This window comes from Bubalus bubalis, chromosome 11 (assembly GCF_019923935.1).
Source record: "Bubalus bubalis isolate 160015118507 breed Murrah chromosome 11, NDDB_SH_1, whole genome shotgun sequence".
Taxonomy (NCBI): domain Eukaryota; kingdom Metazoa; phylum Chordata; class Mammalia; order Artiodactyla; family Bovidae; genus Bubalus; species Bubalus bubalis.
The window spans coordinates 81,255,187-81,533,483 of record NC_059167.1 but is presented as its reverse complement, the minus strand read 5'-3'; the positions used below and the strand labels follow the sequence as shown (position 1 = coordinate 81,533,483).

The 278,297-nt window shown below is 48.2% G+C and overlaps 14 protein-coding genes, 1 long non-coding RNA gene and 2 other non-coding genes across 36 annotated transcripts; 9 read left to right on the top strand and 8 right to left on the bottom strand.

Moving 5' to 3' along the window:
* Positions 1–8,427: 8,427 nt before the first annotated feature.
* On the top strand, positions 8,428–30,573 carry MYH7 (myosin heavy chain 7). The gene is made up of 40 exons (XM_025296104.3): positions 8,428–8,534; positions 9,980–10,032; positions 10,421–10,629; positions 10,883–11,026; positions 11,535–11,691; positions 11,843–11,870; positions 12,632–12,740; positions 12,830–12,922; positions 13,025–13,088; positions 13,512–13,610; positions 13,849–13,952; positions 14,592–14,730; positions 14,831–14,949; positions 15,064–15,213; positions 15,473–15,643; positions 16,236–16,545; positions 16,810–16,877; positions 17,208–17,295; positions 17,912–18,029; positions 18,174–18,297; positions 18,573–18,709; positions 18,958–19,213; positions 19,806–20,048; positions 20,195–20,371; positions 21,176–21,321; positions 22,415–22,505; positions 23,201–23,590; positions 23,810–23,936; positions 24,092–24,210; positions 25,196–25,392; positions 25,959–26,142; positions 26,319–26,484; positions 26,604–26,728; positions 27,295–27,603; positions 27,830–28,033; positions 28,155–28,280; positions 28,372–28,647; positions 29,555–29,650; positions 29,752–29,886; positions 30,439–30,573. Exons 3-40 carry the CDS (start codon positions 10,429–10,431, stop codon positions 30,454–30,456), a joined length of 5,808 nt encoding a protein of 1,935 aa, XP_025151889.1. The 5' UTR covers positions 8,428–8,534; positions 9,980–10,032; positions 10,421–10,428; the 3' UTR covers positions 30,457–30,573.
* Positions 30,574–35,198: 4,625 nt separating this feature from the next.
* MYH6 (myosin heavy chain 6) lies at positions 35,199–62,125 on the top strand. Its single transcript, XM_025296103.3, has 38 exons — positions 35,199–35,257; positions 35,563–35,775; positions 36,972–37,115; positions 37,348–37,504; positions 37,601–37,628; positions 37,902–38,013; positions 38,269–38,361; positions 39,003–39,066; positions 39,338–39,436; positions 39,893–39,996; positions 40,081–40,219; positions 41,867–42,135; positions 42,406–42,576; positions 43,718–44,027; positions 44,953–45,023; positions 45,313–45,400; positions 45,491–45,608; positions 45,974–46,097; positions 46,380–46,516; positions 48,072–48,327; positions 48,474–48,716; positions 48,863–49,039; positions 49,549–49,694; positions 49,941–50,031; positions 52,547–52,936; positions 53,284–53,410; positions 53,502–53,620; positions 54,230–54,426; positions 54,952–55,135; positions 55,312–55,477; positions 55,602–55,726; positions 57,288–57,596; positions 57,907–58,110; positions 59,079–59,204; positions 59,421–59,696; positions 60,824–60,919; positions 61,567–61,701; positions 62,050–62,125. Exons 2-38 carry the CDS (start codon positions 35,575–35,577, stop codon positions 62,071–62,073), a joined length of 5,820 nt encoding a protein of 1,939 aa, XP_025151888.2. The 5' UTR covers positions 35,199–35,257; positions 35,563–35,574; the 3' UTR covers positions 62,074–62,125.
* Positions 52,729–55,385, bottom strand: LOC123328169. 2 transcript variants are annotated; one of them, XR_006542949.1, is made up of 6 exons: positions 55,248–55,380; positions 54,665–54,764; positions 53,677–53,794; positions 53,496–53,602; positions 53,290–53,343; positions 52,729–52,858 (listed from the first exon to the last, which is right to left on the bottom strand). It is a non-coding gene; the product is annotated as an uncharacterized LOC123328169 (long non-coding RNA). The 2 variants fall into 2 exon arrangements; XR_006542950.1 differs by lacking the exon at positions 54,665–54,764 and having other exon boundaries at positions 55,248–55,385.
* A 2,300-nt stretch (positions 62,126–64,425) lies between the features above and the next one.
* On the bottom strand, positions 64,426–67,296 carry CMTM5 (CKLF like MARVEL transmembrane domain containing 5). Its single transcript, XM_006065738.4, has 5 exons — positions 66,735–67,296; positions 65,617–65,769; positions 65,093–65,185; positions 64,797–64,881; positions 64,426–64,703 (listed from the first exon to the last, which is right to left on the bottom strand). Exons 1-5 carry the CDS (start codon positions 66,858–66,860, stop codon positions 64,690–64,692), a joined length of 471 nt encoding a protein of 156 aa, XP_006065800.2. The 5' UTR covers positions 66,861–67,296; the 3' UTR covers positions 64,426–64,689.
* An 834-nt stretch (positions 67,297–68,130) lies between these two features.
* Positions 68,131–71,519, bottom strand: IL25 (interleukin 25). Its single transcript, XM_025296102.3, has 2 exons — positions 70,737–71,519; positions 68,131–68,744 (listed from the first exon to the last, which is right to left on the bottom strand). Exons 1-2 carry the CDS (start codon positions 70,976–70,978, stop codon positions 68,489–68,491), a joined length of 498 nt encoding a protein of 165 aa, XP_025151887.1. The 5' UTR covers positions 70,979–71,519; the 3' UTR covers positions 68,131–68,488.
* A 6,757-nt stretch (positions 71,520–78,276) lies between these two features.
* EFS (embryonal Fyn-associated substrate) lies at positions 78,277–89,534 on the top strand. Of its 3 annotated transcripts, XM_006065733.4 has the most exons (6): positions 78,277–80,016; positions 85,117–85,395; positions 85,655–85,795; positions 85,913–86,635; positions 86,999–87,088; positions 88,301–89,534. In XM_006065733.4, exons 1-6 carry the CDS (start codon positions 79,999–80,001, stop codon positions 88,733–88,735), a joined length of 1,686 nt encoding a protein of 561 aa, XP_006065795.1. In that variant the 5' UTR covers positions 78,277–79,998; the 3' UTR covers positions 88,736–89,534. The 3 variants fall into 3 exon arrangements, with proteins under 3 accessions (XP_006065795.1, XP_044781255.1, XP_044781254.1); XM_044925320.2 differs by lacking the exon at positions 85,117–85,395 and having other exon boundaries at positions 79,392–80,016; XM_044925319.2 differs by lacking the exon at positions 85,655–85,795 and having other exon boundaries at positions 79,392–80,016.
* A 3,035-nt stretch (positions 89,535–92,569) lies between these two features.
* SLC22A17 (solute carrier family 22 member 17) lies at positions 92,570–98,791 on the top strand. Of its 2 annotated transcripts, none has more exons than XM_025296101.2 (10): positions 92,570–92,840; positions 93,035–93,544; positions 93,636–93,739; positions 95,813–95,967; positions 96,543–96,708; positions 96,907–97,052; positions 97,135–97,240; positions 97,410–97,627; positions 97,918–98,029; positions 98,163–98,791. In XM_025296101.2, the coding sequence occupies exons 2-10, from the start codon at positions 93,137–93,139 to the stop codon at positions 98,449–98,451; spliced, it is 1,704 nt and encodes a 567-aa protein (XP_025151886.1). In that variant the 5' UTR covers positions 92,570–92,840; positions 93,035–93,136; the 3' UTR covers positions 98,452–98,791. The 2 variants fall into 2 exon arrangements, with proteins under 2 accessions (XP_025151886.1, XP_025151885.1); XM_025296100.2 differs by having other exon boundaries at positions 92,704–92,840; positions 93,038–93,544.
* Positions 98,792–111,544: 12,753 nt separating this feature from the next.
* PABPN1 (poly(A) binding protein nuclear 1) lies at positions 111,545–116,360 on the bottom strand. Of its 2 annotated transcripts, none has more exons than XM_025296091.3 (7): positions 115,995–116,360; positions 115,524–115,638; positions 114,748–114,815; positions 114,167–114,273; positions 113,612–113,699; positions 113,378–113,529; positions 111,545–112,456 (listed from the first exon to the last, which is right to left on the bottom strand). In XM_025296091.3, the coding sequence occupies exons 1-7, from the start codon at positions 116,343–116,345 to the stop codon at positions 112,417–112,419; spliced, it is 921 nt and encodes a 306-aa protein (XP_025151876.1). In that variant the 5' UTR covers positions 116,346–116,360; the 3' UTR covers positions 111,545–112,416. The 2 variants fall into 2 exon arrangements, with proteins under 2 accessions (XP_025151876.1, XP_025151877.1); XM_025296092.3 differs by lacking the exon at positions 115,995–116,360 and adding an exon at positions 115,788–115,907.
* Positions 116,361–116,401: 41 nt separating this feature from the next.
* Positions 116,402–128,086, bottom strand: LOC102400379 (bcl-2-like protein 2). 4 transcript variants are annotated; one of them, XM_025296098.2, is made up of 4 exons: positions 127,942–128,014; positions 127,577–127,664; positions 126,666–127,105; positions 116,402–118,161 (listed from the first exon to the last, which is right to left on the bottom strand). In XM_025296098.2, the coding sequence occupies exons 3-4, from the start codon at positions 127,095–127,097 to the stop codon at positions 117,988–117,990; spliced, it is 606 nt and encodes a 201-aa protein (XP_025151883.1). In that variant the 5' UTR covers positions 127,098–127,105; positions 127,577–127,664; positions 127,942–128,014; the 3' UTR covers positions 116,402–117,987. The 4 variants fall into 4 exon arrangements, with proteins under 4 accessions (XP_025151883.1, XP_025151882.1, XP_025151881.1 ...); XM_025296097.3 differs by lacking the exon at positions 127,942–128,014 and adding an exon at positions 127,780–127,914; XM_025296096.2 differs by having other exon boundaries at positions 116,434–118,161; positions 127,963–128,086.
* Positions 128,087–128,148: 62 nt separating this feature from the next.
* Positions 128,149–136,845, top strand: PPP1R3E (protein phosphatase 1 regulatory subunit 3E). Of its 3 annotated transcripts, none has more exons than XM_044925317.2 (4): positions 128,149–128,556; positions 128,840–128,971; positions 130,935–132,148; positions 132,449–136,845. In XM_044925317.2, exons 3-4 carry the CDS (start codon positions 131,732–131,734, stop codon positions 132,869–132,871), a joined length of 840 nt encoding a protein of 279 aa, XP_044781252.1. In that variant the 5' UTR covers positions 128,149–128,556; positions 128,840–128,971; positions 130,935–131,731; the 3' UTR covers positions 132,872–136,845. The 3 variants fall into 3 exon arrangements, with proteins under 3 accessions (XP_044781252.1, XP_044781251.1, XP_044781250.1); XM_044925316.2 differs by having other exon boundaries at positions 128,827–128,971; positions 132,431–136,845; XM_044925315.2 differs by having other exon boundaries at positions 128,823–128,971; positions 132,431–136,845.
* A 4,737-nt stretch (positions 136,846–141,582) lies between these two features.
* Positions 141,583–150,196, top strand: HOMEZ (homeobox and leucine zipper encoding). Of its 5 annotated transcripts, none has more exons than XM_025296084.2 (3): positions 141,583–141,805; positions 147,096–147,601; positions 147,914–150,196. In XM_025296084.2, the coding sequence occupies exons 1-3, from the start codon at positions 141,766–141,768 to the stop codon at positions 148,676–148,678; spliced, it is 1,311 nt and encodes a 436-aa protein (XP_025151869.1). In that variant the 5' UTR covers positions 141,583–141,765; the 3' UTR covers positions 148,679–150,196. The 5 variants fall into 5 exon arrangements, with proteins under 5 accessions (XP_025151869.1, XP_006066532.2, XP_025151871.2 ...); XM_025296086.3 differs by adding an exon at positions 142,097–142,404 and having other exon boundaries at positions 141,665–141,805; positions 147,096–150,196; XM_025296087.3 differs by adding an exon at positions 142,735–142,841 and having other exon boundaries at positions 141,673–141,805; positions 147,096–150,196.
* A 463-nt stretch (positions 150,197–150,659) lies between these two features.
* RNF212B (ring finger protein 212B) lies at positions 150,660–203,721 on the bottom strand. Of its 4 annotated transcripts, XM_044925313.1 has the most exons (17): positions 203,594–203,674; positions 191,770–191,828; positions 180,441–180,671; positions 178,798–178,898; positions 176,135–176,187; positions 175,586–175,660; positions 165,484–165,599; positions 164,802–164,862; positions 164,107–164,135; positions 163,094–163,140; positions 162,820–162,862; positions 162,605–162,665; positions 162,204–162,252; positions 153,904–153,943; positions 153,504–153,604; positions 152,740–152,801; positions 150,758–150,887 (listed from the first exon to the last, which is right to left on the bottom strand). In XM_044925313.1, exons 4-17 carry the CDS (start codon positions 178,895–178,897, stop codon positions 150,822–150,824), a joined length of 903 nt encoding a protein of 300 aa, XP_044781248.1. In that variant the 5' UTR covers position 178,898; positions 180,441–180,671; positions 191,770–191,828; positions 203,594–203,674; the 3' UTR covers positions 150,758–150,821. The 4 variants fall into 4 exon arrangements, with proteins under 4 accessions (XP_044781249.1, XP_044781248.1, XP_006066530.1 ...); XM_006066468.3 differs by lacking the exon at positions 180,441–180,671 and having other exon boundaries at positions 203,594–203,676; XM_044925312.1 differs by lacking the exons at positions 178,798–178,898; positions 180,441–180,671 and having other exon boundaries at positions 203,594–203,721.
* Positions 203,722–203,789: 68 nt separating this feature from the next.
* SLC7A8 (solute carrier family 7 member 8) lies at positions 203,790–256,336 on the top strand. Of its 3 annotated transcripts, none has more exons than XM_006066467.3 (12): positions 203,790–204,085; positions 204,494–204,677; positions 218,927–219,131; positions 220,120–220,271; positions 241,809–241,934; positions 243,524–243,677; positions 244,326–244,449; positions 246,335–246,438; positions 249,672–249,768; positions 251,559–251,708; positions 253,545–253,722; positions 254,201–256,336. In XM_006066467.3, exons 2-12 carry the CDS (start codon positions 204,536–204,538, stop codon positions 254,353–254,355), a joined length of 1,587 nt encoding a protein of 528 aa, XP_006066529.1. In that variant the 5' UTR covers positions 203,790–204,085; positions 204,494–204,535; the 3' UTR covers positions 254,356–256,336. The 3 variants fall into 3 exon arrangements, with proteins under 3 accessions (XP_006066529.1, XP_044781246.1, XP_025151875.1); XM_044925311.1 differs by having other exon boundaries at positions 203,798–203,928; XM_025296090.2 differs by lacking the exons at positions 203,790–204,085; positions 204,494–204,677; positions 218,927–219,131; positions 220,120–220,271; positions 243,524–243,677 and having other exon boundaries at positions 241,819–241,934.
* LOC112577916 lies at positions 225,801–225,903 on the bottom strand. The gene has a single exon (XR_003102113.1). It is a non-coding gene; the product is annotated as a U6 spliceosomal RNA (small nuclear RNA).
* LOC112577915 lies at positions 235,304–235,411 on the bottom strand. Its single transcript, XR_003102112.1, has one exon. It is a non-coding gene; the product is annotated as a U6 spliceosomal RNA (small nuclear RNA).
* Positions 256,337–262,358: 6,022 nt separating the features above from the next.
* On the top strand, positions 262,359–264,510 carry CEBPE (CCAAT enhancer binding protein epsilon). The gene is made up of 2 exons (XM_006066472.3): positions 262,359–263,414; positions 263,982–264,510. Exons 1-2 carry the CDS (start codon positions 262,905–262,907, stop codon positions 264,315–264,317), a joined length of 846 nt encoding a protein of 281 aa, XP_006066534.1. The 5' UTR covers positions 262,359–262,904; the 3' UTR covers positions 264,318–264,510.
* A 6,667-nt stretch (positions 264,511–271,177) lies between these two features.
* Positions 271,178–273,907, top strand: LMLN2 (leishmanolysin like peptidase 2). Its single transcript, XM_044925546.1, is given in 7 exon segments — positions 271,178–271,292; positions 272,576–272,618; positions 272,620–272,834; positions 272,938–273,033; positions 273,125–273,176; positions 273,641–273,738; positions 273,741–273,907. Coding segments are annotated over 7 exon segments (786 nt in total).
* Positions 273,908–278,297: the final 4,390 nt, after the last annotated feature.

Sequence of the window (278,297 nt, the reverse complement as noted above, 5' to 3'; positions counted from 1 at the left end):
CTAACAGCAGCTGTTCACCCTTTTTGGCACATTATTCATCATGCATTTATTTTATTTAGATTCATCAGAGTTGAAAGACCTCAAGATAAAAATATACATAATCACTTCTGGCCATTTAAAATATCAAAACAATGAACAATATTTAGAGGGACCAGAGGCAAGAGGGAAGACAAGGGGAAAACAGAAAAAGAATATATTGGGCAAGAAAGAAGCAGTAGTTTCAAGTAAATATTGAGAAATAGCAGTCAGCCTAAAAATCCTGGAGGCTGCTGCTCCCTGTCAAGCTATGACAACCTTGTTCCCTGGAGGCTGGGCCCAAAAGGTCAACATAGGAGCCTCTGTCTCCCTTATTTCCCCCAGATGCACACAGCTCTGCACAGTGGCTGCTGAAGGGGTTGCTCAAGACCCAGACCTTTCAGGACCCACTTCCAGCTCACTGGTGATACGCAGGAACCTTCCCTAATAGCCCTTCCCTCTCCCTGCCCTGCCTCTGCATTCCCACATTTGGAGACTCAAAACTTCAGCTATTTTACCCATGTTAAGTGTTGCCACTCTGGACCTGTGATCACGTGGGCCGTGTGTTCATTGATCTGAAAACTCTTTGAGAACGAAGGGGCCTCTGACTTGCCTCTTTCCCCCCTGGAGCCTAGGTGCTGCCTGGTCCAGAGGGTGTGCAGTGACCTTCCTGTCCTCTTCCCGCCTTCTCCAGTGACAGTGCCAGAAGGCAGGAGGACCCTGGTTAGCAGATGACCATGCAGGCATGCAGGCATGTCTGTCTAATTCTAGCCAAGGGCACGGGGGGAAGGACAGAGCCCAGGGACCTGTGGCCTCTCTGCTAAGAGGACAGAGGGCTAAGAATAGGACAGGAGATTAGGGAGGGATTGGAACTGCATTGTTATCTCACAGGAATGGCGTTTGTTCGGGAGCATTTTTTTTCCAAGCTCTTCTATGAGCCACCCCACCCTCTCCTCTGCCCAGTATCTGTAGGAGCACCCAGCACATGTCTCTCACCACTTCTCTTTCCATCTGCTCTGCTCTGTGAAAGTGAAATCACTCAGTTGTGTCCGAGTCTTTATGACCCCATGGACTATATAGCCTACCAGGTTCCTTCATCCATGGGATTTTCCAGGCAAGAATACTGGAAAGAGTTGCCATTTCCTTCTCCAGGAGATCTTCCCAACCCAGGGATTAAACCCGGGTCTCCCGCATTGTAGGCAGACGCTTTACCGTCTGAGCCACCAAAGCCCATCCATTCCCGGCCCCTCCTCCTGTCCCTGGTTCCTCTCCAGCCCCATCCTAATTCCTCATCATAAATTAAATTCCTGCCCCTTCACCTATTTTCCCTCCTTCTCTGCCTGGATCCACTTCTTTCCACCTCTTCCCATAAGTCCTTCCCATTCATCCTTTTCCCCACCTTTGTCTCCCGCCTGGCCCCTTTGCCCACCACCTCTCCGCCTAAGCTTCCCACACTCTTCAGCTTTGAGTACCAGGTTTTCCAGGCTGCTGACCTTTGCCTCCCCTCTCCTAACTTTTTTGGACCAGTATTTTGTCCACTTCTCCCTCTGTCCTATGTCCCCTTTCTCGAAGCTGAACTGGACAAGCAGAGGCTGAGGTGGGCTGACAGCCTCCACTCTCCTAACAGCTAGAAGCCATCAGCACCAGACACCAGGCAAAGGGGCACCTCTGAGAACAAGACCCAGGACATGCAGGCCATAGGAGACACCTCCTCGAACTCAGCCACAGCTATTCTTAGGAACACAGTACCACAAAAGGGCCTTACGCTCTGTGTCACCCTCCCAACCCCCCACCCCCCTACACACACAAGGAGCTGCTCTTGGCAGAGGCTGTAATCTCAGAGAAAAGGGGCCCAGGCACGGGAGGCTGGGCTGGACACTCTGCCCCCTGCTCTGACTTCTCAGAGCCACGAGGCTCTGCCCTTGAGACAAGGTCACCTCCCACCACAGCGCACAGACATACAGCTCTGCCGCTCTGCTCTCTCTGCAGTCTGAAACACCAACAGAGCTGAACCTCATCTCTGCCGCCTCACCCCTTACTCTTCCGTTGCCCACGCACCCTTTCCTGGCTCTTCCCCACTCCCAGCAAACCAACTCCCTCCCTGTCTTACTTCCTCCCCACTCTTCCTGCTCAGTATGGGTCAGGCTCTTTTTTTATCTAGTCAGTCCAAAGTCCCACAATAACTGTCTCTTCTTTCCTTGCTGCAGGTGGGAAGCTGAGACCCCAGCTCTGGTCCCTTGAGACATCAAGGAGCCTGACCAGCTCTCAATCCCTGGTCTGGTTCATGGATCTGGGGTGACCTGGCAGTCAGGTTGCCAGCTGCCCCTGAAAAGCTCCGTCAAGAGGAAACAGCAGCCCGCTCCATAGCTCCTTTGTTGCAAATCAGACCCAGTGAGGTTGCTCACCACCCTCCCAAAGGGCAGGAAGCACCTTCGTGATGTGTGTACCTCTCTGTGTTCTTAATGAGTTTCTAATATTTGGATAGAAGTTTCAGGTGTATGTAGCAGAGACAGGAATCAAAGCCCTGCACTAAAACCCAGGCTTGCAAACCCAGCAGCAGGAATGCTGCCCAGCATTGCACGGTGGGCAGAGAGAGAAGGACTGGCCTCCACCTTCCATACTCTCAGAACACCAGTGAGAGCCCTACTCCCGGAGACCAGCCATTATCCCACGGCAGGTTACGGGTTCAGACAGGTAGGGATACCTGTATTGTCAAGCCAGGAACATCATCTTTCCAGGTGAAATAAAAATTCTGAGGCATAAGCAAGCAGAAGCAGCTGAGTCACGGGTACTACTCATTTTTCAGATCACTTTGTAGAGCTACACTTCTGCCCTCCAGCCCTGGGCTGGTCCTCACACCATGGAACACAGGAGGCCCAGACGTTTCTCAGGCCAGTCGGGGAGGGCCACAGGATGAGAGTGTGGCTGCCCCCATGTTCCGCTGTGATCTCCCTGCATGCATCTCTGGGGATAAGGAGTGAGCAGGCTGAGAATCCTCCCATTTGCAAGCCCACTTCATGGAGGCGGGCACCTCAACCCTCCAAGTACTTCCAAACCACCCCTCTGGCTTCCAGAAAGAGAGAAGCAAAAAAAGAAAAACAGAACCAGAAAATGTAAAAGGGACTGGAGAACAAAACAAGGGTCTATTTTATCATCCCCCTTCGCAAGTACAGGATTGCCAGATTTTCAAAACAAAACAAATCATGTTATTTGGCCTTCTTCCCCTTCTGGTTGCTGTCTAATCTCTCAGCTCACTGCCAAGCTCCTCAAATGCAGGGCTCACACCCACTGCCTCCACTTCCTGTCCACTCATCCTTTTCTTAATACCTCTCTGCAGCCTGGATCTGTCCTGAGACTGCAGAAGGCGCTTGCTCCAGGATAACCCAAGTTCCTCCTCTCCGCCTCCCTGACATTCAGTCTGTCTTTGGCATCTGACACCATGGCCACCTGCTCCTCTTGAAGAACTTCTTCTGGCTTCGAGGAAACTGCCCTTTTCCCATGCTCCTTGCCTTCTCCATGCTCTCCAGTCTGACAGCCACCCCCCGAGGCAGTCGGTCTCACGTACCAGCCCTGCCCACCAGAATTCCAGCTTCCTACAAGGATGCAAACCATCTTCATCAGATTCCCCACTGTTACCTCCAACTCCCCTGAACCAAACACTCTGTCCTCTTCCTGCTTGTCTAAAGCCTGCTTCCCTTTGCTGCTACTCCCATCCTTCCCAGGAACACACACTCATGAATCTTCCTTCCTCATTTCCTGCATCCGATCTGTCAGCAAGGCATTTGATTTCTTCCTTAGACACTACCATGTGTAAAATGGCTATTGGAAACTGCTGTATAACACAGTGATCTCAACTTGGTGCTCTGTGATGACCTAGAGAGGTGAGATTGGCAGGGGGTGGGGGGAGCGGGGGAGGGAGGCTTAAGAGGGAGGGGAAATATATATACATATAGTTGCTTCACTTTGATATACAGCAGAAACTAACACATTATAAAGCAATTATACTCCAATAAAAAATCAATTAAAAAAAAAGGAAACTCTTCCAGCGTCGCCCTTTCTTTCCTTTTTGCATCTGCTCTCCCCACTCTTCTCCTGACTTTGATGGTTATCCTATCCTCCTCTCTGGTCTCCTTGCCTCCAGCCTCTTCTCCCACCAAGGAAGAATGAGATAGGCTAGCGGCTGGGAGAGAGGCATTTCTGGTGAGTTCATCAAACAGTCTTGGCACTGGCTACAGATATAGCTCTGACTCTGTACCACAGGTGTTTTGCAGAGATGTATACATACACACCCTGGAGGAGGGAATGACAACTCACTCCAGTGTTCTTGCCTGGAGAATTCCATGGACGGGGGGAGCCTGGCAAGCTACATCCATGGGGTTACAAAGAGTCAGTCACAACTGAGCAATTAGCACATATACACACACACGCCCATGTTTGTGTAAAGTGTGTAGGCACGTGTGCTTGTATTCACTCACTTGTGTTTATGTGAGAGTGGGGGTGGGGAGACGGGTGACCATCCCAGGGAGGCCTGCTGAAGGGGACTTCTGACCAAAAAACACAGAGAACACCTTTTCCTCTTGGGAAGGAGTGGCTGATTTCTCATCCTTTTGTTTCCTCACTGAGAATTACCATCCACTCCTATTAAATCCTACGGTCTGTCTATATCCTGGGCTGATTCAGGCCTGACAGCCACAGGATGCTGCCCCAGAGATGCCTGTGATCAGAACAGAGGGCCTCGAGTGGGGGAGTGGGGGTCTGTGCTGGGTCCCCAACTGGGGTCTGGAGCAGAGCAGGCAGCACGCAGGGCTCCAGGTCTAACCCCAAAGTGCTCAGCAGGTGCGGCTCTCTTTAGTCGTGGCGAGTGGGGGCTGTTCTTTGTTTCAGCGTCTGGGCTTCTTATTGCGGTGGCTTCTCTAGCTGCGGAGCTCGGGCTCTAGAGCGTGCAGGCTTCAGTAGTTGTGGCAAATGGGCTTAGTTGCTCCATGGCCTGTGGGATCTCCCGGGACCAGGGATCAAACCCATGTCCCCTGCATTGGCAGGTAGATTCCTAACCACTGGACAACCAGGGAAGTCCTGGTCTTTAGCCCCTGACTATCCCCATGTTACAGATGATGAAACTGATTCAGGGAGGTTCCATAACTGACATCAATCACACAGCTGGGAAAGGGGCTGCGTTTCAAAGTGGACCTTTGTGACCGACTCCAAAGCTTGCCAGGGTGGCCCTCGTAAGCTCTCTGACCTCCAGCCTGGATCCAAATTATTCACGCCCCACCAAGCCTCTCTTTTAGTGAGTTGTGCCCCTCTAAACACTTCTCGAGGGTAAGATCTACCTTTCCCAGCACCCCAAACTAAACAGGGCCAGTCTCAGCCCCTTCCAGCTGTCCACTGTCTGTCCGAAAGCAGAGACTCTGGACAAGGGGGTGGGGGCAGGGTGCAGAGGGGCACAAAGATTTGGAAGTCAGCAGGAAGACAAAAGAATGACAAGAAGGAGCAGCTGTTTGCAAAGGGAAACCTGAGACGGGCACAAAGCTCAGGTCCTAAGCCCAGGCTCGTGTGCAGCCAGGGTAGGGGTCTCCCCAAGGTCAGAGACTCTGGGGGCAGGCAGATTGGAGTGCTGGGCCCCACTCCAGGCTGCGTCCCCCCTCCCAAATGCGCAGACAACCGTGCCCCCTTCCTCTTCCTGGCCGAAGACCCCTGCCTCTTTCTGCCCCTCTCCTGCTCCCATCCCATGGGTTTGGGGGCTCCTTTCTTATTTCCCTCCTTTCACGCCGAGGTCTCCTTTAACTTGCCCTGGTGCACCCCTCCCCCTCCCATTCCTGGTAGTAATTTTAGCAACTTTTCCTCTGAACTCCCGCTGGCATGTTCACAGCAAATGGCCCCTGCTTGGGCCTGACACTTGATCAGGGTGGTGACAGAGCCCAGACAAAGCAGTCACAATGCTGGGGAGGGGAGGGCAGGGGAGACAGATTACCTTCCTTCCACTCCAGGCCTTATTTGGTCTACCTTGATGAAGCTGTCCGCCCTCCAGCCCCTCTTTATTTATAGCATTTTGCTCCGCTCGCCTTTGTCTTATCTGCTATCACTCTAACACACCCTGCACTCTCCCCACGCACCCCCACCCAGGGGGCCCCGGCCCCTCACTCCTCCCACCAGGAATGTGCTTGTGAGCAAAGGCACTGGCTCTAAGTTCAGGCCTGGATTTCACATCTTCAAGCAGCTGAATAGAGCTGTGCGGAGGAAGGATCTTTATATTGGTCACTGTCACATCCTGATCGACTGAAATAATGCCTGGCACGTAGGTGTTCAATAAACACTAGTTGAATGAAGGAGTCAGCAAAGCTGTGGTCTTCAAACTGTAGTGAATAGAAGGAAGAGAATCCAGATGGAGCTAAGTGTAGGTGCCAGAGGGCTGAAGAAAGAGTGGGGATATTTAAGGATGTCAGACCCTCCAATCTGGCTTCAAACTGGGGCACTGGGGCAGCAAGCCTAGAGACCCGCGAGTTCTCTTCCCCCCTTCATAAGCTCTCTTGAGAAGAGTAACACTGTAGCACCAGTAGACCAGATCCCCCCAACTCAACAGGAGAGGAACAAAGTACCATTGATTTACTAACTGTAGAAAAGGCTTCCCAGTTCCACGCCACAGACGCTGGCCCGTGATGAAGACACTGGCTTTGAAATGGCTCGGCTGGCTCCCAAGCATCCTTTGTGCATCTCAGTTGCCTGCATCTGTGTCTGAGCCCTGGGAACTCAGGGAGGGGCAGGTGCTTTCGCTTAGAAAGCTCGAGGGGGTGGATAAAAAGAAACTCTGCCCTTCGTGGCCAGTCCCTGAGGTCCCTACCAGTGGACCTAATCCCTCAGCACCTGGCAAGGCCTGGTCGGGACCCTCAGAGTTTGTTCTGCTGAGCAGTGCCTGTAGGGGCTGCCTCAGAGGCTGCACACCTTGGCACCTGGGAGCTGCGCTGCATGTCTGCACAGCCCCCGCGTTTCATGGTCGGCTTTCCATTGCCCAACTAATGCTGCCCAGACTGAGTCGTGGTTACCAGGCAGCCCCCACCAAGGCCCCCACCTGGATCGCCCTTCCCTGCTGCACCCACCGCACCTTCAAAGTGCACCTGCGCCCCATCCCCCTGCCTGCAGCTCTCCTTCCAAGCGGACAGTAATCAGATGGATCAGTCCGCATGCGCTGAAGAGTTGTGACTGGGAAGGAGGGGGAGCTTCAAACCAGACCACGCAGTGGTTGCCTGGACACGGAGCCAGTGAAGCTTAAACACTGGAGGAGCGTGGCATCGGCTGTGTTCTGTGCTCACAGGCTGAGCCCCAACTCCCTTTGCTCCCCTCCTCTGTGGGTGCTCCTCAGGCCCTCAGGAAAGTGGGAGATCTTTCCAGTCCCTCTACCCACCTTGCCTGAACACTAATCTCACCAGAGCTGGAGAGAGGTCACCCCTACAGAACACAAGCGGGGTGCAGGCAAGCACAGCCCCTCCTAGATCACAGCAGCTGTGTTGTCTAGGGCCTGAGGTGGGGCATTTAGTGCCTGTGGTCAGGGCTAGGAAAACAGGCAAAAGGCTCCAACCAAGGACATCCGGAGCCAGCCCTCCGCACACAGCCCTCCGCACACAGCAGCATCCTGGGCTGCTTGGACCCCCAGCCCTCTTTCTCAGGCTCCTTCCCCAGGCTGGGCTCCATCCTCATCTCCTGAGCTGCTCCCCATCCTCCTTGAATCTTGCTGCCCTGACTGGCTGCATGATCTCAGAGAAGGCTTTTCCTCTCCCCATGAAGTGAAGGACTTGGACCCATCACTAAGGCCTGTCTGGCTCTGAGGCTCGGTGACCTCACACGCTGCCTGGCCGTCCAAGGAAATCAGTGCCTGAGCCAGAGGCCCCATCTCTAAGCTCCCTGGTCGTACGTCTTGCCGTTTGGCTGGGAAGCCTCCTTCCAGTTGCCCCCACCTAGCCCCTACCCTGGATCCAACTCTGCTCTGGGGTTGCTCGTTCTCAGCCCCATCCCATCTCACAGTTGAGTGCAGGACCCAGGCCAGGGAGCAGGAAGGACACCATGCAAGGGACCAGGCTGGTCCTGGGGGCAGGGGCCCCGAGGGCAATAGTCCAAGAGGGCGTGGAGGTGGGGGGACGGCCTGCCTGAGGTCATGGTGGTCGTGGTCAGTTCCCCCTCCCTCCAGCTGTGGAATGTGAGGCCTGGCCTGGGAGATATTTTGGCTGTACTTGGAGCCCTCCCCGCCCCCTGGAATCAGACCCTGCTCACTCCATGCCATAACAATGACGACCACTTCCAATTGTTTCCTAGCTGGAGGGGGGGGGGAAGGGAGCACGGTTTGGGAAAGGAGGGGGGAGCCTGGGGGAAATGCTTCTAGTGACAACAGTCCTTTCTAAATCCGGCTGGGGACTGGGTGCAGGTGGGGGTGGGGGTGCCCTGCTTCCCCATATATACAGCCCCCGCCTGGCCAGGTCGGCTCCACAGCTCTCTCCTGCGCTCCAGTCTTCTCTCCTTGCTGCTCTCAGGTAGGGGCTGGGAGCTGGCGGCCCTCCTCCGGGATAAGGGGCCCAGGTTTAGGAAGGGGCTCCTCTAGGAAGAGCACACTACATTCAGGGCTTCATGCAAAGTGTCAGGTCTGGTCACGGAGCACATACGGGCAAGTCTAGACATGTGTGTACGTGCCAGGGGAAAGGGGGGTCATGTGTTACAGGGGGAGATGTCTGTGTCTGACTGCACATGTGAGACCAGAAGTGTGTGTGTGTGTGTGTCTGAATGTTTGGTGAGGGAGGCTGTGTGCCTCACTGCCTGAGACACAGAAATATCAACTGGGAGACGAGTTTATGATCAGAGCCGAGGACAAGTAGGAAGCGGCAAGAGGATGGCAGAGAACAATTATTTCCGAAGTTTGTGTGTAAAAGCTAGTTCTGTGAGGTTTGCACTGGGTAACTACCCACATTCACATACACAGAATGGCTCGTGTGCGCAGCCGGGAGTCAAGCCGGTGGGAGTATGTGTGCCCCCTGCAAAAGTTGCTCCCGGGCACAGGAACATGGTATCCTGTCTTCATACCCTTGACACAGTCTCTGTGCTGGGCACAGACTGAATGTACAGCTTGCCACATGTCTGTTGTGGAGGGCGTTCAGCTGTGCCATGGGTGTGTCCATGAGAAGATGCCCACGGGGGCTCCTCTCTAACAACATCCACCACAACTGACCATAGAATGGGGACAGGATGGATGAGAACTGGCTCCGGAGTCATGAGACTTGGGTTCAAGTCCTGGCTCCACCACTTACTGTGATGTGTTTCTGGACAAGCAAGCTCATGAACCTAGATTTCCTCCTCTGTAGAATGGGGTGACAGAGAAGGCAATGGCACCCCACTCCAGTACTCTTGCCTGGAAAATCCCATGGATGGAGGAGCCTGGTGGGCTGCGGTCCATGGGGTCTCAAAGAGTCGGACACGACTGAGCGACTTCACTTTCACTTTTCACTTTTATGCATTGAAGAAGGAAATGGCAACCCACTCCAGTGTTCTTGCCTGGAGAATCTCAGGGACAGGGGAGCCTGGTGGGCTGCCATCTCTGGGGTCACACAGAGTCGGACATGACTGATGCGACTTAGCAGCAGCAGCAGCAGCAGAATGGGGTGAAGACTGAGGAGGAGGATGGGCATAAAAATGCTCTGTAGGCTATAAAGCCCCAACCGTGTGACCACTGGTTGTATGTCAGGTGGCTCAAAAAGGCAAGCTTCACCAGATAGGGGAGGCCAGAGCAGGGCCATCGGCCAGGAGTGAGGAGTGAGGGGCTCACTGAGGTGACATCAAGAACCTGGGTGGGAAAAACGAGAGAAAGAGAGGGACCAGAGAACCCCACTACCACCTCCACCTGTTCAGGCCTTGGGTCTGAGGGGTGCTGAAAGGCGGGACTGGGTGAGGCAGGGACACAGCCCTGACCAACCTTCCTTCTCTCCAGGGCCCTGCCACCTTGAGCCCCTTTCCTCTCGAAGGCACGTTTGAGAAGCCAAGGTAAGGAGAGCCGATCTGGGAATACACACAACTCTAGTTTCTGCCTCGCCTTAGGGAGCACGGCCTGGTGGCCAGGAGTTCCTACCTGTGATTAGTGAAGGAGTCAGGTAGTGAAGAGGTTCAGAGAGGTGCGTAGTGTGTATAGTTAGCTTCCTGCTCCCAGAACCCCAGGGCACTCTGGCCTCCGCTAGGAGGGCCCCAGGCTGGACCAAGTTAGCCTGCGCCTCTGCCCCAATAGATTTGCTGGGGCTAGGAGATGAGCTGAAGGAATGAGGAACTCTCGGTGACCCCTGCTGACCCCTGAGCTCTGTGTTAGGCTTTGGAGCTCCTGCTGCAGGGGAGAAGAGTGGAGGGGAGGGCAGTCAGCTTCTTCTCCCTCCCTTTGCAGCCGCAGCCATGGTGGACGCGGAGATGGCCGCGTTTGGGGAGGCCGCCCCCTACCTGCGCAAGTCAGAGAAGGAGCGGCTGGAAGCCCAGACCAGGCCTTTCGACCTCAAGAAGGACGTCTTTGTGCCTGATGACAAAGAGGAGTTCGTCAAGGCCACGATTTTGTCTCGAGAGGGTGGCAAAGTCACTGCCGAGACAGAGTATGGCAAGGTGGGTGGCGGGGCCAGCGTGAGAGGCCACCCTGGATGCCCCCCCATGCCTGGGGTGCCTGGCGGGTGCCACCAGGATGTACCCCACAGAGTCCTGGTTCTCCCTTCCTCTGGGTAGGGATATACTCTCTCCAAATAGCCCTTCTCATCCCCAACATCCCGTCTATCTTCTCTGGGACCCTGGATTCTTTTCTCATGAACGTGGTTCTCCTATAACCTGCCTAACTCCCATCCCTGTTCGTGGGCTGTCGCAGACGGTGACCGTGAAGGAGGACCAGGTGTTGCAGCAAAACCCACCCAAGTTCGACAAGATCGAGGACATGGCCATGCTGACCTTCCTGCACGAGCCTGCAGTGCTCTACAACCTCAAGGAGCGCTACGCCTCCTGGATGATCTATGTGAGTGCACCCCCAGACATCCCTCTGAATCTAGTGGCTACCTGCTCCGTGCGTTTCCACCTCCTGGAGCCCAGCGTGTCTGTCCTTTGTGCCCAGGCAGTACTTCTCTCTGTCATAATCCCTGCACCCTTGTGCATGCTAAGCTGCTTCAGTCGTGTCTGATTCTTTGTGAGCCTATGGGCTGTTGCCCACCAGGGTTCTCTGTCCATGGGTTTTCCCAGGCAAGAATACTGGAGTGGGTTGCCATTTCCTTCTCCAGGGGATCTTTCCAACCCAGGGATCAAACTCACGTCTCCTGCTTGGCAGGTGGATTCTTTACCACTAGCACTACCTGGGAAGCCCACCTACATCCTTGGTGGGGCTCTAATGCCCTGAGGGCTGGGATTGCTCAGGTGGACTGCATTCATACAATTTCCTTTCTCTCCCTCTCCTAAGACCTTTCTCTAACTCCAAAAACTGCCACCCCTCCCACTTCATCACTGGCAACTCACTTCTTTTCCTCCCCTAGACCTACTCGGGCCTCTTCTGCGTCACCATCAACCCCTACAAGTGGCTGCCGGTGTACAATGCCGAGGTAGTAGCCGCCTACCGGGGCAAGAAGAGGAGCGAGGCGCCGCCCCACATCTTCTCCATCTCTGACAACGCCTACCAGTACATGCTGACAGGTGACAGGCCCCAAGTGAAGGGTTTCTTGAGGGCCCCTCCTCCCAAGGGGTTCAGGCCTCTGGGAGAGATGCAGGGAGCTGGGGCAGGGTGGGGAGATGACAAAGCATCCTGTGCAACTCCTGACTTGTCCTCCCCATCTTCTCCCCACAGACAGAGAAAACCAGTCCATCCTGATTACGTGAGTGTGGCTACTTCCTGTTCCCTTCCACAATCTCCTTGAGCCCACCCCCCCATCAGGACCCAAGCCCCCACACACAGACCCCCAGTTCTTTTTCCCTCCATCTTCTGGTGCCAGCTCTGATGTCTTCTCTGGCCTTGACCCTGGCCTTCTCCTTGCTCCTCCCCTTCCTTTCTCCTCCCCACCCCTCTTATTTTTCCTCTCCCGTCTTCTTTACTCATGCCCCTCTAACTCATCACGCATCTATCCATAAGCCTGGGAACACCATGTCTTCTTCCCCTCTTCATTTTCCTTCATTTTTCCCTTCAGAAACCCTCCCCATTCTTCCAGCCCCACCCATTCTTTTCCAAAATGGCCTGGGCCCATCTCCTTTAATTGACCTTGCCCAGCCAAGACCATATTGAGCTGTGCATAGTCGCTCAGTTGTGTATGACTGTAGCCCACCAGGCTCTTCTGTCCATGGGGATTCTCCAGGCAAGAATACTGGAGTGGGTTGTCATACCCTCCTCCAGGGGATCTTCCCAACTCAAAGATCAAATTCAAGTCTCCCACCTGCCCAAATCTACTTCTTCTAGCACATCTTTCCTAGTTGCTACCCTTGACCCTGTGTATGTCAGAGCACAGCTTTGTGGCTGGGATGCATATTATCTGGTGGCTTCCTGCTGCAGGGCTCCCCCTGCCAAATAAAGCTCTCCTGACTCGAGGCTTGTGGTCTCAAACAATGTTTGTTCACTGCCTAATAAGCCCGACTGTCCCAACAGCGGAGAATCCGGGGCAGGGAAGACGGTCAACACCAAGAGAGTCATCCAATACTTCGCGGTCATTGCCGCCATTGGCGACCGCAGCAAAAAGGAGCAGACCACAGGCAAGGTAGGCCTACTGTCCTCCAAGGGCCTGTACCACAGAAAGGGAGGAGGAGGGGGAGGCCTCTCACCTGCCATCCTTCTTGACCTCCGCAGGGCACCCTGGAGGACCAGATCATCCAGGCCAACCCTGCCCTGGAGGCCTTTGGCAACGCCAAGACTGTCAGGAACGACAACTCCTCCCGCTTCGTGAGTGGGCCCTGCCTTTGGACTTGGGATTTGGGTTGGTCAAGGGATGTGTCAAACAGGAGCTCTCCCTCAATTCATCACCACTTTTCTCCATGTCTCCAGGGGAAATTCATTCGAATCCATTTTGGGGCGACCGGAAAGTTGGCGTCTGCAGACATCGAGACCTGTGAGTGTCACAGATCTGCTAGGGCTCATCCTGACCCTGCCCTCACTCTAACTGTCTCCGTCTCAGTCTCTCTCTTGTGTCACTGGACAGCTCTGCCCCTCAGGCTCTCTTCCTCTCTCCCTGTCTCTGTGTCTCTAGGTCTACATATTCCTCTCCTTTTGAGACTTCCTCTGGTCTGTCTCCATCTCTGTCTCTGCTTGTCTGTGTGTCTTTCTCTGGGACCTTCCTCTGCTCCTGGGACTCTGTCTCCATCTCTATCTCTGTGTGTGATCTCTGTGCGTCTGTGGGTGCATTTCTCTCCCTCTCTTGTCTCTCCCTTTCCCTCTGTCTTGTTCTCTACATTTATCATTCCTTTTTCTCTATTTCCTTATACTTAAACCCTAACTTTTTCTTCTTCTCTTTCTTCTCCCCTCCTATTCACAGACCTTCTGGAAAAATCCAGAGTTATTTTCCAGCTGAAAGCAGAGAGAGATTATCACATTTTCTACCAAATCCTGTCCAACAAAAAGCCTGAGCTGCTGGGTGAGTCACAGCTACCAACTGAGACCAACTATTTCCATGGCAACCTGGTCCCCTCCACTTGCAGCTGCTTGTTGACAGGCCCTGGGTTTATCACACTGCTGGATTCAGTTCTGTGGGATGCAGGACCCCATTAAGCCTTGTCATGTGCTCTTTTGCAGGTCATGTGTCATGGCAGATAGCCCCAGGAAGGGCCAGGGGTTTGTGCCCCTATTCTAACATCTCTCCCCCCACCCTCCAGACATGCTGCTGATCACCAACAACCCCTATGACTATGCATTCATCTCCCAAGGAGAGACCACTGTGGCCTCAATTGATGACGCTGAAGAGCTCATGGCCACTGATGTAAGTATGTGAGGACCCAGCTGAGAGGCAAGGGGATTGGTGGTGAGGGGCAAATGGGTCCAGTTCCCTGGCCCAGAAATAGAGCTAAGACCCTGGCCGTCTGTTGTTCCTTTGTGAGGGCCAGAATGTGTCCTGTGACCTGGGTGTGCTGGGATACAGGTGAGATTAGACAGTGACTGGTATTTTCAATCAAACCAAAGAGGGTTGAAAGCCATGGACAGAGAAAAGAAACAGACAAGCCAAAAAACAAAGTATTACTAAGGGAAAGGGGTGGGTGGTGGTCATGCAGCTGCCATGGGGCCAGAGCAAGCTGTTAGGTGAAGGACAGGTATAGACACATATGAGAGATCCAGGCATGGATGTAAGGGAAGGGCCTAGAAGAGGGACAGTGGTAGGAAACGTGAGTGGGTCACCCAGAGCAGCTCCAGAGAACAGCCTAAACGCTGACACCCGGCCAAGGCAGTCCACACCCACCCGGCTCTTATACTTCCCAGCTTAGTTTTGGGGTTCCCCACTGCGGATGGGAGTCTCAGCACCCACAGAGATTCAGGAGATAAGATCTCACTCAACTGCAGAGGGGTCTCATTTACCTTCCATATTCCCTTTTCTGGGGTCAACCACCACTGGTCCTGCCTACAGAACGCCTTTGACGTGCTGGGCTTCACTACAGAGGAGAAGAACTCCATGTACAAGCTGACGGGCGCCATCATGCACTTCGGAAACATGAAGTTCAAACTGAAGCAGCGAGAGGAGCAGGCCGAGCCTGACGGCACCGAAGGTGGGAGTCAGGGGTGCAGGGAGCAGCTATGGAGCCATGAAGCCTTCGTCTGGGAGGAGGCATCCCTTTTCCAATTCTCCCATCCACCCTTTCCTTCCAGAGGCTGACAAGTCCGCCTACCTCATGGGGCTGAACTCGGCCGACCTGCTCAAGGGGCTGTGCCACCCTCGGGTGAAGGTGGGCAACGAGTATGTCACCAAGGGGCAGAATGTCCAGCAGGTGGGTCATCTTCAGATGTTAAATGGCAGAGGGGCTGGCCCGCTGCAGCCATGGGAGCTTTGCAATTTACTCTTCCCACCACTCCCTCATTCGGGTTTCTCCTCCACCTTCCAGGTGGCATATGCCAAAGGGGCGCTGGCCAAGGCTGTATATGAGAGGATGTTCAACTGGATGGTGACGCGGATCAACGCCACCCTGGAGACCAAGCAGCCTCGCCAGTACTTCATAGGTGTCCTGGACATTGCCGGCTTCGAGATCTTTGACGTGAGTGGGGAGCCCAGGGTCTGGGAGAATAGGAACTCACTGGTTCACACAGGCAGCCGCCGTTGGCCAAGCCCTGGGGAAGGCCGTGGGCTCCCCAGGGGTGGAGACAGCCACGTGTCTTCAGGGGGCACTCCCTCCCTGCCCTGACCAGAGAAAAGCCAGCCACACTCATTGCCAGGCTGGACGCAGCCCTGGGCTGACCCCTCAGGCCACAGACCCCTGCCTGCCTGACCCATTCCTCCCCGTCCCTACCCTGCAGTTCAACAGCTTCGAGCAGCTCTGCATCAACTTCACCAATGAGAAGCTGCAGCAGTTCTTCAACCACCACATGTTCGTGCTGGAGCAGGAGGAGTACAAGAAGGAGGGCATCGAGTGGGAGTTCATCGACTTTGGCATGGACCTGCAGGCCTGCATCGATCTCATCGAGAAGGTGCAGCCTCAGCCCCTCTGCCTGAACTCTCCATTCACGCCCCACACACATGAACGCCCCAGAAGAATGGCCACCCCACCCTTCTGGGCATCGTGATCTAGCTAACAGAAGAATCCCAAGCCCTAGTTTCCAGAGCCTTGTGCTATCCCAGCCACCCAGGACAGGGTGGTCCTGGAGAGCTGAGTTCCAAAGCTTGAGAGTGGGCGCACAGAGGATGGGCACTTCAGGGATGGCCTCCCACACCAGTGTGTTTAGCGACCCTGGTTTACCCATCAAGGAGCAGGAAGTCTGAGGGTGGCATGGGGAAGCATAAGAGAGCACTTCTTTTCAACCGCAACATCTCAGGGATCTGGGCAATGGAGTAGGGTGTAAAGCACCTATAGCATCCATGTTCCCAGACTTTCACAAAGGTCCCTTTGAAATCAAAGTGCCACCTTGGGAAGGTTTGAACAGGTGCCAGTCAATAGGTAACTGCTCAGAGCTGAAGTATCAGCTAATAGCCAAAGGGGCATCTCCAAGGACACTAGAGCAGGCAGGGTCCATCTCCATCTGCTTGAAGCAGGCTCAGTGACACTCTCCCCTCTACCCTCAGCCCATGGGCATCATGTCCATCCTGGAGGAGGAGTGCATGTTCCCCAAGGCCACCGACATGACCTTCAAGGCCAAACTGTTCGACAACCACCTGGGCAAGTCCCACAACTTCCAGAAGCCGCGCAACATCAAGGGGAAGCCGGAAGCCCACTTCTCCCTGATCCACTACGCCGGCACAGTGGACTACAACATCATAGGCTGGCTGCAGAAAAACAAAGACCCACTCAACGAGACGGTGGTGGACTTGTACAAGAAGTCTTCCCTCAAGATGCTCAGCAGCCTCTTTGCCAACTATGCTGGGTTTGACACACGTAAGTGGAGACTGGGACCCAGGGACCGGGAGCAGATTTCTACTGTGGTTCTGAGGCAGGTCAAGGGCTAGCCCCCCACCACTTCCATGTCAGGCTGGGCCCCACGGTTTACAGATGCAGTGAGAGAATTGGGTGGAGAAGTTGGAGCAGCCACAGTGAAGATCATGGCCTGCAACCAAATGTGGGGAGAGGGTGGGATTCCTCACCCGCTGCCCTGATTCCGCACATGCCTTCTCGTCCCCTTTACTTGACTCTCTTCCACAGCTATTGAGAAGGGCAAAGGCAAGGCCAAGAAAGGTTCATCCTTTCAGACCGTGTCAGCTCTACACAGGGTGAGTGTGTGATCAGCGCCACCCTAGCCCTGCTTGTCCCCTGCTTGGCTCAGCCCTGACTCCTCCCACTCAGTCTTCTCAGGCCCTTCCTGACCGTCTCCGCCCTGTTTTCTCTCCCCTGTATCTGCTGGCCTCGGCTCTTGCTCCTTTCTCATCTCCCCTGGCTTCTTTATCCCTTCCGCCTCCCACTGTCTCCTCCTCCGTGTCTTACCCTAGCCCTCCTTCACTCTCCAGCTCCTTGCCTTCTCTCTTTCCTTTCCTTCCCCCCTGCTCCCTTTCTTACTTCTCTTTCACTTTCTTAACTTCTCCCTCTTGGGTTCTGGGCCACAGGAGAATCTGAACAAGCTGATGACCAACTTGCGCTCCACACACCCCCACTTCGTGCGGTGCATCATCCCCAATGAGACAAAGTCTCCAGGTGAGCCCAAGAAGCCAGGCCCAGCCCACTGCTGAGATGCACTGCCCCAAGGTCAGGGGCTCTTAGATCACCTCTTGAGCTCCCACCTCGGAGATTTCCAGATCACATTCTTCCCCTCCCATTCCCCAGAGAGGCTCACAGACAGCCTCCCACCATGGCCCCAGCGCTGCCCTCCATTTAGAACATGTAGCTCAGGGTAATGTGTAACTACTTTGATGGACACTCCCTCCTAAGTGCCTTACAGCCCCTGATGAGACATGTAAGGATTGTTTTTCCCTTTCTGAATCATAAGGAGATGGAGGAGTTCAGGTGTCTGGGTTCGGGTGCCTGGCTCTGCTAAATTCAGTGACCTTGATCAAGTCCCTTAACCTAACCAGGGCTTAGAAAATGGTCTATATTGGCCCTGGCTACCACCTATGAGAACAGGCATAAACCATATAAAATAAGGACTGTGAAAGACTTTTGGTTACTCTCAAAATTTATAGCAAGAAAAAAAAATACTGACTTGCTAAGGTTACAGGCCAGTCTGTGACAGAGCCAAGATCAGAACCCAGAACCCTCGGCTCTTAGCCCCATGCTCTCCCCACACACTCCTCTCCCTTCCCTCCTGCCGCAGGGGTGATAGACAACCCCCTGGTCATGCACCAGCTGCGCTGCAACGGCGTGCTGGAGGGCATCCGCATCTGCAGGAAGGGCTTCCCCAACCGCATCCTCTACGGGGACTTCCGGCAGAGGTAGGTACCGGGCGCTGTAGGGCTCAGGGAACAGGGGGAGCCTGGACAGCCTTGGCAAGACGCAGAAACCGCGAGTGGCCTTGGATTCTGTGGGCAGAGCTGATCACTGCAGAACATAGGTGACATGGGGCACCTCCCTCCCAGGTATCGAATCCTGAACCCAGCAGCCATCCCGGAGGGCCAGTTCATTGACAGCAGGAAAGGGGCAGAGAAGTTGCTGGGCTCCCTGGACATTGACCACAACCAGTACAAGTTCGGCCACACCAAGGTAAAGAAAAGGAGGAAACAAACTGACTACAAGGAGACCTCTCTTGTCCTTTTACTTTATGGCTCCTTTCCTTTTACCAACCACCTCACAAGCATTACTGAACCACGTGCTAGCCCTCCCCATGGACCAGACAGCCCTGCTCCCCCATTCTAGCTCCAGCTGCCACTGACCTCCTTCCTCCAGTTCTTCCTGGCCTTGTTACCCTCCCTAAGATAAGCCCCTCTTCATCCCCCTCCTGCCTGTCCCAGTCATGTCCACACACAACTTCCCTGCAGGTGTTCTTCAAGGCGGGCCTGCTGGGGCTGCTGGAGGAGATGCGAGATGAAAGGCTGAGCCGCATCATCACCCGCATCCAGGCTCAGTCCCGAGGTGTGCTCTCCAGAATGGAGTTCAAGAAGCTGCTGGAACGCAGGTGAGAGATGTTAAAGGGAGGATCTCAGGCCTCCAAGGCCCAGGTTGGCTCAGAGCAGTGGAAGGAGAAAGAGCACCCCAGACCTTCAAGTGACAAAGGGCCACAACACAGCTACAAACACCAGCGTGGCATGTTGGCGGGGGGGGTTGCCTCGCCATCACAGTGCAGGATGGATGGAGGAGCCAGGGCCTCTGGGCAGGAAGGAGGGAAGAGGCTGTCTCACCGCCCTTCTCACTCGGCCCCTGCAGAGACTCCCTGCTGATTATCCAGTGGAATATTCGGGCCTTCATGGGGGTCAAGAACTGGCCTTGGATGAAGCTCTTCTTCAAGATCAAACCACTGCTGAAGAGCGCAGAGACAGAGAAGGAAATAGCCCTCATGAAGGAGGAGTTTGGGCGCCTCAAAGAGGCTCTGGAGAAGTCAGAGGCTCGGCGCAAGGAGCTGGAGGAGAAGATGGTGTCTCTACTGCAGGAGAAGAACGACCTGCAGCTCCAAGTGCAGGCGGTGAGACCCTCAGGCCTCTGCCCACATCTCCCACACACCCTGCACCTCCCTACCTGGGGTATCACCATTCTGTGCCCTCATAGGCAGAGGATTCTGGAATTAACACTTCCAAAGGCCTCCACAGAGGTCTCTAGAGAAAGAAAGGGAAGGGGAGAAAGCATTAACTTAAAAATACAGGTTTTCCATCAGGATTTAACCTGGATCCATAGCTTAATAATTCTGTGACTTTGGGCAAATGATGTGTTATCTCCATGTCCTCATCTGTAGGCAGGGAATAAAGTTGCCCATCTCACCAGGCTGTAAATATGTAAAGTGCTGGCATCAACAAATACAGTTCCCTCCCCTTTGATGGAGGAGACCAGAGGAAAAGGGCCAGATAAAGAGATTTCTGGTTCCCTTTCTCTCTGCTCTCGTTCCCCAGTGCTCCTATCACATTGCCCTAAAACTCCTCCCCTCCCCATCCTTCTGAGGTTCTTCTCAGCTGGGGAGATCCTGGGGTTGCCCTCTTACAGTGAAGGTGGAGCCTGTCCCTCCATGCATTTGCCATCCACCCCATCCACCGAATAGCTTCCCCTCTGCACCTTGCCCTCAGGAACAAGACAACCTGGCTGATGCAGAAGAACGCTGTGACCAGTTGATCAAGAACAAGATCCAGTTGGAGGCAAAGGTGAAGGAGATGACTGAGAGGTTGGAGGACGAGGAGGAGATGAACGCTGAGCTCACTGCCAAGAAGCGAAAGCTGGAAGATGAGTGCTCTGAGCTCAAGAGGGACATTGATGACCTGGAGCTGACACTGGCCAAGGTGGAGAAGGAGAAGCACGCAACAGAGAACAAGGTGAGGGCAGCTCCCTTTGAATCCAGACCAGGTCTCAGGATCCTCAGACCTGAGTGCGGTCCTGGCCCTTGGCCTTGGAGTTCTCCATAGATGTCTCCAGGTTGGTGATGTCTGACCCTAGAGGGGATGGGGTTCTTGGTCAACAGGTGAAGAACCTGACAGAGGAGATGGCTGGGCTGGATGAGATCATTGCCAAGCTGACCAAGGAGAAGAAAGCTCTGCAAGAGGCCCACCAGCAGGCCCTGGATGACCTTCAGGCTGAGGAGGACAAGGTCAACACCCTGACCAAGGCCAAGGTCAAGCTGGAACAGCATGTGGACGATGTAAGTAGACTATCACAAGGGCCTAGATGTACCAGGTCCGTCAGTGTCTCTGTGTGCATATGTGTGTTTGGGGGTGTGGGGTTAGAGAGTGCTCTCTCTTCTGCTACTTTTAGAAGGGAACTGGGGAATAGACAAGGAGAGGGGTGATCAATTCAGAGTTATGTATCTCACCTTGCTGATTTGATCAACAGTAGAGATGGGCTTCTTTATTTCACTTTAGGTTCAAGCCTATATGTCTCCATTCAACCATGGAATTTAGAGGGTTATCCCATAAGAACATGATAAATTTCCTTGGGAATTTTGTGAAGATCCTCAAGGAGGATCTTTGGACTTCTAATGTTTTAGCCAGGATCTGGTCCTCAGTGATCACTGCTCCCATAGGTAGCCCTTCGAGTATATCTCTACTGAATCATTCTTTATCACTCTGTGTTATCATTATTGAAGTATTGGTCCCAGACATAGACTGGAAGCTGTCTTTAGGTGGAACTTGGTTTTATTCAGTCTTGCATCTGCAGTGCCTAGGATGGGGCCTGGAACCCAGTAGGTACTTACAGGATGCAGATTAAATGAAAGTAGCTTTGGGATTTTACCCTATAGTCATTCATTCAGTAATTTATCATAGTTACTGAGCATCCCTCCACGCTAGGCACTCTCACGGTCCCCTGGCCACATTTGGCCAATTCTGGGGAAGTATTCCCAAGTCTTGACACCTCTAAGGATCCCTCAGCCCCAGAAAGAACGAGCTCCTAAATTATCAAGTCAGGATACTTGGCCTAAGGTCACACCGGTCCTTCTCCTCATCAGCTGGAGGGATCCCTGGAGCAGGAGAAGAAGGTTAGAATGGACCTGGAGCGAGCCAAGCGGAAGCTGGAGGGTGACCTGAAGCTGACCCAGGAGAGCATCATGGACTTGGAGAACGACAAGCAGCAGCTGGATGAGCGGCTCAAAAAGTAGCGTGTTCCCTGCCCCATCACCCATCCTCCTCCCCCACCCAGCAGCCTGGTCCACTCATGGAAGTACTAGCTGACCCAACAGATCCATCCTCAGAGGCCACAGCCTCATGCAGCCTCCATAAGGGGGTGCAAAACTGTGGTCAGAGCCTCCAGGAAGAGAGCTTTCCTCCCCCAGACACGCACATCAGGGCCCAGCAGGCCTCCCTGGCAAAAGTCTAACCTGGATCCCTCCAGCCCTCTCTTCCTGCTGGGCACTCGCCCCCTTTATACACAAGTCTCTTTGGAGACCAGTTGCATAACACAGAGGAAAGTTCCACACAAAAGCCTCTCAGGAAAGTCCTTTCAGGTCCTTTACAGAGAGCCCAGAGGACCACAGAGAAACGTGGTCAGCCACCACGTGTGAGCAGGGTCTGGCTACTTCTTTGTTTAATGACCTTGTGGTTCCAATTCTTATTGCAAGACCTTCCAAAATGTGTAGATCCACATTTCACACTTGGCAAAGAGTGAGTCTGCCACACATATTTAGATAATCAAAGATCTTCTGTTGCTTTAGGGTCAGGACTCTGAAAGGCTCTGAGACTCATCCTGATCAACAGCCTCCCCAGAAAGTCTTCACACTTCCCCAGGCACAGTACTTGTTGAATGAATGAATATATGATCCCACTGATCCTCAAACGACCTTTTAAGAATGGTACTTTAACCCCACTTACCAAAGAGGAAAGGAAGGCTTGGAAAGGTTACCAAATTGCCCAAAGTAACAGAGAATTAAAGACCATCAGAGCTAAAAGGTGCCTTTGAGTCAATCTAGTCCAATGCCCTCGTTTTACAGACCAAAGAAGGGAGCATCTCAGAGCCCAGGTCCTGTCCCTCCACCTGCAGTGCTCTTCCTGTTGTACTTCCCATTGAACTTCAATCCTCCAGCAGGTGTTACACTTTCAAGGACCCTACAGCAGCCCTGGAAGCTGGTTGTTGTTTTTTTTTTTCCATGAAATCCTGCTCCTCATTTGTTTCATTACCATCTCCAACCACTGACAGCCCCTCCTTGAGCCCGATCAGCCTTCCTTGCCTCATGGTCCCTTCTTCCTTGCAGGAAGGACTTTGAACTGAACGCCCTCAATGCAAGGATTGAAGATGAGCAGGCCCTGGGCAGTCAGCTGCAGAAGAAGCTCAAGGAGCTTCAGGTAAGGCCCCTGGGCTGGTCCTCAGCCTCCCGACCCTCTTCCACGCCGTTCTCGCCCAGCATCACAGGCACTGGCTCTGTGTCTGCGAAGGAAGATGCTGGCTATCACAAATCCCCCATGGAACGCTTCCAGGAGGGCTGGCTGATCCAAGGATGACATAGGAAGAGATCTGGAAACACTCACCGGTCTGGGGACAGAAATCCCAGCTTCCTAGGTCAGCTCTGGTGTAGCTGGTGACCGTGGGGAGCGCACTGCCAACCTCTGGATCTCTGTGTCCTCCGCTGTTCCCCATGGCTTTTCAGGCCCCTTCAGCCCACCTGGGCTGTGACTTCAGTTCTTACCTCTAGAGTGGACACTGTGTTGGGTCTTTAGCTGTCTGGTCAGACGAACCTGGCTCTCTCATTCCAACTTCAATTATTTTTGCCACAAAACTGCCTAAACTATTCCTGGAACACTGGTCCCTTTGTTCTTCTTCAAGAGCAATCACTTTCCTTCCCATAAAGAGAATGTAGCATGTTTTGGCCCAAAGGTAGGCTAACTCAACTATCCAAACCATCTCACTGAGGTGATCCTTTTATTTCTACTTGTCCCCTGGTGGGACTAATCTGACAAGCCAAGAGCCTTCTAGAGCCCTGGGAGGGGGCTCCAATGGAGGGGCCTAGGTGCTGGGTCTGAGCCCCCTGTGTTCCGCCCAGGCACGCATAGAGGAGCTGGAGGAGGAGCTGGAGGCTGAGCGCACCGCCCGGGCCAAGGTGGAGAAGCTGCGCTCAGACCTGTCCCGGGAGCTGGAGGAGATCAGCGAGCGGCTGGAGGAGGCCGGCGGGGCCACGTCCGTGCAGATCGAGATGAACAAGAAGCGCGAGGCTGAGTTCCAGAAGATGAGGCGGGACCTGGAGGAGGCCACGCTGCAGCACGAGGCCACGGCGGCTGCCCTGCGCAAGAAGCACGCCGACAGCGTGGCCGAACTGGGCGAGCAGATCGATAACCTGCAGCGCGTGAAGCAGAAGCTGGAGAAGGAGAAGAGCGAGTTCAAGCTGGAGCTGGACGACGTCACATCCAACATGGAGCAGATCATCAAGGCCAAGGTGGGCCCAGCTCTCCTCTCCTCTCCTCCAATTCCCTCCACATGCCTCTGCTTTCTGTCCACATCTCCTCTCTTTGTCTTGTTCAGTTTCATGCTTCCCTCTTCTACCCTATTCTTGGACCCTTCCTCTATGCCTTCCTCTTTCCCTGCTCCTTTAATTGCATCGCTCACACCCCATCAGCCCCCTGCATACACCGTATAACTCTCCTTCCCATCTCAGGCTAACCTGGAGAAGATGTGCCGGACCCTAGAGGACCAGATGAATGAGCACCGAAGCAAGGCTGAGGAGACCCAGCGTTCTGTCAATGACCTCACAAGCCAACGGGCCAAGCTGCAGACCGAGAACGGTGAGCCCTACCCTTGTCTTCTGAGTTCCTGAGCCAGTCCAGGCTTGGGTATGCACACATCTCTCCAGAGAATGGGGCCTGAGGGTTAGGGGAGGGGTGGGGGAGAGAGGAGTGACTGACCATCCAGAGTTGAGTGTGCTTTGGTGCCTCTTCAGGTGAGCTGTCCCGGCAACTGGATGAGAAGGAGGCGCTGATCTCCCAGCTGACCCGAGGCAAGCTCACCTACACCCAGCAACTGGAGGACCTCAAGAGGCAGCTGGAAGAGGAGGTTAAGGTAAGGCCCAGAGTCAGGCCACTCGTCCAGCGTACTGGCTGGCCTTGCATCCACCACTTCTTTCCCAAGAATCAGGCTTGCTGTCTACCCAGTATTTTCCCATTTTCCAAAAAGAAAATGCCCAGACCCTACCATGTGCGTGTGTATGTGTGCACACTCAGTCGAGTCCAGTCTTTGCAAAACCATGGACTGTAGCCCACCAGGCTCCTCTGTCCATTGGATTTTTCAGGCAAGAATACCAGAGTGGGTTGCCATTCCCTCCTCCAGGGGATCTTCCAGACCCAGTAATCGAACTTATGTCTCCAGCATTAGCAGGCAGATTCTTTACCACTGAGCCCCCTGGGAATCCCAGGCTTTACCATATGCCTCCTAATTCTACCTCCCATTCAGAGGCCTTCTGCCTTTCTGCAGCCATCTCTGGAGGGCATGGAGTAAGAGGTGGGGGTGGGGGGAATGAGGTGAAGAGAGGAAATAAACTAGAGAGGTGTGATGGCCTTGGCTGGGCATAGGTATGGGATGCAGGAACTGTACAAGTGGTCCTGGGATTTGCAGGGCAATCTGAAAACTGGAGAAAGAAACTCAACTGGATCCTATTTCAAGCACTTTGCTGGGCTCATTAAAAAGGGGAAAGAATATGAATTTTTAAAAAGGTCAGGGCTCAAATCCTAATCTGCCTCTTAAGAGCTTGGTGATCTTGGGGAAATTGCCTAATATCTCTGAGCCTCCATCTCCTCCGCTGTAAAATGGCGGTGAGGATGATAAAGCCTACTCCGTAAGAAGCATGAGCGAGATGGGCACAAAGCATTTTGTAAACAGTGAGGCACTGTATGGACTTTCTTTGTTAACAGTACTCAGTAAACTGTTCCAGGTCCACTAGGGATTTAGAAACAGGTGAGACTGTGGGAGAATGTTGAAATTAGAGTGAGGAGACAAGCAGTGCATCACAGGGTAAGCTGAGCCCACCCCTTGGTGCCACCCCTCCCAGGCGAAGAATGCCCTGGCCCACGCACTGCAGTCGGCCCGGCACGACTGTGACCTGCTGCGGGAACAGTACGAGGAGGAGACGGAAGCCAAAGCCGAGCTACAGCGCGTCCTGTCCAAGGCCAACTCAGAGGTGGCCCAGTGGAGGACCAAGTACGAGACAGACGCCATCCAGAGGACGGAGGAGCTGGAGGAGGCCAAGTGAGTCCCGGGTGGCCTGCCTCTGGCAGGGGCCCCTGTGTCAGCAGGCCGCAGCCCAGCCCACTTCTCACTGGGGCCGGCTGCAGGGATGGATGCTTAGCTAGCTTTTGACAATGCAGAGGACCCTGCCCCGGCCCCACCTCCTTCTCCTCTCAGGGAAGCTTTTTGCTCGCGTTATGTTTCTCATCCGAATATAAGACGAACAAAAGGTTTGTCTGAGGGCAGAGTGCACCCACCTGGGGCAGGGTGCCATGGCAGGTGAGAACGGGGGTGCTGGGGCTGCACGTGTCCACCAAGTCTGCAAGCCTAGAGGCTGGCCAAGGTGGGAGGGCTGCCTCACAGAAGGCCCCCTGGGCGCTGTGGGTCTTCACACCCTGTCCCCCAGACTCTCCAACTGCCTTGTTTTCTGCCCCTGGGCCTGTCCTCAGGCTTCCCCAACAACACTTCTGAGTTTTCGAAGACTGTTTTCCACAAGACTCACCATGTTTCCCCTTGTCCAAATCCACACCCTCCATCCTTCCCACCCTCTCCCACCACTACTCCCCGGCCCTCACCAACACGGTTAGGAAGAAGCTGGCCCAGCGGCTGCAGGACGCCGAGGAGGCCGTCGAGGCCGTCAACGCCAAGTGCTCCTCGCTGGAGAAGACCAAGCACCGCCTGCAGAACGAGATCGAGGACCTGATGGTGGACGTGGAGCGCTCCAACGCGGCCGCCGCCGCCCTGGACAAGAAGCAGAGAAACTTCGACAAGGTGGGCCCAGGCTGCGGGCCACAGCCAGGCGACAGAGCAGGCCGGCAGGCGGGAGTCAGGAACATCCCCCCAGGAGGCTGAGGCTAGGGGAGGCTGGGCCTAGGAGGGGCACCTGGGTCCCGGAGGTGGGGCCGGAGCTGCCCCTTGAGCCCCTTCCGTCCGTTGGGTCCCCGCAGATCCTGGCCGAGTGGAAGCAAAAGTACGAGGAGTCGCAGTCGGAGCTGGAGTCCTCGCAGAAGGAGGCGCGCTCCCTCAGCACCGAGCTCTTCAAGCTCAAGAACGCCTACGAGGAGTCCCTGGAGCATCTGGAGACCTTCAAGCGCGAGAACAAGAATCTGCAGGGTGCGGGCGCGGGCCGGGAGGGGCGGGGCAGGGAGGGTCCGCACGTGGCGCCGCGGCTCCTCGAGGCCTTCCGGCACTGGAGCAGGCAGCCCCCACTGAGCCGCCCGCCCCTCCCACAGAGGAGATCTCCGACCTGACTGAGCAGCTGGGCTCCAGTGGCAAGACCATCCACGAGCTGGAGAAGGTCCGCAAGCAGCTGGAGGCCGAGAAGATGGAGCTGCAGTCGGCCCTGGAGGAGGCCGAGGTGCGCACACAGGAGTGGAGGAGGTGCAAGGGGTGGAAGAAGAAGCTGAGGACTAGGCTATGGTCCCTGTTCTCATCTCCCCTTTCTTTTGTTCACGGGTCCACCCTCAGAGCCTAGAACAGTGCCTGACACTTAGTAGGCACTCAACAAATATTGTGGAACGAACGAACGAACCGGTCATTCACTTCCCTTCACACAGACATTTTACCTATTACATTTTAGACAACATTTCCTGTTTCACACCCCCTCTTTTCACCTCTGCCTCCCTCTTTGAGCTTTTACATTCTGTGCCTGATTGCCTCTGTTTCCTTGGCAACACCACTCTCTTCATTTTCTTCTTTGTCTTTATACCTCACTCTCCTCTGTGAGAGCCTGAATCACCTTCTCTTAGGCCTTTTTTTTTTTTTTTCCTTTCAAGTTCTCTTTTCTTTTTCCTCCTCCTGCTTCTTTGACTGAACCACTTACACCACTCTTGAGTTCACTTTGTATCCACGATTCATGGACAGCGCCCTGGCCCCATCCTCTGCCCTGACTGCCTCACACCTTCTCTTCTCAACCCCCTCCAGGCCTCCCTGGAACACGAGGAGGGCAAGATCCTCCGGGCCCAGCTGGAGTTCAACCAGATCAAGGCAGAGATGGAGCGGAAGCTGGCAGAGAAGGACGAGGAGATGGAGCAGGCCAAGCGCAACCACCTGCGGGTGGTGGACTCGCTGCAGACCTCCCTGGATGCGGAGACGCGCAGCCGCAACGAGGCCCTGAGGGTGAAGAAGAAGATGGAGGGCGACCTCAACGAGATGGAAATCCAGCTCAGCCATGCCAACCGCTTGGCCGCCGAGGCCCAGAAGCAAGTCAAGAGCCTCCAGAGCTTACTGAAGGTACACGGTGACTTTTGGAAGCAGTAAGTCACCTCATCCAGAGAGGGGCAGTGGCATCCCATCATCACAGCACCAGCTCCCTCCTGCCCCTGGGCCATCACTGACCCCTCCCACAGGCCCTGCCCGAGCCACCACCGCAGGCTCACTGCAGCATCCAGTTCAGCTTACAGCCTTCTGATGGGTTGAGCCCAACTCCCTCTCTCATGCCAACTCTCCTGATGCACAGGACACCCAGATCCAGCTGGACGACGCAGTCCGTGCCAACGACGACCTGAAGGAGAACATCGCCATCGTGGAGCGGCGTAACAACCTGCTGCAGGCCGAGCTGGAGGAGCTGCGGGCCGTGGTGGAGCAGACAGAGCGGTCCCGAAAGCTGGCGGAGCAGGAGCTGATCGAGACCAGCGAGCGGGTGCAGCTGCTGCACTCCCAGGTGAGCAGCGCCCTAGGGCGGTCCCAGAGTGGAGCACAGGCAGGTCTCTGCAGGTGAGTTTCAGGAGACATGCATGGATGCTCAATGCTGCTTTTCCTGCTCTGCCCACCCCAATCCTCAGAACACCAGCCTCATCAACCAGAAGAAGAAGATGGAGGCAGACCTGTCCCAGCTTCAAACTGAAGTGGAGGAGGCGGTGCAGGAGTGCAGGAATGCCGAGGAGAAGGCCAAGAAGGCCATCACGGATGTGAGTCCCCCTGCCTGGCCTGCCTACACCAAGCCAGGGTTTTCTTGGACTGGAAGACTTAGACCATGTATCACTTCTCTCCTGTGTGCAGGCCGCCATGATGGCGGAGGAGCTGAAGAAGGAGCAGGACACCAGTGCGCACCTGGAGCGCATGAAGAAGAACATGGAACAGACCATCAAGGACCTGCAGCACCGGCTGGACGAGGCAGAGCAGATCGCCCTCAAGGGCGGCAAGAAGCAGCTGCAGAAGCTGGAGGCCCGGGTGCGGGAGCTGGAGAACGAGCTGGAGGCTGAGCAGAAGCGCAATGCAGAGTCGGTCAAGGGCATGAGGAAGAGCGAGCGGCGCATCAAGGAGCTCACGTACCAGGTGCGGGCCCAGCAGCTGCTCCCGGACCGGGCCTTCTGCATCATGGCCCGAAGCCAGGGTGACAACCACCCCAGAGGGATGAAGTGTTCTCTCTTAGCCTCTTAGAGGGCAAAGAGCTGGAGTACAGCCTATGGCTACCCTGTTTCTACTCTGCCCAGCCCTGTTCTACCCTGAATACCCCCTGGCTCAGGGGGCAGTCTCTGAGCCTTCTGGCCTTCAAGCTCCCCATCAACATTCACCATCAACCTGTCCCTTCAGGACACACCCGGAGCACCAGCAGAGCTCACCCAGCACAGATGACCAGAAAGCAAATATGTAGCCAAATCTTAGCCTGGCATCATCACCACCAAAATACACCAAAGCCATTGGAGTGAATCTCAGAACTTTTCAGTTACTCTGGGAAGCATAGACTTTAGTGTTCACGGTGTTTTCCAGAATCAGACTATCAGTTAGATTTTGTTTCCATTCCAGTCCAGAAAGTCGCCATCCCTCTATGCATACTTGTCTTTAACCTAGATCAAGTCTATGTCATTTCCCAGCAGTCCAGGAAATCCCATCAGGCCTGCAGTCCCAGAGTTCCTGCCAGCACATGCTGGGTTTATCCTCCGTGGGGCCCCAGGACCCCCAGGGCCCACTTCCAGAACAAGGCCCATGCACAATTTTGTGTACAATTTCAGGAGGTCCATCAGCTCCCTAGACTCTTTCTTGGCACATACTATTAAAAGTATGTATATGTTTTTTGGTAAGAAATTGTAAGGAGAACACAAGTGTTTGGTGAGGATCAGAAAGTTGAATTGGGTCAGGATATTACCTTCAGGGTAAAGCCGATGAATGCAGGAGGGGCCATACTGCTTCTTATGACCATGCCATACTCACTGCTGCCCACCCCCTTCCCCATGACCCCCAGACTGAGGAAGACAGGAAGAACCTGCTGCGGCTGCAGGACCTGGTGGACAAGCTGCAGCTGAAGGTCAAGGCCTACAAGCGCCAGGCTGAGGAGGCGGTGAGTGATCCTGCTGGGGCCCAGGCCTGGAGGAGGGGACCAGGCAGTCTCATAACCCCTGGCTCCTCACCTCATCCTCCCATCACCCTGAACCCCCACAGGAGGAACAGGCCAACACCAACCTGTCCAAGTTCCGCAAGGTGCAGCACGAGCTGGACGAGGCAGAGGAACGGGCGGACATCGCTGAATCCCAGGTCAACAAGCTGCGGGCCAAGAGCCGTGACATCGGCGCCAAGGTGGGTTCCCCCCACGGCAGCAACCCCTCAGCCCCTCAGACATAGCCCCTCACACCAGGATTCCTCCCCTTCACATACTACTGCACCCGAACCCCACAGCCCCAGAGGTGAGGTAACTCCGTCCTCCATGATTTCTAAGGTTCTTCCCGCTCTCACTTTCAATGATTTTGTGATTCCCAGCCCTACGGTGGTCAGCAGAAACCCTAATTGACACACATTTCGTGTGTCCCATCTTCCCCCAACTGCTATTTCCACTTCTCTTCCACCTGCTTTAGGCCTTCAGTCTTGTAACTCCCACCTAAGATGTACGTCCCAGAGGACCTTGTCCTTGTTGAGGCAGCATCCCTCCATCTAACCCCAGGGCCCTTCCCTCCAGAGCTCTCCCCTCCACACTGACCCCTAGGATCCATCTCCCACCACCTCGGGGCCTCCCTCAGGCCACACTGTGGTACTCCCCACCTTAGTGCCCATCTCTGCTTTGCTGCCTGTGCCCATCCCTGCCCCAACACCCACCTCTCCGGTGCTAGTGTGGGCTGTGCTTCCTTCCCAAAGGGCTTGAATGAGGAGTAGCCGTGCCACATCTTGGTCTGCCCCATCCTGAGGCTGCAACTGAAGCTCCCAGTCCCGGAGCCTGGAGAGCTGCCCCTTTGGAAGAAGCAGAATAAAGCAATTTTCCTTGAAGTGAGATCCTGCCTCTAGACTCTTCTTCACAGCCTGCCAGCCACAGGAACACGAGGACATGACCACGGGACGGGGAGGGGGGCTCCAGGGGAGGAGGCCACACCCAGGAGGCCTCCCTGGGGAGCCTGGGAGGCTCCGAGCGTCCTTGGTGCAGCACTGCCATGGTCTCCCATCACCTCCTCAGCAGATGACACCTCTCCTGTCAGCCCTCTCCCTGGCCCAGAGACCCTGGGGTTACAGGAGATTTAGAGAAGCCCTTAAAGCTCTCCCAGAGCACATGAGCCCATCTATGTTGACCTACGCCCCTGATCTGATCAACACCGCCCCCCACTGCTGACAATACCCGGGCTGGGCCATGGGGAGGAGGTTTAGTGTGTGAGGGTGCCCTCCAAGGCATGACCCACTTAGAGTAATGAGCCCCCAGGCCCCATCCGAGGTGAGTGTCTGAGAGGGCACAGGACTGGCACCGGTAGCTCCTCCGCCTTCCAGACACAGCCTTCACTGTCTCCAACTACCTTCCCATCATGACCAGGAGAACTGCACTCCAGCCCACCTCCCATCTCCTCCTGGGGCCTGGCCTGTGGTCCAAGACACTCTATTTTTCTCCCTCATTACTTCCTACCATAGCTTTTGGCATTGCTGGAAGATGGAGGTTCTTTGGCCCATTTAGAGCAGGTCATCTGAGGGGGAGGCAGGCAAATGAGGGAAGAGTCATGGTGAGCAGGACCCTGGGGAAAGAAGGGGCTGGGGAGGATCACCAGAGGTCTGGAAAGTAGAGGAGTAAGCTCCCTCTCCTCCTGCCCTCCACCTGCCCCAGACTCACTGCCACACCTGGGCTGCTTAGGGAAGGCCTGGACCACAGAGCACGGAGACTGAGGAGGCCCTGGCCTGGATCCTCCCCAATGTGCTACACATGCCACTCCCAGCCCGTCTGGGCTCTGAGCTCCCAATGCAGCAGCTAGAGTAAGTGCCCGTTCCAGGGAGGAGAGGAAGAGGAAAGAGGGGAAACAGGGAAGGAAAAAGGAAAGACCTAAGCAGATGGGCAGTGGAGAGAGAGGGAGAAGGTTCAAGAACATGGAGGATGGTCAACAAGGAAACCAACAGAGAGAAAATATAGAGGAAGTGAGGTGGGTGCCCTTGAAAGACCCACAGGCTGTCCCATCTTTCTCTTCACATCCTCCTCCACTTTCCCTGCCTAGCACCAGTCTTCTTAGGAAAGACTTGGAGAACAATGAGGAAATAAGTGGAGGAAACAGGGACACGTGTGAAAAGGGAGATGCAGGGGATACTCAGAGAATCCAAGCTTCTAGAGCAGAAAACAGAGGCAGAGAGATCAGCCAGCGACCACGCAGCAGACAGGCCACCGAAGGAGGGTGCTGAGAGGGGATGGGAGAGGAGACAGAGAGAGCGAGCCTTGGATAGAGAAGCCGGAAGAGCCAAGGGTTTGGTACTGGTCACAGGAAAGAATCCTGGGTCACCCTCAGATGCCGGCAAAATCAGGAAAGCAGAGAACAGTTAGGTTCAAGAGGAGTGGATGAAAACCCAGGAGCAGGATGTGCAGGCTAAGATGGGACAAGCAGAGGGTGAGCAGAGGCTGGGCTCAGAGAAAGGCAGAGACGTGTGGAAATACAGGCATGTCAGACCGTGCGATGGGCAGAAATATGGAGCCAGGGAGAACGGGAGCCCAGGTCCGGCTTTGAGACAGGGAACCAGGCAGAGGGGAAGGGAGACAGACCCAGAGAAGGACAGACATACAGGGAGCCAGGCAAAAGCAGGGCTTCTCTCCTTGGCCCCTTACCTGCGGCAGGAGTGTCCAACCAGCACGCTCACCCTCTAGGACTCCTAGCAGAATGAGGAGCTGCTTCGGGAGGACAGAGAGTAGGGATGGATGTGAGAGGGGGCTAGGATAGGGAGAGGATGGCAAACCAGACCAGACGGGTGGGGCAGAACCCTAGAACCGTGTTAAGCCCTCCCCTCTTCCCCCTTCCATAGGAGACAGTGGGAACCGCCTGTCTACCCCTCACCACCCTCCGACTCCATCTATACCCAGTATGGCTCGCTCAGGACGTAGGGTTCCCTGAGGACAAAGCCTAGTCTTTGTCACCTAGTTCTGACCCAGCCTGACCTGATGTTCCCAGCCCCTTATCATGTCCTCAGGGCAATGGGAACTAGGCAGTGACGCACTGGACCACAGACTAAACCCCCAGCTTGCGTACTAGGTCCTCAAGTGACCTGGAGATGGGGACAAGTAGCTTTCATCCCAGGGGGAAATGAGTTGGCATATGCACCTGCAGGAGATGGGAATGTGGGGTTGACTAGGATCCCCCCAAGGACATGGATATAGGGTACAAGTCCCCTGGAGACAGATGTGTATTCCTGAGTCCAACAATGGGGCAGTGGAGGGCCCTAGGGAGTTGGAGACCATGGGGGAGAGACCACGTAATTGGTGGAAAGCAGAGAAGTCGTCCTACCCACCTCCACACTCTAGAGCTATATTGAGAGGCGACAGGAGATAGTTTGGGAGGGGGAGCTTGGGAGCATGTTCCTGGGTGTGAGGGTGTAGGGAAAGCCAGGGCAGCGGAGTCTGGCTTTGTTTCCTGAACACAATGTCCACTTAGTCATAACAGGCACGGCTACTGCCTCTGAGAGGTGGCATCACTGGAGGCGGGGAGGGGGACCATGAGGGCCTGGGGCGCTTGGGGACACCCACCAAGAAGGACATGTGAGTATGAGCCCCACGAGGGTTGAGAGGCAACACCAGGGTTCTACCTGGGGAGACGGGAGCCGACTGCAGAGCCCCCACCCTGTGGAATGCCGAGCTTGGGGCCCAGCTGGTGTAAATCCCGGGGATTGCCAGGGCCCCAGCCAGCCTCGGCAGCACCTGCACCCTCTGGCAGCCCAGGGAGGCGGAAGGGAGCACCGCCACCCTCACCCCTCCTGCCTCAGGCCCCAGGGATTAACGCCTCTCCCACCCCCTTCCCATCCCACAGGGGAGCAGAGGATGGCAGTGAAGGGTAAAAGCTTCTGTGTGCAAATGTGTGTTTGGGTGTGCAAAACAACGCAGAGGAAAATCTGCAAACTGAAGTATGTAAGTGTGGAAAACCCTCATGTGTGTGTTAAGACTGGGCATGGACCCGTGGTGGTCAAGTCTGGACAGTAGATCGCTGGACTGCGGGTCTGTGTGCACATCTGCCATGGTGGCATGGGGGAACTCCATCTTCTGCTTGACAGGTCAGACAGTGGCCACTGTATCAGGAGCGTCGGGGAGGGGCTGGGGGCTCCAGGTGTGTCCCTAATGTAATGCAACCTCACGTTCCCAGGAGGACACCTGCCTGCAGACAGGGGAATACAGAAAGAGAGGGCAGCATGAAATTCTTTTCCTGACAAAGGGAAACTGAGTCAAGGACCCGGGCAGTGGAGCCCCTCCCTGGGCATCCTGGCTCCAGCTGCCAGGCCCCAGCACCATGGGGCTCCAGGTCCAGAGAGGGTGGGGAGTTGCTCCCAGCCTGGGGCCATGTGAGGACAGGCCAGGGAGGAAAGGAGGAGGGGAGCCTGTAGCTGGGAGGCAGGGGACAAGCTTCTGGTCTGCAGGAGAAGGTGGCCCTCACCCCGTGTGCTCAACTCCCCCTTCAGATTAAAAATAACCAAGGTAAGGGCTTGATGAGGGGGCGGGGGGGAGGTGGTGTGAGAAGTCCTGTCTTGCCACTATCTGCCCATCAGTCCTTTGGAGGGGAGGAATGTGCCCAAGGACTAAAAAAAGGCCCTGGAGCCAGAGGGGCTGGGGCGACAGACCTTTCATGGGCAAATCTGGAGGCCCCGGGTATCCTCTTGTCACCTCCAGAGCCAAGGGATCAAGGGAGGAGGGGCTGGGAGGAGAGAGGTGGAAGGGAGGGTCCCTCCGGAAGGACTCCAAATTTAGGCAGGAGGTGGGGGCAGCAAAATATAAAGGAGTGCGCTCCAAGGACAGACTGACACTCCTCTGAACCAGGTAAGTACGGGGCTCAGGGTGGGAGCCCCCATCTCAAAGGGAATGGGCTAAGATCAGTCAGAGGCCCAAGGGTTCTTGCTCCAGCCCTGGGAAGTTGCCCCCGACGGAGGGGAGGTTCCCAGGGGAAAACCAGAACCCTCTTTTCTTCTACCGGCACGTCCTCCCCGGCTTTCGTCTCTTCCATGTGCTTTCTTCCCCTATGTCCCTCCTTGGATGGCTTCCCTCTTGCAGTCCAGTTTTTTTTTTTTTTCAAAGGGAGGATAGTTACAATGTTGTGGTGGTTCTTGCCATACATCAACATGAATCGGCCACGGGTGGCTCAGTTTTATTTTTCCTCTTGGTTTTTGTCAGCACATGTCACTATCACACTTCCTGGTCTGTCTCTCTTCCTGCCCCCTTGGCTGTGTGTTCTAATCTCCTTGCATCTCTCTGTTTCAAATGCAGATTCCACACCCCACTCCTTGCACTTTTACCAACTCTGCATCCTTTCTTTCCTGTCTCTCTGCCTCTCACCTGCCTCTGACTGCCCCTTTCAGTCTGTCCCGCTCGGTTGACTCTCTGGCTTGAGACTCGCAGGTTACTTCTCCCCATGGGCTGCCTCCCTTGTTCCTCATTCTCCTTGTCTCGTCTTCTCTCTGCCCAGCTGTACCTCTGTGGCTCATGGTCCAGGGTCTTCAGGATTCTCTGTGAAGAGGTCACCAGGTGAGAATCACCCCAATTTTCTCCTGGAAGCCAGGTTGTTGGACCAGGGGCCCCTGTCTCTCCTCTGAGTGGCTCAGCACCTTGCCTTAGCAATCTCCAGTCCATTCCATCCCACGCAAACCCCTCACAGATTTCTCTTCAGTCTCATATCAGAGGACGAGAGAGGGCTGGAGGCAGGCCAGGTGCTTCTCAGCTGGGGAGGTGGGAGTGACAGGACCCAGGTGGTGAGGAGATGGGGCAGGGAATGGGGACTGCAGAGGGCAAGGCCACCCACTGAGGCCCGGGCCCTCCTGTCTCGGCCACAGAGGAGCGACAAGATGACCGATGCCCAGATGGCCGATTTTGGGGCGGCAGCCCAGTACCTCCGCAAGTCAGAGAGGGAGCGACTGGAGGCCCAGACACGTCCTTTCGACATCCGCACTGAGTGCTTCGTGCCCGATGACAAAGAGGAGTTCGTCAAGGCCAAGATCCTGTCGCGGGAGGGAGGCAAGGTCACTGCCGAGACAGAAACTGGCAAGGTGCGTAGGACACAGCACAGGGTGGTGGGTGCAGGGGTGGAGCCACATGCAGTGGCAGCTGAGGGGCTCTGGAAAAGAGCCAAAGCCAGCGGGGGCTCAGGATGATCTCCCCTCAAGTGGCCCAGCATCTGAGTGAGAACTGACCATTCTTGTTGGATCTGAGCAAGTGTAACAAGGCCACCCCAGGGATGCCCACCCCTTGCCAGGGAGGATGCTGCAGGCAGGGAACCTCAGCTGGTTTCCTCCCCAGATGGGTTATGTAGCTAAAGAGGGCACAGACACTGCATCAAATGAAGCTCCCTTCTCAAACCTGCATCCCTCCACTCTGTGCCTTAGTTTTCTCCACGGACCAACTCTCCCCAGTGCTCCCCAACCATACCAAGAGCAAATTTTACAGATGAACACAAAGCAGGAACTCTTGAGCAGAATGCTCAGTCCAGGGCTGACGACTAGCACTCAGAAGCCCACAGCCCCTGGTCCCTCATGCCAGCCGTGAGAACTGCCACCAGTCAACAGCAGTGACTCTGAACCGTGTGCCCCGTAGACTGACTGTCTACGAGTCCGACTGTCTACACTGGCTGACTGTCGCATCCCCTTGAGGTGTGCAGTAACAGGCCACAACCACTGGGGACTTTAACTATGACCCCAACTCTGCCACTAGCAGCCACCATATACTGGCAAATCATTGATCATTTGCTCCATTGTAAAAAAAATGCTGGAATACCTACTCACAGGATCTCATGATGCAAGGGCATGACAAACTGGCCAGTGGCAGTCAAACCATTTGACAGTGACCAATGAAGAGTGTAGAGTAGATGGGTGAGATGTTTCTCCAGCAGCAGCAAGGTTTGCCCTTAGCAATTGATGCCCTCAAGCACGCCCCCAAGAGTCAGGGTAAGATCAGAGAGCTTCTGCCCTCAGACCCTCAGGCAGGGACTGAAAGGTGATGCTCATGGGCAGAGTCTGGGGAACCGACAAGACACAGGGACTCTAGGGCAATCCATAAGAAGGGACAGAGAGCGGGCAGGTAAATTATCTGGCGTCATAGGATGCTATGGGGTAGGGCCCAGGGACTATGAGAAAAGAGCCAGAGGAACAAGGCCAGGTCACAGCCTGTGTTCTGGGAGGAGGTAAGTGGGCAAGGCTAGAGAGGGTCCTGGAAGAAATGTCTGTCCTACTGCCCCTCGCCTCCACAGACGGTGACCGTGAAGGAGGACGAGGTGTTGCAGCAGAACCCGCCCAAGTTCGACAAGATTGAGGACATGGCCATGCTAACCTTCCTGCACGAGCCTGCTGTGCTTTTCAACCTCAAAGAGAGATACGCAGCCTGGATGATCTACGTGAGTGCGCCCTACACACGGCGGGGAGTCTTCTGCAAGGGGTCCAAAGTCGGCCAGGGCAACTTTCTCAAGGGGAGGGGACTGGAACTCTCCCTCTGCTCCCTCCCCATCCCTGGTTAGCTGCAGGAAGACAGGAGCCAGCTGGCATAACCGGGGACGCCTCTGCCTAGCACCATGCCCATCCCAGGCTCTCCCGTCCAACTTCTCGTGACTGCCCTGTCTCTTGTTTCAGACCTACTCAGGCCTCTTCTGCGTCACCGTCAACCCCTACAAGTGGCTGCCCGTGTACAATGCCGAGGTGGTGGCCGCCTACCGGGGCAAGAAGAGGAGCGAGGCGCCTCCCCACATCTTTTCCATCTCCGACAACGCCTACCAGTACATGCTGACAGGTGGGCTGGCGGCCCTGACATGTGGCCCCTCAGCCCGACACCATAGACTGAGGCCCTGAGCCCTGACCCCTCTGCCTCTCCTCTTTTCTCTTCCAGATCGGGAAAACCAGTCCATCCTCATCACGTGAGTGAGCAGCACCCATCCACAGAGGAGCCTGGTGTGGGGGAGGCCGAGGCTGATTCCTGGGGTGCTAGAGATGGTTGAAGGCTGTGGTTGCCAGGAGCTGGGCTCTCTGAGGAGAGCCAGAGTGACCTACGGTGATGGGCAGATTCTGCAAGGAGCTAGGCCCTGGGGGAGGAGATTCGATGGCTGGGACTCTGAGGGAAGAGGGTGCAGTGCTGAGCTTCGAATGGAAAACTGGGAATCTGGGTTCTGATGAGTCCCTGTTGCCTCCAGCGGAGAATCCGGGGCAGGGAAGACTGTGAACACGAAACGTGTCATCCAGTACTTTGCCAGCATCGCAGCCATAGGTGACCGTGGCAAGAAGGACAATGTCAATGCAAACAAGGTACAAGGTGGGCCGCAGGCTCAACAGAGAGGGTTAGGGGGCAGGCTGACCAGGTGACCCCTAGCCCTGCCCTGGGGAACAGCGCAGACAGCATCCCTGAGCCCAGTGCCCGAGACCTTCCCGGCAGGAGACACATGCTCTGAGGTCTGAATATGGCCCTCTCGAGTTGCAGACCACCAGCAGTCCATCCCACTCCACCCCCACCCTCCCCAGCACCGCCTGGAGGTGAAGCCCCACGCTCTGCCCCCTCTGCAGGGCACCCTGGAGGACCAGATCATCCAGGCCAACCCCGCCCTGGAGGCCTTCGGCAATGCCAAGACCGTCAGGAACGACAACTCCTCCCGCTTCGTGAGTGCACCTGACCACTGCCCACAGGCTTCATGTAGCATTGATGAAAAAAGGGGGTGGAGGTGCAGTTTTGCCAACAGTCTCCACACCTGGCTGACCGATCTGCATTTGGTTTTGGGATATCAAGTATCATACATGCACACTGCAAACCCTCCCCACTCAGCCTGGCCCCCGAGTTCTGAGAACTCAAGAAAAGAGACCCCGAGCCACCAGAGCTGTTCGTTGCAGAACCAAGTCATCGGACTGACTTGGGTCACGTTCTATATTTTTTTATGACTGTTCCCAAAGCTCTTCCACGCTGTAAGTGGAAGAGCTGGAAGGAGGACAGCAGGGCTTTTGAGCCAATTCCCCAGCCTTCCATCTGTCCAGCAAGCCCCCACCCCTCTCTGAGCCCCAGGTCCTTCATCTATGAGACCGAGGTAGTAGTCTCTACCTTGTTGGTTATTGGGAGGGTGATGTGAGAGCATATCAGAGGCACAAACAGGATGCATTCTATTTTGTTTATGATACTAAACTGGGGCTCCAGGGAAATCATTTACATTTCCAAAACCATCCAGGGCATTCTGGATTGCACTGAGGTCCAGGATCTCCATCTGTCTCTTCTAGTCCCCTCCCTCACTCTTTGTCCCATCTACCCCCAGGGAAAATTCATCAGGATCCACTTTGGAGCCACTGGAAAGCTGGCTTCTGCAGACATAGAGACCTGTGAGTATGCAGGGAGCCTGGCCCCCTCCTCGAGTCCTTCACCTCTGCCTTCACTCCTCGCTGGGTGCCATCTTCTCTCGACATTTCCCCTCCGTCTCCTGTCTCTGACTTTAGATAAAGTCTCCCGGCTTTATCATTCTTTTCTCTTTAAACCCAGTCTTCCCCTGTCTCTCTCCACTTGCCCTGAGAGCCTTTCTCCCCTGACCTCCGCCCTTTCGCTGATTGGTTCTCTTCCTTCCCACCTGCCCTCTCCCCACCTCTCCTACTCCAGATCTCCTGGAGAAGTCCCGGGTGATCTTCCAGCTGAAGGCTGAGAGGAACTACCACATCTTCTACCAGATCCTGTCCAACAAAAAGCCAGAGCTGTTGGGTGAGCCCTGTCAGAGGTCCCTGCTGCCCCTGGCACCCCCCACAAGCCCAGCAGTGCAGGGCGGACCCCTCCTCCTCCTCACCTGCCCCACCCCCCTGCTCACCTGTCCCCTCCCTCCATCTGCCCAGTACCTTTCTCTTCCTCCTTCACCTTGGACCCACCTGTGTCAACTCTTGCCTCCTTTTCACACCCTTCCTTGTCTTCTTTCTCCTCCCCTTTACTTCTTTTCTCCTTCTCCTCTGTGTTTGTCTCCCCCTCTTCCACCTGTCACCCCCCCACCATCCTCTCTCCCCATGTCCCCATCACCCACTTTCCCTTTTCTTCTGGATCCTCCCCTTGGCCTTTGCTGACTGTCCTCCTCTCTACCTGCTCCCGCTCCTCCCTTCTCCCCACCCCTTCCCCCACTGCACCCCACTACCGTTCCCTTGTCCCCGGCACTGCCCCTCGCCTGGACAGACATGCTGCTGGTCACCAACAACCCCTACGACTACGCCTTCGTGTCTCAGGGGGAGGTGTCCGTGGCCTCCATCGACGACTCTGAGGAGCTCGTGGCCACAGATGTGAGTGAGGAGGCAGTGGGAGGCTCCAGGGGCTCCTGGGCCACCTGCCCCATCACCCACTCTGCCTCTCTCACCCTGCCCCAGAACGCCTTCGATGTGCTGGGCTTCACTCCTGAGGAGAAAGCCGGCATCTACAAGCTGACAGGCGCCATCATGCACTACGGAAACATGAAGTTCAAGCAGAAGCAGCGGGAGGAACAGGCGGAGCCAGACGGCACAGAAGGTTCGAGGACAGGAGGGCAGGCTGAGAAGGCCTGGGGGGCAGCGTGTCTGCCTCTCGTGCAGGGACAGCGCTCTGGGGGCAGAGTCTCCTCCATGCCATGTCCAAACGGGGTGCCTTTCAGTGATTCTTAAGGAGCAAAATTCACAGCAGCAATGTTAGGACCACAGTACAGAAAGTGGGAGGAAACCCAAAGCAGGAGAAGCAGGTGGTAGGAAGGTGGTGCCTTTTCCCATGGTGGGCTCTCCCCACCTGATCTAGACTCAAGGCTTTCTGTTCTATTATAACCTAGCCAGACACCACCCTCCATCCCAAACAGGCTGGATCCCAGAGGACCTGAGGCTTATGGGTGGGCGAGGGCAGGGACATGGGAGAAGTGGGAAGACAGGAGGCACCTCACAGTCCCGCTAGTTTCTCAACCCCAGCTGCACCGAGCAGAAGTGAAATGGAGAGATTTCCTCCTGTGCCCAAGACTCTGCCAGGCCCAGGAAAGCACGGACCAGAGTTCTGAGTATCCCCGTCACTAAGGCAGTGTGTATGTGAGGGTGCCCAGCCCTCAGGAGAGCCCCTTACAGGCTCCCTGCCATATTCTGCTGGGAGACAGGAGGCCAGGGGTCAGGACACAGCTCTGGGTGTTGGCACATCACCCACATCATTGGGTCTCAGCTTCCACCTCAGTGGAATGGAGCAGTAGCCCTTCCCAGCTCCCTCTGAGGCTGATTCGAGAATCCCTTGAGAAGTAGATATGAAGGTGTAAACAGGGCTGGAGAAATGCCTGAGAATATTCCTCTTGACCTACCTTCAAGGATCCCTTCTCTGTATCTATCCAGATCAAGTGCCAAACCTGAGTTTCACAATAGCATGTCACTAGTTATCATAAAAACTCTCAAAATTAAACCAAGCAAGTCTCCTCTAAATAGAGATCATGGGGCTTTCCAGGTGGTTCAGTGGTAAAGAATCCACCTGCCAATGCAGGAGACACAGGAGCTGCAGCTTCGATCCCTTGGTTGGGAAGGTCCCCTGGAGGAGGAATGGCAACCCACTCCAGTATTCTTGCCTGAAAACTCCCATGGACAGAGGAGCCTGGTGGGCTACGGTCCATAGGGTTGCAAAGAGTCAGACACAACTGAGCATGCACACACACACACAAATAGAGTTCGTATGCTGGATAGCACATTTGAAGAGCTGAGGGTTGGTGGGCTGACTCACACACTGTTAGGAACCCTGATTTCCCAGCAAGTCAATTTGGTGGACACATAGATTCACTGTAGAGCATGCCCAGTCCTAGGCTAGATCCTGGGACTGGGGACAAAGACAGCAAGGAGCAGAGGACATCATCAGCCACAGTCCCTGCCCTGAGAGAGGAGAGGATGCATGAGGGCAGGGGACATGCCCACAGCTGTGCTGGCAATGGGCCGGGCCCAGAGACATGCAGGAGATGTAAAGATGGAGGTGAGCAGGCAGGGTGGTGGGAAGTCTGGGGTGACGGAGGGGCCTCAGGCACACAATGGCTGTGTCACCATGGCAAGCCCTGTGCTCTTCAGGCCTCAGTTTGCAGCTCTTTAATGAGAGGGTTAGGATCTAGTGGCCCTGGGCAGGGAAGTACAGTCTATGGAAAGTGCTTGTTTATCCCTTTCTTTCCCCCACCAGATGCTGACAAATCCGCCTACCTCATGGGGCTGAACTCAGCCGACCTGCTCAAGGGGCTGTGCCACCCTCGGGTGAAGGTGGGCAACGAGTACGTCACCAAGGGGCAGAATGTCCAGCAGGTGTACTACTCCATCGGGGCGCTGGCCAAGGCGGTGTATGAGAAGATGTTCAACTGGATGGTGACGCGGATCAACGCCACCCTGGAGACCAGGCAGCCTCGCCAGTACTTCATAGGCGTCCTGGACATCGCCGGTTTCGAGATCTTCGACGTGAGTGGGGAGCCCCAGGTCCAGGAGAACGGGAACTCACTGGTTCACACAGGCAGCCACCACTGGCCAAGCCAACTACAGGCCAGCCCCAGGGAAGGCCGTGGGCTCCCCAGGGGTGGAGACAGTCACGTGTCTTCAGGGGGCACTCTCTCCCTGCCCTGACCAGAGAGAGGCCAACCATGCCTGTTGCCAGGCTGGACGCAGCCCTGGGCCGACCCCTTGGGCCACAGACCCCTGCCTGCCTGACCCACTCCTCCCCGTCCCCTGCAGTTCAACAGCTTCGAGCAGCTCTGCATCAACTTCACCAATGAGAAGCTGCAGCAGTTCTTCAACCACCACATGTTCGTGCTGGAGCAGGAGGAGTACAAGAAGGAGGGCATCGAGTGGGAGTTCATCGACTTTGGCATGGACCTGCAGGCCTGCATCGACCTCATCGAGAAGGTGCGGCCTTGGCCCCTCCACCCGGGTCCCTGCACCTGCCATCCCAGACGAAGTGGCAGCCCTATCCCTCTACACCTGGGAAACTAGTCCCCAGATCCCCCAGCCTCCCTCCAGGTGCTGCTTCCCCTCACTGTAACACTGTGGGCATACACAGGTCCAGCCTTTCCTTCTCTCCCAGCCCCTAGGACCTTGTCCCATATGGTGGACCTGAAGAGAGAGATGCAGTGAAGGAGGGGACTCCTAGCCCCTCTGACGCCCCATGAGAAGCATCATTTGTGGAAAGGACCTAGGCTGAAACTAGACACATTGGCTTCCCATACTCTCCCAGTTGGCTGAGGATAAGCCTGTCTTCAGGCCCTCTTGTCTATGGAGCTTCCTCAGAGGACACTCCTTGTCCTGACTTGCTTTCAGTGAGCCTTTGCGGAGGGAGGCAGAGCCCACAGCAACTGATGGTCCCCCAGCCCAGCCACGACCAGTCAGAAATAGGGGCCTCCCCCCACAAGCTTTGCCTAGTGATCCAGGGCCCTGCTCTTCTGGAGGCCTCGGACTCCCCTGAGATTGTATGGAAAAATATGTGTGGACTGGTGGGGTGGGGGTGCATACGCAAGTGTGTGTATGTACACAAATTCTGGGGAGGAAGTCTTGGGGTCCACCAAATTCTCAGTAGGATCCCTGTCCCAGGAAAAGTCAAAAACTGCTACACTTTCTGAAGTGCAGGACATCATGCAGAACCTGAATCTCTCTAACCATTCCTTGGAACACTGTTCCCTGACATACAGGCACAGGTCTGGCCTGCCCTGCAGTCTGGCGCCTCCCATCCCTTCTGTCCTGTCCTCATCCCGCTCTGGGGCAGGGACATCCAGGAAGAAGGGGCTGTGCTGTGAGCCCTGTGGGTAGGGACTGTGAGTACAGGGCTCTTCTTTGGGGCCACTGGGGCAGGAAGAGGTTCCCTAGGCCAGATCTGAATGTACTCAGATTTAGGTTAACGTCAGGAATGTTGGCTTCCTGTACCAGGACGTGAGGTGGCAGCATGGGCCCTCTATGGCCTTCCAGCTACACAGCTGCAATTTCTCCTCAGTCAGGGTGTGGGATTCTGCAAGCCTGGGGATGCGTTCAGTAACGCTCTCCTCTCCCCCCTCAGCCCATGGGCATCATGTCCATCCTGGAGGAGGAGTGCATGTTCCCCAAGGCCACCGACATGACCTTCAAGGCCAAGCTGTATGACAACCACCTGGGCAAGTCCAACAACTTCCAGAAGCCACGCAACATCAAGGGGAAGCCGGAAGCCCACTTCTCCCTGATCCACTACGCCGGCACGGTGGACTACAACATCATAGGCTGGCTGGAGAAGAACAAAGACCCACTCAATGAGACAGTGGTGGGCTTGTACCAGAAGTCTTCCCTCAAGCTCATGGCCACGCTCTTCTCCTCGTATGCCTCCGCTGATGTCGGTAAGAGGGCAGCCCTCCACTGCCAGAGCAGTTCTGGAGGTGCAAGGGGCGAGGGGCCCACTGCTTCAAAGCATGTGACTCCAAAGGCAAGAGGGAGACTTCCCTGGTGGTCCAGTGACTTAAGACTTCATGCTCCCAATGGCGGGGGGTGGGAGTTCGATCCCTGATCAGGAAACTAGATACCGCATGCCTCAACTTAGAGTTCACGTGCTGCCACTAAAGAGCCCACATGCCGCAACTAAGGCTGGCACAACCAAATTTTAAACTATATATATACTTTTTTAAAATTAAAAAAATATAGGCAGGAGGGAGCCATAAGAGGGGGACATCAAGAGAGCCCACAGCAGCCCATCTGTGCCGTTTCTGTGGGAGTGTGATTCTCCCCTCTGGGTTATGGATGTTGGTATACGTGTTCTGCGCCTCTTCAAGACTCAGAGCAACTGAAGATCGGTGCCAGAGGCACCCGCATCACTGCAGCAGGCCTAGTATAGAGCCATCCTCTGCAGGAGGCCGCAGCGAATGCTGAGAGCTTCAGTGAATGTACGGTAGAACAAATGAGCCTCCCCTTCAGAGAAGGAAGAGAAAGGGTGTGGATTGAAATGAGGAGGGTAAAATACAAGAAGCAAAGTAGAAAGTGGAAAAATGTGAGCATGGTGCTGGAGGTTAGAAGAGAGAGGGAGGAGAAAGCACTAATGTTATTTCAAGACCTACTGTGTGCCAAACAGTGGAGAGGCAGCCTGAAGCTTTGATCTTTTCTAATCTTCTCTATACCATTTAAAGGGAATGACTCTCCTCCTCGTGGGAAAATGGAGACTTGGAGATAAATTGTCCAAAGTCACACAGCTAGTGAGCAGCAGAGCCCTGCCCCTGCTCAAAGGGTCTCCGATTTCAAGCCCTGGTTCATCATTCCTTCTCTTGTTATTAGGGGACAGCAGTAAAGGCAAAGGAGGCAAGAAAAAGGGTTCATCATTTCAGACAGTGTCAGCCCTCCACCGGGTAAGAAGGGCCCAGAGATACCAACAGACCTGTGGTGGGCAGACCCAGCCCAGAGCATTTTGTCTGCACCACCCTTAACCTGATGCTCTGAGTCTGGGGAGGAAAGAAGCTAGAGTTATGTGGTTGTTTTTGGCATGTAAATTCTACACAAGCCTGAATTCACATCATAAGTTATGTATCACCTCCCAATCCCTTAGAGGGCTCTGGTGACAGATTGTCTGGGGCCCGGGGTCAGGACTAAAGGGATGGTCACTGTGGCTCCTGACCTCCACCTCTCATCTGCCACCAGGAGAATCTGAACAAGCTGATGACCAACCTGAGGACCACTCATCCTCACTTTGTGCGCTGCATCATCCCCAATGAACGGAAGGCTCCCGGTGAGCGACGCGCAAGGCTCTAGTCTGGAGAGGGCATTTGGCATCCGCTTGTCCTGAGGCTGACCCCCTGCCTCTCCTTTCCTGCTGCAGGCGTGATGGACAACCCCCTGGTCATGCACCAGCTGCGCTGCAACGGCGTGCTGGAGGGCATCCGCATCTGCAGGAAGGGCTTCCCCAACCGCATCCTCTATGGGGACTTCCGGCAGAGGTGGGTACTGGGGTGCCGCAGGGCTCAGGGAACAGCGAAACCCTGGGCAGCCTTGTGGGGAGAGGAGTCTGCAGCTGGTCTCAGATTCTGTGACAAAGTGTTAGTCGTTCAGTTGTGTCTGATTCTTTGCAACCCCACAGACTGTAGCCTGCCAGTCTCCTCTGTCCGTGGAATTCTTCAGGCAAGAATACTGGAACGGGTAGCCATTCCCTTCTCTAGGGGATCTTCCTGACCCAGGGATTGAACCCAGGTCTCCAGCATTCCAGGCAGATTCTTTACTGTCTGAGCCACCAGGGAAGCCCCTTGATTCTGCGGGCAGAGCAAATCAGTGCAGAACATGGGTAACTCCAGGCACCTCCCTCCAGGTATCGCATCCTGAACCCAGCGGCCATCCCCGAGGGTCAGTTCATTGACAGCAGGAAAGGGACAGAGAAGCTGCTGGGCTCCCTGGACATTGACCACAACCAGTACAAGTTCGGCCACACCAAGGTGAGTCTGGAGGCCCTTAGGGTGGAGGTGTAGGATACCCAGCCACACTGAGTGAAACAGCCGAGAGTTCGGAAGGCAGACCCTGACTCCTGGCTTCCTGCGTCAACCAAGAGTTGGGGCCCAGCTTCTTTTCTGTCTTGTTTTTCACATTTCACTCCCAGGCCTAGGGTATGCAGGTGATGGGGCCCTGGGAAGCTCAGCCAGGGTCTCCTACACTCTCCCTCCACCTTGGCTACCCTTCTCTGAGGCTGTGGCCCCCTTGGCTCTACCCCTTGCCCCCAGGTATTCTTCAAGGCGGGGCTGCTGGGGCAGCTGGAGGAGATGCGGGACGAGAGGCTGAGCCGCATCATCACCCGTATCCAGGCCCAAGCCCGGGGTCTTCTCATGCGCATTGAGTTCAAGAAGATCCTAGAGCGCAGGTGAGGCTGGAGAGAAAGAGAGACACACTTTCAGAGATGTAAGAGGCAGACAAGCGGAGCCCAGAGGTGTGGGCTGAAAGACCTAAGTTCAATCCTGGCTCCATCACTTACTAGCTGGTCTGGACAAGTGACTTGACCAGTCTGGGTCTCATTTCGAGTTCTTTTTAAAAAAAGAAAATTCCCCATAGGGAAATGAAAATTAAAACTCCAACGAGATACCATTTTAAAACACTAGACTGTAGCCTGCCAGGCTCCTCCATCCATAGGATTTTCCAGGCAAGAATACTGGAGTGGGTTGCCATTTTCTTCTCCAGGTGATCTTCCGGATCCAGGGATCAAACTCGGGTCTCTCACATTGCAGGCAGAATCTTTACTGTCTGAGCCACCAGGGAAATGTGTGCAATCTCTTTGAAAAACAATTTATCATTTTCTTTGAAAGTTGAACAGTTACATAGCTTTCCACTCCTGAGTGCATTCCCACAGAGAAATACCTGCACGGGTTCACAACATGAGACAAAAATGAATCTTTATAGCAGCATTGGTCGAAATGGCAAAGATCTGGAAACAATTTGAATTTTCATCTGCAGGAGAACGGGTAAACAGTAGCATACTCATTTGGGGAATATTATCAAGTAATGAAAAGGAGGGGACTATAACTACATGGTACAAATTTGAGCCTTAAAATCATATTGCTGGGTTTACAGAAGCAAGTCACAGAAGGATACGTATAGTGTGATGCAATTTTTATAAAACTCAGTATAATTTTAAAATAGCGTCCTCCTGCAATGCAGGAGGTGCACAGGAGACCCACTAACCCAGGGAAGTTCCCTGGGTTGGGAAGATAACCTCATAGGAGGAAATGGAAACCCACTTCAGTATTCTTACCTGGAAAATTCCATGGACAGAGGAGCCTAGCAAGCTACAATCCATGGGGTCGCAAAGAGTTGGAAGTGACTGAGCACACACACACATTGTTTAAAAATACATACACATATGGTTTAAATATTTTTGAAAGAGTTAGGAAATGAAAAACACAAGATTCAAGGCAGTGACTACTTCTGGTGAAAGGACCGGAAAGGGGATGGAGTGAAGTCTACTAGTAGAATCAATGAAGGCAATGCTCTACTTCTTGTCTGGGTGATGAGTTCATAGATAAATCATTTTGCTTCATTCTTCATAACTTACACATACATTATAGACATTCTTAAATGGAAAATACCATATTCTTAACATATTTGAGGTTCTTAGGAGATTAGAAACACTAAATACAGTAGAGATGCTATAATTGGTCGCTTCCATAGCTACTACTACCCCAGAAAGGAAGATATAAACTGCCCTTTTGTTGAATTGATCAATTAATAAACATTTATAGACAACTCCATGTTCAGTGTGGTAATGTTGGGGTGGGGTTGCCTATCAAGGCTGCCAGAGCAGGTTCCTGCCCTCAGGTGCCCACAGACTTGTTCAGATGTGCTGGGATCCCAGTGCAGCTGGCCCCATGACTGGAAAGTGCTCCTTCACAGTGTGGCTCCCTGCCTCCATGCTCCTTTGCCAGGGATGCCCTGCTGGTAATCCAGTGGAATATTCGGGCCTTCATGGGGGTCAAGAACTGGCCCTGGATGAAGCTCTATTTCAAGATCAAACCACTGCTGAAGAGCGCAGAGACTGAGAAGGAGATGGCCAACATGAAGGAGGAGTTTGGGCGCATCAAAGAGACACTGGAGAAGTCGGAGGCTCGGCGCAAGGAGCTGGAGGAGAAGATGGTGTCCCTGCTGCAGGAGAAGAACGACCTGCAGCTCCAAGTGCAGGCGGTAAGACCATCTCTCTTTCCCCCTGCCCTGGATCCTAACCCATCTCATCATCAGGGACTATGAGTCTCCAAGCTTCAGCTCTCTTTAAGACTCTGGATCTCTCCTCTCTTTCATCACCAGCTCTCCTCTCTGTCTTCTTCTCTCAGGAACAAGACAACCTGAATGATGCGGAAGAGCGCTGTGACCAGCTGATCAAGAACAAGATCCAGCTGGAGGCAAAGGTGAAGGAGATGACTGAGAGGTTGGAGGACGAGGAGGAGATGAACGCTGAGCTCACTGCCAAGAAGCGAAAGCTGGAAGATGAGTGCTCTGAGCTCAAGAAGGACATTGATGACCTGGAGCTGACACTGGCCAAGGTGGAGAAGGAGAAGCACGCAACAGAGAACAAGGTGAGGGCAGCTCCCTTTGAATCCAGACCAGGTCTCAGGATCCTCAGACCTGAGTGTGGTCCTGGCCCTTGGCTTTGGAGGTCTCCATAGATGTCTCCAGGTTGGTGATGTCTGACCCTAGAGGGGATGGGGTTCTTGGTCAACAGGTGAAGAACCTGACAGAGGAGATGGCTGGGCTGGATGAGATCATTGCCAAGCTGACCAAGGAGAAGAAAGCTCTGCAAGAGGCCCACCAGCAGGCCCTGGATGACCTTCAGGCTGAGGAGGACAAGGTCAACACCCTGACCAAGTCTAAAGTCAAGTTGGAGCAGCAGGTGGATGATGTAAGTAGGAACAACCATGCTTCCTTTGTCTCTCTCAGGTCAGGATTTTGCAGGCAACACCAACGGCAAGGGGTTTGCAATCCCTAAAACTAATTTCCATTCCACCCGGGGCCCTTTTCTTCCTGTCCATGCTAAGTCGCTTCAGTTGTGTCTGACTTTGAGACCCTATGGACAGTAGCCCACTAGGCTCCTCTGTCCATGGGATTCTCCAGGCAAGAATACTGGAGTGGGTTGCTGTGCCTTCCTCCAGGGGATCTTCCTGACCCAGAGATTGAACTTGCAGCTCCTGCATTGCAGGCAAATTCTATACCACTGAGCCATCTGTGAAAGCCCCTTTCTTTCTACAGTTCTTCACTAGGCTGGGTCTCTGAATCCTTCATGTCTGCTGGGATGACTCTGCTGGCTTGACTTCCAGTCCCACTGGACTTTGGGTTTAGAAGGGAGCAGAGGGGGATGTATTGTGGACCTCAGGTTTTCTACACCCTGTTCATTTTTACTTTCTCCACCAGCTGGAGGGATCCCTGGAACAGGAGAAGAAGGTACGCATGGACCTGGAGCGAGCTAAAAGGAAGCTGGAGGGTGACCTGAAGCTGACCCAGGAGAGCATCATGGACCTAGACAATGACAAACTGCAGCTGGAAGAAAAGCTCAAGAAGTAGGAGCGTACGGAGGCTGGGAGGGGCCCTGGGGGTGTCTTGCCTGAGGGTTAGAGCTCAGGGTGCTGCACAACCTCTGGCCAAGGCTGCCCAGGGCACAGTGGGAGCAAGCAGGTCAATCACAGCCCTTCCCCTGCCTTCACTCTTGGGGGCCAGAGGGAGAGGAGTGGTCCTTGCATGCAGAGGCAGGAGGAGAGGATGAGGGCAGAGAAAAGAAAACCACCTGTCCCCTCCTTCTTCTCCAGGAAGGAGTTTGACATTAATCAGCTGAACAGTAAGATTGAGGATGAGCAGGCACTGGCCCTTCAGCTGCAGAAGAAACTGAAGGAAAACCAGGTGAGGTTCTTCTGGGTGCGGCCACCAGAGAGCTCAATGGCGGTGAGACAGCTGGGACTGCAGGAGCTGCTTAGGGTTCTAGACAGTATCTAGAACTCTGAGCTACCCAGAGGCCCTGCGAGCCCTGACTTCCAGGCACCTGGGAACATCAACCTTCCCACATTAGACCAATAATGTCTTATTTCATCTGGGCTATTTGGGGAGGTGGGTGGGGAATCACACTTAACTAAAACAGCTTCTCTTGCTGAGCTATACTCTGCCTAATGGGTTTTCTCGTGCTTATTCGCTCAGTCATGTCCAGCTCTTTGTGACCCCATGGACTGCAGCCCGCCAGGCTCCTCTGTCCATGGGGATTCTCCCGGCAAGAATACTGGAGTGGGTTGCCATGCCCTTTTCCAGGGGATCTTCCCAATCCAGGGATTGAAACCAGGTCTCCCGCATTGCAGGCAGATTCTTGACCATCTGAGCCACCAGGGAAGCCCAGTGGGCTTTCTGCCCTGGGACCATTGGTAGGGCTTGGTTCTCCTCTAGCCCTTCCTTTGGTGCTTCTTTCCCCTCATGGGGGTGAGAAAAGCCTTCATGGAGCCCCTTCTCATGGGGAGCTCTGTTTTTATTCTTCCCAGGTACTTGCCTTGCCACTAACCGGGGCTGAATCCCCACAGAGCACTTGAGTCAACTCCTGAGACCTTGAGCAAGTCACTTCCCCTCCTGCACCTCAGATTCTCCTCTCATCTGTAAAACGGGATTAATGACCCCTGCCTTGCAGAGGACCAGAAAAGATACTGTATAGGAACCCACTTTGTCAACCAGAAGGCTATATATACATGTGATTTTAGTATAGCTCAGGTTACATAAGTCAGCCAGCCCCTTGCAAGATGTTCTTCTTTCGTCTGCCCATGGCTTTCTCATCCCTCTGCAGGAGGAGACTGAATTAACAGCCAGAGTCTCCCTTGCCTTTCACGCACCCTGAATTTTAATGTGCTTTTAGTCCTGTGTTTGTCAGAAGAGCCCTGGAGGCAAGGGAGGCAGGTACTCTCTTCCTCATTTCAAAGCTGCATGACCACATCTGGACACAGTGACTCCTAGGCCAAGGGGACTCAGCTATTGACCCCCTCATTTCCTGAAGAGATCACAGCTGGTGGAGAGGGCCAATATCCCCTCCTCATTCAGGCTGAGGGTCCAGGCCACCAAGTGACACGTGAACACAGTTCCACTCCTCTCCTCTGGAGGCTGCTCAGGGGCTGGCCTGCCTTCAGTGATGCTCTTACTTCCCATCTTCTTGGATGCCCCTTCTGGGTTTTAGCCAGAACATCCCCAGGTTCTTCTACCCTGGGTCTGGGCAGCCTCTTGGACCCAGAACAACAGTGTAGTTATCCTCACCCGATCCTGGCAATGCACTGTGGCTCCTTCTTCTTCCTGTCCAAGCTCTTGCCCCATCCTGGGAGCAGAGGTATGGTGGTCCTGTCTCTCCTGCTCCCAGGAGCCCCCACTCCCCACACATACACATTCCATCAACACCATCCATAACCACAGATGAAAGGACCCCACCAATCCTCCCTTTTTTGGACTTCCCTGGTGGCTCAGACGGTAAAGTGTCTGCCAGCAATGCAGGAGACCTGGGTTTGATCCTTGGGTCGGGAAGATCCCGTGGAGAAGGAAATGGCAACCCACTCCAGTACTCTTGCCTGGAAAATTCCATGAACTGAAGAGCCTGATAGGCTACAGTCCATGGGGTCGCAAAGAGTCGAACACGACTGAGCAACTTCACTTTCACTTTCAAACCTCCTTTTTGCTCCTGGCTAGTCAGACAAGAGATCAAAAGGTAGATGGGCCAAGGCTAAGGCCAAAAAAAATGAGATGGGAACATGATACAGAAGAGGGCATCCTGCTAGCACTCTCCTGGCCTGGAAGGGAACAATCAAGCTGGAATCCAGCCATGGGCATAAATACAGTAAGCTCCAGAGCTCGAGGAATAGGTTGATTAGACTTGGTAGTTAACTCAGAAGATTATAAAAATTTTTGATTGAGGCATATTGTTGTAAATATTTGTAAAACACAATCACCAGCTTTCCTGTCTTATCATTAGCAGAGTCTAGTGAATCTGTGGAATTCCTGAGATTCAGGATCTCATGGGATCTCAAGATCCCTCTCTGAACACAGATTCTCAGGATTCAGGGCGAGAGATGCTCAGATTGGGTCTGAGATGCCCCTCCAGGAAATGCCTTAAAAGTATGGCTTCACCCAAATTCTTATTGGTAGTCTGTGCATTATCAGATGTTTAGCAGCCTCCCTGGCCTTGCCCACTAAATGCCAGTAGTAACACCTCTCCAAGTCATGACAATCAAAAACGTTTCCAGACCTTGTCAACTGTCCTCTGGGGCACAGAATGTCCCCTGGTGGGAACCACTGCTCAGCAGGACCTGGGCATCTTGGCCAAGAGCCTTCTAGAGCCCTGGGAGGGGGCTCCAATGGAGGGGCCTAGGTGCTGGGTCTGAGGCCCCTGTGTTCCGCCCAGGCACGCATAGAGGAGCTGGAGGAGGAGCTGGAGGCTGAGCGCACCGCCCGGGCCAAGGTGGAGAAGCTGCGCTCAGACCTGTCCCGGGAGCTGGAGGAGATCAGCGAGCGGCTGGAGGAGGCCGGCGGGGCCACGTCCGTGCAGATCGAGATGAACAAGAAGCGCGAGGCTGAGTTCCAGAAGATGAGGCGGGACCTGGAGGAGGCCACGCTGCAGCACGAGGCCACGGCGGCTGCCCTGCGCAAGAAGCACGCCGACAGCGTGGCCGAGCTGGGCGAGCAGATCGACAACCTGCAGCGCGTGAAGCAGAAGCTGGAGAAGGAGAAGAGTGAGTTCAAGCTGGAGCTGGACGACGTCACGTCCAACATGGAGCAGATCATCAAGGCCAAGGTGGGCCCGGCTCTCCTCTCCTCACCTTCTCCTCCCTCACTGCCTCGCAGGGTACCTTCCCTCCACTTCCTCTCTCTGCCATTGCTCGTATTCTCACTCCCTTCACCACCCTCTGGTCTCTCTCCCTCTCACCCTTGCACCCACCTTGCCCTCCCTCTGCGTTTCCATCTCCTCACCACCTCTCCCTTCTTTAATTCATGCACCCTCTTCAGATTGTGGCCCTCCAGCCCCGCCCGTCGCCTCCCCTATCCCCCCACCTCTGTGTCCTCCCCGACCTTGGCCACCTTTCCTCCAATCCAGCCAACCCCTCCCACATTCACCTCTCCCGTGTCCCATACTGTCTGAAGGCCAACCTGGAGAAGATGTCCCGGACACTGGAGGACCAGGCCAATGAGTACCGGGCGAAGCTAGAAGAGGCCCAGCGCTCTCTCAACGACTTTTCCACCCAGCGAGCCAAGCTGCAGACTGAGAACGGTGGGTGCCCCTCACCAGGCCTGTGCCTGCCCTGGGGCAGAGCATCAGTTGCCCCCCTCCCTAGCCCACAAACCCTCCTTCCCACCTGCAGGTGAGCTGTCCCGGCAGCTGGAGGAAAAGGAGGCACTGATCTCCCAGCTGACCCGAGGGAAGCTGTCCTACACCCAGCAGCTGGAGGACCTCAAGAGGCAGCTGGAAGAGGAGGGCAAGGTGAGGCCAGCTGTGTGGGCAGTGGACGGGACTGAGAGCCACCCTGGGCAACCAACCTCAGGAATGGAGGCTGGAGTGAGGCTGGAGACTACAGATGGGCCTCTGAAATAGAAAGACTTTCAGACCAGGTTCTTCTACTCTTCAGCTAAGCCACACCCAAACATCACTCCTTCCCTTAAAAAAAAAAAAAAAAAATTATTTATTTGGCTGCACCAGGTCTTAGTTGAGGCATCTTTACTTGCGGCATAGGGAATCTTTTTTTTTTTTTTTGCACATGGAATCTTTAGCTGTGGCATGTGAACTCTTAGCTACAGCATGTAGGATCTAGTTTCTAGACCAGGGGTCAAACCCAGGCCCCCTGCACGGAAAGCACTGAGTCTTAGCCACTGGACCACCTGGGAAGTCCCCCTCCTTTCTTACGTGGGACGAGGTGGGCAAACTGGGAAGGTACCTCAAGATGTTGATATTCCACAACACCAGCCCTCACCCTGAAGGAGGCTGGGATTTGATTCAAGGTCATAGATATGAAAAGATCCGAAAAATAAGGAGAGGGTCTTCCCTCCCACCTTCCCAGAAGCTGAGCCCACTTGCTGGTTCCGCCCCTCCCAGGCAAAGAATGCCCTGGCTCACGCACTGCAGTCGGCCCGGCATGACTGTGACCTGTTGCGGGAGCAGTACGAGGAGGAGACTGAGGCCAAGGCCGAGCTACAACGCGTCCTGTCCAAGGCCAACTCAGAGGTGGCCCAGTGGAGGACCAAGTACGAGACAGACGCCATCCAGAGGACCGAGGAGCTGGAGGAGGCCAAGTGAGTCCCCGGCAGCGCCCCCACCCCAATTCTAAGAGAGGAAGGAGCAAGAGGACCTTGGTGGAGACAGGCAGAGTGGGCGTGGGAGGCAGATTTAAAAAGGCAGACAGGAAGTGGGGAGAAATGTGGTGGGCAACAGAGGTGCTTCGGAGGGAGCCTGGATCCTGCACTCTTGAGTGACCCCTGGCTGGCCCCAACTCACTTCCTGTGACGGGCGAGCTTTTGGCCCGGGTTATACCTGATGCTCACGTATAAGACGAGCAAAAAGCTTGTTGGTCAGAGGAGCTACCGCCGATCAGCCTGGGTGGGGAGGGGTGGAGACTGCCACCCAGAGGCCGCTGCGGGTAGGGAGGAGAATCACTTAACCCGCAGCCTTGGCTCCCAGGAAGCTGGACTTCCAGAGCATCCCAAGGAGCTGTGGGGAGGGGCCTGGTTCTTCTCATCTGGCAGTTCTGGAAGGGGTGGTCCCAAGGCACCACCGTTCCCAGGTAGAGTCACACACACACACCCAACCACCCTGGGCAGGAAGAAGCTGGCCCAGCGGCTGCAGGACGCCGAGGAGGCCGTCGAGGCCGTCAACGCCAAGTGCTCCTCGCTGGAGAAGACCAAGCACCGCCTGCAGAACGAGATCGAGGACCTGATGGTGGACGTGGAGCGCTCCAACGCGGCCGCCGCCGCCCTGGACAAGAAGCAGAGAAACTTCGACAAGGTGGGCCCAGGCTGCGGGCCACAGCCAGGCGACAGAGCAGGCCGGCAGGCGGGAGTCAGGAACATCCCCCCAGGAGGCTGAGGCTAGGGGAGGCTGGGCCTAGGAGGGGCACCTGGGTCCCGGAGGTGGGGCCGGAGCTGCCCCTTGAGCCCCTTCCGTCCATTGGGTCCCCGCAGATCCTGGCCGAGTGGAAGCAAAAGTACGAGGAGTCGCAGTCGGAGCTGGAGTCCTCGCAGAAGGAGGCGCGCTCCCTCAGCACCGAGCTCTTCAAGCTCAAGAACGCCTACGAGGAGTCCCTGGAGCATCTGGAGACCTTCAAGCGCGAGAACAAGAATCTGCAGGGTGCGGGCGCGGGCCGGGAGGGGCGGGGCAGGGAGGGTCCGCACGTGGCGCCGCCCCGCGGCTCCTCGAGGCCTTCCGGCACTGGAGCAGGCAGCCCCCACTGAGCAGCCCGCCCCTCCCACAGAGGAGATCTCCGACCTGACTGAGCAGCTGGGAGAAGGAGGGAAGAATATGCATGAGCTGGAGAAGGTCCGCAAGCAGCTGGAGGTGGAAAAGCTAGAGCTGCAGTCGGCCCTGGAGGAGGCCGAGGTGAGGGCCTGGCTCTGCCTGGACCCCTGCCTCTGACCCTCTCCTACCCACCTACTATCACCCTCCTGTCTCTGACCCCCTACTCTCCCTCAACTGGGGGTGATGCTGACCGAAGACAAACTCTATGATATCATTTTCTTAGTCCGAAGTCATATACCCAGTACCCACTACTACCTCCAAAGCCAGAGTCTGCAGAGAGGAAAACGCCACAGCTTGATCATAGATTTTTCTTTCCCACTGGGTTTATAAAGTTGAAACCTGGCCATTATAACAACTCCTCAGACAGGGGATGGGAGTGTCAGCTCCAGAGTCAAACAGATCTGAGAGTGAAACTTGGCTTGAGGACCTCCACTGTGTCATTGGGCAAGTTCCTTAACCTCTCTGTACCTCAGTTTTCTCATCTGTAAAGTGGCATTAATTGTACATCGATCCCTGAGTTAGGAAGATCCCCCTGGAGAAGGGAATGGCTACCCACTCCAGTATTCTGGCCTGGAAAATTTCATGGACAGAGGAGACTGGTGGGCTACAGTTCATAGGGCCACAAAGAGTTGGACAAGACTGAGTGACTAACACTTTCATACTTTCATAAGATTTTCAGTTCAGTCACTCAGTCGTGTCCAACTCTTTGTGATCCCATGGACTGCAGCATGCCAGGCTTCCCTGTCCATCACCAATTCCCAGAGCTTACTCAAATTCACGTCCATTGAGTTGGTGATGCCATCCAACCATCTCATCCCCTGTCGTCCCCTTCTCCTCCTGCCCCCAATCCCTCCCAGCATCAGGGTCTTTTCAAATGAGTCAGTTCTTCGCATCAGGTGGCCAAAGTATTGGCATTTCAGCTTTAGCATCAGCCCTTCCAATGAATATTCAGGACTGATTTCCTTTAGGATTGACTGGTTGGATCTTTTACGCATGACTATTATTAAACAAGGTAACGCACTTAAAAATTCAATATATATTAGCTATTGTTTACTGTTCATTTTTAAGAACCTGGGACTTCCCTGGTGGCTCAGACGGTAAAGAATCTGCCTGCAATGCGGGAGACCTGGGTTCAATCCCTGGGTTGGAAAGATCCTCTGGAGGAGGGCATGGCAACCCACTCCAGTATTCTTGCCTGGAGAATCCCCATGGACAGAGGAGCCTGGTAGGCTAAGGTCCATGGGATCAGAGAGTCAGACACGACAGTGACAGTATAGCACAGCACAGGGATAGCCCTGAGATTTGGGGCTTCTGACTTTTTTCACTATAGGGTGAGGCACTTGGGAAACAAAGAGAAACATTTGAATTTGTAATTATAGAAATCCTTCCTTTTTCAATGATATTTTAGATGGGTCAGGATCATGCAATATTAATGTTGGAGCATCTTGGCAATTGTGAGGTCAAAACATTTCCTTGATGAAGGAACCCCAGGGTATCCAGCATGTCCTCCCCCACAGCACCCAGGTGGCCTGGGATGCAGGTCCTGCCTCGCTGTCTCCAGCTTACACCTTGCACCCTCTCGGCCTCCCTCCCTGACATGCCCTGTGCCCTGATTGTCTGCTTTGGTCCCTCTCCCCTCCAGGCCTCCCTGGAGCATGAAGAGGGCAAGATCCTCCGGGCCCAGCTGGAGTTCAACCAGATCAAGGCAGAGATTGAGCGGAAGCTGGTAGAGAAGGACGAGGAGATGGAGCAGGCCAAGCGCAACCACCTGCGGGTGGTGGACTCGCTGCAGACCTCCCTGGATGCAGAGACGCGCAGCCGCAACGAGGCCCTGAGGGTGAAGAAGAAGATGGAGGGCGACCTCAACGAGATGGAGATCCAGCTCAGCCAGGCTAACAGGATAGCCTCGGAGGCCCAGAAGCACCTGAAAGTTGCCCAAGCCCACCTGAAGGTAACAGAAGTGAGGGCTCTCAGAGAGGGATAATTTGGGTTGCTCACAGGAATGGTGAAGGCCGGAGGAAAGGGTCCTGGGCTAACAAATAGGAGAGCATGGGGAGCACCAACCTCCTGGATTTGGAGGCTTGAAGGAGGAGAACTGATCAGGCCCTGGAGCATGTTTTGGACCAATCCAGCCTGTGGGCCTGGAGACCTGAATGTGTCTTCTGAGGTTAACACGAGCTTTGTGACTATAGGGAAGGGTGTATCAGATCACAAACGGAGGCCCTGATAGGGGCCTTCCCACATCACCCCATCCCTGGCAGGACACCCAGATCCAGCTGGACGACGCGGTCCGTGCCAACGATGACCTGAAGGAAAACATCGCCATCGTGGAGCGGCGTAACAACCTGCTGCAGGCCGAGCTGGAGGAGCTGCGGGCCATGGTGGAGCAGACGGAGCGGTCCCGGAAGCTGGCGGAGCAGGAGCTGATCGAGACCAGCGAGCGGGTGCAGCTGCTGCACTCGCAGGTGAGGAAGCTAGGGGAAATCTGCTGAAGGCCAGAGACAGGATGTCTAGCAATGTTCTGAACTAGATGCCCAGAGAAAGCGTATGTCCAGCCAGGATCATACATTATTTCATCTCTTGGACCAACTTACATCTGTCAGTCATGGCTGCAGAACTACTACCTTGAGAAAGGGGTCTAAACGTAAAAGCCAGCCTCAATTTGCTCGTTTAATGGGACTTGTGGAGTTTAAAGACAGCTTCCCTGTGGCTCAGACGGTAAAGAATCTGACTGCAATGCGGGAGACCAAGGTTCTTCCCTGGGTCGCGAAGATCCCTTGGAGAAGGAAATAGCTATCCACTCCAGTATACTTGCCTGGAGAATTCAATGAATAGAGTAGCCTTTAAGGCTACAGTCCATGGGGTCACAAAGAGTTGGACGACTGAGCGACTAACACACACATCTATTTGCAAGTCAGATTCTCCGCAGAGCACCATTTTTCTGCAATCCCATATACACTGTTTTATTGCACTGTCCTGTGGAATTCTGTTCCATAATCTAATACATATGGGAATGACATCACCTACTGACGTCATCCTCTCTTCCTTACCTCATTACATTCTTTCTATAACTACAATCTCTTCCAGGATACAGTCCTTTTAAAACAGTTGTACCTGTTTTTCTTGGAACTCCCTGCAGGGAGGGATTCCTTGGAATTTCCTTTCATTCCCCTACGTAGACATGTTAATAAAGAGCTCAGGAGTAGAACTACAGACTCTTTCCTGCTTGAAGTCTTCAGAGCTGAGTCATTTTACATATAATGTCTACAGTACATATATTTTCAATGGAAAAAAAGAAACCAGGTACAAAACAAGGAAAATACTAAAAGCAAGACTTTTTTTAAAATGATTAGTTCTAATTTTCTCTGGATAAAGGTGTTGAATCATGTAACAAAAGTATATACATCCAACAGTTTTCTTTACCCTTATCTAGAACACCAGCCTTATCAACCAGAAGAAGAAGATGGAGTCAGATCTGACTCATCTCCAATCAGAAGTGGAAGAGGCAGTGCAGGAGTGCAGGAATGCCGAGGAGAAAGCCAAGAAGGCCATCACGGATGTGAGTCACTGCACCTTCCTGCCTCCCTGATAGACTCAAACAAGGGCACTGGGTCCAGGCCAGGCCACTGTGCTGTAACAGCAGTGACTCTGCCATTCTGTGGGCTTGAGGGCCTCCAGGACCAAATGTCAGGATGAGGAAGAGGTGACTCTTATGGGAAAGAAGAGGCTCCCCCCACCCCGGGCCCTGTTCTTTTACACTCTCTCCCGTGTGCAGGCCGCCATGATGGCGGAGGAGCTGAAGAAGGAGCAGGACACCAGTGCGCACCTGGAGCGCATGAAGAAGAACATGGAACAGACCATCAAGGACCTGCAGCACCGGCTGGACGAGGCGGAGCAGATCGCCCTCAAGGGCGGCAAGAAGCAGCTGCAGAAGCTGGAGGCCCGGGTGCGGGAGCTGGAGAACGAGCTGGAGGCCGAGCAGAAGCGCAACGTGGAGTCGGTCAAGGGCATGAGGAAGAGCGAGCGGCGCATCAAGGAGCTCACGTACCAGGTGCGGGTGCTGCGGCCACGCCCTCAGAAGTAGACCTGAAAACGTATCCCTTGCCCCACCTCCTGACCCACACGGGCCCCACGCAGAGCCCCCCTGCCACCTGCCTCTTGAGAAGCTGTCTTGGGATTAGTTTTCTTTCACATTCTCTGAAGACAAGTTGGCTTGAGTCTATGAATTTTTTTTAGCAAAGGGAGAATCTGCTTCTACTTCTTGAAAGCTCCTAAACCAGCATTTTCTCAGATGTTTAATAACCTGAAGTGCTACCATGAAGGCTTCAGAACCGTCCAAGGCATCTTTCCACCAGCCTCAGAGGCAGGGGCGTTGTGTGGCATTTAGTGATAAAATCAGGGATGGGAAAAGACTCAGATCTTCCATGGAACTCCTGGGACAACAGATAGAAGGCCTTAGAGAAAGAAGATTCCAGAATGTTCTAAGCCTTCCATCTGCATAGCTCAGAGCTTTTGTTCTTGACCTATTACTTTCCAATATGCCTGGGCAGGAAGGACAAAGAAAAAGAGGTGTTGGTTCATTTGACAGCTGGATATGAGAGGCATGGGAAAGAGGTACAAATGGAGAACTGCAGGTGTGTTGTGTGGGTGTAAATAGAAATAGCATCCTAGCAGAAGCAGCGATCAGGAGTGATCAAGCGACATAGGAACCATTGATCCTGGTGCTCAATACCTGACCCAGAACAATACATACTGGGTTGTGATAATTAGAATGATCTGGATTATGATAATCCCTTCTTTCTGCTTTCCTCCTGAGTCCTCTCTGGTCACTCTAGACCCACTGCCAAGAGCATCTGTGGTGCTCCAGATTAGATCTGGAACAGCCCTGACGTCTCCACATTATCAAACGAAGAAATCCCGTTTGGTTCCAAGCCTCTCCTGTTTCTTACCTCAGGGCCACAGCCCTGTTTGCTTTTTAGATCCTGGTGTGAGATCTTTGCCATGCCCTTTGGCCTATAAGTCTCGTCAGAGATGAAGTTGGTGCACAACCTCTTTGGCCTGGCCCATGGGAGGGAGGGGCGGCTGAGGCATGGGAAGAGAATGGGGTCATGAGGGAGGGAAAGATGATTGCTCTTGCTCCTTCCCCCAAACTGGCCTCCTCCACCCATCTGCCCCCAGACGGAGGAAGACAGGAAGAACCTGCTGAGGCTGCAGGACCTGGTGGACAAGCTGCAGCTGAAGGTCAAGGCCTATAAGCGCCAGGCCGAGGAGGCGGTGAGTTCATGGTTTTCTCTTCTTCCTATGTGTCAGAGCTGACAAGCGTCCACCCCAGTGTGGGACCCGGACGGAGGGATTGCTGTTCACTTTAACTCTCAAACTCAGAGCTGTGGCAGGCACTCCTGAGTTAACAAAAGCAAAGCTTATTCGACCCAGGACCTACCCACAAGCTACTTATAATCCATGTACCAGCGAGCCCAAGAGAAGGCAGTGCAGCTGCTAATGCAGCTTGCAGGGCCAGCCAGTGCTGAAAGCTGGATGGTGGCAGGGGAACTGGGCCTGGAAAGGGGCCTGAGCAGGTACAGCACGGTGGGGAAGACATCGGGTGAGCACAGAGGTGCGGACGTGAGTTGCTGATGGGCATACGTGTGCAGGAGCCCCCAGGAGTCGGGGAGCATCTGTCAGGGTCGCAGTTGGACAGGGGCGGTCAAGCTGGATTCTGAGGGCGGGGACCAGGCAGCATGGGATTCCTTTTGGGCAGTGGGTAGCCTGGATTCTGAGCACTGGGTAAGTCTGTGGAGGGTGCCAAGCCAGAAGCAGGACACTTTTGTTGCAGGAACATGGGTGACAGATGACAGCGAGCCCCTGGATTAGAAGCCTGGGCACCCCTCACCTCACCCTCCCATCCCCCTGAACCCCCACAGGAGGAACAGGCCAACACCAACCTGTCCAAGTTCCGCAAGGTGCAGCACGAGCTGGACGAGGCGGAGGAGCGGGCAGACATCGCCGAGTCCCAGGTCAACAAGCTGCGGGCCAAGAGCCGTGACATCGGCGCCAAGGTGGGTCCCTCCCCAGGCCCTGCTACTCACCCCCATGGCAGCACAGCCCCAACATCAGTGGCCCCCAGAGTGGGCACTGCATCCTGTATGTGGTTAGTCCTGAGGGTCCCACACCCCCCACATCTGGGCATCCCCCTCCTGCTCAGACAAGCCCCGTACAGGCTGGAACCTCCTTAGAAAGTCCAGTCCCACCCCACCTGTACCACAAAGACCTCTAAAGGGGACCCCAAGATTCCCAAGGCCTGAGCCTCTCTCCCTAAGGGCATCTCCCTTAGGCCCCTGAAAGCCCTGGAGATTTCTCCCCACACCCTTCCTTCCTGTTCCCTCACACCTTTTATTCTTTCTCAGCAAAAAATGCATGACGAGGAGTGACGCTGCCTCCGAACCTCACTCCAGCTGACCTCCAATAAACATGAGTGCCAGACTTTGCCTGAGCCCCTGTCCTTCCCGCCGGCTGGCCAGGAGCCGTCCTGGACTCCTTGGGGGGAGGGTGGCCTGGCCCTTGCGTCGGAGCTGGAGGAACCAAGACACCCCACATCTCCAGAGGAGGAACTGAGGACCAGAGGGGTGCGGCAGCCTGCCCCACCTGAGTCCCCATACTGCTCATCAACCAGCCACCGGGTCGAGAGGGAGGAATTTCACAAATGAAGAGCACAAAGACACCTGAGGGCGATCCGACCCCAGACGCCTAGACACGGAGTTGCACTGCTGAAACTGAAGCCCTCCTCCACCTACCCCGCCTCTGAAGCCATGGGGGTTAAAAGTGTCCTGTTCCCTCCAAAATGATCTCCCCACTGATGCTAGGAGGGGCTCAAAGCTGGCTGGGGATGGAGATGGGATGGCACAGGTGGCTGGAGCCTGGGTGTGTGGGCCCCACCTTCCCATAGGGCATCCTGAGACTGGAGCCAGCTGATGCCAAGCTGAACTGAAGTGCAGTATGGACCAAACCTGGGCTTTACGTGCCTCACGTTGACCCCTCACACACGTGAGCAGAGCACACACAGGCGCACACCACAGAGCACAACTCTGCTCCTTCCAAGCTCCCACCAGGGACAGGCTGGCTTGGGTCACACAACTGCTCAAGGGACAGGGCAGGTCCTGAGCCCCCTCTGCTAGCAAACCCCTGCCCCCTGCGGTGCTTTACAGCCAGGCTCTCCTGACCACCTTCTCATCCCTTCACTGCCCCCCATCTCCTGGACTCCCCAGCTAAGCCCTTCTGATCCCTCCCCTGAGGCCTTCACCACCCCCTGTCCATGATGTCCACCACCACCTGTCTTGAGAATGGCCTGTACAGAAAGTCCTGAGAACCATGAGCAAAGACCAAAGAAACACAAAATTCAGTCGGTTCTAGCCCTGGAAAGGCCACCAGCCATGGTGAGGAGCCAGGATGTGAGGACAGAACAGGACATAGGGGGCAGGAAAAGCCAGACCAAGAGAGGCAAGGTGGATAGCATCTAGGGGAGCAGAGTACCTCTACCAGAGCTCAGGTTCAGGCAGGTTTTGGGGACCAGGGCCTGCATCTGGACAGAGCACCTGAGAAAGAAGACATTTCAGGGCAGGAACACGCGAGTATTGGAGAGGGGCTATGAGCAAGTCAACTTGGAGGAGCGCAGCCATTTTGGGATCTGCAAGGCTGTGCAGGGTCATCCTGGCTACACTGGGCTCTCATGGGCCAGGAAGGGCTGACTCCAAACTCCCCCTGAGCTGTGACTACCCTTCACTAGCTGGTCTCCTTTCCCGTCTGTGAGGCTCAAGGAGGGAAGGTCTGCCAGCCACCTCTGAATCCCTGGGGCCCAGCACAGGGTCTGTACATGAGATGTTCAGGAAACATCCTGCTGGGGTGCTGGCAGCCTGGGAAGGTGGCCCTACTGATGGAGAGAGCTGGAAATGAAGCTGGGCCGTTTTCAATGAGCTTCAAGGGGCTCAGCATAATATCCAGAACACCTGTTTAGGCGTTAGGGGTGCTGGGCTCCAGCCCTGTGTGTGCGTGCTCAGCCACTCGGTCTGTCCGACTCTTTGCGACCCCATGGACTGTAGCCCGCCAAGCATCTCTGTCCATGGGATTCTCTCAGCAAGAATACTGGAGTGGGTTGCCATTCCCTTCTCCAGGGATCCTCCCAACCCAGGGATTGAACCTGGGTCTCCTGCACTGCAGGCAGATTCTTTACCACTGGGCCACCAGGGAAGCCCAGGATCCAGCCCTAACTCTGTCACAAATAAAGAGGTCACATCCCCTAACTGGGCATGTCCTCTCTTATGTGAAATGAGGGCATTGAACCAGCTGATATCTGAGGGCTTGTCCAGCTCCAGCAATAAGGGAATCTCCCTCTTACATTGGATGCTGACCTCTCCCTGGTGACCTGTGGGTCAAGTCCTCCCCACACCACCAGGGGGAGCTCTACACATGCCCCAGGCAAGCAACCCACTAGAAGGGCTGGACAGGTGGGCCTTCATTCACCTGGGGAAGGCTTGTGCTTTTTCATACACAGGACTCGGGGTTCCCAGCCACCAGGCTCACCACAAGGTAGCCTTGCACCCAAGAGTCATGGCATGGAAATTCTGTGTTGAAGGATATCCTCAGCATCTTCAGTCTAAAGCCCCACTTGCTCATTGTTCAGACCTAGTCCCAGAGAAAGGACCATGACCTGCTCCACGCAACATTCCCATGAATATTCCTAGCATTCCTGATCTGCCTAATTTCTGAGGAAGAAAGAGATTCACCAGTAGGATTTCAATCTTTTAATTTGGGAATGACCAGCCTCCTCCTGCACCCTCCCCTTAGTCCATAAAACCCCCTCCCTGGCCGAGCTTCATCAAATGCCAGACTAGCCCCCACAGACAAGTCCACGTGACTTCTCAGGCCTGGCTCCATCACTGTAGGCTGGGGCAGTAGACAGTAGGCTAGGGAGCTAGTGAATCCAAAGGAGATGAGTCTGGGCTCCCCTGTCCCACTTTCTGGCTGGGCTCAGAAGCCAGGTATCCCCAGGGTCACTGCTGGTCCCCTGTGAAGATGGAGCCAGGTGGGATAGGACATGGGGGGGTAGCTGGGTTGGGGGACAGGGGGCATTTCCTCTCCCCAGAGGATAGGCACTCACCCTGGGCAGCCCTGGGCACCATCTCGGTCCGGTAGATCTTGAAGGCATCATAGGCAAAAACAGAAACCAGGATGATGCCAAACACCTGTGAGAGCAGGAGGAGGATGCCACAACAAAGGCCAGCCAGCCACTGGACACCAGGGAGAGGGAGGTGGGTGATATAGGGCAAGGTGTGAGCCAGGCCCTGGGCACTGACTTGAGCTTGGGGTGGACAGAGGCACAGGAAGTGTGCAACCATCAGCCGGAGGTCCCTGGGGGGTGGGGGAAGCCGGAGAATTCTGCAGGGCTGGACTCACAAAAGCAGCAATGGCAGCTCCATCCCGGGAGGTCACAGCCGCGAAGGAGACCACCAGGAAGATGATGATGGCGCTGACACAGCGGAGGAAGTCCTGGGGGTTGGGGGTGCAGGGTCAAAGGGAAGCAGAGGGCAGGCGGCATCAGCCTGAAGTTTTCCAGGCTAGTCAGCGGCTTGACCCTCAGGTACTGGGAATCCCTACACGGAGATGCCCTTGGACACAACATAAGGCACTTGAGAGACAGAAAGCAAGAGAGAGCTCACACAGCTCCCCGGGGAGGGACGCAGATGGGCACAGAGGAACAGAGACCAAGATGAGAAGCCAAGGGGCTGGGTTGGGGCTGGACCTGCATCGGGGAGCAGTCTGAAGGATGGGGTCAAAGCCATGTTTGAGTATAGGACATGGGGGCTGGATTCCTTGCTTACCCAGGAAAGAGAGAGAGGCTGGAAGAGGAAAATTCAATGTTGAAAGAAGAAAGGGCCCAGAATGGGGGGGGGGAGGCAGCACGGGGTGGGGACCCTCACCAGACAGGGCCAGTTCAGCCGATCGAAGCGCTGGTAGTACTGGGTGGCATAGAGGAAGAGGAAGGCTAGTGTGATGAAGAACTCCAGCAGCGCGGCAGCCATGTAGGCAGAGATGGAGGCCGTGAAGCAGATGAAGATGATGAAGGTCAGGGCCTGCAGGGCCGAGGGTGGGCAGTTTACCAGGAAGGGGACACAGGCCAGGACAGGCCTTTGCCTCCCTCTTTCCAGGAAGCTCCCCCAGCCAGCACACCGCCTGCCTTCAGAGGTCTCGCCAACCCTGGTGGCAGGAGCCACACCCAGGGCCTTTGCCCATCAAGGGCCGACTCCAGCCTCCCACCTCTGCCAGCCCAGGCTCCCCCTGCTCCAGGGCCCCAGCAGCCCCAGCAGTTTAACCAAGCTTCACGGCTCTGGGGAACACCACTCTATGAAATCCGAAAAAGAGTGGGTCCCCCTTTAGCACTGGGAACACCAGCCCCTCGAGTGGTGAGACATCAGCCTGTGCCCCCAGGAGGTACCCCATGCCCCATAATAATTCCAGGATGCCTAAAACTCCTCTAACAAGGACGAGAGCCCCTGGTTCCATGCCAAGAGGCAAGGATTAGAAGGCAGATGCTCCAGAGTGGATGTGCGTCCCCTGAGCTCTCTCATCCCCTCAGTAGGACAAGGTATATGCCGAAAACTCAGGTTTACACTGAGGTCTTGCTAAGCGAATAAAGGAAGGTACTTTCCTGAGGACAGATGTTCACAGGGAGCAGGCAACAAGATAAAGTGGGGCTGCAGAAAGTCTGCCCTTTGGGGTAACTGAACTTCTTGGACATGCCAAGAAGTGGCCATCTAAGAGCCCGGGGAGAGGCCGGCTGGTGTTACCCCCGTCCCATCCCATCCCTGTGCCTCACGCTCCCTCAGTGTCGTCTAGCTTCAGTCCTTCCTAAAGGCGCTGAAAGCTGCTGTCGAAGCCTCCAGGTGGAGGAGCAACAAGAAGGCAGGGGAGGAGATGCGGGGAGGGTCGCTGGGGCAAGCAGGGTGTCTGAGAGCCAGGGGAGGGAGGCTGCTGAGGGGTGAGCCCTGAGGGGCCCGGGGCTGGAGGTGAAGCTCTAGGCTGGGGAGGCGGCTGTTACCAGCTCAGTTTCCAGCAGGATGCCTTTGAGGGAGGAGAGGAAGGTCTTGTCCACCGCGAAGCCCTCGAGCCCTGCAGCTGCCCCCTCCTCGGGGGGCCGGTCCCGACGACTCCAAGCATTGAACATCTCTACGAGGCCCACTGGGTACAGCCCCCGACTGCCACCAGCCCAGGAAGGAAAACAGGAGGATGGGAACCTGGCAGGACGGGGAAGCAGACAGGAGCAGGAAAGGCACTACGAGAAACCTCAAAGTGAAGCGGGCAGGCCTGCTGTGGGGCCCCGGAGAAGGCGGCCGCGGGGTGGGGGCGGGGGGTTGCTTGCCCAGATAGGCCTTCACCCAGCTGCCCAGAGTGCCCTGCTGGTGCCTGCACTGGTCCCCAGGAGGCACGTGGAAAAGGGGGGCGGGGAAGAGGGGAGGGGTCAGCTCTCCTCCTACTTGGAGCCTGACCCCTCCCACCCGCCGAGGGTGGGCGAAGGGAGGAGGGGAGAGGCGGCGGACTGCGGAAAAACCGGGAGGAGCTGGGAGGTGAGCCGAGAAATGTGCCAGGCTAGGAGCCCCCGAGAACCCAAGCCTGAGGCAGTTTGCGTCCTCCCTTCCCTAACCTTAACCCTCTTCCTCACCATCCTTTCTCTCTTTTCCTTTCAGGGAGGGTGGGAGCTGGATCCCGGCCCAGGCAGCACCCCTCAGGACCAAGCTGTAGCAGCCAAAACTGAGGACAAAGGCAGATTGTTGGGGGGACAAGGGGGCGCTGTGTGCCCGCTGTGGTGCCTCAATGGGCCTCTGTTTCTCCAGTATGCCAGGAGGGCAGCCTGACCCCCACCCCGGTGCTTAGGGCTGGGCCAGGGAGCCAGGGAAGGGGAGGGATTGGGGGACCACAGCAGAAACTCTGGAGGGCAGTAGGTGGGGGCTGACAGTGGGGAGGAAATGGGACCAGGCTGGGGACCACAAGATGCTCAGGCACCAGGGATGCCAAAGACAAATTAGGCCACTTTTAAGTACAGATTATTTATTTGAACAATTCTCTCCCTGCTCAATAACAGCCTCTTCCTTAGCAGCGTTCCTGTCAAAAGACTAGCAACTCCACCAGGAGGTTTAAGGTCGATGCTCCAAAGTCGATGCTCACTAAGTGTTTGATGAATGAAGGAAAGTGAAAGTCGAAAGTGAAGTCACTCAGTAGTGCCCAACTCTTTGTGACCCCGTGGACTGCAGCCTACCAGGCTCCTCTGTCCATGGGATTTTCCAGGCAATAGTACTCGAGTGGATTGCCATTTCCTTCTCCAGGGGATCTTCCCAACCCAGGGATTGAACCCGGGTCTCCTGCATTGTAGACAGACGCTTTACCATCTGAGCCACCAGGGAAGTCAGCAAACAAACTAATGAATTGAAGGGCTCTCCACTGGCGAAGGGAAAAATATCTGAAAGTGCCTGTGCTGCACCAGGGCAGCTGGGGGTGGGAGGAAAGAAGAGACAGACATAGCAGAGCTTTGAAGACCTTTCCCAGGAGGAAAGGACAGGATGCCAGTTTCCAGGGACCATAACCAGCCACTACTGCCTTGGATTTGCCCTGCATTTCTCACCCACTCCAAAAAGTGCAAAGTGCGGTCCCCCCAGGGTCCCCCATCCTGTCCCAAGATCCTGCTGCTCCGGGTGGTCCTTTGGAGGGGCTGTGCCTTCGGGTGTCCTGGTTCACCACAGCAGGTGGTTGTCCAACCAGCTCCAGTGTTTGCCCAGGGACCAGCCATGGTCAGCACAGCTAGGCCATCACACGGGGCCGCACGCACACGCAAGCCAAGGAGACACGGTAGAGCCTGCGTTCCAGGCAGTAGCCATGGTGGTCGCCCTGCTGTCCAGGGCACGGCCGCCGGTAGAAGACGGTCTGGTTGTGGTAGAGCAGCTCTGAGTTTCCCAGGGGGTCCATGTGGGAGCCCGTCTGGAGGCTGACACAGTGTGGACACAGGCAACGTGCGTGGTACAGATCCTGCGGGAGCCGGTTCAAGTCTCTGTCCAACCTGTGGGGTGGCAAGAGTCAGGCCCTGGAGGGAGGCTGGCCAGGAGCCCGGGGGACCAGCCAGGGGCAGTGAGCACCCAGGGTGGAAACACCAGGGCTGCTGTCAGTTCTGTGGCTTCGGTTCCAGCTCTGGTACCCACAAACCAGGTGGCTGTGAACAAGTCACCCCCTCTCCCCTGGGATTTATTCTCCTGAACTGTGAGGGTCGGGGATGGAAGAGTGACTTTCCAAATGGTCCCGGAACCCTGAGGGAGGGGTCAGGTGGGGAGCTCCCCTGGGGCCTCTACCAGACCAGCTGTGGTTCCATGTGATACATATGCTGGTTCTAGCATCAGGCTGCCTTGTGTGCTTGTTAGTATATATGTATATTTTAATTTTAAAATAAAAATTGCTCTTATATCCAAGTATAAGAAAGCACGAAGTGAAGGCTGACAGTCTGTCTCCCACCAGCCCCACTCCCCTGAGGGAGCCACTGTGTGCCATGTCCTGCCCGTCCTCCAGATTCCAACTGTGCATGTATAATAAGCACATGTTTGGGTGTATGGTAAGACTTATTGACTTATTCTGAAAATGTTTCATAGCCCCCAGAAGATGTGAAAAGTCAGTGCTCCAAAGGTCTGTGCTCCAGAAACTCAGTAGGAAACAGCCAATAGGTTGGAAAACCATCCTCCCAACAGACAGGCCTTCGCAAACTGGGGCTCAGCTAGTGTAGCATTTCCCATTTCAGAGTGGATTCCCTGATAAATGCACTGTAGTGGAAGGGGTCTGTGGTCAAATGATTCTAGGAAGCGTTGAGTTTAATGGGGTCTTCTCTGCAGACTTCTTGCTGTGAATGTGCTGAGCACGCTGAGAACCTCTAGGGGGGTGGGGACTGCAGCAGTTTTCCCCCCACCTACTCGACATCATCACTTTTTTTCCAAGGAACAGCTTGTGTGACACATGTTGCAGAGCACGTCGGGGAAGACAGCCCACGTGGTTATCAAGGGTTCATAGTCCAGGTGTCTAGACCCCAGCCAAGTCAGCCGTCTGGCACCCAGCCTCCCCAAAGGGGTTCCCAACTGCTTTAGATTTAGTCTAGAAGCTAGCCAGCCTACTGAGACCACTTCAAAGCGTAGTGGCCTGGAGTCTCCAGCCTGGATCTAGTCTCAATCAAAGCTGGCCCCCTCCCTAGCCAATGACCTTCTCGTTTCATCCCCAAAGCCAAGGCTAAGCCAGAAGTAGACTTACAGTGGGTGGAAACACAGATACCCCATGAGAATGCGAAACAGGAGGAGAAATATGTTTGGGACCCCTACAGTACTAATTTTTAGTATTTTAATTCATTGTTCCAATTTCAGCACTTTCTAATATTTGTTTACATCATGACATAAATAGAGAATTATAATATGTGTCAGCACATGGAGAAAGAATAAGACAGCTCATGATCAAAGACAACCAGCCTGGAGGTCCAGCCACCCAACTGTCCCCCCAGAGCAGAAAGAGGGTATAATTAGAACACATTCATGGCTCAGAGCACTAACATTTGGTATTGGGCTGCTTTGTTCCTATATTGTACATTATTCCCTGATATTTTTGTTAGAAAAACAAAGCCATTGTAGGGGAAGGAAAAGGAGAAGAAGGGAGAGGAGGAGGAAAGATAGAAAGGGAGGAGGAGGGGGAGAAGTAGAGGAAAAGAAGAAAGGAAGAAAACCTAAATTTTCTGTACTGTTTAGATTTTTCACTATTTCATATGATCTGCATCATTAGGCTATAGAATATTATTTCATTTTACAGATTGAAAAAAAACTAAGCTTTGAACCCCTGAGCGATTTGCCCAAGGTCACCAAAAATGTGTCAGGGCTAGACCTTGTCTAACACCCAAACTTGATAACCTCCCTGAGATAAAAGGGGGACAGATAGGCTGGAATTGGCTGGAACTCCCCTGGTCCCTCACACACATCCTGACCAGCACATGAGCAGGCGTTTAGGAGAGGGCAGGGGCTGGCAGACTCACTCATATCTCCAGGGGGCGATGGAGCGGCTGTTGAGGGGTCCATCCTTGCTGGAACTGCAGGGTTCTGGGTGGTGGGCGAGGCTGGTGGTCTCTGGGGGAGGCATGAGCACACTGTTCCACTTCAGCCACTCCTCAGTGGAATTCTGTCCTTTGCTGGGGCAGCAGCCGGGCCAGTGGGTGCAACGCCTCTGGGACCCCAAACAGAGGGTGTGGGTTCCCATGACCATTGCCAAGAATGCCATTGCCTGTAGGAAAAGGCTAGTGAGAAAACTGCTCCTGCCTAGTCTGGATGCCCCCTCCCCCAGCTGTTCTCTGAGATTCTAATTCATGCCTCATCTGGTCCGCAGCCCCAAAACTGAGAGCTCCCTCCATCCCCACCCACATCTCTGCTCCTGCCTCACTCAGCACAGTCCCGGCCAGGCCCCTGCACACTTACCTGGTACATGCTGGATGCTGCTTGCCAAGCCTCAGTGCCACACTGGCTGACAGCAAGCCCTTGTGGAAGCTGTTTGACTGGAGCAGTTTAGGAGTCCTGGTTTTATTTTCAGCAAATCTGTTTTGTTTATTCAAATTTATTTCCACTACCTTTTGGAGGGTGTGACTTGAGATTAAAAAACAAAACAAACCCCCAAAAAAACAACTTGTAAGTCTTTCCAAAAGCTGCTTTAAATGCTAGACTCATGGAAGTTGTGATTAACATCGTCGTAAGCCTATTGAGTAAACTTTGTTCTTTGCCCTTTTCTGGGGGTGGGGTCAAAGTAATAGTATCCTGTTATCCTGTGCCTTGGGGAACAGGCATTATGAGAATTCTGTTGGGTCACTTAATACCCAATATTAGGGAACATCACTCGGACTCTCTCTAAGAGGCCTTGCTGCTATAATCCCTGCTGCTCCCACCCAGGTCTTGTCTCTTCTCTTCCCTTTCTTCTCAGATGTCCTCAGGATCCTCCACCTTAATAAACATTTCCCTCTGTCTCCTTGTTCTCTGACCCCTTCCTCATTCTCCATGAGCCCAACTTCTATGACCACAATCATCTATGACTTCCCAATGTCTGTTATTTCTCCCCAACTTCCCCTTGCCCTCCCCAAGGGCCACCCACTCCCATTCCTGTACATCCCCTGACCTCCTCTGGACTCAGGATACAGGCTTAACCCCATAGGCTGCCAGGAAGGCCTCGACTCCAACAATTTGTTGGCTGGATGTGCAGGGTCTGACGGAAGAAGTGCTGAGTGACTGTTCCCATGGTACAAATGAGAAGGCAGAACCAAGAAGAGAGGCAAGGTGACAGCCTTAGCTAAGAGCCAACAGAAGCACCCAGCTCCCAGACCAGCCTGCCCCACCCCTACTCACTAGTTGAGGAGCATGGCAGGGGGAGCTACTACTCTCAGGCCATGGGGTAAGGCCGTGCAGTCACAGGTCCATGGACCACTGTCGGCCAGGAAAGGGTATGTGTGCTCTGGCAAGGTTCCAGCTGGGCCTGGCCGCAAAGACACAGGTCAGTCAGGGGCCACCCATCCGAAAAATAGGCTCTCTGCCTATTTTGCTCCAATCTTTTTCTCTGCATCCTTGTTTAACAACTCCCCTCATCCCCTCACCAACCGCCCCCCGCCCCCACCGCCAACTCCAACACACTCATATACAGACACCGTCTCTAGAGTGATGTTTCCTGATTTGCATGTGCTTTCCCTTAGAAAATACTCCTTTGGTAACCAACGACTCAGGAAATAAACAAAGGGAACCAGGAATAACTCAAATGGCAGAGTGATAAGGAATTTTCTGAATGCTTTAGGGCAAAGCAGCCCTAAAACAGAGGCATGATGAGGTCAGAGGGCATTCGGAAGTGGGAGAAGCTGATCTGGTGAGTTCTGAGGGGCCTGGAAGTTGAAGGGCGGTGAGAGCTTAGGGTCAACAGGTGATGGCTAGGAGAGCAGGGCCACTTAGGAAGAGCACTGGGGCCAGGAATACATTGCCCCGCTCCCACTGGCCCACTCTCTGGCCCTGTGCTCCCAGACACCCTCTCACTTCCATCCGCCCCCTCAGCTCCTGAGATCATGTGCCAGGAGGGTGCCAAGCCCTGCACATGCATCAGCTAGTTTTACCTTTATAATAAAACCGTGAGATGGAAATTACTGTCCCCATGTCAAGATGAAGAAACTGAGACCCAAAGAAATTGAGTAACCTCATCAAGGTTGCATAGTTAGGAGGAAGCCGAACTGGTTCCCTCCCAGCCCTGAAAAACTCCAAAGCTAAGCTCCTGGTATGGAAATGCCACACTGTGGTGACCTCTGAATGGAAGGGAAGCCCCTGCTATAAGGGATTTCCTACTCACCCAGGTGTGGGCTGGACAGGTCTCACCTAAACCTGCCCGAGGCCACAGGGCATTCCTGCCCACTCAGGCATTCAGCCGGCTGGCTGGGATCCACAGCTCTGGCTACCTCTCCCCCAGCCTCAGGTCTGCCCCATGGCCCCCAGAGTGGCTTCTGGTGTTCCCAAACAACCCCCAGCCCCAACAAAGGCTTTGCGGGGACCTTCCAGAAGTGCTGGATCCTTCGGGTTTCCCCCAAACCAAACAAAGTCTCAGAGGCTGACACAGGCCCAGACCTCTTGATCTTGGCCCCCATCCAGGACAGGATGCTTGAAAGCACTGGAAGGGATCCCAAACACTTGTTTCACTTGCTGACGCTGCAAACGACGCACACTGATTGCATGGGATGTTTCCTCCAGGAGAGGCTTTTGGGTTGTCCCCCTGCCTCCGTACCATGACTTCCTCTGAGAAAACTGCTGAGAGGCATTCTCCCCTGTGATGACCAGGCCTGACACAGAACCTGTCCTTTGAGACACACACCCCTGCCCCCCCACCCCCACCCCCGCCCACCTCCTTGCAGTTGCTCAGCCTCCACCCTTATCTCAGGAGCAGCTGTGGGTCTCCTCAGGGTGACTCCCTGTCATGAGAAACATTTTCCAGAGGGTTTTCCTCTTGGGGTGACTAAGAATCCCTGAGTCACTTCAGCTTCCAGGGAATCCCTGGGGGTGTAGAGAGATGGGGGTGGCCATGGGGAGAATGTGGAGGCAGAAGCAAAGTTCGTCCAGTACCTGATATCAAGGATGCCTCCCTGCCTGGGGCTGACCTGGCAGCCACAGGGGAGATCTGAACATGCTACCCCAAGCCACTGACACGAGGTCAGCCCCTAGCAGGGAAGAACAGGGAAGATGTGAAAAGGGGCATCCCACCTGGGCCAAGAAAGCCTGAAAGATGCTACGATGGCTGTCCTTCCCTTCCTCAGAAAGTCATTCGAGTTCTCATCCACTGTCTTGAAGTCCTGCCCCTGCCTCTGATCAGCTCTTCACCGAGGGCCCTCTCTTCTCCTTGTTCATAGAGATGGGCATGCTTGGTGAGGAGGCTGAAGGGGAAAAGGGCAACAAGGATGGCCGCAAAAGTATCTTCCTGGTGGCTCAGACAGTAAAGACTCTACATGCAATGTGGGAAACCTGGGTTCGATCCGTGGGTTGGGAAGATCCCCTGGAGAAGGGCATGGCAACTCACTCCAGCATGCTTGCCTAGAGAATCCCAAGGACAGAGGAGCCCGGTGGGCTACAGTCCATGGGGTCACAAAGAGCCAGACATGACTGAGCAACTAACACAAAAGTGCCAACCAGCTTAGCAGCCCCTGAAACAGTGCTGGAACCACAGGGCTCAGCAGGGTCGTGGATGCTCAGGTGCACTCACCTGAGGGGCCGGTAGGGCTGCAGGGGGTTAAAATGCAGAAATACTTCTGCCCCTTGCTGGTAAATAGATGCTGTCCTCAGCCCTGGAGCACCCCCACACCTCAACCTCCCTGTGACCCCACAACTGATGGGAGACTGCCTGGCCCAGATGGAGGCCTTCAGAACAGACTCCCATAACCTGATAGGGACACCATGATGGCACTGGTTGCTAATTATTTATCAGATCAGTCGCTCAGTCGTGTCCGACTCTTTGTGACCCCATGAATCGCGGCACGCCAGGCCTCCCTGTCCATCACCAACTCCCGGAGTTCACCCAGACTCACGTCCATCGAGTCAGTGATGCCATCCAGCCATCTCATCCTCTGTCGTCCCCTTCTCCTCTTGCCCCCAATCCCTCCCAGCATCAGAGTCTTTTCCAGTGAGTCAACTCTTCTTCGCATGAGGTGGCCAAAGTACTGGAGTTTCAGCTTTAGCATCATTCCTTCCAAAGAAATCCCAGGGCTGATCTCCTTTAGAATGGACTGGTTGGATCTCCTTGCAGTCCAAGGGACTCTCAAGAGTCTTCTCCAACACCACAGTTCAAAAGCATCAATTCTTCAGCGCTCAGCCTTCTTCACAGTCCAACTCTCACATCCATACATGACCACAGGAAAAACCATAACCTTGACTAGACGAACCTTTGTTGGCAAAGTAATGTCTCTGCTTTTGAATATGCTATCTAGGTTGGTCATAACTTTCCTTCCAAGGAGCAAGCGTCTTTTAATTTCATGGCTGCAGTCACCATCTGCAGTGATTTTGGAGCCCAGAAAAATAAATTTATAGGATCACCTTTAGTTACAAAGATTCCCCTGCCTTCAAAAGGAGCCTGCCTTCAAAGAGAACCCATTCTTGCCTGGGAGACGTGCAGAGAATCAGAGTGAACAGGACAAAAAACTCAGCAATTCCCTCCCCTAGCCAAGGGCTGGTTCCTCCCCAGGTGGGCCTTTGCCTTTCTCAATCCTACAGTCATGGCTGCCCTGCTCATTCATACATTTGCCAAACATTTATTGAGCACCTACTAGATGCCAGACACCATTCTAAATGCTAGGAAGGCAGAGGAGGACAAGTCAGATAAGGCTCCTGCCTCATGTCTTAGGAGGAGAGGGATGGTAAATAAGGAAACAAGATAATTTTTGACAATAGTAAGTGCTATGAAGAAAGTGAAACAATGTTAAGAGACAGGGAATTACTGGGGGTGGGGGATTGGTAGAGGAAGAGGGCAACTTTAACTTAAAAAGTCAGAGAAGGCCATTCTGAAGATGTGGAATTTGACATGATGATGGAAAGGTTCTGGGGAAAGAGTGGTCCAGGCAGAGGAAAACAGGACAACAGAGTCCTAGAGGTGGAAGGTCTTGGCACATTTAAGAAACAGAAAGGACAATGTGGTTGGAAAACAAAAGCTAAGGAAGAGTGTAGAATGAGATGAAGTGAAGAAGTGGGCAGGGGGATTTCAGTATCTAAGACTCCTTGCTCCCAGCGCAGGGGACCTGGCTTCAATCCCTGGTCAGGGAACTAGATCCCACGTGTCACAATTAAAAATCTCAAGGATGAGGATGAGATCAGCTGGAGGGCTCTGCTGGGAAGGGACATGAGTGGGAGAGAAGACTGGGACCCAGAAAACCCAATGGAGGAGTTCCTTTCTTTCTACTCCGTGAACAATGGCAAAGGCAAGGCCCGAAGTCAAGGGCCCCCATCTGAGTCAGCCGCCCACCCAGGGTCTTAGCTACCCATCCAGTCTGGGTTTTTTTCCAACCTAACTTGGGACCCAGAATCCTCCCTGAACAAGTTAGAATCACGTTAAAACTCTGTTTGCAAAGGAGAGGGCAGAGATGAGTCATAAGGACAAGGAGAAGACTCCACCTGCCATTGACACAGAAACACTTGGAGCTTTCCTGAAGGTACAAGCTGGGGGTGGGGGTCATGAGGAGCCAAGGTGAAGAGGGAAAGTCATTGTGATAAGCACTTCACATGTATTCACACCTCACCAAAGTCACTATTCCAGATGAATAACGGAGCTTCAGAGATGTTCCAGAACTTGACCAACTTCACACAGCTGACAACCCCCCCCACCCCCACCTCTCCCCGGGGCTTCCTGGGTAGCTCAGCTGGTAAAGAATCGTCCTGTGAAGCAGGAGATCCCAGTTCAATCCCCGGGTTGAGAAGTTTCCCTGGAGAAGGGATAGGCTACCCACGCCAGCATTCTTAGGCTTCCCTGATGGCTCTCAGACAGTAAAGAATCTGCCTGCAATGTGGGAGACCTGGTTCGATTCCTGGGTCAGGAAGATTCCCTGGAGAAGGGAATGTCTACCCACTCTAGTATTCTGGCCTGGAGAATTTCACGGACAGGGGAGCCTGTCAGCCCACAGTCCATGGCCTTGAAAACGGTCTGACACGACTGAGTGACCTTCCACTTCACTTCACCTCTCCCCAAGTCTGACTGACTCCATTCGCTGCCTGGGCACTCCAGAAGCACAGATTCATTTTCCTGCAGGTTTGCACTCTGCTCCCCTCACCAGGGACTTCCCTGGTGGCTCAGATGGTAAAGCATCTGCCTACAATGCGGGACACCCAGGTTCAATCCCTGGGTTGGGAAGATCTCCTGGGGAAGGAAATGGCAACCCACTCCAGTATTCTTGCTGGGAAAACCCCACGAACGGAGGAGCTTGGTAGGCTACAGTCCATGGGGTCCCAAAGAGTCAGACATGACTGAGCAACTTCACTTTCACTTTCCCTTTTCCCTCACCTAGCTACAGGCACTAGCTAGACCCTCAGCTACAACAAAGGCAGTGAGCCTTCTTGCCCACCTCCCAAACCACCATTCTGCCAGGTCCCAGCACTTCCTTTCTGCTTAGTCTTGTCCAGTCTCTATTTCCCGAGCACCAGTCAGAGCATTCATCTTTAGAACTGGGTTTCTTACCCACCTCCATCTTGAGCCCCAATTTGCCTTGGCAGTCCTCTGGGCAGAGATTATACCTGTCACTCCCCAGTAGCTGACTATCTGTATTCCAGGCAGCTAGGCCCCTAGGGCTGGGGTCTGAAAGAGGCTGGACCAGGCTGGAGCTGGAAAAGGTGCATCTGAGAATGCATCTGAAAATTTAAAAGTTCCTCTCCCATCCCAAAGGAGTCTGAGTTTGTTCATAGGTGCCCAAGCAATAGGGAGAGGAAGGCGCTGGGGCAGGTGTCTCTCCCTCCCCTCCTGGCAAATGCCTGGGCTTGTGGCTCTGTGGAATGTGGAGATGGGGTGGATGGGAGGGGAGGTAGGGAGCTCTATCCAAGGCCTCCCATTCACAAAGGGCCTTAAATTAGACTTCAGATGTTATCTCCAAATGAGGCTACGCATAGAGCCCCTGTCGACTGTGTTTGAAGTGTTAATGCGTTAAACGTAAATATTGAAAATATGCTACAGCTTTTCAATCCAGATTGGCATCTCATTTTTTTTTTAATTCTAGGAACCTCAAAAACAGAAGGCGGCTTCTCCAGCGCCCCTGAGGGGGCTTTGAAGTCTTCTTTCCAAGAGAAAGAACGCGGGGAGGGAATGGGGAGCTGAAGGGATGCAGGCACGCGAAGGAGCAATAATAGGGCCGACAGGTGTGAGGACCAGGGCCTCATCCTTTCAGCTCCTGGGGGTCCAAATCCCAGCTTCTCTGAACGAGTCCTGCCCTTTTGTGTCCGCAGTGCCCACTTCTACTCCACTTGGCAGCAGGAGTGAGCCAGAGTGAAGGCAGGGGACAGGCCTAGACTGGCAGAGGCGTCACAACCCGCCAGCTCGCCCGCCCCCAGCTCCGGAACCAGCAGCTCGGGCCTCACGTTCCTTCGCCCGGGCTAGAATCTGTGTCAGCTCCAGATCCCCGGCCGGCCACCCCTGCGGAGGCCACGCCGAGGGAGCAGAGAGGCTCCGTTGAGGACCCCAGAAGGGCGGAGGGAGCGCGCTCCCTCCCAAAGGAAAGACAGTTGTGGGGCTGATGAAAGGGAAGCAGGGGCTGGCGGGCGAGAGCGGGGGCGTGACGGGGAGACGAAAGCTCCGGGGAGGGAGAGAACCGGACCACCTGGAGGTCCGCCGCGACGTCGGGCTGGAGCTGGAGGGGGTGAGGAGCCGGGAGGGGGCGCGCAATTTAGCCCGAGGGTCCTGAGCTGAAACTCAACACCCGCCTTTGGAGGGCTCGTCCCCCTTTCTCCTCCGCCCCTTCCCTTCCCCTCCCTTTTCCCCTCCCTCCTTTCTCTTAATCCCCGGGACTGAGCCCCGCGCCGGAGCCGAGAGGGCCCGAGGGGAGGAGAAAGGAGCTGCACCCAGAGGGCGCCGGGAGCCTGGGAAGGGGAGGGAAGGGGAGCCGCGAGCGGGGGGTGAGCCTGAAAGCAGCGCGCGACCCCCGGACCCTTTCCAGCCCTCTCAGTGCCCCCCCCACCCCACTTCCAGGCGAGTCCGCAGGACCCTAGCCGCTGCGCCTCCTTAGTCTTCTGTTTGCTCTTTCTTTTGCTTTGTGGCCTTTCTCTCGGTTCCCAGAGACACCTGGGCTGCCACGAGCCCTGGGGTGCTCAGAGGGGCCCCGCCAAGGGTGCGTGTAAGCGGGGCGGCGGGGGCCAGCATCCTGGGCCAGGGGGCCGAAGGTGGGAGCGGGAGTGCTGGCGCCGAGGGTTGGAGGGGGCCGCGTGGGGAAGGCCGTCCCGCCCCCTCGAGCCCGGCCCTCGTGCACGTAGCGAGGCACGGTCCCGGCGCCCCCAGACCCCCAGGCGCGCTGCGAGCAAGTGTGCGTGCTCGGGAGCTCGCCTTGGGGGCTTCGAGCGTTGGGGCAGAAAGCCGCCACTGGGGTCGTCCAGCCCAGCCTCCCTGCTCTCCGAGGCCTTTGGCTCCAGCCTGGCCTCCGCTGCCAAGTCGGGCGACTTTGAAGAGAGACAAACTTCTCGATTTTCACTACCCCCGCCCCCTCCCTCGCAGCGGGGCTGCTGCAGAGCCCCCGACGCCCGGATCTCAGCCCCGGGAGCACCGCTCTCCGGCGCGGCTCCGGGTGGGGAAGGTTGGCCCCTAAACTCGTTCGTCCAGCCCGACCGCCCCGGCGGCTTCTCCCTGCCCTCGAGGCCGTCCTGAGTGGCCCGAAGAGGCGTCGAGCGCAGCCCCAGCTCCCACCTCCTCGCCCTTCCTGGCACTGGAAGGAAGCTTTGGGCCCATGCGGACCCAGGGTGCCCCCGAGGCCTAGGACAGGCAGCTCCGGGGCCTGGCCCACCCTGCAGCCGCCGGGAGGCCGCGGGGACGGGGCAGAGCGCGCGCCCTTGGATGAGGTCCCGCAGCGACGCCCCGGCCCGCCCTGCTCCTCCTCCTGCCCGGCCAAGCTGCCTCCCATTTGGGGAGTTTTGTGGGTTTTCTTTCTCCTCCTCCAACCTCTGGGGAGGCCACGATTCAGGCGCCGCAGCCGGGGGCCGCCTCCATGGTGCGGGTCAGCCGCTGCTGAAGTCAGCGAAACCGAGCCTGGCCTGGAGCTGGCCGCGAGGAAGGCCAAGGCCATGGCCATAGCCACGTCGGTGAGTCCAACCAGAGAGAGGAGGCTGACGGGCAGAGACCGCCACGGTCTGTCCTGCACTCCTGTCACTTTTATTTCTGCCTTCTCTTTGTCTCGCTCCTTCGTCCCTTGCTTCTTCAGGAGACTGTGTCCCCCTTCTGGCACGTTGGTTTCCCTTACCTCCTCTCGCCTCTCATCCCTAACGCCTACTGGGTCTGGCCTCCCCTTCTCTCCTCCCCTTCCCATTCTCCTCTCTTTCTTTCTGGAGGCTGCCCCTGGAAGGAGGGGAGGGGGCAAGCTTGAGTCTCCTCTTCTATGGGCGGGAACCGATGGCCACTGGAGGTTGGCAGGGGTTTGTGATTGGGAGGGCTGTAAAAGGTTGAAAGGGAGCTGAAAGAATGGAGGTGACTCCAGGAAAACCGGAGGGCAAAAGGCCCAAGGAAGCCCTGCTCTAGAGGAGGGATGGAGGAAAGGAGGGGAAATAGAGTAAAAGATGGAGATCAGGCAGGGAGCAAGGGAAAATAGAGAGAGGAGGGGAGGTTGATGTCAGCCAGCCTCTGGCCACTTTCCTGGGACTAGGGACAAAGGGAGGAGACAGCTGGCATGATGGGACGGTGGGAGGCGGCCTCCCAGGGAACGTGTGGCTCACTGCCACCCCTCTATAGGGCAGCCACTCCCTCACAAGTCAGCTGGGCCCCTGAGGAGGGAGTAGAGCTGGGGTGGCCACACCCATCATCAATCAGTCTATCAGCGACTCCAGCAGGATTCCCGCAATTGCAAGGGAGGTTTGATCCCATTGGACAGAATTGAAATTGAACACAAGGAGGAGCTCTTCACAGCCCCGCCCCTGCTTTCTGTCTTGTATTCCTGTAGCCTGAATCCCAGCAACTGTATCCCGTTTCTACCCTTCGCTAGGCCCTAGGATGCCCAGGGAAATCGGGGCTGCCACCTGTTTTCTGGACTCCTCTGAATGGGCATTCTAGGAAGGAGGATTGTGACGCTGGGAAGAGAAGCATGGCTGCTCACCTCCTCCCACACCTCTCAAGGATGAGTTAGATTTTCACTCCTTCTCAGACCAAACTCCTCAGCTTCTCAATCTATATGATGGGGAGAAGACTCTAGTTCAGAGCCAGAAAGGGGGAGGGGGATACTCCGACATAAAGATGCTGCCTCAGGAGCCAGCTAATCATCTTTATAGTCCCAGGAGGTAGATCTTTCTTTTTGCTTGAAAGGGGAAAGTGTTGGTGTTTATACTCGTGAAACACACAGGACCCTGAAAACAGCTAATCTTCTTCGAGTATTTACTGGCCCTAAACTTTGTCTTGGTATGTCCTGGTTCATGATGCATTGTCTCATCCAGTATTCACAACAACTCTGAAGCTAGTACTGTTATTATCTGAAAGTGGATATTCAGCTATGGATATGGAATTCTACAAAGGAGGAACCTGAGTCTTGGCGAGGTTAAACAGACTGCCCAAAGTCACCCAGCTCGAAAGCAGCAGAGCCAGGACTCAAAACTCAGGTCTGTCTGCCTTAAAAACAGTGCTCTTAACTGCCTGCCTAGATCCAAAACACCAATTTCTAATTTATAGTTAGAAAGAAAAGTGCCAAGCTAACCAGGAATTTGTGTCATCTGGCTAGCATGTTTGCTTTCTGTGGCACAATTGCCTTTAGAAGCCAAAATGTAATCAGAAAAGAGTTTGATGAATTTGGAATCAGGCAAGGAATCAGTTTGTTGTTAATCTCATCCAGCCATAAAGGGCTGGACAACCTCTCTACCTGAGGGAAATATCAGTCAAGAGGAGCATGCACTCTCCCTGGCTGAGCAGGCCATCCTTCCCCCAATGTCTGTTGACCAAATGCAGCCTACCCGATGGAGAAGTTTCACCATATTAGTCAATCCACATGGATTACCTACTCAGTACTAACTACTCAGTGCCTAACTACCTGTTTTCTACCATCTCTGTGTAAGCCACTAGCAAACATATCAGAAGTGAAATATATTTTGATAGTGTGAGTGGCTTAAGCCTGATTCTACCAAACGACTTGGTGGAACCGGAGTCCAGTGATGAGTGACTAGTAAAGGGAACTTGAACATCGTGAAAACTTCCTATGAACTTAAATCATGTTTGAGCTATGGATCGTCTTTTTTTTTTTTTTGAAGTATAGTTGATTTACAATTATGTGTTAGTTACTGCTCTACAGCAAAGTGATTCAGTTATACATATACACACATTCCTTTTTAGTATTCTTTTCCACTATGGTTTATCATACAATATTCAACATAGTTCTCTGTGCTCTACCCTAGGACCTTGTTGCTTATCCATTCTATATGTAAAAACTTACATCTGCTGACCCCAACCTCCTATTCCGTCCCTCTCCCAACGCCTCCCCCTTGGCACCAACAATATATTCTTTACATCTGTGATTCCATTTCTGCTGCACAGATAGGTTCACTTGTGTCATATGTTAGATTCCGTGTATAAGTGATGTCGTATGACATTTGTCTTTCTCTTTCTGACTTCACTTAGTATGATAATCTCTAGTTGCATCCACGTTGCTACAAATGGCATTTATTCGTTCTTTTTATGGCTGAGTAATATTCCACTGTGTGTGTGTGTGTGTGTGTGTGTGTGTGTGTGTGTAGTTTATGGCTAAGTAGTATTCCATTTCATGGCTGAGTAGTATTCCATTATAGTAGAATTCCATAGTATTCCATTCCATTCCAATACTGAGTAGTATTCCATGTGGATATATACACCACATCTTTATCCATTCATTTGTTAATGGACATTTAGGGTGTTTCCATGTCTTGACTATTGTAAATAGTGCTGCTATGAAATTAGGGGTGCATGTATCTTTTTGAATTATAATTTTGTCCAGATAGATGTCACAGGCCCTCTTGACTTTACTACTGTTACTATACAAGAAGAAAAAAGTAGATCCTTTCTTTTTGGCCATGCCACACAGCTCACAGGATCTTGGGTTCCCTAACCAGGAATTGAACGTGGGGCTCGGCAGTGAAAGTCCGGCATCCTAACCACTAGGCTACCAGGGAACTCCCCAAAAGTAGGTCTTTATGCTTGTGGTTGTGAAAAAGAGTGTGAATGCAGCCTCTGGAATCACACAGCCTGGAGTTCAAATCACGTTGCACCAGCTATATGTCATTGGGCAACATATCAACATACCAAGCTCTCTATTCCAATTTCCTTTCCAAACAGGGATAATGATGACACCTCCCTTATCAGGTTGAGGATTAAATGAGATGAGATGATTAGTGCAAACACTTGTTCAGTGTCTGGATATATAATTTGCACTTGGTGTCTGTGATTTACCTGAGCCCATAGTGTCCAGGTGGCGCTAGTGGTAAAGAACCTACCTGCTGATGCAGGGGACACAAGAGACGCGGTTTGATCCCTGGGTTGGGAAGATCCCCTGGAGGAGGAAATGGCAACCCACTCCAGTATTCTTGCCTGGAGAATCCCACAGACAGAGGAGCCTGGCAGGCTATGGTCCATAGGGTCGCAAAGAGTTGGACACGACTCAAGTGACTTCGCACACACGCACATAGCTCTCAAAGGAAAAAGCTTAGATATCCCCACCAGGAGAACTGGAAACAGTCTGATAAATCTTTGCTCTTGGTTGGTCCACCAGCCCCCCCTACACAAACACACACACACACACGAGTGTATATACTTTTCTCTTCATGGTAACTTCAGCCTCTGCTGGTAGAACCTTACTTGCTAAGACTGAGAACAAAACAATTGCTTTGGTTTCTGTTTTCTTCCCTATTATGCCGAGGCTCTGTATGCGCTGGACTTCTCCCAGTCTCTCTCAGAATGAGGTATCTCTGCAGCTGCTTAATCTAACCTGCTTGTAGGGGATACTGACTGGGAAACAGGGAAGGTGATGGAGATTCTATGGGAGACCTTTGCAAGATTTCCCTGTGTAATTCATTCAGCATACATTCATGGAAGACTGATTCCAGGTCAAGCCGATTGCAGGGGCTAGGAATATAATAGTCCCTTTTCTCACAGGGCTAACAGTACAAGGGAAGAAATCTATTTTTAAAAGTAAGTAGACAAATAGTATGGGCTTCCCTTGTGGTCTAGCTGGTAAAGAATCCACCTGCAATGCAGGAGACCTGGGTTCGATCCCTGGATTGGGAAGATCCCCTGGAGAAGGGAAAGGCTACCCTCTCCAGTATTCTGGCCTGGAGAATTCCATGGACTGTATTGTCCATGGGGTCGCAAAGAGTTGGACACAACTGAGCGACTTTCACTTCACTTCACTTCAGACAAACAGTATAAACTAAGGTGAAGGAAGTAATAGGTGGAGACAGACACAGAAGGAGGTGGGGAGAAGAGTGAGAAGGAGACATTATTTATTTTTTGGCCATGCCCTGCAGAATCTTAGTTCCCTGACCAGGGATTGAAGCTGCATTATCTGTATTGGGAGCATAGAATCTTAACCACCAAACCACCAGGGAAGTCCCAGGAGAAGGAGACATTGAAGAAGAACTGAAGGGGCTTCTCTGGTAGCTCAGTGGTAAAGAATCTGCCTGCCAATGCAGGAGACTTAAGCTCAATCCCTGGTCTGGGAAGATCCCAACACCTCAGAGCAACTTGAGCCTGTGCACTGGAGCCTGGGAACCTCAACTACTGAGACCATGTGCTGCAACTGCGGAAGCTCATTCACATAGAGCCTGTGCTCTGCAGTGAGAGGAGCCACTGCAGTGAGAGTCCCATGCACCACCCCTAGAGAGTAGCCCCCGCTCTCCGCAACAGAGAAAAAACCTGTGCAGCAATGACGACCCAGCACAGTAAAAAATAAAGAAATTGAAGAACTGAAGGATGAAAAGGTCTAATCAACTGAAGAGTCAGGGAAGGGTAAAGGAAGAGCAAAGGCCCTGAGGTGGGAAAGAGCTTGTCTAGATCAAAGAATAGAGAGAGAGAATGCAGGGAATGGCACTGAAGCCAGGCCGGGCCCATCAGGAAGAGCTGAGTCGGGAGGTCAGATGTTTAGTTTGAGGAAACCAGGGAGCTCTGTATTTTGAGCAGGGGTAATGTGACCTGATGATGTGTGTGAAGACCCCTCTCCCTGCTCCCACCTCACCCACCAGGCCCAGCTGGCCCGGGCACTGTACGACAACACAGCTGAGTCCCCGCAGGAGCTGTCCTTCCGCCGAGGGGACGTTCTACGGGTGCTGCAGAGGGAAGGTGCTGGTGGGCTGGATGGCTGGTGCCTCTGCTCCCTGCACGGCCAGCAGGGCATCGTGCCTGCCAACAGAGTGAAGCTCCTTCCCGCTGGCCCAGCACCCAAGCCTGGCCTCTCCCAGGTACCCCCAACCCAGCCAGGCTCACCACATCCAGCCCCAGAGCACGGCAGTGAGGACCAGGAGGTGAGCACAGGAGCCCCCCAGCCCTGATCCTGGACAACCCATTCCTCTCTGCTAGTGCAGTGGGGACAGGAAGAGCCCTGAGACCCCCCAGGCTCTGCACTGACTCTGCTGTTCAAATCCTGTCTGCCAAGTCTTTTCTGGGCTCTTTCTCCACTGGCACAGGGAGGGGGATGGAAGGTGTCTAAGCTCCTCCCAGGCGCACACTATGATTCCCTGCTCCCCACTCCACCTGACCCACCTGCCTGTCGATCCCCCCCAGTTGTACGTGGTGCCACCCCCAGCTCGACTCTGTCCTACCTCAAGACCTCCAACTGGACCCTGCCCACCCTCCCCTGACCCCATCTACAAGGTCCCCAGAGGTGGTGGGACCCAACTGGCTGCCCCTGGAGCTGCCTTGGAGGTGAGGGCTAGGGGTTCATGTGTCTGTTGGACAGGGGACAGATGGCTCTCGAAGATGGGTTAGGGGAGTGGGGGGCCCACTGCCGAGCCTGAGAGTAACTAACTTCTTCCTCTGCAGGTCTATGACGTACCCCCCACTGCCCTCCGAGTTCCCTCCAATGGCCCCTATGACTCCCCGGCCTCCTTTGCCCGCCCTCTGGCTCAGGTTGCCCCCCAGTCCCTTGGAGAGGATGAAGCTCCCTATGACGTGCCTCTGGCCCCAAAGTCACCATCAGACCTGGAGTTAGATCTGGAGTGGGAGGGGGGCCGGGAGCCAGGGCCCCCCCTCTATGCTGCCCCCTCCAACCTGAAACGAGCATCAGCCCTGCTCAATCTGTACGAAGCACCAGAGGAACTGCTGGCAGACGGGGAAGGCGGGGGCGCTGACGAGGGCATCTACGACGTCCCCCTGCTGGGGCCGGAGACACCCCCTTCTCCAGAGCCCCTGGGAGCTTCGGCCTCCAGTGACCTGGACACCCTGGCCCTCGTTCTGGCCAGAAGCCCCCTACCCCCACACAGGCCCCGGCTGCCCTCAGCCGAGAGTCTGTCCCGTCGCCCCCTGCCTGCCTTGCCTGTGCCGGAGGCCCCCAGCCCTTCCCCGGCTCCTTCTCCTGCTCCAGGCCGGAAGGGCAGCATCCAGGACAGGCCCCTGCCCCCACCCCCACCGCGCCTGCCTGGCTACGGGGGTCCCAAGGTGGAGGGGGATCCGGAGGGCAGGGAGGTGGAGGACCACCCAGCAGGACACCACAACGAGTACGAGGGCATCCCTGTGGCCGAGGAGTATGACTACGTCCACCTGAAGGTGAGCTTGCCTCAGTCAGCCCCCAGAATGCCTCCAGGAGAACAGGGGTCAAGACCTGAGGTCCCAGAGGCAGACCCTGGCTTCCTCCATTCCCTTTTTTCCCTCTGCTGAGCCTGTACCCTGTGGCCTGGGACCCCTGTACTGGACCACATCATTTGTGTCAGTGCCGCAAACCAACCTGGGGTCCCCAAGCTCTCTGACCTGCCACTAGGGCTCTCCCAGACCCAGAGTCAGGAGGCTGCGGATCCGATGGGAGGAGGGACCTTCAGGAGGAAGTGGGAGTGGGGAGGAGCAGGAAGACCCCGGGGGCTGCCTTGCCCTGCTCCCCTACCCCTGCATTGAGGCCCTTATCCCCTACTGCAGGGCGTGGATAAAGTTCAGGAAACCAGGCCTCCAGATAAGGCCTCCCCAGGGGATCCTGAGCAGCTGGAGAGGGAGCCGCCAGAGCAGCAGGTAACCGGTGCAGTTGGTGCTAGAGCAGCGGGCAAGGGAGGAGGAGCAGGAACTTGGAAGAAGGGGTGTTCTTAACTGAAGCATCAAGGGAAATCTATTTAGGAGGTGGGTAAGAGTTCAGCGAAACAGGACAGTTGGGGTGGAGAGGAGTTAGAATCCAGAAAGGAGCTGGAACTTAGAAAAGGATACCAGGAATTCAGAAAGAGAGGAAAGAATGTGTTGGAGAGGAGTCAGAAAACCGAGCACTCAGGGGAACAGAGTTGCTGGGCTGGGTGACTTCTGAGGCTCCTTCCAACTGTGAATTCCTGGGTTCCTAAGAGACCTAGCTCTTAATTCCAGCTCCACCACTAAGAAGCCAGGGCCTCTGAAGCCGCCAGTTAATCTCTCTGGGTCTCAGAGAATGAGACTGTCTCCTCGACTCATGGTCTAGAATGGTCCTAATCACCATAGCTACCATCTGTCACGTTTGTACCAAGCGCCAGACCCTGTGCTCCGTACATTGCACCTGTCAGCACTGATCATAGCCATAGTTAGCACGCATACGGTGCTTACAGTTTGCAATGCTGTGTTCTCAGCTCTTTCTGTGAAGATCAACTCATCTTCACTGCAGCCTTAGGAGGCAGAAACAAGAACTGCACTATCCAGTGTGGTAGCCACAAGCCACATGCAGCTACTGATCCCCAAGTGTGACCAGTCCGAACTGGAGTGCACTGTAAAGATAAAAGGCACGCCAGATTTTGCAGACCTAGTATGAAAAACAATTTCAATAATTTTTATATTGATTACAGTGTTGAAACTGCACCATTTTTAATATATGGAATTACAAAATATGTACCAATTTCTTTGTAACTTTTCTAATGTGGCTACTTGGAAATATGAAATAGCATGTGTGGTTGGCATTATGTTTACACTGGACAGTGTAGTACTAGGCTCCCCATAGATAAAGAAGATAAAGGAGATAAAGGAATGATGACATTCAGAGACTTGTTTTTGAGGTTGTTTGAATCCAGATTTATCAGATGTCAATTCTGGGCATCTTCCTGTCACTCACTAAGAGAATCTAAATTGTCTGATAGGCGAAGGTACAATTTAAAGGGGTTGAGCTCAGGGAGAAAGGAAGGCATGAGGAACAAAGGGAAGGAAGGAGAAAGGAAATAAGAATGGAAGTGGCACTGGCCAAGCAGTCCCGCTGAACACTCTTCTCGCCCTTAGGAGGCCCTGTCCCCCGGGGAGCCACTGGTTCTGCCCACTGGAGATCTACAGCTCCTGCACTTCTACGCCGGGCAGTGCCAGGGCCACTACTCAACACTGCAGGCGGCTGTGGCGGCCCTGATGTCCAGCACCCAGGCAAAGCAGCCCCCGCGCCTCTTTGTGCCCCATGGCAAGCGGGTGCTGGTGGCTGCTCACCGCCTGGTGTTCGTTGGGGATACCCTGGGCCGCCTGGCAGCCTCTGCCCCTCTGCGAGCACAGGTCGGGGCCGCGGGCACAGCACTGGGCCAGGCATTGCGGGCCACTGTGCTGGCCATCAAGGGGGCTGCCCTGGGCTACCCATCCAGCCCTGCAGCCGAAGAGATGGCGCAGTGCGTGGCGGACCTGGCAGGGCGGGCCCTGCAATTCACCACTCTGCTCACCAGCCTGGCCCCCTGAGCCCCTTGTCTCTGCTCTGCCCTCACCTGCCTCCCAGAGCCGCCTCCAGTCCTCAGGTGGCTGGAGGGCTCTGTTTTCAGGACTAGGAGACACTGAGGCATCTTTCCCCCTACTGCCCTTTTCAGGCATCTCAGCCTCTCACTGAAGCCCCTCCTCCCCTACCCCACAGCTTTTTGTACGAGCCATTTTGTATAAATTATTTATATTTAATATTATTCCCTGCTTTGTCAGGGGCAGGCACCAGGCCCTCCAGGGACCTTCCTCCTTCCTCAGCCTGGGGTGGAGGCTCTTGGGCACTGCAAGGCCAACCCCTCCGGAATCTTAACCCCACAGAGAGCCAAGTAGCTGAAACCTAGAGCCACCAGGAGCCCCTTTTTTGTCCTGTGTCTTGGCTTTGGAACATCGGCGCCTCCCTGTTAGCCAAGAGCAAGGGCAGAATGTTGGCAGCCCAGAGTGGGAAGGTCTGGGAGAGGCCAGAGGACTCCTCCACGCAGAAGCAGGAGAGCTGGGCCTCTGACATGGTGCACCTCAATAAACCGGGCTTTCTGGTTCCCCGACTCTGCTTCCTGGGAGCCTGGGGGGCAGACCCGGCACCCTCAGCCAAACTGTTGGGACACATACTGTGGGCAGTCTGCCCTTAGGGTTTGTGGGGAAGTTCTGCTGTTTCTCCAACTGTTCATCTAGCAGGTTCTCAGCTCCCATGATGTGCCAGGCACAGTTCTGACGGTCCATTGTGGGGGTGGGCTGGATAGAAACAAGTCAGCTGAAACAAGTAAATAAAAAAAAAAGGAACCTGCCACAGAGTTGATAGTTGCTGGTAATGGAAATGAACAGGGTGATATGTGACTGAGTAGATGGGGAGAGGCCATTGGAGACTTTAGACAGGCTTGCTGGGGAGGTGGTATCTGTGCTGAGACCCCGAGGATGAGAGAACCAAGAATAGTCTGCAATGTAGCATTCTGGGAAGGCAGGCCCTGATTCCTGACCAAGGCCTCTCCTCCAAGACCGATGTCAGATGATGTCATCAGAGAGGTGCACACAGGGGAGGGAGCCTTGATGGTGCCCTGCTGAAGAGGTCATCCCAGCTGTGCTCAGCTTTGTGCCACAGGACAGCTCTGACCCACTGGAGAGGACTGCTGGGTGCCCTCTCCCTTAGGTTAACCCAAGAGTTTAAGTCCCTTAAACTCCCCTTCCCAACTTCCTGCTGACTGTCCTTCTGGACACACCACCTTTTAGAGGAGCTGAGGGGCCAATGAATTCAATGTGTTAGAAGTGCATAGTCCACAGGGCCTTGGTGAAATTGATGGGCCATGGCCTAGACAGGGGATCACTTCAGCCGTTCACCACAAGGGAAGAAGTTCAAGCCACAGATCCATTGCTTAAGCTCTGCTTTCCCAAGATTCTACCCTGGCACAGTGACTGGACTGGAGGTACCCCAAAATTCAATCACAGTCAGTACCTTGGCCCTTCTCCCCATGCATTTGCCTCCTCCATTTGAGGTTCTTTGTTCTCATTTCACTCTCAAAAGAAACTCATTTCCAAAGGCTGGGGCCACCAAAATTCACCCGTAGGTGTTGGCATTAAAGACGTAACAGAGGCCATCCTCCACCACCTTCCAGAAAGAATTTCAAGAGATCAGCCTGGAATTAGAGTCAGAGGTCTCAATGCAAGCTTCCGTGTACCTGTGTCTGCAGGTAAGTCCTGTCAGATCCTCAGAGTCCTAGTTTCCTCTCTAATATGAAAAGGAACGTAGTGATCTCCCAGGGCTATTGTGAGGCCCTAACAAGATAATGCGTGTGAACAGCCCAGCAATGCAGAAAGTTACGTGGATTACAATTCCAGGACAGACATGAGGAGACTAGCAAGTAAATCCCCAAGGAATGTTGCCTGTGACAGCACCAAAGTAAAGACTGAAGAGATGCTGAAATGGGTTGGGCGAGGGGGGGAGGTTGCTTATTGCGTTAGAAGACTTTCCCATATCTGGAAAATTTCTGAACAGAGGGGACAAATTAGAAGTGTGGTTCAGTGGAGACAAGATAGAATGGATTTCCATCTTGAGATTGATGGGACATCCTTTTCAACACTTAGCTGGGATTAGAGAATAAAGAACCTATTAGAAATCAAATCTCAATAAAAAAAAAAGGCAAATCAAATCTTGAGAAGTGCATTTCTAACTTTAATGTACATATACCTGGGGATCTGGTTAAAAATGCAAAGTATCTGAAAACAGCCTTTGATTCTACATTTCCAGCAAGTTCCCAGGTGATGTGGATGTTCCTGGTCTGTAAATTATACTTTGAGTAGCAATTCAAGGAGTTAGGAGAGACTTCTCTGAGGCAAATATGCTTGAACTAACAGCTGAAGGAGAACTTGACTACAGTAGAGGAGACTTCTAGGCATAAGGACCAGCATATGCAAGGGCCCTGTAGCACTGGAAAAACTGAAAGAATGTCAGTGTGACTGGTGTGCAGAATTTGGAGAAAAAGAGAGAGAGCTGCAGAGAGTATGGGATCACTATGAGGTCTTGCATTTACCTTGACGGTAGAAGACGCTGATGGTTGTTAAATAGGAAAGGAGCACAAACATCTGCATTTTGAAGAGATCAGTCCATCTGCATTATGAACAGATAGGGGGAAAGGATTGGAAACAAAGCAGATCCAGAGCACTGGTTAAGAACTGGGAGGCTAAAGCAGTCTGCACAACAGGTAGCTTGACTAGTGGTGCCAGAGATAGATGGAAAGAAGCAGAATATCTGAGAACTACACAGGAAATAAAATGGATAGGATTTTGTAGAGGATTTGACATGGGGTGGAGAGCGGGGCTAAGGAAGAGGGCACTCTAAGGGCTGTCACCCGAGCATCTGGCCACAATTGGATGGTGAAAGTGCCATTCGGTGAGGAAAGAAGAGCTAGAAGACAAGCTAGTTGGGGGGATAGGGGAGACATGACCATGAGTTTGGTCTTGGACATATTGACTTTGAGATCCTTGTGAGTCATCCAGGGTAAGAAAGCAAATAAGAGGTGGCTTCAAGGATCTGGGGCTCAGAAGAGAGGTGGGAACTGGAGATGTAAATGTAGGAATCAGGTTTATATTGGCTCATATTATTTATACTGAGGGTGATGGAAGCTGTGGGCAGAAGTGAGATTCTGAGGCGGAGAGAACAGTATGAGATGAGAGGAGGACCTAGAATCAAGCCTCCAAAGTCACAGGCACTGACTGATGGTGAGGAGAATGAGTCTGTGGTAGAGAAAAGAGTAGCATGAGAAAGAAAATCTGGAGAGTATGGGACCTGGCAGCCAGGGAAGAAAGAGTTTAGAGGAAGGGGTAGCCAACGAAATCAAATGCTGTTGAGAAATGATGGAGACTCAGCCAGGGTGGGGGTAGTGAAACCAGAGAAGTGGTCTTGTAGAGGATTAAAGCCAAGGCTGAGTATAGTGCCTAGTGCAGTCCACCATATGCATGCATCCTTTCCAGTATACCTACCTGTCTCTCTCCTCAGTAAGCCACTCTGATATCGGTCTTGTCCATCCTGTTATCCCCAAAGCCCAGCACAAGGCCAGAATATAGCAGACACTTAATAAATTGTACTGATGAGTGAGTGGATGGATGGATGGATAGATGGATGAGGAGGAACTGGAAGCAAAAGAGGAATCGCTGGCACCTGCCTGGGATGTACTATCCTCTAGTTATTCCCTTTATACCGCAATGGCCCGCAGACCCAAGAAACAGAGACAGAGCCCCATCTTCTTCCCCTGGGTCCTGGCCCCCCTTCCTCTCTCTGACGAAGAGTCTGGACTGAAGGTTCTGCTGACGTTGGAAGGGGAGGAGAGTCTGGAGGAAGGGGAGGGGAAAGCGGCGCCGAGATCGCAGAGACGGAGGAGGCGCCCGCGGCTGCAGAGCTGCAGAGCGGGGTCTCTCGGCTTCTCTGTCCGGGCAACGGGCGCGCCACTGGGCCAGAAGACAGCGCATCCTTTCCGTGCGGGCCGCCTGGGCCCCTGGGGTCGGCAAACTGGCTCCCCGGGTGGCCACCGGGACCCCCGAGCCCAATGGCGGGGGCGGCAGCAAGATCGACAGCACTGTAGAGATCACCCCCAGCCCCAACGGAGTAAGTGCCCGCGCCCTGGGGGCTACGCCATCGTCTCCCCGCACCCCCGGACAAGCGTCTGGCATTTTCCTCCCGTGCATCCCCAGCGGCAGACCGCCTTCCTCCCGCTCGCGCCCGCCCTCTTCCCTTACCCTGCGGTTTTTTCCGCTTCACCCTTCTTCTGCCACCCATCCAACCCCCACTCCCACCCCCAGCAGGTCGGGACCCTTGGAGATGCGGTGCCCACGGAGCAGCTGCAGGGTGAGCGGGAGCGCGAACGCGAGCGGGAGGGGGAGGGCCACGCGGGCGGCGACGGGATGGGCAGCAGCCTGTCGCTGGCCGTGCCCCCCGGCCCCCTCAGCTTCGAGGCGCTGCTCGCCCAGGTGGGGGCGCTGGGCGGCGGCCAGCAGCTGCAGCTCGGCCTCTGCTGCCTGCCCGTGCTCTTCGTGGCGCTGGGCCTGGCCTCCGACCCCATCTTCACGCTGGCACCCCCGCTGCATTGCCACTACGGGGCCTTCCCCCCCAACGCCTCCGGCTGGGAGCAGCCCCCCAACGCCAGCGGCGTCAGCGTCGCCAGCGCGGCCCTAGCCGCCAGCGCCGCCAGCCGCCTCGCCACCAGTACGGACCCCTCGTGCAGCGGCTTCGCTCCGCCGGACTTCAACCACTGTCTCAAGGACTGGGACTATAACGGCCTCCCGGTGCTCACCACCAACGCCATCGGCCAGGTGAGGCGGCCCGCTGGGCCGCGGGTCTTGGGGCGGGCTGCGCTCCACCAGCGAGGGGTCTCACACCCGCTCCTCCCTCTCACGTCCCCAGTGGGATCTGGTGTGTGACCTGGGCTGGCAGGTGATCCTGGAGCAGATCCTCTTCATCTTGGGCTTCGCCTCCGGCTACCTGTTCCTGGGCTACCCAGCAGACAGGTGAGGGCTCAGCAAGTAGAGAGGAGGGCTTGCTAGGGAGGCTGGCCCAGGCAGCTAGCCTTTGCAAGAGGCTGAAGAGGCTTTGTTCAACTCTGCAGTGTCCTCTGGATTTCTCCTTTTCATTGACAGGTGGCCCCAGCACTGTCTCAACTTCACTCCCCACCAAGAAATACTCTTACCATACCTCTTCCACACAGAGAATAACTCTCCCCCCACTGCCAGTCCCACATCCATGAATCAGTGGCCCCATCCCTCCTGACCAAAACCCCTAGGTCTGCAGAAGTCCTAATTCCTCCTCTATTGTCCTATTACCACCAAGCTCCTCCATTGCCATCTTCATAGATTAATCCCTGTTAACAGTACTGTCTACCTGGACTGTTAGCTCTGTCTCAGTGGCCTCATTCTTAAAGATCATTATGTTAATTTCTAAATATCAACAGCCCCATTCACACTGACCAGTAGCTCAACTCTTCAAACAAATGACCACCCTCTTGGGGAGGGTCCATAGTTTAAGCCCCATGGATCAATGACCACAATAGCACCCCTCACCCCAGGCTAATAGTCCCATCCTCACGGATCATTAGTGCTCTCAGCTCCTCTCAGATCAAAAGCCTCATTTCCAGGAATCAGTGGTTTCATCTCAAAGATCTACAAACCCATCCCCACCAACCAGCAGCTCTTCCCAGGGGTCAAAACGCCATCTCTGATCCTTGACACCATCACCACTGACCAGGTGCCCCATCCCTGGGGATTATTAGACATTTCCACTGGTCTACAGTCGCATCCAAATGGCTTTATAGTTCAACTCTCATGGCTCAAAGGCAACCCACCATTCAATAATCCAGTTCCCTAAAAACAATACCGATCCTCACTGTCCAATAGTTATACACCCCTGTGGGCAAATGATCCTAAACCCATAGATCAATAGCCATCAGTGGCCTCATACCCACAGACCAGTAGCATCATTCCTCTGAAGTAATAGCCTCATACCCAAAGACCTAAATTCAGTCTCCTAAATTCTGTAGCCTTAGCCAATAAGCTCAACCCCATGGAAATGGTCTCACCCTATTGGGTCAGTAGTTTCACTCTCAGGCATCAGTGTCCCCTTCCCAATGACCAGTGACCCCAGTCTACATCCACATTACACCAGTGCTCTTACCCCTAAAAACCAGTAGCCTAGCCTCCAAGGATCAGGAACCCTGTCCCCACTGACTCACAGTCTGTGACCATCACCACTGACCAATAGTCTCTCATTTCCTCTGCTCTGTGACCCCATGCTTACTGATTATGCATATGGATTAATAGATTCATCCCTACTGGCCAATAGTCCCATCCATCTTGACTGAAATATCTACTCCAGGAATTAATAGCTACATCCCCAAAGATCAACTGTCCAATCTTCAGAGGTTAGTGATCAGCCCCACTGATTAATAGTCCTATCTCATGGATGAAGAGCTCCACTCTCATGGATCAATGGCTCCATCTTCTGGTCAGTGACCCTATCCCACTGACCACTCCTATGGATTAGTAGACCCATGTCCCAATCCCATGGAAAAACGGCTTCACCCCCCAAAATCAATTACTCAGTTCCCAAAGATCAAGAGCTCCATTTTCACTGACCAATACTATCCCCATGGACAAGTGGCCAATGGCCTACCTCCTTAGATCAGTAGTTCCAACCCTGTATGTCAATGAGCCCATCTCCTCTGATCAGTCTGAGCAAGACAAGCTCCATCCCCACTGACCAATATCTGTATTCCCAAGATCTCTTGGATCCAATTCCCCTAATATCCCATCCCCACTGATAGCTGGTCTCACTTCCATGAAGAAATGCCTTCATCTCTGACCAATAGCCCTGAGACTCTGTAGTCCCATCCCCCACAGAACAATAGCCACGCCCCAGTGCCCAGTAGCCAGGGTCCCCATCCTTCCCCATCTCCTGTAGCCTTAGTCCAACCCTTGTCCCCTGGGCCTCATCCTTTTATCTCCATCTCTAAAGTGGGCAGCTGGACCCCACACAGCCACTCCTCTCACAGGGAGTCTGGGTGACCAGAGGCTCTCCCTGCTTTCCAGGTTTGGCCGACGTGGGATTGTGCTGCTGACTCTGGGACTGGTGGGCCCCTGTGGAGTGGGAGGTGCTGCTGCAGGTTCCTCCACGGGTGTCATGGCCCTCCGATTCCTCCTCGGCTTCCTGCTTGCTGGCGTTGACCTTGGTGTCTACCTGATGCGTGAGTGGCACCCTTCCAGAGCTCCTTCCCTAGGGGCTCATGCCTGCCTGTCTGTATCCCCAGGTCATTGCCACGCTCCTTAGGACCCCCTCAGTCCCTTCTTCAGCTGTCTGGAATCTCAGCTCTTTCTGGCCAGGCCTTTAAAGGATCCAGGGGTCTTGCTTCTCACACACCCCTCTCCTTCCCTGATCTTTAAAGCTTTCCTTGCCCTGGACTTAACTGCTGTCAGGAAATGAGCCTTATTTTAAAAATGAAATCCTGAGTAGCTGTACGAGCTTGAACAAGGGTTAATGTGAAAGTCAAATAAGAGGTCTGATGTGAAAGGGCCCAAAAACTGGGAGTGCTGAGCCCCCACAGGGACTCTGAGCCTCAAGCCCTCCCAAGTTTGAGCAGGAGAGAGGAGAGGTCCGAACAGCCTCTCCACTCTGCCTTAGAGGTTAGTCTGTGGGAGGCAGTGGCTGCAGCCTCCACACAGGGTCTGACCTTGCTCTCTGTCCTCCTCTCTCCCTCTCCCCTCCTCTCTTCCACACCTCGTTCCTCCCTGCCTCTCCTCCCTGTCCCTGCTGTATCTCCAGGGCTGGAGCTGTGCGACCCAACCCAGAGGCTTCGGGTTGCCCTGGCGGGGGAGTTGGTGGGGGTAGGGGGGCACTTCCTGTTCCTGGGCCTGGCCCTTGTCTCTAAGGACTGGCGATTTCTTCAGCGAATGATCACCGCTCCCTGCATCCTCTTCCTGTTTTATGGGTCAGTATCACCCTCTACCTGTTGTCAGGCCATTCCCTTCTCTACCTCCTACCTGTAGCTCTAGCCTGCAGACCCCTCCTCTTCTCCACTGACCCTCATCCAGGCCTGCTCCAGCCCCAGCCCCTCAGAGGTGGGAGTTTTCCATCCTGGGTCAGGAGACAGGAAGCCTCACAGTGCACCCCCTTCCCCCTCCCTCAGCTGGCCTGGCCTGTTTCTGGAGTCCGCGCGGTGGCTGATAGTGAAGCGACAGATTGAGGAGGCCCAGTCTGTGCTGAGGATCCTGGCTGAGCGGAACCGGCCCCATGGGCAGATGCTGGGAGAGGAGGCCCAGGAGGCCCTGCAGGGTAAGAGACAGGGGTCCCACCCATGTAGGAGGACCCTGAGTGCTCAGCTGTTCCTTCTAACAGCTCCTCTCTCTCTCCCAAGACCTGGAGAACACCTGCCCTCTCCCTGCAACATCCTCCTTTTCCTTCGCTTCCCTCCTCAACTACCGCAACATCTGGAAAAATCTGCTTATCCTGGGCTTCACCAAGTGAGCCTGGGTGTCGGGGCCAAGGGCCACGCCGGTAGCTAGGATGGGGGCTGGCTGGGTGGGGAAGGCCTGAGGACCCCTGCAGAGGGCAACCAGGGTGGTGAAAGGCTGCAGATGGCAATGCAGACACCACAGACGCTGTCCTGTGCCTCCCCGCCCTGTCTCACAGCTTTATTGCCCACGCCATTCGCCACTGCTACCAGCCTGTGGGAGGAGGAGGGAGCCCATCGGACTTCTACCTGTGCTCCCTGCTGGCCAGTGGCACAGCGGCCCTGGCCTGCGTCTTCCTGGGTGTCACCGTGGACCGATTTGGCCGCCGGGGCATCCTGCTTCTCTCGATGACACTCACTGGCATTGCATCCCTGGCCCTGCTGGGCCTGTGGGATTGTAAGCACCCTCCCTTCCCTGCATTGTGGGCTCAGCCTAGGAACCCCAGCAGAGGTGCCCCACATGGACTCAGCCACTTCCCTCCCTTCCCTGGCTCAGGCTTCCCAGGACCAGACCAGATCCTGCCCAGATCTTTCACAACCCTCCCCCTGGCCACACACTCCAGTCTGTTCTCCCAACTGATCAGTGAATGCCCAGACACACCCGGGTAGGGATCAGAAGGGGTGACGGCAGAGACGAGGCCAAGCATGATCTGCCGCCTCCACTCACGCCCCGTCTTGGCCCTCCAGATCTGAATGAGGCTGCCATCACCACCTTCTCTGTCCTTGGGCTCTTCTCCTCCCAAGCTGCCGGCATCCTTAGTACCCTCCTTGCTGCCGAAGTCATCCCTACCACAGTCCGGTGAGAGCAGGCGTGCTGTCAGGGCAGCCTCTGTCTGAGGACAGGGCCTGAGGGATGCCAGAGGAGCGGCTGCTGGGGAAGGGTGGGGATGAGGCCCACAGCCGCAGGCTCAGGGCCTTGTCGTCTCTCCCAGGGGCCGAGGCCTGGGCCTCATCATGGCACTGGGGGCGCTCGGCGGGCTGAGTGGCCCAGCCCAGCGCCTCCACATGGGCCATGGGGCCTTCCTGCAGCACGTGGTCCTGGCGGCCTGTGCGCTCCTCTGCATCCTCAGCATCATGCTTCTGCCGGAGACCAAGCGCAAGCTCCTGCCGGAGGTGCTCCGGGATGGGGAGCTGTGCCGCCGGCCTTCCCTGCTGCGGCAGCCCCCACCCAACCGCTGTGACCACGTCCCGCTGCTTGCCACCCCCAACCCCGCCCTCTGAGCGACCTCTGAGCACCCTGGCAGGAGGCTGGCCCATACCGAAAAGTAGCACAAGGCCCTGGCAAGGAGAGCGGGAGGACTGAGTGAGCGAGGCAGGGCTGCCCGCGAGGCTCAGAGGCACCTCGGGCCAGACACGAAGGGGCGCTCAGGGGGCTGCCCTCACCCCATCTCCCCCCGCTGCTGCTTGGTGTTCACTCCCTTGTTAGAGTCAGGGGGCAGGGAGAGAGCTCCACACTGTACCACCAGGTCTGGACTCCATCCTGTGCCCAACCACATCCTCCCAGACCTCATTCTTTCTTGCTCTATCATTCTGTTTCAATAAAGACATTTTGAATAAATGAGCATACCATAGCCTGGACTTCCCTCCCTTCTGTTGTCCTGTCTCTCGGGGGAAGGTTTCTCTCAGTGAAATCCAAACCGTTAACCATCCCCCTCTCCTTCCCTGTGCCCTGTCCCCTCTTCCCATCCTGCCCCCACCTCCATGTTAACTTACAATTACCACCCCTTACTGATTGCTTGCTCTGCTGCTAGGACTGGGCTAGGCACTTCACAAACTTCATTTAATCATTTAATCCTCGCAACCTTGCAAGGTAGGTGTCTGGATCTATTAAAGTTTTTGTTATTGTTTTGCAAGCAGTAATAACTGACTCTAATAAACTTAGAGCAACAAAGCTAATTTATTAGAGGGATTTGGTGGGGCAGGCTGTGGTTCTACCCTATGGGGAAGCTCATGGAGTAGAAGGAAAAGCAGAACTAGTAAAGGCCAAGAACCAGAAAGGGCAAGACAGTCAGTGACTGGCTAGCTTGCCTATCACAACCACCCCCACCCCACCCCATCCCCATTACTGCCAACTGCAGAGGGGGAAGCAGTTCCTAAGTGCTGCTAGAAGACTGGATGTTGTCCAGGTAAGAACAGTGGATGCCCACCACAGTACTCTTCTTCTTTTACAGATGACAAAACTGACACTCAAGAGACTCAGTAACTTGCCCAACATTGCAAAGTTAAGAAGTGATCGCTGGGGTGTAATTGGATCCTGGAGCTGGTGCTCTCTAGTGATGCACCCTGTGGCCACCTTCCCCATCCTTCCAATCTCTGTACACTACCCTTGGAATCAAGCAGAGTCTCTAGCCCCCGCCCCCGCCCCCGCCCAGGGAGGGGGCAGTAGGAGGCGTCTTCTACCTCAGTGCTAGGGCCTGCCTCTGAGTAACCCTGGCCTGGCTTTGGGCCAATCTCTCAACCTCCAGCCTCCTTCAAGGGCTGCTATGAGGATTAAACAAGATAATATATTGTATGTGCCTCAAATTATCCCACTAGATGTTAAGTTCCTTGAGGACAGGAACTTTATCTTACTCAACTTTGAAACACCAGAGCCTGACCCATGATAGCTGTTCAAAAAGTTGTATTTGTTCATTCTTTTGGTAAATCTTTCCTGTGCCAGATTTACAGACCAGTACTATCCTGGATATTAGGATTTCAAGGAGCTTGAAATCCACCTAACACTGGGAATATTAATGAGGAAGAAGACAGCAGTGGTTGGAGCATCGAAAGGCTGCCTCTTGAAGGAAGTGGGACTCAGAGAGGCAGGAAGACCTCAGGCAAAGACCCAGGAGACAGGTACATTGTTTTCAATTCAAAGGCCATAAAGCAGGGGGCTTCCCTGGTGGCTCAGTGGAAAAGAACCCACCTGCCAATGCAGGAGATGCGGGTTCATTCCTAGGGTCAGGAAGATCCCCCGGAGAAGGCAATGGCAACCCATTCCAGTATTTTTGCCTGGGAAATCCCATGAACAGAGGAGCCTGGTGGGCTACGTCTATGGGGTCACAAAAGAGTCAGACACAACTGAGGGACTAAACAACGAGAGCAGAGGCCTGGAGGGAGGAAAGGGTGAGGCGGTCCTAGATGAGGAATTCTTAGGAAAAGCAAGTCTTGAGGCCAGCCTCTTCCATGTAAGGGAGGCCCATTACCCAGATTCCTGCAGTTCCTATCTCCTTCCCCTCTGCCAGTCCACAGCCCAGGCCCAGAGTGCTGGGACTGAGCCACGCTTCTGAGTTCTCAGCCACTGGAGAACTCATGGGAATCCTTCTCATTTAATCTTCACAGTGCCCTGAAATAGGTAATAGTAGTTTTATCCTATTTAGCTACCGAGGGAATGGAAAAGAAAGAAATGGAAGGAAGTGCTGTGAAAGGCAGAGCCAGGACTTAAACCCAAGCTTTCTGACTGTTCTACTACCATAGTTCCCGCACAGCTAGACGTTCTGCATCATACATTCTGCCCAACAGTGTCTGCGCCATCTGAACTGACTCCAATGTTGACTTTTTTTTTGACCATACCGTGTAGCATGCAGAGTCTTCATTCCCTGACTGGGTATATCAAACCTGCACCCCCCTGCAATGGAAGCGCAGTCTTAGCCACTGGACTGCCAGGGAAGTCCCAATGTTGACTTTTTAGCTCTGAGTGGTCAATAACACAAGAGAGCATACTCATCGCTGCCTCCAGAGATTCTGGGAGAACCAACAGAATGGTCGATAAATACACTTTGGAAGATCCCATGTAAAGCCAAGGAGTTACTTATATGATCTCCAAAGCACACTGTGAGGAACAGTGTCAAAGAGGCATTTCAAAGAACACATTCTTTGCATACCGCTAAAAAAAGGTCCAAGTAAGGAAAATAAAAATATTCAGGAAGTTAGCGCAGCTCCTGTAGCAGAGTAGGTAAGAGACAGCCAGCCTCTCTGACTTCAAGCAGAGAGATAAAGGCAAAAAAAATGGTAGCATTTGGGAAGCATCAAGGAACCACAGGGAAAGATACAGTCCCTCCTCCCCAAGCAATTCATGGTCTATGTGGAAAGGAACAACGTGTAGCTGCAACTGGCACCTTGTCAGTTGCTCTAAAACTCACCAACCACGTGATCTCCTTGGATCCTTATCAATACCCCATGAAACATTATTTTCATGCTTCTTCAGATGGGGAGACTTAGGTTTGGACCTCAGTCACTTTTGCAGTGACTGGTAATTAGAGTAGCCAGATCCTGAGAAATGAGAGCCTGCAATCTTCTTACTGCATAGTTTACTTCTTACTGCATAGTAAATAATTCTAAACACCCTGAAAAAAAGTATTACTTACTTTGTAATATTAAATTGAGAAGGTACCCCCGGGAACCTGGAGATCATTTTCAGACAAACAAGGAAACAACTCCTTTCCCTGAAGAGGTTGTACTGATGAAATATGAACTGCTTTAGAAATGCTTTCTAAATAGTTGGATTCACAACTAAAAGCCACAATGGATTATTGAGGGAGAAATTAAAAGGATATACAGGCTTACATTTCTAACCTTAAAAAGTTACATAAAGTGGTATGAAAGCCATTTCCATCCAGTCAACCTAGCCTGGCTACCTTGCAACTGATTTTTACTGATTATCCACTACCTTCTGGTGCTGCCTCAGGTCTGGGAGCACGGTCCTGGCCTGCAAGAGCTCAGAGCACTGGGGGATAATGACTGTCCTATACAGAACATGCAGAGAAATGGAAGCAGTGCTGTAGCACCTCGAGGAGGACTGGATGTATCCTATTGGAGGAAGTCAAGGAAAGCTTCTCAGATATTTGGATTGGACCCTACAGGTAAAGTCTTGAGCTTGCCGAGGACAGAAAGAAAGAAGAAACAGTACAAAGACTAGAGACATGACAGAACATGGTGTACATGGAGAACAACACAGAATGGGGAACATGGTATCCACAGAGAACCATGGAATGAAGGGCATCTGTGAAAACCCACAGCTAACACCGTACACCGAAATCAGACTGATTATACTCTTTGCAGCCAAAGATGGAGAAGCTCTATACAGTCAACAAAAACAAGACCAGGAACTGACTGTGGCTCAGACCATGGGCTCCTTATTGCCAAATTCAGACTGAAATTGAAGAAAGTAGGGAAAACCACTAGAGCATACAGGTATGACCTAAATCAAATCCCTTATGATTATACAGTGGAAGTGAGAAATAGATTTAAGGGACTAGATCTGATATACAGAGTGCCTGATGAACTATGCACTGAGGTTCGTGATATTGTACAGGAGACAGGGATCAAGACCATGCCCATGGAAAAGAAATGCAAAAAAGCAAAATGGCTGTCTGGGGAGGCCTTACAAATAGCTGTGAAAAGAAGAGAAGCGAAAAGCAAAGGAGAAAAGCAAAGATATAAGCATCTGAATGCAGAGTTCCAAAGAATAGCAAGAAGAGATAAGAAAGCCTTCCTCAGGGATCAATGCAAAGAAATAGAGGAAAACAACAGAATGGCGAAGACTAGAGATCTCTTCAAGAAAATCAGAGATACCAAGGGAACATTTCATGCAAAGATGGCCTCGATAAAGGACAGAAATGGTAGGGTCCTAACAGAAGCAGAAGATATGGCAAGTAGAGGTGGCAAGAATACACAGAAGAACTGTACAAGATCTTCACGACCCAGATAATCACAATGGTGTGATCACTCACCTAGAGCCAGATATCCTGGAATGTGAAGTCAAGTGGGCCTTAGAAAGCGTCACTACCAACAAAGCTAGTGGAGGTGATGGAATTCCAGTTGAGCTCTTTCAAATCCTGAAAGATGATGATGTGAAAGTGCTGCACCCAATATGCCAGCAAATTTGGAAAACTCAGCAGTGGCCACAGGACTGCAAAAGGTCCGTTTTCATTCCAATCCCAAAGAAAGGCAATGCCAAAGAATGCTCAAACTACCACACAATTGCACTCATCTAACACACTAGTAATGCTCAAAATTCTCCAAGCCACGCTTCAGCAATACGTGAACCGTGAACTTCCAGATGTTCAAGCTGGTTTTCGAAAAGGCAGAGGAACCAGAGACCAAATTGTCAACATCTGCTGGATCATCGAAAAAGCAAGAGAGTTTCAGAAAAATATCTATTTCTGCTTTATTGACTATGCTGAAGCCTTTGACTGTGTGAATCACAATCAACTGTGGAAAATCCTGAAAGAGATGGGAATACCAGACCACCTGATCTGCCTCTTGAGAAATTTGTATGCAGGTCAGGAAGCAACAATTAGAACTGGACATGGAACAACAAACTGGTTCCAAATAGGAAAAGGAGTATGTCAAGGCTGTATATTGTCACCCTGCTTATTTAACGTCTATGCAGAGTACATCATGAGAAACGCTGGGCTGGAAGAAGCACAAGCTGGAATCAAGATTGCCTGGAGAAATATCAATAACCTCAGATATGCAGATGACACCACCGTTACGGCAGAAAGTGAAGAGGAACTAAAAAGCCTCTTGATGAAGGTGAAAGACGAGAGTGAAAAAGTTGGCTTAAAGTTCAACATTCAGAAAACGCAGATCATGGCATCTGGTCCCATCACTTCATGGGAAATAGAAGGGGAAACAGTGGAAACAGTGTCAGACTTAATTTTTTTGGGGCTCCAAAATCACTGCAGATGGTGACTGCAGCCATGAAATTAAAAGACGCTTACTCCTTGGAAGAAAAGTTATGACCAACCTAGATAGCATACTGAAAAGCAGAGACATTACTTTGCCAACAAAGGTTCATCTAGTCAAGGCTATGGTTTTTCCAGTGGTCATGTATGGATGTGAGAGTTGGACTGTGAAGAAAGCTGAGCGCCGAAGAATTGATGCTTTTGAACTGTGGCGTTGGAGAAGACTCTTGAGAGTCCCCTGGACTGCAAGGAGATCCAACCAGTCCATTCTGAAGGAGATCAGCCCTGGGATTTCTTTGGAAGGAATGATGCTAAAGCTGAAACTCCAGTACTTTGGCCACCTCATGCAAAGAGTTGACTCACTGGAAAAGACTCTGATGCTGGGAGGGTTTGGGGGCAGGAGGAGAAGGGGATGACAAAGGATGAGATGGCTGGATGGCATCACTGACTCGATGGTCGTGAGTCTGAGTGAACTCCGGGAGTTGGTGACAGACAGGGAGGCCTGGCGTGTTGCGATTCATGGGGTCGCAAAGAGTCAGACACGACTGAGCGACTGAACTGAACTGAACACTGTATTCATCAGTGAGAGTCTGAAAGCTTTTCCCCCGAGATTAGGAACAAGACAAGGATGTCTGCTCTCACCACTTCTATTCAACATTGTCCTGGAGGTTCTAGCGGGAGAAATGAGGCAAGAAAATGAAATACAAGCATATCTGGAAGATACTGTGGGCTCAGTTCCAGACCACTGCAATAAACCAAGTTACTCAAATTGTTTGGTTTCCCAGTGCATATAAAAGTTATGTTTACACTGTAGTGTAGTCCATGAAGCGTGCAATAGCATTCTATCTATAAAAGACAATATACATACCTTAATTAAAAAATACTTCATTGCTACAAAATGCTAACCATCACCTGAGGCTTTAGTGAGTTGTAATCTTTCCATTGGTGGAGGGAGTGAAATATTGTGAGAACTGCCAGAATTACCAAAATGTTACACAGAGACATGAATTAAGCAAATGCTGTCTGAAACTGGTGCCAACAGTCTCATTTAAGGCAGGGTTGCCACAAACCTTCATTAAAAAAAAAAGTAATTATCTTCAAAGTGCAATAAAGCAAAACCCAATAAAATGAGATATGCCTGTACAAAGCACCGAAGGAAAAGATGATGTAAAACTATATTTGCAGGTGTCATGATCTTGTATATAGAGAATCCTAAAGAATCCACACCAAAAAAGAAAACAACCAAAAACCTTTAAGAACTAAATAAACAAGTTCAGCAAGGTTACAAAACTTGAGATTGAACTTGAAGGACACAAGATCAATATATAAAATGAATTGGGGTATTTTGGGTTTTGTGGGGTTGGTTTTTTTTTTGGCCACACCATGCAGTTTATAGGGTCTTAGTTCCCCAACCAGGATTGAACCTGGGCCCCCGGCAGTGAACGCTCGAAGTTCTAACCACTGGACCACCAAGGAATTCCCAAGATCAGTTCTATTTTTATTTTTTTAATTGTATTTTTATAATAACTGCAATGAACTGTCTGAAAATGAAATTAAGAAAAGAATTCCATTTAAAATAGCTAAACCCCAAATACTCAGGAATAAATTTAATAAAAGAAGTGCAAGACTTGTACACTGTGATAGATTGGAAGACTTCATATTGTTGAGATGTAACCTTCTACAAATTGATTTATAGATTCTACAGAAATGCATTTCTCTGCATGTTCTGTACAGGACAGTAATTATCCCCCAGTGTTCTGAGCTCTTGCGGGCCAGGACCATGCTCCCCAGATCTGAGGCAGCACCAGACAGTAGTGGATAATCAGGAACAATCAGTTGCAATCCCTGTTAAACTCTTAGCTATCACTTTTGCAGAAACTGACCAGCTGATTCTAAAATCCACATGGAAATGTAAATAACCCAGAACTGCTAAAACAACCTTGAAAAAGAGCAAAACTGGAGAATTCATACTTTTCACTTTCAAAACTTATTACAAGGGGCTTCCCTGGTGGCTCAGTGGTAAAAAATCTACCTGGCAAGGTAGGATACACGGTGTAGATCCCACAAGCTGTGGAGCCCCCTGTGCCACAGCTACTGAGCCTGTGCTCTAGAGGCCGAAAACCCCAACTACTCAGCCCATGTGCCATGAGAGAAGCCACTCATGGAAATGAGAAGCCCATGCACAGCAACGAAGCGTGGCCTCCATCCACTGCAACTAGAGAAAAGCCCTCGCAGCAACAAAGACTCAGTACAGCCAAAAGTTAAAAAAAAACAACAAAACTCCAGTAACGAAAACAGTGTGCTACTGGCACAGACATATAGATATGTGGGACAAAACGGAGGCTCCAGAAATAAGCCTGCACACTTACAGTCAACTGATTCTCAACAAGGGTGTTAACACCATTCAACGGGGAAAGAATAGCCTTTAAAAAAATTATGTTTATTTTTTTTGGCTGCACTGGGTCTTCGTTGCTGCACTCAGGCTTTCTCTAGTTGTGACGACTGGGGCTACTCTCGTAGCGGTGCCGGGGCAGAGCAAGGGCTCTAGGCGTGTGGGCTTCAGCAGTTGCAGCACGTGGGCTCAGCAGTTGTGGTGCAGGGGCTTAGATGCCTCATGGCTATGGGATCTTCCCAGACCAGGGATCAAATCAGTGTCCCCCTGCATTGGCAGGCGGATTCTTAACCACTAGACCACCACGGAAGTCCAGAATAGCCTTTTAAACGAATGGTGCTGAATAAATCCATCATTTGCATGCAAAAGAATGAAGTTGGCCCTCTACTCATACCACACACAAAATTAATTCAAATGGATCAAAGGCTTTATATGAGAGCCAGAACTATAAAACCCTTAGGAAAAAAACATAAGCATAAATCTTAGCAACTTTTGTGCTTCAAAGGACACTATCAAGGTAGTGAAAAAGACCACCCACAAAATAGGAGAAAATGTACTTGTAAATCATTTATCTGATAAACGTCTAGTATTCAGACTATATCAAGAACTCTTACAATTCAACAATAAAGACAAATAACCCAATTAAAAGGTAGGCAAAGATTCTTACTAGACATTTCTTCATAGAAGATATACAAAAGGTCAGTAAGTACATGAAAAGATATACCCAAGACAAATGAAAACATATGGTCACACAAAAACTTATACACAGATGTTTGGAGCACACATTCTTAATGGTCAAAAAGTGGGACTATCCCAAATATCCACCAACTGATGAACGGATAAACAAAATGTGGTTTATCTACATAGCTGATCCTTGAACTTGGGGGTTTAGGAATGTCGACCCTCCATGTGGTTCAAAATTTGCAAAATTCTTACAGCCTACCCTCCATATCATAGCTCTGCATCCATGGGTTCAACCAACTATCAACCATGTACTACTCTAGTACGTATTTACTGAAAAAACCCACATTTAAGTGAGCCCATGCAGTTCATGATCAACTGTATAATGAAATATTCAGCCATAAAGAGGAACGAAGTATTGGTAAACACTACATGGATGAATCTTGAAAACATTATGCTAAATAAAAGCAGCCAGGCGGAAATGGCCATGTATTATATGAGCCCATTTATACGAAATATCCAGAAAAGTCATATCTGTAGATAAAGTATATTAGTGGTTGCTTGAGACTCAGAGGAGGGAAAAATTGGGAATGCTTGCTAATAGGTATAGGGTTTCTGTTTGCTGTGATGAAAATGCCCTAATTAGGTAATGCAACATTAGGTAATGGTGATGATTACTCTATATGTATGTACATATATATGTATAAATAATATGCTTACTATAAATACATCTACTAAATATTGCTGAAATTTAAGTACACTTCAAAGGCAAATTTTATGGTGTAAGAATTATATCTCAAAAAAAACAAATAAATCCATAGAGCCTTCTGGTGAGATGAAAGTCAAAAGTCAGAAATATTGCAAGCTAATGACCCAATCAAAAAATGGGCCAAAGAACTAAATAGACATTTCTCCAAAGAAGACATACAGATGGCTAACAAACACATGAAAAGATGCTCAACATCACTCATTATCAGAGAAATGCAAATCAAAACCACTATGAGGTACCATTTCACACCAGTCAGAATGGCTGCGATCCAAAAGTCTACAAGCAATAAATGCTGGAGAGGGTGTGGAGAAAAGGGAACCCTCTTGCACTGTTGGTGGGAATGCAAACTAGTACAGCCACTATGGAGAACAGTGTGGAGATTCCTTAAAGAACTGGAAATAGAACTGCCTTATGATCCAGCAATCCCACTGCTGGGCATACACACTGAGGAAACCAGAAGGGAAAGAGACACGTGTACCCCAATGTTCATCGCAGCACTGTTTATAATAGCCAGGACATGGAAGCAACCTAGATGTGCATCAGCAGATGAATGGATAAGAAAGCTATGGTACATATACACAATGGAGTATTACTCAGCCATTAAAAAGAATACATTTGAATCAGTTCTAATGAGGTGGATGAAACTGGAGCCTATTATACAGAGTGAAGTAAGCCAGAAAGAGAAACACCAATACAGTATACTAACGCATATATATGGAATTTAGAAAGATGGTAACAATAACCCTGTGTACGAGACAGCAAAAGAGACTGATGTATAGAACAGTCTTATGGACTCTGTGAGAGAGGGAGAGGGTGGGAAGATTTGGGAGAATGGCATTGAAACATGTAAAATATCATGTATGAAACAAGTTGCCAGTCCAGGTTCGATGCACGATACTGGATGCTTGGGGCTGGTGCACTGGGACGACCCAGAGGGATGGTATGGGGAGGGAGGAGGGAGGAGGGTTCAGGATGGGGAACACATGTATACCTGTGGCGGATTCATTTTGGTATTTGGCAAAACTAATACAATTATGTAAAGTTTAAAAATAAAATAAAATTAAAAAAAAAAAAGAAATATTGCAAGCTTTCTTCAGCAAATAACACAATCTCCTTTACTTTAAAAAAAAAAATTTTTTTTTTTACATCTTTTTAAGAATTTTTATTTATTTGGTTATGTCAGGTCCTAGTTGCAGCACTCAGGATCTTTAGTTTTAGCATGAGGGATCCAGTTTCCTGATCAGGTATCAAATCCAGGCCCCCTGCACTGGGAATGTGGAGTCTTAGACACTTAGACCACCAGGCAAGTCCCTCAAGTTCCTTTAGTGTCCTTTAGTATCTCCTTTTACTGTGACAAATTTGAGCACCTAGAACAGTGCCCATTACTTGGTTAAATAGTCAAATGTCTGCTGAGTGAATGATTACCATAGGCATAAAGGAGGAGTAAAAGGCATTAGCTGGGTCAACATTTTAAAACTAGATAATCTGAGAAAGGTTACTCATCTAACCATATAAAACCGAGGAAAGCTATGGCATTATGGGAAAAAACCCAGCCACTGCTTTTTTCTATTGCTGGTGACAACTCGGGCAAATTCTGAGAAAGCACTGGGCTCTCCTCATTCATTTTGTATCACACATTGCCTCTGATTCAGACTCATTCCAGAGACATCTTAGACCGGCTTCCCTTCTCTCCTCAAGGACACTTCCTGCCTACAGAATCCAAATGAGATTGGACTTTTTCCTGCCCCTTGGTTAAGAGAGTTTACTAGGAATGATTGACAGAAAACCAACCAATCTTTTTCAAGGAAAGCAACTTGCTTCGCAAGCTACTTCCTCTAAAATCACTGAGGATGACACATGAATAATGAAGAAACCAGGTAGACCAGGAAATTTAATTCTTGTAAGGATAGGATCAGCAGGTCCAGGATAAAGGGACCATCCAAGGTGAATTAACACTTTCTGACCACCTAAGTGGCAGGTGCTGTGAGGCTATACAAAGGCACAATCCATGCCCTTGAATTTTTAGTCTAGTGGGGTAACAGGGACGGAATCATTTAAATTATGAAACCATTAAGTTCCAAAGAGAGGAGCAATTTGCCCTGAGTGCAGACGTGATTCTTTCTGCCCAGGAAATCAAGTTAGTTTCCTGGCTGTGGTATTTGGCTTATACACCTTGGCTTCTATCTTAGGATTTGGACAGATATGCATAGCAGGCTAAACAGCAATGAGCAATACATGAAAATGAAGTAAAAACTCAACAGGAGTGCACAGCGTATCAGATGTGCAGCAGGATGTGGCAGGAAAAATCAATCAGGATCAAATTGGGAGAAGCCTTAGTTCCACACCTCACAGCATATGGGCCTTTCCGGAAACATGAATTGGAGCCACCAATCTGCCATACCACTACAATGAAGGTAAGTGAAAGTGAAGTTGCTCAGTCGTGTCCCACTCTTTGTGACTCCATGGACTGTAGCCCTCCAGGCTCCTCCATCCAGGGAATTTTCTAGGCAAGAGTACTGGAGTGGGTTGCCATTTCCTTCTCCAGGGGATCTTCCCATGGAGAAGATCCCCTGGAGAAGTATCTTTACCTTACAATGAAGGTAAAAGTTGTTCAAACAGTTAAAGCAGAAGACATATACGATATTGAGAACTTGACTGAACACAGAGAATTGTAAAAACTAAAGTCCACGGGGTTGCAAAGAGTTGGACACGACTGAGCAACTTCACTAAGGTTCAAAAAAGCAACTCACCCTCCCAAGATCAAACAAGTTTACAGAGTTTATATATCGACTTACTGCCCCCTGGTGGATAGACAATACCTCCCCAGCATTAGGAACATCAAGCATTAGGATGTTGCACATTTTCCTAAGTTACTTATCCAGTCTCTTGCTAATCAGCCTCTGAAATTTCCATACTCAGCTTAGAAGACACTGTTCTACTTCAATCTAGATAGAGAAGACTCCCAAATATCTAACAAAGGACATAAGAGCAGGTAGTACAAATGATCAAATGCTCAATTACTGGATGGTCAATACTGACCTGAAATTTCAAGCCATTTCAGAGGCAGACGAAGGCTCCATGAATATGGAAAGCTGTTTCTTTAACCTAAGATTATAAAAAAAGAGCATCTACATCAATCATGAACAAAATATCCTAGGAACATAAGTGAATGGTTCAATAAAACAGAGGTTTAAAAATTTAGAAACCCTGTAAGTAATGCAGCCTACAAAGGGAAGGGCGTGTGATGCAGTACCCAAGGACTTTTACTTAGAATATAAAATGGAGAAATCAGGTTATTAATATGACCAAGCAGCTAAACTAAAGGATAGTCAATGACTAGTTGTCCTAATGGAACCACCCAAAATAAGTTAGCTGAACATATCAAGTGGCCACAATTTGCTAGAGAAGACAATGTAAGCATTGCAGTTATCATTAAACATTACTTTTCATTTTTTGAGGGTACCCTGGAGTGGAGAAACCAAGAAAGGCTACCCAGACACCAATGTAAGAATCTAATGCTGGTATGGGTAATTCATCTGTACATAAATGTTACCAGTCATTCTTTTATATTCCCAGGCTCAGTTAATTCACCTCTCAAATGCCAAACAAGACTGCATGATTTTCAGAAAACTCAAACTAAACACATAATGTTCCTGCTAGTTGTAATTTTAACTCCTGCTCCTTAATTTAGGTCGCAATTTCCCCTCCACACCACCAGCTTTTCCAGAAATTAGAATTAACAGCCATCTGGGATTTAAGAAAGGACAGGTAGATAAATAATCCATACACCCAAAAGGCCAAACATTTTTTATTTTCAAAAACAACTTTATTCATGACACATATTAAAAAAAAAACTCCCACCCCCTGGAAATGAGCTAAAAAAATAAACAAAATCCACCTCCCACCTCCCTGTTCCCACTTCCTCCCATACCCTCCAAATAAAAGGGAAAAAAAAGGCAAAGAAAAACAAAACAAAACAAAAACTGAAAAACAAAAAACACCCCAAAACCCCCCAAAACAAGGTAGTGCATTCCCCAAGGGGAAGGGGAATTTACACTGGAGCCGCTGGGAGCGGAACGGAGATCTTCCGGCTACAGAAACCTGCAAAGAAAGACACTCAAAACAGAAAAAGAAACACAAAAGGAAACAAAATAGATCACCAGGCAATCTGGAGGGGCAGGGAGCCAGAAAAGAGGGGCAGGGTGGGTGGTAGACCTGGCAGGACAGGAGCAGGCAGGAGGGGACTGTGAAAGTGAGGAAGATGGAGGGAAGGTAACAAGCAGAACAGTTTGGTGTCCTTCCAGAGCCCTGGGTAAAAAAACCCCTCCTACCACCCATGCCCACCTACCCTTGAGCAGCCCCCAAGGGGGCAAAGGGAAACAGGGAAACAGGGGAGCAGCTTGCGCGATTGAGACGTGTCCATGGCGAATCCCCAGAGTGAATGAGCAGCCCCCTGCCCCACTCCCTGGGCCTTCCCCTACTCCCCAAAGCCGGTCCCTCCTCAGCAGTTAGTTATGGGATTATCCCCCCTTCCACAGTATATCTTTTTTTTAAAAAATATTTTTTTTTTTTCCATCAAGGTCATCTTCTGTTTTTCTTTTTTTTTTTTTTAATTCTTTTTTTTTTTCCTTCTTTCCTCTTTTTTTCCTCTCTCTCCTCCTAATACACACTTTTTTTTAGTAAGGGGAATACCATGATGTCGCTCTAGCCCGGCCCCTGGAAGAAAGAAGGAGAGTTAGGTGTTAACATGATCACTAAAGAGTTCAGCACAAGCCCCTCCCCCGTGGGCCCTCGCCCCAGTTTCTGTGAAGGGAAGAGGGGAAAGAAGTTGCCAAGTCCTAAAACTGATCCCCACAATCCCAGAAACAGTGACACACCTGGCAAGTGGGAGGGGAAATTAACTGTTATTACTTCGCCAAACAGTGGCAATAAAAAAATAATCTGAGACACAGGGGCAAGAAAAAGGACTCCTTGTTTATCCAGTTTTCAGTTCTCCACAGCTCTTAAATGCAAGGCTCTCACCAACAGATCTTCCCTAATTCCTCCAGGGAGCAGAGAGGCAAATCTTGCGAAAAGCCAAGATCTATCCGCCTAATCCCTCTATTTAAATGTACAAAGATGGAAGTGCAGTAACAACATGGATGCCACACCAGGCCCAGCATGCGGGTTAACCTTGCAAAAGCCTGGCTAGTTATTAGAGTGTAACTATCCTGATCCTCCCACACCGCGTTCCAGGAGGATCAACTAGCCTCTGGCTTTCTTCAACCCTTCCCTATCTCTGGGAAAGGAAGCAAAGGTCCAAGCAGCACTTTCACTGCTCTGAGGCCCTGTTCTTCCCGGGCCTCCTGTGTAAACATTTTCACTGCCATCAACTTTCATGGAAAAAAAAAAAAAAAGGCTGGGAGAAGCAGCATCTCTCAGAACAGGGTGGAGAGATCCAGCCCTTATCACCAATTCCGGCTCCAGAAAAAAGATGAGACTGGCCGCCTGGCCTGCAACTACCTTCCTCACCCTGCACAGGCAGGAGACCAAGTCCCTGGAACCAAGGGGGAGGGTAAAGGAGGGAGGTTCCTCAGGTGAGGAGAAAAGGAAGGGTTCATGGGAGGCGGGGGAGAGGAGCAGCCCATCTATCCTGACCTGTAGACGCGACCCCGGGGCCTGCTGTTAAAACCACTGTAGAATCGAGAGCGGGAACTGTTGTAGTTGGTGGTTCGGGCACGGTATCGGGCTCGTGGGAAGCCTCGGTCTGTTGTGCTGATGCCTGGTCTGTTGGTTCGTTTAGGGATCACCTGAGAGTGACAAGCGCGACAGAAAGCCTTAGAGTAAACCCAGGGCGTTTACTGACAACCAGAACGATGGGATGGGGCTTACCTTGATCTGTCTTCCTCTAAATAAGGATTCATCTAAGGCCAGGGAAGTCCTCACTGACTCTTTGTCTGAGAACTCTATATACGCAAACCTGAAAAGAGTAACTGTCACTTTATCTGAGGTCAAAAACAGTAGCTCACAGATAAAATCCAGTTTGCAGGCATGCTTTGAGCACAATGTGTTCATATTTTTAACTACTTGTCCAAAACAATTCTTAATGGAATTCTTTAATCAAAATTTGCACCTACTCCTGGAAAATTATAAAATAGGATACAGAGGGCCCTGGATGTCCAAAGGGCAGAACAAGCTAAAGCCAAGCAGAAGCCGCCCCTCCATTCTAGTTCATGACCCCCACCCACACCCAGCCCTCATCTTTGTTACCTCTTGGGCCTCTGAAAGCAATTTTAAGTATAATCCCTGATACATAACATTAACGCCGTATCTTAAAAAGATGAAGACTACTTACTTTAACGTACAGTTAACTTACTGCTCAATATAAAGCATGATTTACCTACTTTTTAACTGGGATTAAAATGACCTCAATTTCCCCACACTTACCCTTTAGGATGGCCACTAAATTTGTCACAGAGTATAGTAACGCGGTTGACTGAACCACAGCCATGAAAGTGTGCTTCTAGCTCTTCTGCTGTTGCACCATAGTCCACCTGTTGGGGGTACATTTCACAGGCAATAGGCAAACTCCCATCTCAACAGATACCCTGCCAAGCCTTTGGGCTGAGCCATCTTTGCGACCCCATGGACTGTAGCAAGCCAGACTCCTCTGTCCCTGAGAATCTCCAGCCAAGAATCCTGGAGTGGGTTGACATTTCCTTCTCAAGGGGATTTTCCCAACCCAGGGATAGAACCCACATCTTTTGAGGCAGCAGGACTCTTTATCACTAGTGCCACCTGGGAAGCCCCCCATATACACCAAAGCACATCAAATCTAGTTCTCTAAGGAACTCTTCTCCTTCCAACCCCACAGCTTCTGCTCATCACCATTAACTTTCACCTCATTCTAACCTTCCCTCCACTCCTTAAATCCACCACCTATCCTGGAAAGTTTCCATCAAGACTCCTATTAAATAATCTCCCAAACTAAGAGCTCCCCCAACCCCAATCAAGGGCCTCATACATACATTGCCAACATAGATGGAACGGGCATCAGCCTCCATCTTCTCCTCAATGGACATGATCACTGGGCCAGCTTTGAAGAAAAAATAATCAGAAAATAACCCTTGTTTTCTACTTGGGCAATATATGCACCACCACCACCGCCATCACCACCATTAGCAAAGGTAAAGATTTTGGTCTGTTCAGTTCCCTGCTGTACCCATTACCTAGAAAAGTCTAGCACATAGTAGGTGCTTATTAAATATTTGACAAGTTATGGAACAGATGAATACATTCTTAAATTCAAAGAAAACAGTACATGAATCCCCTCCTGCTCCCAAATCAAGTCCCTATTGTACCCTTGGTTGAAATGATTTGAAAAATGAACAAAATTAGGTGGGCTGAGACTGGACATTTCGAGATTAGAGGAGAAGCCCCCTGCAGCTGGACATTTTCTCTTAGAACTCCTAACTAAAGGGTCTCCGACTGAACGAAGAACTATTAGACTTGAAGGTCAAACACCAGCTGGCAACCTCCACAAAGAGTAGAGGAAGACTAAGAACAAAGAGCAACACATTTGTAACAAGGACAAAGGGAAGCACAAGACTACCATCACGAAAACATAGGCCTTGTTTCACAAAGGTCAGAGAAACGCACAATGGACTATGACCACGGCAACTGCCCAGTAATTGCTCAGACAAGAAGCTCCAAGGTTCCGAGTATCTAATTCCATATAAACCGTACTCTCATAACCCTTCCCATCCGAGGACCTGGGCTCCGCGTGCAACCGCCGGTTACTCACCATTGCCCGGAGGTGGACTCATATTCATCTGCTTCTCTACCTCGTTCTGTAGCTCCTTTAGCTTCTCAGCTTCTTCCTCCATCTCCCTAACTCGAGCTTTGATCGCTTCCAGCTCCTACAATGAGTGGGGAGGGTATGGAGAAGAGCTTAAGAGGAACCAACGCAGGGGCTCTGCCCTGCTCTCGATCCGCGCGCGGCCCCAGCCATGCTCGGCCATTTCCTTCGCTCCACGCGAGGGTCGTGAAGAAAAGAAAAGAAAGCTACCTTTTCTAGTACAACACTAGGCACCCATGACGCCGAAGTCAACCCGGCTGGGCCCCTTCTGGCGGTCGAGGCTGCGTCCCCGGCCCGGCCCCAGCCACGTTATTCCCCGCCCACCCCCACCCCCCTCCCGCCTCTCGCTCGCCCGAGCTCTGTGCCTCCCGTGACCCGGCCGGTCGCCGGCCTCCTCGCTAGCCCTCTTTCCCTCACCGGGTCCTCAATGGCGCCGTCCCCCGGGTCACCCTCGACCAGTCCCGACTCCTCCTCCTCCTCCTGGTTGCCGGGGGCTCCCGAGCCAGGCCCAGGGCCCGGAGCTCCCGGGGGGGCGCGGGGCCGGGGCGGCTCCTCTTCGGGCTCGGGCTCCGGCTCGGGCTCCAGCAGCAGCTCCTCAGGCTCCAGTTCCTCAGACTCCAAGCCGTTCCCGTAGTCCCCTGCGCCCCCCGGGGCCCCCTCCCCGGCCTCCCCACCGGCCCCGGGCACAAGATGGCGCCGCCGCCCCGGCCCGGAGCCCCGACCGCCCGCAGCCCCCGCTGCTGCTGCCGCCGCCGCCGCCGCCGCCATCGCCGCTCAGACTGGGGCCCGCCGCCCAGCGATTGGAGAGCTGCGCCGGCTTCGCCGAGGATTCATTAGTCAAGCAGCCTGCCCGTCACCACGAGCTAGGGCTCCATTGGGGGATATTACTTGGCAATCAAATAAGACCCCACCCCTAAGGCGGGGAATTGCGCCAAATTCTCAAATCCCGGTAGGGGAAGTCGGTCTGTCAATCAACACACGTCCCACCTCCTCTCAAGTCCTTAGGTAACAATAACGCCAAGCTGTGACGACGTTACTGCTTCTCCCCCGCCTAAGGGCGGATCTGCGAAGTATAACGCTCGGTGATTGGCCGCTGGCAAGGCGACGGGAAAGGAACAGTCTTCCGATCGCCTCGCCGAAGTGGCCCAGTCTCAGATGCCAATTGGCTCGCGAGATTCGAAGAGCTGACACCTATTTCGCGACAGGTGAACCTTGCCCCCAAACGGACTGCTGGGCTCCCATCGAGGGAAACCCGAGGTCACATGACTAGTCTTTAGGAGGTCGCCATCTTGATGCTGCTGGTTGCCAGCTAGTGAGCTCTTGGAAGGTAGAGGCCGGAAACTGCGGCGATTTCTGGAAACCGGTCTTTTATCAGGAATGCACCAGTAGATGGGCTGTTGCAGCAGAGGGTTCTGAACGGCGCTGTCCAGAACGGAGTTTACCTTTCCTACCTAGGTTATTGGCACCACTATCTATCCACCATCCGTCAGGTCTCCCCAAACCAGAAAGCAGGGAGTAATCCTCACTCCAGTACCAGTCATGAGTCCTCTATGTGCTGTCTTTCTGCACAGGCATACTTTCCAAGCATTCTGTTCATGCCCCAGTTTCAGCCTGTTCTCTTATTTACAGCCCCTTAATGGATCAGCTTCCAATGGGTCACGACCCCAGTTCACACCAGATAAAATCTCAAAACTCCTTAGCTAGATCTTAGACAACTCCAGAACAGGCTACTTCGTGAATGTTATTTCCACGCTTCTCATTCCAGTGGGTGTATCTGTACCCAGGTCTGTGCCTCTGCATATGCAGTCCCTCTTCAACCAGAGCAAGCCTCATCATCACCTCCCCTGCGAAGCCTTTCACTAGCCTCCCCTCCTCTATCATCATAAGCGGGCCTACCTCCTCTGAACAGTTAATCATTTTGTGCAGCCTTTCCTAGCTAGTGCTTGTGAGAGCTTGGAGATGAAAGGCTGGTCTCTAATTATATTTGCATCTCCACCTTAGGGCAATATGCCTAGCACATAGTAAGTGTCCAGATAAATGTTTGTTGACCAGAAGATACATTGACGGGAGCTGGGTGTCACCTTTCATTTACCACACTTTCCGAGACTTCAGACCCTGGTTCAGACCCCAGAGGAATTCCACCACACCATTGCACTCTCAGATACCAATGAAATCTAGCCCTGCAAGACAGGGTTGCCATAGTTTAGTGGTGCTCCTATACATTTATTAAAAAGGAAGGAATGGCAGTGCTAAGTTGGCAAGAGGGATAGTTATAGCCAGACCAAGCTACAGTTTGAAAGCCAGATTCACCTGAGCCTAACCAAATAGTTACTGAAACAACCTGGAAGGATGTGCATAGCTTGGTAGGGGGTTTTGGATAAGAGGAGATTTCTGTTAGCAAACCAAAAAGTCAGAGCTTCACAGTATACCCCACTCTTCCCCTCACCCTCAATTTACCCCCCTCCCACACACACACACAGATCCTTACCTCAGGAACAGAAGAACTTGGAGCAGGGTCACAGTTGCTTAAAATTTCACCGAAAAATACTTCATGAACCATCTCAGCTTCACTGGTCTGGGAGAACTAAGTTTAGCACCAAAGACAAGCTCTAAAAAACTGAGTTGGCTGGAAGAAAAATCTGTTCTACTGATTTTAACCAAGTCAAGACTTGGATGTTCATTGGTACCTAGTTTAAGAAAGCCAATTAAGGGAAATGGGATTTTTAAAATAATGCCTTTAAATCCAATTTTGTTAAGCACTTGATTTTGTAACAGGCACCACCCTAGACTCCTTGTTATGTTATCTCATTGGATTCTCAAAACAACATTATGAAGTAAGGAATCACAAAACCATAATATTTTTTAGGGATGAGAAAAGAATGAAGTAATTTGTCCAAGTCACGGAACTAATTAGAAGTGAGCAGGGAATTCAAAACCAGATTTAAAAGCTCAGATCAAAATTACTATAAGGTCTGTTTTAATATACAAAGAGAACATTATGTACGATGTTGAAGTTGGAAAAAGACTAAATTCCAACAATAGACAAATGTTTAGGCAACCTATAATTACATCATAAGATTATGCATTGGTTTTTTAAAAAAAGGTTTACACTGTGATAACCTGCAAAAATTTTTGTTAGGCCAAAAAGTAGAATGTAAAATTGTATATAAAATGTGATTAAAGCTATGTATACCTGGTTTAAAAAAAAAACAAAACAACTTGGGCATTGAGGGGAAAAATGAATAAGAACCAAGACAATCTTTTCTATGGCAATATGCAACATATTTTTAAAATACTGAAATTTTTAACCCAGTAATTGTGTTTCTTCTAATCTGTTCTAAAGAAATAATCTAAAACCTAGATAAAAATTTGAGAACAATGATGTTCATCAAAGTGAAAAAAAATATAAACTTGATTGTCCAAGTGGGCATTTTTCAGGAAAATTATTATACAAGCATATATTGTAATTTTATAAAGTCATTATGTCTTCAAAACGTGTAATGACAAGGAAAATGCTCGCAATATAATGGTAAGCAGAACGGCAGTATACAAAATTATGTATACAGTATGATCACAAAATATAAGCAGAGACAACAGAAAAGAAATATACCAAAATGTCAACAGTGATCCTCTCTGGATAGTAGGATTATGATTGATCTTCTTTATAATTTCCCATGTTCTATGATTTTTCCATAATTATCAAGTATTATTTTTATTTAAAATTTAAAAAACACTCCAACTTCCCAACTTACTCAATAAACATTTACTTTTACAAACACATTTTTTAAAGATATTTGAATGGTGATTTTTTTTTTTTTTTTTCATTTTTTTTTTTCTGAATGGTGATTTGTAAGATACTTTCCTATTAGGCTGTAAACTGTAGAAGGCAGGGGCACCTTCTTAATTATCTTTGCATTGCCACTGGCTATCACTGTGCTCAATAGGTGCTAACTGAATGGATGATCTTCTGTAATAATCTTTTTAATATATATTTAATTGGAGGATAATTGCTTTACATGTAATAATCTTATATCCTATATTTGTTGATGCATAGAGAACATCAAAGGGATGTTATCCTCTGTGAATGAATTTTTTAAAAATTGGCATGTAATGATACAAGGTTCACCCATTATAAATTTACTTTTCCTTCAGTGGAAGTGAAAGTGTTAGTTGCTCAATCCTGTCCTACTCTTTGCGGCCCCATGGTCTGTCCATGGAATTCTCTAGGCAAGAATATTGGAGTGGGTTGCCATTCCCTTCTCCAGGGGATCTTCCTGACCCAGGGATCAAACCAGGGTCTCCTGGTTTGATTGCAGGAGATTCTTTACCTCCTGAGCTACTAGAGAAGCCCCCTTTCCTTCAGTAATAACCTGTAAACAGAAGGCCATGGAGTTTCAGAACTATAACTCAGTGATGTTGTGCCCTAGAAGGAGGAAAAATGCGTTAAGGAAAGTGAATGGTCAGTCTAGTTGAGAAAAGGAGAATTAAATCCGTAAAAATGGATGAGGGCATGTCCAGTTCTGTCCAGAAGGGAAAAGTTTTCTCACTAAACATATAAATACTTAGGTTCCTAATATAGTTTCATCCCTATTTTTAACTCCTGCTTTGAAAATTTTACCTTGACTGCTGCAATAATTCCCTCTAATCTATAGGTACATTGTTTAATATGGTAGCCACCAGTCACACATGGTTACTCTGAGCACTTAAAATGTGAAATGGTCTGAATTGAGATGTACTGCAACTGTCAGATAATACACTGAATTTCAAGGACTCAGGATGAAAAAGTGACTAAAATGACTTAATAACTGTTCAACATTAATTACAGATTGAAATTATAGTAGTCTTTATATACTGGGTGTAAAAAATACTATTAAAATTAGTTTTACCTGTTTCTTTTAGCTTTTTTTAATGAGGCTACTAAAAAATGTAAAATACCTATGTGGCTTGCATTCTGTTTCTATTGGACAGTGTTGACACAGAATCTTGGAGCCTTGATCATTTACTTACCTCTGTTTTGAGTCCATTCCAATTATTTTCTAATGCAGAGTCTGCCCTGGCCTACCTTAACTCCCTAGGTCCAACCTTGAGGGGAAGTGGGGTTGCCATTAGTGAGAAGGAGCCTCTGTTGGGCTGCTTAATCTCCATTCTGCTAGGTTAACTTTTAGAAAACTTTGTGCCCTGAAAACCTTGTTTTAATATGCTGTACCTTATGAAATGTGTTCCTTATCAAAATTTCCAAAAATACTGATAGCAAAAAAAATAAAATTACCCATAAAATCCACTATCCAGAGATAATCACTGATATTTTGGCATATACCCTTCCTCAAACTTTCAATACACAAATAGATATAGAGGTATATATATGTATGTGTGTGTATACATATTTTTTTAGCAAAATGGGATCATACTGTATATATTGTTTTCTACTCTATTTTCTGTTTTACCTAATAAGATACAGAAATATTCTTCCATGTCAATAAAAATATTTTTCCAATTTCATTTTTCATGACTTTATTCAGAAGTTACCTTAGAAATGAGGACTTTGCTGATCACTCTATTTATCATTGAAACCTATACATACACCTTCCCAATCCTACCCTAATGAATTATTTTTTCTCCATAGCATTTGCCCCTAACATGAAATGTTATGTTAGTTAATGCTGTGAAATTTATTTATTTATGTAGGTAGATAGTTATTTAGCTTTATATGTTTTCATTACTAGAATACAAGTAACATGAAGGCAGAAATTTGTGCCAGTTCGTTCACTTCTCTAGCTCGGTGCCTAAAACTGTCTTTGGCACACAGAGGATGCTTGAGTGTTTGCTGAATGAATGAATGGATTAATAAAAAACTATATCATATTCCATTATATTATCTGTTTTGGTTGATTTTTAAAATATTGTTATTTTATTTACATCTCACCTGTAACCACATTTAAGACAGCTTTTAAAGTTTTCAAAGGATCTGCTCTCAACTAAAAACAGAATATCTATAATCCATCCATTTGTTAGAAAGTATAACTAAATGTTGCCCAATTTTCATCAGAAGTGGCATTTGGAGAAATAACATTCACAGAGAACTGTGTGAAGAATAAACCATCCATCTGTCCATCTAGATAGTCTAAAATGGAGCCCTATTTTAAACTATGGCATCAGAGCATATTTGGGCTAAACTGTGGTGATTCTGATAGAACAAGCTCAGGACCTACTGAATCCCCCTCTGGTGTTTCTGCAGGCAACGGGAGTGTAAAACTCAGCATCGTACTGCTATTAGGCGTTTTAGATGGTGATGTCCACTAATGGCACTCAGTGTCTTCTCAGAAGAGCCACAAAACTTTTTGCTACCTTGAGGAACTGAAAAGTTTTATAAATCCTAAAAGGGATGTGAATCTCATTGTTCACCAATTTACCTTAGCTGCCAAGAAGCTCAGAGTTGAATTCATAGCCCACTTTTAGTATTTGGCAATACTGCTTATAGAATGCTTTTCTGTGTTAATTTTCCTTTTGCTGTCATTTTATTGTAATATTTCAATTTTCCCTTTACCCTTACTTCAAAAAACTATATTTTCCTATTGTTTTGTCTTTTGTATTATAGTAAAATATTACAAATGCTTTTTGGAATTAGGCAAATTATAAACCAATCAAACCACAGTAGGAATAAATACACTAGCTAATATAGCCTGGTAATAGGAACTGTTAGGACCATCTAATTCCCTTTTCCCAAAAGGCATGCTCACTAAGCCACTCCCTGATTTTAATGGCTTGTCCTGTACATTTTTCAACATAGAATAGAAATGCAACAGTGCATTCCTCTAAGCAGTGTATTTCTCACTGCAATTTAACACATAAACCAAATACCATGTTATTGCATTGGATTATAGAAAGACTAGAAACTCCCACTTGTAATTTCAAATTAAGATAGTATTCTTGTTAGACATGACTTTGATATGGTCCTAGACTAGAAGTACAGAGGGATGGGCTAAACAATTCTATAGATCCCATCCAGTTTAGCAGTTCACATTAAAACGGCTGAAACCAAATATCTAAGGGGACCAGGAAAGTAAACAAGGGCTCCATTTTTGCCAGACTTAAGTCTGAAGAGGTAGCAGGATATTCAGAAATGTTCATCATCACACACTTCTGATCAGGGGCTAAACCACAACTGGGGACTTGATTCCATCATAAAGATTTTTGATAGGTTTTCTTTGTTTCGTTTTGGGTTTTGTTGTGGCTATCCCAAAGCACCATATACACACACCCTCTCAAGGCTTGGGTTGGCACAGATGCAGTTCTTGGCTTTGGCATTTGGCCGAGATGGGGTGGAGGAACAACTCTGATTTTCTTTTGGCCCTGCTTTCAGGATCTGAGTTTCCTGTCCTGGGATCAAATTCAGGCACTTAGGCAGTGAAAGTATGGAGTACTAACCACTGGACTGCCAGGGAATTTCTTCTTTTTTTTTTTTTAATTTTTTATCTCAATATTTTCCCAAATCCCTATTAATCTAATTCTTGGCCTTAACAAGGTCATGATGAAATGATTAGATCAAGAAATGTCCTGACCGAAGGCTATACAGTATAGAAGTCACAAACCCTGCTCAGTCCTTCTCATTAAACTTCTGGGCTTTATTTATTTTTTTAATACGACCATTACATATTACACAAAAATAAAAGTCAAATGAACTTGGTATTTATAAATTATTAAATAAAAATACAGGAATATATATTTATATTTATAGAGCTTTTCTTCTCTTCTAAACTAACCAAATCTGTTCTCCCGCCGCTTTATGATTTTAAAAAAGTAAAATAGTGTATGCCCCAGGATAAGTGGGGAGTGGGGTTAATAAGTGCAGGACCTAGCTGCCCTACTTCTGCTCCTTCCTTGGCCTAAGCAAAGTCCATATTTGTCCCTTTGGGCTCTGGAGAGCAAGAAACACCCTCTCCACCTAGTTAATCTCTGAAAAATGGCAATAAGATTTATTTCCCTTATTTTTTAAAAAATGAAATGGATTTAAAAATTGGGAGCCATACTCAGCCATCTTGGCCAAGAGCTAATCCCAAGGAACTATATGGCTCTAAAAGAGAGTCTCTAGTTTTCCCTGACAGAAGAGTCTCTGGGGTTTCCATTCCCTCTCAGGCTAAGAAGGGCAGGACATGTCAAAACTGCCCTCTGTGGTCCCATCCAAGCTATACCTCTGGAAATCCAGCCCACGCCCTTTTCCCTTTCAGAAAACAGCCTCTCCTTCCACCCAGGTGTGAAGGCCTCCAAGCAGGGCTTTTTGGTAACTGACCATGGTCCCTGCCTCCCCTGTTTGCTACAGGCTCCAGGAAAACTACAAGGGCTAGACGTTCTGTGGTAGGGGGGCGGGGGAAGTCTGCCCCAAACCTGGGGGAGCACAGGCTCCAATTTGGATGGTCTAGTCAGTGGTTTTCCAACTTTCTTCTTTTTTCAGCAGCAAACCCCTTAATGCAAATAAAATCTTACCCTGAACCCCGATATGTAAGACAGCTACAGGGGAGCTGTTCTGTTTGAGGGCAAGTCGCCTAGCCTGCTCAGCACCCCAGCTTCATCTCCCCCAAGGACTCCTGAGGCAACCCCTAGGAAACTTCAGGGTCCTGCCAAGCAGGTGGAAAACCAATGGCCTAGTTTGACCTGAGCAAGTCAGAGACCCCCCCAACACACACCCCAAAACTGCCTGCCACAGACCAGCTCTGATGCCTGGTACCAGCATACTCACAACAGACCAAGTGGCCCATGCAGTCCACCACCTCCCCTATAAATATCATTAAAAAGTGCAGCCCTCCTCAAAAGCAAAAGTCTGAGCTAAACACCTGAGGCCAATTTTGGTCCCACGTTTTCGTGAGTACAACTGTGTCGCCACATTCTAGGACCAGTGAAAATCTCCAAGAGTCAACCATGGTCTAGCTAAGCAGGTCAGTGCTCAGGATCAAGGGCAGGGTTCTAGAGCACTGTGTCAGAAGAAGTCAGCATTGGAAAGCAGCAATTTTAGCACCTTGGAAAGTGCAGCAGTGAGGTCTGGCTCAGGACATGCATCTGGAGTGAACTCAACCATGTCTTTCTCAAAAGAAAAAGCCGTCATCTGAATCTGTTCTAGAGGACTGTGCGCTCTGAAGTTAACGTCCTCAGACTCTGAGGTACAGACAAGTAACACCCATGCAAACAGTGTGGCTTCCAAGAAGATATCAATGCTTCTAGGTCATGGCAGGTACTCTGGAACCCAGACACCTGGCCTTTAATGAAGCAGCACCACTGCCCACCACATGGACCAGGCCAGCCACAGAGTTTACACGTCACCCTCACACGCATGGTGTTCAGAGCTGGAATGTTCCTCTCAAGGCATCCACAGTCGTTCCGAGACACAGTGCAGGACCAGACTGTATTCCAGGTCTGCATTTACGTCCACACACTCAAAAGGAAAATTAGTTAAAAGCCCCAATTTAGAGTTTAAGTTTGGATACAGAAGGTCCCAGAGATATAGGGAACCCTTTAGGCACCAAGGTGCCCCAGTGGGAGAGGAGGGCAGGGGCAGCTCCAGCTCCCAAAGCCCCCACCCACCGCAGGCTCCACAGCCCTGCCTTTCTGTCAGAGCCCAGGAGGCAGCAGCAAGGGTGTTGATGCACAAGGAAGGGGGATGATGAAGGAACAAGGTCAGCTATAGAACTGCTCTTCTCTCCAAAGCCCTGCTGACAACTTTCTGCAAAAAAGCGGCCAGAGCCCTCAGACTGGATACAGTGTTTCTCCCTCAGCCTTGAGGCAGCAAGACAAGGGGGAGAGGGAGCTGCCCTTGTTCTCACCACTGCTAGAGGGAGTGAATGTTTTCTCTTCAAGGAATCTCACCGCCACCAGATTAGACAAGCAGCCCAGCATGCACACTCATGTCTCAGCAGCCCTCAGTCACAGCATTTCTTCCTAGCCCCTGAGAACCCCGAGCTCCCGTTCCAAAGGGATGTGCCTTCTGTATTTGCCCCAAATCCCACTCATTGAATGGAGATGCCAACCCCCTCTGCAAGTCCACCTCCCTCAGGGCAGCAAATCAAGCTCCAGGCAGAGTTTCGTGTGCCTATACCTACAGGCATGATCCTTCCCACCTCCCCCAAGCCCTGGAATGACTCCATCTCCTGACTTTCCAAATACATTCCACAATGTCTCCAGCTCACTCTTTCAACAGCCTGCTTGGCACACTCAGCTCCCTCACACGCCACCTTTCCCCTTCCAATTCCCGTTTCATGCCCATTCTTTTCCCCACTTCTTCCAAGGGCATTCCTCCACTCTGCTCCTGCTCTCCTGCCCCCCAGCCACACCTCACCCCACCTGGCCCTGGACTTTCTCACTTGCTAGCAAAAAAGGCCCCTACGGTTACCAGGGCCCCCAGTGCCACGGCCCCCGTCAGCACTGTCCTCACTGAAGCCCAGTTCCCCTCCCGCAGACGCCGCGCCTCCTCCAGGGCCCCGTCCCCGTATAGAGCTGTGAACTCCGCCTGTGGGAGAGAAGGGAAGCAGGAGAGAAAGAAGGAGAAAGGGAGATCAGGAGGGGGAAGAGTGGAGAAAAGACGAGAGGAAGAGCTCCAGTTCCGTCCACTGCAAGCACCACCCCACCCCCAGCCCCTCGGATCCCCCATGAGCACCTGGCTCATTTGCCCTTCTCTACCTCAGGTGAATCCCATCTAAAATTTCCCTGGCCAAAAATTCTGCTCAGAACTGGCATCCTTTGTCAAGGCTTGTCTGGCCCACCCATCCCTGATCCCTGACCCTGCCCATGCCATGTACTCAGATGTGAAAAATTTGTGATGGTTGGATGCCATTTCTGTGCAGGCACTACCTGGCTACTGTGTGTTCTGTCCTCTGCTTTGGATCATGAGCCCACCGAATGATGAATGCATGGCAGCCCTGGAGTGCAGGGTTCAGAGATGCCCATAGTGAGGGCACCTGATTCCACCCAAAAAGGCAGACTTGGCCCCCATGCCTCATTCCTAGCACAGCTGCCCCCAGCTCCAGCCAGAGCCCCCCGTCTTCCCCCTGGAAACCAACTTTTCGGAGGGATGTGCAGAGCAGCAATCGAGAAGGTTCTTACCCAGCCCCCACTGCTGTGGATCCAGTCAGCCAGCCGCGTCTCCAGGTAGGCCACCATCCACTCCTGCACTTGTCCCACAAGTGGCTCCATCTCCTTGTTGACACTCTCAGCACACAACGCGGCTCCAAAGACAAAGAAGGCCACAAGGCGGCCCCAGTTGGGGCCCCCTTGGAAGAGTTCATCAGAGACCTGGGTGAAGCGTTGCTGGGCCGAGCCCGGGGTCACATGCAGCTGAGCTGCCAGATCGGAGAAGGTGCGCCGGAAGCGGGTCTCGAACTCATCTCCAGCTGCCCGCATGGCTTGGTGTAGCGGGTCAGCTGCTGGGCCCTCCCCGGGGCCAGCTCCACAAACATACCCCTTCTGCCTCAGCTTATAGCCCACAAAGTCTGCCACTAGAGCCCGTGTGTCTGGGGCCGAGGCTGGGGTCGCCATCCGGGCGGCTGTTGGAGTCAAACATAAAAGACTGGCATGAATATAGGGTCAGAGGCCTAGAAGGAGGTATTTCAGGTTTGGCCAGCCCATGAGACAGGCAGGGAGGTGAGGGGAAATCTCAGAGACCTCTGGGCCGGGAGGGGTAAGAACAAGAAAATTAAGCCATGGCGAGGGGCCCCACGGCCAGAGGGGCTGGCCCTTAAATTCGTAATATGCCAAATTCAATATAAAACAAGTAAATTTCATCTAAAATACTTTAGATTCTTTCCATAACAAGACAACAGCAGCTCTATGACACCCCTACAACCCCTCCCCCTCCAGTACACACCTTTTTGGCTAGAGGAAGGGGCTTGGGGCCTCCCCAGGGGCAAGATGCGAAGATGCTGGCAGAGACACAAGATGGGGGAGGAGACAGGGGCCGAAGGGAAAGGAGGAGAACCAAAGGATTGCCTGGGACAGAGAAGGAAGGGGACACTCACCCAGCCTGGATGGCAGCTCTTAGGACCCAGCACTGGTGGCAAGGAGCCCCCAGCTGGGGCCTTTCATCCTCCTGCCCAGCCTGGAGCCCTGGGAAGGGGAGGGGAGATCAGAGCTAGGTGGGGAAGACTAGGAATCAGGGTCTGGGCTGAGAAGGGCTGGGGTTGCAGCTCCCGGGACCAGGCCCCTGCCCCCAACGCTCTACCAGCTGTGTGGCCGAATCCATGTTTAATGACTGTCCTCCCGGGAAACCCAGGGCCAAGGGCTTCCTGCCGACACCATCTCTGCTCCCGGCTCCCCTCAGCGCAGCCCAGAGGCCCAGCTCCTCCCTCACCCCCACCCTCAGCCGGGCTCCAACCCCGCCTGCCTGCCAGGTTAGGGATCTCACGGGTCAGGCCGCTGCCGGGATCCGGCTGTTTCCTGGTGCAGGAGCTGGGAGGGAGGGAGACAGGGAGGAAGGGAGGGAAGGAAGGAGGGAGGAGAAAGGGGGGGCGGGAGGGAGGGCCTGGCGCCTGGTGATGATGGGGCCCAGAGATGCGTCCAGAGAGAGGGGCGGGGCTGGGACGCAGGCTTGGGAAGAGCCACAACTCAGGAAGGGAGAGGGCCGCTGGAGGCCAAGAAGAACAGGGCCAGGAGGGCATCGAGGGCCAGGCAGGGCTTCTGACCCTGGAGGCTGTGAAGAGAAGCCGGCTGGGCCTCATGAAACCTTGGAGCAAATTCAGCATTTCCAGAAGGTCTCTGACGTTCCACGCACTTGTTGAACTCTTCCAGCCCTGGAGTGGGTGCCCAGAAAAGAGAACAGTTCCCATACTGGTGGGAACTGCCTGCCAGGCGCCTTACCCCGTGGGACTGGCAGACGTGACACAGACAGCAGACACTTCCTCATCTCTCCAGGACCTTTAACCCAGTGGCCTCTGTGTGAGCTGGGGCTTTAGCCAAGCATCGGGGAGCCAAGACTCGGATACGCAAGCAGTTTCTGCAGGTAACTTTTCTTCATCTTCTTTCTTCCTTTTTAAATAATCAGATTGGTTTTCTTTTTAATTCTTTCTACCCAGTGCATGAACTTACTCTCATTATGAAAAAGTCAAATAATATAGAAGTGTAGAGAAAAAAACACCAGTCCTCAGTCCCTCTGCTGCTCCCAAAATCCCACTTCCCTCCTGCAAGTTGCTAATGTGAAGGTTGACGTTTATCCTTTCAGATTACATATACGTACACACATACATGAATGTCTATTATTTATACCAGGCAGTATGTTTACACAGGGTGTGAAGCCACCTGACTACAGCCGATCCACACGAGGGCACCCTCAGGCATTCTGGCTGGGGCCCACCGACTCTTACAGCTGGCACATAGTACAGCTCCATTTGGAGGACTCTCCAACCAGACCAAAAGAGGTAACCCAATTCTCCTTCCCTGCTGGTTCCTTTGCTTCTACCTCCAGTCCAAGCCTTGGTATTCCCATCTGCCCCAAACTAAAGAAGAAAGGTCTTTTTTGCAACGATGGTAAAAACTAACACATTTTGAAGACTTATTTAGGTATTAAATGCTTTTTTACATGCTTAATATTTTATCCTCACATTGGTCCTTATGTTGTGTTATTCTCATTCTATGGATGAGTAAAGTGAGGCTTGGAGATGTTAAGTAATTTTCCCAAAGCCACATACTGAGAAGATAGGCCTCAACCTAATTGTGATTTGAAAGTTTGTCTTAACTTTAACATTGTACTGCTTCAAGGTCCCTCTTTGCTTCTGGTAATCAATGTTGTTATCATGCCGTTTATGAGGCCAAGCCAAATCCACACCATTTACAAACCCAAACTCAGTGCTCCCCAATATTCTGAACCTAGCATCTATTTCACTCCTTTATGACTGTATCCTTTCAACCATCTGCATTTCTTCTTTGCTCTTGGGATAGTCATTCCAGATGCCATCAGCAAGGTTGCTTCCTTTTTTAGAGAATAATCTAGTCCTTCATTTGCAGTCTTGATTTCTTCTAAGATGTTTACTTGAAATAAAAACACTTTTAAGTCTCAGGATCCAAACAGATTTCTCTCTGCCTGCCCATTCATTTATAAGCTCGGTGAGAGCAGGCACTGAATCGTACTCACTTTTATGTCCTCATGGCCTAATAGACCTTCAGTAAATGTTGACTGAAGAAATCACTCGATGCCTCTGGCCAGTTATTGAGCAGGCCCAGTCAGATGTTTGAAGATCATTGCAGTGGCTACTTAAGAAACAAAGACTGCTGGACCAACACAAATTACACCAGGTCCAAGGCTGTGTGCCTCAAGGATCTTCTCAGACCAACACCACAGAGCCAAGGAATACCAGCTGAGACAACAGAGCTCTTCTCAGAAAACCCTGGGCCATGTAGGCTGACACTGAACCTTATCTGTTCCGTCAGTGACATATGGCACCAGAGCAAGGAAGACAGTTTTAAACTGCTTTACTATAGCACAAATTACTGTAGCATTATTTCATACCCTAAAATATGAAAAGAACGTGTTTTCTGTGGATTACATATGTATGTGTAAAAGAAGAAAATAAAACTCAGTATATCACTTTAAAAATGGGTCCTGGTTAAATAGCATTGCTATGCTTAATACTGGAGTTAAAATGCCAACAGAAATAAATTGTTTAATAAACAGTATATGACGCAGTGAGGCCGCGCAGTAAAAAAAAAAAACAAAAAAAAAACAGTATATGTCTCACTATTTATTTCCAACTTAGTCATTTGTAATTTTACAGTTAAACTCCCTTGTTACTCTAGAGATTCCATTTCTACTCTAACATTCCATATTTCAGTGCTTGGATAAAGTTAATTATTACCATGAAATGTTTTAATCCACTAAATATAATTAAGGGTATAAAATAGTAGACTCTAGAACGCAACGGCTGAGATTCTAATTCCAGCTCCCCAAATATTAATGTATGTGACCTTGGGGAAGAGACCTACCCCCTCCTTCAATTTTCTCATCCATAAATTAGGCATAATACTCCCTCTCCTATGATGAATGTACTATATGAGTTAGTGTTTGTAAAACAATGGTACCTAGCACATTGTAAGTGCTACGTAAGATCAGTAGGGAGTTAGAAAAAAACTAAACAAAACTTCACTTTTTTCCACAAATACAGGGAAAAAAAAATGGAGTAAAAAGCAGCTCTGTGCTCTTCTTGGAGCTCTCACTGGAACTACAACTCCACAGTCCCAATTCCAAGAAAGATATGTGATGATTCATTCAATAATTTGAGGGCCTACTATGTGCTGAAACTCACCATGAATCAGACACAGCCTCTGCTGGTCAAAGAGCTTACAGTCAGGTTAGAGATCAGAATTTTAATCCACTTTTTCTTACAGATGAGAAAACTGAGGTCCAGAGAAGCTGTGCCTTGCTCAAAGTCACACAGCTAAATAGCACCAGAGGTGAGACCAGAAACTAGGTCTTTCCACAACTCTCAGCTCAGAACTCTTTCCAAAGGGCCACCCACCTATCTGAGCGCCACATCTCAATTTCTATTTGAGACTCTACCTAGCTTTTGTGACTTTCCCATATTTGCACCCACGACTACCATCCTCCCAAACCTGGAGCCTAGGGTTTAGGAAAGAAAACACTGAGCACAGAAGAGAAAGTTTCAGGCTGGGCGGTTTGAACCTTCCTCTTAAAGAAAAGGTTGCGCTCTACACCTTGCGTTAACTCTTCCGGTACCGGAAAGGCTGAGGCCGTTAAAAAGAAAAAAAAAAAGGAAGAGTGGTCCCACTCTGAACCGATAGAGTGGAATGCCCGCCTCCTGGTGCAGCAGCATCAATGATAGATGGGGAGTCACTTGTCACAGGGCTGTGGGCGGGGGCCAGGCCCCGCGAGGGCCGCGGGACCGGAGGGTGAGCGCGGCTAAGCGCAGGCTCAGAGAAGACAGCCTGCAGGAGGTGATGGTCAAAGACCCTGGGAGAAGGTGGCCAGTGGGAGGAAAGGTAGTCACTTGGAGACGAGGCAGAGCTGCAGGAAGTGAAGGATTCTGGAGGTGACAGCAAGGAGAGCACACAACTGCGAGGGGTGGCTGAAGCTTCTGTGCGAACACCGGCCGGGTGCGAGCTAGGAAAGGAGGGCAGCGCGCCGGCGCCGCCGGAGGGTCCCGCCCGGGCGTGAGGGGAGTGCCATGTCTCGCGAGCGGCATCCCAGCACCGACATCCCCCGCAACCTGAGCTTCATCGCCTCACTGACAGAGCGCGCCTACTACCTCAGCCAGCGGCCCAGCCTCGGGGAGGAGCCAGAGGAGGAACCAAGCGAGGGAGGGACGCGTCTCGGGGCCCGATCCCGAGCTCCAGGTCCCAGTCGGGGGCGCCGGGCTCGTTCTGCGCCCGCCGGAGGCGGCGGGACCCGGGCGCTCCGCAACCACAGCCCCGATACCCGTAAGAGAGTGCGTTTCGCTGACGCACTGGGGCTGGAGCTGACAGCCGTGCGCCGCTTCCGCCCGGGAGAGCTGCCCCGGGTGCCCCGCCACGTGCAGGTCCAGCTGCAGAGGGACGCCCTCCGCCACTTCGCGCCGTGCCAGCCCCGCTCCCGAGGCCTCCAGGTAGGCGGCAGAGGCACTCCGCTTCCCCAGGACTCCCTCAGCTTGGCCTCGGCGGAAGTGTGGGAGTGGATTTACCTAGAAGCACCCATCTCTATCCCCAACCCTGCTCTCTCTCACCCTCTTTGGGATTCCCTTGGGCGAGTTCCCTAGGCCACTCTCCCTGCTAACTCCCCCCCGGCTGCCCCGACGCCAGGGTCGGCCTCCGATTGGCCCGGCGCCTCACCCTGACCCCGCCCCCGTTCTCCCCCCGCCTCTCTCCTTCCCCCGGCTCCCTCTTTCCAGCTCCTCCTTTCCCTACAGGAGGCGCGCGCCGCCCTGGAGCCGGCCAGCGAGCCGGGCTTCGCCGCCCGCCTGCAGGCTCAGCGCATCTGCCTGGAACGCGTCGAGGCGGGCCCGCTGGGCGTGGCCGGGAGCGCGCGCGTGCTGGACCTGGCCTACGAGAAGCGCGTGAGCGTGCGCTGGAGTGCAGACGGCTGGCGGAGCCAACGAGAGGCGCCCGCCGCCTACGCCGGCCCGGCCCCACCCCCGCCGCGCGCCGACCGCTTCTCCTTCCGCCTGCCGGCGCCACCCATTGGAGGTTCCCTACTCTTCGCCCTGCGGTACCGCGTGACGGGCCGCGAGTTCTGGGACAACAACGGCGGCCGTGACTATGCTCTGCGTGGGCCGGAGCACCCGGGCAGTGGCGGAAACCCGGAGCCCCAGGGCTGGATCCACTTTATCTGAGACGCAGGCGGCCAACGGCGGAAAAAAATCAAAGGCACCAGAAGGGCTGGGAGATCCCAAACATTTGCCTGGGAGGAATGGGAGAAACCGGGATTGGCGGGGAGCTGTCCTAGAGTCAAGTCAGGGAGGGCGAGGAGAATGGGAGAAACCAAAGGGGTGTAGGGAGTGGGTGGACTTAAAGCCGAGGAGACTGGGGTGGATGTGAGTGGATGAACCCACGTCATAGAAAAGGGAGACGGAAGGGGTGCTGGAATATTAGGAAAGAAGCAAAAGGACGATGGTGACGTTCTCTTCCGTGAGTGGGTACTGGGAGAAAGTGAGTAGGTGGGTCAGGCCTAGGTAGTCAGAGGTTGAGGACACCTCTTTGGTACTCAGGAGGTATTTTATGTGAACTAGAAACATACCGCAGTTGAAATCATTTAGATTGATGGTTCACTCCCTCTTACTGGTCTTTGCCACCCCAGGTCCCACAGCCTTTCTGTCCTAGCTTTAACTCAGCCATAGTTACCTAGCTTAAGTTCCAGGAATTTGGCCATTGCTCCCCAGGCCCCGGCATTAATGACAGGATTCCCTTGTCACCCCTGCAATCCCTGGTTTCTGGTTTCGGTCTCTGCTTACTGGCTGGGGAGTGATGGCTGGTAACAGAGCTCCTTCCTCCAGGCAGTCCTGGGATGAAAATGAAAGCAAAACCAACTCCAGGCCTTGTAGCTAAATAATGTGGTGCCTAAGGGGTGAGTGCAATCAGGGAAGGGGTGAGTGCAATCAGGGGCTTCCAGAAAAATGCCAGCCTTACCTTTCTGGGTGCCTTCTGATGACCTCTAAGAACTTTATGGATTGTATTTGTGAAGGGACAAGCGAAACACGGGACTGTTTCTGCCTCAGAAGAAAAGGAAATCACTGACTAGCTGGATAACTTCGGGCAAGTTACTTCACCTCTCTGGGCCCCCGTTTCCTCCTTGAGAAACAGCAATTGGATTAGTTGATCTTTTAGGCCCCTTCTTGCTCTGACATTGTATGATCTGTGAGGGGCAGAATGTGAATTAGAAGCCACATTCTCCAGCCTGCAGTTGGAGTGCTTACGGTTCAGAACACACAGCACCCCAAGTGTCTGGTTGGGCCTGAGAATGGTCCTCCAGTTTTTGACACATGTTCCAGAGCCCAGGAAACATCCCATAACCAGCCTGAAGTCTCAGGATATTCCAGGGCCTCTTTCAAACCACAGCTCATCCTCTGCCCCCTTGCTTTTTGCTCTTGCCCCACAGACTTCCAGCCTGGGTGCTATGAGACAGCTTGTGGGAGGTGCCTCTTGGGGAAAATGATGCTTGGGAGCCCCTAAGATGAAACAGTGTTGGGGACTTTCTTGAGGTTAAAGGATTATTGGTATAAGAAATGGGGAAAAAAAAAGAAATGGAAAACATTTCAAATAAACAGAGCAGCTTGAAAATTAAATGGTGCCAGAAGATAGCAGTCTGTTCCATACCCTGAGCAAGTGAATGGGAAAGCTGGACTCTCCTACCCATTCCCATTCATGCCTTATGTTTCCTGGTTAACCTCTGCTGGGTGTTTGTTTTTTCGCTCCTTTCACCCTGTTTCTAAGCTCTTCTCTTTCCTTCTGCCCCTCTCACCATTTTCATTTTCTTTTAGCATGTATGGTATTTACCTTCATTTCCTCTAATTCCATCTGCCTCCCTCTTCATCCTTGTTGATCTCTGCTATTCCTTCTCCCTCCAGAAGGAGTGGAGAACCTGCTTCCTTTTCTCCAAGACCATGGTTGGTCCACTTTCCTCTCTCAGGCTCCTTCTTGACAGTCTCCTAGAAGGGAGAAGAAGCAGTTCCTGATGCTACAGATGAGCATGGAGCTCCCAGGTAACCAGCTCCCCCAAACCCATTTCTTTCTGTTACTGATTTCTCGAAAACTTTTGGATTCCCCTTTTACCACTCAGTGAGAGAAGGTAGACACACATGTGCCCATACACGCATTCAGAATAGAGTATGGGGCTTGTTTATCGTGCCCCTCCTCTCCAAAACCCTAATTCTTTAAAGAAAAGATTAAAAGAGAAACCCCAAGTCACTCAAATGCCCACTTAAATGTTATCCTTATCTGATAAAGAAAACAAAGAATTTCATGTATCTTGTGGATCACCTTCAGGTCAGAGTTCCAGCAGAGTGAAGAGACAAAGTGTACTGGAAGCCACCAAGCAATGCACTTTTTAGTCACCAATGAAGAGCCCAAGGGAGGATAATGGAGCGGGAGGGTTGCTTATTGTGTATGCATGACTGTTACCTTGTATTTAGCAAACTCAAGAGCCCACGTTATTTATCCACTAAAATCTGGTGCCTTGCATGCATTATCATCCTCAAAACAACCCTATGAATTGAGTAATGTTATTCTTGTTTTAGAGAGAAAACAGTTCAGAAAAGCTCAGTAATTTATTCAAGATCACACAACTAGTAAATGGCAGAGCTAGGGTTGTGAACGCAGGAGATCTCCAGAGCCTCTGTGCATAAGCATGATGTCATAATATTTTCCTTTAAAAACAAAATTAAAACCTTGCCATTAAAAAAAAAAAACAACAAAAAACAGAAACCCTTGCCACATATCTCGTACTAGGAAAAGTTTCTAATTGTGCTCTGCCTTCCCAGCGTCCCTAACTGGCTTGGGAAAGGCAAAGCACTGAGGGTCCCAAGCTTCATCTGCTCCTTCCAGAAGCTTGCTGCTGCTTTCTGTGACCCTGTGATCAGCAAGGAACCACTTCGCCTGCCTGCTGGAGAATTTAGGAACCCATGTGAACTCCAGCCTTCCCATACACTGGGATTCTGTTCTGGCCCTAGGTAGTCCACACCTGTTGACGTGCTGCGCACCTTCTTACCCTCCCTCCCCTCCGCCCGACTCTAGCCTTGAATTGCCCAGTTCCCTAATATTTACACTGGAAGGGTTCATGAACAGGCTAATTGCTGGATGGTCGGTCTCCTGGAGCCCGAATAATACTAAGGGCATAAATGCAAATGGATCTGGGGTCAGGGAACCAAAGAGAATTCATTGTTCTTGAGCTTTATCTCTTAAGAATTACCCTTGCTCACCCATTCCTCTATTCTCAGCTTTATAGAGCCAAGACATGAGTCTTGTGGTTTTTCCATACAGAGTTGCTACAGGGTAGTGGTGGGAAGGTGGTAAGCTGCAAGTCAAATCTGACGTGAGAAACACTAGGAATTCGGCAGAATCTTTAGAGGTGTGCCATGTGTTAGGCACAGGACTTTCCTGTAAAGCGTGATGACTATGAACAGGAACAGTTGAGGGTATAACCTGTCAGCCATGGCCTGGGAAGTGCCACATGAGAAAGCTGTACCATGGTCACGGGCTGGGTCCCTGAAGCAACACAGCAGGAACGCTCCTGCCCTTTCCTCTCTCATCCAGACCTCAGATGTCCTTCCTACATACTCCTCCTGTTCCTTTGTTTTCCTTTATGAATGTAGCTCATCATTTATCTTAATAAGCCCTAACTCAGCTTTCCAATCTTATCCCACATTCCCTTTCTTCTAACTCCTGTTTCTCTGGAGCTCCTCTGGATCTTGGCAATCCATAGATCACAATTCAGAGACCTGAAAAGGCTTGTCTTCTAGATTCCTCTAGAGATGAGGACACAGGTCCAGAGATGAGAAGGGACACCAGCTGGGTCAGAGAATTTGTTTGTACAACTGCAGATGGGACTTAAACCCAAGCCTCCTGACCACATTCTATTCCCAGGCTACCGAAGAGTCCTCTCTCCACAGGGACAGACCCATGATTTTTCTTGGCAAGGGATACATCAGAAGTGTTTCATTTTCTGCTTCTAGTTTCCATTCCCTACTGCATTCAGGCAGAAAGAGAAACAAAAGGGACCAGTATATCATTAGCCTTGGCACTTGTTTCAGTGATGTTGCTGAAGAACAGTGAAGTTGCTAAAACAAAGAAACAACTAGATAATCTACCCATTGAATAGCTAACCTAGAGAGGAAATAAAAGTGTGTTCTGTGAATCCCCCCAAACCACTGTTCTCACCAGACCCTCCCCAAACCTCCCCACCTCCTTCACAGCGCAGCTTGGTACTCTGGACCCCATACCTGCTGGTATTGTGCCTCATTTCAGCTTCCTCATGCAACTGCCCTCCCTTTTGGATAAAAGACCTCATATTTGAAATAAAGCTGAAATTTGAAAAGAAAGTATAAGATGTTGATAAGTATTATTTTGGGGGGGCTGAGGGTAGCAAGAGACCCAGAGGCAAGATTTCTTTCTCCCTCTCACCCGTCATTGCTTGGCCATCTCATTTCTTGAGATGGGAAGGAGATAATGGAGGAGTTGGGCAGCCCTGTTACGAGACACTCCTATTGTATGACACTACCATTTTGGGCAGTGGTAGGGAAAGTTACCAGGCCTGGTGCTTAACTCCCCTCTACCATGCACCCAGAACCAGTTGCTGCTGCAATTAAAGGGAATACCTCAGGTAAAAGGTTTCCCCTTTGGTGGGGTGCTCTTAAGGGATCATCTAAATTACATTCTGCTCCTTAGGCAGTAGAGGGAAGATCAAAGCCCCTTTGTCAAGGGTAACCCTAAAACAAAGAACAAGAAGCATAATGGAGAGGAAAAGCAAGGACCTTTGTCTAATACAAAATGAAGTGACAGAAACAGATATTAAAGGGGAGTAACCTTGAAAAAGACTGAGTTCTAAAATAGTTATTGACTCCCACATCACCTGAATGATGAAAGAGTCCAATTACCCTCAAAGTAATGAAAGGACATGACTTTAGGGAAGCCCTAGCCCTAGAATAATCAGATGCCATGTCATTAGATCATAATGGCGAAGTTGTGATGTCACTGCAGAGTACCCACTCTTTAGTACACATTGTAACTGAAACCAGATATGCTGAAGAGTAGAATTGGCATGAGGAGCAGACACCCAAGGAGAGGTAACTGAGGGCTTTCCAGGGGTTCCCTCCATGGCTTATTGCCTAGGGTTGCTCCATGGCCCTAATGTCTTTCTAGACGTTTCACATCTTAGTTTGGTTATAGGTTTGTCTGAAATCTTCTGCAAACTCCTTTATTGCAGCTTTTGCTATCCTAAGTCCTCCATACTTGGCATCTGTGATTGGTCAGCCCTCCCCTCCGGTGTTTCTCAGGACAGAGCATAGAACATTAGAGCAGGGTTTCCCTAAATGGGGCAGAAACTCACCATATCCATTTCATTCCCAGGGATAGATCCAAGTTTTTGGTTGTCTGAAGCACACAACTTATGGACCCTTTTTTCAAGAAAAATAAAATACATAAGGCACAAGAGTGAATATATTTCAGGATGAGAAAAAATATAACAGTCATAATTTTTAAAAAACTGATAAAGATCACAAAATCAAGAAAAACAAAATTTTAAAGTTATCTATGTGGCAAACCTAAATATTTTCCCCTACAATTTTGTTTTTGGCTGCACACTCTTTGATATCAGTCTTTTAATATGATTACATATAATTTTTCATAAAGAGGTAATTCCATCACCATGATCACTTAAAAAAAATTTTTTTGGATCATTTAAAAAATTTCACCTTCACACCTTGTAAGTGAACAATTATGTTCACATAATTGGGGGGGAGGATTTTGTCAAACTTGGGAAAACCCTACCAAATTTCTTTAGTATATGTGGTGTAAGATTTTGGAGCATTTTCAAATTTTGTAATAATGAATAACATAACTGAATTGTTGACATTAGTAGTATTCCTGGAGGCTGTATATTAGTTTGTTAGAGCTGCCATAACAAAATACTTAGACTGGGTCACTTATAATATGGAAATTTTCTCACGGTTTTGAGGCTAGAAGCCTGAGATCCAGACGTTGGCAGGGTTGATTCCATTCTGAGGTTCCTCTCTCTTGGCTTGTGGATAGCCATCTTCTCCCTATGTCTTCATATGGTCTGTCCTACCTGCATGTCTGCATCCAAATTCCGTCTTCTTATAAGGATAGCAGTTATACTGAATTGACTTACCCTAAAGACCTTATTTTAATTACCTCTGAATAGACCTTATTTCCAAATATGGTTACATTCTGAGGTACTGGGAGTTAGGACTTTAACAGGAATTTTAGGGGGACACAGTTCAGCCTATAACATTATAAATACTATTAACTGTTCAAAGAAGTAACTGCAAACCACAGATATGTAACTCCTAAACCCAAACTAAATGTATTCCCAACTCAACTTCATTAGTCAATCCCAAAATGCCCATGGCCTCTTCACTGCCACTGGACAAAAAGAGAAGGGTGATAGAGGGGAAGTCAGAAAGAGACATCGATCTTGACCAACTGCAGTTTGAATTTTTTTTTTTTTAATTCTACAAAAACATATTAACACATTGCTGAGACTCTTCCAGTGCTTTGGAAGAGATCTGTGCAAGAGAGGACTCTTAACTTCCTCCAGCTTCCTTAGCTATTGGGTAATTGTGTATCTGGTCAGTCCTGCTAATGTTACTGAGCCATGCAAAGGGGGAAGGAGTTTTCACTAAAGATTGAGGATGACGATGACGTGGTAGGTCCACATTCTTCAGCACTAGTTCCTGGAACTGCTTCGATGATCACTGACTTGCTAACTTCCTTCTCTGATAATGTCAAGTCTGGACCTCTTCCTCTTTTCCACTCCCCTACTCCAGTCCACTCCATCCTCTTCTTACATGTAAGGGTGAAACCCACATAAAAGAGGGAGTCTTCAGCCTGCTTTCCAGAACCAGGGCACAGGAATTTCTTTCCTTGGATGATTCTTCTCTTAAATCTTGGGTCTTTGACTCTTCTGCATACCTCTGACTTGGAAGTGTGTATCCTTCTGAGACAAATGTGACTGAGTTGTCTACATTTCATAATTCCCAGCCCATGATCTGTGATGCCCAGAAGGATTGACTTAACCCCCCAGGAGCAGCCACTAAATTTTCACAGTTCCTGCCTGGCTTTCTAGCCAAACAAACTGAGTTCTTCCCACTCAATATCCAGCCTCATTGTTTGGATTAAAAGAATGAGCCCTCCATTGACAGCTGAGGGTTGTCACTGCCTAAAATGTTTCACTTTTCCCTTTCTTCCTTACATACAAACCATTGGGGTTATTATAATAAGTCTTGAGTTCGGAGGTCTGTATATAGCACCGGCCTTGGCTTAAATCCTAAGTGATCAAAAGTTTCTAACTCTAAAGCTGAGTAGATTATTTCTGTTGCTTACTCCTATCATGCTTTTAAGGGATACTAGTTTGAAGGGCATGGCTCTTAGGACTTGGGATTGTTACCAAATGTACTGAGAGAAGGGAGGAAGGTGCAAATGCAGAGTCAACAGGAAAAGCTGAATTAGAGATACATTTCTCATGCTTGGCAACCTTTAAAGAGCTCTAGACCTTAGTGTGGAGCAATGAAGAATCCGAAGTATCAGTTATGATGGTTGACTTTTTACAGGGTATATGGGGAGTGGTGAGATCTGTGGAATACAGGGCACCATTCTGAAACTGTTTTATAAATTATTTTAAGTATATAAGCTGCTGCTGCTGCTAAGTCACTTCAGTCGTGTCTGACTCTGTGCGACCCCTTAGACGGAAGTCCACCAGGCTCCCCCGTCCCTGGGATTCTCCAGGCAAGAACACTGGAGTGGGTTGCCATTTCCTTCTCCAATGCATGAAAGTGAAAAGTGAAAGTGAAGTCGCTCAGTCGTGTCTGACCCTCAGCGACCCCATGGACTGCAGCCTTCCAGGCTCCTCCGTCCATGGGATTTTCCAGGCAAGAGTACTGGAGTGGGGGTGCCATTGCCTTCTCCGAGTATATAAGCTATTGTGACCTAAATAAACAAGAGAAGACTATCGTGAGAACAGAAGAGTCACTTCAGAAAGTATTGTTCCTAAGTTTTGGTCAGAAGACAGAATCCTAACTATACAAACTTTTGGCCCAGAATTTTGGAGTGTGTGCAATACTAAGTCGTTAGAAAGCCCGTTTTATTATAATCCCTTTCTTGACAGCAAAACCAAGGCCCCCCAACATGAGGCACAACTCCAGGTAGTCTTTACTAGGAGGGCCGGGGGGGGGGGGGTTGCTGGCAAGACCTAATGAGGTGACCCCCTCTAGAACTTCATCTTTGAGAACACCTGTCTGGTGACAACTGGACCCGGGAAGCGGTGGAAGGTGCCAGGCTGCTAGGATCCTCATTTTTCTGGGTGGCCAAGACACTTGATCCATCTCGAGAACAAGTTAACGGTTGCTCTAGGTGCTTCGTTTACAGTTGACGCTGCTGACGGAGGTTTGACCCTAGGCTGGGAACGCTTGTCTCCTATACGAAACTGGCAAAGGGATACTGAAAACGTCTTCCTTCCGGAGGAAACAAATGGAGAGTAGTTGTAGGCGGTTTGGACAGTTCAGCAAACTGCTTTGAATTTCTTGGGGAATTCCAGGAGGAACATTGCCCAGCGTACCCCCGAAGATCCGGCGCCCACAAGGAGAGGGTAGGAGAGGGTACTGTTCACGGCATCCTAGCCCGGGGGGACATCTTCCCTGCCCCATGTAGCCAATAGGCATCCCGGTTGAGGCCCATGCAGCCAATAGCCGACTTCAACCAAGACCCACTCAGCCAATGGCCGGTCCAGCCCGTTCCGCGAGGGCCCGCCTGCCTGCTCCCACCAATCAGAACTCGGGCCACCTTGGCACCACCCCTGGAGCCCACCCCACCCATCCGCCCCGCCTCCAACTCGCTGGAGCAGGGCTGGGCTAGACGGGCGCGCTCTCGGGGGCGGGGAGGGGGGGCAGTCCCGGTCCTGGCCTTCCGCGCGGGTGGGCTCGGAGCAGGCCGCGCCGGGCAGCAACCCCACTCTCACCCCGGAGGCCCCCTGCCCTTTCTCCCCCTTTCCCCCCGGCCCATGGTGCAAGGCTGGGAGCCGCCGCCCGGGCTGGACTGCGGTGAGTGATCCCCAGCCCTTTCGACTTCCCCTTCCAGTCCCTGTACGATCTCCGACCTCCGGAGCCCCATCTCCGCGCTGGGGGGAGGAGAATTCTAGGTTCGAAGTGGTCCGGTTCTCTCTCCTTTCTCCTCAGGACTTTTCGGTTCCCTGTTTTAACTGGGGGAGGGTGAGTGGGTGTATAGGAGGGGAAGGCCGGGTTGGGACGCCCTTGGCGAGGAGAGGGTTGAGATTTGCCTGCTCCCTGGGGCTCATCGCCCCAAGTGCAGCAACTTTTTGTTCTCTGACCCAGTTTGGAGCCTTCTAGACTGCCTGCGAAATGGAGGATAGGAGAAACGTTTCCTTCCCAGGCCTCCCCTCCTCCCCTCCATGACTGCCTCCTGGCGACTTCAACACACGTACAGAAACCTGGCCTTATTCCTGGGGAGCATGGCCTTTGGGAATGAAAGGTTTGAGAGAAACTGCCCCTTCTGACCCCTACCCAGCCATACTCAGAAAACCAACCAGAAAAGTGAGAACCTGAGTCCTCAAAGGTTCCTGGTGTTGCCTCCTAATCAGAGACTTCTAAACTGAAAGAAGACTCAAGCTGAGACCTATTTGGTAATGTGGACCCAGATGATATATTTTGTATGAACCCTCTTCTCACCATACATTTGAAGGGCTTTTTATGCCGAGGATAGGTAGGTGGCAGTAATTGAAAGTAAGCCAGTTAAGGTTGGGAATTTTTTAAATGATACATACATATCCTAAGCGTTGTCATTAAAAGTACATTCATCTCACCAATTTCTTGGGTAAGTGTCCCAGCGTTTTCTTTGTGTTGCTGATTGGCAGTCCCAATTGTCTTTCTAATATGAACTACATAAGCAAATCTCTAATCTGGCTGCACCCTGAGAACTTTAAAATAAACTCCTTTCATCTGCCCCAATCCAGGCTAAGTAAATCAGAACGAGGTGGATGCCGTGGGTTAAGTTTCCCCGGGTAATTTTTCTAATATGCCGTCAGACTGGAGCCACTGCATCATCATCTGTGATTTCCAGGTTTGGTTTCTTTAAAGTGAAGTCTGAATTTAAACACTTTTGAAGCAATATGAATGCAGAATACTTCTGAGATTTTTAAGTCTCCTAGCCCTCCAGTCTTTTACAGTTTTCTTGCCTACTCCCAACTCAACAATTTTTTTAAAATGTGCATTTCTTTGTATTATGTCTTTCCAAAGCATTTGACTTTTTTCAGAAACAATTCTTAATGCACTAATTTTCATAGGTTTATAGGATGTTTAATTATATAGAGAAAAACAAGGGGCATAAGCAGGTTTGGAATCACACACAACTGGCCTCAGCACATAGGGCAGCTGAAGGAAGCAGATGACTTTGCCATGCTAGAGACTAGACTACCAGCCTCTAGTGTCCAGTGCACTGTGGGTATTGATTATGTAATCCAGTGGGGGTCAGTTAAACCAAGCTCCTGGACCAATTGAACATCTTTTGCTTCTATTCTGTCCAGCTAATGGCACTAGTACCTAGTCCCTTCTAAACTAATTTACATTCTCTTTCAGCCTTCCAGCCACTCCTTCCATTCATTCATAAACTGTTTTCTTAAAGCACTTATGACCATTGCCTTTATTAAGTTGGGAGGACACAGGACAGAGTTTCTAACAGGGGCTTCTGGACAATCAGCGAACCCCCTGAGATTATAATTTATAATCTGTAAATTTGAATGTTTGGGGCGGGGTGCGAGGTAAGTCATAACTTTCTGAGAACCTTTAACTTCTTATTTTCAAAGAGTCATGATCCACAAAGTGACAAGCACATGAATTGAGTATCACTAAATGTCCTTTAAGACCCTGAAAACACATTTCATTCAGGAACATTCTTCTCTGAATAAAGACTTAGGGAACTTAGCAGGCTCACATCTGGTCTTCACTTGAACTGTCACCTGTTTTAACCATAAGCCTAGGCTCAAGATTTTTGTTTTTGGCCACACCATACCGCATTATGGGATCTTAAGTCTCCTGACCAGGGGATCACACTCATGCCCCTTGCAGTGAAAGTGTGGAGTCCAACCCAGTGGACCACCAGTAAATTCCTAGCCTAGGCTCAAGTTCTGAAGATCTCTTTTTCCTAGCCTTGTGTGAACACCTACACTGGAAGTTTAAGGCAGCCCATTAATACTTTTCTGCCTTTTGTCCAGGGGTATGGAAAGCCCAAAGGGAAATAAGGGTGTTACCCTGACTCTGTACTTTTTATTGGTGACTTTAAGTAGCAGTAAGACATATCTGGCATGGTTACAGATTTAGTAAATTCAGAATTGATAGTACCACCATCACTGACACCTCTACCCAGAGGAGTCCTTATTTCTCCAGCTCTGATTTCTTTCTTTTTCTACTTTCTCCAAATGAGGTACAAGGACACAAGATGCTAGAGTGTCTTCACTGTGCTTTTGATTACTGTAGGATCTACCCTCCTTGTTATAGTTCTCAAGAGCTACTCCCTGGTTCTAGTTTCCTCCTATGTCAAAGCCAGATTCTTCCAGGGAGGTAGCAGCTCTACTGCTGTGTCCTCATTTTAAGGCACCATTCTGTACCAAAAAGTCTTTTCATAACTTGTGTTTTGTGTTATTGAAGAAATGTGGATATATGCAGTATACCAAATATGACCTTTGCAGTACTGTTATACTGAACTATCAAGCCATGAGAATCTTAAGGATAGCAGACCACATGAATGAAAGCAACCTGTTTCCTTATTGGCTTATAGCTGCACCTGCCTTATTCCCTGTCTAGCAGTCTTCATCCTCACACTGGACTGCTTTATTCCTTGTGCTACCTTTTCCTCACATCTAAACTGTTGCCATGACCTTAGAAAAATAGGGCACAAATAAGGTTGAGTGGGTGTCGAGCATTGGATCATCAAGTATTCTCCAGCTTAGATGTGGTGGTGTTCCTGGTGGGCCACAACTTCCAAATGGTGGTTTTAAGTACCTAGCTGTGCAGGCACTTCCTCACAGCCACTCAGCTGTGTCTTGAGATGAACCTGTTGGGTAGCAGCAATCAAAATTCACCTGGCAGCAATCAAAAAGGATTTATATCTAAATTATAGATTCAGTTCTAAAGCAGTCATTTTGATACTTTTTTTAAAAGCAGCAAAATCCTTTCTGGAATTATATCCAACTCCCCAAATATAAAAAGTACAAAATCAGATACCTTGGTTTCCCCCACTCATTAGAATTAGGACTCTGCAATTTCAGATTGGCTACAGTAATTTAAAATATTCCATCTTTGCCTCACTTCCCCTGTTGTCTAGGAGGAGCATTACCTTATATCAGAGTCATCCCATGATGCTGAAGCAATGATAAAAACTGTAATTTATTGAGCCTTTACTTTAGTATAGGCATAATGTCAGTTGCATTTTTTTAGTCATAACCTTGCAAGGTAGATGCTGTTATGACCTTTTATTCTGATGGGAAACTAAGGCTTAAGCGAGCATTCTCGGGAGTGGTGAAGCTGTGATTCATCCCAGATCTGTCTCACCCTAGACCTCTACCTCTAACAGCTCTAGGCCCCGCCTATACGACACCTAGCACACAGTAGGTGCTCTGTAAAAACATATGTAACTTTACATACGCTCAACATTATCTTCAGTTTTTACACATGAGGAAACTGAGGCACCTGGAAGTTCAGACAGAACTGGGATTCAAACTTCCTATGTAATGCTGGCTTTAATCACATTCGTATCCACTATGCCATGCTGCCTCCACTTACCCTCTGAAGGTTCTCAAACTGTATTGCATTCAAGGTCTGCATGGCCTTCAGTTTGTTAAGATTTTCTTGTTAAAAGGGAATGGTGACATGCATTAGAATGCTGCCGAATTTTTCTGTTCATCATATAAAATTTCCGATATTACACTGCTCTATCTGTAACTTTTACATAGGCATGCTGTCCTCTCCGTAATGTATTAGAAGGACTCTTTGTAAACTCAGATGGGAGTCCTTGAAAAGTAAAGGGTGACAGATAATGTTAGTCTCTAATGCCCACATAGGGAGCATTTAACAGGGAGTTGAGTTAAAACTTGGTCACCAGGGAAGTCCCTGGTGGCCCAGTGGTTAGGACTCAGCACTTCCAATGCAGAGGGCATGGGTTCAATCCCTGGTTGAGAAACTAAGATCCCCACAAGCCACGTGGCAAGAAAAAAAAAAAAGTCAAACTGGGGCCCAGAATTATTCTGGGAAATAGCTTGGGCAGGTTTCCAGGAATGAAGCATAGTCAGAGGCTTTCTCTGCAGTCCCCACACCCATGTTGAGCCTGGGAGCCCTGGTGCCACTGAGTAGCTTGCAGGACCTGGTTACAGTTTATAATGAGCCTGCCCACCTGGTTCCAAGAAGAAAGCTGGACTGAAGAGATAAGAGCTGCAGGCCTCCGGCCCTGTGTGGAGGGGGCTATTAAGGTCTGAGGGAGCTCTCTAGGCTCCCTGGAGAGAGACTCAGCAGTTGGAAGAGACAAAGGCTGGGGAAGAGGGGAATAACCTTTGTTCTGTGGATGTCTTGGGGAAGGAAACATGCACCTCCCTCTACCCTCTCTGGACCAAAACCAAGGGGAACTCCGTTCATCCCAGATCACTGACCCATCTCATCCTACTGAGACTTAGAAAAAAATTAAACTATCAATCACCTTCCCGCAACATTCCACCACCAAGAAGAAAAGGGAGCTGGGTAGAGGGACAGTGCTGTTCTACCTTCTCTACCTTCTAGATTCTCACACATTGTAGAGAATCTACATTCTCACACACATTCTCACACATCCTAATCTTTCCACATTTTAGAGATAATCTAAATCTAGAGATAACTCAAGAAATAATCTGTTAGAAGATAAAGTGTTCTGAGATTACATACATCTCTCTGGTTTTCTAGGTGAGTCTTCATTCTGTCACTCTTGTTGCATGAACTTAGAGGGTGAAGTGAATTTGAATGGGAAAGATAAAGGCTCTAAGGATGTTTTCCTTTTTTTAACCTCAGAAATCAGGTTATCATCTTGGTGACAACACTCACTAGTTTTGTGACTTGGAATGATTTAACTTCTCTGGACTTTGGTTTTTTCATACCTACAGGGGGAATTATAGCAGGCTCTGATGATTTATAAGGTTATGAAAATTAAATGAGAAATTGTTAAATACTTTAAAAGCAATCCAGTACAGTACACATAGAAAATTGTTTTTGGAGTCCAGCGTTTTGTTTGGTAGAAATTGAGCAATGGCCTGAAAGGGGAACCCCAGTGATCGAGCTGTTTCTCTTCTTATTACAGCTATCTCTGAAGGGCACAAATCAGAAAGCACCATGCCTCCTAATAAAGAGGCCAGCAGTCTTAATAGCTCCCCTGCGGGCCTCATCTGCCTCCCTCCAATCTCTGAGGAGCTACAGCTTGTGTGGACCCAAGCAGCCCAGACCAGTGAGCTGGACAGCAATGAACACTTGCTCCAAACCTTCAGCTACTTCCCCTATCCCAGTTTAGCAGACATTGCCCTTCTTTGCCTACGCTATGGGCTGCAGATGGAGAAAGTCAAGACTTGGTTCATGGCCCAGCGCCTTCGCTGTGGCATTAGCTGGTCATCTGAAGAAATTGAAGAGACTCGAGCCCGAGTAGTCTACCATCGGGACCAACTCCATTTCAAATCCCTTCTCTCTTTTACTCATCATGCAGGGCGGCCCCCAGAGGAAATGCCTCCTTCTCCTGTGCCACCTCCGGAACAAGTTGGTCTTGGAATAGTGCCCCTGACTCTTAGCGAGCCCACCCAGATGAAAGGATTGAAGGTAGAGCCTGAGGAGTCACTGAGTCACCAGAAAGCAAAGGAGCCCCTGATGGTACCTGGCAGTGGGGCATTTCCCCACCAATCGCAATTTTGGCAGGATCATCAATGCAGTGGCCTCTCCAAGGAGCAGGCAGGCAGGTGTCCCGACCAGTCACACAGCCTAGCTACTGCTTCCTGGAACCATGCCACAGCTGTCCACCAGCCCTGTGCTCGGGATAAGCCCCAATCCATCTCATTACTTGCCAGTAGTTGTAAGAAGGAGTCAGCATCTAATGTGACTCCTCCTTCCTCTACCTCTTCTTCCTCTTTCCAGGGACTGGCTAATGGAGCTCCTGCCACCTCTAAGCCTCTCCAGCCACTGGGCTGTGCCCCACAACCATTGTCACCCAATGAACAGGCACTACCCCCACAGCTGGAGCCAGCCTGGCCCCAGGGGCTAAGGCATAACTCAGCATCAGGTAGGGTTGGCCCTGCAGAGTATCTTTCCCCAGACATGCAACGCCAGCGAAAGACCAAGCGCAAAACCAAAGAGCAGTTGGCTATCCTCAAATCGTTTTTTCTACAGTGCCAATGGGCACGGCGTGAGGATTACCATAAATTAGAGCAGATCACTGGTTTACCTCGGCCTGAGATTATTCAGTGGTTTGGTGACACACGCTATGCCTTGAAGCATGGGCAACTAAAGTGGTTTCGGGACAATGCAGTACCTGGTGCCCCTAGCTTCCAGGATCCAGCAGTTCCCACACCACCACCTTCAACCCGCTCCTTGAATGAATGGGCTGAGACACCACCTCTGCCAAATCCCCCGCCCCCACCGGATATACGACCCTTAGAGAGGTACTGGGCAACCCACCAACAGCTCCGGGAAAGTGATATCCCTCAACTGAGTCAGGCATCAAGGCTTAGCACCCAGCAGGTACTGGATTGGTTTGACTCTCGATTACCTGAGCCAGCTGAAGTGGTGGTCTGTCTAGATGAAGAGGAGGAAGAGGAGGAGGAGGAACTGCCAGAAGATGGTGAAGAGGAGGAGGAGGAGGACGACGAGGATGATGACGATGATGTGATCATCCAGGACTGAGTGGGAGGCTGGGGGAGGGGAGGTCTGTTACTAAAAGACAAACCAACTTAGTAACTGTTTAAACAAAGAAACCACATTTTTTTTTTTAACTTACCTTGTGGCAAAGAACTGAAAAACTTTGTGTTCTTGAGGGTGGGGGACAGGGATATAGTAAGGGTAGACCAGGGAGAATGACCATGGAGTACAGAACGAGGTGGGGATCGGATGGGCAGAAATCTAGGCCTCCAGTCTCAATGAGGGGCTTGCTATGGGTCTGGGAAAAGGCTCTTGCTCTTTTCATATCCCTGTTCTTTCCCCTTACTGTTCTACAGAGAGGCTAGGCTTTGGCCCACAGCCATGGAGTTCTGTAAAGGAGGAGTAAAGTTTCTAATACGACCCCAGTCCCAGCATTTTCCCGGCATATAAGGCTGCCTTGCACCCCATTTCTCTCTGAGCACAAGTTCATGCATAATGCAGCTAAGAATGTCAGTTATGTCCCAGTCAGTCACAAATACTTCCTCTCCTCATACCAGCTTGAATTTCTATGTTTTCCTGCTGCTTTTTGAATCTCACAGGGAGCAGAATGTTTTCACTTCTGATACTGGGACCACTATGCCTTGTACCTTTCCAAAAATCCCCATTCTGTTCACTGTTTGTCTCAGGGTAAATCTTCCCCCCAGAGCTTGTGAAAAAGTTTAATAATTGGGTGGAGAATAATTTAGACTGGATATTTATTGGAGGTGGGAATTAGGGGAGATGTCCTTTTAAAAAAGTAGAATTATAGATTACAGAGGGGTAGAGGAGAGGGAATGGTGTCTGCTGTTCAGGAGGACGGTGCAGATAGATTCCAGGTTTGGTTTTACAAACCTGACACTCCCTCCTGCCTAGTTTGACAGAAACTGATTTTTTAATCTTTTTGGTGTTGGTTTAATTTGTGTCCAGAAAAGAGACTTTACCCCCTGTTTATAATATCTGTCTTGGGGACAGAAGTCCTTGTTTTAGAGTGGTTTTCATCAGTTGGGGTCAGATATAAAGATATCAGTGGATTAACCATCTAGAAATAAAAGAGTGGAAGCCCCAAATTGCTAGACTAATAATAAAAAGGCCAAAAATAAAATTGTTTCTCTCTCCACTTTGCCATTTCTCTGGTTTAAAGATTAATGGAACCAAATTCATCCACTTTCTGATTTAGTATACTTTTTATTTTCAAAGCAGCAGGATATACTGAGGTAAAGTAAATGAACAAAACTTGAAATAGTACCTATTACTAGGCAGATTGCTTTCTGCACCTGCAACAGCATAGGCTCTATCTCAGAAGAGGGGGAGTCTAGAAATGCCTTTAAAAATAAGCTCAGTTTCAGAAAGGGTAATGGGATCCTATTCAGCTACAAGGTCATTCCTAAGACCTAATTTATCTCTAGCAGATGCTATCTTCAATTTTCCAATATTTTCACTTAAGGTATACCTGCCTATGGCCCACCCATTTAATCCCTCATTTCTACCCCTTACTATCCAAAGAAGAATAAATGTTTGATCTCAGTGGTAGTGTTCTTTGCTTATCCCACCATTTGAGAGTTTATGACGTCAACAGAGTTACAGTAGCAATAAAAGGGCATCCTCTTTGTTTCATTATCTGTATACTTTAGTAGGGCTTCAAGCCTGTGTCTCCAACTGTTACCAAACAGAAAGAAAGGAAAATCAACATATTTAACAGTATCTAGGTACAGAGGAAACAATAGGGAAATAGAAAAATTATAATAGGCCAAGGAACAGAGTTATTGCTTGTTAACACTGACAATGGGAGAATATATACAAAGCTAAAAAGTGAAATCCAGAAATAAAACATGGTTAATAAGTATATCACCCCACACCACCCCAATGATGCCAAGAATTGTTTTTATAACCTTTGTTTCAAGTTTCAGGAAATAAGAGAGCTATCTGTATCCTGTGAGAGAGACAGTAAACATCTTCCTGAAGGACTGACCTGATCACTTTCATAGGAAGTAATACAGCAGGTATAGGGTAACAACTGAGAGAGAGAAAGTACACAATGAAACAGGGGTGTGGGCAGGGGTACATTTTCCAAGGGCATCACACCTAAGTGAGTATGAGGTGCCTCTGTCCATACTTCAGCAGTATGCATAGGTGAGACCTTGAAGGTGGTCTATCTGGGAGTGTTCCATGCTTCTCTCCCTCTGGCTAATCCCATCTGCCTCTGTCGGTAGAGATTCTGCAGCACAGGACAGGAAGGCAGTTAAGGGCGTTTATAATAAAAAAGGGCAAGTAAGGCCCTTTTAAGTCATTATATGAAGTTTAGCATGACAGTAAACCATTGCTGTTGCTTCCCCATAGATTTTTCCATGGCAAGAAAACTTATAAGATTTGATACATCCAGTGTGACAAAGGCTATGTCGCCACTTATGAAACTGGAATGTTTCAGTTGGTTTATGGTGATAAGGCAGAATATTTCTGAAATCAAACTGGGGAAAGCTGGAACATGACTACCATACCCAGAGACCATGACCAGGGAGGCAGAATTATGTCTCTGGGTAAGTGGTACTTTCTTCAATAACTCTTAATACAAAAACAGTAATATAATGAATTCACACGTACCCATCACCCAACTTCAACAGTTAACTCATGGCAAATTTTCTTTGATTTCTGCTCCCTCCCACTGCCCTGCTCCACTAGATGAAGCTAAAGCAAAACTAGGATAATCATTTAACTTTCTATCCATAAATATTTTAGTATGCATCTCCAAAAGATAGAAAAATTTTTAAGACAGACTTTTAAAAAACAACCACAATAGCATCATGCCTACCAAAAAAAACCCATTAAAAGCTCTTTAATCAAATGTCCACTAAATATTCAGTTTTCCTCAACTGTCTCATAAAATGGTTTTATAAAGTGTACTCCAATCGAGATCCAACTGAAGAACATTTACTTGCAGATGGTTTATATGTCTCAAGTCTTTTATTCACCTGTAGGTTAATCCCTCCATTTACAAGGATCTTAGAGGGCCTTCCCTGGTGGGTCAGCAGTAAAGAATCTGCCTGCAAGGCAGGAGCCACAGGAGACGTGGGTTCAATCCCTGGGTTAGGAAGATACCCTGGAGGAGGGCATGGCAACCCACTCCAGTATTCCTGCCTCGGGAATCCAATGGACAGAGGAACCTGGCAGGCTCTCAGTCCGTAGGGTCGTAAAGAATCCAACACAACAGAAGCTACTTAGCATGCACACACACAGAGGGATGTTGTTTCCCCCAGTGTTGCCTTTTAAGGCTTAGACCCTAATTTCTTGCTGATGAAATAAAGGGCATTTTGAAGTCTGAGAGCAAAATATTTACCTACCTTTAGTAGGTCACCAGGAGCTTGGTCTAAATATTCTCAAAAATCCAAGACTTAAAAGTAAACTTACAGCTCCTTACAAACCATTCTTCTTGTTCCCATGCCCTTTTCCTCTTGTTTTCTGGATCAGAATCATAGTTTCACAAATTTACAAAACATTATTCTAGTTCTCTCTGGAGAAATGAAAATGGCTTTCCCTAGTTCATTCAGTATCTCTATCCAAAAGATATATTCCACTGAAAATCTTTATCTGTGAAACTTTGGGGAATGTTATTTGTGTTAGCATACTTATTAGGTTCACCGTGGCCAAGACCTCTCAGTTTAAAGCCTTGCAGTAAGGAATCCACCTGACAATGCTGGAGACAAAGGTTCGATCCCTGGGTCAGGAAGATCCCCTGGAGAAGGAAATGGCAACCCACTCCAGTGCTCTTACCTGGGAAATCCCATGGACAGAGGAGCCTGGCAGTCTACAGTTCATGGGGTCGCAAAGAGCCAAACATGACCTAGCGACTGAACAACAACTGTGACCTAATTTTTAAACCCCAAACCAGGAGGCTACTCTGACAGTAGAATAGAATCTTTGAAACTAAAACCACTCTGAAAAATTACCACACTTGAAATCTACCTCCCTCTTCACTGGTTACATTTTATCACCTTAACAAGACACCAGAATGAGGCCTTTAGTGTGCAGGCCTAACTGAGGTTTTCATGTGCGGACAACTTAGACTGGCTCACCTGTAGGACTGGTAGCTGGAAACTAGGAAGGCTCTCCAGTGTGGTTCTGTTCTGCCTCTGACCTTAAGGATGGAATGGAATGATGAAAGATAACTTCCTGGGGTATTTCCTCAGTATTGTTATTGATGGATCAGGTTAAATAAGTGGTTCTTAATCTGTAGTACACTACTCAGAAGAGAAAAGGCTGTTAGCTAAGTAACTCAAGAGGTGAGTTATAATGCCCATTATTTTCCTTTCAGGATGGGGTATTGACATGGAGGTCTGAGATTTGAATTTAACTATGAATAGAAAGACGTAAAGACAATATCAAGATTTTGGTGAGCTATGGAAGATGACAGACCCTTATCGCAAGGACTGGTAGCAAAAGTATCTTGGAAAACATGAGAAAAAAGATGCTGGTTTATCATTTTCACTGAGCACTGAGCTCCCAGCAGTGTTCCAACATAGGGATCGCAAAAGCAATAGAAAAAAAAAAAAAAGCCAGTTTAATATTACAGGCCAATCTTCTGGTTAAATATTATAGCAGACCAGTATAAGGGATAAGATGAGTGAAAATTAGGCACAATCCAAAGCCTGCCTTCACAATCCAAAGTGAAGGAAATGGTCTTAAAGAAAATTAAGGAGTACAACTTGAGACAATGCTTTTCCAGGGTCTAGAATAGCATGTAAAAAAATCTCAACTTCTTTTCACCTTGAAATCGTCATTTTAGTATATATGTCAATAGTTGAAGTTGAACTTCTTTAGGAATGTTAAATTAACTTACCTGAATTATTAGGGGTGAAGACTCTTGTGTGACCTGAATCCCCACTATTTAGAGACGGTCTGAAAGCAAAGACCCCCTGTCCAGAGGAGGTAGATGAAGCTCTAAAGAGGGGAAACAAGAGCATCAACAGAAAAAAGGAAAAGTTAAAGTAAAAGGCACGTGTAAAGGAAGAGCCTACACATTTAAGCCATACAGGAAATAAATCCCCTGCTTGCAACTGAGAATACAAATAAATAATTTAGATGTGTATTAGACACAGTACTATTCAATCTTCTCTTTTGTTTACAAGGTAGATTATAAATTTCAGTAGTACAGGTCAGTGGAGATAATAACTCCAGGGCTGCCAGCAGAATGTCAGTGGGAACAGATGTCAAGTGAAAGGAAACACACTGTTACTTACCTATAAGATAGGCTGTGAGTAGAAGCTGGTGAAGGCGTTACTGGAAAGCATAAAAACGAGTCTGTGAGATAATCCATGAACTGAGAAGAGATCCAGATATTCTGGGGCCCAGGGCAAAGGAACTGGGGATCAAAGATTTTCAGCATATATGTTAGGCTTTGGGGCTCAAGGCAAGTGAAAAAGCCCACAGATCACCTAGCAGCAGATCACTATGAAACTGTCTTTTCCCTTTCATGAGTTTGTAGGCCAGGATCATGAGCACACTGCCCTGATGTGCTCCAATGTATCTGTGCCTTGATTTCCCCTCTAAGTTGAAGATTACCAGAAAGAATGTCTAAACACAATGTGTCGTTAAATTGGTGACATCAGTAAAAATGGCAGAGTAAGGACCTCCACAGAGTCTCTCCATAAAAGGAATGAGAAATCTGGCAAAAATGGTCAGAGTGGACTTTTTTCAGAATTCTGGAAATTAACAAGTGGTTTTTAACAATCTGGGGAAAGTTTATTCCAGAAAAATAACTGAATGTGAGTAAGAACAGTGAGCTTTGTGACATTTTAACTTGCCCTAGTCCCACTTTTCCCTCTCCAGCTCAGTGGAAGCATTGAAAACCAACAGTCTGGCCATCATCATAGGGGATGGAATGGGGTCAGAACTCTTTCAAAACCTCATCCCAGAAAACTGTCATTACTTCACCTGTCTAGCAGTTCACTGGAAGACTTCACTTGCAAGGCTGCCTTTATTTGACCTGACTTGGTGCCAAACTGGCGTGCTGTAGTCCATGAGGTCGTAAAGAGTTTATGACTTAGCAACTGAACCACAACAAAGTGCCAAACTTACCAGGACTTGGAGTTTAGAGTTCACCAAGTGGGAAAAGCCTTTTCCCCACGAGTGTTTGTTGCAAACAATTAGAGGTATATGTTTAAGCTGCCTGAGGTGACTATCAATTAGAACAAATAAAAGGCTAATCAAAAAGCATCAAAAGAAAAGCTATGGAATGAGTTGTCTTCAGGGACTTTGAAAAGGAACAACAGGTTCTTGGGAATCAAGGCCATGTGCACAGGGCTATATGCATGCTCAGGAAAGACCTAAAAAGACCCTAAGCTGTCATCTTGGGCTTACGTAGAGGTCACACAAGCAGAAAGGGAAGGCTATGGCACAGGAGTCAACTGCCTGAGTGTTGAAAGTGCACCTCAATATAAGTCCTTCAGCACACACTGAGAGATTCATTGGTATCAGGTGTTTAAAGAAATCTCTGTCCAATCATTAGCTGACCACTAAGCTAACTGAAAAGAGACTTCAGTGGCCACATATGACAAAGAAAACAGATTTTATAGAATTAGTTTTAGAAAGTCACTAAACAAACAATGACAAACAACAACAACAAACTTTGGGAGGGGAGGAAGTATCTGATTCTTAGAGTTGCCATGTTATATTATTTAGCTGTCTCCTGCTGCTGCTAAGTCGCTTCAGTCGTGTCTGACTCTGCGTGACCCCATAGATGGCATCCCACCAGGCTCCCCCGTCCCTGGGATTCTCCAGGCAAGAACACTGGAGTGGGTTGCCATTGCCTTCTCCAATGCATTAAAGTGAAAAGTGAAAGTGAAGTCGCTCAGTCATGTCCGACTCTTAGCGACCCCATGGACTGCAGCCCACCAGGCTCCTCCATCCATGGGATTCTCCAGGCAAGAGTACTGGAGTGCGGTGCCATTGCCTTCTCCTATTTAGCTGTCTAGTTTTCAACAATTATAAGGCATGAAAGAAACAAGAAAGTAGAACATATATAAAGTAAAGGAAAAAAGCTGTAGAAACTGTCTTTGAGGAAGCCTAGATATATTAGGTGGAGAAGGCAACAGCAACCCACTCCAGTACTCTTGCCTGGGAAATCCCATGGACAGAGGAGCCTGGTAGGCTGCAGTCCATGGGGTTGCTAAGAGTCGGACACAACTGAGCGGCTCCATTTTCACTTTTCACTTTCATGCACTGAAGAAGGAAATGGCAACTCACTCCAGTGTTCTTGCCTGGAGAATCCCAGGGACGGGGGAGCCTGGTGGGATGCCGTCTACGGGGTCACACAGAGTCGGACACAACTGAAGCAACTTAGCAGCAGCAGATACATTAGGAGGGCATGGCAACCCACTCCAGTTTTCTTGCCTGGAGAATCCCATGGACAGAGGAGCCTGGTGGGCTACAGTCCATAGCTAGTCCATGGGCTGCAAAGAGTTGGACACAACTGAAGTGACTTAGCACACACATGCATGCACACACAGATACATTAGACTTTTAAGAGAAAGCCTTTAAACCAACTATTTTAAACATATTCAGATAACTAAAGAAAACCATGTCTAGAGCACTAAATGAAAGTATGACAATGGTCTCACCAAATAGAGAATACTAAGTAAATATAAATTCTGGAATTGATAAGTAAAGTTAACTAAAATGTAAACTGCACTACAGATATGAGCAGGCAGAAGAAAGAATCAGCAAATTTGAAGCTAAATCAATTAAGATTATCCAGTTTGAGGAAGAGAAATAAAAAGTAATGACGAATAATGAACAGAGCCTCAGAGAACTTGATGAAATACCATCAAGCATACCAGCACAAACAAATGGGAGTTCCAAAAGGAAAACAGAGAGGACAAGGGGCAGAGAGAATTATCTGAAGATATAAGGGCTGACAACTTCCCAAAATGATGAAAATATTAATCTATGCATCCAAGAAGCTCAATAAATCCCAAAGATGATAAATCAAAGAGATCCATACCTGGATGCATCATAAACTGTTGAAAGCTAAAGACAAAAAAAAAAAGAAAGAAGAGGAACCTTGAAAGCAGCAAAAGAGAAGCCATTTATCACATGCAAGGGATTCTCAATAAAACTGGCACTGATTTCTCTTCAGAAACTATGGAGGCCAGAACACAGGAGGATAACATATTCAAAATGCTAAATGAAACAATGTCAACCAAAAGTTTTAAATCCAGCAAAACTATCTTTCAAAAATGAAGGAGAAATTAAGATACTCCTTGATAATGGATAAAACAACTAGACAAGTTCAGCAAGAAAATAGAAGATTTAAACAACATTGTAAGGACTTTCCTGGTGGTCCAGTGGTTAAAAATCTGCTCTCCAATGCAGGGGAAACAAGTTTGATCCCTGGTCAGAGAACTAAGATCCTACATGCTGTGGGGCAGCTAAGCCCATGTGTTATAACTGCAGAGCCTACACTCTGGAGCGCAAGCCACAACCAGAGAGAAACCACAATGAAAGATCCTGCATGCCACAACACAGCTAAGATCTGTTTTAAATATTTTTTAAAACACAACAACACTATATACCAACTAAATTAACAGACATCTATAGAACACTCCATCCAACAACAGCAGAATATACGCTCTTTTCAAGTGTACCTGGAACATTCCCCAGGATACACAATGCTTTAGGCCATACAGTTAAATGGATCTAAATCATACAAAATATGTTGTCCAACAGTGAAATGAAATTAAAATAAAAAACAGGAGGAAATTTGGGAAATTAACAATTATATGGATAATCAACACTGCTAAATAACTAATGGATCAAAGAAAAAAAAAATCACAGAAGTTAGAAAATACTTTGAGATGAATGAAAACAAAAACACAATATACTAAACCTTGAAAGATTCAGTTAAAGCATTGCTCAGAGTGAAACATAACTGTAATCATCTATATTAAAAAAGTAGATCTCAAGTCAACAATGAAACCTTCCACTTTAAGAAACAAGAAGAACTAAACCCAAAAGCAGAAGGAAAGAAAAAGATGAGAGCAGAAATCAAGGAAATAGAGAATAGAAAAATAATAGAGAAAAATCAAGACAACCAAAAGTTGGTTCTTTGAAACAATCAACAAAATTCACTAATCCTGGGGGGGTAATGGAAGGGATAAATTAGGAGGCTGGGACTAACATATACACACTACTATGTATACTGCTGCTGCTGCTAAGTTGTTTCATTCGTGTCTGACTCTGTGCGACCCCATAGACGGCAGCCCACCAGGCTTCCCTGTCCCTTGGATTCTCCAGGAAAGAACACTGGAGTGGGTTGCCATTTCCTTCTCCAATGCATGAAAGTTAAAAGTGAAAGTGAAGTCGCTCAGTCGTGTCTGACTCTTAGCGACCCCATGGACTGCAGCCCACCAGGCTCCTCCGTCCATGGATTTTCCTATGTATAGTTAGTTAAAATAGATTACCAACAAGGACCTACTGTATAGCACAGGGGACTATACTCATATTATACAATAACCTAAATGGAAAAGAATCTGAAATACATATACATATATCGCTGTGCTGTAAACCTCAAACTTACATGATATTATAAATCAACTATAGTTCAATAACAAATTTTTAAAACTTCCCTCTTAGAGTTGTTTAAAACATTTGACTAATCTTTAGCCAGGTTGTCCAAGAAAAAAAGATAGCCTTAAATAACTAAAATCAGGAATAAAAGAGAGTATTACTAACTTGACAGAAATAGGCTAAAACACCTACTCTTCAAAGGGGTGAGTATGAAAGAATCAGAGGAAGACTATTTGGTGAATTTCAAAAATGGCTATTTCAGGAAGAGATCTGTGAATTTAAAAATTGCCTCTTGGGAAAGAAAGGGAAATCCTCTCTGCTAAGTATTCTCTATGGACTGACTAATGTCTTAAAAAACAGTAGTAAGAATACTAGTTCTAAGGGGAAAGAGACAAGAAATTAAGTTGGAGTTTTGCAGAGTATTTCTTCTCTGCAATATTTTTATGTCTGATTACATGGACCACAGCCTTGTCTAACTCAATGAAACTAAGCCAGGCCGTGTGGGACCACCCAAGACAGCCGGGTCATGGTGGAGAGGTCTGACAGAATGTGGTCCACTGGAGAAGGGAATGGCAAACCACTTCAGTATTCTTGCCTTGAGAACCCCATGAACAGTATGAAAAGGCAAAAAGATAGGATACTGAAAGAGGAATTCCCAAGGTCAGTAGGTGCCCAATATGCTACTGGAGATCAGTGGAGAAATAACTCCAGAAAGAATGAAGGGATGGAGCCAAAGCAAAAACAATATCCAGTTGTGGATGTGACTGGTGATAGAAGCAAGGTCCGATGCTGTAAAGAGCAATATTGTATAGGAACCTGGAACGTTAGGTCCATGAATCAAGGCAAATTGGAAGTGGTCAAACAGAGGATGGCAAGAGTGAATGTCGACATTCTGGGAATCAGCAAACTAAAATGGACTAGAATGGGTGAATTTAACTCAGATGACCTATATATATCTCTACTACTGTGGGCAGGAATCCCTTAGAAGAAATGGAGTAGCCATCATAGTCAACAAAAGACTCTGAAATGCAGTAGCTGGATGCAATCTCCGAAACGACAGAATGATCTCTGTTCATTTCAAAAGCAAACCATTCAATATCACGGTAATCCAAGTCTATGCCCCAACCAGTAACACTGAAGAAGCTGAAGTTGAACGGTTTTATGAAGACCTACAAGACCTTTACAACTAACACCCAAAAAAGATGTCCTTTTCATTATAAGGGACTGGAATGCGAAAGTAGGAAGTCAAGAAACACCTGGAGTAACAGGCAAATTTAGCTTTGGAGTACAGAATGAAGCAGGGCAAAGGCTAATAGAGTTTTGCCAAGAGAACGCACTGGTCATAGCAAACACCCTCTTCCAAAAACACAGGAGAAGACTCTATACATGGACATCACCAGATAGCCAACACTGAAATCAGATTGATTATATTCTTTGCAGCCAAAGATGGAGAAGCTCTATACAGTCAGCAAAAACAAGACCGGGAGCTGACTGTAGCTCAGATTATGAACTCCTTATTGCCAAATTCATACTTAAATTGAAGAAAGTGGGGAAAACCACTAGACCATTTAGGTATGACCTAAAACAAATCCCTTATGATTATACAGTGGAAGTGTGAAATAGATTTAAGGGACTAGATCTGCTAGACAGAGTGCCTGATGAACTATGGACTGAGGTTCGTGACATTGTACAGGAGACAGGGATCAAGACCATCTCCAAGAAAAAGAAATGCAAAAAAGCAAAATGGCTGTCTGAGGAGGCCTTACAAATAGCTATGAAAAAAAGCAAAACCAAAGGAGAAAAGAAAAGATATACCCATTTGAATGTGGAGTTCCAGAGAATAGTAAGGAGAGATAAGAAAGCCTTCCTCAGCAATCAATGAAAATAGAGGGAAACAATAGAATGGGAAAGACTAGAGATCTCTTCAAGAAAATTAGAGATACGAAGGGAACATTTCATGCAAAGATGGGCTCGATAAAGGACAGAAAAGGTATGGACCTAACAGAAGCAGAAGATATTAAGAAGAGGTGGCAAGAATACACAGAAGAACTGTACAAAAAAGATCGTTACCAGATAATCCCAGATAATCACGTTGGTGTGATCACTCATCTAGAGCCAGACATCCTGGCATGTGAAGTCAAGTGGGCCTTAGGAAGCATCACTATGAACAAAGCTAGTGGAGGTGATGGAATTGCAGTTGAGCTATTTCAAATCCTAAAAGATGATGCTGGGAAAATGCTGCACCCAATATGCCAGCAAATTTGGAAAACTCAGCAGTGGCCACAGGACTGCAAAAGGTCAGTTTTCATTCCAATCCCAAAGAAAGGCAATGCCAAAGAATGCTCAAACTACCGCACAATTGCACTCATCTCACACACTAGTAAAGTAATGCTCAAAATTCTCCAAGCCACACTTCAGCAATACGTGAACCGTGAACTTCCAGATGTTCAAGCTGGTTTTCGAAAAGGCAGAGGAACCAGAAACCAAATTGCCAACGTCCGCTGGATCATCGAAAAAGCAAGAGAGTTTCAGAAAAATATCTATTTCTGCTTTATTGACTATGCCAAAGCCTTTGACTGTGTGAATCACAATAAACTGTGGAAAATTCTGAAAGAGATGGGAATACCAGACCATCTGACCTGCCTCTTGAGAAACCTGTATGCAGGTCAGGAAGCAACAGTTAGAACTGAACATGGAACAGCAGACTGGTTCCAAATAGGAAAAGGAGTATGTCAAGGCTGTATATTGTCACCCTGCTTATTTAACTTCTATGCAGAGTACATCATGAGAAACGCTGGGCTGGAAGAAGCACAGGCTGGAATCAAGATTGCCGGGAGAAATATCAATAACCTCAGATATGCAGATGACACCACCCTTATGGCAAAAAGTGAAGAAGAACTAAAAAGCCTCTGGATGAAAGTGAAAGAGGAGAGTGAAAAAGTTGGCTTAAAGCTCAACATTCAGAAAACTAAGATCATGGTATCAGGTCCCGTCACTTCATGGCAAATAGATGGGGAAACAGTGGAAACAGTGGCTGAGTTTATTTTTGAGGGGCTCCAAAATTACTGAAGATGGCGATTGTAGCCATGAAATTAAAAGACACTTACTCCTTGGAAGGAAAGTTATGACCAACCTATGACCAACCTAGACAGCATATTAAAAAGCAGAGACATAGTCTAGTCAAGGCTACTGTTTTTCCAGTAGTCATGTATGGATGTGAGAGTTGGACTATAAAGAAAGCTGAGCGCCGAAGAACTGATGGTTTTGAACTGTGGTGTTGGAGAAGACTCTTGAGAGATCCTTGAGAGATCCAACCAGTCCATCGTAAGGAAGATCATTCCTGGGTGTTCATTGGAAGGACTGATGTTGAAGCTGAAACTCCAATACTTTGGCCACCTGATGTGAAGAGCTGATTCATTGGAAAAGACCCCGATGCTGGGAAAGATTGAGGGCAGGAGGAGAAGGGGACGACAGAGGAGGAGATGGTTGGATGGTATCACCAACTCAATGGACATGGGTTTGGGTAGACTCCGGGAGTTGGTGATGGACAGGGAGGCCTGGTGTGCTGCAGTTCATGGAGTCTCAAAGAGTCAGACATGACTGAGCAACTGAACTGAACTGAATTGAAGAAGCCAGATACTCTTCAGGCTAACATAATTGATATCTAGTTAATCTTCTTTTAGATCTAACTTCTACTGCCATCTTGTGGCAATTAAAAAAAACCGAAGTCAATTACTCAGAAGTTCTATCTCCTGACCAGAGGGTTTCAAAGACTTCCTATTACTCAAGTTTCAATTTTCTCCTTATCAGTTTGAGAACAGAAATATTATTCAAAAGTAGTGTCTGGATACCTGGGATCACTGTATAGAGAAAAAGGAAGTAAAATGGCATTATATTATGCATAGAAAACCCGAAATCTGCTGGTAGTTTTACAGAATATGTTGGTTTCTTAAAACTTTTTTCTCCCCCTTACCAGTAAAAGAATCCCTTGGAGTGCTCCTTCCCTGAAGACCTCTGGCTCCCTGAGGGAAAAATAACAGGAAATATATCCTGATTCTCTGGCTTCCATATTTCATGCTACGTATACATTGAAGAATATGTTGTTCTCCCAGAGTGGGTAGTACACAGGTCCAAGAAAGACCCACATTTTAATCCTTCCAAAATGAACATGATGGACACTGTTAATGTGGCCCACTATTTTCACCTCTATTCATTCCAAGCTATGAATCAGGTCTGCTTCTAATATCAGGTCTGCATTGCCAAAAGAAAGACAATTCATGCCAAAACCAATCAGTTTAATATTCTTGCTTTAATCTTGGCTTCCATTTAGCATTAGAAATCTCAGTCTGGAAAGACAATGTAAACATTACTTACTTGTCCCAAGTTACTAAAGCCAGCCATTCTATAAGGGGTAGACTCCACTGAGGAGGACCGACTGTATGAAGTGAAACAAAAACGAAAAGCAAATAAAGCTGGTATTAAACTTTTATAAAGTCTCCTCAGTCCCTATCTCAGCCACATCTAGGCATTTCTTTCATCTTCCATCTTCTCCCAACAGTTTTAATGTTTCTGTGTAGCTTTCTACTCACCTGACCACTTGGCTACTATGCTGAGAAATGGGTCGTGGAGTAACTAAAAGGGAATAAAACGGAGGATGAAAAGTTGCCATTAATGGTGTGCCCTGTTTTGCCTAGCCTGTCTGTTGCAAGTCAGTATCTGCGAGTTTGGCCTTTCCATATCATACATAATAGGAAAATCACATTATACTTTCTGAGAGGAAATTATCTTCCTTATGGTTCATAGTTTATGAAAAAGGATATTCATTTATCTCACGGTTATATTTGGGCAAAACACGGTCTCTACCTGACTGAGATGGAGAAGTGATGCCCACTGGTCGAGGTGTGTTTAACCTGCAAGGAAGAAAAAAAACAAAGGCAGTTCTAATCTCTGTAAGCAGAACTTAGTGCCTGCCACCTTAGAGGATCAATCACACCATTTATTTATAAAAATAATAGCCTCCTCCCTGAGCATAGTGGAAGCAAGTTTTCCATATGGATCTCCTTGGCTCTCCAATTCCCTAAATGAAATCTTCTCCACTTCTCTATTCCCAGTAATAGAAGTTCTGAAGTCCTTTCATCCTTCCCTTAGTGCTTTACCAGATACTCTCAACTTTATGTACATCTATCCACCCATTTACACATCCACCATTCCCTCACTCCCTCCATCCCCTCTTCCATCTATCCACAAGCATTTATTTAGTGCTCATGTATCTTAGATCCTGAGGTTACAAAGATAACTAGAATGTGGTTTCTATTTTTGAGAGGCTTAGTGGTAGAGACAATTAAAAAAGCAATGTTAAATGTAATAATGGGTGTATTAGAAGTACAGAGTATGCTAGAACATTAGAGTTTAGCTTCTGTGAATCAACAGCCATGCTTTTTTAATCCATCAATACAGAGCTGATACTAAAAATATTTAATGATTGGTAGGGTACAGACATTTATAATTAGAAAAACTGGTGATGTACATCCAGCACCTAACACAGTACATCACAAACAATAGGCAATTAATGAATATTTATTGAACAAATGAATAATAGAACATCTAACTCTGCCTAGTAGTCTTGACAGAGGAAATGACACATGAGTTGAATTTTGAAGGATGAGTAGAATTTCGTAAGATGACGGTCAAGGGTGAGCACTGCATTCAAGATTTTACATCAGTGCTTTTCAGTGAGTAACTCTTTCATGGAGAAGTGAAAGATAAATCCATAAACCATTTCCTCCACCTCAGAGCCCACATAAGAGTTAGAGCCAAGTGTCAAGAAAGGATAGATAGTTTCAAAGAGGGAAGCTATGGCGCCTGATAAAACTGACCTGCTTCCTTGGTACCAACTTGGAGATTCCTGTAGGTGAAAAAAATGGGGGTGAAGGAAGCTTTAGCTCAAGAGTCCCCATCAATGGATCTTACTTGTCAGATAACTAAGCTGCAATGTCTTCTAGTTGTGGTTACTAAGATTTCCAATAGAAGAAAACAGCTGCAGTGTTTCCTTAAAAACACTTAGCTTTAGGGGAAGAAAATTTTAGTCTCTCTTCACAAAAACACATTGGGAATCCTGAAGACTGATATACATGGAGAAATATAGAGAATCTATGGAGAGAGAAAGGAAAATATAAGAGTAAGATCAAAAGGCACGCTATATAAACACAAAGAACACTATTGGGAAGAGAGAAATGTCTAGGAAATAGAGTTTGATGGAGAAGAAGGGTCTTGAGTGCCTTGGGATTCTTGAAGAGAAATTTTAAGTTACAACAGATAACTCTTCTGTAAAAGAGCTTCCCCATGTGCCATGTCATGATTCACTGATGTTCGAGATGGGTTACCACTGTGCTAAATTTTGTCCTCTCATCCCTTCAAGGTCTTCTGTGGCCTTGTCCATTTACTACAGTTATGTTTATTTTACAAACATTATCAATTAATACCTGCCATGGAAAACTATCCTATTCAGTCAGCTAGACAGATGGGCAAAATAGAGGAGAAAATAATAGTATGGAAAATCTATTTTATTCACCTTCATGATGGCTTGAAATTTCTTCAGTTCTCCATTCTCTTTCCTTAAGACTGACAGCTCTCTAGGCAAAAGATGGAAACGGTGAGCTTCAGCAGGTCAGTGGAATAAAAAAATTCCTGGTTTTTATTACCATCAAATCTAGTTAATGCTTCCAGAGAGATGTTTGCCACTATACAAGATAATTCTGACAGAGACCTAGTGATTCAGGTCAGCAATGGCAGGGTTTTGGTGGTGAGAAGAACCAGGTGGAGAAAATAAGCATCATTTGGTATGGTTTCAGAGTCTTTTATACAGAATTGCATCTCTTCTCCACATGCACCCCTGGCCTGAAGATGTCTGAACATTTCTGTCAGGGATTCCATCTTTTAGCTTAAGACTTCCAAAACACATCCTCCTACACGTAACATTTTAAATGCTATCTCCCATCATTATTACTGTGAAAAAGCCATGTCTGATTTCTCTGAAGAAGCAGTTTTTGACAGATGGAAGTAAAAGAGGAAAGCTATAAAGAGGGAAGAAAGAGAAAAAGAAAATGGAGACTGAGGGAACAAAATTCTGTACTGAACTTACCCAAGACAAACATAAACACACATGAAGCAATGTTCAGGCTTTGGAACCATAAGGATATACAGGCTCTAGCTTCTCTGGAAAGGGCTCTTGGGTGACCCGATTTGTCACTTACTTGTCCTGGTTGGTCAGTGTTTGCTGTGACTCCTGCATGGCTGCTTCTAACTCTGTAATTCTGTGCTTATAAAAGGCGATGAGGAGATCTGTTTGTTTCTTCTGGAAACTCCACACCTACTAGGGAAAAACAGGCCTTTGACATACAACCTCATAACTCCTTTCCCCTTACTTCCAGCAACAAACAGGAATTCTTCAATTCATACTCTATTACTGATTGTTTTCTTCTGGAGCATCTGACCTAATTCGAGATTCCCCAAAACTAGGGAAAGCCAAAGCTTTATATTTCCAGAATAACACCTTCCTAATATCTTAATGAGAATACTGACACAGATAAACCCTTTTAAAATATAACCATTCATCATGAGCAAGAAGCGTGACAACTAACAACAAAAAAAGTTTCCAAGTTTAGAATTGGTTCTGACCTTACTTGTTTACAATTAGTTTGGACTCAGCTTCCACATTCCTAGATACTGGAGAGCACTGGTAACCAATTTACTTTCCCTAAGATACATAGAGATACTTCCAGGCTGTTTATACTGCTACAGTAGACGGCAAAGAGACACAGACGGAGATGACTTTTCCTGAATATTATTTCTGGGCATGGCAAATAATTTTATCTTTTGTTTTCATTCACCATTTGATGTACTGATGTGCCCATCATGGGATTACTGAATCAGATCAAAAGTTAATATTTAGAAAGCGTTTTAGCTTTGTCAGGCTGTACTTTTGAATACACAGCAGTATTTATGTCTCATCTGTTTCCTACCTATTCAAGCCATAAACCCTTTGTCTGAGTTCCTTCCTAGAGCTGGTAGTTTTGGCCATAAACTTTTCATTCTCGTCTAATTTGCAAATTGCTTTTGCTACCTTACTAAAGAATTCTATTTCCGAATCTATACAGTCTCCAGACTCAATTTTCTACTCAAAAACAAACTAAACTAATTCTATATAGACAAGAACTCACTGTAGTCTATTTTTGAAATTGTTATTATTTCCAATAAAAGTAAAAACATATTCAGTTTAGAAAATGTGAATAACGCAGAAGCAGAAAAAAAGGCACTCACTCCTGAGAGTCATCTAAAACGGCAAAGGATTAGGAAGAAATAGATACTACAGGTAGATATAATATATAGCCAAAAGACAGTACCCCAAACATCCTAACCTACTCTTGGGATCAGTTTCTGATAAAATTGTTAGCATCAGGCTTGGGCCAAGAAAGCCCAAGTCTTTCTCTAGACGGGTTACTCCTCCCCTAGTCCTGTGTGAAGGGGGAACAGACCCTCCCCTACTGTGGAATTCCAGGGGACAAGACTAGACTATTGGGGGAACCTTTTGCCTAGGGCTAAGTAGGCCTGCTTCACATACTTACCCAAAAAAACTAACACCCAAACCTCAGATCTGACCATTCCAAGAGAAAGAAAGATCACTCAGTAAACAACCATCAGTAAAAAAAATTAGAGGAGAAAACAAGTGATTTTTCCCAAAGCTAGAGTACAAATGTTTGATCTATTTCAAATATATCTACTAAAGGAAATTCTAAACTCAGTAATGAATCTCAGTATTTTACAAATCTCAAATGTGAGCAAATTCATTATTCTGTCTCATTCAAATCCTTCAGCCTCATACAAAGGTTATAGATTCTTTAGGACAAGTTTTGCCTACTTGTTTATAGTTGGGATAATTTTATTCATATAATAACAGAGCAGATAGTAACAAAAGTAGTTCTGTTGATAACATTAAACACTGTATAATGCCAAGTGTTAAATATTGTTTATTTCCTTGGAACAATGCATGGAACTACCTACTTTAATACTCAGATTCCTTTCCTGTGTCTTCATATTAGGACCAGGTAAAGGCATCATGGTCTTCTCATGCTCTGGATTCCCACTCCTTTTAGAATTGATAACATGGGACATAATTTTTGTTTACTGTAGAGTATTTTTTAAATTTCAGTTCTGAATTAGATCCAGTTAATGCCAAGAGGCTGGAAAAAGTAAGGAAGAAACCACTGAAAGATACTGAGAGAGTCACCATACAGAAGTAAAGGTGAGCTCATTGGTTTCTTAAGATAAGACATATGATTCAATGTGGGTGTGCATATTATTGCCTTAATTGAAAATTGCATTTTGTCTCATAAAATGTATTTTGGAAATGAATAGTAGCTTGACCAGCTTTGTGTGTGTGTGTGTGTGTGTGCATGCTAAATAATGGCTTCCCTAATTTTTACTTTTAAATGTCATTTTTTTTTTAGTTGAAGATTTATATTCCCATGCAATTTTAATGCTTTGAATATTTGTACAAGAGTTGCTAAGTTTAAAAAATTTACTTTAAAAGCATTGGTAGGGACTTCCCTGCTGGTCCAGTGGCTAAGACTTCACGTTTCTAATGCAAGGAGCCCAGGTTCAATCCCCGGTGAGGGAACTAGATTTCACATGCCACAACTTAGAGTTTGCATGTCACAACGAAGATCAAAGATCCGAAGAGCCACAACTAAGACTGCTGCTGCTGCTGCTGCTGCTGCTAAGTCACTTCAGTCGTGTCCGACTCTGTGCGACCCCATAGACAGCAGCCCACCAGGCTCTGCCATCCCTGGGATTCTCCAGGCAAGAATACTAGAGTGGGTTGCCATTTCCTTCTCCAATGCAGGAAAGTAAAAAGCAAAAGTGAAGTCACTCAGTCCTTAGCGACCCCATGGACTGCAGCCTACTAGGCTCCTCCGTCCATGCGATTTGCCAGGCAAGAATACTGGAGTGGGTTGCCAGTGCCTTCTCCTGGGCTCAGCCAAATAAATAAATTTAGCTCAGCTGGTAAACAATCCACCTGCAATGTGGGAGACCCTGGTTCGATTCCTGGGTCAGGAAGATCGGCTGGAGAAGGGATAGGCTACTCACTCCAATATTCTTGGGTTTCCCTGGTGACTGAGCTGGTAAAGAATCTGCCCGCAATGCAGGAGACCCAGGTTCAAACCCTGGGTTGGGAAGATCCCAGTATTCTGGCAAGGAGAATCCCATGGACTCTGTAGTCCATGGGTTGCAAAGAATCGAACACGACTAAGCAACTTTCACTTTCATATAAAAAAAATTGGTAAATTCACTATCTATCTTAGGTACTCAAAATTTATTAGTTTCCCTTATCCATCTTTGGTGAAATTGACTCCCTTGTTCCTTAATACCTACAGGTCTTAGGTGGTGTTGTTGTTGTTGTTTTTTGGCCATGCCATGTGGCATGTTAGACCTTAGTTCCCCCTGCAGTATAAGCTCAGAATTTAACCAACAGACCACCAGGGAATTCCCATAAGTTTGAATTATATCTTAAGGTAATCATATAGTTGAGAAATGTAAATTTATCCTTTCCAAGTATTCAGCTAAAAAAAAATGAGACGACAGAATTAAAATATCAGCATCTTGCAACTCAGTGAACTAATGAATCAATGTAAAGTTCATCAATTTCTACCATCACACAAAATGAGAGACAGAAAATCATTACATACCTCTTGGTAGAACACAGCACTGCTGTAAGTAGTCTTGTCTCATCCCCTCCCCTCAACTTTAATGATTCTGATTAAGCCTAAATAACTATTAACTTAGAGAAAATATAGAGCACAAACAAACATATTAAATGACTCCAGGTAGATACAGTGTGCAAAATCCATGCTATGAACAGCCTTACAGCACAAAAGACCATTTTCTTCAACAATAGTAAAAAAGAAACGAGAGGAAACTTACAGTATAAAATAACCTTAAGAGACAAAATAGTCAACTCAGTTATATAGAGTTCATTGAAACCAATTAAAAGTTTTAAAATAATTATGAGACACTGAGGTAAACTTCCAAACTCATTCTATGAGGCCACCATCACCCTAATACCAAAACCTGACAAAAATGCCACACAAAAAAAGAAAACTACAGGCCAATATCACTGATGAACATAGATGCAAAAATCCTTAACAAAATTCTAGCAAACAGAATCCAACAACATATTAAAAAGATCATACATCATGACCAATTGAGCTTTATCCCAGGGATGCATAGATTCTTCAAGATCCACAAATCAATCAATGTAATACACCACATTAACAAATTGAAATACAAAAACATATGATTATCTCAATAGATGCAGAGAAAGCCTTTGACAAAATTCAACATTCATTTATGATAAAAACCCTCCAGAAAGCAGGAATAGAAGGAACATACCTCAACATAATAAAAGCTATATATGACAAACCCACAGCAAACATTATCCTCAATGGTGAAAAATTGAAAGCATTTCCCCTAAAGTCAAAAACAAGACAAGGGTTCCCACTCTCATCACTACTATTCAACATAGTTTTGGAAGTTTTGGCCACAGCAATCAGAGCAGAAAAAGAAATAAAAGGAATCCAGATTGGAAAAGAAGAAGTAAAACTCTCACTGTTTGCAGATGACATGAGCCTCTACATAGAAAACCCTAAAGACTCCACCAGAAAATTACCAGAGCTAATCAATGAATATAGTAAAGCTGTAGGATATAAAATCAACACACAGAAATCCCTTGCATTCCTATACACTAACAATGAGAAAACAGAAAGAGAAATTAAGGAAACAATTCCATTCACCATTGCAACGAAAAGAATAAAATACTTAGGAATATATCTACAAGCGCTAAATGCTGGAGAGGGTGTGGAGAAAAGGCAACCCTCTTACACTGTTGGTGGGAATGCAAACTAGTACAGCCACTATGGAGAACAGTGTGGAGATTCCTTAAAAAACTGGAAATAGAACTGCCATATGACCCAGCAATCCTATTGTTGGGCATACACACCAAGGAAACCAGAATTGAAAGAGACATGTGTACCCCAATGTTCACTGAAGCACTGTTTATAATAGCCAGGACATGGAAGCAACCTAGATGTCCATCAGCAGATGAATGGATAAGAAAGCTGTGGTACATATACACAATGGAGTATTACTCAGCCATTAAAAAGAATACATTTGAATCAGTTCTAATGAGGTGGATGAAACTGGAGCCTATTATACAGAGTGAAGTAAGCCAGAAAGAAAAACACCAATACAGTATACTAACACATATATATATGGAATTTAGAAAGATGGTAACGATAACCCTATATGTGAGACAGCAAAAGAGACACAGATGTAAAGAACAGTCTTTTGGACTCTGTGGGAGAGGGCGAGGATGGGATGATTTGGGAGAATGGCATTGAAACATGTATATTATCATATGTGAAACAAACTGCCAGTCCAGGTTTGATGCATGATACAGGGTGCTCAGGGCTCTGTGCACTGGGATGACCCAGAGGGATGGGATGGGTAGGGAGGTGGGAGGGGGGTTCAGGATGGGGAACACATGTATACCCGTGGCAGATTCATGTCAATATATGGCAAAACCAATACAATATTGTAAAGTAAAAAATAAATAAATAAATAAAACTGAAAAAAAAAAATAATTATGAGACACTGAGGAAATTGAATATTAACTGACTAATGGATAATATTAGGGAATTATTTTATCATGACGTGGTTATATTTAAGAAAGGAGTACCTATCTTTTAGAGACAGGCTCTGAAATATTTACAAATTGAAATAATATATCTGACTTTGGCTTCAAAATAATCTAGATGGGGTGGCAGGAGATGGGATTGTCCAGAAAAAGGAAAACTGGCCATGAGCTAAGAATTGGTGAAGCAGAGTGATGGATACAAGGAATAGGAAATACTAAGAGGGATAGTATGAACTCTTGTACTTTTGTAGCTCTTCACCATATTGTACAAGAGACATTCAGAAGTATGAATCAATAACTAAAACAAAAGGTGATATGAAAAACAGAAGAAGTATGTATAAAGTATAGAAATAATAATTAAGAGGTGACTTTAGTGTGGAAGTCAAGTGTTCCGGGCACAGAGATACAAAACTGTTATACACTACATGGTGTATAAAAGAACTAAACCTACCCTATAGGTTAGGTAATAAATAACCTACATAAGAACTTATGTGGTACATAAAATGTGAAGTGGTAGCTGTGGATGACATTGGAGAGAGAAGATCTGGAGGAACCCCATCTTAAGGGAACTAGGTGTCACTCTGAAGGGTCGGAAGGAAACAGGCGATAGGACATTAAAGGGTTTTGAAAAGGCAGTTAAATGTTCAGATTTGTAACTGCAAGAGTAATTATGATGCTCAAAGAGATTGGTGCAAAAAAAATTTTTTTTTCTAAATGCTTCCATATCAAAAGCAGGGGACTTCCCTGGTGGTCAAGTGGTTAAGACTCCATGCTTCCACTTCAAGGGGCATGAGTTCCATCCCTGGTTGATGAACTAAGATTCCACATGCTGTGCAGTGCAGTCAGAAAGTTAAGTTTTGGTTTGAACAAAACAATATTATTTGCTCTGTAATCAAAGCAATATTATCTCTTACACTGGGGCCTAAGTTCCTCAACCTGCTCAGTAGTGACAAAGAACTCAACTATACTGTTTCAGAAGTCTTATATGGTGACAGATAAACTCTTTCTTTTCAGGTAAAATAATCTTTGACTAAACAAAACCTTTTTTCAAAGGCATCATTGATTATCTCAGTTGTTCAATGTTTAAATTCAAGTGAAGGATGGAAAACTGGTCTGGTCTATTGATGAGATCGGGTCTTGATTTTATTCAAACAACTTGTATGGTAGTTATTTATGTATGTTAGCGAAACATAAGACTTCAAAGTCAGGCAACTATCGATCAGATCTTTTTTGTATAGTTCTTCTGTATGTTGTTGCCACCTCTTTTTAACATCTGCTTCTGTTAGGTCCATACCATTTCTGTCCTTTATTGTGCCCATCTTTGCATGAAATGTTCCCTTGGTATCTCTAGTTTTCTTGAAGAGATCTCTACTCTTTCCTGTTCTATTATTTTTCTCTATTTCTTTGCATTGATCACTGAGGAAGGCTTTCTTACCTTTCCTTGCTATTCTTTGGAACTCTGCATTCAAATAGGTATATCTTTCCTTTTCTCCTTTGCCTTTTGCTAGAATATGGTCCTGCCCATTTGTTTACAAACTGCCTATGGCTGCTTCTATGCTATAACAGCAGAGTTGAGTAGCTGCAACAGAGACTGCATGGCTTGCAAAGCCTAAATATTTACTGACCTTTCAAGAAATATTTGTCTATCCCAACACTAAACTAATAAAAGTCTTTTTCTGTATTTTCATTTATGCCTCTTGCTCTGAATTTGTCTTTCTTTGTGAATTTACCTCTTTCCCTCTTCTCTCAATATCTTCTCTCTATTTCCTATTTTACTGATACCCCATCTTATCTGTTCTGCCTATTTGAATTTACTTAATAGACATTTATTTTATTTCTTTTTTTAAAATAATTTTTATTTGACTGTGCTCATTCTTCCTTGTTGCACGGGCTTTTCTCTAGTTGCAAAGAGCAGGCTTCAGTAGTTGTGGCTCAGTAGTTGTGGTTCCCAGGCTCTAGAATAAAGGCTCAATGGTTGCGGCACACGGGCTTAGCTGCTCTTCAGCATGTGGGATCTTCCTGGACCAGGGATCGAACCCAAGTCTCCTTCATTGGCAGTCAGATTCTTTACCACTGAGCCACCAGGGAAGCCCTATTTTATTTCTTAATTTTAAAGTGGAAAGGGCCCAACAAAATGGAAGAAAATGTTTGCAAATCATGTATCTGGATAAGGACTAGTACCTAGAATATATAAGAACCCTTACAACTAATAATAAAAAGACAATCTTTTAAAAAAAATGGGCAAGGGCAAAGTATCTGAATAGACATCACTTTAAAGATGACAAATAAATAGCCCATAAATACACAAGAAGATGCTCAACATCAGTTCAGTAAGTCAGTTCAGTCGCTCAGTCATGTCCAACTCTTTGCAACCCCATGAATTGCAGCACGCCAGGCCTCCCTATCCATCACCAACTCCCGGAGTTCACCTAAACTCATGTGCATCGAGTGGGTGATGCCATCCAGCCATCTCATCCTCTGTCGTCCCCCTCTCCTCCTGCCCCCAATCCCTCCCAGCATCAGGGTCTTTTCCAATGAGTCAACTCTTCGCATGAGGTGGCCAAAGTATTGGAGTTTCAGCCTCAGCATCAGTCCTTCCAATGAACACCCAGGACTGGTCTCCTTTAGGATGGACTGGTTGGATCTCCTTGCAGTCCAAGGGACTCTCAAGAGTCTTCTCCAGCACCACAGTTCAAAAGCATCAATTCTAAATGTAAATCAAAACCACACCACGATACAAGTTCATACCACTAGGATGATTATAATAAAAAAAGACAGATAAAACAAATGTTGATTAGAATATGTCTCCATATTCTATCCTTACACACTGCTGGTAAAAATGTAAAATAGGCAAGCACTTGGGAAAACAGTCTGGCAGTTTCAAAAGTTAAACACAGAACTACCATTTGACCCAGTGATTTAATTCCTATGTATACATCCAAGAGATATGAATATATATGTCCACACAAAAACTTGTATACATGTGTTCATAGTGGCATTATTCATAATAATCAAAAGGTGGAAACAAATTAAATGTACCTCAACTGATGAATGAATACATGAAATGTATATCCATCTATAGTATTACTTGGTCATGGAAAGGAATGAAATACTAATGAAGTTCTAATATTTTTACATGAATGAACCTTGAACACATTATGCTACGAGAAAGCAGAGCAGAATTCAGACAATAACAAATATATTATAAAATGTTAGAGATAAGATTTCCAATGAAAAATAAAGCAGGCTAAGTACACTTGGGGCTGCTATTTGAGATGAGTCAGTAAAAGTCTGACTGAGGAAAGAAAATGTGAGCAAAAGACAATCTAGACATTACTTGGATCAGTTATTCAACTTCACAGATTAGGAAAACACATTTTCAGACCTTGCTGACTTTACCAAACTGGCACTTCACTAAAGTGATGATTAACTGACCCTTTCCATGTATTTTATCTTGATTACTTGACCATGTGTAATTGGTCCCATGATTAGGTAGGTTAGAATTTAGACTACATATAATTTCTCTACTGATCATTAACTAATCCTTGGTTTAGTTATTAACCAAAGCTCTGCTTTTTCTCCTGTCCATGTGACCTTGTTTACATTTCTGCTTGAGTCTCAGCTGGATTTTATCTCCTCATAATGTTAAATAGTATCTCAAATATGATGGTTCACCCAAGCAGCTAAAAACAGGATGCCGTGAAAGCCCTCATTTCCCTTCCTCCATCTCCAGAGTCAGGACTGATGACATCAAAGGGGAGACATCAAAGAAAAATGACATCTACTCTCTTCAGCCAAACATGACAAAGGACCATCTTCATGTTTAATAAAAGAATAACTCTCAAAATAATGAGAACAGAGAAGAAAAATAGTGATAAAATCTCAAGAAACATGCCCAGATAAGAATCCCATGAGGCCATGAAATGATCTTGGTGGAGAACTAAAGAATGAAAGTGAAAAACCGAAATTTTTACAATTTGGGAACTCTCTCAAATCTGTCCTGTCTCCTCTTAACCTCCTTCCACAACTCGATTGCTCCTGACTGAGTCAATAGCATGACAACATATCATGCATCAGGAAAAGAAAAATATCTTCTAAAGTTCAGACAACTAATTATAAATACTAAATTAAGAATTAAATATATAAGCATTACTAAGAAAGGTTATTGAAAAATAAGAATAGAGAACAAGAAATCCCTTCTTGAACTTAGGTCTATAAGCAAAACTTTGAAAGCCAGGCTGCTAAGTCCACTACAGGGTCAGACCTATATATTCAAAGCAATTTTTAGAAGATTCACTAAATCTGCACAGAAGGATAATGAAGCTGCCTAGAAGCATCTTTACCCTCAAAAATGACTTAATAGAACTAGGAACTACAAGATTCAGCTACATAGTGTTTTTTACAGCCTATCACAGATTCTAGGTCAGTAAAAAGTTAATTGTTGAGATTTGTATTATCAGGGAAGAAAGCAAATAGGGCAGCCAATTTCTCCCCACTGTATACAAATGTACGAATGCAGTTTAAAGAGAACCTTTGGAAAAGAAATAAGATGCAATTATAACTTGCCTGGAAAATCAGAATGTCTTCACTGTTATTTCTCATACCTGAGAGATGTGACTAAAGTACTGCAAAGCAGTCTCCACAGGGTTTCTGAAGTACATCTTCTCCTGAGGTTTCAGCTATCAAGAGAATAAGACACATCACAATGGAATGAAATAAAATACTGGCAAATATGGTTAAAGATGTACCACCCTTTCTAAAGCACCAGATAGAATTTTACTGTGCTAGGTAAGAGTGTGATCACTACTGAACCAGGAGACGTAGACTGTATGTCTTAATCCTCCTTACCTCACACTTCTGTGGCAGTAGCCACAAACCCACAAATAATTCTTCTATCTCTTGTTTACCTCCTTTTCCACCTCAATTGTTATCTACCCATTTTGTTTCTTTTTTGGGGGCTGCATGGTGTAGCTTGGTGATCTTAGTTTCCTGACCAAGGATTGAACCCAGGTCTGCAGTGAAAGAACTGAGTCCTAACCACTGAACTGACAGGAAATTCCCCCCAACTTTCAGTTCATAGTCTCTGTATTCTTTTTATACTTCCTATACACCAGGAAACAGGATAAGATTGTGACAGAGAAGGAAAAACTTACATTATCAGAAAGAGCCAGATATTTGCAGGCAGTTCCACAAACAGCACATTTTTCTAGGGAGGAAAGGGAAAAAAATGTTTGGTTCTCACGGGTGTGAAGTAAGATTCTCCCAAAGTATGTGGTAAGTCAAGCGGGCTAGCTAGTGAAAAGAGGCTCTTACTGAATTCAGAATGTCACTGTGCTAAAAAAGGACCTCAACTTGAGCACCATGCCAGAAATCAGCGTTTCCAAACTTGTATGTTGATGAGAAGTAAGGCTTTCACTCTGTACCTCTACCCATTCCTTTTTAATAAATTCCCAATTTTCTTCTACAAATGAGGGACAGTTGCCTCCCAGCAGTCATTGAGGGGTGTACATTTACTGTACTCTTGCCTGGAAAATCCCATGGATGGAGGAGCCTGGTAGGCTGCAGTCCGTGGGGTCGCGAAGAGTGGTACACGGCTGAGCGACTTCACTTTCCCTTTTCACTTTCATGCACTGGAGAAGGAAATTGCGACCCACTCTAGTGTTCTTGCCTGGAGAATCCCAGGGACGACGGGGCCTGGTGGGCTGCCGTCTATGGGGTCGCACAGAGTCAGACACGACTGAAGTGACTTAGCAGCAGCAGAAAGAGTACAAATGATCTCAACTTTAAGTTATTATTTTTTTATTCCATCTCCCTGACAGTAGGCACACAATGGGTACCTGAAGAAATTCTCCAATTATTCCTGCCCTGTTTGCACTTTGCTAGTATTCCTGGATATCGTTTTGGAGCTCTCCTACCCTCATTGTCTAATTGACTCAACATGAAAGATTTGAGAATTAAAATTCCTAATTTTCCTTTGAAGTTGAATTTTTAGTAGTGGTGCTGGTTATTGATTAAGATAAATGCCATGTCAGGAGAAAACATCATATGACATGTGCTTCACTGAGACAAACTGCTCCAAAGTGAGCTGCTGTTAGCATAGTAATAGCTTTGTCACATTAGCAGAGAACTTAAAAGGGTCATGAGATTTACACCTCAAAAAAGCTTCTCCAGAGGTGAGCTAACCTGACTCTTTTTCTTTGGGGATAAAGTTTTCCCAGTCTTCCTCCTGTATTATTGCCAGAATCAGCTAGCACATCCAAACCATTCTTCTATTTAAGAAAAAGACAAAACAAAGAAACTGCCACAGCTCTCCATCACCTGCAGGATAAAGTTCAGGTTCTTTAGCCTGGTAGATAGAGCCTTCCATCATCTGGCCACTGTCTACCTCTCTAGCCTCATCTCTCACATTTCTCATCTTATTCTTTTATGTTCTACCAATCCCAACCATGTGTACTTCCCTGTACTAAGTTTTATGATGCTATATTCCTTTATACATGATGTTCTTTTAAACTAGAATTATCTTCCCTGCCTAATTCGCTTGGCAGACTCCAATTTATTACTCAAAACTTTATCAAAGTGGCACTTCTTCCATGAAATTTTCCCTGATCAAAGCATCCTAAGTCCCTCTTCTGGACCTACATACCCAGAATACATACATACCTTGTAAGTTTTTTAGCACTTTAAAAAAAAAAAAAAAAAAAAGACATATCTTAAAGTCCCACTTCTAAGATTTAACAGTTACAAGAACTTGGTCAAATCACCTCTTTGAATCAGCTCCCTACTTGTAAAGTGGGTCTATTAATAATTACCTCCTGGGGTTGTGTTAAGGATATATAAAATTAGTTCAGTTCAGTTCAGTCACTCAGTCGTGTCCGACTCTTTGCTACCCCGTGAACTGCAGCACGCCAGGCCTCCCTGTCCATCACCAACTCCCGGAGTTCACCCAAACTCACGTCCATTGAGTCGGTGATGCCATCCAGTCATCTCATCCTCTGTCACCCCCTTCTCCTCCTGCCCCCAATTCCTCCCAGCATCAGACTCTTTTCCAATGAGTCAGCTCTTCGCATGAGGTGGCCAAAGTATTGGAGTTTCAGCTTTAGCATCATTCCTTCCAAAGAACACCCAGGACTGATCTCCTTTAGAATGGACTGGTTGGGTGTCCTTGCAGTCCAAGGGACTCTCAAGAGTCTTCTCCAACACCACAGTTCAAAAGCATCAATTCTTCGGTGCTCAGCTTTCTTCACAGTCCAACTCTCATATCCATACACGACCACTGGAAAAACCATAGCCTTGACTAGATGGACCTTTGTTGGCAAAGTAATGTCTCTGCTTTTGAATATGCTATCTAGTTGGTCATAACTTTCCTTCTAACAAAATCAGGACACGTGAAAACCACAAAGGTATTACCCACCACTATCATCATCGTCAATATTTCTAAACAAATTAACTTGACAGACTATACCACTTTCCATTAGAAATGGCTCTTGTCATCAACCACTTTCCCAATTTCTAGTCATCATTTTTATTTTTCTCTCTTTTCTCTAGTCAGTCTGATAATTTTGTGGCTTTCCCTGCTACAGGCTTCAGAACATGGACAAGCACCTTTTGATGTTCAAATAATAGATATTCCATTTGCTAAATCATTCTTTGTTAATGGATTCCTCCAATTTTCATAATCAACAGTTTCCTATTATACTCACAGCACATTTGACCTCCTAAGTGGTATTTATTCCAAGTTACACAGAGAAATGGCTAATCATTATTTCTAGAGTTTAAAACATTTTTGCCTGAATCTGAAAACAGTTAAGTCACTCACCCAGAATCACACATTTTTTACAGAAAATATGGCCACAGTTGGTGACAAAGAAATGGGCCCCATCTTTTCGGAAACATCGGTTGCAGTGAAACCAATCCATTCTGCAGCAAAGAGAGAGAACAACTCTGGGCATAACATAATTATATTTACTATAACATAATTATAGCTGTTCCAAAATCTACTTAATGCTTGCTCAGCTTCTGCTAACTTATTGGAATATGGGCATATTTTTGTGGAGTATTTCAATTGGTTGTAAGATATATCTTTAAAGTGTAAAAAAGCGGACTGCAGAGTATGCAATGCCATTTTCTAAAAAGTATACATATTCAGAAAAGTAACAGGACAGTGATGATTTTTTTTTTGAATGGTGAGATTATGGATATTTGTTGTATGTATATGCTGTCTTTACACCGTTTTGTTTTCTAAGTTTTCTGTATTAATTCAGGTATTAATCTGTAATTAGAAAAAACAATCTTTAAAAAAAAGAACCATCTTCTTATTTCCTAATAGTTTCCTGTGATACAGCAAGATGGAGCAAGGAGGAGGTAGTGGACAAAATATAGAAGATCACATATTAACCACTTGGGACACATTTTATCTAAGAGAAAGATGGTTTTTGAATGATGTCTCAGATTGTTTACATTTTCTTCTATTCCACAGAACCTCAGAATCATAGATCTAAAAGTGATCTTAAAAATCATTTAACATTTTGTCCAATCCCATCCTTTTTTAAAAGATGCATTTGAAAAAATAAAAATAAAAGATGCATTTGATATTCATTGAACAGCAAGATTTGAAATGAAGAAACTGACATTAAAAATACAGAACTGATACATACAGATCTGTCATTAGTTCATATATTTAATGAATTTATGTTTAATTTCATGAATATACTACGAGAATGAAACAGGTTTGATTTTAATTTAAAATTAAATTGGGGGAAAAAACCAAAACAGAAGGTAAATTTTTTTCCCCACTTATGTTTTTTCTTTAAAAACGTTATAAAGTCGTTTATGGAGACATTTGCTCAAAGGATGTTGGCTAGTTTGCGCCACACTTTAACATTTTTGTCACACAAGGGCAAGATTCAAGACAAAAACACTGAATACATATTTCAATAGGGCTTCCCAGATGGCGCTAGTGGTAAAGAATCCGACTGCTAATGCAGGATCTGTAAAGAGACACCGGTTCGATCCCTGGGTCGGGGAGATCCTCTGGAGGAGGGCACGACAAACAACTCCAGTGTGCTTGCCTGGAGAATCCCTTGGACAGAGGAGCCTGGCGAGCTACAGTCCATTCGGTCACAAAGAGTCAGACACGACTGGAGCGACTGAGCATGCAAACGTTTCAACGCAAAGACATTACACAGAGGCACGCACTTCAGATTTCTATTTGTTGCTCACAGAAACACTAACTTCTCCCAGAAGTGAATCTAAAGAACCACTGGAAAGGTCCCAGTTATAATGCTCCCAGTTAGGCGGAGCAAGAAGAATTTTAATCAAATGGGTTGACCAAATGAACTCTTTCAAAGAAGAGCCGTTAACAGGGTTTGTGAGGGTAAGACTCGCCCTATTTCTAAGGGCGATGGAGATTTGGCAAAGGCTCAAATTTACCAGTAGCTTTTTTTAAACTATATTCCCTACCTGTTTGACCGCAGTGATCCCGGAGGGCCTCGGATCTCACCGAAATCAACCAGCTCTCAAGAAGAGCTGGAAATGGCGGGAAAAAATAGAGAGTCTGGCACCAGCGAGAGACAAGCAGCTGGGCGTGTCCCTCGACGGTGTGTGAGCGGCGTGGGCGGGGCCCGGGAGTGGGCGGGGCCCGGGAGTGGGCGGGGCCCGAGAGACGAAAGTAGATTCCGGGAAAATCTACGTCTTTTAAAATTGGAAAAAGATAAGAAATATGGTCGAATCCCAAACGTGCTACTGCATAAACAAAAAGGTGAAAACAAACCTAATAATATTCAAGTAGACGTAACACAGTAGAAAAATGTGGTCACAAAGCTGATGAAAACTTTAACGTAATTTTTTTCTTCTCTCTTTTTTCACTTTATTTTCAAGTGAAATAAAGAAAATAATAAATGCTTTTAAAGAACTGTGTAAACCAGAAATAGAAAAGCTAAAAAGTGATTTGTATAGAGTACTGTTTTTTATTAAATGAGAACTAACCAGTATCAAGGAAATTAAAAAAATTTTTTTTCAGAAATAATGCTGAAAGGAGGACGGTTTTCCTAAAAAGAAAAATAAAAACTTTCAAGAGAAAGAGATATAGAGAACAAGCAAAGAGATTTTACACACACGGTTATCCCCGCAAGGAAAACCAGAGCAATGTATCAGAACAAATATTTAAAACAAAATTTTAAGAAATTTTTCCTGAAATAAGAACTAAGTACATATTTATTGCAAAGGAGAAAACTGATCCAGAACAGTCAAAACCAAAACATTTTCTAGTAAAGCTATTAAATTAGTCTTTAAATATAAGGGGAAAAAAAGATAAGGAAAACCCCTTTGAGCATCCAGACAACAAATATTAGCCATTTATAAGGAAAAGAAAAGTAGATTGGCATGAGACTTCCTTACAGAATCATTTTATGCTAGAAACAATGAAGATGCATTTCAAGGTTTTCAAAAAGAAAATATGATCCAAGAATTTTATGGCTCTGTTCAATTATAAAAGTAGCTGACCAAAAAAAAATGTGAACATGAAATTTTCTTGAGGAAGTCAACAAATGCTGATTTGCAAACTTCTTGGTCTCAGAACTCTTTTAACTTTTAAGAAGTATTGAAAGGAATTCCCCAGTGGTCCAGTGGTGAGGACTCTGCGCTTCCACTGCCGGGGCACAGTTTGATCCCTGGTTGGGGAAGGAAGATCCTCTATCTCAGGCATGCTGTGGCAAAAAAATATATATATATTGAAGACTCCCTCCCCACAAAGTTTTGGTTTCTGTGGATTGTATCTATCAATATTCACCATATTAGCAATTAAAACTGAAAAGTTAAAAATATTTATTAATTTATTTGAAAACAACAATAATAAACCCATTAAGTGGTAACATAACCTGTGAAATATAACTATATGTTCCAAAATAAATATAATTTAGTGAGAAGAGTGGCATCACTTTTACTTTACTATTTTATAATCTCTTACTATCTGACCAGGCATCTGATGATGTCAGGGAGGCCTGGCATGCTGCAGTCCATGGGATGGAAAAGAATCAGTCAGGATCCAGTGACTGAACAACACTGGCTACCTGGGCTTCCCAGGTAGCTAGCTCAGTGGTAAAGAATCTGCAGGAGATGCAGGAGATGTGGGTTCAATCCCATGGTCAGAAAGATCCGCTGGAAAAGGAAATGGCAACCCACTCCAGTATTGGGTTGCAAAGCCTTGGACACAACTGAGCATGCGTGTGTGTGTGTGTGTGTGTGTGCGCGCACACGCGCGCGCACACACATACACACACATACACACACACACACACACACACACACACACACACAATCTGACCTAATCGAAAGCAGCTGGATTCACACATGTACTTATGCAATCACTCTGTTACAGTATACTGTTTTGGTTGAAGCGTGTAAAGATCTGGACTCACTCAAGTATGTAGCCTGAAAAGAGAGTAGTATTTCCCTAGAGCCTATTGTTCAGTCGCTAAGTGCTGTCCAACTCTGCGAGCCCGTGGGTCTCAGCAAGCAAAGTCTCCCTGTCCTCCGCTATCTCCTGGAATTTGCCCAAGTTCATAGCCATTGAGTTAGTGATGCTATCCAGCCATCTCATTCTCTGCTGCCCTTTTCACCTTTTGCCTTTAATCTTTCCCAACTTCAGGATCTTTTCCAGTGAGTCCACTATTCACCTATTTAGATTTCGTTAATATTTTTCTTTGACACTACACCAACATTTAAGAAGTGGGAGTTTGTTAAAAGCTAGCTGCCCTGTATCAATGAACTTGTCACATTTTACATTTAGACCAAATTGGTCATTTGGAAAATACTAGTTCACTGAGTTATACGCATTGACACGTTTCATGAAACAATATTAAATATTGACACACTCATTTTATAATATTTTAAAATCACCTTTGTTACTATCATTACCAATCTCACCAGAAAAATCTTTGAGTATTGCGAAGTAGTCAGGCACACAGTTACAGATACAAGTTTCTCAAAATTTTGATTTTCATCTGAAAGTTTGAGTTTTATCATTGGCAATAAGTATTACACTATGTCACCTGTTTTCCTTGAAATGACAAACTCAGTTTGTATATTTTTGAGAAAATGTCTATCAAATACCCAAATCTGAATAAGTATAGTTTGTTAGTTGTTCTTTCAGGTTAAAAAGATGTTCCACTAAAAAGTGACTAGTTCAGCCCATAACTCAAACCATTGCATAGTTTTCCTAAATATAATCTTAATTCTACTTACACATTCTGGGTCATAGAAAAAGGATAAAACTTTTAAAAACATTTTATGAAATGAACTTAGTAAACAAATGATAAAGATTGCACACATATACACAAGAAAACCATATAACAATCTCACCTGTGAATATTGATTCAAAAATCTTAAATAAGATAGAAAATAGAGTACATTTTTTAAAGTATGACCAAGTGATGTTCATTACAAGAAAAAAAGGATAATTCAATATTAAGAAATCTATTAATGTAACTTATTATAGTAATATTTCTAAGAAGAAATGTCATATGCTTATCTCCAGTTGCCAACAAAGCATTTGTCATAATTCATATCCATTTCTGATTTAAAATTTCAGTGAAGTAAGAGTCAGTGGATATTTCCTTAACGTGATTAAAAGATGTGTGTGTGTGCATGTAAAGAACTCTTGCTATGATCCAAGTCTAGAAGCAATAAAAGAAAAGATTGATAAACTTGGCAACATAAAAATAAAAGAACACCCTTTGGAGAAAGAGTCCAAATTTTTCTTTCTCACAACATATACACAGAGAAAGCCCACTATAGATGAAGTGAAAACCTAAGTGACAAATTGTGACAACTTAAATCACAAAGGGTTAATAACTTTACTATACAAAGAACTTCTAAAAAGAGAAAACCAATGACAATAGAAAGTTGAGCAAAAGGCATAAACAGTTCATAGAAAAAAATTTAATGGCCCTTGAACATATTAAAAGATATTCAACCTCACTTTTAGTGGGATAAGCAAACTCCATCAAACTACCACTTTTCATTGATCAGACTGGCAGACCCAAGTATTTCATAACATATTCACTTGTCAAGGTTAGGGGGCAACAGACACTCATATGTTGCTGGTGAGGATGCCAAACACAGCAAACACTCTGTAGTGAACATGACATTATCTAGGAAAGTTACACATATATTTATCTTTAACCCAGCAATTCCATTTCTAAAAATCTGTCTCAAAGATGCACTGGCAAAAATATGAGATCACTTATGAACAAGGTTATTTTCTTGCACTACTATTTATAATAGCAAATGTTTATCAGTGACAAATCACAGTTGAGTATTATGCACATATAAAAAGAAATGAGAGGGACTTTGCTGGTGATCCAGTAGTTAAGACTCTGGGCTCCCAATGCAGGGGGCCTGGGTTTGATCCTTGCTCAGGGAACTAGATCCCATATGCTGCAAATAAGACCCAGCACAGCCAAATAAGTAAACAAATATTTTTTAAAAAAGAAAGAAAGGAGAGACGTCCCTGGTGGCGCAGTGGATAAGAATCCACCTGCCAGTGCAGGGGACACAGGTTCCATCCCTCGTCTGGGAAGATTCCACATGCCATGGAGCAACTGAGCCCATGCACCACAACTACTACTGAGCCTGCGTTCCAGAGCCTACAAGGCACAACTACCGAGCCCACGTGCTGCAGCTACTGGATCCTGTGCACCTAGAGCCTGTGCTCTGAGACAACAGGAGCCACTGCAATGAGAAGCCCATGCACAACAACTCGAGAGTAGTCTCCACTCGCAGCAACTAGAGAAAGCCCAAGCAAAGCAACAAAGACTAAGGCAGCCATAAATAAATAAAAGAATTTTTTAAAAGAAGAATATTCAGCAATTTCCAGAATTTATTGTTAAATGAAAACAAAAGGTATAGGTTACATAATGTGCAGTTCTTTGTTTTGGGAAGGGGACTGACCTAGCAGTCCAGAGGTTAAACTCTGAGCTTCTACTGCAGAGAGCACCAGTTCAATCCCTGGGGGCAGAACTAGGATCCCACATGTTGTGGCCAAAACATGGCCAAAAAATGGGGGAGTATAAATGCATATAAAAAAGCAACTCTAGATGATAAAACAGAAATTGCAAAAAGAAAAAATTACCTCTGGAGATAGGAAGGGAACATTGTAGAAGTGAAAATATGAAAGGAATGTTTCCCTGAATTTAACTGGTTATATAATTTTGTCTATAGAAATGCAATTATTTTACATATTCAAAAACAGAATTAAAAAGCAACTCTTAAAATTTGAGGACTAAAACAAACGAACCTAGCTATACATCAGATTGGTAGCTTTTTAAAAAAGTTTATTGATGTAGAATTGACATGTGAAGTGAAGTGAAAGTCGCTCAGTTGTGTCTGGCTCTTTGCAACCCCATGGACTATAGAGTCATGGAATTCTCCAGGCCAGAATACTGGACTCGGTAGCCTTTCCCTTCTCCAGGGGATCTTCCCAACCCAGATATTGAACCCAGTCTCCCGCATTGCAGGCAGATTCTTTACCAGCTGAGCCACAAAGGAAGCCCAAGAATACTGGAGTGGGTAGCCTATCTCTTCTCCAGCGGATCTTCCCGACCCACTGTATGTATTTAAAATGCATAATTTGGTAAGTTTTGACATATTATAAAGCCTTGAAGGCATCACTGCGTTAAAGATAGTGAAGATATCCATTATGTCCCAAAGTTTCTTCATGCTTCTTTGTTAACCATATCTCCCAACCCTCCCCCACATTTCTCTATCCAGGTAACACAGGCACTTTCTATCACTACAGATTAGTTTGCATTTTCAGGAGTTTTACATATAGAAATCATATATACTTTTTGTTGAGCTTCCTTCATTCAACATAAGGATTTTGAGATCCATCCATGTTCTTGCATGTGTCAATAATTCTTTCATTTTTGTTGCTGAGCAGTATTTTATCATATGTGGCAGTGGTTGTTTTAGTTGCCCGGTCGTGTCTGACTCTTGCGACCCCATGGACTGTTGCCCATCCAGCTTCTCTGTCCACAGGATTTCCCAGGCAAGAATACTGGACTGGGTTGTTATTTCTTTCTCCAGGGGATCTTCCTGACTCTGTGATTGAACCCGTGTCTCCTACATTGCAGGCAGATTCTTCAAGGATGAGTCAGCCAGGGAAGCCCTTTAATATGTAAATACCACAATTTGTGCATTCAGCTGTTCATGAACATTTGAATTGTTTCCAGTTTGGGGCTATAACAAAGCTGCTATAAATGTTCATATTCAAGTCTTTGTTTGGACATATGCCCTCTTTTCCCTGGCTAGATACATGTTTGACTTTTGAAGAAGTCGCCAAACTTTTCCAAAGTGATTGTACCATTTTCCATTCCCACAAGCAATGTATAAGAGTTTCAGGTTCTTCACGTTACTGCCAGCACAGAATGTTCAGTCTTTTTATTATTAATTCTAATAGGGGTGTACTAGTATCTCATTGTGCTTTAATTGCTGTTTCCCTAATGACTAGTGATGATGAATATATTTGTGTGCTTATATATGAATGAATGTGCGTGAGTGTTAGTCGCTCAGTTGTGTCCAACTCTTTGCAACCCCATAAACTGTACCCTGACAGGCTCCTCTGTTCATGGGATTTTTCCAGGCAAGAATACTGGAGTGGGTTGCCATTCCCTTCTCCAGGGGATCTTCCCAACCCAGGAATTGAATCCAGGTCACCCACATTGCAGGCAGATTCTTTACTGAGCCACCAAGAAGCCCAAATATGTGTGAAGTGTCGTTAAAATCTTTGTTTAACCATTCTTAACTAGGTTGGGGTTTTTTTTCATATTTTGAACTTCGAGAGTTTTTCATATATTCTGAAGAAATTTCTCTATCAAATAATACATGTCCAGTCTGTGGCTTGTGTCTTCAATCTTTTAATAGTAGTCTTTAAAGAGTAAGGGTGGGGCGGGGCAGGGACTGTTTTTTTCTGGTTTTGTTTTTGGCCATGCTATACAGTCACGGCAGTGAAAGCACCGAGTCCTAGCCACTGGTTCGACAGGCAATTCCCCTTGAGGAGCAAATTTTTACTTTTGGTGAAGTCCCATTTATCAGCTGGTCCTTTAATGGAGCATGCTTTTGGTGTCATATCTAAGAAGTCTTTGCCTAACTGAAGGTCACAAGGATTTCGTCCTATATTTTCTTCTAAAATTCTAGAAATCTAGACTTACAGTTTTGTATTTATGTTTAGGAATATGATTCATTTTGAGTTAATTTTTCTATATGATTTGAGGTATGCTTTAAAGTCCTGTGTCTTTTGTTTTTGGTTTCCACATGGGGATATCCAGTAGTTCGAGCACCACTTGTTGAAAAGATCTTTTCTCAACTATATTGCCTTTGTCAAAAATAAGTTATCTATAAGAAAACAATTCCATTTACAGAAGCATCAAAAGGAAAAGAATACTTAAAATAAATTTAACCAAGGAGATGCAAGATTATGTATGGAAAACTACTAAATATTGTTGATAATATTACCCAAAGTGATATACAGATCAGTGCAATTTCTATGAAAATTCCAATGGTGCTTTTTGCAGAAATTGAAAAATCCATTCAAAAATTCATATGGAATTTCAAAGGATCCAGAATAGCCAAAACAATCTTGAAAAAGAGGAATAAAATTGGAGGACTCACAATTTCCAAATTTCAGTTCAGTCGCTCAGTTGTGTCCGACTATTTGAGACCCCATGGATTATAGCATGCCAGGCTTCCCTATCCATCACCAACTGCCAGAGCTTGCTCAAACTCATGTCCATTGAGTCAGTGATACCATCCAACCATCTCATCCTCTGTTGTCCCCTTCTCCTCCTGCCTTCAGTCTTTCCCAGCATCATGCTCTTTTCCAATGAGTCAGCCCTTCACATCAGGTAGCCAAAGTATTGGAGTTTCAGCTTCAGCATAATTTCTTCCAATGAATATTCAGGACTGATTTCCTTTAGGATTGACTGGTTTGATCTCCTTGCTGTCCAAGGGACTATCAAGAGTCTTCTCCAACACCATAGTTCAAAAGCATCAGTTCCTCGGCACTCAGCTCTCCTTGTAGTCCAACTCTCACATCCAAACGTGACTACTGGAAAAACCATATCTTTGACTAGACGGACCTTTGTTGGCAAAGTAATGTCTCTGCTTTTTAATATGCTGTCTAGGTTGGTCATGGCTTTTCTTCCAAGGAGTAAGCATCTTTTAAGTTCATGGCTGCAGTCACCATCTGCAGTGATTTTGGAGCCCCAAAAATAAAGTCAGGCATTGTTTCCACTGCTTCCCCATCTATTTACCATGAAGTGATGGGACTGGATCCATGATCTTAATTTGTTGAATCTTGAGTTTTAAGCCAGCATTTTCACAATCCTCTTTCACTTTCATCAAGAGGCTCTTTAGTTCCTCTTCACTTTCTGCCATAAGGGTGGTGTCATCTGCATATCTGAGGTTATTGATATTTCTCCTGGCAATCTTGATTCCAGCTTGTGCTTCATCCACCCCAGCATTTTGCATGATATACTCTGCATATAAGTCAAATAAGCATGGTGACAATATACAGCCATGACGTACTCTTTTCCCAATTTGGAACCAGTCTATTGTTCCATGTCTGGTTCTAACTGTTGCTTCTTGCATACAGATTTCTCAGGAGGCAGGTCAGGTGGTCTGGTATTCCCATCTCTTTCAGAATTTTCCACAGTTTGTTGTGATCTACAGTCAAAGGCTTTGGCATAATCAATAAAGCAGAAGTAGATGTTTTTCTGGAATTCTCTTCCTTTTTCTACGATCCAATGGATGTTGGCAATTTGATCTCTGGTCTCTCTGCCTTTTCTAAATCCAGCTTGAACATCTGGAAGTTCATGGTTCACGTACTGCTGAAGCCTGGCTTGGAGAATTTTGAGCATTACTTGCTAGTATGTGAGATGAGTGCAATTGTGCAGTAGTTGAATATTTCTTGGCATTGCCCTTCTCAGGGATTGATATGAAAACCGACCTTTTCCAGTCCTGTGGCCACTGCTGAGTTTTCCAAATTTGCTGGCACATTGAGTGCAGCACTTTCACAGCATCATCTTTTAGAATTTGAAATAGCTCAACTGGAATTCCATCAACTCTACTAGCTTTGTTCATAGTGATGCTTCCTAAGGCCCACTTGACTTTGCATTCCAGAGTGTCTGGCTCTGGGTAAGTGATCACACCATCGTGGTTATCTGGGTCATGAAGGTCTTTTTTGTATAGTTCTTCTGTGTATTCTTGCCATCTCTTCTTAATATCTTCTGTTTCTGTTAGGCCCATACCATTTCTGTCCTTTATTGTGCCCATCTTTGCATGAAATGTTCCCTTGGTATCTCTAATTTTCTTGAAGAGATCTCTAGTCTTTCCCATTCTATTGTTTTCCTCTATTTCTTTGCACTGATCACTGAGGAAGGCTTTCTTATCTCTCCTTGCTATTCTTTGGAACTCTGCATTCAAATAGGTATATCTTTCCTTTTCTTCTTTGCCTTTAGCTTCTCTTTTTCCAAATTTAAAACATACTATATAAAGTTACTGGTGATTCCGTGTTTAAGAATCTTCCTGACAGTGCAGGGGACACAAGTTCGATCCCTGGTCTGGAAACTAGAATCCCACTTGCAGCAGGGCAATTAAGCCCTTGAGTCACAACTACTGAGCCCATGTTTGACAACAAGAGAAGCTATCACAATGAGAAACCTGTGCACCACAGCTACAGAATAGTCCCTGCTTGCTGCAGCTAGAGAAAGCTGCACGCAGCAACAAAGGCCCAGTTTTAACTAATTATTTTTTTAAAAAAAGCAAAGTTACCATCATCAAAACAATGTGGTGCTAGCATAAGGATACTCCAATGGATTAGAATTGAGAATCCAAAAATAAACTCTCATATCTATGGTCAACTGATGTTCAACAAGGATGTCAAGACCATTCCATTGGGGGAAGAATAATCTCTTCAACAAACTGCAAGGAAAACTGTATATCCACATGAAAAAGAATAACGCTGGACCCTTACTTATACTATATACAAAAATTAACTAAAAATGGATCAAAGACCTCAATGTAAGAGCAAAAAGCATAAAATTCTTATAAGAAGCAATAGGGCCAAATCTTAATGACCTTGAATTTGACAATGGCTCCTAACTATGACAAGATCAGACATAATACAGTGTGTATTTCCCATAAACAAGGACATTCTCTCCCATAAACTCAATACCATTATCAAAATCAAAGAATTAACATTGATATGGTACTATTATCTAATCTAGAAACCTTAGTCAAATTTCACCCACTGTCCCACAAATGCCCTTTATAGAAAAAGAAAATGTTTTGTTTTCTATTCAGGCTCACATGTTGCATCCAATTTTTAAAAAATGAAAACACAGGTTTAGAAATTAGGAAGTGAAAGCCCCTCACTCTGACCCTATTCCCCAAAGACAAACATGGTTGACAGGTCTTATATAAATCCTTTCTGAAATTTTTTCAATGCATATACCAACACACAATACACATATGTTAGACACATTTAAATGAAAATGTGACATTACATACATAATATCTACAATTTTTTTTAATTTAATTTTACTTATTTATTTTTGGCTGTTGTAGGTCTTTCTTGCTGCAGGGGCTTTTCTCTAGTTACGGCAAGTGGCGATACTCTAGTTGTGGTGCATGGGTTTCTCGTTGTGGTCGCTTCTCTCGTTTCAGAGAACAGGTTCTAGGGAACGTGGGCTTCAGGAGGTGCAGCACAGAGGCTCAATAGTTGTGACTTGTGGGCTCAGGCTCAATAGTTGGGGCGCACAGGATTAGGTGCTCCACACCATGTGGGATCTTCCTGGACCAGGGATCAAACCCATGTGTCCTGCATTAGCAGGTGGATTCTTTACCACTGAGCCACCAGGGAAGCCCTACAATTTGTTTTTAGTTAATATTTTTACCTTTATGCATCATTCTTTTTAAAGTTTGCATGCTTTGATAAGTTATATCCTAATTTAATTAATCTCATGTTGATGGACACATAACATTTCCAATTTTTAACTGTTGCAGAAATACGATATAATAAACATCTTTATTGACCTTTAAGCACCCATGCCATTATTTCTAAAACTAATTTTCTAGACGTAAGTGTTCGTCAAGCATGTATTTTATAAATATGCTTGGAATCCATCATCTTTCTATTTTCATTAATCTTGCTTTCTTTCTCCTTATTCCTTGTTTTGATTACCCTAATCACCTCCTAACTGCTCTCTGCCTATAGATTTGCCCAATCCATTCCATCCTACTAAGCTGCCAGATCCAATCACTGTTCTGTTTAAAACTGCCGGATACTTTCAAGACAATTCACTGAGTATGGCACTAAAGCTCTTCGTGGTTTATGTTTCTTTTTACACCTCTCAATGTTTGGTCAAGAGCGCAGTGCATTTCAGTCACAGTGAATTTAAATCACACTCTCCCACCGGTGTGCCTTTTAAGCTATTGCCTTTGCTTGGCATATTCTCCAGATTAACTTCTATTCGTCCTTTCAGACTCAGCTCAGAAATCACTTTCTCCAGATGCCAGTCTGGCCTGCCCACTGTGGGGCGCTCCCAGAGTAACTTTTCCATGTCACTGTCATGGCCCTGTCTCACTGTGTTCACCTCTCCCTCTAACCAGACTGGGACTACACTTTGCAATTTGGGCTTACCAGTCCTCCCACAGTGTCTGATATGTAGCAGGTGCTGGGTAGATATTTGATAAACAATGGAATAAGAAAGGAAATTATCAGGGAGAATCTTACCTTGCTTCAAGTCACACTTTAGTACATTCAAACAGGAACTATATCTCAATTGGAGAAATCTAGGAATAAAATGAAGAATATTAGTGGTAGTGAAGAAGGAATTCATAGGGCCTGGACTCCATCTTAGGCCTGACCATGCTCGGCCACCTTTCCAATGGACTCTGAACTCTGTGTTTAGTGCCTATGAAAAGCAACAACAGAAGGATAAGACCCCTTACAGACAGGGGAACCTTGAAGATCATATCTAGGTTACTCATTGCCTAAGAGAAAACATACACTAATCACCCCTTCCTCCAGACAGGCCATAAATTTTTCTGTATCTATCGGAGTGTAACCTCGGGCTTATTGATTATTGGCTAATTGTTTGACTGTTTGAGCACATGAGCACAGAGCACGTGAATGATGGGGTTATTGGGATTGTATTTTCCTTGATTTATGTAAGTCTCAAGGAATTTGGGGTGGTGGGTTCAGACACGTGCACATGGGGTATAAAAGATTTTCACAAATGCTGGTGGGGGTCCTTGGCTAAGAGGAGACTCTGCCTTGGGCCCGCTGGTATAATAAACTGCACTCCACTATCTGCATTGTCCTTCTGAGTGAGTTTGTTTCCTGGAACGCGTGGCTATAACAGTAGCACTAGGAACTATAGGAGAAGGAGCCATCTGATCATTATAATCAATCATCCAACAAGCCTTTCCTAAGCAAATGCCAGGGGCCAAGCACTACTCTAGTCCCTGGGGACATGACAAGAGAGACTACAAAGTTATGGCTCTTTTGGAATCTATATTCTCCTAGGATACTGTGCTGTGCTATGCTTAGTAGCTCAGTCGTGTCCAACTCTTTGTGACCCCATGGACAGTAGCTCGCCAGGCGCCCCTGTCCGTGAGATTTTCCAGGCAAGAATACTGGAGTAGGTTGCCATGCACTCCTCCAGGAGACCTTCCCAACCCAGGGATTGAACCTAGGTCTCCCACATTTCCGGCAGATTCTTTACCATCTTAGCCACCAGGCACAGATCAAGGTGAGGATAGGGATATAGTACAAAGATAAATTTTATCTTTCCCTTCAAAAAGCCTGTGACCTAGTAAGGGAATATATAGAGATATAATTGCACACACAACAAAACAGAATATGTGATCATTCCAAAAACATTAATTTCCCTCCCAGTCGACAAATGTTATGGAACATCTGTATTAGATACCATCAGTACATGGTAACAGATATGACTGTTGCCTTCAAGGCACTTCCAGTATGGTAGGAGACAAAGATGTTTTCTTAAACCTCATAAATAAATGTATTACTATTATGTACTTTAAGTACTGTCATATAAATCAAAACACCAATAACTATGAGAGAATATAGTTTAGAAAGGCTTCCCTGAGGAAGTAGAGAATGCTATGAGAACAAAAAAAGAGAGAGAGATCAGGACAATTTGGACAGTTTTCCTAGAGGAATGGGTATTTGAATGAGCTTTAATAGGGAAGTTTTATTCTGCAGAGATGGGAAGGAGGGGACTTCCAGGCAGAGAGGAACATCAGTAAACACATTAGTATGGGGAAGCACAGGCTGGTCTTGTGTGTCTAAAGGGAAGAGTGAATGGGACACCAAAAGGGAATGATGAGGAAAAGACAGTATTATGGGGAAAAGCTAGAGAGATTGATTGATTCCTCTATCCAAGAGTTTAGACTTTGTTAAGTTAGTGGTTCCCCAACCAATAGTCATATCCATCTGAATTAAAAGCTCAGAGGGAATTTTGTGGGTGAGCTTCCATTGCAGGAAGTTGCCACCAGAAGATTCCATAGGAGAAGGCCTACCTTCCCTATGGCCAGTATTTTTTAATTTTAGAAGTTCCTGGGGTGATTGTGATGCTCACTCGGCCAACTTTAGGGACCACAACTTTATATAATAGAGAACCACCAGAGGCTTTCAGCAGGATAGAAACATGATCAATCCCACGTTTTATGAAACATAACTTTGGGGACAGAATGAAGGATGGACGATCACAGACGGGGGCTTAATTGGCAGGCTATGGCAATGGGACTGCAGAGAGATGAATAGTTCTGGAATAAGCCAACAACTGTGGGTAGTAAAACAGATGTGAAAGAATTTTCAGAGGCGGAACAACAGGACTTGGTAACTAATTGGCTACGGGGTTAAAAAGGGGGAGAGAAGGAAAAAGATTAAGGTGTTAGGCTTGGGTGATTGAAAGCACAATGCTATGATAATGTTGCAGAGAAGAACATAATGGCCTGCCTCAAAGGATCCTGCCCCTCTGGGAACTGTTGAACTAAAGTACTTTTGTTCAGCCCAAGAAGAGATAATCTGACCCTGCCCACCTGTGAATGGCTACCGAAAAAGAAGAGATTAACACACCCCTTTCCAAAGGCTGGCCCTTCCTAGAGATGTTTTGCAAGACTTAAGACCCTTCTTCTTTACTTCCTCACTGCTTCTCCCTCGATTCTGCCTTCAGACTTTAGGTCCTCATTGCTTCTCTCCCTTAGGCTCTATTAAAAAAAAAAATGGCATCCAGGCCCCGACTAGATGATTATTTTGAGACATTAATCTGCCATCTTCTCAGTCAGCTGGCTTTCTGAATAAAGCCCTATTCGTTGCCTCAACACCTTATTTCTCGGATTTATTAGCCTCTCACGTGGTGAACAGAGTGAGCTTGAACTCAGTAACAAAAACATGATACTGTGGCCATGATGAAACGGGGAACGCAGGAGTTTGGTTTTGTCTGTGGAATGGAGAAGTGTCTGGTTTTGAACCCAGTGACTGTTACAACCTAATGGGCCTATTACCTGGCCTCAGAACGGGGTCCTGGTAATTATAATTTTGGGGGGAGTTTTCCTCTGTTCCTTGCATCACCTATGTTTATTATTGTCTATGGCTTTCATGCTGGAGCTTTCCTCAAATGTCCAGTGATCTTTTGTTGGCGGAGTCATGATGTTACAGGAAAATGGGGCAAGAGAGGCTGGTCAGGTCCCACGTCTCAGATGAGTCTCTGGAATGCACAGGCAAGTGAGGGTCCTGGCTTTGCCCAGCAAAGAATTCAAGAGCAAGCCATTGTAAAGTGAAAGCAGATTTCTTTAAGGGAGGGATACACACTCCAAGGGCTTCCCCGGTGGCTCAGCTGTAAAGAATTCATCTGCAATGCAGGAGACACAGGAGACTCAAGTTCAGTCCCTGGCTTGGGAAGATCCCCTGGAGGAGGACATGGCAACCCACTCCAGTATTCTTGCCAGAATTCCAGGCAACCCCCCGGGTGGGCTACAGTCCATGGGGTCACAAAGAGCCAGACACAATTGAGTGACCCACACTTTCACGTTCAATGTATTACCAAGAGCGTACACTGAACTTCAATGTCTACTGAAATTGAATCTTACACTATTTTCAACTTAGTAGGTTCTAATCATTTTTTGTTATCTCTTCAAGGGTTTTGTCATTCTTTTCAAGGTTGTGCCTTGCCCTCTTCCCTCCTGTTTCACAGGCAACCTAGCTGTACCTCACTTTAGCAGAACAGAGAAAGATATAAAGTATTGGCATCTAAGGTTCTTGTATTAGTCAAGGTTTCCCGAAGAAATAGAACCAGCAGAAGATATATATAAAGTATATTAGATGGAGGTGGGAAGAGAGATTTATTTATAACAAATTAGCTTACTCATTACACAGGCTGGGAAGTCCCATGACCCTCTGTCTATAGGCTGGAGACTCAGGAAGCTGGTGGTGTAAGTCAGTCCACGTCCAAAAGTCAGGGAACCAGGGGAGCCAATGTTTTAAAAAATCCCAATCCAAGGGGTAGAGAAGATGAGATGACATGTCCCAACTCCAGCAGGCAGATAGGAAGCAGAAAGGAGTGAATTCCTTCTTCCTTCCTTTGCTTTTTTTTTTGTAATCAGGTCCTCAACAGATTGGGTGATGCTCATTCACATGGGAAAGGGCAATTTACTTTAGAGTCAATTTACTTTAGGGTAATTTAGAGTTCATCGATTCAAATGCTAATCTCATTCAGAAACACTCTTACACAAACCCAGAAATAATGCTTAATCTGGGCATGCCAGTCAAGTGGCCAGTCAAGTTGACCCCTTAAATTAATCATCACAGTCCCTGAGGTCCTTGAAGGCAGATGGTCTCTTTTTTTAAGCATTTTTGTTTTTATTTTTAACTTGGTTTCTCCGCAGGCATTCTCTAGTTGCAGCGAGTGGGGGATACTCTAGTCGCAGTGCACAGACTTCTCATTGCAGTGGCTTCCCTTGTTGTTGAGCGTGGGCTCCAGAGCACAGGCTCAACAGTTGTGGCACATGGGCTTAGTTGCTCCAAAGCCTGTGGGATTTTCCTGGACCAGGGATTGAACCCCTGTCTCCTGCATTGGCAAGCAGAATCCTCACCACTGAGTCACCAGGGAAGCCCCAGCAGATGGTCTTTGTTCCCAGTATCCAGCACAGTAAACAGCTGATAAATATGGGCTGACTATGCAAGTGACATTAATTGAGCACACCCCCATATGTGTAATCCAACTTCTATTACAATTTATTTCTATATTAATCTGATTAATTGTGGAGTATTGAAAATTTCCTTAACAATCACATTCTCTTCCTATGGGCAGTATATTGCACATCAGTGATCTCTACACTGTAGCCTTTTAGACTTTTGTATTTCCTTTCCAGATTTGCTACACAATTGTAGTAGTAGTATAGGAAATGAGAGTTAATTATCATGATTTGGTAAAAAAGAGGTAAGAAATTAAACCACATGTATATTTTTAATTTTGTATTTATTTATTGGCCATGCTGCATGGCATGTGGGATCTTAGTTCCCTGATCAGGAATCAAACCTGTGCCCCCTGCATGGAAAGCTTAGAGTCTTAAGCTGGATAACCAGGGAAGCCCCCAAGCTGGATTTTTAAAAATTGCTCTTAAGTTTAGTTTTTGGTATTCCCACAATTAAACATTTTCAGATGCAAAACCTGGAAGGGGATACTCTTCATAAAATCTCCTTTGGAACTTAAAATTTAGATTTCAACAATTAGTAGTAAATGGTTAACATTTATCTTGAAAATATACCTTCACTCTCCTAACTGATTCAAAATGCAATCAGTATTAAATAAATATGAATTTTTATAGATCAATACAAGCCTTTATTATTATATGTAATAAAGAACATATTCTATAGTTTATATACATATAATTAACATTTGTTTAATTGGGATCAGATGAAACATTTTAAAACTTAAAAATGTGTTGGAGAATGTTCTCTCTCTTCTTTTTGTAAATTTATTTTTAATTGGAGGATAATTGCTTTACAATACTGTGTTGGTTTTTGCTGTACAACAAATATGTATTTATTGAATTCCTTCTATATGCCTAGTACTACTCTGGGCATTAGGGAGATAATGATAATCTACCAAAGGTTGTGTTTGCTTCTTATTATGGAAAAATGTAAATATATACAAAGCTAGAGAATATAGTGGGCTTCCCTGGCGGCTCAGTGGTAAAGAATCCACCTGTCAATGCATGGCACATGAGTTCTAACCCTAGGTCGGCAAGATCCCCTAGAGAAGGAAATGGCAACCCACTCCAGTATTCTTGCCTGGGAAACCTCAGGAGCCTGGCAGGCTACAACCCATGAGGTCGCAAAAGAGTCAGACACAACTTAGCAACTGAACAACAACCAGAGAAGATATTATCAAGGACTCCTATCTACCCATCACCCAGCTTAAACAATATCAACTCATAGCCTTCTTTCATTGACAGGCTACCTCTCCATTCCCTCTCATATTACTTAGAAGCAAACCCAAGACATCATACTGTTTCATCCATATTGGTATACAACTCTAAATAGCCATGATATACAATTATATATTCATTATAACCATAATATCATTTTCCCACCTAAAAATTTAAAAATCCAATAATCTGTAGCTTACATTTTAACAGGGGAAACAAGGAAAAAATAAGCAAAAAATATTAGGTAATAATGACAACAAATAATGCCCAGGTGATGGGATAAAGACTGATTTTTCTATTGGGTGATCAGAGAAATCCTGCAAGGTGGCATTTGATGATGGATGAGCATAACAGGAGGGGGCAAAGCACAGGACTGTCTAGAGGAGGAGTCTTCCTCACTGAAGCTCCAGCCAATGTAAAGATCTGAGGCGGAGCTCAGTGTTCAAAGAACAGGAAAGAGGCCTAGGAGTCCAGGAGGACTAAGTGGAAGGAAGAGTACAAGGATATGATTTTGGAATGCTCACCTGAGGCCATGAGAAAGGACTTCAGACCTGACTCTAACCAGGTGGGATGGGCAGCCTTTGGAGGATTCTGAGCAAGGGAGAGATATGACTTGACTTATGATTATAGAGGAGCATTCTGGTTGCTCTGTTAAGAAGGATGTATAGCAGGACATTTTAGGAGAACAAGTGTCTGAAACAGGGAGCCCAACTAGGAAATGATTGAAACAGTCCAGGTGAGAGCTGGTGAGAAGGTCATAAAGGTCATAATGAATTAGGGTAGTAGCAGTGAAGATGGTAAGAAATAAGTCATTTCTCAGTAAATTTAAATTGACAGCTAATAGAATTGGTTGATAAACCAGATGTAGAGTAAATGATAAGAGACAAGGTAAGTCAAGGTTAACTCCAAAATGTTTGGCCTGACCAAGGAGTGCCATTTACTAAAGTGAGGAATACTGGAGGAAGCACAGGTTTGAAGTAATTGGGCATGTTAAGTTTGAGATGCCTATTACACACACATCCAAGAAAGACATCAAGTTGATAGATAGCTAATTTCAGAGTTTCTGGGAGAGATGAGGGCTGGATCTATAAATCTGGGAAATACCAGTGTGTAGATGCTACTGAAAGTCACGGGACTGAACGAGAACACCCAGGTAGTGAGGGAAGATGGAGAAAAGGAGAGATTGGGAAGAAAAAAGGATCCGGCTGAGGAGCCTAAGAGGCCAATGAGGTAGAGGAAAGCCAGAAGAGTGGATGCCAGGAGCCAGGGCTGCTGTGAGATGAGTAGGCTGGAGACTGAGAAATGCCTATTAGATTGGACTCTGTGGTGGCTACCTGTGACCTTGGCAGATGGCTTCATCGTGTGAATAAAGACAAAAGCTTAAGGGTAGTGGACTCAAGCATGAATGGAGGTGAAGAAGTGAAAACAGGGAGCAGAGAAGTGGCGTGGCAGCTGAAGAGGGAAGTAAAGACAAGGGAGGTTCTGTTAGTTTTGTATTTTTTAAACTGAAGTTATTACAGCACGTTTGCATGCTGATAGGAATGATCCAGGAGAGAGTAAAAAACATGATTCTGGAAAGAGAGGAGTAATTGCAGGAGCAAAATTCCTGAGTGGGTAAGAAAGGACAGAGAAGCTAGTACACAAGTCAGGGAGATACCCAGGAACACACCACATCCATTTCTACAGGAGAGGAGGTCGAGTATGCAGGGAAAGATACAGGCACTTGGACAGATTTAGTGGTTGGAGGACATGGCCATTCTCTTCTATTGTCTCACCATGAAACAACAGGCAAGGATGTCAACTGAAAGTGAGGATTTGGGAGATGGTTTTGGTTTGCAGCAAGCAGGAGATAAACGCAAGAGGCAATGACTATGGGACTACGGTAGGGCAGTGTGGAAGGCCTGCTTGAGATGTGTGCTCCGTGAGAAATGGTCTTTAAGTCCAACTTGGATGGTGTTGTTCCCCTCTTTCCACAATCCAGTACCTCTCCCAGCACTGAGGACTATATCTTGCTACAATTAGTCAGCACATCGGTTCATTTGTTATTATATAATTTATTATTCATTAATGCATATCATCATTCATTCACTGAATCCTATTTATTGAGTGCCAGGCACCACTTAAGGCAGTAGGGCTACCTCAGTTGAACAAAACAAACCTCTGCCCTCAGAGAACTTCTCTTCCATATCTTAAAAGACAAGAGCCCTCATCTTTGGTAAATACAACTCCTCAGTGAAAACCAGTGAGGAGGTGGAAGTTTCATATTTAAGTACTCAAAACTAAAGTCACCTAAATCCTAAAAAGAAGAATACCAAGGTGCCATGATAGATGTGGCCAGTAAAGGAGTGAAGGACATGCAGTCTGCCTCGGGGAGTGCATCTTTCTTTCTTTCCCACTGGTGCTGGGCTAGTTCCATGGAAAGCAGCCAAGTGCAGCAGACAGAAGAGTAATATGCTGGAATTTTTATCTCTAGTGTCAGAGCAAGGATCCATCATTATCTCCAGAAAAGCATGAATTAATGGACCATCATAACAAAACAGGGTCTGCTCCATCCAAATTCTCAGGACTACATAAACCCCGGGAGATATAAGTTCCTTTCAATTTAGGAATATGTCTGAAAGGCAAACAGAGCATACCCTTGAAAGGGCTTAACTGAGGGCATCTCCTCACTCCACCTTCCTTTTTTCTTACCTGTTTTGGCCTTTTCTTCCTTCCTCCTTCTTCTTTACTAATTTTCATCTGCTTTCCATTTTTAATGAAACAAAGGCTCTTAGAACCACTAGCTCAGAAAGCCACTGTTTCACTATAGGCTGGTCGCTGGGATTCTAGGAAGAAAGCTGGCTTTAAGTGAAATCATGGCTCCCTTCTGACTTTGAGCAGGAAGGTGCGAGAAGAGTGGATTGGGAGCATGGACTGTGAGTTCCCTCCAGAAAGAGATTTGGATCCTCTTTTAGTGACCTCAGACTTCACAGCTCTAGTACAAGGAACAAAAATAAAATGCTTGTCCAGAAAAAGAAGTCAAGGGAATTCCCTGGTGGTCCAGTGGTCCAGTGGCTTTCACTGCCAGGGCCTAGGTTTGAACCCTGGCCATGGAACTGAAATCATGAAAGCCATGAAACAAGGCAAAAAAAAAAAAAAGCCAGAAATGGAGTGAATGTGCTTTGTGCTCTACTCCTCTGCATTAACAGTTACTTCTTATCTGTTGTTTTGAAAGCAGAATACTGAAACATGACAGTGCTTCTGTTCCACTATTACACAAGTAGCGTGCCCCCATGCTATACCCCTCTTTGTACAGTAGATGTCAGCCTCACACAGCCTTTCTCTTCCTAACTACAGATTCCTAAGAAAACTACCCTCTTACCCACCCTTTCCCTGGGTAAAAAGATTAATTTCTTCTCATCTCAAGCATGAAAAACAATAGTAAACAGTGACCCAGTAAACAGTGATTCTGGAAATAGAGTTGTATTAAAGTACCTGGAAAGGACTGTGGGACTACGGGAAAAGGGTACAAGTAGAGGGGTAGCTGCTGCTGCTGCTAAGTCGCTTCAGTCGTGTCCAACTCTGTGCGAGCCCAGACACAGCAGCCCACCAGGCTCCCCCTGTTCCTGGGACTCTCCAGGAAAGAACACTGGAGTGGGTTGCCATTTCCTTCTCCAATGCATGAAAGTGAAAAGTGAAAGGGAAGTCACTCAGTCATGTCCGACTCTTAGTGACCCCATGGACTGCAGCCCACCAGGCTCCTCCATCCATGGGATTTTCCAGGCAAGAGTACTGGAGTCGGGTGCCATTGCCTTCTCCAGTAGAGGGGTAGGGGACAGGTTAAAACCTGTGGGTCTCACTGAACAAATATCAGGTGTGATATCAAAGTGGGGCTCTAGCACATTTATGATATCAACTCAAGAAGATTTGGACATGGCCCTGATCAAAGGTCTTCGTCTCCCTCAGGTGGAAGAAGCTGAGGAATCAGCAAGTAGCTGCAGTGTCCTGGGAAAAGATCTCAATGTAAACCATTGATATCCTGTCTGTCCAAAGGTGCCCTATCTTTGTCCTCAGATAAGACATTTCTCCGAGCCTCAGCTTTCTAATCTTTAAAAGAGGAAAAAATAATAGTCTTATCTACCCATAGTATTTAATGAGAAAAAAATCAAGATATTGTGCAGAAAACAGTTTGTAGATAATATATTATTTAAATATGGATAGTAGATTTAAAGTTATAAAGGCAAATGTACATTAGTTATGAATAAAGAAGAATTCAGTGCTCAAAATTGAACCTTCAGTTAATTATTCTTACAGATTTTTCCCAACATATCACAGGAAGAATCTTTCTCGCCTGACTTCCACGTTAGCCATGTGGAATTTTGACACACTTAGGATTTATTTCACAAAAAGATCCCAACCTGGAGGGAGCCATATAATATGCATGAATGGTCTTGTGGAGGGAGAAGGGGTAGAGATTCCTTTTCTAGCTTTTACATTATACCATTAGTAGACAATCATAAGCCACTTACAAACTTCAAGTGCAAAAGAAATAGAAATATTAATCTTCAACAACCCTTTCTTTCCAATTGGGGGTGCTTAATTGCATTCCACGCTTGTATTTGATCCCATTCCTCTCTTAGCTTCTTAGTTCATAAATTGAGATGGCTAAAGCTTACCATATTGTGGTCAGTTAGCACCAGTTTAGGCAAGAGACCTTGAATTAATCACATTCTTATTTTATCTCATACTAAATCTACACATTTTGAATGGAAACATTACTGAAAGAATTCATATTTGAGAGCAGAAAGACTGTTTTATACCTTGATGTTGAAATTTGAGTAGAAGTTTCCAAATGAAATTATTGATGCTCTCCAATGTCATGAGGAAAGGCCAAAAGCAATTCAAATTTTTTTCATTTCTCATGACTCTTCCCCTCCTGTGGAGTTTTGGGCTATATATTCCCTGCCTTGTCTGTTCATCTGCTCCTTTTGTTAAGAAAAAAATCCTTTTTGCATCACCACCCCCCACCTTATTTTTTTTATTTTTTTTTTTTTGCTGAGGCTTTCAATTTATTGTATCATGAACTGCAGAAGGAGAAGCAGTTGAACTCTCAACCTTTGAAACCTCTTAATACTTGCTGAGTGGTTAAGGGGAGAAGTAGAAAAGATTGTTGATTGGACTTTACCCCATTTGGAAAAGACCTTCCTACAACAGCTCAACCATCCCCACTTTAAGGAATTAAGTATTTACTTTTCTTAAAACCCAAAATCTTTTGGAACATTCTGCAGAAAGTGAGGCCAAATTTCCACACTTAGTGACAACTTGGGAACTTTCTTTTTTAGACCCACTTTAAACTCAAGTGCTTTTGCATAATGTATGTAACACATATTCAAAATAATTTCATTTTAGATTTATACTTTTGTCTGCTATATTGCTTTCTGCTGTTTTTTCAGAGTACTTTGCAATTATAAATAGACATCATTGCTCTCACCTCAGGCAGGAGTTTCTGGGTAGAATTCTTCACAGAAGACTACATACAATATCAATATGGAAGTAAGTCATCGCTTAACATCAACAATCTGCTTCATGATCAGAGAGGTGCTGATAACTCCCCACCTCCTCTCTGGTCTGCCTTTCTAATAATTTCATTATGCAAAAATATAATTTTAGAAGCTATAAAAGGCCCCATTCCACTGGATTTTGTGTCATTTTTTTCCTGGGACCAGGGTTGAGGTTTGTTTTTTTTTCTGTTTCATCTAACACTAAATATTAGTAAGAGATACTTCTGTTTCCACTGTACTCTTCAAGGCTGCTCACAATTATACTAAATGAACTTCTTTTCCATTAGTCTTAATTCCTTCCACTCCCCTTCCCCACCCCCGATTTCCTCCTATTTTCAGATACTTGAAGATAACGTCCCTACTGCCTTCTCTCCTTCAAATCTTCCAGACATAAATATTTTAATACATTCGCCAGTGTATTTCTGATAGCATTGAAGTGTGTGCACAACCGGTCCCTTATTTATAAAGCCCACGTCTGCTGAATGACCTGTAATGCTATACCAGCTCCTGGACTCTCCCGAACAGTCGACCTGGGAGGATTTTACTTCCACTACTTACAAAGAGAAAGATGGAGACAAGGGAGAAGATCGACTAAAGCGAAATCTTTTCATCCATCTTGTCGGTGATCTTTGGGGACTGTGTGCTGCTATTTACATTGAACAGGAGGGAGGAGACGGAGGATGGAGAGCAACGCTGGAGGTGGGAGGCGGAGCTATCCCAGCACTTAAAACCCCTCGCTAAAAGGGAAGCACGTTCGTTTGTGCTAGAGGCACTCTCCTGGAACCACAAGGGATAGTGCGGTCTGTGCCCTGAGGATTGACGGAGATCCGAAGAAGGAAAACAAGGACAAGAAAACAAGCGAGACAGAAGAGGACCTCTGGAGAAAGCGGAAGGCAGGAGACGGGAGGGGGAAGGAACCCACGCCAGGTGGAAACAGGACCCGGAGCAAACCGGTCGGGTCCACTGAAAGAGAAGAAAGTAGCTGAGGATTGCCTTTTTTCCTTTCAGTTAATGAAAACGACTTTTATCCTCATAAAAGGCTAAGGGGAGGTAAAGACAATCTCTGTTTTCTTAGGGGTATAGCTGAGGGAAATCCAGACTACCTCTTTGAAGCTCTGAAATAAGCCACTGCCTGGTACACAGTGCAAAACGGTCCTGCTTTCTGAAGGCTACATCCCTTTCAGGAGAATTCCAGCCAGAGTAGCTGGTGCAGTTCTATTTTTACATTTAAATGTCTGTGTCTCACCCCCCGCCCCCATTTTAACAACACTTTCCTGTTTGTAAGCACGAGTGACAAGAAAGTGTCAAGACGGAATAGGTATATTTGGATCGTTCGCTTTTATCTGCCTGGGTCTTTTATTTTTTTTAAAGAGGGTAGGAGTGGTCCTTATCACGGAAAAGGACGTTTCCATTTGGAAGGCTCTCTCTCTAAATATATTTACACCCATATGCATTTAGAAAGAGAGATCCCTTTCGGAGGTTGAAATCCTATTGAGAAACATGGAAAAAGGAGCCAGGCACCGGAACAACACTGAAAAGAACCACCCAGGTGAGAGCGAGTCGCAGAAGGCTGATTCTGGAGGGGGCGGAGTGGCCCTGAAGAAAGAGATTGGATTGGTCAGTGGTTGTGCTATCATTGTAGGTGAGTCCAATTCCTTTTCCCACCGACCATTCCTCCCTGTCTGGTGGTCCTTTTGTAGAACCTTAATCCCTCAGTCCCCCAGCCCCGCAAAGCACTGTTTCTGTGTCCTGCTCCCTTAGAAAAGGGTTGTCATTCACCTGTGCTTTCGCCTGCACAAACGGATTAAGTTTGAGAGGTACAGGAAGAGTTGTATATCATACATCTCTTCCCCCAAAGCAGTCAGTTCTGTCCAGTGTTTGGGGAATGGAGCACTTAAGGGACACACTCCTGGCTGATGGTCAGTGTTGCCTGCAAGCTTGTTGAAAATATAGGTCTCTTGGACTCTACACTGAAAGGTTGATTCCAGTGATTTAAGGTAGGACTGGGGAACCTAGATTTTAACAGGCTTTTCTGCAGCCATCTCCTTAACAGGCTGTGGATTGGCTTTTGAGACGTATTTAGGAGCTATTTGGTTTTACTTTATATGAGACTATGGGTCTAGGGGGTGTGTAATAAAAATAGCCACAACAGCAGTATAAGGATGCCTTGCCTTTCTCTAGCTTTCCCATCTTATCCAGCACTTTCTCTTGTGAAGTAGATGTGACAGGGCTGTTATTCCCATTTCATGGTGAGGAAATAAATTATGGAAGAAAAGAAGTGACAGATTGTACCTTTCTGTAATTGTGTAGTTGGCAGCTTCTCTCATTGCTTAGTGGAGTTGTGTAATATCCATGTCTCTTACCTCATGGAAGACCCTGTGAGGTTCTGAAGGGAAACGGGAGTAATTAGAATGGGGAGTCCGGCTGAAGGCTTTGAAACTGAGGAGCATCAGTGTCCCCGAGAATGCCAGTGCAGGCCACTCCAACCCTGTAACTGCACTCTACCAGGCAGGGGTCCTAAATATGGCCCTGTCTCTAGACAACACAGTCCTCTTTCCAGACAGCCACTGTAGATGGATGTGCAATGCTTCATTACTGCCTTTACTCCAGAAGGTGAGAGTTTCTTCTGCTGTCTTTGGGAGAGGGCCTTACCTTTTCCCCAGAGAAAGGGGTACCGGACAGTTAGGCCAGATCGGTTTCTGTGCAGACTTCCTATTGAAGGCTTGTAGAAATGGCAACGCACTCCCAGTGTTATTGCCTGGAGAATCCCAGGGATGGGGGAGCCTGGTGGGCTGCCGTCTAAGGGGTCGCACAGAGTCGGACACGACTAAAGTGACTTAGCAGCAGCAGTGTCCTGATGCCCACAGACCAGTTTCTCTGGATAACCCCATGGTCCTTATGGTAGCACAGAAGCATTTTGGCAACTAAGCAATGCTGACATTGGAGAACACCCTTGAAATCAAATAATATCAGTACAGTATTCAGATAATCCTCTTCACCTCTGCACCCAGGCTTCAGTGTTATCTCCACTCAGCTTTCAAAGTGGAATGCTGCTGTATCTAATTGACTCTGGTAGGTTTCCAGGCATCTACAGTTACAAGTAAGGTAATGTTATTTTAAAATATTATAGTCAGGATTTTAATCTCTCATTACCTTTTCTGTATCTCGCCTTTATTGCAACTGCTCTAAAAAAATGAGATCAGCAAAGTACTCAATATGTACAGCACATGCCAATTTAAGGTCTATAAATAGCCCAGAGCTATTACCTCTTTCACAGTTTGACTGAGAGGATTAAGTATTTTCCTTCCTTTGGGAAGATTCTGATTCATACACAGATGTTTACACCGACATGCACTCGAGCACAATCAGACCTCCTTCCTGCCTTCAAAACCAACCTCCTTCAAAGGTTGAGGATATTTTCCTATATAATGAGCTTTTTTTGGTCTTTTTCTTTAGCATTTTTCTAAGACTGTGAAGAAATGGGAGTGTCCAGGTGTAAGAGCTATGGCTTTTAGTTGGGTGAATGCTACTAATGATTTGTCCACAACCTCATGGATAGCACTTCAGTGTAAGAATAGTCCCAGTGCTCCTATTGGTATTGTAGCAAGAAGAATAATAACTCTGGTATTCTATGGTGAAAAGAGGCCCCAAATATGTGATTTCAGAGAAATCAGGATATTATTCCAAAGTGCAAGAATCCTTGTAGAGTTAATAGTCATGATTGTATCTCCAATTAAGCTGAGACACACATTTCCCCTTTAGGGTGTTGTGGGGGCAAAATCCTTTCCACTTCCCCTGCCGTGTGGCTGTTGATTTACAAATGTGCTGAGTAGCTGCCCTGTCCTCTAGAGGGGTTTCCGAGTAGATGACAGTGATTCAGGTTTTTTCAAGACCAAATGCAAAAATAGAAACGGCATTCTGCACATGAAATTCAGTGATCTAGTGTTCAGTATCAACGCTGTGGAAGAAAGAATTCGAAGGTATAAAGAGAAAGGAAATTTCCTAAGTGAATTAGATCACGAGGTATGGAAAAATAGCAGCTGCCCCAAATTGATCTCATATCCAGTTAACTTAGGGATAAGTTAAACTGTGTTTCATGAAAGGTTGTAAAAGTTTCATTCACAGTCAGCATCAATGATTTAAAATAGGAATATCATAAGGACTTCCCTGGTGGTCCAGCGGTTAAGAATCCGTCTGCCAATGCAGGGGTTATGGGTTCGATCCCTGGTCTGAGAAGATCCCATATACCTCAGGGCAGCTAAGGCCGTGCACCACAACTACTGAAGCCTGAGCACTGCAACAAGAGAGACCACGGGAATGAGAAGCCCGTGCATCACGTGGAAGAGTGGCTTCCACTCACCACAGCTAGAGCATGCCCATTCATAGCAACAAAGACCCAGTCCAGCCATAAAGAAATAAATAACAGTTTTAAAATAAAATAGGAATAACAAGATGGTCGGTGTTACAGAAATATAAAATGAACCAGTAGAAGATGCTTGCTCTAGAATTATTTATAATCTAATCGGAGAGATAAGTTTTATATGCATTAGACAAAACATTGGAAATTTATGATACAGTTGAGTTACCTAAGGAGGAAAAAGTTAGGTGAATGGTGAGAAGCACAAAGAAAGAGAAGTTCTTGCCGAGAACTAGATTAAGAAGGCTCTTGAAGGACATGGAGAAAGATGAAATAGAGAAGATAATTCTGGGAGATTTGGTAGGTAGAAGGACGACAACTAAACTGTTATTTCCTTGAGCAAAACAATGTGTCGTATATATCTCTGAATCTTTAGTGCTTAGCAGAGTCCCTGACTTGAAATAGATACTCAAATGATTGTTGAATTTAATTGACCCTTCGACAAAAATGTGAAGACAATAGTAATAAAGTGTTTATTTGAATGGCTGTTGGAAACCTAACTTGAAAATCTTTTAAGCTGGGAATAGTTTTCATCAACTTGGAAATGAGGTTGTCCAGTTTTAATTTTTAAACTTCACCTTTGCCCTAATTTAAGCAGGCTATTGCTCGCCACATGTTTGGCCAAAGAAACCTGTTGGTAATAGGTGAACTTAGATTTCTCCTTGAATGTGGAGCCCCCCTCAAAATCTAAAGAAAGTATGAAGGAGCCACAAAATTCATTAATTAATGCTATCAAAGCTACTGTTATTATTAAAAATTTATTATATGCCAGACACTTGTCCAATTGTCAAACATATATTCTTTTTTTTTTTTTTTTGAGTATTTATTTATCTGGCTGCACCAGGTCTTAGTTGCAGCATGTGGAATCTGGTTCCCTGGACAGGAATCGAACCTGCGCCCCTGCATTGGGAGCATGAAGTTTTAGCCACTGGACCACCAGGGAAGTCCCACATTGTCTTATTTATCCTTCACAATAATCCCATATGGTAGGCACTTCTTAGCCCTTCCTCCACATAAGGAAATAGAGGCTCAGAGAGACAAGAAACTTGGTGAGGGTCACACAGCTGAAAAGTATTAAAGATTCAGACCTACAGCTTGTCTAAATCCTAAATCAAACTCACAAGCATTATTCTCTACTCTCAATTGTCATGTCCTAAAAGAGGTGTTTGCCTTCAGATCCTGTGCAGAGGTCCTTATTTGTTTTTATAGACGAAGCACTCAGTGTTGTGTTCCCTGCAAGGAAGTGTCCCAGTGTAAACAAGATCTGAGCAATCAGTTGAGAGTAGAAGAAGTACCAGTACAGCTGCAGGAAGACTTTGGTGGAGGGGGTTGGAGCCTGAGGTGTGCTGGCTCCATTACTGCAGGATGTGGTCAGCACAGACCGCGCTTCCATCGACTCTCCCACAAGCTCACTCTTCCTCTCGGGACCGGCATTCTCTACTGGAAAAACCAGAGCTTTCCATAAACTTTTTATATATATTCCCATATTTAATCCTGACCACAATTCTGTGGAAACAGATATTATAGCTCTGTTTTAAACATGGGGAAATGGAGTCTCAGATCCCAGAGGACTGACTGCTGAGATCTTCTGACTCCAGAGTCAAAGCTCAGCCATTCCCTGTTTCCAATCGGTAACCAAGGGAGGAGGGAGGGAGGCTGGTGTGTCTTGTGTGGTGGGGGAGTGGGCCATGCAGGATCATAGCCCTGACACTGCAGTTGGGAAAGGACATGGGTATCTGATACTGGAAAAGTTGGGGGAAAGCTTTTTTAAAAGGCCGTTTGTCAACAAAGAAGCATACTATAGGTATAACCATGCTGAAATGGCACTGGGCTGATTTGGAAATATTTCAGGTTCAAAAGATTTTCAGACCCATGTATTTTTACACCATTTTAGAAGATGTTACATTTTAGTCTCTGATTTAATGTATTAGCTTTCTAATCCCCCAAATGTCTATTGGATATTAACCAGAGGGCTGGAGTGTGAAAATTCTTCTCAAATTTGTACTTCAGTTTTTTTTTTTCAACATGAGAGGGATTAGGATTTGGTTCATTCAGGAGGAAAACATTTTTGAAACTCTCATTGTTCTCAAAGAAAACTTTGAGACAGAAGCCAAGTAGGATACTTTTCAAAACAAACACATCTTGGTAAACAGAGAGAGGCTATGCTTAGTGGTGTAATAATAATTAGTAGCTACCATTTACTGAACACGACCACATACCAGATCAGTGCTTTATAAGTATTCTCATCTAAGTCCATGAAATAAGTACTGTTAAGGAAAGGGTAGAATTGAATGAATAAATAACTGGCGGTGGCAGAGCCGGGATTCCCACTCAAGTCATTGAACTCTGAAGCCACTGGGCTTAATCAAAATGTCCCACAGGGTGGCTGGAACCAGGGATCCTGTTGCTTCCTACCTCCAGGAACCAGGGAGCTCAAGGAATAATCTAGTTGAGGCAGGGCTGCTGGCAGGGCTACAATATGCTCTCTCAAAGAGCAGAGTTATACAGAATAAATGATGAGCAGGAGACACTTAGGGTACGGGAAAGAAAATAGAAACCCAGCAGGTAAAAAAGATGTCCAAAGAAACAGAATCAAACAACCCATTCTATTTAGAAAAGCAACAACAACAAAAACACCCTGTACCCAGATCAGATGACCTTCTCAGAGAGGCCAGCACCACATATACACACCACTTTTTCTGAATTAAATTGGCTTATTGAAGTAGCATGGTGGTATGGGCATCCTGGGTGAGACTTTCAAGTTGCCCAGATACCGGGGTTTTCTGCTGTCCTCTGCTGGTTAATCCAGCAGCAGAGCTGCCTACCAAGAAAGCCTTAGGAATGTCTGTTGTTGCTCTTGTTGTTGGTTGTTGTTTTTTGTTTGTTTATTTGTTTATTTTTGGCCACACTAGGTCTTCATTGCTGCCTGCTGACTTTCTCCAGATGCAGTGAGTGAGAGCTTCCCATTGCAGTGGTTTCTCTTGTTGCAGAACATGGGCTCTAGAACATGAGGGTTTCAGTAGCTGTGGTGTATGCACTTAGGTGCATGTGGAATCTTCCTAGGCCAGGGATTGAACCTGTGTCTCCTACTTTAGCAGGCGGATTCTTAAACGCTGGGCCACCAGGGAAGTCCTTGTTTGGTTATTATTGTTTGGAGATGCTGCTGCTGCTAGGTCGCTTCAGTCATGTCCAACTCTGTGTGACCCCATAGACGGCAGCCCACCAGGCTCCCCCGTCCCTGGGAGGTATCACCCCTCCAGGTGAGAGGGTATCAAAAAAGCAGGAATGAGCAAATAACCCCAAGAATATATCCTGAACTATCCAAAACAACCAAAAGGAGTTCATCCCTTCTAATTTTTAACGCCCAGCTGAGAGAGTGCAGAGCAAGAAAGACCGTGCCTTGTTCCCCTCCCAGAACATGTCTGCAAAGGAGGCCCCCTGGGCTCTTCTCCCTGGAAATCTGTAAATGACAAAGTGCAGGCTGCTCCCTGGCACAGGTGTGGGGGCTACTGGTCACAGGATTCTGATCATCCTATATTTTAACATTTAACAAATACTCATTCAGCATTATATGCTAGGCTTTGTGCTAAGCACTGGTGAATTTTATTTCTAAGAAGCCAAATTGTGCCTCAAGTCTATTTTAAGCTGTTATATTTATAGAATGAATGAAGTCTGAGCTGAAAAACTTAATCAGTCACATCTCATCCCTCATCCATTGTCACGGTCTCAACTCTTCACATTGGTTTCCTCCCTGCGGTTATATCTTCAGCATTACCAGTGACGTCACTCCTGGGGAGAGGGTTTCATAATGCGCCTTGAGATGTTCTGGGCAACCTCACACTGAGCAGCATATTGTGAAGGCCGATTACCCAGGGGGTGCTGCAGAATTGTTCGTGTACTTTTCTCACTATGTATAGACTTTCAAGGTGCCTGTACGTCTGTGAGATTCATAAATGCTTTAGCAGCCTCTTTAGAGTACAGTTCTGCATAGCGTGTTTAATCAGCAGCTGATACAGGCAGGTCAGGTTGTCTAGGGATAAGGAGACATTTGCAAGTGGGTCCTGATGCTGGGAGTAGAAAGCATATGATGAATTTTCCCATGATTTGTATCATGTTGTGGACAGGGAGGAACCATTGTTGATATCAGAAAAGGAAGGGCTTTGGAGATAGTCTTGGGTTTGTAAACTGCTTTCCTATTTACAAGCTTTGTAACCTGGAACAAGTTCATTGGCAATAAAATAGAAATTTCTTGTGAAATATTAAACTGGCCGGTATCCAGCAGTTTATATTCAATAAATATTAGTTTCTTTCTCTCCTAAGCTCATCCTCTACCACCCCCACTTCCCTTATCCGCCCACCCCCACACTCATTCATTTTGGTTCAAAAACAGATTAGATTGATCGGGTGATGGGAAGAACTGGCCAATTCAGTCCAAGTCTGACCTGTTTATCAAGTAGACAGTGTTTTTCCTTTTCTCTGTTGATCGAGTCTGCTTACTCATCAGCTTCTTGTGCTTCCCCTCTTCTAGGAAGCTTTTACTGAGCAGCCCCCACAAGTGATGTTGTCCATCCCTAATATCTTGTCATGTATTGCGATTGCTTTCCTGCAACTTCTCTCCCTGGTGGTGTCAGTTCTGAGAGCACATGCATCATGTCATCACTTCTCCCCACAATTTGCTGACGACAGGCACTGAGTCTTTCTCATTTTCATATCCTCATGTATTCAGTCTGGCATGGAAAAGTGCGTAGAAAGTATTTTTTGAATAATAGCAGCCAGTCTAAGCCAAACCGTCCATTAGAGATCTGTCTCCCAACAATGTGAATCTGCTTTCTCTTAGCTGCCTGTGGGATCTTAGCTCTCCAGCTATGGATCGAACGTGTGCCCTCTGCAGTGGAAACACAGAGTCTTAACCACTGGACCACCCTGAATATGCTTAACAAACTGAACTTACTGAACTGTACACTTAAAAGTGGTTAAGGTGGTAAATTTAGTGTTGCATTTGAAAAAAAAGCCTTAGCTTAAAAATGAGTTATTCCCATAAACAATAAATTTTTACATTTAGCAAAAAACAAGCAAAACACAAAACATGCTAAATCTCCTCTAAGTTCAAATTTGAAAAAGACTTTAGAAATTAACATTGAGGCTTACCTCAGCCTCAGCACTATTACATTTTGGGCCAGATATTTTGTTGTTTTGGGGGGCTGTTCCATGCAGTATCACTGGCCTCTATCCACTAGATTCCAGTAGCACCCCCTCACCAGCTGTGACAACCAACAATGTCTCCGGACACTGTCAGTTGTCCCTTGAAGGTGGGGAGATGGTGCAAAATTGTCCCTGGATGAGAACCACTGAGGTAGACAAAGCCTCTCACTGTTGGTGCCTGGTTTCCCAATCAGACAGGGAGACGCTGGACACCTGCTGTGAATCCTTAATGGGCACTTTTGAGGGTTCAGCAGACTTAGCCCCTCAGGCCAGGATGCCTGTCTTTCAGTGACTGGTGGGTGGTGGTTGGCTCCATCTATTATATTAAAAATCCATGTGTGAACTAGTGCTTCCCAATTACGTTTTAAAGCAAGAATGTACAGAGTGGGTGCTCAATAAATACTTTTTGAGATGCAATTACCTGTTGGCCACCCACCTGAAGCATCTAAAAATTATACCTAGACAAGTAAACAGATACTCAGAGAATGTTCTTCATGGGCCTGGCCCTGCAGTGCTATTCCAGAGCTAAACTTCCAAGACGAGACCATTATTGGTGTCTTCTAGAGACTGTCTCTACCCCTACTGTTGCAAATCCTAGCAACTCCTTATATTTGTGATCATTAAGCAGATTATAAAGTGCTTCCACGCATGTATATTCGCCTTTGATCCCCACCACAACCTTGTGAGGTAGGCAAGGCAGGAGCAAGTATTCCTATTCAGCAGGTGTAGGGATGCTAAGAAAAATTCAGGCCACTCAGCTTGTGAGTGGCAAAGCAAGGACTCAGTGGCTCCTTTGACTCTTAAGTCTAGCGCCCATTTCATTCTTCAGCAAGGAATCTAAACCAGCAGAGTCCTTAAAGCTCCTTCCACATCTCTGTTCCACAAGAGACGGCAACCCCACAGGGCGTTTTGGAGCCCTGACCTGCCGTCACCCTGAGGTGGCTATTTGTACAGTCCTGATGAAAAATGGAGACAGATGAGAGGCATGGTGAGCTTTTAGGCTTGCTGTGAGGATCAAAGCCTGGCCTCAATGTGCTGACCCCACTTCCATGCTGTTCTCGCAGTCCTGAAAATCCTGAGACCCTTCCAACCATTTTGTGTGAGAAGTACAGAGAAGGTTCACCCTGGCTTTGTCTGGACATCATGGAAATGGACAGAACCTCCAAGGTCCAGGAGAAGCCCTGGCTAGATTCCAAGACTAGCATGAGTCAGTAGGGAAGGCCAAAGCCTTTCGGATCTGAGGATCTGTTGAGCAGTAGAAATCTGTAATTCCATGCCCTAGGACATTCTGTAAGGGCTGCAGCATTCTAGCGTGGACAGGCCTGGAAGTGAGTAAGGCCTTAATAGGAATCACATGGGTATTGGCCCACAGGTGGAAGTCAGCGATTGTTCATGGCCAATGTGGATTTTCTCAATTCCAGCAGTTTTTCTAGTGGTGACTTGCCCACTGATGCAACTTGGCCCCTTCTTAATGGAGTGGTTCACTTGGCTTTTCTTTGACAGAACAAGCCAAGCTGGACTTCATTGTCCAGGCATCCTAGGGCCCATTTTTTACTAGAGAAGATCTATGTGATAAGATGGTTATTTCCCTAATTGGGGTCGATGAAAGAGAGGATTGAAAACCCAACCAACCTCCAGTACCTTGGCTCTACCAGACAGTTGGGCATCTTATTCTCGAGTGGCTTTGTAGATGATGAGTCTAAGAGTAAAACAATGGAGAAAAAAAATTCCCGCTGTAATCAACTTTCTTCCAACCTCTCATCAAGAAATGTTCTTTGTTGACTATCAAAGGCAGAAAAGCCCTTCCCCAGTTCTCCTTTTTCAAAGCCATTCCAGAAAAGTCTGTCTTGGACAGTGTAAAAGCCCTGCTCTTGAACAGTGTAAAAGTTAAGGTATGTGTTGTGTAATTTCTCGAGGAGAGGCAGCTCAGAGTAGGAGGAACCTCTGGGCCAGGAGTCCAAGAACATGGCCTCTCATCCAGGCCTTGCTACCTAATGCAGCATGTGACTTTAATCACGGCTCTTCGCCTCTCTGAGCCTCCGTCTTAACAAAGGTAAATAGGGATGAGAGTGCCTGACCTGTGCACCCAAGAAAGTAGTTGTGAGAATCAAGTAAGTAATGGGCATGAATCTTTTGTAACTCATCGCTGAAGGTGATATTGCAATAGGAGGAAAGAATCAGATCTGTGTTCCAGTTCTTTAACAAACAACTTCTGTGAACCTTTCTCATTGTCTATAGGGTGGAGCATGTAAAACTGATAATTTTCAGGGAAAACCTTGAGGCTATGACGGTGACTGCTAATTTACCCTGTGATTTAGGCAAATAACCACCTCTCTGCATCTCAGGTTCTTCATCTGTAAAATGGGGAAAATAATACCTCCTTCATTTTCTCCATTTGGAAAAATGAGAATAATGGTTGCCCTAGTTTCTTTCCCTATAAAGTAGAGATGGTAATACTAGCCGGTCTACTCTCAGCAGTGGAATAAGTGGGTTGCTTTACTCATTTGCCTACAATACACACTTGACATATTTCACAGGTTTCTGAGGTTCCAGATAAACAGGTGTATTAAACTGCTCCGTGGAGGTAAGTTGTAGATTGACATCAAACATTATTTATTCGCTTAACACTTACAGAGTGTTTATTAATACTTTGTGACATTTCACAGGTAAACAATACAGTTTCTGCTCTCATGGAGCTTACAGTCTAGTGAGGGAGATATATATTAATCAAATAATTACACTAAAGATTGTATATAAAAGGCATGACTTTTAAGTAAATGTAGTGTCAGTATTCTTTTGGCTCCAGTACATAGCTGTGCTCTAAGTGACATTCCTCTTCCTGTAGTCGTTCCAGAGGCTGCTAAGGAAGAGGAGACATCTGATTCTGATTTTCTAGGCAGTGGCTTCCTAGAATCAGAGCGAGACATTCCTGTCCTTTCCATCCCCCAGTTCTCAGTTTTGGTTAACATAATTCAATTTTTTTTTCCCACTTTTTATTTATTTTTTAAAATTTTACTTTTCACTGTGCTGGGTATTCGTTGCTGCATGGGCTTTTCTCTAGTGAGGCATGGGCTCTAGGGCACGTGGGCTTCAATAGTTTCAGGATGTGGACTCAGTAGTTGTGGCTCCTGGGCTCTGGAGCACAAGCTTGATAATTGTGGTGCACGGGCTTAGAGGCATGTGGGATCTTCCTGGATCAGAGATCGAACCCATGTCTCCTTCATTGGCAAGTGTATTCTTTTACCACTGAGCCACTAGGGAAGCCCCCCCAATTTTTTGGCCATGTTGTGAGACATTTGGGATTTTAGTTCCCCAACCAGGGATCATGGAGAAGGCACTGGCGGCCCACTCCAGTACTCTTGCCTGGGAAATCCGATGGATGGAGGAGCCTGGTAGGCTGCAGTCCATGGGGTCTCGAAGAGTCAGACACGACTGAACGGCTTCACTTTCACGCACTGGAGAAGGAAATGGCAACCCACTCCAGTATTCTTGCCTGGAGAATCCCAGGGACGGGAACCTGGTGGGCTGCCATCTATGGGGTCGCACAGAGTCGGACACGACTGACGTGACTTAGCAGCAGCAACCAGGGATCAAACCCATACTCCCTGCTGTGGAAGCACGGAGTCTTAACCACTGGACAGCCAAGAAAGTCTCTATTTTTTTTTCTCCCACTTTTATCTTTGTTATTTTAATTTGGTCAAAATCAAGATGGTTGATGGGGAGAACTCTTGTCCCAGTGCCAAGCCTCACCATCTGCTATAGCAGCTCCATGGAAGGACACATTATCCAAGAACCAGTGGAGACAGGAAGTGGTCAGATACCCAGAAAGGGCTTTTGGTCTTGGACCGCTCACCCTCCACCTGGGATGACCGGGTGGGGCACGTGCTCTGGAAATGTCAGAGCAAAACAGGAGAACCAAAGTGCTCACTCATCTCCACTGGGGTGTTTTCTAAGAACCCTGAAGTAGCACTTAAACATTCTTCATTACTGAGAAAATGAGATCTTTTCAGTAACATCCACAGCCTTTTCCTGGTCCTGAGAAATTCCTGACTATCGCCCCACGACCCCTTTCGGCATCTTAAAAACCAGAGTCAAACCCTGTTTTTGTCCCATACTGATTATTTTTTCAAGTCCTTGAGCTAGTTTTATAACCTTCTATTGCTCTCTTCTTGGCTGGCTTTAAAACGCCCTACAGATGACAGTTCTGATAAATTCCTGCCAGGCAAGGAGTTTAGTGTTACTTTCAGCACTATCAGCAACCCCATCTCACGTTCACTGTGGCAGGTGAAGGGTCGTTTGACGATGACCGTCCTAGGATGCTACCAGGAGGCCCTTTAGTCTCTGCTGACCCAGCATTCATGCACAGCACACATGGGAGATGAGTTGAGAAGGGGTTTGAGAGGTAGCTTCTCATTCCAAGCCTCGGACTTAAAAAAAAAAAGAAAAAAAGGAAAAGTCTTTAAGAACTGGGGGCACCCAGGATTTCATTTTTCTCTATCTCTTTGCCTGATGTTTAGATCACAAATTTAAACATGAGGGATTGTTTCTTCTTTTAGCTTCACTTCTCTGCGTAGCCCTGTTCTGTTGGGATGGCTTAACACCTGGAGAAAAAAGGCCTGTTTGAGTCATAAATGTGCCATCTTTGTGTTTCCATCTAGCTGTGGCCCTAGGCTCTCCAGTTTGGTATTTCAGTCTCCCTGCTTGTAGCTGCTCCTAGGCTCCTCCTGGCCCCTCCCCTGTCTCGTTACTCATCTCAAGGAGCAGTTGTTTAGTTTGAAAAGGGGCAGCATATTCTACATCCCAAAAGAATGAAATATTACTGCTTTCAGGATGGGAATATTCTCTTCCCCTTTGACTAAAATAACCTGGATGCACGGTCTGGAATTAAAAATTGAATTTTGGTTTAGAAGTGAAAGTTTTCAGGATTGGATTGAGGCTGAGCTGTGATTGAGATCTAAAAGTAAGTTTTTTAAATTTGAGCATAAAATCCCATAGTTTGCATCTCGATCTGCCCAGAACTGGTTCCAGACCATTAAAGAGAGATGGTAGGAATTCAGAACAGTCAAATCCAACTGGCCTCCAGTACTCCAGCTCTGCATTTTGACTTGAATCCATTTAGTGTCTGCTTCTTCCCTCAGGCTCTCATCGGTACAGCGGGGTGGGGCATGAAGAGGAAGAGGGAGCTTTCAAAGCTCCTGACCCTTGTACCCTGACCCCTGGAATCATAAGATATGGACAAAGGAGAGCTTGGGAAGAAGTCACAGGAGCTGCCCCCACACTCCTGTTCCTCACTTGCACACACACACATCCCAGCAGCCAACATTCAGTCCCTGGGGCCAGCCTCACCTCTCGCGAGCAGACCAACCCCTTATACACAGAACCGATGTGGGTTAGTGGAAAGAACCCTTGGATTAAGCATCAGGAGACTGACTTCTAGATCCAATTTTACCCATCAGTAGCTGTGGAATTTGGAGAAAGCCACTTAACCCCTCTGTGTCTTAGTCTCTTGGTTTGTGAAATAGGAACACCTGCCCTTTCTCCTCCTGAATTCTGTGAAGTTGTTGTGAGAGGCACATGAAACAGTGGAGGGGAATGACCTTTGGAAGAATATAGAGCTTTGCACATATTGCGTCCCTACAAACAACTCCTAAACTACAAGAGCTGGTTTTTTTAGGGTTATTTCATGCTCCTCACCAAGGGTGGGGCTATTGTGTCTGGGGTAGAGGCCAGCCTCCAGGAGTGCTGTCCATACTTGTGGGCCTTGGAAACCCCCAGACACGGGGTATGACCACAGTCTGTCCAGAGGTATTACCCTTCAGCTCATTTTTAAAGCTTTCTAACTGCCCATTTTACAGCTCTTCCTTTTCCAGCCAGCCTTAAGTAAGGCATTTGTCACCACCCTGGTTAGACTACGTTTGGCCCAGTCGGAGAGCCCTGGAAGTTCAGTTTGCACTACCATTTACTACTGTGTAGACTTAGGCAATTCACTTTCCTCTGTAAAATGGGAGAAATGATGTCTGACTCCATCAGCTTGTCCTGACGCTTACGTGACGCATATAAAATACCCGACCAGTTCCTGACCTCCATGTCCGTTGTCTGCTGGTCTTTCCCCTGCTAAGGAGAATCATTGCTAGATATACCTGCCCGGAGGGGATCTGTGCATCCCAAAGGCATTTTGCCTCAGATCAAAGGTGAGAGCGCCTCCACCGTGCCGGGGTCTGCCAACTGTACTGACTCCCTTGTCTCCCCACTACTCTCGATGCCTTTCACAGGGAACATCATCGGCTCTGGAATCTTCGTCTCGCCCAAAGGTGTGCTAGAGAATGCCGGCTCTGTGGGCCTGGCTCTCATCATCTGGATTGTGACAGGCCTTATCACCGTTGTGGGAGCCCTGTGCTATGCTGAGCTCGGGGTCACCATCCCCAAATCTGGAGGTGACTACTCCTATGTCAAGGACATCTTTGGAGGCCTGGCTGGGTAAGAGAATAGTGGGGGGACTAAGTGGTCTGGGAAGCCAAGGCCAGGGCTGTCCAGTGTGCTGAGGAGGGTGCGAGCTTGGGGTTCCTCCACGTCATGGTTGCCAGTTCAGCCTGTGTCCCCTTGATCCCCCTCAGAGTGGCAGAGAAACCAGGCTGTAGTTTTAATCTCTGTTTAGGGTTTTTGTTTGTTCTGTTTTGCTGCACCTTGTGGCTTGTGGGGTCTCAGTTCCCAGACCAGGGATCGAACCTGGGCCCTTGGCAGTGAAAGTGTGGAGTCCTAACCACTGAACCACCAGGAAATTCTCTTAATCTCTGTGGACCTTAGAAAGCAAGATTCTATGAGTGAGAACAAGTAGAACTGAATGACAACTCTGATTAGAGATGCCCAGGGAAAGCACATCACAAAAACAAAGCCCTTTTATCCTGAAAAAAAAGTAGGTGGTGTTCCTGATTTTCTCAGCCCCCACAGCCCAGATACTGAAGAGCTCAATTCTAACCAAGGAGCCCAAGGGTATGGAGGACACTTCTTCAAACTCCACTCAGTGCACCCACTTAACACTCATTCAACTGGCCACACCCTTAGTGTGCCCCGACTGTGAAGATTCTGGGGTTGCAGATTTTCTTTTCCACCAGTGGCTTCTGGGGGCTAGAGTGGTAGAGAAGAGATGATGAAACGATGAAAGGAGCAGGAGGAGAGAAGGAACACTAAGACGCGGGTTGGAACTAGTTGAAATAGTACTTCATTGTTAAACCAATTTACTGTCAGTACAGAGAGCTGGGTGTCTCGTTCATGCAGGGGCTGGGCTCCTCAGCATCCCAGAGAACAACAAGGAAAAGCATCCCTTTAGCCCGCCTGCCTCTCTTAACACTGCTCGATGACTTGCCCAGACTTCCCCTGATGGCTTCTGAATCCCTGCCATGCATGGCGGTGGGGCCAGGGGTCTTAATTCCTATCTTGGCTCAAGTTCCATCTGGTTCCCCCGCAGGTTCCTGAGGCTGTGGATCGCGGTGCTGGTAATCTACCCCACCAACCAGGCTGTCATCGCCCTCACCTTTTCCAACTACGTGCTGCAGCCGCTCTTCCCTACCTGCTTCCCCCCAGAGTCTGGCCTTCGCCTCCTCGCTGCCCTCTGCTTATGTAAGTACCATCTGGGCCTCACTGAGGACAGTGTCTTCCTCATAATCTGGTTCTCCATTCTCTCCCTCTTTCTTTCCTCTCCTTTTAGTTATTTTTTCCCTCTCCTCCTTTTATTTATTTATTTCTTTATTTTCCTCTGCTCCTTTTATTTTTATGCCTTGTTACCTTTCAATTTCCAATATGCCTGCTGTGGACAAATGGATTCCACATATAATTGTGTTATGCTAAGTTGCTTCAGTCGTGTCTGACTTTTTACGAGTCCCACCAGGCTCCTCTGTCCATGGCATTTCTCAGGCAAGAATACTGGAGTGGGTGGCCATGCCCTCCTCCAGGGGATCTTCCCAACCCAGGGGTCAAACCCGTGTTTCTTATGTCTCCTGCATTGGCAGTCGGGTTCTTTACCACTGGCACCACCTGGGAAGCCCTCCATATATGATTATTTGGTTTTTTAAAAAAGAAGAAAATTAAGTAGCTGTTCAGAAGAACTATCATTTTCACTGGCAGGGTTTACTTATATATGAAGCACTTTCATATGTGTTATCTGATCCAAGCCTCACAACATATCCATAAGGTAAGCTGGGCTAGTGTTACATTTTCCTCAAGCAGAAAAGGAAGTGGAGCCAGGCAAGTGAATTAGCCAAGACTGTTCCTTCTCTTTCCAGCACACGCACCATGCTGGAGGCTCACTGCCGCTCTTGGGAAGACTTTTCTGGCCTCTCCACCTCTGCCTCCACCTGCCAGCTCACATCTTAAACCTCTCTGTGCGGAGAGTGTAAAGGTGTTAGTTGGGAGAAAACAAATGCCACATCCATGCTCTCCACCTTTCATGAATTTTCTAACTAGGTAGAAAAGTCATAGGCAGATTCCATGATTGGAATTCAATTGCAGCAAAAAATCTGAGAAGGGGAAAATGTCGCTATGGGCTGCAGTAGGTTAGAGAGGCTTTTTTTTTTCTGGCTGTGCTACGCAGTATGCAGAACTTTCCCAACCAGGGATTGAACCCATGACCCCTCCATTGGAAGCGCAGAGTCTTAACCACTGGACCACCAGGGAAGTTTCCTAGAGAGGTTTTATAGAGAAGCTTGGCAATCTGTATTTCTAGAAGTCTCAACACTTAATCTCTGATCATCAGGGATCTCAATGGATTGGGATATGTTATATCTTTTAACCAAAAATACCTAATTTCTAAAGTAAATATTTGGACTATTTCAGAGGTTCCTCTTCCAGAGTCAGCTTTGTCCCTGCCTTCCCATATCTTCCAACACACATCACTTAGCTCAGGGCATTGACCATCCTGGTCATACTCTTTCCCAGTTCTTGACACTTCCTTCCATCCTGCTGGTGGGAAGGGGAAGGAGGGGTCACTCACCCACCCTGGGCCTGGGGTGGGACCTGAGAGGTGATCTTCTTGGCAGGTGTGCCCACTTTGGCAGTGGTGTTCAGCCCTGGAATAGACTCCACATCTAGGCGAGTGTTATTGTGAGGTCAGCGTACTTGTTTGGAGCATATTCATTGTGCTCGTTAATTTGGAGGCAGAGGGATGTGGGATCCAAAACCATGCTGCCTGAGCCTGCATCTCCACACCACTTTCTAACTGCAGCCAGCGCTTGACCAGGTCACCAGCTGCCTCCTGTGAGATGGGGTGCAAGCACACATGTGCTGTAGGTTGCTGTGACAAGGACTGCCTGAGACAAGAGTGTTCTTACCACAGTGTGGGGCAACTCGTGGTCCTATTTAGTCACTGAGGGTAGTCACAAGCATAGTCATTTGGTCCTTGCTTGCTGGCTGGATCTGGAACTGCGGGTGGTAAGAGGAGAGGGAAGAGGGTGTGGGAATGCGGGAACAGTGGCTGTTTCTGCCATCAGACAGGTTAGTGGGGGTGGGAAGGGGGACCACAGAGTGCTGGCCGCTGCTGTATCAGCGTCTGTACACACAGACATGGCTTCCTTTTTCCTGCTGATACTGCTTAAGTGTCTCAGACTAAAGGCCACCCTTACCCTTCATCTAGAAGTCAAGAACCCTGAGACTGTTTAGTCTGTTCCCTCGGAGAGAAAGAGCAGAGTTCCTCAGGCAGCCAGACCCCACTGCCTTCTTTGCATTCCCCAAACTCACTAAGGCTAGGTGGGTGACTCCTTGCACAAAGACACTCTAGAGTTTTGGAAAAGATCGGGTGAGAAATGATGGAAGGAAAGGTGGAAAGAATTTGCTGTAACTGGCTTGCCTGCTCAGAGCCTGGAGGGAGTGATGGGGGGAGGAGAGGGAGAGAGAAGAAACTGCAGATTTGGCTCAAGCTTATGCAACTGCAACTGCCGCTTTGAGTTACTCTATTATTTAGGTCAAAGCTGATTATTCACTGCTAAGTCAGCAGAATATCCCTAGCCACCAGGCAGTAAAAAAAGAAAATCTTTTATATTTTAATTAAATGAAAAGCCTTTCTCCCTTCTCCAGAGCAAGCATATCAGTGGGAGGAGGGAGTTAGGAGAATGGGAGGGATTAAAACTTGGTTTTGGTACCTTCCTTTTGTGATTTCCTTGGTTATTTTTCTCTCTTGCCTTCCTTCCTCCCCTCTTTTCTTTATTTCTTATTTTATAAGTAAATGACCATATTCTCAAAGTAAAAGACTCAGTATATAAAGAGAGTTGACCAGGAAAGACTCCTCTTGTCTTTACCCCTCTCCTCTGCCCAAAAGCCCTGGTAACAGTGGACAGGTATCCTTATAATTCTAAGTAAAATGCATCTCTCAACGCTCACATGTGAGTGTACAGACATACATTTTGACAGGTTACTTCTGCAGCTTGTGTTTTTCTTTGTTTAGCCACATTCGGTGGCTACTACCTGAGTCCCTAGTTATAAACAAAGTGGTCCCAGTGACACAGAAGAAATGTGTTCTAAGGTACCTCATTTGTATATCCTCCTCCCCAACTGTGGTTTTTCCTTCAGGATTTGTTTGTCCCCTCTCTCTTGGGGACTGGGCCACCTTTTACTCAGGCAGCTCCTGATCTCCTTCCTCTCTTTTGGGGCTGGGGTTACATGCCGCATCTGAATTGGAATCTTTCCTTCTCATTCAAGTTCCCCTCTTCCTGAATGCCTTGTACAAAAGAAGCTCCTTCTCCTTTTTCCCCCTGAGGAGAAAAGTGTAACTTGCATGCATTTCACAAGCAAAAAAAACAAAAAAACTTCTTATCTTGTTTTCTGTCTGTCTGTTGTGATTCCTGAGAAGCTAGTTTTCCAGAGCTTCAGATTACTCATCCTTCTTTCTTGAGTGATTTGAAAGGTTAAGGGCTTTTCACTGTTGGTATTACTTTTAACCCTCAGTTGCTTTGCAATTCCTCTTCAGAAAGTTTCCAGATGCTTTGATAGATACTTGTGTGTGTTGTTTTGAAAATCTCTTGCAAATTAATCCCTTGACATGAGAAGATTCAGCAGTCCTTCCTAACTTCTAAATCCCTTATTCTCAGTTCATTTTCCTTTGAGGGTTGAGTATATGCCCAAATGGCCAAAACCCTCACTTTAGCTGAAGATGGTATTTACCTGATGGTAATACCTGAAAATGGTATTTACCATCTTCAGCTAAAGCCAAAGAGAATGTTGGTACAGAAGTTTAGGACTTCAAAGGGAGGAAGGTAATTGACATGAAAATGAAAAGTAAATGTTTGCTGGGGGTGGTGGAGACAATGGAACAGAAAGTGGACTCTAATCTCTAATCTCCCCCTCACCCAGCCTGTATTTTACAGGATCTCTGGTGATGGCATTGTTCCAGGAACAGTCCTCTATCTAAATTATTTTTAAGCAGTTGGGGAGAAGGGCAGAATTTCTTCCTGGGTCTTGTGGGCCTTGATCATTTTGCAGCTTGAACTAATCTGCATGCCAGAGACATTTTAGGGTGGCACATCTTGGTCTCCTACAGTCTTGCCTTTGAAACTTTCTCTAGGATTTTCACAGTCCAGAGTTGATAGACTGCTTTATATCTCATTGAACCAATCTCTTAATCCTAACAGTAGGTCAGTTCAGTTACTAATGTCAGGAGGCGGCAATATAGGTGGGCACTGAAAGTTAGGCCTACAGAGTATAAGCAACAGTTATTTAATAAGAGGCATTTCTATGGAGACAAAGAAGAAAAGAGACTGATGGCTGGAGCAAATTATAAACCCAGTGTCTGAATCCTGAGAGTCACCAGCTGAGACTTCTAGAGGTTAGGCTCTAAGCATCTTTTGCTGGTTGAAATGTCTCTGGTGATGTCATCTGGTATTCAGGTAAACTTCCTGAATGACTTGCAAAGCAACAGGCACAAAGACTATCTGAATGTGAGCTCTCTTAAGTGTATATCAGGCTGTTCAGTTCCAGTTCATAATCTTCAAGAAAACAACAGCTTTGGTTCTCAGTGATTTCAAGTCAGAAATGAGAGAAAAATTGAAAACCCTTACTTGGGGAGTTGTAGCCAAATATTTGAGGAAACTAGAAGAATTCAGGATCTAGTCCAGTCTACAGGTAGAAAAACAAAACCTCAAAAGTGATTAACAGAATTAGATTCTAATGTCCATAAATATGTATTATAGTTTCTATTGAATGTAAGTTTTTTTCTCTCTCTAAAATCACCTTCGTCTTTACCAAAGATAGCCAAATTAAGACTAACTTGTTTGTAAAATAAATTTAGTTTTATTAAACTTTGCCTGATTATTTCATAAGTCCAGGCTTTTAAAAACATGTTTTGCCGGAAGTTTTTCATAAGGAATCACCAGATTGAACTTTTAATTGCCTCTCAGAACCAGGAAGCCACACTGAATATGACATTAGATTCACCTGTAATACCTATGAATTTGGGTGAATTTTTGTCTCTTTGAGGTTCCTAAAATTATCCTGAGGTTCTTGCACCTGCCAAGAAGGAATCTTTCTTACTCACCAGGTAAAGCTGATGGGAACCCTGAAGTCATGGTACCAGCTTGTCTTTCCAAAGAGCTTTATGGCTCCATGAAGTCAATCTTAGTTCTTTAAAGCTGTCTGGTCATATCTAATTCTATGCGTGTCTCTCTCAAATCTGACAATCCAGTCAAAGCCCTGGTAATGTAACCAATGTTTCTAATTGTATCATGTTATAGGGAGAACAGATTCTTATTGAATTTATACAATTAGCTATATTGCCATGAAAATAAGAATACTCATTGACTTTCCACATACTGGAGACATCAGATAGGGAGGAAAAAAAAGATAACTGTTTCATCTTTGTTAAGCAATTGTAAACTGTTATAACAGTGTTTTGTTTTGTTTACTTTTTTGGACTGGCAAACTCATGAATGCATACCATAATTTCTAAAAACATACATTACCTCATAATATAATGCTTTTTTTCAATGTGGTACAAGACATGTTTTTAATAAACACAAACCTCTTTAGTGTTTCTGTAATAAGACAGAAGATTTAGACTAGTTTAGCAGTTAATGTTTCAGTATTTTATCTTACTTGGAAGTGATAAAGACATTCAATGAAGCCCCATCATTTAACTTAGCAAAACTCCGAAGTTTTAAATTACTAAAAGATTTGGAGAAACTTTTTTTTTTGTCATCCTAGCACAAGGGCCATGCTAATTTTCTCTGTATTATTCCAGTTTTAGTATATGTGCTGCCAAAGCAAGCACTAGAGAAACTGTTTTTAAGTAGGCATACCATAAAACATAAAAAAATCATTGAAGAGTTTATCTAAAAACTCTTGCCCTATTTACATTTATTTAATTTAGCTGTTTCCAACAATTAATGTTTAAATTACTCATAAAAACTTGATGAGACATTAGACAAAGTCAATCATCATCTCAAGTTATTTTTCTTGCTGAACAATTTTGTAACAGAGCTAACATGATCATCTTTGATCTTTAGTAACTTAGGTACAACGAAAGATTATTCTTAATTTTGATAACTCTAAAGACATGTCTATATTAATTAAACTGACAAACTTAGACTAGCTTTAATACTGAGTATTTTCCCAGGTCACATGAAGCTGAAATTCATTAGGGCTAGTTTCTATTATATTTCTGAGAACTTAAATAAGCACCTGATTTTCTTTAAGTCAGTAAAATAGAGCTCTTTTACAAACTAATTTTGGCAATACCATTTGGAGGTAGAAAATACCACACATCTATAACATATGTGTATAGACATATGTGCATGCATGTGTGCTAAGTTGCATCAGTCATATCTGATTCTTTGTGACCCTGTGGACGACAGCCTGCCAGGTTCCTCTGTTCATGAGATTCTCCAGGCAAGAATACTGGAGTGGGTTGCCATACCCTCCTCCAGGGGATCTTCCTGACCCAGGGATCGAACCCCCGTCTCCTGCATGGCAGGCAGATTCTTTATCATTGAGCCACTGGGGAAGCCCCATATAGACATAAACAAATAGATAAACAGACACAGAGACCTCATAGTCCCAATCTAAAATTTCAGCCATGAACTGGGTATAATAATACAAAACCCACCTAATTGGATTTCTGGCAGATGGAACAAATCATGTTCACATGGATTCCCAAGAAAAAAAGAAACTGCAAATCCATCAGTTAATCATCACATTGAGCTCCTATCTTGAGTGACTATTTATACAGAATCTTGGAAGATATTAAAGGTTAGCGAAAAGATGGAATTACAAATAATTACAATATAGTATGATGACAAAAGTGTGTACTACACAGAGAAAGCTGCTTCAAAGTTGGTAGAGGGGTTCTGGGGAAGGCTTCCAGGTTGAGCTAAGTCTAGGAGGATAAACCCACGGCCTCCATCTGGGCATACAATAGAAAAGTGAGTAGGCGGAAGAGCATTGTCAAGACTTGGGGTCGAGAAACAAACGAGTCCTTGGAGAAAAGAGAGTTCTCTTGTATGGGTAGAGCCTAGGAGAGAGACAGGAGATAGGGCAGAAGAGGTGCACATGAGCCAGATTTTCATGTGCATGACCCAGATCTTAAAGGACCTTAGGTATCGTGCAGAGAAGAGCACACTACATCCAAGGAACCACTGAAGGATTTTGTGCAGAGGAGTAACATGATTAGATTCACATTTGAGTGAAGAAAAGAGCATGACACTTGAGGCAGGGAGACAAGGCTAAGCATTTTTCCAGGCCAAATAGGTGGTGGCCCAAAATAAAAACAAAGTTACAAGGTGACAAAAACAAGGAAGAGGTGGAAGTAGAGTCAGCTGGCCATGTGACTGATTGACTGCTAAGCGGGAGAAATATACTTTATCTACAAATCAAAATTAAAAATGTTTCAAATGAAATATGTTTCTACTTAACTGTCTCCAGCATTTGTGATGAGCAGTTTACTGTGTGTTCTATTTCTGTTTTCCACATCCTTGCCAAATCCCTGAGATGTTGAATGGGTCTTTGGTTGGAAGTTTTCCTTCGGTTCGTTAATCCACCCAGGATGTAGCTCAAAAGCCTTCTCTGGAACAACAGAAGGGGACTGAGACCTTGGGGCAGCCTTATATAAATGAGAATCACAATCCTTTGTTCATTTAGCAAACATTTATCAAGGGCCATGATGTGCCCAATACTGTTCTTCGCCCTGAGAATTGGGGTATGAGATAGCTTGAATTTTTCAGGCCTGGGCTGGAAAAGTAATAAGTTTTTAAAACTCATTTATTTATTTTCAGTTTGGCTGCTCTGGGTCTTGGTTGTGGCGCACGAACTCTTCATTGTGGCCTGAGGGCTTTTCTCTAGTTGTGGCGCACCAGAGCTTCTCATTGCAGTACGCAAACTCCTCTTGTTGCAGAGTACAGGCTGTAGGGCACACAGGCTTCAATATTTGCGGTGTACTTGCTCTAGAGCTCTCAGGATCAGTAGCCCCACAGTGTGAGACCTTAGTTCCTTGACCAGGAATTGAACCTGTGCCCCTTGTCCTGGAGGGCAGATTCTTAACCAGTGGGCCAGGAGGGATGTCTTGTAATGTTGTTGTTATTCAGTTGCTAAGTCATGTCCAGCTGTTTTTGACCACTCAGATTGCAGCACACCAGAATCCTCTGTCCTTCAGTATTTCCTGGAGTTTGCTCAAATTCTTGTCCAATGAGTCAGTGATGCTAGATAACTATCTCATCCTCTGCCTCCCCTTTCTCCTTTTGCCTTCAATCTTTCCCAGCATCAAGGTCTTTCCCAATGAGTCAGCACTTCCCATCAGGTGGCCAAAGCTTCAGCTTCAGCATCAGTCCTTCCAATGAATATTCAGGGTTGATTTCCTTTAGGATTGACTGCTTTGATCTTGCAGTCCAAGGGACTTACTGACCAACTGTCATGTTCATATATGACTACTGGAAAAACCATAGCTTTGAGTATATGGACCTTTGTCAGCAAAGTGATATTTTTGCTTTTTAATATGCTATCTAAGTTTGTCATAGCTTTCCTTCCAAGGAGCAAGGGTCTTTTAATCTCGTTGCTGCTGTCCCCGTCCGCATTGATTTTGGAGCCCAAAAAAAGAAAATCTGTCACAGCTTCCACTTTTTCCCCTTCTGTTTGCCATGAAGTCATGGGACCAGTTGCCATGATCTTTGTTTTTTTAATGTTGAGTTTTAAGCCAGCTTCACTCTCCTTTTTCACCCTCATTAAGAGGCTCTTTAGTTCTTCTTCACTTCTGCCATTAGTGGTATCATCTGCATATCTGAGGTTCTTGATATTTCTCCTGGCAATCTTGATTTCAGCTTGTGATTCATTCAGTCCGGCATTTTGCACGATGTACCTGCATATTAGGGCTTGCTCTGTGGCTCAGTAGTAAAGAATCCACCTGCAATGCAGAAGCAGCAGGAGACAAAGGTTCAATCCCTGGGTTGGAAGATCTCCTGGAGGAGGCCATGGCAACCCACTCTAGTATTCTTGCCTAGAGAATCCCGTGAACTGAGGAGCCTGGTGGGCTATAGTTCACAGGGTCACAAAGTGTTGGACACGACTGAGGTGACTTAGCATGCATGCATACACACACCTGCATATAAGTTAAATAAGCAGGGTGACAATACACAGCCTTGATGTACTCCTTTCCCAGTTTTGAACCAGTCAGTTCTTCCATGTCTGGTTCTAACTGTTGCCTCTTGACCTACATACAGGTTTCTCAGGAGACAGGTAAGGTGGTCTGGTATTCCTATCCCTTTAAGAATTTTCCACAGTTTGTTGTGATCCACACAATGAAAAGGTTTCATGTAGTCAATGAAGCAGAAGCAGATGTTCCCCTGCCTTTTCTAAACCCAGCTTGTACATCTGTAAGTTTTCAGTTCAGGTACTGCTGAAACCTAGCTTGAAGGATTTTGAGAATTACCTTGCTAGCATGTGAAATCAGCACAGTTGTACAGTAGTTTCAACTTTCCCTGGCATTGCCCTTCTTTGGAATTGGAATGAAAACTGACCTTTTCCAATCCTGTGGCCACTGCTGAGTTTTCCAAATTTGCTGACATATTGAGTGCAGCACTTTCACAGCAGCAACTTTTAGGATTTTAAGTAGCTCAGCTGGAATTCCATCACCTCCACTTAATCTTTGTTCATATAATGCTTCCTAAGGCCTACTTGACTTCACACTCCAGTATGTCTGGCTGTAGTTGAGTGACTACACCATCATGGTTATCTGCATCATGAAGACCTTTTTCTCATGGTTCTTCTGTGTATTCTTTAATGGGCAGGACTTATATGGGGCTCCTCCAGGTAGCATAGCACAGTGTGTTCTGTCTCCCCTGCTTTCCCTGTGTCTTCTGTTTTTCTCTTCTCCCCCACCCCAGTTCAGGAGCCATGTTTAGCTAACGCTGAAGAATTACTCAGCTCTTGTAAACTGCTGAGCTGGGTGTTTGGGTTTCTTGGCTGAACTAAGTACTAGATGGTGATTCAGCAGAAACTTCGGGTCCAACAACTGGCAGGGAGGGATCAGAATAAGAGGGAAGGGTAAGAGGGAGCCAGGAAACGAAGGGGTGGGGGTGGGGCAGCATGGGCAGGAGCTCTGCTGGAAGTGTCCAGGAAGAGCTGTGTGAATCAGGATGTCCACAAGCTGCAGCACAGGGGTGCGCCCCTCCTCCGCTGCTTGTTTGTCCTTGGAGGTGAGAAGCCCTGCCACAGGCTCAGTACATCTGTCCTTAGAGGGGCTTCTGAGATTTCCAAAATGATGCTGGTGCTTCGAGGTGAAAAGGGCTGGAGAAGGGAAAACGTGCTGTAGCGTGGTAGGCAAGATCTATTTCACAGCCCCACTATGCACCTTACCAGAGCTGGAATCAAAGCTTTGTTGATAGGAAAGAACTGCATTTGATGTTGTTGTTGTTGCTTCCTTTTCACGTTTTTGTCTTTCACCAGTCCTTCACTCCTGTGATAATACCAACCTTTGTGGTAAGTAGGCAGAGACGTGAGATTTTACAATAGCTCCTGAGCCCGTATGAAAAATGTCTTGACTCTGGGTGAGCCCAGGATTTCAGAGAGCTGCCTCTGTGTCTCCGAACTCCTACCTCAGTTTCCTCTCTGAGGTCCGTGAGGAGGAAAGATAGGCAGGCCTATGTGGGCTGAGCTGGAATCTTATCCGAGTCTCGAGGTCGGGTGCCTTAGAGCTCAAACGGGGCTGCGGTGTTTTCTTCGCCTGTCAGTGCCTTCCGGCAGCCGGCACTGGTTACCTCCTTGGATCTGGAAACGGCTGAAATAAGGCAGGCCAAGGGAAGCAGCTTTTCCACAATTAGAAACACGTGCCCAGTCACATCTAAGGAGCCGGGTCCAGCCTGTCACAGACTGGAGCGGAGCCACACCCCCTGCGGCAGGCATTGAAGTCACTGGCTGGGGGCACCACCCTGAGGACCTGTTGGAGGGGCATCACCTTACCCCTTTTGCTCCTGGTCCAGAGGGAGGGAGTAGGGGAGCAGGCCAGTACATGGCAGGAGGCTGCATGCCCCAGCAAAAGGTGAGGCTAAGAAATCAGTGCTCTGGCAGACCCATGACCCAGGTGAAATTTACAGCTGCATCAGATGGCTGGGGAGCTCCATCCCAGAAAGGTGCTTATTTTGAAGCTCTGGAGGGGAACAGGGTGTTCTGATTTCTGCCAAGTGGCATCACTAGCTTCCCTTTCTGCAGCTGCCTGCTTTAGTACATTCCATCTTTCTTTTTTCTGTCCTGACCTTCTTTCTGTATTCTGCTCCTCTCAAGCTCGCTGACGCACTCATGGTCTCTCTCTCTCACTAGTAATGATGTGTTTTGTTCCTCCTCCTTCTTCATCCCCGCTGTGTCTCTCATGATCTTTCCCTCTCTCCTTCATCACCTGTCTTTATGGACTTTGGCCATGCTGGGCATTTTTACTGCCTGCTTTCTCTTATCTGAAAAGACAAAGAGAGCCCAGGTTCTGGAAATGCTAAAGGAAAACAAGCCTTGCTAAGCTGCCTCTAGCTCACTCCTGAGTAAAGAATGAGCCAGCAATACCAAGAAATCCAAGTGGAGTTCCCGGAGTTGGAGAGAAATGTAATGTGACATTGATAAGGGACCACAGGAGGGAACACAAGGCAGGAAAGAAAGTCTGCTTGTGGGAAATAATTTTCCAAGCCCTGGGGGACCGGCAAACACAAAACCGCTGGTTTCTGAGGAACAGCCATTCTAGTCTCCCCCTTTTTCACACTGGCATCTTCCTGCTGCCCAGAAAGCAACTTGGCCAGCATCTTCAGGTGACAGACCCAGAGCCCCTAGTGGCCATGGGTACCACTGACAGGAGCAAGGGGGAGAGAATGTGGGCATGGGAGGAGAAGAATGATGTGCATGTAATTCAAGAAAGGCCGGTGTAGTGGCAGAATAAGCAACTGGGAATTGGAGGGATGGGGACCCAAGGGGGTAGTCCTGTCTTTGGCACTAATTATCTAGAATATTACTTCACTCACATATAAGATGAGGTTCTGGGTCTCTCTGACTGCCCCTGAGGTTGGAACCATGCCTCTGGGTAGTAGGGTACAGACCTCTCCCTTCAGTACCAAGACCTGTCTATAAGTGAGCCCCAACTGTGTCACTCTCAGCACTGCTCATATAACAGTCAACCCAGACCCCTAGCCAAATGGCTTCTTCCTGACTTTCACCCATCAGACCAGAGCAGTGTGGTTCATGGAGCAGAAGCTGGCTTGACTAAAGGAAGGAGAGTGGTTTGAGGATCCATGTGAGAAAGTGCTCATTAGCCCTCTGCTAAAGATACAAAATGACCCTTTGCCTGCCCAGCTGAGCAAGAAGCCAGAATCCTGTGTCCAAAAGCAAGGGAGGTCCTAAAGACAGTCATCCAGTGGTCATGGTGGGGATAGCTTGTGCTTTGTGAGCTTTTGGGGGAAGGAGAAATAGCTGTGTTATGTACCCTCCCCCATCTCCGTCTAGCATCAGCAGTACTTGCCCACCCTGCTTCATGCGGTTGTCCCCTGATGTAAAAACCCTGATGTTTACTCTCTAGGGAAGCACAGTGGCCCTGTGCAGCCTCAGTATTTTCTGAATTGATTTGTCCATCTAGCCATCCTCTATTCAGTACATATTAACACCTACTGTGCGTCAGGCCGTTACAGGATCTCAGGATCACCCTAGCCGGCAGTGTTGTTAATGGCTGTGTGTGCACTGTTGGCTGCAGAAGAACAGGGAAGTTTCCTTCTTTTCTGGACCTGATGAGTAGAGCAGCTGCAGCAACATCAGCATTCCTTGCTTTTTGTAGGACACTCCTTCCTGTACAGAATGGGTGGTGCAACCAAGGTACATGGACAAGCTTGAACATCTGGGCTCCTTGTGCAGTGCCTTGACCTTATGTTCACCACTCCCGTAGCCCCCTAATCCACCTTTGTGCCCACTCTTCCAGACAGCTTGGGTTGAAGGACCCCAGAGCAGGTGATTTGTGGGTGAGCATCCTGCTGAGAAAAAGGTTGAGACGTGAGAAATTGAGGCAAAGGATCAGGGATAGAGGAGGAAGCAAGAAGGGAGAAGCAATGCAGCTTTGCAGGGTAGGTCCTGATGTGTGATATGGTGGCTCGAGAACCCACCAAACCATCCCCTTTCCCATCTTCTCTGCTTTGCAGCCAACTGTCAGCATTATCCTGAGCAAAGCATGCCCTCTTTTTGAGTTCCAGTTTCTTAGCTTATGAACAATAAGGATAACCATGTAACGTTTTGTACAGTCATACACCGGTTATAGAGCATATTCATGGCATTAAAATGGACCACACTTCTTTCCATTTTACAGATAGGGAAGGGAGGCTCAAAGAGCTTGACTGGCTTGTCCAGAGAGTAAGTGACCACGTTGGGAAGGGCATCATGGCCATTGGGTTCTTCAAGTTCTGCGTTGTCTGATTCTTACTTTGCCCAGGCTGCCATGTCCCTCCGAGGGAGCCATCTCTGCCTCTGCTCCTCAGACCTGCTCAACCCCACCCCCAGTGCTACCATTTCACTCCTTACACAAGCTGCTCTGAGCTCTACTGGCTTGATCTGTACTTGACAGAGACACCAGAAACCCATGTGGTCCTCTACCCGCAAGGTGTTGCTGGATAGAGCTGAGGAGAAGAGGGATAAAGTCACAGCCCTGGCTCTGTGATGGTCTTAGGAACTTAAGACCAGCCCCACAATCCCCTAATTCATCCTTAGAGGATTTTCTGAAGGAAGATTTATTTATTTATGTTAAAGATTCACTGATATTCTGTTTCAAAATGGACTAGAGAGATTGATTTTAAATTGCTTCTTTTACCGGTAGTCTATAATGTATTAATTTAAGGTAAAATTGTCTCCCAAATGTTTTCCTATTCTTTCCTTTCAACTTTTGTAACCCTTGGATCTTGTGCACCTCGACTCCCTGAGTCAGTTGGGGTGGACTCTGCCTGGGGAAGCCGCAGAGCGGAGGCGTCCGCAACAAGATAGCACACAGTGGGGCCACCCTTTCCGTTCTGCCGGGAAAAATGAACTTAGACTCTCGACTCCTGAGCATCTCTTGGCTCTCCATAGTGACATCTTTTATGGCCTTTGATTGTAGCCTCTGGTCCGTAAAGTTAGGAGACCAACCAAACTCTGGGGACAGAGAACAAAGGACTCGTGTCTGTGAACATCTCAGCACTCCACTGGCCTCGAAAGAGGTTTGTAACTCTTGGGCCTGTGTGTCTGTGCATCTGGGTTGTGCACATGGGCCTATTACTGTATGGACTACGGAGGAGGCTGGGGGATAACCCAGGATTGATGAAGGAGTATGAAGAGTCTTTTGCCCTGAATCTTTCTGAGAGGAAGTGCGCAGCTAGAGTTACCCTAGGGCGAGCCTGTTTACTACTGTATTGAATTACCAAGGGGAGAAACAGAAGGTGGTGACCCTCCAGCTATAGGATCTGGGCCTGTGGAAGAGCTGAGATGCTATCATGTGGAGCATGTGATGTGGAAGTTCGCCAACCAGGTCAGCACATTGGTGACCTCACTTTCGCTGCCTGCTCCCGGTGCTCCCCCCGCTCCCTCCACCTGGTGTCCTACGAGGCCTGTGACCGGCACTCCTTTGGGGCCCTGGCGTGTGCTGCCTCATGAAGGCTATTCCCCTGCGTCCTTGTCTTTCTCTGGTATCTGGACCTGCATTCATTTCCTATTACTGCTGTAACAAATTACCATAAACTTAGTGGCTTAAAACTACACAGATGTGTCGCCTTACAGTTCTAGAGGTCAGAAGTCCTAAACTCAAGGTGTCCAAGGCTGAGGCCCCACTGAAGGCTCTGGGGAGAACTGTTTCCTCACCTTTCCCAGCTTCTGTATTCTTTGGCTCGTGGCCCCTTTTGCACCTTCAAAGCCAGAAGCATAGCATCTTTAAATCTCTCCTTCTCTCTCTTTTTTTCTTGAAATATATATAGTTAATTTACAGTGTTGTGTTTATGGTATACAGCAAAGTGATTTAGTTACAGATTTTCTTCTTCAGATTCTTTTCCATTATAGTTTATTAAAAGATACTGAATGCAGTTCTTTGGACTATACAATAGGAACTTGTTTATTTTACATATAGTACTGTGTATCTGCTAATCCCAAACTCCAAATTTAACCCTCTCCCCCTTTTCCCTTGTGATAACCATAAATTTGTTTTCTATAAAAATATGGACTGTTTCATGAATTTGCTTGTCATCCTTGCGCAGGAGCCATGCTAATCTTCTCTGGTCATTCCAATTTATTAGTGTGTGTGCTGCCAAAGTGAGCACTCAAGCCTTTCTCCGTCTCTGACTTCTGTTTTCCATTATCACATCTCTTTTTGTAACTCTGAACTTCCTGCCTCCCTGTTATAAGGAGGCGGGGCCCCCTCAGATAATCCAGGATCATCTCCCCACCTGAAGATACTTAATCACATTTGTGAAATTCCTTTTGTAAGGCAACATTCACAAGATTAGAATGTTGACACCTTTGAGGTGGTGTGTCTGCCCACCACAGGCCCAATGAGTTCTGGTGTCTTGTCAGGGAGAGAAGTGAAACAGAGGCTTCGTGACTCCCCAGGGATCACAGTGTGAGGATCAGGGCTGGCCTGGGGTGAGGGAATCAGAGTTTGAGGATCAGGACTGGCCTGCGGTGAGGGATACCTTCTCTTAGGGAGCAGGAGCTTACCTACCCTCTTCACGGTGGACGTTCCAGATCGGCACAGGCACTGTCATGGGTCTGACAAGGATTCTGCCTCTCTGCTGATCCTACAGATTTCCTAGGGCAGAAAGCACTGAGCCCTGCTTTCCCACCTACGTGGCAGTTACCAGGCCCTGGGTTCTGGGCAGGGTAAGAGATTACTGGGTTCTGAGTCCCCTCCTCCTGCCTGCCTCATTTTTTTGTCTCTCTCCCATTACGTTGACATTAAGGTTTTCAAACGGGGCAGATTAAGTAACCAACCCCTGACTTCAGCATCTTCTTGAAGTCTCATCTTCTTGATAACCTTTCACCGTTCCTTTTTTTTATAAGCCAGGAAACAAAAGAAAAAGAGAGGAGAAGATGCCCAAGAAATACAGAGAAACCTGGAATTCCATGGGGCCCTCTAGAGAAGCAGCAACCCTCCACACAGTCAGACTACAATGCGCAAGAACCCATCTTATGTCTTCCTGTTTATTTTGTCCAGCTAGCCCCACATTATAAAAATTCTCTAATGCTAGGATCTTCCTCACCTATAAGAAGCATCTCTGGGGAATTCCTTGGCAGTCCAGTAGTTAGGACTCTGAGTTCTCATTGCCTAGGGTCCAGGTTTGAGTCCTGATTGGGGGAAACTAAAATCCCACAAGCTGTGGGGCTTGGCCAAAAGGAAAAGGAAGCATCTCTGATTTCCTTGGGCTGACCTAGGGGCTCCATGTGGATGCCTGCCAAGCTTCTGTGAAGAGCTCTACTATCATCATGTTGCTTTGTGATCTTTTAGCTCAGCCATCTCCCCTCTTACAGTGTGAACTTCCTAAAGAGAGGAAGGGACTTGTGTCTTATTTATAACTCCCCCCACCAGGGTATCTAGTAAGGTTCTTTGTAGATGACGGTTGGATGGATGGATGGATGGAGACTCTCACATCTCAAGCTGTAATTGCCCCTCATCCCCATCTACATGTGGCTTCCGTAAGGTCTCTGTATCTCTAGCATGCAGAACTCAAGATCTGGCTGGGAAGAGAGCAGGGACATAGCCCTCAGCAACAGAAAGTGCTCTGGGTATAGACAGAGACAGAATGCCTGAGGAAGGCAGGGTCTTGGCAAGTGTTGCCTTTCCTCACTGACCTTTCCTCTTGGGATGGAAGCTCAGGTTTCAGCCTGCTGTGAGGGAGGCTAACCTGGGGTACCAGGAGACTGAAAGTACCTTCTCTCCCCTCAGTCACATGCTGTGATTGCCTGCAGGGCCAAGGGTCAGACGGGGTGGGGGGTGGGGGGTGCTGCAGCCATTGTCCAAGGAGATTAGTGTCACAGGCGGCCTATCTCCCCCACCCTATTCTCAAGATTTCTCTATTATGTCTGAGTGAGTGAGTGAAGTTGCTCAGTCGTGACCGGCTCTTTGCGATCCCATGGTCTGTAGCCTACAAGGCTCCTCTGTCCATGGAATTTTCCAGGCAAGAGTACTGGAATGGGTTGCCATTTCCTTCTCCAGGGGATCTTCCCGACCCAGGGATCAAACCCTGGTCTCCCGCAGTGCAGGCAGACGCTTTACCGTCTGAGCCACCAGGGAAGTCCCTATTATGTCTGAAAGATTCCTGAAAAGTCTAGAGGTTAAAGATTAGTTAAGGGCTGGGTTCTTGTGGGGGTAGGCTTAGGAAGGACAGAAGACACGCACAGTAAGTTAACTTGACAAATGGTCCTTTCCTTCAAACTTCTCGATGTCCCCAGGAACACTGTGAAGAAGCCTTTCTGGCTGCCTGGTTAAGCTGGCACATGGGGAGGTGACCTCATTTTGCCCTCTCCTCCCCTTGGCAAGGATGATCTCTGCATGATGACATCATGATCTGGTTCCTCATTCTGTAATCCTTACCTCTCCTGGAGTCACAAGGGTTTTGTTTCCTAATCTCCTTTCATACATCAGTCTCCTTTATCCTTTAGTCATTGTTTGTATCTGCTTGAACTCCAGGGGCCCAAGGGCCCAGACTTGTACCTAGGGGCCTGGGGAGGAGTTGAGATTACAGACCTAATTACTTGTTACCAGGCATGTGATCCTGAAATCCTTACTGAATTGAGCAAGATAATGTGTATGTATCAGGACATCTCAGCCCATCTGGAACATTTACAAAATGTTCTCCTAGTTCGGGCACATGAAATCCTTCCTCTGAAAACATGTTTTGATTCTCATTATATGACACCATCTTGGATAAAAGCTCCTCCACTAGGAATCAAGAGTTCCTGCCCTTGAACTTATGCTTCCTGCTGCTGTTTTGATGATGTGAAACCAACTGAGAAGGTTCCTGGAGAGCTGGGGAGATTGGTGCCCACTGTAGAAAGTGCAGACTGAGATGAGACTGGAGGATTGATGAATTGTGGCATTTTCTTTATTCAAGTATTAACTATTTGTTGAGCACCTACTATATGCAGGCACCAATGATATGCCCTGGCTTCCGTGGTGTCTCAGTGGTAAAGAATCCACCTGTCAACGCGGGAGACTTGGGTTTGATCCCTGGGTTGGGAAGATCCCCTGGAGAAGGAAATGGCAACCCACTCCAGTATTCTTGCCTGGAGAATCCCACAGACAGAGGAGCCTGGCAGGCTACAATCTGTGGGGTCGAAAAAGAGTCGGACACGACTTAGTGATTAAATAACAATGGCAAATGATATGCCCTGGGGTTAAAAATATGAAAAAGTCATAGCCCTGCACTTCTACAAGGAGACACAGAAAAAGAGATAATTGTAATACAAAGAAATAAGTGCCAGCCTTATTAACAAAGTGGTCTGAGAGTAGAAAGGAGGAATGAACTTTGTTTCTTGTCTACAAAATGCAGCTGATACATCTTACCTGGCAGGCACCTTGTTAGGAATAAATAAAATAATAAAGACTCATGGTGCGGGTGACATTTGAGCTGGATCTTGAAAGATGAGGAAGTTCCCTGGTAGAAACAGCACAGGGAGGAAGGTTACAGATAGATAATACTCTCAGGTCCTTACCCTGAGGAGATGTTCTCAGAATCAAGTAAGGTTGGAAAATACTTGGAAAGTAAAAGCACAGTTTCAGGAGAAGGTGTTGATAGAACTTGGTCAGCTGTTCAAGGAAAATCTGAGGCCTGATTAGAGGCTTGAGGAGACAGAGTCTCACTACATGTATGGCTTGTCCCCTGGAAGGTTGAGGGCACATCCCGGTGTCTGTTTCAGGGGAAGGGGAAACGAGGGGATTTTAATTTTTTTCCCATATTCTCAAGTACTTCATAACCATCAGGAAGCTGGGTAACTGCAGCCCCTGTGCTCCCCTAAGTTGCTTAGGCAGTGTGGCAGTAAAACCATCCTATCACGTAGCTTTTGAGCTCTTGGCCAGCCCTTGGAGGTTCCATGTTGTTAGTGTTTCTATGGGATCCTTGTGACTCCCAGCCCCCCATGCCACCAAAGAAGATATGGGGATGGTGGCAAATAAACATGAAAACATGCTCAATAGCATTAGTCTCTCAGTTCAGTTCAGTTCAGTCGCTCAGTCGTGTCTGACTCTTTGCGACCCCATGAATCACAGCACGCCAGGCCTCCCTGTCCATCACCAACTCCTGGAGTTCACTCAGACTCACATCCATTGAGTCAGTAATGCCATGCAGCCATCTCATCCTCTGTTGTCCCCTTCTCCTCCTTCCCCCAAACCCTCCCAGCATCAGAGTCTTTTCCAATGAGTCAACTCTTCGCTTGAGGTGGCCAAAGTACTGGAGTTTCAGCTTTAGCATCATTCCTTCCAAAGAAATCCCAGGGCTGATCTCCTTCAGAACAACAGACTGGTTCCAGATAGGAAAAGGAGTACGTCAAGGCTGTATATTGTCACCCTGCTTATTTAACTTCTATGCAGAGTACGTCCAGAGTCTTTTCCACTGAGTCAACACTTCGCATGAGGTGGCCAAAGGAATGGAGTTTCAGCTTTAGCATCATTCCTTCCAAAGAAATCCCAGGGCTGATCTCCTTCAGAACAACAGACTGGTTCCAGATAGGAAAAGGAGTACGTCAAGGCTGTATATTGTCACCTTGCTGATTTAACTTCTATGCAGAGTACGTCCAGAGTCTTTTCCACTGAGTCAACTCTTCGCATGGGGCCAAAGTAATAGAGTTTCAGCTTTAGCATCATTCCTTCCAAAGAAATCCCAGGGCTGATCTCCTTCAGAACAACAGACTGGTTCCAGATAGGAAAAGGAGTACGTCAAGGCTGTATATTGTCACCTTGCTGATTTAACTTCTATGCAGAGTACATCATGAGAAACGCTGGGCTGGAAGAAGTACAAGCTGGAATCAAGATTGCCGGGAGAAATATCAATAACCTCAGATATGCAAATGACACTACCCTTATGGCAGAAAGTGAAGAGGAACTAAAAAGCCTCTTGATGAAAGTGAAAGTAGAGAGTGAAAAAGTTGGCTTAAAGCTCAACATTTAGAAAAAAAAAGATCATGGCATCTGGTCCCATCACTTCATGGCAAATAGATGGGGAAACAGGGAAACAGTGTCAGACTTTATTTTTCTGGGCTCCAAAATCACTGCAGATGCTGACTGCAGCCATGAAATTAAAAGACACTTACTCTTTGGAAGGAAAGTTATGACCAACCTAGATAGCATATTCAAAAGCAGAGACATTACTTTGCCAACTAAGGTCCATCTAGTCAAGGCTATGGTTTTTCCAGTGGTCATGTATGGATGGGAAAGTTGGACTGTGAAGAAGGCTGAGCACTGTAGAATTGATGCTTTTGAACTGTGGTGTTGGAGAAGACTCTTGAGAGTCCCTTGGACTTCAAGGAGGTCCAACCAGTCCATTCTGAAGGAGATCAGCCCTGATCAAAACCTCAATGAAATGTCACTACATACCCTTTTGAAATGGTCGGACTTTTGAAGCTGACAATACCAAATGCTGCCAAGGATACAGAGCAACAGGAGTATGCATTCCAGGTGGGAATTCAAAATGATATAACCACTTTGGAAAACAGTTTGGTTATTTCATATAAAGTCAAACTACATTCACCATATGACCCAAAATCCCATCCCTGGAAATTTACTTAAATGAAAACTCCCCTCAAAGACCTCTATGATCCACTCAAAAACTTCTGTGCAGGTGCTTATAGCAGCTTTATTTATAATAGCCCCAAACTGGGAGCCACCCAAATGTCCATCGCCTATTGAATAGAAAACTAATACATTCATATAGTGGAATGTTCCTTGACAATAGAAAGGGACTATTAATGTATACAGCAACATGAATGGATCTCAGAACCATCATTTTAAGTGAAATAAGCCAGACGCAAAAGGCTGCATATTGTATGATTCCATTTATGTGACATTCTGGAAAAGGCAAAACTTTTGGGACAGAAGTTAAATTGGTGATTTCCAGAGGTAAGGGAAAGGGGCTGACCTCAAAGGAGCACAATATAAAAAAGGACTTTTAGGGGTGTTGCAAATGTTCTGTACAGAGGGTGTTGAAGTGACTAAACAACTGAATACATTTGTCAAATCTCATCAAACTGTACACTTACAAAAATGAACTTTACTAAATGTAAATTAGAACTTGAAAAAGCTGAGTAACAAAAGATTCCCTTAAACCTTGTTACCCTAAAATCAGGTTCAGGAAGAGGACATCCAGGATTCTACCAGCTGCTTAGGGCTCCTCTTGAGCACACAATATCTTGAGCCCACATTCATGCCCTGATGAGAGGCTGATTTTTCCCCAAAGTCAGTGTCCACACTTCCATGCTCACTTCTGACTTCTAAGCCTGAGCAGGGCGTGTTCTGAGCAAGCTCTAATTTGTGGCAAGCAATCCGCATTTGGAACCCCACCTACTAACCCCTCCAAAGTTTCAGATGCTGGTGATGAGCCTGCAGCATTTTTGGCTCGCCTATTACAGTCTCATCATCAGGACCGAGGAGCGTTGCTGCTTCTGTCCAGAGGGATCCAGTAGTCTCCTTATGGCCCTGAGGATGTGTTTGGGGGTCTGTCATTGCAGTGCTCCTCACATGGATCAACTGCTCCAGTGTGCGGTGGGCCACCCGGGTTCAAGACATCTTCACAGCTGGCAAGCTCCTGGCCCTGGGCCTGATCATCATCATGGGAGTTGTACAGATCTGCAAAGGTGGGTATCATCAGAACACGCCAACCCTTGCATGTATACACACCCTCGCACTGTCCCTGGATGTGTGCACAACCTGAGATGTCCCAATTCTATCCTTTTCTTATGTATTATTACTATTTATTCTTTTGGCTGTGCCAAGTCTTAGTTGTGCCATGCGGGATTTAGTTTTCCCAGAGCAGGGATTGAACTGGGGCCCACTGCATTGGGAGCCTTAACTCCCAATGCAACTAGGGGAGTCCTTGAATGACTTTTCTTATTCACTTGCTTGACAAAGGGAACAAGAAACCAATTTCCCCAGGATGGTTGGGAGCTGAGCACCCCCTGGGGTGCCAAATTCTCTCCTCCCATGCTGACCTCATGGTTCCAGCACAGGTAAATGAAGATTCCATATTTCTAAACATTGCTGTTTGTCCCAGCTCCAGGAAAGCTCTTTGTATCTTATATTTTATCTTGTCTGTATCTTAAATGGGAGACAGAGGAGATTTTTACACATTTCAGAAATTACTCAGCTCCACAAGAGAGAGCTCTACATTCCTGGGGCCCCTGCCAACATTCCCCATTGGATTGGCCCTTTCCAAGCCTGAGTCTGTATTTGGTTTCCATGGTTCCCATGGCAGCACCAGACTTTGCCTAGTGTCACTACCTCCTAGAGAAAGTCAGATGACAAACAGGGGGACCTCCCACCCGCCCACAAGCCCTGGAGGTGGTACGGTGTGTCTGGATTTTGATTCCAGGAAACAGAGTTAAGGTTCAGCTCTATTATGGGCCTAATTATTTTCATCCTTTGGATTCATTTCTTTAGCAGGTGGTATTATTTTCAAGAGTTGAGACTTAAAGAAATCGCTGGGCTGTCTTTTCGAAGATATGAGGCTCTCCTAATCTGGCTCAAAGCCTTCTCCCAATCACTCTCATCTCATTATTTCCTGTCTAAATGCTCGATTATGGGTGAAGATATAACGTATGGTCAGCTACTCTGTATCTCATTACAGTCTTAGCAGCCTTTCCTGAGGACCCCCTGTGTACAGGATACTGTGCTGAGGGCTGAGAAGGCAATTGGAAAGCTGTCCACTGAAGATTGCCCGTCTTCAGGAGATCTATTCCATGAAAAGATAGACCAAATGCACACCCTAGGAAGAGACAGGAGGATATTGACGAAGAAAGCACAGCAAGCTTGAGCTAATAGCATCACAGAAGCTTATGTTTGAGCGTCCGTTGTTCTTGCTGCTTTCTCCATGAAAATGTACAAACTTGAATATGAGGGAGGGTGGTCAGAAGACTGCCAGTGACTCCACTCCTGCATCTCTGAGTCCTAGTGAGCCAGCTCCATTTACCCTGCCCTGCCCAGTAACCTCTCCCAGTCTTTCCTTCCAAGGAACTCTGCCTTTTGAAAAAGGAACATTCAGAGCTGTGCTTTGGACCTGAGCCCCCCTTTGGACTCATCATTATCATGTTCTGGGGGGTCCTGAACTTCTCAGCCCATTTTTGGCCCCACTTCACCAATATGTGGGGTTCACTGGAGACCAGGGACCTGGGGCTGCCAGGCTCTGACATGTGTCTCTCTGAGCAGCCTCCTGTCTGTGTGTCCACAGGACAGTACTTCTGGCTGGAGCCAAAGAATGCATTTGATAATTTCCAAGAACCCGACATTGGCCTCATCGCACTGGCTTTCCTTCAAGGCTCCTTTGCCTATGGAGGCTGGAACTTTCTAAATTACGTGACTGAGGAGCTTGTTGATCCCCACAAGTGAGTTACAACAGCTCTCCCCCTCCCCCTTCAATATCCAAGGCACCTGCCACTGGAAAGAGGGAGCCAGGTGCCCAGCGCCCACTTCTCCCGATAGCCCCCTTCTGACCATGACCTGGGGAAATGGTTCATTTTGAACCATTCAAAATGGTTCAGCCTGAAGAAATGGTTCATTTTCCAGGAACTTAGACCATTTGTCACTCACCCTGCAGGAGAAAAACAATCCAGTGACTACCCTGGAGCAGATTACAAGCTGAAAGTGGTGCTGAGATAACTCCACTGCCTTAGAGAATGAAATGTGCCCTGAGAAAATTCCAGGCATCTTACTCACCTGTCTTGCAACAGACAGGTCTTTGTCTTGAGATGTAGGAATTATGGGGGGGTGGGGGGGGGTGAGCGCATTGTGGAGACTCTGGTCAGGAAGAGATAAACAGGTATGGAGTGTACTTCCAGCCTAAGCTGTCTTATTTCCTTTCAACTGTCCTTCCTGTATGGAGACAAAATCCACCCCCCAAGTAGAGGGAACATCACAGAAGGCTGCAAGGTCAGCTTCCTGCAGAGAGACAGAAGGCACTCCCCAGACCCCCTGACTAGGCAGGTGGTCCCAGGTGCCAGACCTGCCCCCTCTCACCTCCTCTCCCTCTACAGGAACCTTCCCAGAGCCATCTTCATCTCCATCCCACTGGTCACATTTGTGTATGTCTTTGCCAATGTGGCTTACGTCACTGCAATGTCCCCCCAGGAGCTGCTGGCATCAAATGCAGTCGCTGTGGTAAGAAATTAAACCTGAGGAGGGGTAAATTAGGAATAGGGCCTAACAGAGATGCACTCCTATATATAAAATAGATAAAGAATAAGGACCTACTGTATAGCACAGGGAAATATATTCAATATCATGTACTAACCTATAATGGAAAAGAATCTGAAAAAGAATATATATATATATATATATATAAAATATATCACTGAGTTGCTTTGCCTGAAACAGTAAGTCAACTATAGTTCAACTTAAAAAAAGGATAGAAATCAAACTTACATGCCCTCAAAACTAAGACCACATTGTAAATCAACTAAACTCCAATAAATATTTAAAAGCAAAAACTCTCATATGCCCTCAAACCAGGAACAGTGACATAGCTTCACGGGTTTAGTCCCACTCACTTTCCCCTGATCCATGACTTTGTGGGTTTGGAAGTCTTCTCAAGTCCTTAGGGCAGAAGCCACACCTTCAGGTGTCCAGGAGCAATCAAAATATTTACTATCTGACCCTTGACAGAAAAGTTTGCCAACTCCTGATCTGTGGTGGTAGGTTAGTCACCAGATCATGTCTGACACTTTCAATCCTATGGACAGCAGCCCACCAGGCTCCTCTGTCCACGGGACTTCCTAGATAAGAATACAGGAGTGGGTTGCCATTTCCTTCTCTAGGGGATCTTCTCAACCCAGGGATTGAACCAGCATCTCCTGAGTCTCCTTCTTGGCAAGCCCACTCTTTACCACTGAGCCACCTGAGAAGAACTAACTCCTGACCGAGGGCACTTTAAACTGTATACGTGATGATTGTATAAAGAAGATGGGTTCCTCCTCAGAAAGTCACTGTCTTGCACAAGACATGCCATTTCCCTCTGCCTCTATGACCACACCTGGACAACCTGACTCCTTCCCGCATCAGGGAAAAGCGTGTGCAGTTTGTGTTCTTTGGGGAAAGAGATCTTGCAGGTCCAAGGCATTCTGGTCCTTGTTACCTGGGAAAGACCTGGGAACCACATAGTTCCCTCATGTGGCTTCACCCGGACCACAGCCCCACCCCGCCACTGTTCTCACACGTCTCATCTCTGAAGACCATCAAGAAAGAGGCCCTGCACTGTCTGTTCACAGACATCAACCCTCCCCAGCAAGACAGCTCTTCTGAACAACCCTTTCCCCATATGTGCTATACGTTATGCATAAACACAAGTGCCATAACTCAAGTATGTCCCTCACTCAGAGAATGTGGAAAAAGCTGCTCCCCAACATTTTATATCCTTTCAATACATGAAGACTAGTGTATAGCTTCACCACCTTTTCTTTAGCCTACGTAGTGGTTTTTTCTTATCATACCAACCACCCCCCCCAATATCTTCTGTTTCTATGAATCAAGATTTATTTCTATTTTACAGATGGAAAAGCTGAGGCTCAAAAATTAAGAACTTTGCTCAAGATCTCATAGCTCCTAAATGCTAGGCTATGATTTGAACCCAGCCCGCCTGACTCATTAGTGTATCTTGTACGAGAGGCCTGGACTCACACAGCTGGCTTCCGGTCCTCACCCTCCACTTTCTGGGTGTGTGATCTTAGGCAAACTACTTAATTGCTTTGTGCCTCAGTTTCCTTATCCATACAGCAAGGATAACAAATGTTTATTATTATCATCACCAGCACACAGTCCTGTTCATTATTCAGTCCCAAACATCCCTGACTCCTCACTGTGTAGTCATCACCAAGGGAACTGGGGGTGCACGAGCAGCCAGGACACGGACTCCATTGTCCCTCCTTCCCTGGACTCTAACCTGAGACTCAGCAGGGGTGGGTTTGGGAGGGAGCCTTCTCAGCATTGACACGCATGTGGAAGGCTGTGAGCTCTCCTTCTCTACTCACCCTCTTGTTTTCCCTCTCAGACTTTTGGAGAGAAACTCTTGGGGGTCATGGCCTGGATCATGCCCATTTCTGTCGCCCTGTCTACATTTGGGGGAGTCAATGGGTCCCTCTTCACCTCCTCCCGGTGAGTGCCATCCAGGCCCTTCCAGGGCCAGGGACCCCTCTGCTGTGCATATTGCTCTGTATATGTGGGGGGGGCTTGTCTCCATCAACGGGGCTCTGTGTGGGCGCCTGGCGGAGGAGCCTGTGCTGCTCATGTGGTGACGCACGACGTGTGTGGCTTTACATGTGGTGGCAAGAAGCACCAGCCTTCCCACCTCATGTCCAGAGGAGCAGAGGGCTGAGGAGGCCCGGGCCGTGTGCTTGGCAGCAGGACAGCGTCTTGCCTGCAGCCTTGGAGTCCTTTTCCACTTGCCTAGAAACAGGCCATGCTGGCTGGAAAGGAACCCCACTCTGAAAGGGACCAGGAGGGACCCATGCCCGGGGCCTCTGGGCTGCCCTCCCTTGAAAGTCCTGGGTCTAGACTGCAGGTGGAACCGGCTCATCTCTGAGTGCCCTGAGGGTGCAGGCTCCTCCCTGTTGAACAGACAAAGCAGTTGTGGAAGGCCCTTGTGTGGCCACCATGAGACTCAGGTAGGGGTGTGAAGTGAGAACTAGGGAAGAACGAAAGGGAAACATTTGTCCAAAGCCATATCTCACCCCAAACTCTCAGGGAAGCCCAAGGTGTGAGTGGACCCAGGAGTCCCCAGCCCCCACCTCTGCACACCCGGACATCTGGCCCCCTCTTTGATGTCCCATCTGTTGTCTCCAGAATGGGCGGTTGAGCCCAGCAGATAATGGATGATTTCCATTGCTGTGGCTCAGAGGGTTCCTCCCAGGGTTCTTAGGAAGCCCCCCTCCCCCAAGGACACAGTCCTACTCACAAGCTGTGAGCCCCTGAGTTCAACTGCTTCCCAAACCACCAGTCATATCAGGGAGGAGTTCCCATGAAATGACAAACGAGTGTCATGTTTTCAGGACAGGGAAGGGAAGAGGGCAGGGCAGGGCAGGGAAGAGGGAGTGTGGGCGTTCCCTTCACCCCAGGACCCTCCGGCACTCACCCACGGCAACCTCCTATGCGTGTTACACAGGAGCAGTGGCCACCTGGAGGCCCCGGCCAAGGGCGAGCGGTGGAAGATCAGTGACCCATGAGGCTCTCTGGGATCTTTTGGAAGAGAGTGACTGGCTCCAGTCGCTTTAGAGTGGGGTTTGTCCCTCGGGCAGGCTGAGCAGCAGTCTGCGTGCATGTAGTCCGGCTGTGTGTGCATGCGGAGGCGGTGGCCCGGTGCGCTCAGCCTTGGAGTCAGAGGCACAGCTCACCCAGCAGGCCTCCTCAACTCATCCTTTCAGTTCCTTCCTCCCTTCCCTCCTCTCTCTTACTCCTTTGTGTTTGGGGGAAGGGAGAGGATGATTCTTCCTGAGGAGTAGGCGTGTGTATGCGTGTGTCATGCTTAATGTCCTGTCTGCTCCGTGGTTGGCTCGCCGGGCAACGATTGTCTCTTGTGAACTTGACTTGCCAGTGCTGTTGTACCTGTCAACTCCCTTGGTCCTGGCTGCATGTGGAAGAGAGATATGAACATGGGACCCTGGTTATGTGCATGGTGAGGCCCACAGAGCACCTGGGGCCCCCTGGGTGCATGAGGCTGCCCTGCAGAGGCGATGCCGTGTAGCTGCATGAAACTATGAAATGGGCGAGGTTGCTGATGGTGGCAACGATGGTGTGCATATGGGTACTTGGGGCCATAATCAACCCTCACACTCCTCAGGAGCTGCTGCTGATCGCCCCACTCTCCACCATACCCAAACGACAAAGTGACAGTTCTCTCCAGACTACCCAGCGTACTGACTCTCTGCCATTCTGTCCCCCCCATCACATCCCCTTCCTCTCACCCCTTAGCTGATCCTTTCCCTCCAAAATCATAGAAAAAAGAAAAAGTGGTCTAATTTCTACTAATATGTAAATGACTCCTAACAGCTTACAGTATTCTTTTTTCTTGGGAGAGGAAAGAGGAAGAAGGGCTGCTCTTTATGTTAAAATTTCTCTCTCTCTCTCTTTTTTTTTATCCTGGCTACACTGGGTCTTGCTGCATCAAACAGGCTTCTCTAGTTGTGTGTGGGCTTGGTTGCCCCACAGCATGTGGGATCTTAGTTCCCCAACCAGGGATCAAACCTGTGTTCCCTGCATTGGAAGGCAGATTCTTAACCACTGGACCACCAAGGAATTCCCTAAAATCTCTCTTTTTAAAAATAATTTGTAAACATTAATATACAAGTCATGATACTATAGTATAGTTTTGCAGTATATTACCAATGGGAGAGTTTTGGGTGAAGACTATGTAAGGTCACATTATTTCTTACAACTGCATGTGAGTCTACAAGTATCTCAGACAGAAAAATTATCATTATTTTAAACTTAAAAAATAAGTTTGGGGGAATTTCCTGGAAGTTAAATGGTTAGGACTCCATGCTTTCATTGCCAAGGGCCCAAGGTTCAATCTTGGTCAAGGAACTAAGAGCCTATAAGCTATGGCACAGTGCAGGAAAAAAAAAAAAAAGTTTGAGTTTCTTGTCTATTTTTTTTCAATCTTTTTTCTCTTACAATATCTTTGTATGTACTCCTTTTACTAACTGTATACATTTCTTTAGGATGGTTTTTTGGGATTAGAATAAGTAGTTTAAGGATATAAATTTTCAGGTACATACCACAAAATACCCAGATCATAAATGTTCAGATTGATGAATTTTAACGATTGTAGACAACCATGTAACTACCACCCAAAACACGATGATATAGAACATTTCCACATATCCCCCCTGCCAAGTTCTCATGTGTCCCTTCCTCATCCACATCCATTCCCTACCCCCCACAAGGGCAACTACTTCTTCACCAGGATATATATTTTCATGTACAGTTTATTCCCCATGCCCCAAAGAACCTATATCCTCTGAGGGGGGAGGTACATTTTTTAAGGGATTAAGGCATTAAGCAAAGGAGAGAGAGGCTACTCCTACAGCTCTCCAAGCTTTGTGAGAGACAGAGTAACAGCACGTCATCAGGAACCCCAGATCACACTCAAGGTCTCCACACCCCTGAATCCATCCACGTATCCACTGACTGCCTCTGGTTTGCCTGCACCTGCATTTGTGAACGTGGGTCCTTTCACTAGTGGGCTGGAAGGTGTGCACGAGGAGTACCTGGCTGGAGTAGAGATGCTCCTGTGTGGGCAGAGGTGGACACGGATGAGGGAGCTGGGCTAGGGAGGGAGGCTTGGCTGGTCCATGGGAAATCCCAGGCTGACCTGCTTTTCTCTCTGCCAGGCTGTTCTTTGCCGGAGCCAGGGAGGGCCACCTTCCCAGCGTGTTGGCCATGATCCACGTGAAGCGCTGCACCCCCATCCCAGCCTTGCTGTTCACAGTAAGGGTCCCTCCCTCTGTCAGCCCTACACATACCCTCCCTCTTTGTGCTATTTTGAACTGGGAGCTCATACTTCCCAAACGTGCCGCTGTTACCCTTGTGCTCCTAGGTTTCTTGGGGCCTCTGATAATCTAGCAAATGGTATACATGGGCCTGATTAATATCAAAAGATACAGCAAGGAAGGAGCCTAAGTCCTGAAATGCCTTAAGTCTCCCAGGCCGGCTCATCTCATTCTTCCATCGTTTTGAGTCAGACTGAAGTAGCTGCTTCCAGATTATACAAGCTCACAAAGAAGCTTTTTTCCTTGGCTCCTCCTGCCCCTGTTACCCACAGGGTTGCAGCTTTGGGCCTCTGCTCCTGGCTGATCACAGCACACTCCCACCCTTCCCCATCAACCCTCTTGCCCAAGGAGGCTCTGCCAGTCCTGGGGAAACACCATTGAAATAAATCTGGTGTTCACCAAATCTGGTGTCACACCAAATAAGAAAAATCAGAAGGGAAGACTGGTAAACTGAAAGTGGAGAAAAGGAAACAAGGGGGTTGTCTGGTAAATGGAGGCAGAATTACACAAGAGTAGAATCATTTATATAGGGCATACAGAAAGAGAAAGACTTATCCCCAGTGAGTCTTTGGTTTTTTGTTTTTCCTTCTGGATCCCAACTAAAATATCAAAAATGACTTTGGTCTAACAGAGAAGCAGTTAGACCAGAGAGCAGAGCTCTCAAGAGTCAAGGGCATTCACTGTACATTAGAAGAAATTTCAGAACGTTCCGATACAGGAAGAAGGTCATCTTGATTGGTCAGTAGTGAAAGGCAGCTGGAGAAGGCTCAGTGCTCCCAGTGAGCCACAAGATTTTTTTCAGTTTGCACCATTGGGGCAGGCTTATGATGGCAACCCACTCCAGTATTCTTGCCTGGAAAATTCCACGGACAGAGGAACCTGGTAGGCTACAGTCCATGGAGTCGCAGAGTCGAACACGACTGAGCAACTTCACTTTCTTTCTTTTCTTTATGACTACCAGGCAACTACAGGAAGAATCTGGCTTTTTCATCCCTTAAATTCTTCTTATTTTCACCATCAGATCTTACAGGAGAACTGAGCCTTCTATTGGCCTTAACAAATTAGCAGAGGGAAAGAATATGCTTCTGAGAGATCCACTGAGATGATTTTGAAATTGGGAAGTGAACTCTGTCAAGAAAACTTCAGAAGGATGTTATGACGATTACATGAGTTAATATTTGTAGAATGCTAAAAATAGAGCCTGACACTTAGGAAGTGCTATATAACTGTTTATGACATTTAAAAAAAAAAAAAGGAAAGAAGAAAAATAAATTAGATGACTCAACCAGGAAAAGAGGATGAGGGCAAGAATAAACCTTAATCTACAGTTAACAGTCTTCCCTAAGGGATAAAAGACAAAATTAGCTTGAGCTTCAACTAGGGAAGAAATATAAATGAGACCAGAGTGGCATAGAGCTGGGTACCACCAGCATTGCCCATCCAGGGGTATACAGCCAGCATCTGTTCTGAGTGGTTAGTGCCCATGTTGTACCCATGGTTAAATGTTTTGATTATCACTCCTGCAGTAAAGAAAGAACTTCCTGGTGAAGAAGCTGTTAGCAATGACCTGGGTTTCTAGGAGAAGCTATAAAGCCTCCATTTTGAGAGATCCACTGTGGAATGGCATTGTCTGCCTAGAGGCAGGCGAGCAGCCTGCCACCAGTAAACAGCTTATCCGGTCTCCCAGGGCCTTTCTGATCACTGATGAGCTTCTTCCATGCCCCCCAGTGCATCTCCACCCTGCTGATGCTTGTCACCGGCGACATATACACGCTCATCAACTACGTGGGCTTCATCAACTACCTCTTCTATGGTGTCACGGTTGCCGGACAGATAGTTCTTCGCTGGAAGAAGCCGGACATCAACCGCCCCATTAAGGTGCTAGAACCTCCCTGTGGGGCCCCCTCCCCCTCCTCCACTGCTTCTAACTGAGCTCAGATTTTTTTTTTTTTTTTCGACCCCATAGACGGCAGCCCACCAGGCTTCCCCGTCCCTGGGATTCTCTAGGCGAGAACACTGGAGTGGGTTGCCATTTCCTTCTCCATGAGCTCAGATTTTTTAAGAATCACCTTGTTCTCACTGTTGACCAAGCCTCATCATCTCCACGATGGTGGGAGACCCTTTGGGAAGCAAAGGCCGTGTGTGAAGGGGGCAGCCATTTCCATTCTCCATGGGACCAGAGCAAACTGCAGCTGGAGGAATAGGTTCCATGACCTGATAACTTCCATCATGTCATTTTTTCCATCATGTCATTCCTTTGTTTCCTGTGGCTCTAAGGCTTTAAAAAGTCAGCTGACTTTTCCTGGACCTTCTAATCTGACTAGTCTCCTCCTTGTCCCTCCACGTAACTGGCTTTACTCATTCAGTCTCTCCATCTCATCCCAGAATGAATTTCCTTCTCCCATCTGCCTCTCCAAATTTTAACCATTTTCCATACTCAAGAACCTTTCTTGAAGTTTCCCAGTCCACTTCAGCACTCCATGATCCTCCCTTTTTAAACTACTATAGCCTTGCACATAGTAAATGCCTGGTAAATCTCTTGATTGTACAAGAAATAATTTTGTGATAGGAATAAATGGGATTGCTCAGAACAACGTATGCTAGAGTGCTATAGGTTCTCCTGCAAATTTGAAGAAGAGGGTATATCCCTGAGCTATTGAACAATCCTATTCTGGAAATGAGCTTCCCTGGTGGCTCAGGCAGTAGAAAATCTGCCCACAATGCGGGAGATCTGGGTTCAATCCCTGGGTCAAGAGGATTCCTTGGAGGAGTGCACATCAACGCACTCCAGTATTCTTGCCTAGAGAATCCCATGGACCGAGGAGCCTGGCGGGCTACATTAGTCCATGGGGTCACAAACAGTCAGACACAACTGAGCAACTAACACACGTTCTAGAAACACAGGGAGACTAGATGCTCTTCACATCTCAGTTTTCCATTGCCACTCTCCTGCCATGCTTAGAAAGTGTGCTAGAGGGAAGAGGAAGCAGAATAACGCCATCTCCCTACCACTTTCGTACCCTCTGAGAGGAGAGGACAAGGAGGAGAAAGGCAGTGAGTCTAGAACCTTGAGGAAGACTATGGGGGACTTCCCACCTGTGGTCAACAAGAGGATGTTGGACCTGTAGAGTCTGCTCCTTCTTGAAATAAACAAGGCCCCGGGCTGCCTCATACCACACTAGCTTTCCTGATTTCTTGGGTCTTAGGTTTATCCTCTCAAATGGCTTAAAAGAAATTGGAGCTGACTCTGGTGAGAGGAGGGACACTTTCCATACCCTGCCAGCTGGGAGAGGGTAGGGGTCTGGTTGACAGGAAGTTTCCTTCTTGACCCCATTCACTTCTTCTGCTCTCCTTCACCTTCGGCCCTCAGCAGACGTATAGCAATATACCAGCAAGCTCATCAACCCCCACGGGCTTCTGTTCCTGCCACAGGCATGCAGCTGCATGGTGAAGCCTTGTTTGATCCCTCCTGGGACGACAATGAGGATTGTCCCCTCCCTAGGCCCCCACACTCCTCTTACTGTCCCACTGCCCATGTTCACCAACATCCCTCGACATAGCACTTGCCCTGTCAAGGCTCGGGGTGGGGGAGCCACAGAGCTGAGTGAAGCCCAGCTTTGCCCTCCAAATGCTTCCCTTTGGGAAGAAGAGGGAAGATGTTCTGATCTTGGGGGCCACAGGGGCCACACAGGTAACAGCGACTCTGATCCACAGGTCAACCTGCTGTTTCCCATCATCTACTTGCTGTTCTGGGCTTTCCTGCTGGTCTTCAGCCTGTGGTCAGAGCCCGTGGTGTGTGGCATCGGCCTGGCCATCATGGTGACAGGGGTGCCGGTCTACTTCCTGGGTATTTACTGGCAGCACAAGCCCAGGTGTTTCAATAAGTTCATTGGTGAGTTGCTGAACATTATGGGCAGCCAGAGGGCCCCTGGTCTGGAGTAGAGTGGTCACTGGTCTGGCTAGAGAGCCCCACCAGGATCAGGAGGCTGTCTACAGAGCACTGGAGAAAGGGTTGCCACAGGAAAGGTCTCTGCTCAGAGACCTCTGAGGAGAGGAGAACTCTGGGCATTTCCACGCAGACCTTAGGCCTGCCGGAATGGCCATCCTGGAGAAGCTGCCATGGGCTGGGTGGAGACCCCAGCATTGGCGGTCAGTGGCCCTGGGGCCTTGATGAGGAGGAGCAGCCAGCAAATAGGTGTCCCAGAAATGGAGGAGGCAGTCAAGGCGGCCATCTCCTAGAGAGAGTCTCCTAGAGGAGCCTAGCTGAGGCCAGATGCTGAGGCAGGAGAGCGAGAAGGGCCTTGGCCTGGTTGGTTGGCTTGGTGGGATGCTCAGCACTGACTTGGCTTCTGTGTGGCCTCCTCCTACAGAGTTGCTGACCCTGGTGAGTCAGAAGATATGTGTAGTTGTGTACCCCAAGGGGGCCGAGGACCTGAAGATGGAAGACAGGAACCAGGACATGGAGCAGCAGCAGCCCATCTGCCAGCCCCCTGCCTCCAAGGACAAGGACGCGGTGGGGCCCTGAGGACCACTCTCCCCTCTCAGCTGCCTCCTCCCTCCTCTCCCTTTCTGCCATCTGCCCAGGTCCCCCAAACACACACACACACTCGCTCACAAAGTCACACACACCTCTGCCTCTGTCAAGCAGGCACAAGACCTGGGTATGGGTGTGAGAAACTATAAACAAGATACTGACATTTGTGCCCAAAGATCTAGCCTCCTCTCACCCCAAAGTCTGTGTCTAAAGCCACCTCTCCCTCCCTGGACTGCCCTCCTCCCCTGAGCTGCCCAAGTTCCAGCTGTTAGAGGAGCTGCCAGGGGTGCCCTCCACAGCCCTCTCTCCAGGGTCCACACCCTCAGTCACTTCCTCAGGAACCTGAGTTCAGTACTGCCTTCCCTCCCCATTCCTGAGCCCAAGGGAGGCTTCAGCTCCAAGAGAAGTGGCAGCAACTGTGAGTCACTTGGGAGGGACAGACTCAACCAAATCTGTCACCATGAAAGGTCAGCTGGAGAGACCCAAGGCCCCCTCCCTTTACCAGGGACCCAAGAAATCAGAGGTGATGCTTCCCTCTGCCCCACGGCTCCTGGCCACCACCCTGGCCTGGCCCCCTGTGCAAAGTGAGGCTCCTTGGGACAGCACGTCCCCACTGAGCTGAGGACCAATGGGCTGGAGAACTGCCTTCTCCCCCTCCCCCAGCCAGGCCTGTGGAACAGATTGGGAAAGGCTCAGATTGCAGAAACCCAGCCCTGCCTCTGCCCCTGTATCCTCCCCCCAACTCGGTGCCAAAGCTTCCTGAAGCCAGAAACTTGCTTATTATCCATGTAGTGGACATTTCTCTCCTAATCACAAAGCAGCTCCACTCCTCTTCCTTCCCACTTCCATGGGAAGGAGCCCACCACCCTGTGACCCCCTGCAGCAATGCCCCCACACAGCTCCAGGCAGCCAGCAATGCCAGCACCCCCATCCTGCCCTTTTCCTCTTCTCTGGACCTTAGCTTCAGGACCGATGGTGTGAAGGCTCCCCAAGCCCTTCATGCCTGAAAGTTGAGCCAAATTAGCCTTAAGTCACCTCCCATCCAAGAACTGGAACCTAAAAATACCCCCTGCTTCTAGCCCTCCAGTCAGACCTGGTATGACAAGCCTCAGCGGGAGGGCTTTTCCCATCTCCCTAGAGGTGCCTAGCCCATCATGTAGAAAACTGGGGAGAAAGTGTATTCTGAAGGCCAGTTCCTCCCCTACCTCAGATCATCCGTCCCTCCTCCTGCTCCCATCAAGATCCTGTCTGGACAGCCTCCAGGTCAGGATGAGAGGGCCATGGCAAAAGGTCACTGTGGAGGGCTCATAAAAGCCCTTTCTCTGTGGTTTGCGGACTTGGAGCTATCCTGTCCTGCAGGCAGGGCTGCCATTCCCCGTGCTCCAGAGAAGGTATTGTTTGTTGTTTGCCCAGCCAGGGCCCTTGGAGCCTCCCCACCTCATCTATTGTGCTAAGGACTGGGATTCTTTTATCCCAGGCAGAAGTCCCCCTCCCCCCAACTCCTCATACTGTTTGCTGCAACTGGAATACCTGGGGAGCCCTTCTGGCCTACTTGGCCTCTGGCTCCTCACCCGGCCTGCCTGAGCCTGCATCAGTGAAATGCGGGTTTGCTCCAAGTTGTGGTCCCTTCTGAGTGGACTCCAGGTGGACTGTGGCTGGCCCCTGGAGGGTCAGGGGACCATCCTCTTCTTCCCTCTTGTCATTCCTCCAACCTCCTCCAATTATTGTTGTTGTTGTTGTTGTTGTTTTTGTAAAGTGGATGCCTTACTTTTTGGATAAATATTTTTGAAGCTGGCATTTCTATTTCTTTGGGATTTTTAAGTTTTTTGGGTTTTTTCTCCCCTTCAGGGAGGGTTTTGGTTATACCTGGATAATAGTCTTCTGTCTTTGAGTTTGTTTAGGTTTTAGAATTTTGTTTTGTGAGGGTTTTTTGTTTTCTTTTTTGTTGATGTAATAAAATTTTAAATGGAAATGAAGTTGGTGGTGTTGATAATTCAATGACCTTCCAAGACAGAGTGGCCAGGCACTTCCTGTCTCTGTCAGGAGGGAGGTCTTTGTTTACCAGGTTCCTCCCAGGATGGCATTCCTGAAGGCCCTTGCATTCCATAGCTTTGAGGTGTCCTGGGGCACGGTGCTGGCACATTCAAACAGCTCCCTCTCATTTTGAACCAAAAACTCCTTACTTCCATGAAGTCTGAGTATTGTTGTTCCTACTGATGTATTGTGCTGTTCATGCGTGCCAAGTCACTTCAGTTGTCTCTGACTCTTTGCAACACTGTGAACTGTAGCCTTCGAGGCTCCTCTGTCCATGGGATCCTCCAGGCAAGAATACTGGAGTGGGTGGCCATGCCTTCCTCCAGGGGATCTTCCTGACCCAGAGATGGAAACCATGTCTGTTACATCTCCTGCACTGGCAGGCAGGTTCTTTACCACTAGCGCCGCCCGGGAAGCCCGTATTGTGCTGAGAGCCAGCAAACTATCTGGGAAGAAGAAGCTTATCTTTACCCAGGGTGGAAACTTGGGCGAGGGACAGACAGCACCAAGCTGAATGGAGGGAGGTGGAGGCAGGGGTGGTCCCCCAAGGCCCAGTCAGCAAAGGGAAAGGCATCAGAAAGGAACAGGCTGAGCCTGTGGAGAAACATCCCCCAGTGGAAGGGGCTTAGGAAAGCACCCAGCTGGATGCCAGAGGTCTGATGTGAGGGACTGGGAGGTGAGGTGGGGTCCACTCAGCCACCCAAGTAGAAGAAGAGGAGGACTGAGGGACCAGGAAAGAGGAGGAAGCAGTCGAGGTAAGGACAAGTACCTCCTGGTGCTCCAGGTTAATCTCTGGAGGAAGCTGACAGGATTAGATCCGGTCCCTCCTCTGCGGGCAGCCCTCCTGCAGCCTGTCCTGAGACTGCATCATTCCAGAGCTGGCTCTGCTGACAGACACGTGGAGGCGGCGGGGGCGGAGTGGGGGGGTGTTAGGACATCACTGTTCACCATCTGGGACACTGTGAGGACACTGGCGGGCAAGATGCCTCCACTCCCAGTCCCGGCCTGGCCCCAGCATAACTGTTTTGTGGCTGGCATTCTAGACTGAGGCTGGAGGCTTGCCACTCACAGCGGCACAGACACTTGGCTCCGAGGCCCAGCTCAGCCACCAAACAGCTGTGTGTCCTTGGGCACGTCACTTAGCTTATTTAGCACTTTCAGAGGGATGAAAAAAGAAGATTGAACCTAATCTCAAAGGGTTCCCGAATCTCCTAGCCCACAGCTGTCCCAAAAGAGTGAGGGCAAGCTGGGCAAAGGCCAGTCTTGTGCAAGGGGCCCTTCTCCAAGCCTCATATCCACCCTTGGGGAGCCCCCAGTTCCCCAACACATGCTTGTTCTTTTCCCAGGCTGCCCAAGGCTTCCTCATGTCACCCCATTCCAGCAAGTCCAACCCCCTCAGTCCCTAGAGACACCTGTCCCTGGGAGCCCCCTCTCTTTTGTAAGGTGACACTTGCTGATCTTTCAACCCGCTCAAAAGGGCAAATGTGGGTCTCCTCCTAGGCAACATGCATTTATTTTTAACCTGGGCCTTTATGCTGTCTTAACTGTGTCAGTCACTTTAATGTGGGGAATTTCAGATGCTCTGACCTTAGGGAACTTGGGAGCCTTTGGTGAGTACTGAAATTACAGCTGTTTATGTATTCATTTATTAATGTGGTCAATAAATATTTCTCTAACCACAGTATCCAAGATTTTGCTATGCGCCGTGGGAATAGCAAACTTACCCTTGAATTTTCCAAGTCAGCACAGACTTCAAATATTTTGTTTCATTGTCTCCATAAGAACAGTCATATATGTCAACCCACCTCTCCTTAATTTTAATTCAGGTAGCCTGGTTACCCTAGCTGAAGAGGTGTCTGACCTTCCTTTAAGGAGCAAATAGTCTTTGGGGGGAAAAGACAAGAATGCACATGGTACCTGTGTGTGCACATCACAGCATCACTGCCCATACCTCTGGGCTCTGAGCTTCTGCAGGCAGGACTGGACTGGCCAGGTCCCTGAAGTTTGTGCAGTGCCTGGGACCTACAAGGTCAGAAATGCTTGTCCATATATGTATGGCTGAATTCCTTCACTGTTCAATTGAAACTATCACAATATCGGTAACAGGCCATACCCCAATGGAAAGTTAAAAAGTCTAAATTTAAATAAATAAAATTAGAAAAAAAAAAAAAATCTTGTCCAACTGAAGCTTCAGACAAGGCTACAGAAGCATGTCTCTGGAGAAGAGCATGGCACCCCACTCCAGTATTCTTGCCTGGAGAATTCCACGGACAGAGGAGCCTGGCGGGTTACAGTCCCTGGGGTCACACAGTTAACTGAAGCCAGTTAACACACAAGGGGACACAGATAAACCCCCACAGAGTGTAGTCATAGGAGGGCCGGAAGGAGACTGACCGGCTAAGCCCAGTTGCTTTCTATACATTATCTTATTCAAAGTTTAAACAGCCGACAAAGTAGGCATTACTACTGCTATTTTACAAGTTCGATTAAGTAACTCGCCCAAGGTCACCTAGCGGTAGGTGACGGAAGGAGCTTTGAGAATTGGTGAGGGAGGTGGTGTTTGAACTGAAGCCTGATACAAAGTCATTAAGATACTACAGATGCATTGTTTCAGTTGGGGCACCCAGGTAGCAACTGCAGCCGCAGGGAGAAAAGGATTCCAGGTGGCCACGGAGGGCTTCTATCTGTTCCTGCTCAACGCCGCCGAACCCAAGAAACCCCCCTGCGCTTGGCTGGCACTGCCCTCCCCACCCGCTTCCCTTCCAGTGCCTCCCCCTCCCAGGCGCGAGACGTCCAGAGCGCCCCGATTACTGGGAAACACGGCGACGTCAGCCCAGGAGGTGAGCGGCCGAGACTGCTTATCTACCACCCAGGCTGAGCTCCCGAGCTTTCTCATTTCCTGCCGGCCTATTTGCACACCTCCCTGCTTCCTCCAGGGCCAGCTCGCCCGCCAGACGCAGTCTCCCTCTCCCCCAGGGTGCCCGGCTGAGGGCAAAGAAGCTCTCTCTGAATCACTGAGCTTGGCCTTTCCCTATCCCTTCTTCCCCAGCAGGGCAGGGGGGTGGGGGTGGGGGGTCAGGTTCTAGAACTATACCATTGCCTTTCCCGCCTCCCTACCCAGGTTAAAGCTGCATCCTTGCATGACCTTGGGCAGCTCAGCCTCTCAGCCTCCTTTTCCTCCTTTATAAAGCAGAGATAAAAATACCATCTGTCTTGCTTACTTGCCTATTTAATTCACAGGTCTGCATGGAAATGGTCTGCAAGGAAAAGTGTATGTTTCAAGGATTGAAAAAGCATACCACCAGAAAATGCAATGCCCGAACCATCATGACTATTTCATCGTGGGGGTGGAGGGGTAGAATTCCTCCTCACTGAGACAAGGGCCTGGCCCTAGTCCTCTCTGCCTGCCTACTCTCCCTGCAACTGCCCTGCAAACCCCCATTTCGGCCATGTTTTCTCTTCCTCATTCTGGGCGTCTTGCCCTTGCCAGGGCTGTGGGAGCCTGCCCTCTACTGTTCACCTGATTCATGAGCACAGAAACCACTCAAGTCCTGAATTTTGGATCAATATTACCACCTGGTGGTTAACTGAGGCACTGCTGCAAAACTGAAGCAGTTCCTGGCTGGTAGTGTTTGCCACAGGATCCTCTGAAATGAAGAGAAAGTAGAAATCTCCCCATCAGGGACTGGAGATCTGTCTCCTGGACACTAGCAGATTCCTCATGCTAGGTCAGAGCTTTTGGAGAAAGTGCCTCAAGCTATGCACAGAAATGGGGGGCACTCTAACTAGAGGGGTAATTGCCTGACTTGCAGGGAGCCCTGCATCTGCACATCTTATTTTAGCGTTCAATGTGGTACATAGTTGATAAGGGTGAAAGAGAGTGAAAAAGATGGCTTAAAACTTAACATTAAAAAAAACAGATTATGGCATCTGGTCCCATCACTTCATGGCAAATAGAAGGGGAAAAAGTGGAAACAGTGACAGATTTTATTTTCCTGGGCTCCAAAATCACTGGGGACAGTGAATGCAGCCATGAAATTAAAAGATGTTCCTTGGAAGGAAAGCTATGACAAACCTAAACAGCATATTAGAAAGCAGAGATATCACTTTGCTGACAAAGATCTGTATAATCAAAGCTATGATTTTTTTCAGTAGTCATGTTCAGATGTGAGAGTTGGAACATAAAGAAGGCTGAGAGCCAAAGGATTGATGCTTTCAAATTGTGGTGCTGGAGAAGACTCTTGAGAGCTCCTTGAACTGCAAGGAGATCAAACCAGTCAATTCTAAAAGAAATCAACCCTGAATATTCATTGGAAGGACTGATGCTGAAGCTCCAATACTTTGGCCACCTGACGTGAAGAGCTGACTCATTTGAAAAGAGCCTAATTCTGGGAAAGATTGAAGGCAAAAGGAGAAGGGGGTGGCAGAGGATGAGATGGTTAGATAGCATCACAGACTCACTGGACATGAATTTGAGCAAACTCCAGGAGGTAGTGAAGGACAGGGGAGCCTGGTGTGCTGCAGTCCATGGGGTCACAAAGAATCAGACACACCTGAATGCCTGAACAGCAATATGGTACACAGCCCCTCTATATTTACACCACTGAGGTCTGGCCCTTGTGCCCAATTTACAAAACCTTTGGCCTCCACAGGGCACTCACAGCACTTGCTGGTGACAAAAGAATCAGTGACACATTTCTACGTGTCCTTTCCTTTTCACTGAACCTAGGTGGATCAGTGGTAAAGAATCTGCCTGCCCGATTAAACTGCCAATACTCAGGTTCAACCCCTTGGTCAGGAAGATCCCCTGGAGAAGGGAATGGCAACCCACTCCAGGATTCTTGCCTGGGAAATCCCATGGGGAGAGTAACCTGGTGGGCTACAGTCCATGGGATGGCAAGAGTCAGACACAACTTAGGAACTAAACAACAACATAGTCCCTTTTGCAGATGAAATGCGACAGGTAAAAGCCAGTGTCTCTGACAGGAGGGAGTAGGGAGTTCCCAGAGAAAAGGGAAGGGAGAGGGGCCCGGTCTGAGACCAAAAGTGCAGAGAGCAAGCCGTGGGCTTCTCCCTGAGACCCTGAAACACAGCCTCAGGAAGAGGTGATGACAAAAGAGAAGGCTTTTGTCAAGCCTCACAAGAGGAAGTGGACCCGAGAGACACGCATCGAGGTCAGAGAACGGCCATGCAGAAGGAAAAAGAGCAAACCAAGCTGCAGCGAGCTCCTGAGCCCTGCGGCCCGGCCACAGGAAACGGGCAGAGCCCTCAGGACCTGTACAGGGCAGAGCGCCAGCCCAAGGCTCTGGCAGCACAGGCCAGGCGCTGGAAACACCAGAGGAGCGCAGCTGTTGCTGAGGCTGCCAGGGTCTGGGGCGTGGAGCCCAAGCCCTGACCAGCCCTGCCAAGACAGGGCAGTCAGGGACAGTGCCAGGTTGCTAGAGGTAGCCTGGGCTGGAAACATGTGAAGGCTTGGGCTATTGCACAGACCCCATGCAAAACTTAGCTAAAGAGGCTGCTCTGCTGCAGAAGACAGATCCTAGTGTATGGCTTGGTCCCAGACTTATCACTACTTCCTGTGTGTGTGTGTGCTCAGTCGCTTCAGTCGTATCCGATTCTCTGTGACCCTATGGATTGTAGCCCACCAGGCTCCTCTGTCCATGGGATTCTTCAGACAAGAATACTGGTGTGGGTTGCCATTTCCTCCTCCAAGGGTTCTTCCCAATCCAGGCATCGAACCTGTATCTCCTGCATCTCTAGCACCGCAGGCAGATTCTTTACCACTGAGCCATCTGGGAAGCCCATCACTACTTCCTAAACCCCTCAAACAACACCCCTGGCCTGCACCCAGGAGAGTGGTTTGGAGAGGTGGGTCTACAAAAGGAACAGGGTGGCTCTGGGGGTAGGTGGAGCCCAGCACTGTTGCTGCGGACGGTACTGAGAAGGAGGTGTGTCCAGGGAGGAGCTCGGATCAGGCTGGGGGTCGGCACTGGAAGAAGGTTCCTCTCTTCCTTCTGACTGGGCACTCATTCTGCACAGGACATTTGGAAGTCAGAGGGAGGAGGACACTCAGAGTGAGCTGTTGCCCTCAACAAGGATTCTGGAACCCCCCCGGACTCGACGGGGAGGGGGAGACATTCCCAGAAGCATTGGCTCCCGGGCATCTTAGAACCCTGGCTTGGAGCCTGACCAGAGTAGCCCCCATCTGCTAAATAGGCCAGGGGCCCCGATTCTCTAAGGCTTACATCCCTCCCTCTGGGGTGCGCCCTGCCCCTCCCTGAGTCACCCCAGGGAGAGAGGGGAAAAAAGGGAAGAGAAAAGAGGCATTGACTACAGAGGAAGGAAAAGGAAACAGCGGAGGAGGGAGGAGAGAGACCACACAGGAGTGGGTGACGGCGGAGATCGGAGAGGGCAGATCTAGGGCAGGGGGCAGACAGACGAGCATCCCGGAGGGTGCCCCAAGAGCGGGGCGGCCAGGGGCGGGGAGCCGAGGGGGCGGGCCGGCCATGTCCCACGGGACCTACTACGAGTGCGAGCCCCGCGCTGGCCAGCAGCCACTGGAGTTCTCAGGGGCCCGCGCGGGGCCTGGGGAGCTGGGGGACATGTGTGAGCATGAGGCCTCCATCGACCTGTCTGCCTACATCGAGTCTGGGGAAGAACAGCTCCTCTCCGACCTCTTCGCCGTGAAGCCGGCCCCTGAGGCCCGAGGCCTTAAGGGGCCCGGGACCCCTGCCTTCCCCCACTACCTGCCGGCTGACCCCCGGCCCTTCACCTATCCCCCACATACCTTCGGCCCCGACAGGAAGGCCTTGGGGCCTGGCATCTACAGCAGCCCAGGGAGCTACGACCCCAGGGCTGTGGCCGTGAAGGAGGAGCCTAGGGGGCCTGAGGGCAGCCGGGGGGCCAGCCGCAGCGGCTACAACCCTCTGCAGTACCAAGTGGCACACTGTGGGCAGACAGCCATGCACCTGCCCCCAGGCCTGGCGTCACCCAGCCAGCCACTGCGCGTCCTCAAGGTAAGAACAGCTCAGTTCTCCTCCCTGCCACCCAGGGGCTGGAGGGAGGCCGTGTGGACGGGGTCTGTGTGTGGTGTTGCTGTGTGAAATCTACCCACCCAAGCCCTCTGTGCTCGCCACCCAGCCATGACCCCGCTTGGCCTCTCTGTGAATTCACTCCCACCTGAAGCCCCACTGTGTGGCTGGAATCCATGTGTCCTGCAGTCTCTGTGACCAGCTGGCCTGCCCTGATCTAAGGGCATCCCCCTCCAGCTTCTCTGCTGCCCACCAGCCCCCTCCTCTCCTTTCTGTGCTGGCTCCTGCTTCTAGAAGAGGAAATGCCTGCTGAGGGTAGAACTGGAGACTCAAGACAGATGGAAGGAAAATGGCCTCAGAGCGTGTGGGGGACATGAAAGGCAGTATGGGTCCAAGCAGCGGATCCTGTGCCGCTGGCAGGGCGGTGGTCGTTCTGACGGGGCCAGGATCTAGCCCTGAATCCCACATTCCTCCGACGCCCCTCGTGTGTTCCGGCTGGTGGGATCCCTGCCCCACACCCTCACTCCTTTCCCTCCGTGCCTACCCCTCCAGGCCCCTTTGGCCGCTGCCGCGCCCCCCTGCAGCCCGCTCCTCAAGGCGCCCTCCCCAGCAGGCCCCTCACACAAGGGCAAGAAGGCGGTGAACAAAGACAGCCTGGAATACCGGCTGCGGCGGGAGCGGAACAACATCGCGGTGCGCAAGAGCCGGGACAAGGCCAAGCGGCGCATCCTGGAGACACAGCAGAAGGTGTTGGAGTACATGGCCGAGAACGAGCGCCTGCGCAACCGCGTGGAACAGCTGACCCAGGAGCTGGACACGCTGCGCAACCTCTTCCGCCAGATCCCTGAGGCCGCCAACCTCATCAAGGGCGTGGGGGGCTGCAGCTGAGCCCACCTGGCAGACTGTGGGCCCCAGCTCCCGAGCTCAGCCTGACCCTTTGGACACCCACTCTCGCTGGGGCCCCAGAGCCCCTCACAGGCCCAGCCAGAGAGAGACCATGGACAAGTGGCAGCAGGTGGCAAGGAGGAGGGCAGGCCCGGCATGATGATTCTGTGGCTGAATAAAACTGCATATGACTCGGTGCTGGGGCTGTGCACTGGGCCTGGGCCGGTGTGGGTGTGTGGGTGTGTGTGTGATGGAGGCTCTGCGGGCAGGGAATGCAGGAGGCTAGGTCTGTATACCTCTTGATTCCAGGCCCAAATAAACACTTGGGAAATTCAGCAGACAAGCTGCCCATAGCTGTCCCCCAGTATACCACACATCCAGGCCTGGTATCTGTCTCGCTGCTCTTCTCTCCCTGGACCCGGCCCACTCTACTCCCACCCTAGAGGACCTGGAGTGGCCTCTGGACATTCCCTTAGCAGAGCTCTGTGGTTTGCAGGGAGATCTCCGTATCTCCAGGTCCTCCTGCCCAGGCCTGCAGACACTAGCCCTGTTCTCTCTCACCTTGAGGTGTAGCTCTGGGACTTCCTGCCCCAGGAGATCAAGGGAAAATTCCAGATGGCTCTAATGTATTTACGGTCACTCAGCAATTGATCTGAGGAGAAGGAAATGGCAACCCACTCCAGTATTCTTGCCTGGAAAATTCCATGGACGGAGGAACCTGGCAGGCTACCGTCCATGGGGTCGCAAAGAGTTGGACATGACTGAGCACATCAGCACAGCAGCAATTGATCTGAGACTCAATCCCTTCTCCCCAGTTCCCAAACTTCAGTCTACCAGACTGACAGACCCCCATGCTTCCAATCCACCCGTGCCCACCTTTGTCCTCCATTCCTCAGGGCGTAGGTTCCTTAAAGAATCTGAGTGCTTGGGGAACGAATCAGCTGGGAAAGGCCTCAAGACCTGTTTGTATACGAGAAAACTGATAATGAGGAGGATAACACCCCCCTCCCCGTGCAATGAACCCCATGTGGAAAGCAGTTTTTTCATAGAACTCTAGCCTCAGAGGCATACTTCGACAGTGCTTGATAGCCTCAGTTTGAATTTCTGTCCGCTACTTGCTAGTCGTGTGACCTCGTGCCAGTTACTTCTCTTTGTACCTCAGTTTCCACATCTGCAAAATGGGAGGAGTAGTAATGTATGTTCGTAGACAGTACCTAGCACATGGTGAGCACGAATACTTGTTATTGTTTCCTTTTGCTACAACTGAAAGGACGTCAGAGATCTCATCTAAACTTCTCATTCTGCAGGTGAGGAAACTGAGGCTTCAGAGAGGGAAGGGACTCACTCATAGAGTCATGAGATAGGTTAGGGGCAGAGCCAAAATTAGCTCCATAAAATCACAGATCTCAAAGGGGCTGGAAGCAACCTCAAGAGATCATCTGGTAGGCTTTGCCCTCAGACAAGAAGATAGTGTGAGCCACATTTGGTAGATAGTTGAGGGCCAGAGGGATAAGAGGCATTCTCCGGAAGCTCACCCAGGCCCTTTGCTGGCTCCATACATGCACCTGTCTCTCTACTTTGCACTCACACCCTCCCCTTGGAGGCATATGGAACAGTGCAGGGCACACGGGTCCCGTTCAGTCAGTAATCAAGGATTGTCGGATAGAATCAGAGACATGAGAGATTATACAGGCTGGTTACAGTCTCTCCTAGGTCACCAATGACTTACAGGCCGCTGCTGAGATAGCAGTCCTAGACATCAAGGAATAACCTTCAGAGAGGGAGAGAGTCTGGGGTGTAGATCCTCCCAGTCCTCTCTCTCTCCCCCTACCTCCACATCCCTGGGTCAGAGCCTCCACACTGCAGACATCTGCGTGCACCGTGCCTACCCCACCCAGGACTCAGTCTCTTTCCTGCTTTTGCCTCCGTGCCTCTCAGGCACCATCTCCCCTACATCTGTGCCCTGGATCCCCCAGCCCCAGGTCCGGTTTGGACAGACAGATCTGAACCTCACTAGATGGTTTATTCTACCTGAGTTGGGAAGAAGGAGGCACCCATCTCAGTGGATGCCTGGGAGAATCCCACACCTTCCTTTCAGCTCAGGGGGATGGGTTGCATAAGGGGGGTTTGTACAGAGCATGGTAAGTGACTCAACCTCCGGATTTCCTCCTCTCAGCTCAAGACCACTGCCCCTGGACTGATGTTCAAGGCGCTGGGTGATGGGACTGGGTTGCTTCAGAATCTGTCCAATTTCTTTCCCACAGTTCTGAATCATGTCTCCTCCCAGCCCCCAGCACCCAGGGCTCCCCGGGGCGGGTGCCTGCCACGGGGTCTGGAGGACAGCCACAGCCCCAGGTGAGAGAAGCGCATACCTGGGCCCTGCCTGATGCAGAGTGGTGGGCACACTGCAATCCTCTGTGACAGATCATATCCCGGAGAGAAGACAGGTAGCCGGAAGTCACACTTTCGGAATGAGGTTTTTCAACTGGTTTGGTAAATTATTCCACAAGTATTTGTTGAGCATCTTTCTCATACCAGGCCCTTGCAAGTTTCTGAGGACACTGTAGTGACCAAGATAAGTCCAACTCTTAGCTGAATAATTCCTCCACCTGTTGTGTTCAGGCAGTGCAGGAGATTGTGGGCCGCAGGAGACTGAAGTCAGGTACTTAACCCCTAATGCCTGGGGACAGGACAAGGACTCTGCAGCTGCCTCACAGCCTGGGAGGGTGATGGCTCTCTGCTGCTGCTGGAGCTTACCACTCCTGCAGCAGGTAACACAGCAGGAGGAGGTAACACTGAAGTTGAAACCTTAAAAATATCCTAGAGGAGGTAGATGTGCTAAACTGAGGGGGAGGGGAGCAGGGGGAGAGCAAATGCCAAGGCTGTGAGGTGTCCTGGTCCAGAAGAAGCAAGGAGAGCTGGTGAGGCTGACTGAATGGAAACATGGAAGAAGAATAGGCCAGAACTGCACCGCCCTCCCTCCAGGACAGTCTTTATCCCCTCTGAAGCAGCAGGCTCCCTGCATCCGAGCCCCTCCTCCCCCACCACCCTGCCACAGAGATGCCTGTGTCCAGAGGGCAGAAAGAAGGCACCCCCGAGAAGGGCGGTTAGTCTCACCCTTGCCTGGGGAAGGTACAAGGTCCTGGGACAAGGGCATGGGAACTTTGAAAACCAGCAAATCAAGGTCCAAAGCGCACACACTTGTGTTCCCTTGGCTTTACAATCCACACTTTGGCTCACTTTTCCTTCATGAGCAAAACTGGGACCAGTGTAAGAGTCCTAAGTTGACAGCCCAGATCGGTCCCAGGGAAGGGGGAGAAGGGAGGATGTTGGACATACCACCAAGAGGGAGGAAGTTGTCCAAGGTGAGCCTGCCAAGGTCAGTCCGAGGTGGCGGTGGCAGCTGCTTGTGAAAGCTGCTCCCCCTGCTTGGTGCACACCTCCCCACCCCACCCCCCACGGATTGCCACATGCCCGGGCCCCCAGGGCCCCCATCCCAGTGTTGCAAGATCCCGGTTGGGGTTGTAGGGGTGGAAAGGGGCCTCTTCACCTCCACCCCCTCCCCTCCCCTGCCCCAAGCCAGTGAGGGGACCATGGGATGGAGGGGGCCATATGCGAGATGCTGAGGCAACAGTAGCCAGGGCCTGTGCACTCCTCCGGGACGGTCACTTCCTGTCACCATCAGTGGGCAGATCTTTCCTTTCAGGACTCAGCTGGGGCTGGTCCCCAATGGGAAGGATCCAACCTGGACAGGACTCCAGGCTGGCCTGTCAGCTGCCCTCATAAGCAGACCTGGCTTGGCCCCAGAAAAGCACCAATGAGTTCACTGAGGAGGCCCATCAGAAACTCCCTGAGGCTACTCCATGGGAAAATGATGGGTATTTTCAGAGGAAAATGGCTGCACCTGGCTATCAATTCTGACTTCATGGAGCAACAGACGAGTTCTAGGACTTGGAAGAAGGAAGGCTTCCTACTAGGGAGAGACCCCCCCCCATGCAGAGCTGGAACCTCCCCTTCTCTTTCAGAAACCCAGATCTGAGTTAGGTGGAGGCAAGCCGTACATAGCATGGATCCCCACACCCCACAAGCCGAGCTTCACGCTGAAGCCCCAAACTGTCCAGAACCCGATTGCTCCCCACACCTAGCACTGTCACCCCTGGCCAGACCATCCAGCCCTGCTGCAATCGGGACGGTTTGCAAAACGCCTGTAGCTCCCGCTTTGTCACCATCTGAGGTTAGGACTGCGCTCGGGAGATAAGCCCAGGCCCCACCCGCCGTCCCGAGTGAGACTGCTGGCCTGCTGCAATCGGGACGGTTTGCAAAACCCCTGCTGGCTCCAGCTCTGTCACCATCTGAGGTTAGGGCTGCGCCCCAAGATAAAGTCTAGTCCCGCCCACTGGCTCTGCCTTCAAACCTTACAGGCAGCAGGGCCAAGAGACAGAGCTCCAGGGAAGCCTACTCAGGGTCTGGAAGCCTTAACCAGACCCAGTATGAGGACCCCTTCTGCCTGTCCTCTCCCTCCTCTTCTCCCCTTCATCCCCAGCCTCACTTTTGCACCCTGTCCTCATCACCATCCTTTCCCCTCACTCTCCATCTACCTTCCCACCTCCCTTCTCTCTCAGCACTCTCATTCATTCATTTGCTCAAACAATACTTACAACCCTCTGGGCATTTTGCTTGTTTTAGGAGCTATAGGATCAGCAAGGACAGTCCCTGCTCTTGTGGGGTTTACAGATTCACAAAGGGGACGGACAAACATACCCCCGCCAATAAACAGATGGTTCTAAATTGCAGGCAGTGCTATGGGACAGAAATAAAGTGTGATTGTGACAGATGCTTATAAGAGAATCTGATTTAAAAGTGAGGGTCAGGAAAGGCTTTTGGAGGAAGTAACATGTAAGCAGACACCTCAAAGGTGAGTAGGAATCACTGTGGCCAAAACAGGGCTCCCAGCAGAGGCAGGAGCTCCCCAAGCAGGACCTTCCCACTCACTGGTAGATGCTAGGGTGGGAAACAGACTAGACTGACCGGGAGAGGTGAGGTCAGAGAAGAGCTGAGGCCAGATCTCGCTCTGAGGGGATGCAGAGCATCCCGGGGAGGAACCACCTTCCAAACGAAGAAGACATTTCCTCTCTCCTAAGGTGAAAGAGGAGAAACACAGCAGCAGACACAGACCCAAACAGGTCTGGAGTCCACCGAGGTTGTCCCCCTCTCAGCGCTTCTGTTTTCACTATGAAAGAAGAGGTGATTGCAAGTGACTTAGTAGGAAGCTTCAAGGAAGAGGCTTGAAGGTGTAAAATCCCAGTTGCTGACAGTGGAAGCAGGAGCTGAGATCTCTGATCTTGTGAGTGGCCAGTTGAAGTCAATGATGACAATTTTAGGTGACAACAGTCTGTCCTCTGGAGGGACTTCCTTCAGGGGTCCTTACCTACTTGGGAGCAAGTGTGGACAAGACAGATGGGTTCATCTGGTCATGGGGCTCACCCAGGGAGGCAGGATGGATGGGACAGACAGGGAAGGGGAGGGATTTTATTTTGAATCTGGAACCTAAGGTGAATAAGAAGAGGTGAAGAGACAAGAAGGGCCATGGTTCTTCAGTGAGCTTTAGAACAGCGGCAGTAAGCCAGCTTGAGCAAACAAACCATAAGGAAAGGAGATCATATCAGAGAGTGGGATGTTTGATTCAGTTATTTCATAGGTACTGCAGTTTCTAGTGATAAGGCCTGGGTCTAACCCTGGGTGGGAGTGGGGAGGGCTTGCTAAGGTGGATGGAGAGGCATGTTAAGATGAGAGGATGCAGGAACTGAGAGGTGACTGCACTGGACGGAGCACCCAGGTGGATGACACTACCTAGGATGACTTCTGTGCTCAACCTCACTTTCTGTCTACAACCCATGACCCACATCCCACCTCCACCCTCCATCAATGTCCCCTTCCCATCTAGTTTCCCACCTCCATGCCCTCTTTCTCATCTCCATCCTCATCCTCTCCAACTCCATCCTGTCTTAACACCTTCATCCTCTCCTTACCCCTTTCTCTCTCTGCACCCTTATCTTTCTCATCCTCTTCCTTTCAGCACTTTATTTCTCCTCCACACTGGGCACCTGAAAAGCTACTGCATGGTGGATTAAAGCCTGTGCTCAGGAGCCTAAATACATGGATTCAAATCCCATGGATACCACCTACCCATCTTGCCTCGGTTGTAAAAATGGGGTAATAATAACAGCTACCTCATAAGGTTGTCAAAAGGATTACCTGAGTCTAAAGTGCTTGGAACAATGTCTGGGCACAAAGGAAGTGTCAATCACAGGATTGTTGCCCTCCTCCTCTCCTTGCCTCATTACACTTTCCTTCCTCCATCTTGGGCTTCCCCAGTGGCTCAACCCAATGGCTTAGCAGGTAAAGAATCCACTTACAATGCGGGAGACAACAGGAGACATGGGTTCGATTCCTGGGTCAAAGATCCCCTGGAAAAGGAGGTGGCAACCCACTCCAGTATTCTTGTCTGAAAAAATCCCATGGACAGAGGTGCCTGGCAGGCTATGTCCATGGGGTCACAAAGATTCGGACATGACTGAATAACCAAGCACTCACACCCCCTCCATTTTCTCGCCTCCATTATCCCTCCACACCTACTTCATATTTCTTCTGAGATGCAGAGATGAATCAGCCTCAGCCCCTACCCACAGTCTGACAGGGAAACAAGCACAAAAAGAAATGTCAGGAGAATATAATAATAGGCACTACTTCAAAGATGTGAAGGAAATGCCCTTGGAGAATAGAGGATATGCAAACTAACACTGCCTGGGGAACTAAAGAAAAGTCTCAACAGGCAAATAAACCTCTCAGCTGGATCTTGAAAGATGAGGAAGGATTTGCCAGGCAAAGGCAGCATGAAGTTATTCCAGCCAAAGGAATATGACGTGTTTCCTGTGCGGCTTGTGTTAGAACGTCTGAAGTTGTGCAAGCTTATGAGAAGTTAGGATGAACCCCTTCCCTGGAGAGGGCACGCCCTATCCCCGTAAGGCCAGAAGGGGGCAGCAACGCTTTAGGAGCTGTGGCAGCCAGAGCCCAGAAAACCTCCAGAGCTGCAGAGACCTTGAACCCTTCCACAAGCCCTGACCCTGAGGATTTTCCCCAGACTGGGCCAGCCAGGCCAGGGTGGTGGGAGGAGGGGGAAACAAAAACAAGATTTCTGACACTTGGAGAAAAAAGACTAGGTGTGTCTCAAAGGAAGAACTGAAGTCCTCTAAATATGCCCTCTAACACATGTTGAACATCTTTGAACATCTATTAGTGTTTTTTGAGAGTTTACTTTTCCTCTGGGCAGGCCTCTAAGCAGCTTCTATGAAGCCTCACAAAGCTAACACAACAGCCTCTCATAGGTGATGTTAGTCAACCCACATGTGTTTAAATGGCAAGCACCATGCGCTCTACACAGGTGGAGGAGATGCCTAAGTCTTACAGCTTAGAGTTCACCCTGTACTGACCTGGGAGCTAGTGGAGTGCAGGAGCCTTGTTTGTCCAACTCCAATGAAACAGGCAAGCATCTATGGAGCAAAGAATGCCCCTCCCCCCACCCCACATACACCATTATACTAATCCCAATTTTTTGTTTCTGAGGTTTCAAGGTTGTTCACTCAGAATGACAGGAACTTAGGCTGAGATGCAAGAGGGTTAGGAGAGAGTTAGGAAGTAGGCTTCTCTTTGGAAAGGTCAGTTGAGGCCTCAGGAATTAACACTGCCCCATTCCAGCTCTGCTTCTGGAACCCCAGCGGGGAAGGGTGGGGGCTGCTGCTTGGCCCTTGTAGTTCACATTGGATCTCCTAGCAGGAATTACAGACTTAGTCAACAACACTCAAATCTTGAAAAAAAAACAAACAAACAAAAAAAAAACTCAAGCTTGGTGGAGGGGATTTTGAGATGGTAAAGAGAAGAAAGCCAGATGTAAGTGAGGCAGGGAAGAAGGGAACAGAAGGCTAGATCCAGAGCAGGCTATGGAGAGACGTTTATAAGATGTGGCTGCTGCCACTGCTCCTCCTGGGGATCTACTCCTCCTGGGGACTGCTCCTCCTGGGGATCTACTCCTCCTGGGAGCTTCTCCTCCTGGGGACTGCTCCTCCTGAGGATCTACTCCTCCTGGGAACTGCTCCTCCTAGGGGGCTTCTCCTTCTGGTGAGCTACTCCTCCTGGGAACTGCTCCTCCTAGGGGGCTTCTCCTTCTGGTGAGCTACTCCTCCTGGGGGGCTACTCCTCCTGAGGGGCTGCCTCAGGCAGGTGTCTACATGATGAGACACAGAAGTCTGAGCCTTCTCGGGCCTTTCTCCCAACTTCCCCCAAACTTCTGTTCATTCTCCCTCACCTTCCCTGGTCCCCAGGATCCTCAACCCCTCCAAACCCAAACCTGCCATGGTGGAGATCCTGTATCAGAGGGAGCTTGGAATCCTGAAGGAGATGAGGTAAGAGGGGAATCCTGAGCCCTGGCAGCAAGGACAGAGGCTGGAGAGAGAAAGCTGAAGAGCACAGGAAGACTAAAGGGGCAGAGAAGGGTATGGCAGGGAGACCACACAGAAAAGGAACGGGATGTCTAGGATGTGGAGGTAAAACTGCCCATCTTGCTAAGTCCCTCTAAGGCAAGGACCCCTGCTTCTGAATCCAAACCCTGCACAATACTGTCATGCTGTCTGGGGAGACCCACACACCCCAAACTACCACAGTTAAGTTCATGTGATTGACAGCATATACAGTACTGCTTCAGGAACACCCAGAAATGTCTCCAGCTCACCTACAGCTGTTCATTCTTGTCAGGCGCAGCCTCTTGAAACCAGGATATGAAGGAGAGACTTGCTTGGAGGTGAAGGTGAGAATGATTTCTCAGATTTGGGGAACTAAAGACCTCTAGACTATCTAGCAGAGAAGGCAATGGCACCCCACTCCAGTACTCTTGCCTGGAAAATCCCATGGATGGAGGAGCCTGGTGGACTGCCGTCTATGGGGTTTCACAGAGTCGGACACGACTGAAGCGACTTAGCAGCAGCAGCCTATCTAGACCTCTCCACACCACCAGCATCAGAATTACTTAATGCGCTTCCTACCAGGGCAGATTCCTGAGCCCCTCTCCTCTGGCAATTTATTAAATCAGAGACTGGTGGGGAGTGGCGGGGGGAAGACTCCCTCTTCTAACCATCTGCCTAGACGACATTCAGTTCATCAGACTAGAGACTGAACTGCTCCACCTCTGGCTCCTATCCTGGTACCCAGCTTCCTGTCATCCTCTCCCGAGCCCAACCACTAAGCTAGATGAGACATTTCACTCCCTACCATACCCCTGATGCCCATCTCCATGGTTATGCCTTGTGATCAGGGCAGGAACCCCACTGCTGACCTATCCAGAAAGGGGGGCCAGGGATCCAAAACACTGATTTCTCCTGTATGTGTGCGTTGCCCACACTTCCAAGTGCCACCAAGAGGGGAGGATCAAATCAAATCCCTTTTCTTGGCTCTGCATCTCAATCTTAGATGTCATGGGAAAGAAAGGGAGCATACAAGCTGTTTTCATTAAATTGTGCTTTATTGGAGGAATTCCCTGGTGATTCAGTGGTTAGACCTCTGTGCTTTCACTGCTGAGGGCCTGGGTTCAATCCCTGGTGGGAGAACTAAAATCCCACAAGTTGCATGGTACAGCCAAAAAAAAAAAAAAAAAAAAAAATCATGCTTATTTGGGGTAACTTGGGGGCATGCTGATGAAGTTTGGATGGGCACTGAAAACCTCCCACACCATCCCTTAGCACCACCTCTGCCAAGTTTCCTAGGCCTCCATTTTTCAGGGAGAGCTCTGCATTACCCTAGTCCCCTCCTTTCTGCCCCCAACCTGACCTGGCCCATGAATATTCATCTATCATAGCCCCCACTGCCTGCTGCCAGCTGGACTAAGAAGACAGGCCCCTTGCTGATACCACTGTCTACTGCACCCTGCATTTTCCAGCCTCAGCCACAGTGTCATGGTCGTGGTGACTGCTGCATGATGAATAGGAAGAAACAGACAGGCTGAGGGAGGGGGCTCAGGTCACTCAGCTTCCCACGAAGTGGAAGGACCTCCTCAGGGTGGAACAGAAGGTGCCTCTCAAGCTCTAGGAAGACCCTATTGGGCAGAGGGGTGAGAGTGTGGGTCCATCCTGCTGCAGTCCCTTCACTTTGCATGATGTGTCCTCAGGCCACACTCTGTGAACTGCTCCATGCCCTGGGTTTCTCTAGATGGCCCCTTGAGACATGGAAGGAGGGATTGTCCGAATGAGGGCAAGGTCCCCCCACACGTCAGCCAGAGGGAATCACTGATATCTCACCAGCCCCTTCCTTCCAACTCTCCCTCACCCTTCTGAAGTTTCCCTCTCATGTACCATCTCTCCTTTCAGCCTTAGAGAGAACTGTTCTACAAAGCAAGTGACAAGGTGAAATGAGTGGGGACAGCTGCTTTCCACCACAGCCTGGCCAAGCACTTGGAACTGTAGGAAGCTCACTGGGTGCTTCCTTGAAAGAAGCGGTGAGAATAAGAACAGTTTAGGGTCATGGAAGGAAGAGGGAGCAGTCAAGTGCTACCTCCTCCCGTGGGGCCCTTTGTCTTTACACTGGGAGGTCCGACTACTCCAGGACTGTAAATGACTGCTACCTATGACAGCACCCAATGTCCTAGGCTTGACCCAGTCACTTGCTGCCTTCAAAGACTCAGGCTGAGGGTTCCCTGGTGGTCCAGTGGTTAAGAATCCACGTTCCAATGCAAGGGAGACTGGTTCGAACCCTAGGACAGGAAGATCCCACATGGCACAGAGCAACTAAGCCAGTGCTCCACAACTACTGAACCAAAACTCTACAGAGCCTGCGAGCCACAGCTACTGAAGCCAGTGTGCCTAGAGCCTGCGCTTTGAAAGAAGAGAAGCCACCACAGTGAGAAGCCTGAGCACAGCAACTAGAGTAGGTCCCGCTTGCTGCAACTAGAGAAAGCTGTGTAGCAACGAAGACCTACTACAGCCAAAAGGTTAGATCAGTAAATTTTTGAAAAAAAAAAAAAAAAAAAAGACTGGGGCTGGGACCAGGTCAATCACAGCATTGCAGAGGTGCTGTTATGGGGCCGGGTGAGAAATAAGGGAGAATTGCAGAGGGCACTCATGACTCAAGTCATCTGGGGGGAGGGGTTATCTGCTGCTAAAGTGGAATGGAAACTGTAAGCATGGCTGTCCTTGAGGAATTTGGGGGATTCATTTGTTCTGAGGCCTCTTTGTCTTCCTGCCTCTCCGGGCCTGCCCGGAATTGAGCCCCGTGGCCACCTGTGGGAATGGTGCCTCAGGCTTCTCCTGTACTGGCTGATGTGCATGTGCTGCGGGGCTGAGGGGCTGAGGGACTGCACAATTGGCCGTCACCCTTGTGTCACTCTATGATCCCCCACACACAGCGGACCGGGCTGCCACTACCTGCACACGGATGAATGAAGCTGCCCCCCAGACCCCATGCTGGGAGGCCCCTGCAGGTTCAAGCCCTTGGTCAGTGGGGTGGCTGGACTAGAGAAAGTGGAATGAAACAGAGATGGCCTGGACAGAAATCTCCTTCTGAGGCATCTAGACAAACACTATTCTACCCTCTGCCCTGCCCTTCAGAGTGAATGCTCAAAGAAGGGAAATGGATTCCCACCTGGGGCCGAGAATCCCCATGGGGAGATCTACCATCCCTAGAGTCGGTGCTTCCTTGCCAACCTCACTTCACAGCTGCTCCCTGGGGACAAGACCAGGCATCCCTCTCAGATGCCACAAGTCAAGGAAGCAGAGCTCACTGGCTGCTGCTGTTTACATCAATGCATAGAGAGGGCAGTGTACAAACTGCAGGTGGAGGGAGCATCCTGGGCCCCATGCCTTCCAGGAAAGGCTATTCAGATGAGTATCAGAAGCGGACTAGCTGTGGTACACTGGCAAAAAGTTTGGAAGTGCTCTTATGGTAGTACCACACAACGTGTTTTTATGTACATCTTTTTTCTTTTTTAATCATTGGAGTATAGTTGTTTTACAATACTATTTTAGTTTCAGGTACATAGAGCAACTTTGAAAACATAGTGTTTCAATATTTTTATAGATTATACTCCATTTAAAGATACTATACAATTTTGGCTCTATACATTGTGCTGTACAACATTATCACTGTAGCTTATGTATTGATGTTCACTCATTTTTTACTAAGTACCCTACTGAGTCCATGACTGATTTAGAATGAACCTTTTCCTTAGAAGGAGGGCTTGAGTAAGTAACTGAGGCTATAACTGTGCCCTGCTATGTATTTCCTTGCAGACACCTGGCTACTATGATCTTCTGTCCCTCGTGCTGGTTGTGTTAGACTAATGAAGTTACCAATGCTATTACTTACAAACCTGTAAGTCTTTCAATCCGAGACCTGGATTGAATTGGATTAGTTGGGCCTCCGGGAGACTCCCTGGGGAAGGAAAAGTGAGAAACACTGACAGAAGCAGTACTACAGGTTCTAGTGAGCAGAGAAGGCACTAGCAGGTAAAGAGATGCTTCTGGCTAAGGATTTATACAGGAGGCCAAGGAGAATGCTGAAGTCCTTTATTTCATAACCCTCCTCTGAAGACCTTCCCATTCATTGCACACCTGTTTCATGAGATATACTCTTTCAGGGATTATACTTCCATAAAGAGATCCAAGTGTCCAGAAAAAAAAAAAAGAAAGATCAGTCCTTTTAGGTGCTATATCCACAGCCCCTTACCACTAGTCTGGTGTTCACTGCGCGTATGTGGAAATCTGGCTGCCAAGGGCCTTCAGTTGGTATGCTGCCTAGGGCTCTGACCTTGACTCTCCAGAAGAAACCTCTACAAGTATCATCATGAAGGAGCCACTCTTACCATAAAATACAGCAAGTAACAGCAAGTAAGGTAACATTCCAAGAAGTCTTCTTTCAAATTCCAGAATCTAGGTATTTGAAATTGTATTGATTACACACTCATTCATACACATACTGTCCTGTGGACTGCTGTGCTGTCATTTCAGTCATGTCCCACTCTCCAATCCCATCAACTGTAGCCCGCCAGGCTCCTCTGTCCATGGGATCCCCCAGAGAATACAGGAGCGGGTTGCCATGCCCTCCTCCATTGGGACATCCCAGCCCAGGAATCAAACTCACATCTCCTACATTTTCAGACAGATTCTTTCCTGTTGAGCCACCAGTGATTATACAAAGTTGTATTTCTGAAAACAAGGATCCCTAACATGGGGCCTTTTACTGTGGGACACCTCTCCCCTCAACAATAATGGAGTTTACCCATCTCTAGGACACAGGACTCCTAGTCCCCTTTTCTTAATGGAATTTTTTTTTTTTTTTGGCCTGTGCTGCCTAGCTTGTGGGATCTTAGTTCCCTGACCAGGGATTAAATGTGGGTCCCCTGTGGTGGAAACAGAGTCCTAACAACTGGAGCACCAGGTTGTCATCACCTTAAGCATGACCAGTGCACCTTGCCTAAACACCATTGTCTAGCTCTTCCCCTTAGTCATTTCCCTTGCTGCCAAGTTCTCCTTCCAACAATGTAAATTCCTAGCAGTCTTGGATCTTGGTCTCATTCATTTCAGGTTGTGTATACCCTTTTATTGATTTCCTGTTCAGCTTACCATTTAGAAGGAGATCTAAGGTAGGAAAAAAGAAAATAGCTGAGTGAGAGAGGGTCTGAGACAGTTCTGAGTGAGGGAAGGTCTGAAAGAGTGTCGAGGGAGCAAAAGAAAAGAAACATAAATAGGAGTAATTTCGAAAAACTAGAAATAAAAATAAAACAGAAGTAAGACCCTCCACCACCTAGACATTATTCCAGGCCACATTATCACCTCTGCGTTTTTAGGTTTTGGCTACTTTAGACCATAATCCTTTTATGACCCACCAAGGTCTGTCCGTGGGATTCTGCCCCATGTTGTTTTTCCTGTGGGTGCACTGGGAACC

What these genes read in the sequence shown, in the direction of transcription:
- MYH7 (XM_025296104.3), top strand. Translation starts at nt 10,429, where the DNA reads ATGGTGGACGCGGAGATGGCCGCGTTTGGGGAGGCCGCCCCCTACCTG. An exon ending in ACAAGTTCGGCCACACCAAG is followed by an intron (nt 18,298 to 18,572) that starts GTAAAGAAAAGG and finishes ACTTCCCTGCAG; the next exon opens with GTGTTCTTCAAGGCGGGCCT. An exon ending in TCAAGGAGCTCACGTACCAG is followed by an intron (nt 28,648 to 29,554) that starts GTGCGGGCCCAG and finishes CATGACCCCCAG; the next exon opens with ACTGAGGAAGACAGGAAGAA.
- MYH6 (XM_025296103.3), top strand. Translation starts at nt 35,575, where the DNA reads ATGACCGATGCCCAGATGGCCGATTTTGGGGCGGCAGCCCAGTACCTC. An exon ending in AGGAGCTCGTGGCCACAGAT is followed by an intron (nt 39,997 to 40,080) that starts GTGAGTGAGGAG and finishes ACCCTGCCCCAG; the next exon opens with AACGCCTTCGATGTGCTGGG. An exon ending in TGCAGCTGCTGCACTCGCAG is followed by an intron (nt 58,111 to 59,078) that starts GTGAGGAAGCTA and finishes ACCCTTATCTAG; the next exon opens with AACACCAGCCTTATCAACCA.
- CMTM5 (XM_006065738.4), bottom strand. Translation starts at nt 66,860, where the DNA reads ATGTTCAATGCTTGGAGTCGTCGGGACCGGCCCCCCGAGGAGGGGGCA. An exon ending in TCCTGCTGGAAACTGAGCTG is followed by an intron (nt 65,770 to 66,734) that starts GTAACAGCCGCC and finishes TCGGCCCTGCAG; the next exon opens with GCCCTGACCTTCATCATCTT. An exon ending in GGCTGAACTGGCCCTGTCTG is followed by an intron (nt 65,186 to 65,616) that starts GTGAGGGTCCCC and finishes CCCAACCCCCAG; the next exon opens with GACTTCCTCCGCTGTGTCAG.
- IL25 (XM_025296102.3), bottom strand. Translation starts at nt 70,978, where the DNA reads ATGGCATTCTTGGCAATGGTCATGGGAACCCACACCCTCTGTTTGGGG. An exon ending in ATCGCCCCCTGGAGATATGA is followed by an intron (nt 68,745 to 70,736) that starts GTGAGTCTGCCA and finishes GCCACCCCACAG; the next exon opens with GTTGGACAGAGACTTGAACC.
- EFS (XM_006065733.4), top strand. An exon ending in ATGACTACGTCCACCTGAAG is followed by an intron (nt 86,636 to 86,998) that starts GTGAGCTTGCCT and finishes CCCCTACTGCAG; the next exon opens with GGCGTGGATAAAGTTCAGGA. An exon ending in GGGAGCCGCCAGAGCAGCAG is followed by an intron (nt 87,089 to 88,300) that starts GTAACCGGTGCA and finishes TCTCGCCCTTAG; the next exon opens with GAGGCCCTGTCCCCCGGGGA.
- SLC22A17 (XM_025296101.2), top strand. Translation starts at nt 93,137, where the DNA reads ATGGGCAGCAGCCTGTCGCTGGCCGTGCCCCCCGGCCCCCTCAGCTTC. An exon ending in CCTTGGTGTCTACCTGATGC is followed by an intron (nt 95,968 to 96,542) that starts GTGAGTGGCACC and finishes CTGTATCTCCAG; the next exon opens with GGCTGGAGCTGTGCGACCCA. An exon ending in CTTATCCTGGGCTTCACCAA is followed by an intron (nt 97,241 to 97,409) that starts GTGAGCCTGGGT and finishes CCTGTCTCACAG; the next exon opens with CTTTATTGCCCACGCCATTC.
- PABPN1 (XM_025296091.3), bottom strand. Translation starts at nt 116,345, where the DNA reads ATGGCGGCGGCGGCGGCGGCGGCAGCAGCAGCGGGGGCTGCGGGCGGT. An exon ending in ACGGCGCCATTGAGGACCCG is followed by an intron (nt 115,639 to 115,994) that starts GTGAGGGAAAGA and finishes CACTCATTGTAG; the next exon opens with GAGCTGGAAGCGATCAAAGC. An exon ending in GAGTCCACCTCCGGGCAATG is followed by an intron (nt 114,816 to 115,523) that starts GTGAGTAACCGG and finishes TTTTCTTCAAAG; the next exon opens with CTGGCCCAGTGATCATGTCC.
- LOC102400379 (XM_025296096.2), bottom strand. Translation starts at nt 127,097, where the DNA reads ATGGCGACCCCAGCCTCGGCCCCAGACACACGGGCTCTAGTGGCAGAC. An exon ending in TCCACAGCAGTGGGGGCTGG is followed by an intron (nt 118,162 to 126,665) that starts GTAAGAACCTTC and finishes TGCTAAACTTAG; the next exon opens with TTCTCCCAGACCAGTGAAGC.
- PPP1R3E (XM_044925316.2), top strand. Translation starts at nt 131,732, where the DNA reads ATGTCTCGCGAGCGGCATCCCAGCACCGACATCCCCCGCAACCTGAGC. An exon ending in CCCGCTCCCGAGGCCTCCAG is followed by an intron (nt 132,149 to 132,430) that starts GTAGGCGGCAGA and finishes CCCTCTTTCCAG; the next exon opens with CTCCTCCTTTCCCTACAGGA.
- HOMEZ (XM_006066470.4), top strand. Translation starts at nt 141,766, where the DNA reads ATGGTGCAAGGCTGGGAGCCGCCGCCCGGGCTGGACTGCG. An exon ending in GCCGCCCGGGCTGGACTGCG is followed by an intron (nt 141,806 to 147,095) that starts GTGAGTGATCCC and finishes TTCTTATTACAG; the next exon opens with CTATCTCTGAAGGGCACAAA.
- RNF212B (XM_044925312.1), bottom strand. Translation starts at nt 203,646, where the DNA reads ATGAAAAGATTTCGCTTTAGTCGATCTTCTCCCTTGTCTCCATCTTTC. An exon ending in TTGTCTCCATCTTTCTCTTT is followed by an intron (nt 191,829 to 203,593) that starts GTAAGTAGTGGA and finishes TTTTATTCCTAG; the next exon opens with ATTTCTCCAATTGAGATATA. An exon ending in AAAGTGTGACTTGAAGCAAG is followed by an intron (nt 176,188 to 191,769) that starts GTAAGATTCTCC and finishes TTTCCTCCCTAG; the next exon opens with AAAAATGTGCTGTTTGTGGA.
- SLC7A8 (XM_006066467.3), top strand. Translation starts at nt 204,536, where the DNA reads ATGGAAAAAGGAGCCAGGCACCGGAACAACACTGAAAAGAACCACCCA. An exon ending in TCCCTCTTCACCTCCTCCCG is followed by an intron (nt 246,439 to 249,671) that starts GTGAGTGCCATC and finishes TCTCTCTGCCAG; the next exon opens with GCTGTTCTTTGCCGGAGCCA. An exon ending in ACATCAACCGCCCCATTAAG is followed by an intron (nt 251,709 to 253,544) that starts GTGCTAGAACCT and finishes TCTGATCCACAG; the next exon opens with GTCAACCTGCTGTTTCCCAT.
- CEBPE (XM_006066472.3), top strand. Translation starts at nt 262,905, where the DNA reads ATGTCCCACGGGACCTACTACGAGTGCGAGCCCCGCGCTGGCCAGCAG. An exon ending in AGCCACTGCGCGTCCTCAAG is followed by an intron (nt 263,415 to 263,981) that starts GTAAGAACAGCT and finishes CTACCCCTCCAG; the next exon opens with GCCCCTTTGGCCGCTGCCGC.